The sequence below is a fragment of the Heptranchias perlo genome, chromosome 6 (assembly GCF_035084215.1).
Source record: "Heptranchias perlo isolate sHepPer1 chromosome 6, sHepPer1.hap1, whole genome shotgun sequence".
In the NCBI taxonomy this organism is placed as follows: domain Eukaryota; kingdom Metazoa; phylum Chordata; class Chondrichthyes; order Hexanchiformes; family Hexanchidae; genus Heptranchias; species Heptranchias perlo.
Genome location: NC_090330.1, coordinates 67,864,643 through 68,109,031, shown reverse-complemented (window position 1 = coordinate 68,109,031; position 244,389 = coordinate 67,864,643). Strand labels below are relative to the sequence as shown.

At 43.7% G+C, this 244,389-nt stretch overlaps 2 protein-coding genes across 11 annotated transcripts in view; both read left to right on the top strand.

Moving 5' to 3' along the window:
- Positions 1–4,934: 4,934 nt before the first annotated feature.
- LOC137323057 (ETS-related transcription factor Elf-1-like) lies at positions 4,935–154,321 on the top strand. Of its 9 annotated transcripts, none has more exons than XM_067986452.1 (10): positions 4,935–5,040; positions 30,732–30,885; positions 57,173–57,524; positions 96,255–96,426; positions 128,473–128,580; positions 129,994–130,170; positions 140,519–140,602; positions 143,552–143,744; positions 149,145–149,486; positions 152,665–154,321. In XM_067986452.1, the coding sequence occupies exons 3-10, from the start codon at positions 57,453–57,455 to the stop codon at positions 153,278–153,280; spliced, it is 1,764 nt and encodes a 587-aa protein (XP_067842553.1). In that variant the 5' UTR covers positions 4,935–5,040; positions 30,732–30,885; positions 57,173–57,452; the 3' UTR covers positions 153,281–154,321. The 9 variants fall into 9 exon arrangements, with proteins under 9 accessions (XP_067842553.1, XP_067842548.1, XP_067842546.1 ...); XM_067986445.1 differs by having other exon boundaries at positions 4,936–5,040; positions 149,145–149,654; XM_067986446.1 differs by lacking the exon at positions 4,935–5,040 and adding an exon at positions 13,969–14,053 and having other exon boundaries at positions 149,145–149,654.
- Positions 154,322–216,156: 61,835 nt separating this feature from the next.
- Positions 216,157–244,389, top strand: part of sugt1 (SGT1 homolog, MIS12 kinetochore complex assembly cochaperone) — a 154,619-nt gene continuing 126,386 nt past the window's right edge. The window contains exons 1-5 of one of the 2 annotated variants that reach the window (XM_067986443.1): positions 216,157–216,241; positions 216,341–216,389; positions 218,650–218,740; positions 222,865–222,934; positions 232,523–232,593. In XM_067986443.1, coding sequence (XP_067842544.1) covers positions 216,228–216,241; positions 216,341–216,389; positions 218,650–218,740; positions 222,865–222,934; positions 232,523–232,593 — 295 coding nt within the window. In that variant the 5' untranslated portion in view covers positions 216,157–216,227. The remainder of the gene's footprint in view (positions 216,242–216,340; positions 216,390–218,649; positions 218,741–222,864; positions 222,935–232,522; positions 232,594–244,389) is intronic. The other variant, XM_067986442.1, reaches the window with a different exon arrangement.

The following is a 244,389-nucleotide window of genomic DNA, read 5'->3' as shown; positions in this document are numbered from 1 at the left end:
TCCAGTAGACATTGTCTGGACCTTTGGAAAGCCTTTGATAAAGTACCTCACACTAGGTTACTTCACAAGATAGAATGTTGTGGTATCAGTAGGAATTTGATATGCTGGATTAGGAATTGGCTCCAAAAAGTTGTAGTTAATGGATGTGGTTCAGGCTAGAGACATGTTACTGGTGTTCCCCAGTGATCGGTCCTAAGCCCGCTACTATTCACTATCTTTATTAATGACCTGGACAGTGGTGTTGCGAGTATGGTCAGTAAGTTTGCAGATGACACCAAAATCCGCGCAAGGGTTAAGACAGTAAAGGAGCACAATCAAATGCAAAACAATTTAGATGCTCTAGGGCAGTGGTCCACACACTGGCAAATGGCATTTAACTTGGATAAATGTAGTGTTATGCATGTTGGTAGGGCTAACTCAGAATATGCATATAATTTACAGGGAACAATACTGAAAGAGGTTGAGAGAGAAAAAGATCTAGGTGTTATTGTACACAGATCAATGAAGGGTCATGGCCAATGTAGAGAAGTTGCAGTTAAAGCTAACAGGGTATTGGGTTGTATTAATAGAACTATCCAGTATAAATCAAAGGACACCATTTTGTCATTATATTGGTTGCCAGTTAGACCACACCTAGAGTACTGTGCTCAGTTTTGGTCCCCCCACATGGCAGGTGATTTGGTGGCCTTGGAAAAGGTCCAGAGGAGAGCTACAAGAATGATTCCTAGCTTAAAGAACTTCAGACACTTAGATAAGCTTGAGGACCTTCGTCTATTTACTTCAGAGCAGCGTAGACGTAGAAGCGACCTGATAAAGGTCTTGAAGGGCTGGATGGCATGTCTATTGATAGATTATTCCAGTTTAGCAGATTCGGGAGGACCACAGACATGAGTTTAAACTATGGAAGAGAAGGAATAGACTGAAAGTTAGGCGGGTCTTCTTTTCCCGGAGAGTAGTGAGCCTCTGGAATACATTGCCGGCTGGTGTGGTGGGTGCTGACTCTCTGCATGCCTTCAAGAGGGAGCTGGACCAGTTCTTGACTGGGGCAGGGATCACAAAATATAGTACGTCAGTGTCTTTATAGATAACACATGGTCCATGTAATCTCTTGGACTGGTTTCGATCGCCTGAAGGGAACGGAGAGGAATTTTCCAGAGTATTTTTTCCCTTGTTAGCCCTGGGTTTTTTCTCTGTTTATTTGCCTCTCCCAGGATATTAGATGGTTGTGGGGGATGGGGGGGTGGTGTCGTGTCGTCTCCTGATGTTCCAACCATCATGAGGTGTGGGGCAGGCTTGATGGACCAGCTGGTCTTTTCCTACCCGTCAATTTTGTATGTTCGTATGTTTGTATTCTCCGAAGCAGCCATGGAGGTGCTGGTGGAGCAAGTGAGAAACAAGAAAAGGCCCTCTTTCCCTCTGATGGGCAATGGATGCCACAGCAAATTAGCCAGAGGTAGTGAAGAGATGTGGCTGAGCAGGACAATGCCAACAACACAGTTCCAAGGACCTGGCTGCAGTGCAGGAAGAAATTTAAATATCTCATCGGGACTGCCATGATAAGACTTCCCTTCACATCTCTCTTACAGGAACAGGGCTCGCTAGAGTACAAACTCTGATATCAATGGCAGAGGCAGCCGTCTGGCAGAGAAAGGGCATGCAGCATTGGAAATGGCCAGACTGGAGTTCATTCATAGCAGGGTGTTTGGACAACCTCTCTTCTTTTTCTCTTTCCGTTTAACTCGGTCATACATTCACATACTCTCAGCATAACACCTGGAGCTGCATTGTGCTGCTATTCATTTGCTACCGCTTACCCTTGCATTGCTTGCTAACCCTTGTCCCTCTGCCCTTTTCTATGGCCATCAGACGACTTGAGCCTTGCAGCTGCACAGACTGAGGGAGAGAACCCTCCTAAAGATGCACCATTACTTGCTCTCACCCTTCAAAGCATCAGCACAGAAATCAGTATCCTGCATGATATAGATAATGATTTAGAGGGGTCTGCACTGGGTGATTCACCGATCACATGAATAGGACAACTCTGGAAATAGTTCACTGGAAGAAAAAATAGCGTCCTAGCTATGCTGAAGGGGACAGAGATGCAGACTTAAGGAGACCAACCTTTAAATAAAAATGTTTTCTGTGCACCAGCAGTTGCTGAATGTATTGGATTGCCTGCCAGGGAGCTTCCACAACATGTTGGAGATTGTGGAGGAGTCCACTACCACCTTGTGTGGAGATCTAGCGAATGGCATCAACACTTTCCGGTCGTCCATGGAGCATGTGGTCAGCTCATGGAAATTGCAGCGGCGCCCGCCTTGCAGTAGTCGGTGGCACCAGTACTAGCATCTCTCAGGGATGCTCACACTGGGGACAAACAGGCACTGAGCTCCTCCATCTCTTCCATCTTGGATAGGATAGAGGCTAGTTGCGGTGATGGAGACTGGTGAAAGTGATGGTGATCAAGACTAGAGTTAGCAATGGTGATGGAGACTGGGGTAAGTGATGGAGACCGGAGTAAGTGATAGGGATGAAGACTTGAATAAACATTGGTGATGGAGACTGCAGTAAGTGATGAGGATGAAGACTGGAGTAAGCAATGGTGATAGAGACTGGAGGCTGGAGTAAGTGATTGGGATGGAGATGGGACTAGTTGATGGCGATGGAGACTTGAGTATGTGATGCTGATGGAGACTGGAGTAGGTGATAGTGATAGAGGCAGGAGCATGTGATGGGGATGGAGACTGGAGTAAGTGATGGAGACTGGAGTAAGTGATGGAGGCTGGAGTAAGTGATGGAGGCTGGAATAAGTGATGGAGACTGGATTAGATGATGGTGATGGAGACTGGAGTAGGTAATGGGATGGAGACTGGAGTAAGTGATGGTGATAGAAACTGGAGTAGATGATGGTGATGGTGACTGAAGTAGATGATGGTGATGGTGACTGGAGTAGATGATGGTGATGGAGACTGGAGTAGATGATGGTGATGGAGACTGGATTAGATGATGGTGATGGAGACTGGAGTAGATGATGGTGATGGTGACTGGAGTAGATGATGGTGATGGTGACTGGAGTAGATGATGGTGATGGTGACTGAAGTAGATGATGGTGATGGTGACTGGAGTAGATGATGGTGATGGTGACTGGAGTAGATGATGGTGATGGTGACTGGAGTAAGTTTTAGTGATGGTGACTGGAGTAGATGATGGTGATGGAGACTGGAGTAGATGATGGTGATGGAGACTGGAGTAAGTTTTAGTGATGGTGACTGGAGTAGATGATGGTGATGGAGACTGGAGTAGATGATGGTGATGGAGACTGGAGTAGATGATGGTGATGGAGACTGGAGTAGATGATGGTGATGGTGACTGGAGTAAGTTTTAGTGATGAAGACTGGAGTAGATGATGGTGATGGAGACTGGAGTAGATGATGGTGATGGAGACTGGAGTAGATGATGGTGATGGAGACTGGAGTAGATGATGGTGATGGTGACTGGAGTAAGTTTTAGTGATGGAGACTGGAGTAGATGATGGTGATGGTGACTGGAGTAGATGATGGTGATGGAGACTGGAGTAGATGATGGTGATGGAGACTGGAGTAAGTTTTAGTGATGAAGACTGGAGTAGATGATGGTGATGGAGACTGGAGTAAGTTTTAGTGATGGAGACTGGAGTAAGTTTTAGTGATGAAGACTGGAGTAGATGATGGTGATGGATACTGAGGTACCCGTGAAAAACAAGCAGAGAGCACAGTAAATCATTCTAATTCAGTGAGGTCAGGCCTCTACTCCAGTTGTCTACTTGGGGTCATATGGGCAGTGATCCCAAGCCATTTCCTCCCGGGTCACGGAAATGAGTCCTTATAGGACAAGGACTTTATGATATCTGTCACTGAGCTAAATTAATTAAATATCAGTTCTAAAATAATGTATGCCTAAGCAATAACATTTACATATAAACAGGTGTCAGCTGTCAGTGTCAGTGATAGCAATCTCGCCTCTGAATCAGAAGGTTTTGGGTTAAAGACGCACTCCTGAGACTTAAGCACAAAATTCCAGCCTGACACTCCATGCAGTACTGAGGAACGTTGCACTGTCAGAGGTGCGGTCTTTCAGATGAGACATTAAACTAAATCTGCCCTCTCAGGTGGACATGAAATATCTTGTGGTGCTATATTGAAGAAGAGCAGGGGAACTCTCTCCGGTGTAGTGGCCAACATTTAAGCCTCAACCAACATCACTATAAACAGATTATCTGGTCATTATCACCTCGCTGTTTGTGGGTCCTTGTGTGCAAATTAACTGCCACGCTTCCTACATTACAACAGTAACTACACTTCAAAAAGTACTTCATTGGCTGTAAAGCGCTTTGGGACGCCATGAGGTCATGAAAGGCGCTATTTATGCAAGTTCTTTCTTTCTTTTAATAGGTCCTTGCAGGAAATCCTGTCATTTTCTGTTTTGTTATTTGGCACTTGGCCTTAAAAAAGGCTTGCACATAGCAGAGTTATTACAAAGGAAACTGAAGGCAGAAGATCGTTTTAGCGCTGGTTATTTCACAGCATATGAAGGCTGTGGAACTTCAGTGGTTAGACACGAGGTCAGTATATTTTATGTACCTATCGGTTTTTTAAACATCCATAGAGAGTGAGGTGTCAAGGTTTACTTTCAGAACTTGAGCACACTCACACGTGAATGTGTCTGTCAGCAGGCTGCCGGTGGCTTTAATTGTGTCGCTTCCTGCAGTATTTTGCTCTTTGTTTTGTGGTTATGCTTTTTTCTGTTCTCTCGCCTGTTTGCAGTTCAATAAAACCGGTTGCTCACCTACAGAATTTGCATGCGTGTAACCTGGTGCAGTCATTGGCCTGTGGTGATATGGGTGTGACACTCCCAGAAACACTTTGGTACAGATTATGACTCAGAATCAGCACAGGAGCAGCACTTCCCCAATCTTCAGTAGCCATATTTTACAGCAAGAAAACTCAACTTTTCCCTTGGATTTTTAAACTTTGGCCTGTCTACGGCAATGTAGAAGATAAAGTAAGTAATGTTGCATCAAATATACTGATTCAAAGGTGGTGTTTTGGGGATTGTAACTCTTCACCTGTTGGTGAAAATGGTAGAACGAGCTGGGTTTGTTCAGCACCTTGATCTGTAGTCACATGTTTGTCTGTACTTATCAGTTATCGGAGAGAGGTGCACGGTATCAAACAAGAGTCTCAGATATGTTCTCGCTTGCAGAATTGCATCTAATTTGGTTCTGGTAGGCAATGCACTGGTTGCAAAGTGAAGGGAGAGATGCCAGTAAAACCGAAGTTCGGTGAGAGGTAATAGCCCCTGAGGTAACTAACACCACTGGCCGTTCATTTAGAAAGTCCACTCAACTACGCAACCTGTGAACTCATTTGGGAATTAATTAGTATTGCAGTGTACAAATTGAAGCTTTCAGCAGTGTGTGTGTGTGTGTGTGGCTGGATGTGTGCTTCTGTTTATGTAAATTTTGGCAAAGAAACCCCTTGTATTTCAAATATTAGTTGGAGAGGTTGGACTTGAAAACAGAGGGTGTGGCAGTAAAACATTTGCTAAATTATTTTATTTTTACTTTAATCACCCTGAGTGAGACCAAACCTTAATTTAGCACCTTGAACCAATATCAAATGTCTCTGCGTTAGGAGGGAGATTTCTCCTGTAAAATTTCTTTTTGTCTTCGTTCATCAGACACTTCTGCACTTTGCCCAGTTCTATTCAGACAAGTATCTCCACTGGGTGGAACTGACCTTGTGTCCTTGTCAAGTAGATGCCATTGTACTGTAGTTTCACCAGCAGAACAATCTACATTCTTGTTCTGCTGGAATCCTAAAGATTGTGAAATACATTTTTAAAAAACAGCGCAGTGTTCAGAGTGACACCTGCTCCTCCAGCAGAACTCAGATCCATCATTTGTGAATGGATATCAGTCCAGTTCTTTCATGTGACATCTAAGGCCCCACTAAGGACTTTTTTTTTTGTAGAGGCTCTGTTCATGAAACAGCCAGCAACAGCCTGATCCACCAGGGCACTGCTTCATTGTCAGATTGGATGTCATAGCAAATTCACACTTCAGGTGTTACATCAGCAGTGCAATGAATTTCTTTTGAAGGTTTGTATCTTTACTTTTTTTTTATTATTCATGCGAAATCAACTTAAAAATGAATAGCAGTGATTGTAATTGTCAATGGGCAATCAGCACAACTGCAGTTGAGCCACTACATACTCCTCCACTGAAGTTGTACTTTCCAACCTTATACCTTTAAGTTTAATGTGGTGACACTGCCCAATGTAACATTAGCGTTATGAATGCTTAACAACTTCCTGTGAAATTCCTTTATCCGACATCCAGTCCTGGATGAGTCAAAATTTCCTCCAATTAAACATTGGGAAGAACAGAGCCATTGTCTTTGACCCCCACCACAAACTCCGTCCCCTTCCCCGGCCGCTGTCTCAGGCTGAACCAACTGGTTGCAACCTCAGTGTCCGATTCGACCCCAAGCTGAGCTTCTAACCCCATATCCTCTCCATCACCGAGACCGCCCACTTCTACCTCCATAATATTGCCTGTCTGTGCCCCAGCCTCAGCTCCTCAACTGCTGAAACCCTCATCCATGTTTTTGTTATCTCCAGACTTGACTATTCCAATGCTCTTCTGGCTGCCTCCCATCTTCCACCCGCCATAAACTTCAGCTTATCCAAAGCTCTGCTGCCTGTATGTATCCTGACTTACGCCAAGTCCCGTTCGCACATCAACTTACAGGAAGGATCAGAGGACAGTAATCAGGAATCTTGGCCTCGCCCAAGCCTCCTCCCTAGCCCAAGGAAACTGAGGCAAATTATTATGTCCTCATCGCCATCCTGGCTGAGATCAACTAATTCCAATGAGAGGTTTTGATAGAGTAAATAAGGAGAAACTGTTTCCACTGGCGGGTTGGTCAGTAACCAAAGGACACAGATTTAAGGTAATTGGCAAAAGAACCCGCGGGGAGATGAGGATCATTTTTTTTGCGCGGAGAGTTGTTATGGTCTGGAATACAATGCCTGTAAGGCTGGTGGAAGCGGATTCAATAATAACTTTCAAAAGGGAATTGGATAAATACTTGAAAAGGAAAAAAATGCAAGGCTATGGGGAAGAAGCAGGTGAGTTGGACTAATTGGATCGCTCTATCAAAGAGCCGGCACAGGCATGAATGTGCTATAAGATTCTATGAATTCAAGACAGATCAGAGATTGAAGCTGGAGCCTAATCTAAAAGGGAACAGCCCCACACTGCTTGGTGCATACACACTGAGCCATCAAGTGAGCTCAAACAGTACTGATTGGCAATATTTTCAAATCATAAAGATCTATTAGGTTTTCAGCAATCTCTATGGCACATCAAAATTAATACAAAAATAATGTTGTGTTTGAAAATGTAATATTTTAGATTTAGCTACTTTTTTCCCCTTTGGTTTTAGTACAATGTATTTTTTTAAAAAAAATAATTGAATGAATATTTACTTTTGAAGGCTCAATGATATTAGATGGTTAGATGAGGGAAGTTTTTTAAAGAATACACAAGTAACACCAATAATGTAGCACCCTCTTTAAGATATTTCTATAGACATCTGTGCCATGAGAAACCCAATTACATGTCCTTTCTGTTGAAGGACATCTTGAAGGGCTGTTGAAATGCCTTTTGATATTCATCAACTGCACCCTTCTCCAGAAATATTTGATACTTTTGCTTTGTTATGTATCGCTAATATGGTGCTTTGATAACAGCAAAATACATCGCCCCCAATATTTACGGGGAGGCAGGGTGTGTGCGGGGGAGGCCTAAAACGTCTAAAGAACCCAGCAAGACAGGTGATGCGAAGGTCCTGCCATATTTAATGGCAGGACCTCATTATTATTTTTTCTTCCCTTTCCCGCCCGGCAGCCGGCCAAATTGACATCCTGGCCAGATGACGGGTAGGAAAATCAACGGGAGGAGGCCGCAGCTGGGGACCCTTGGGGACGGTCCCTGGCAAATGAGAGGAGAGAATGTCGGCATTCGGAGCTTGGGGGGTAGGAGAGAGGCCATCGGGGGTGGGGGGGGAAGTCGGCAATCAGGGCTTGGGGCTGGGGGGAGAGAGGACATCGGGGCTTGGGCGTGGGGCGGTAGGATTGGCTGCGATCGGGAGGGGAGGTCATCAAGTTTAGAAGGGGCCTTCCAGGCAAATATTTAGATACCTCAACAGATGTAATCAGGTCTTCAGTGTTTTTCAAATAGATACCACAGGAAAAAACATAATAGGTAGATGGGATGAAATTTATTCAGAAGTTTTGAAACAAATTGAAAGCAATCATGTGGGAAATATCCCAGGTACATCAGGAGTAAATAACCAAAATCAAGAGCACAGGACCAAAATCTTTCATCCACTAAATTACATTGTGGGCCACAGCTGATCATGGAGCCCTGTGTAAAACCCTTCTTTGGATATCTCTCAAAGTTAGTACCTGCATATTCTGGAGATGGTTTGGTATGGAAGGCGGGGATCAAGCTGTGGCGTCCTCTGACATGCCACCCTCATCCTCTTTAAATAACAACAACAACCTTTTAGTTACAAAGCATCTTCAATGTAGAAAAATGAGCTAAAGAAGGAGATACTCAGAGAGGTGACCAAACGCTTGGGCAATGAGATGGGTTTTATGGCAATGTCTTAACAGGAAGAGAGATGTGGAGAGGCAGAGGGACTTAGGGAAGGAATTCAAAAGTGTGGGGCCAGGTGGCTGAAAGCACGGCCACCAATGGTGGGGTGAAGGGAGGAGGAGACGCATAAGAGGCCAGGGTCAGAGTAGTGGAGAGTTCTGGGGGGTTGTAGGAATGAAGGAGGTTCCAGAGATAGTGAGCAGTGAGGCCATGAAGGGATTTAAACTTGAGGATGAGAATCCCTTCACTCACCTGACGAAGGAGGAAAGCTCTGAAAGCTTGTGATTTAAAATAAAACTGTTGGACTATAACCTGGTGTTGTGCAAGTCCTTACATTCATTCTTATGAATGTTTCCTTCAATTTATACAAATATACAGAAAATTGTTCAGTCTATATTGCTCAGTTCTGTACTTAGAGTTAATAGCTAAGCTATCAGCTTCAGCCTAGCAATCATCTGACTGTACTCTCCCTTTTTACATGAAGTGTAAAATGTAAACACCATCTGTACATTGCCAGTGTACACACACAAACCAGGAGGATACAGAGTGCTCTGTACACATGGGCAATCTCAAGGCATTAAAAAATCCATTGACAATACACCCAGGTCTCAACAAGAAATATTTCAATTTGTAAGTCTCTGAATAAGCCAGTAACATAGAATCATGAAACTATTTGACTCAATGTATCATAGTATCATAGTAGGTGTAGCACAGAAGGAGGCCATTCAGCCCATTGTGCCTGTGCCAGTTATTTGAAAGAGGTATCCTATTTGTCCCACTCCCCTGCTCTTTCCCCATTGTCCTGCAATTGTTTCCCCTTCAAGTATTTATCCAATTCCCTTTTGAAAATTACTATTGAATCTGCTTCCACCACCTTTTCAGGCAGTACGTTTCAGATCATTACAACTCGCTGCATAAAAAAAATTCTCCTAATTTCCCACTGGTTCTTTTGCCAATTACCTTAAATCTGTGTCCTCTGGTTACTGACCCTCCTGCCAGTGGAAACAGTTTCTTCTTATTTACTCTATCAAAACCCCTCAACAGTGGGGTCTATTTTGACTTTTGGGTAACTGATGGGCGGAGAGCACTGATTGGCCACCCGTTGAAGAGGTCCCCACAATTTTGAGCTCATTTAAATCTGGCAGACGAGCTGCAGGGCACCAAACAAGTGTCCCAGTGCAGCTTGCCGGATTGAAGCCTCAGCAAGGTAAATTGTGGGGGTGTGGGGCACGATTGCAGGGGATCCCAGGATGGCAGTGGCCCAGATTATTTTTTTGGGCCACGGAGGAGAACTCCCCTGAAGATCTTCGAATAGTGCGATGGGTTCTTTTCCCCTTCCCTGAGAGGGCAGACGGGACCTCGGTTCAACATCTCATCCGAAAGACGACACCTCTGACCGTGCAGCTCTCCCTCAGTACTGCACTGAATTGTGAGCCTGGATTTTGTGCACAAGTCTCTGGAGTGGGACTTGAACCCACAACCTTCTGACTTAGAGGCGAGTGTGCTACCACTGAGTCAAGGCTACACTTACATTGCCTGAAATATTTCATTTATATTCAATATTTTTTGAATACAGCCACCTCAAAATCTACAAAATGTATAGAAATGGAAAAAAATGTACCACAGTTTCTTTCAAATAGGCAGTTTTCTAGAAAAATGTGTTACAATCTTAGTACCACAAAAAGCACTCCCCAAATTGCAACATAAAAGTTTTTCCTTATGAAATTTGAGACTGGGTTCCAGAGCAATCTGTGACTGTGGTCAGACAGTCTCTATTCCTGTGGCCAAGTCCTCTGTTAAAAGGATGTTGTTGGAGAATTCTAAATATTATTGAAAAGAAGTCCTGTGCAGGATATTCTACCATTAAGTCATGACAGTGGGTTCTGACCGTCAAAATGGCCTTTTCTACAAGTGGAAGATTGTCAGGAGCTCCCTGCGAGGGTGTCTATATATTCCATGGAAGGGATTCTGTTAGGTTTGAAATGTATTTCAAATGTGCCTTGGGGATCAAAATATTAGGTGAGTTTTCAGTTTTCACTATAATTATGTTGCAGGACAATGTTCCACACCCGTAAATTAAAGTTTTCCTCAATTGTCCTCCCACTTCAAGCTGTCTTCTCCACTCAATCTCCTTCAGTTCTGGTCACCCTAATATAGAAAGGATATTATTAAACTAGAAAGAGTGCAGAAAAGATTTACTAGGATGCTAACGGGACTTGATGGTTTGACTTATAGGGAGAGGTTGGATAGACTGAGACTTTTTTCCCTGGAGAGTAGGAGGTTTAGGGGTGATCTTATAGAAGTCTATAAAATAATGAGGGGCATAGATAAGGTCGATAGTCAAAATCTTTTCCCAAAGGTAGGGGAGTCTATAACGAGGGGGCATAGATTTAAGGTGAGAGGGGAGAGATACAAAAGGGTCCAGAGGGGCAATTTTTTCACTCAAAGGGTGGTGAGTGTCTGGAACGAGCTACCAGAGGCAGTAGTAGAGGCGGGTACAATTTTGTCTTTTAAAAAGCATTTGGACAGTTACATGGGTAAGATGGGTATAGAGGGATATGGGCCAAGTGCAGGCAATTGGGACTAGCTTAGTGGTATAAACTGGGCGACATGGACATGTTGGGCCGAAGGGCCTGTTTCCATGTTGTAAACTTCTATGATTCTATTCAGCTGGGAGGGATCTGGAATGCAGTTGCAGTGTACGGTGTGAACATTGCCTCAGCCCATCTTCCATTGGAACCCTCTTCCATGCCTTTGTTCACCTCCAGACTCGGCTATTCCAGTGTTCTCCTGACCAGCCTCCCATCCGATACCCTTCAGCACATCCAAAACTCTGCTACCTGTATTGATACCACACACCCACCACCCGTGTCCTCACTGACCTACATTGACTCCTGGCCCCCAGTTAAAAATTCTCATCCTCGTGTTTAAATCACTTTCATAGCCTTCCCTCCCCCCTATCTTTGCAACCTTCTCCACCCCTACAACCCTCCAAGAACTCTGCGTTCCTCCAACTCTGGCCTCTTGTGCATCACCCAATCCCTTTGCCCCACTATTGGCAGCGGTGCCTTCAGCCATCTAAGCTCTGGAATTCCCTCCTTAAACCTCCCTGCCTCTCCACTCCCTCTCCTCCTTTAAGACCCTGCTTAATACCTATCTCTTTGACCAAGCTTTTACATGTCCTCCAATGTCTCCTTCCTTTGCTTGGCGTCCATTTTTATCTGATTATGCTTCTGTGAAGTGCTTTGGGGCATTTTTTACGTTAATGGCGCTGTACAAATGCAAGTTATTGTTGCTGCACTGGGACTGAGAACTTCTTGTTCTACTTCCCAGCTGACTGACAAGAAGAATGACTGTATTCATCACAACACAGTGACAGGTGGCCCTGACCTCTGGATTGGGAAGTGAGTGTATTTATAGGATGACTATTTCTTCAAGTTTTATACGTAAGGATTTGTAGAGTCATATCATTTGTTTTGAGCCATATATTTAGTATACAATAGCTTTTGGAAGCTGCATTTATGGGCAAGGCAGGGTTCAATAAAGTGTTGAGGCCCATAGCAGATCAAACCAATCTCAGCCATGTTTTTCAATTATATTTTCATTTCTGAACAGGGAGTTAGTGTTAGTGTGTGAAACATATGTAGCCATCATTCTATTACACTCGGCATGTTCTACTGGTAAAGCACCGAGTGAAACCTACTTCAAACTGCAGACTAAAAAATATATTTTAGTTCCGATTTTCCATTTTGAATCATGTGTCCCTGCATTGAATGGTTACAGTTCTGGAATTATGGATGAGGACACCCAATATCAAATCCCAATTTTTTCTAACATTTGTGCTCAGACTTCCCTATGACTATGTTGCAGCCCTTACTTGTATCATTGTTCAGTTAGTTTTCCCTATCTGAGTTGCAGGGTAAAGGAATATTAGCAAGAGTGCTTTGTATTCTCCTCTCTGTTTCTGTCTCCGATCTGTTTTTTCTTTCTCTGCTTCTCTCTCTCTCTTGTCTCTCTCTCTCTATCTCTCTCATATTGTCTGTCTCTGTTTCTCTCTCTCACTCTCTCTGTCTCTGTCTTGTCTCTGTCAGTATATCGGACAGTCATAATGAGGACTCACTGTATATTCTGTTACATTTTCTATTGATCTATCAAGATCTACAGTTTGTAACATGTCAACAGAACTCTGTTGTGGTCGCTTGCATGAATTAGACATCCCAATGTTTAATGATAATAAGATAATTATAATAAATGGGAAGAAAAATCAACATCCATGTTATAAAAGTAGAGGTCTGTTCCCCTGAGCACACCAATGAAGGAAGTGATCTGTGTGCCTATAAATCCCAACAGAATCGCCAGGTGCAGGGTAGTTCTCCCCTTTAGTATTCAATCCCAGCACACGTGCAGGTCTACAGATTATTGTGCAGGTCTGCAAATTATTCTGCAAAAGCTCAGTGAACAGTATTATTGCCGTATTCAGCAAAAGTGCAACAGCATGTCTGTAAGAATTTTGTGACCGATCAGTAAATATAAATTAATAGAGGCTAAGGTCATAAGAAAACTAAATCTGTTTTGCAATGATTCATTTCTGAATTTGGCCTCTAACGATGATTTTCACTTCCTCCTGGATTGAATTCAATGAGTATTAAATCAGCATTGCAGCAAGCTTTGTATATTTAATAGTTATTATCTGTTTACTTGAAGATATTGAAAGGGTTATAATTTTGTCATGAGAAAGTTTTGGCAAATATCTGTTTTATAGGGGGGCAGCAGAGAATAGGGGAGTTCCAGAAACATTCAGTATTTCAATTATAATGACATTAAACCAAATGACGTGACAAACGTGATTCAGGTCATTGAACTGTCTGTAAACAAACAAGGAAAGGATTGCCGATAAACTTTGTGAAGACATTGCCCCTTTAACAAAGGGAATCCAGTGCACATTGTCTTTGAATTGGATCCTCGGGAGTGGGGGGGGGGAGGAATGTGTAAACGAGAAGGTGTGTTAATGCTAATTTTTATATTTCTAAGATAACACTGCTGTCCAAAGAAGACTTTGTGCACTTCCTTTATTCTGTTTACACACTGTGCGGGCCTGTTATTACAAAAAGTTGAGGCCAGAATTTGCTGCTGAACGTGTCCACACTGAGGTCAATCCTACTGCCTGCTCCACCTCAAACAGGATATTCAAATGCACAAGTGACCTTCGCACTGAGAGTCTGTTCACCAATGTGCCACAAAAAAAAACAGGGCGTCCGTGACTGCTGGTTATTGTGGAGCTCATGTTTGAAAGCCGCTCTGGCACTTCATTGAAAAGCTACCAAGGCTCTGGCAAAGGAAGAGAACATTGTAAGTTTGAGTTGCTTTGCCTGTAAAAGAGATAATGTTGGTCAGTATCCAGCAGGAATTGTGTGTTAAAGTATTAACCCCATCGTAGTGTAAAGTAGCAGTCAAAAGACTGGATTGTAGGTGCTGCTGCCTTCACTGGTGTCAGCAGGAGGAGGAGGAGCACAGTGATAAATGTGCAGAGCTCCAGGTAGCGTTCGATTGTTGGTGTAGATGTCCTTATACAACAGTAAATACGATATGACAATGCATTACACAATCGGACGTAGTTGAATAATCTATATATATATATGTATGTTTCCCGACATTACAACAGCGACCACACTTGAAAAGTACTTCATTGGCTATGAAGTGCTTTGGGACATCCTGAGGTCATGAAAGAGGTTATATAATGCAAGTTCTTTCAACAACAACAACAACGACTTGCATTTATACAGTGCCTTCAACGTAGTAAAAACGTCCCGACACACTTTACAGGCACATAATTAGACAAAAATTGACACCGTGCCACATAGAGATATTAAGACAGGTGACCAAAAGCTTGGTCAAAGTGCTACGTTTTAAAGAGTGACTTAAAAGAAGAGAGAAAGGTAGAGATGCAGGGAGGTACAGGGAGGGAATTCCAGATCAATTTTTGTCTGATTGCATGCCTTTGAAGCGCCTTGTGATGTTTTACTACATTAAAGGTGCTATATAAATGCATGTTGTTGTTGTTGAGGACACTGCTGCGAGCAAATCCGGGAGCAAAATCACGGGCATTAAAAAAAGTGTTTTTTAAAATTTTCTTTGAACACTTTCTTTTATTTGTAATAAAAATATTGAGATGGAGAATAAAGGCTTTTTGACCGGGTGGGGCAGGAGGTCATGTGATGAATCCTCCAGGAATATGTCCAACTAGAGTTGACAACCCTATTTCTCCGAACTGTCCCACAAAGGCTCAGCACCCATTCCTGTGAAGCTCCTTGGGATGTGTTACCATGCAATGAAGGTTCACTAGATTAATGCCTGGGATGAGAGGATTGTCCTATGAGGAGATTGAGTAGAATGGGTCTATATTCTCTGGAGTTTAAAAGAATGAGAAGTGATCTCATTGAAATGTATAAAATTCTGAGAGGGCTTGACAGGATAGATGCTGAGAGGCTTTTTCCCCTGGCTGGAGAGTCTAGAACTAGAGGCCATAGTCTTAAGATAAGGGGTCAGCCATTTAGGACGGAGAAGAGGAAAAATTTCTTCACTCAGGAGGGCTGTGAATCTTTGGAATTCTCCACTTCAGGACTTGCCAATTTGTACTTCAAAACATTTGTCTTTTAATTCATTCTACACAAACTCATACTAAGTACCTTTGGTAACGCCTAGTACACTTTCCCAATACACCGTACCTTCCGTGACGCTTAGTACGCTTTCCCAGTCCCAGGCTCTTTCAGCTGCCTTACAGCTCATCAGCTTCTTTACAGATCTCAGAGCCCAGGCCAGCCCCAGCTGTCTCTTTGGGCTGTGTTCAGGGGGCTCTGTCTCAGCAGCAGCCCCGTTTCTCTTGTACCTCGTCCTTTTAACTCTCACCTGACAGGGCAAGGTCTCCTTCCTTAATTACTTCTTAAAGGTGAGGTCTCTTAAATGGGCCATACCCTTATTCGAGGATCAGGGCCCTCAGTTACTCTGCTACATATCCTTCCCCTCCCCAGCATAGAGCCATCGGCTCTAGCGGCCTGCACTGCGAGTCAGTGTGCTCTGGAGAGGACATACAGTATTCCCCTGAGCCGACCTGGTTCCATGCCCAATAATTGCCTTCGCAATCATTTCACCACGTTCTTGCCACCCATGTTCATGTGCCACATGGACATTGATGCAGCGTCCAAGTTTCCTGCCTTTCCTTTTCATGCAGACTCCAGCATCTCCCTTTCACAGGAGTCCTCACGCCAGATTTTCACCATGGAAATTTCCCGCTCGTGTCCGTTGCAACCACCTTCTTGCAAAAGGACATGATCAGACCTGCCAATAGCTTCACATTTCCAGCCTTCTTCTCAGTAAAGGACTCTTCTTCATTCTGGCTCTCTCCGAGCTCAGTCCATTTGATCTTTCTTCCAATGCATTTTCGAAAGACTGCTGGCAGCCATATCCTCTCATACAGCATAGTCCTCTCAGCAGGATAATTCTATGGACTGACAAAGATAGGCCCGAGGGAAGGAATATCCAATTGAACTGCTTTCTGGTCTGAAGCAGACTTCTTTTTCTCTTTCCACTGCTTAACAACCTCTGTTGCTGTTTGGACTTTTTCTCCTTATGTTTTTTCTTGAATCCTTCCCTCATGTACTCCCTTCAACATCGGGGTCTGTAGATGTGGAAATTACCACTGCCCACATGGGCACTTGATCCCATAAGATCATGAACAAGCCCTGGTGGTGGCCAAGGATCCCATTCCTTGGGTTTCTCAGAGATTGGAACTTGTTTCTCGGGCTTTCTCTTTAACCGCCCCAGCTCCTGCTCCTCAGCTACACTTCGCAGAATGGTGAGCAACTGCATCGGCTTTTCCGACCTTGAGCAGTTGGCTGCGTCCTCCATTTTGAAGCAACCATCCCTCACTCCATTTGATTCCTGAGGTTTGCGCCTGCCCGTCGATTTGGTCAATCTGACCCTCCTGCGGGTTTTCCCCTTGCACTTCGTTCCTCTTCCCCCAGAGGAACCTTTCTTCCCCTGGTCCTTATTTGACCTCTGGGGTGCTGATTCTTTGTTGCACCCTTCAATTGAAGTTTTAGTGGAGGCTCAATCTCCAGGAGACTTTAACAGGTTTATCGGTCGCTCCATTGGTTCCATTTCATCCTCTTTTGGTGCCTTTACTCTGTCAAAGTACCGCCCTCTGTTTCTTGTTTGAGATCCGTTTGCGTTTCCGCTTCGATTCCTTCCAGCTCTGCTGACTGTAGGACTTCTGGTTTTTCATCCCAAATGGTCCCAATTATTTCTGTTATCACCTTCTTTACCACTTCAGTTAGGATGGTTTCCATGGTTCGCACTCTTTGGTCAACCATTTCAACAACTATTCCCAAAGACTCTAATTTTTATTCACCAATTTCTTTGATTTTGCATTCAGCCAACCCACCTTCAAGCTGTTCTGCTCTGGAGCTCTTGCACATCAACAGCAAAGCCATTTTCATGGACCACACAACGAGTGTCCGACAAGCAGCCAGCCATTGCTTTTATTGCAGCCTCTGTAAGGGCAGCAGTAGTTTTTATCACCGGTCCTTGTACAACCCCTGCATCAAGCTCAGGGGGTTGTAGAACCTGATCTACAGCACTTAACTCTGGAATCTCTGTCTCCACAGAGGCTGCAGTCTCTGCAATAACTTGCTCTTCTCCGGCCACTGCAGTCACAAGGAACCCCGTTTCATGGGACTCTGAACTCTCAACTTCAGAAAGATCCGCCAACAGGGTCACTGTCTCATTTTGTACAGCTTGAAATTTTACTTCATGGTCACTTTCAAAAGTTAGACACTTTGTTACAGGAGCTACTTCACTATGTACAACCTTAGTCACTCCCACTGCTGGAGTGATTTCAATGGTCTCTCTGCATCGAGCAACCTGCTCCGTCAACTCACCGTTGGTCCTTTCTCTCTGAATCTCTCTTTGTCAAACCTTTTCCGATCGCTTCCTCTTCCCAGCCTTCCAATAGTCCCCTGCCAGGAAACGAGTTGCTCCTGAAGGGTTTTGTTATTCCAAGGACTCTCCAATTCCGGCCAATCTCCTTGACCATTGTCAATGCATCAGAAAGATCACTCTGCAGATCTTTCCACCTGTTCATTGTTGGATTGCCTCCTTTGACCTACAGTCACCTCATGCTACGACCTCTTCAACATGGGTTTCATAGGCCGATTGGAGGTTCTAGTTTTGAGAGGTCAGCTCCGCAACCTCAGTTTCCAACTCTTGCACCAGCTCATTCCTCTCTCTCTCTCTCTCTCTCTCTAGGTCTTCGAGGTGCATCTGATTACTTTCCAAAGCCTGAATCTATTTAGTGGGCATCTCTAGTTCAGCTTCTTTCTCAACCTTCAATGTCTCGTACTGCAGGACAACAGCAGCCTTCTCATTGCACATCTTTTCCGCCTCTTCCTTCAGCACGGCCACTTGTTGCAACTTACTCTCTCTTTCGGCTTCCATTTTTAAAAATTCGTTCATGGGATGTGGGCATCGCTGGCAAGGCCAGCATTTATTGCCCTTGAGAAGGTGGTGGTGAGCCGCCTTCTTGAACTGCTGCAGTCTGTGTGGTGAAGGTTCTCCCACAGTGCTATTAGGAAGGGAGTTCCAGGATTTTGACCCAGCGACGATGAAGGAACGGTGATATATTTCCAAATCGGGATGGTGTGGGACTTGGAGGGGAACGTGCAGGTGGTGTTGTTCCCATGTGCCTGCTGCCCTTGTCCTTCTAGGTGGTAGAGGGTTTGAGAGGTGCTGTCGAAGAAGCCTTGGCGAGTTGCTGCAGTGCATCCTGTGGATGGTAGACACTGCAGCCACGGTGCACCAATGGTGAAGGGAGTGAATGTTTAGGGTGGTGGATGGGGTGCCAATCAAGCGGGCACTCATCCAGGCAAGTGGAGAGTATTCCATCACACTCCTGACTTGTGCCTTGTAGTTGGTGGAAAGGCTTTGGGGAGTCAGGAGGTGAGTCACTCGCCGCAGAATACCCAGCCTCTGACCTGCTCTTGTAGCCACAGTATTTATGTGGCTGGTCCAGTTAAGTTTCTGGTCAATGGTAACCCCCAGGATGTTGATTGTGGGGGATTCGGCGATGGTAATGCCATTGAATGTCAAGGGGAGGTGGTTAGACTCTCTCTTGTTGGAGATGGTCATTGTTTGGCGCGAATGTTAATTGCTACTAATCAGCCCAAGCCTGGATGTTGTCCAGGTCTTGCTGCATGCAGGCACGGACTGCTTCATTATCTGAGGGGTTGCGAATGGAACTGAACACTGTGCAATCATCAGCAAACATCCCCATTTCTGACCTTATGATGGACCTCTCCAAACTAAGTATCGTATCCTCTTTGGCCCTCAGGGCTTCCTCGTGGGTCTTCCACTTCCAGCGGAGATCGGGGACAACTTGCTGGGCCGCCTGCTCTTTAGTTTGCAAGTCTTCTGCCTGCTGATGCCTCAGTTTCTTCTCTTCCTCCAGTTCCATGTTCAACGCGTCGAGCTGTCCGGTCAGCCTTTCCACCTGAACCCATGCAGCTTGCTCGAGCAACTCCTTCTGATCAACCATCTCGTTCACTGACTGTTGGAGGCTGGTGATGGTCACGGTTAACTGGCTTTTCTCTTCCTTGTGAAGTGCCTTTGTGACCTGCAGGTTGACCTCCAGGCAGAGTTTAGCATCCTCGATGCCCTGCTGCTCCTCCAACTGGGTCCTCATCTCTGCCACCTACTGTTCCAGTGCTCTCTTCGCCTTCTCCAGCTCATGCTCGCTCTTGCCCACATCGTCCTTGGAGCTCATCAGGTCCTTCCCCTCGGCCTGGTGATGTTTGTTGAGGTGCTCGAGCTCCTTGTGTAGCTCGCGGACCTGTCTAACCAGCACCCGTGTCTTCTCGCTATTCGCCAATTGAGCTTGCAGGGAGACCACCTGCCGCCCCAGCTTCAGCCTCTTTTCCTGGAGCAGCTCCTGGGTGTCCTTTAGGTGGAACTCCAAACTTGACACCTTCTTGGCCAGTTTGCTGGCTTTAGACTTGATCCTCCCCAGAGCTTTGGCGCTGTCTTCCAGCTCGGATTGCAATTTGAGTACCTGGTCCATGCTATTTTCCACCTGACTATTACCACATAAGCACATGTCACTGATCTCTCCCTCACCCTGGGGAAAACCTTTTACAGGACTGTTTTGGTTAGGCCTTCCTCTGCGACTTTTTCTGGATTTCCACATCTCCTCAGAATGGGCAGAGGTTTCCTGAAAAATTTCTGCATGCTCCTTCCTCAGTTCACTCCTCGAGGCCTCCGCTATACTACCCTCCGTGAATGTATAATTGGACTTATTCTCAAACTCCACCATCATTTCCCATCCCCATCACGATTCTTGTTTAGGACATCAGCTTCTTTATCCACAAGATCTTGCTAATCATACACAGCACGTTGCTTCCTGTCACTTAGCAACGCATACCCTTTACCCCAGGACTCTTGCTGGGCACCACGGATCAGGAACCGATTGGTCCATTCCTGGGTCCACAACAATTCCTCAAGCGTTTCCTCCGTATTTGGTTGGTGTCTTTCTTTTCTCTCTTAGAGACACAATCCCACTTCTGACCCCTGTTACAGAGTCCTACCATCTTGTAACCTTCTTCATATGACAACGATAGTCCTTGACCAATTTGTACTTCAAAACACTTTTCTTTTAATTCGCTCCATGCAAACTCACACTACAGTACCTTTGGCAATGCTGAATACACTTTCCCACTCCCAGGCTCTTTCAGCTGCCTTATAACTGCCCTTAACTGCCTTTCAGCTCATCAGTTTCTTTACAGGTCTCAGAACCCAGGCCTACCCCAGCTGCTTTTCAGCTTACTCTTTGGGCTGTGTTCAGATATTCAGGACTCTTCATCCAGCAGAAGCTGACTCATCTCAACTCCTGGCAGCATCAAAACTGCTTCAAAATTCAAGAGGGAACAAGAGTGTTGATCTGAAACAGACACAGACCAGCCAGAATCCTGTTAGATTTGATTTACATTTGAAAATGACCCACATTTCCACTTCAACTAGACCCTTGTATTTGGAGTAGATTTGTGCTTTTGTTGTCTACCAGTCAGCTCTGCTTGTCAGTCTACCGTCAGGACCATATGTTGTTTGTTGGAAATTGCGTGCAATATTGTAAAATTGGTCAGAAATGCAGCATTCCATTTGTAAGTGCTTTCCATTCAACTCAATTGAACAAAGTCTGTGTGACGTTGAGGATATGGTGATGAGACTTTCTGCACGTCAGCCAATCACCTGCATTGTTCTGACACTGGCAGTGGAGAATTCCCTGTAACTGTTTAACCAGGGCAGTAATTATTGATTTTTTTTTTGAAAACTGCAAAGGGCCAAGAAAGTATGGTGATAGCTCAAATGCCAACTGAAAGCAGTGACGTAGGTGGTAATTTGAAACTAACTCACCCAGCGGGAGCGGGACGGGTTCAGGTCTGATGTCCGTTTTACACCCCATCCGATTTTACTTTTCATCAGGTGAGAGGTAAAACGGGCGTCCGACTTGGACCGCCCTGTTCCCGCTGGGCAGGTTACATTAAAATTAGGACTCTAGTATCAGTTTAAGAGTAATTTATAATCTAGATCATGTGCAGCACTTATTCAATGGGCATCTGGTAGTGTCCCCACCCCCCATCCCTGCTCCACCATCTTGAAAAATTAGATTTTGACACCTCATTTGGTGCATTTCCCACCTTTTGTGGAGCAGATTTGTATTTGCTGGATGGAGAGAAACTATAATGGTCAATAATTAACATTGTGATAATCTGTTACTGGTAAAATAATATACTTGTTTCTTAACACTTGTTTCAAGTTGTTTCTTGCTATATCATTAAATGCCTTTGAGCCCAGAAATTGCCATTGGCGATATTACCAAAGACTTAAACTGTTGGTATCGATTGATGGAAATTGTTCCTCGGACCTCATTAACATACTCAGTGTGAGCTGGTCATGGCTCCACAGGCAGCTCGCCCTTAGATAAGTATCAGGAGGGAGTGATTGGAGCAGGCATTGAAAGGGGTGGCCAATCGTGTCTCCTGTGGTGTTGGAGGAGAACTCCTGCTCCTTCTGGCTCCACAGCAATGATTTTTTGAAGAAGAAAAAAATAATTAACCTACCGCTTTGTTGGCAGCTGCAGGTGCAGGTGCTGTTGAAGAATCCTGAGCAGGGAAGGCCTGACCCCGACTAATTTCTGGATGTAGTTCTTTAAATAGGCCCCTAATTTCTTATTTAAGGGGCATATTGCCTGTTTTAGGCATCTATCCAGGGTGCCTAAAAAAGGGCCCCACAAATTGTTTGGTGGGACCAACACCTGCGCAGATTGGGCACAGTCCGTCCCACTGCTAAATTGGTATGCTCTACGCCCATTTTATGCCTTATAAATGGGCACAATGCATAACAATCTCTACTCCAATGTTCCTTTTTCTGCTATTTTAATGTAAACATTAACCCATTAACTTTAAATGGGTTAACACCTTTGCTAAAATACCAGACAAAGGAATGTCATATTATCAGACTAAGAGTATGTTAGCCATTTCTAGGTTTTGGTCTCAAAATGAATCACATGTTAGTGTATGTATAATATATTACATTTGCTGCGTATATTGCACACTATTTATTTGGACAGCACCGATCTGGTACAGGCCTCCTGTTCCATACTTCTATCACTACATGGAGTTTCATAAGCCCCAGGAGCTGCAGATCCTTACACCTAAACCCACAGCATCAGTAATGTACTGAGGTAAATTGGCTTGTCACAGAACCTTACAATTTCCATCAGTCAGTGGCTACCCACTTCACCTTGATCCTGTGTCGTTTGCCATTCATGCTTTCAGAGCCAGGATCCGATGTGCTTCTTTGGATCCCATAAGGGAAGGGGTGACCTATTCAAGCTTCATAGCTTGTTATGTGTTTAAAATGTTAAAGAGATTCGATAGGATATGGAGAAATTATTTCCCCTGGTGGAGCAACAAGGGGGCATAATCTTAAAATTAGAGCTAGACTTCAGGAGTGAAATCAGGAAGCACTTTTTCACACAAAGGATAGTGGAAATCTGGAATTCTTTCCCCCAAAAGGCTGTGGATGCTCGGTCAATTGGAGCTGTCAAGACTGAGATAGATAGATTTTTGTTGGGTAAGGGTATTGAGAGATATGGAACAAAGGAGGATAAATGGAATTGAGGAGCAGATCAGCTATGATCTAATTGAATGGCAGAGCAAGCTCGAGGGGCTGAATGGCCCACTCCTGTTCCTAATGCTTCTATGTTTATAATTGGGGTTTGACCAAAACTAAAAATGGATCAGTGAGCAGCATCATCTGCAACATCTGATAAAACCTTAAACTGAGGTGGACTGATACAGTCAAGGGTGAGATGCACCGAAATCAGTGTTCAGGTGTCTGGTTTGAGCAGTGTTTGCATGGGTCAATTTATGCACCATAAGCCATTCCTAATCATTTATAAGTGGGATGGGAATTTCTTATCAGTGTGTATTAATAATGCTTCAATATTTTTATGTGGGGAGTTATTTTCTCATCAACTATGGAATGCTTATGAAGGAGTATCAAGTGCAATATATATTCATAATGACGGTGGCGTATAAATGTGGATTATACCTAGTGTATAATAATAATGGCAATGAGGTATGATTGAAAAGAAAGAGAAACAACTTGCTTTTATATAGTGCGTTTCATGACCTCCGGACATCCCAAAGCGCTTTTCAGCAAATGAAGTACTTTTCAAGTGTAGTCAGTGCTGTAATGTAGAAAATGCAGCAGTCGATTTGCGCACAGCAAGGTCCCGCAAACAGAAATGAGATAATGAACGGGTAATCTGTTTGTGATGTTGGTTGAGGGATAAACATTGGCCAGGACACCGGGGAGAACTCATCTGTTCTTCTTCGAAATAGTGCTATGGGATCTTTTACGGACGGACAGACAGGGCTCCGGTTTAACGTCTCATCCGAAAGACAGCACTTGTGACAGTGCAGCGCTCCCTCAGCACTGCAGACATACACTGCGTCCATCTATATGTGGAAGACATGTTAATGGGGACAAAGCTATGTTTAATCCTCGTTTATATCTTGGCTTGCAAAAGTGGGTTTACTCAGTGTATCCTTGATTCCATGCTGACAAGAATTGACCGTACTCTTGCATCCAAAAATAAGGAATATACTCATTGTACTCAACCATACTCTTTCTCCGAAACTCCCGACTGAAACTATGATCAAATAGTAAGAATAGATTTTATCTGTATTGTGCCGGGGAACTGACTCGCCTGTTTTCAGTAGTCCAGTACAGTATTAGCAGTCATCCCATGTTATTGCTGCCAGACATGTTCACTGAAGCACTGTGTATCCCTCTGTCAGGAATGCCGGAGGTTTTTCATGGGGGAGTTGGTATATTTCTCCTTCTTCCTTACAAACTTAACTTCTTACAGGAAAAGAAAAGCATTGATGCATGTTGCTTTGTTTGGCTCTATTATAGCGCTGTTTTCTAACATCAGAGAAAAGAGTTTGCACATGGAAGAACTTTTCTATATATGTTCTTTAGGTTCCTGTGCTTTTGCGTGGTGTGAAAACTCAACGGAGGAGCTCTGAATCTGCAGAAGCTATATTTCTGGGTAGCACAAATACTAATTTACTCAGAGTCACTGAGGTCCTCAGCTTAATTCATTGTATATAACACATTGATCATTCAAGTGTATTTAATGAGTGAACAAGAGCAGCTTCTGTGACTTATTAACCATCCTTGTTGTTTCTGGTTACCTAGGTTATGCCTCCTAAGGGAATTCACAAGGAGAAAAACATTGCACAAGTTGTTTGAGCCATGCTTAAAACTCAAACTGACTTAATGTTTTTTCACACCTGATAATATCTCCAGCTGTTGAAGATCATTTGGAGACTGCATCAGAGGTGAATAAAGATGTATTTTGATTTTTATGGGTTTCTTTTGCAGAATTGCGCAAAGATAGTTAATATTGGGCAACATTGTCTGATATGAGGCTTTATTTATCTGAAAATATACAGAGCCCAAACATTTCAATTTCTTTCTTGTAGAGAGTACAGAAGCTGTGAAAATTGCTCTTCACCAAAAGCAGCACAGATATTGTTAGCGGTCTAACTGACAGGAAGTAGAAGTAGATAGGGAATGTGTGCGACAAGCACATCCTCTCATAACATTTACACTTTGCAAATACAGCTTGCTATATTTAGGCGTTGTTGGTAGCTTGCGATATGTTCTCCAGCTGCACTATGTTTTACATTTTCAGTAACGGTATAGACCCTACTTAAAGGGGCACCGCTGCAGTCAGGTCCTGCTGTTGCAATGAAACCCTGACTGACAGGCCACCATACTGACCACTGTGTCACGTTTATACTCCAGCAGATAGTATTAAATGTTGTGTGAAAGTTGTTCATATGGTTTTTGATTTTTTTTTTCTCCAGTAATTTGTATCCATGTTGGAGACAATCAACAATGTAATGGCACTATTGTGCCCTGTACCATGTGCAGTAAAAATCTTTACTGTGGCAATGTCGGCCCTTTAAGAATAGATTGATTCCAACTGTCTGCTGGAAATGCTCTAATCAAAGATATCCCCCTTAGAAAGAAGGAACTAACATTTATTTAGCGGCTGTCACAATCTCAGGATATCCCAAAGCACTTCACAGCCAATGGAATGGTTTTCAAGTGTAGTTACTGTGTTTATATAGGCAAACACAGCAGCCAATATGCACACAGCAGGGTCTCACAAATTGCAAAAAGAATTGCTAGTTAATTTGTTTTGGTTGCAGGATGAATGTTAGCCAGGTCAGTGGGGAGATCACCCCTGTTCTTCTTCAAATAGTGCAATGAGATTTTTACATGCACCTGAGAGGACAGCTGGTTTAATGTTTCATTTGAAAGACAGCACCTCCTACAGTGCAACACTCCCTCAGTACTCCACTGAAGTGTTAGACCATATTATGTGCTCAAGTCTCTGGAGTGGGACTTGAACCCACTTCCTCCTGGTTCAGAGGCAAGACTGCTACCACTGAGCCATGACTTATGCCCACACCCACTTGGAGGTGAATTTGCTACGTAAAAGGTGTGACTATGGCATTCTTATCTATCACCCTTTTTTCCAATCCCTCTCTGTGGATCAGATTTCTAAGCTATTTTACAGGCACAATTTCTAGAACCATTGAATCGTAGAAAGGTTACAGCACAGATGGAGGCCATTCGGCCCATCGAGTCTGCGCCTGCTCTATTCAAGAGCAATTCAGCTAGACCCACTCCCCTGCCCTATCCCTATAGCCCTGCAGCTTTTTTCCTTTCAAGTACTTATCCAGTTCCCTTTTGAAGGTCATGATTGAATCTGCCTCCATCACCCCCTTGGGCAGTGCATTCCAGATCATAATCACTCGCTGTGTAAAAAAGATGTTCCTCATGTCACCTTTGGATCTTTTGCCAATCACCTTAAATCTATGTCCTCTGGTTCTTGATCCTTCTGCCAATGGGAACAGTTTCTCTCTATCTACTATGTCTAGATCCTTCATGATTTTGAATACCTCCATCAAATCTCCTCACAACCGTCTCTGTTTCAAGGAGAACGACCCCAGCTTCTCCAGTCTATCCACGTAACTAAAGTCCCTCATCCCTGGAATCATTCTAGTAAATCTCTTCTACACCCTCTCAAAGGCTTTCACATCTTTCCTAAAGTGTGGTGCCCAGAACGAGACACAATACTCCAGTTGTGGCCGAACCAGTGTTTTATAAAGGTTCATCGTGACTTCCATACTTTTGTACTCCATGCCTCTATTTATAAAGCCCAGGATCCCACATGCTTTTTTAACCGATTTCTCAACCTGCCCTGTCACCTTCAATGATTTGTGCATTTATACCCACAGATGTCTCTGTTCCTGTATCCCTTTAAGAATTGTGTGCTCTAGTTTATATTGCCTCTCCTCGTTCTTCCTACCGAAATGCATCACTTCGCATTTTTCTGTGTTAAATTTCATTTGCCACGTGTCCGCCCATGCCACCAGCCTATCTATATCCTCTTGAAGTCTATCACTATCCTCCTCACTGTTTACTACCCTTCCAAGTTTTGTGTCATCTGTAAATTTTGAAATTGTTCCCTGTACACCCAAGTCCAAGTTTTTTCTTTATTCGTTCATGGGATGTGGACGTCGCTGGCAAGGCCAGCATTTATTGCCCATCCCTAATTGCCCTTGAGAAGTCATCAATATGTATCAAGAAAAGCAGCGGTCCCTGCACTGACCCCTGGGGAACACCACTGTACATCTCCCTCCATTCGCTGTTTCCTGTCACTTAGCCAATTCTGTATCCATGTTGCTACTGTCCCCTTTATTCCATGGGCTGCAATCTTGATGATAAGTCTACCATACCACACTTTATCAAACGCCTTTTGAAAGTCCATATACATCACATCAACTGCATTGCCCTCATTGGTGAGACCGCACCTGGAATACTGCATACAGTTTTGGTGTCCATACTTAAGAAAAGACATACTTGCTCTCGAGGCAGTACAAAGAAGGTTCACTCGGATAATCCCGGGGATGAGGGGGCGGACATATGAGGAGAGGTTGAGTAGATTGGGACTCTACTCATTGGAGTTCAGAAGAATGAGAGGCGATCTTATTGAAACATATAAGATTGTGAAGGGGCTTGATCGGGTGGATGCGGTAAGGATGTTTCCAAGGATGGGTGAAACTAGAACTAGGGGGCATAATCTTAGAATAAGGGGCTGCTCTTTCAAAACTGAGATGAGGAGAAATTTCTTCACTCAGAGGGTAGTAGGTCTGTGGAATTTGCTGCCCCAGGAAGCTGTGGAAGCTACATCATTAAATAAATTTAAAACAGAAATAGACAGTTTCCTAGAAGTAAAGGGAATTAGGGGTTACGGGGAGCAGGCAGGAAATTGGACATGAATTTAGATTTGAGGTTAGGATCAGATCAGCCATGATCTTATTGAATGGCGGAGCAGGCTCGAGGGGCCGATTGGCCTACTCCTGCTCCTATTTCTTATGTTCTTATGCTCATTGACCCTCCCTGTTACCTCATCAAAAAACTCTTATCAAGTTAGTTAAGCACAATTTGCCTTTAACAAATCTGTGCTAGCTTTCCCTAATCAATCCACACTCGTCCAAGTGACTTTTAATTCTGTCCGGGTTTATCGTTTCTAAAGTATCCCCACCACTGAGGTTAAACTGACTGGCCTGTAGTTGCTGGGTTTATCCTTGCACCCTTTTTTGAACAAAGGTATAACATTTGCAATTCTCCAGTTCTCTGGCACCACCCTCGTATCTACGGATGTTTGGAAGATTATGGCCAGTACCTCTGCAATTTCCACCCTTATTTCCCTCAGCAACCTAGGATGCATCCCATTTGGACCGGGTGACTTATCTACTCAAATACAGCTTGCCTTTCAAGTACCTCTTCTTTATCAATTTTTAGTCCATCCAATATCTCAACTATATCTTCCTTTGCTGAGACTCTGGCAGCATCTTCTTCCTTGGTAAAGACAGATGCAAAGTATTCATTTAGTACCTTGGCCATCCTCTCTGCTTCTATGAGTAGATCTTCTTTATGGTCCCGAATCAGCCCCACCCCTCCTCTTACTACCCGTTTACTGTTTACATGCCTGTAAAAGACTTTTGGATTCCCTTTTATGTTGGCCGCCAGTCTATTCAAATATTCTCTTTTGTCCCTCTTATTTCCTTTTTCACTTCCCCTCTGAACTTTCTATATTCTGCCTGGTTCTCACTTGTGTTATCAACCTGACATCTGTCATACGTCCATTTTTTCCATTTCATCTTACTCACTATCTCTTCTGTCATCCAGGAAGCTCTGGCTTTAGTTGCCCTACCTTTCTGCCTCATGGGAATGTGCCTAGACTGTACCCGAACCATCTCCTCTTTAAAGGCCGCCCACTGCTCAAATACAGTTTTGCCTGCCAATCTTGGATTCCAATTTACACGGGCCAGATCTGTTCTCATAAGACCATAAGAGATAGGAGCAGGAGTAGGCCATTCGGCCTGTCGAGCCTGCTCCACCATTTAATGAGATCATGGCTGATCAACTCCACTTTCTCGCCTTTTCCCCATATCCTTTGACTGCCTTGCTGATCAAAAATTTGTCTAACTCAGCCTTGAATGTATTCAATGACTCAGCCTCCACAGCTTTTTGGGGTAAAGAATTCCAACGATTCATGATCCTCTGCGAGAAGAAATTCCACCTCATTTCCATCTTAAACGGGTGACCCCTTATTCTGAGACTTTCCCCCCAGTTTTAGATTCCCCCATGAGGGGTAACATCCTCTCAGCATCTACCCTATCGAGTCCCCTCAGAATCTTGTATGTTTCAATAAGATCTCTTCTCATTCTTCTAAACTCGAATGAGTATGGACCCAACCTGTTCAATCTTTCCTCATAAGACAACCCTTCCATACCCGGAATCAACCTAGTGAACCTTCTCTGAACTGCCTCCAATGCAAGTATGTCCTTCCTTAAATAAGGGCACCAGAACTGTACGCAGTGCTCCAGGTGTGGTCTCACCAGCACCCTGTACAGTTGTAGCATGACTTCCCTGCTTTTATACACCATCCCCCTAGAAATAAAGGCCAATATTCCATTTGCCTTCAGGATTACTTGCTGCACCTGTATGTTGACTTTTTGTGTTTCATGTACGAGGAGACCCAGATCCCTCTGTACCGCAGCGTTTTGTAGTATTTCTCCATTCAAATAATATTTTGCTTTTTTATTTTTCCTCCCAAAGTGGATGACTTCACATTTTCCCACATTATATTCCATCTGCCAAATTTTTGCCCATTCGCTTAACCTGTCGATATCCCTTTGCAGACACAATGGCCCCGATATTAGCGGAGAGGCGGGATGGCAGCCGGTGGGGGGGCGATTGGATGCGTGGGTAACCCACCCAATAAAAACAGTCCGTTTCCCACGCGATCGCGGGTAAATTGGAGCCACTTAACATGGCTTCTGGGTTTGCCGTCGGAAAGCTGCGCAGCGAGCGGACTGCGCACCCGCATCATCGGCTGCCAGGAGGAGGAGCTCTATTTAAAGGGGCAGTCCTCCAATGGCTGCTCCTGGAGCAAAAACCCAAACAACACAATGGAGCAGCCCAGGGGAAAGGCTGCTCCCAGATTCAGTGATGCCTCACTCCAGGTGCTACTGGATGGGGTGAGGAGGAGGAGGGATGTGTTCTACCCGGTGGACGGGAGGAAGTGGCCTGCCTCTGCCACCAAGAAGGCCTGGCTCGAGGTGGCAGAGGAGGTCACCAGCAGCAGCAACATCTCCCGCACCTGGATCCAGTACAGGAAGCGCTTCAATTACCTAACTAGGTCAGCGAAAGTGAGTACACTTACTTATTCTCCTACATTCAGTCTTCCACATCACTGCCCCCACCCCCAACTCATTTTGCACTGCCAATACTGCTCTGTCACATCACTCCTCACACCCACTCAAAGCTTATCCTCAACTTACCTGCACTTCCTCAGCACTTCCTCACTTCCCCATTACTCACCCCACCACTACCACTCAACCCAATCCTCATACAATGTCATAACTCTGTCTCACACTCACCCTCTGATGCATCTCTTTCACGGGCAACCACAACCAAACCAATGCATTCAGCAGTTGGCCACGTCACCACCACTCACTCATGGATCTGTACTTTCTCCCCTTATAGAAGAGAGCCCAGAATGCACAGGAGAGGGCGAGGACTGGAGGGGGGGTCACAACAGATAGTCATGCTCATAGACGGGGAGCAGGAGGCGCTGGAGCCGAGCCGGACCCTCGAGTGCCTGTCCGTCGGGGACGCCGAGACTGGCACCCGACAAACGTCTGGTGACAGAACTTTAACATTCAGCACACACAATATGAATTGATGTTAACATGCCTCGCCATCTTCAGCACCTCAACATCTGTGATCATGCTTAATATTGTCTTCTGTTCTCTTACAGGGCCTTCAGCGATTGCTGTGACGGCGGAGGGCAATTCGTCAGAGGACCTGCCAGCCTCTGAGGTTGCATTGTCACATCTGAGTGAGCCATCCACCAGTGCAGATACACTCATCTCGGTGGGTCCCCGGTCCGCAGTTAGTTGGGGCCGCACATGGTGAGTTACCACACATGTGAGCACGAGCAGATACTGGTGGTAGGGACAGCTGTGAAGAGTCCGGGTCGCTGGGAGCACTCCTCTGCAGGCTCTGCTCAGCTGGACACAGATGCTGAACCCTGGGGGCCATCATTTAAAAGGAGAATGATCGAGGGGCAGCAGCACATTTGGGAGGTGCTGGAACAGGTGCAACGCGCACTCTCCACAATCGCGCAGAGGTTGGAGGAGTCCAACTCCTGCATGAGTGGAATGGTAGCACAGTTACGGGAGGGAATCTCTGAGATACTGTCACAGGGACGTGAGGGCATCTCTGAGATAGTATCGCGGGTAAGTGCGGGAATGTCTGCGATGGAGGGAAGGCTAGCCCCCATGGAGCTTCAGCCACGGCTCACAAATGAGTCCAGTCAGGCCCTGACAACGGCTGTTCTGACTCAGGGTGAACAACATTCTGCCGCCTTAAACAGGCAGGCAGATACCCTAGCACTGGCCTTACAAGGCTTCACATGTGTCCTCCAAACTGTTGTCCAGCAGAGTGGTAGGAGTGGTGTGGGCCTGGCCCAAGGGAGGGATAATGGCTAAAGGGGACATGGAAGTGGGGACACCACTCAAAGCGCTCCCACCTCTCACCCGTTGCCCCTCCCCCTCTCAACCAGTCCCCGCAATGCTGCCTCCTCTCCAGGTGGCCAAGTCTGCCTCTGCACAGGTGCAGGTCGAGCAGTCTTTGGAGGGGACCTCACAGGCACCAAAACCCAGAGGGCGTAGGCCCAAAGCATCTAATCGGTCAGGGCATGAGCAAGAGCAACCTGTCACTACCTCTGCTGCAGCCACAGGGGATGCACCACGTAGAAGTGGTCGGAAGCGAAATGTGAAGGTTTTGAAAGCAGAAAGGGGATGCACAAGGGTGTCTGACGGTCGGTCATGTTTTTCATTTATATTTGCTTTTTGTTAAACGCGCATTAAATATTATTATTGTCACCACTACTGCCACATCTTGGCCATGCTTAACTCTCTTCTGTAATAAGGCCCTTTCATGAGGTTCACCATGAACGCCCACACTTGATGCCACCCATTGGGTCACTCTTGAGTGGGCGTATGTGTAGTTGCAGGACTATTTTGTGCAGGGGGTGGGGGGGTGCAGGCTGGTGTGTCCACTGCTCTAACCAGGTGGTGAGAACTGGACTCTTCACACTGTCTGATGTTAGGAGAACCGTTCACATATCAGTGACTCGCTGGCCTCACGAGCAGCCAGGTGAGCTGCTGCTCTGCCCATGGGTTGCTCCTGCTTCTCCTCCCCCTCCTCCTCCTCCTCCTCCTCCTCAATGTGGGTGCAGAGGTGGATGAGGCCTCCTCAAGCAGCACCCCTCTCCGTTGTGCCATGTTGTGCAGGGCCCAACACACGACTATAATGTGTCCCACTCTGTCTGGTGCGTATTGAAGCGCTCCCCCAGAACGATCAAGGCACCTGAAGTGCATCTTGAGCAGCCCTATAGCAAGCTCACTTATAGACCTGGTAGCGATGTGGCTGTCGTTATATCGATGCTGTTGCTCGGTGGTGGGGTTCCTCAGATGCGTCATGAGCCACGTGTGCAGGGGGTATCCCTTGTCCCCGAGGAGCCAGTCCTTGCGGGTGTTCGGTGCATGGAAGAGGGACGGGATGTTGGACTCCCGGAGGATGAAGGAATCGTGACAGCTGCCAGGGTATCAGGCGCACACGTGAAGGAATCTCTTGCGGTGGTCACAAACGAGCTGAGTGTTGATGGAGTGATAGCCCTTCCTGTTGATGAACAGTCCTGGCTCATGTGGAGGTGCTCGTATTGCTATATGGGTGCAATCGGTTACACCCTGCACCTGTGGGAAGCCAGCCACAGCATGGAATCTCACTGCCCTCTCCGTCTGGCAGTGGTCGTCCGTGGAGAAGTTGATGTAGTGCGAGGCCCTGCTAAACAAACTGTCGGTGACCTGCCTTATGCACTTGTGTGCAGACGACTGAGAGACCCCGGCGATGTCCTTGGTGCCACCCTGGAATGATCCGGAGTTGAAGAAGTTGAGGGCAGTGGTGACAGGGGAGGAGATGCTGCTCAGCCCAGCCGGGAGCAGCTCGGCATGAAGGAGGCTGCAGATGTCTGCGACTACCTGGCGACTGAGTCTGAGCCTCCGTATGCACTGCTCCTCAGAGAGGTCCAGGAAGCTGATCCTCGGTCTGTAGACCCTGTTGTGAGGGTAGTCCCTCCTGCGACGTCGTCTCTCTGTTGTTGCCCTCCATGCTCTTGTCCAGGTGCCTGTGGCGCAGCACTGTGTTGTGGAGCTCCACGTGGCGGAGGTGGATGGCGTGCCTGGCGAGGCTGGTGATGTTACTTGTCCTCGGATGAAGTGGTGAATGCAGCCATGGCACCCCCCATCCTGACGGTGTGAGTTTGAGGGGATCTGCAAAGTAGGTAAATATGTTTGCACAGCAGAATTTTGGGTGGCAAATAAGAATTTTGAGTGAAAACACAAAGGTCTTGCAGCCAAACTTTGTCTGAAGTGACAGAGGGCCCTGCTGCAATAAATTACGTTTCCTCCCCACCTGTCAAATAAGCATTTGCATCTCCCACTGGCTGCTGGCTGAAACACGTCTGCTACAACAGGGAGTGTTTCCCACAGCACGGGAAACATGCTGAGGATCCTTCAAAATTGCACCCCTACCAAAATGTCTACTAATCAAGTATTTCAAGTACTTTAACTATCTGTCAAACTATGTAAATTATCATCCCGCTGGCTTTAATTGCCGATGGGACTCCCGCATTCGGGAGGAGCGCGCGCACCCGAACACGTCACTGGGGAACCTGGAAGTCAGCGAGTTGGAGCCGGGCTCCGGACCCGCTCTGGATTTCAGCAATTTTCGGAGCCCCCCCGTCCCAAATGCACATGCTCCGTCATCCAAAAATCGGCCCTTTTGTTTCCTCCTTGCAACTTGCTTTTCCACCTATCTTTGCATCATCAGCACATTTGGCCACAATACACCCTGTTCCTTCATCCAAGTCATTGATATATATTGTAAATAGTTGAGGCCCCAGCACTGAGCCCTGCGGCACCCCACTGGTTACAGATTGTCATTTTGAAAATGACCCTATTATCCCGACTCTTTGTTTTCTGTTAGTTAGCCAATCCTCTATCCATGCCAGTATATTACCCCCAACACCATGAGCTCTTATCTTGTGCAGTAACCTTTTATGTGGCACCCTATCGAATGCCTTTTGGCAATCCAAATATACTGCATCCATTGGTTCCCCTTTATCCACCCTGCCCATTACTTCCTCAAAGAACGCTAATAAATTTGTCAGACACAATTTCCCCTTCATAAAACGATGTTGACTCTCCTTGATTGTATTATGAGTCTCCAAATGTCCTGCTACTACTTCCTTAATAATGGATTCTAGCATTTTCCCAATGATAGATGTTAGGCTAACTGGTCTTTAGTTACCTGCTTTCTGTCTCACTCCTTTCTTGAATAGGGGTTTTATGTTTGCGGTTTTCCAATCCGCTGGGACCTTTCCAGAATCTAATGAATTCTGGAAGATTACAACCAATGCATACACTATCTCTGTAGCCGCTTCCTTTAAGATCCTCGGATGCAAGCCATCAGGTCCAGGGGACTTGTCAGCCTTTAGACCCATTAGTTTACCTAGTACTTTTTCTCTAGTGATAGTGATTGTTTTTAGTTCCTCCCTCCCCTTTGCACCTTGATTTTCTACTATTATTGGTATGTTATTAGTCTCTTCTACTGTGAAGACAGATACAAAATATCTGTTCAATTCCTATTGAAATTCCTGTTTCATCCCATTGAAATTGGCCCTCCTCCAATTGAGCATTTTTACTTTAGATTGGTCCGTGTCCTTTTCCATAGCTATTCTAAACCTTATGCTGCTATGATTGCTCCTCCCTAAATGCTCCCCACTGACACTTGCTCCACGTGGTCCGCCTCATTCCCTAGAAACAAGTCCAGCAATTCCTCCTTCCTCGTTGGGCCGGAAACGTACTGGTGAAGAAAGTTATCCTGAACACATTTCAAAAATTCCTCCCCTCTTTGCCCCTTATTATTATCACTATCCCAGTCTATATTAGGATAGTTGAAGTCCCCAGTTTTCACTACTTTATAGCTTTTGCAACGCTCTGTAATTTCCCTGCAAATTTGCTCCTCTATATCCTTCCCACTAGTTGGTGGCCTATAGAATACAACCAGTAGTGTAATGGCACCTCTTTTATTTCTTAATTCTAACCAAATAGATTCTGTCCTTGACCCCTCCAGGACATCCTCTCTCTCCAGTATTGCAATATTCTCCTTAACCAATGCTGCCACACCCCTCCTTTCTTTCCTTCCCTATCTTTCCTGAACACCTTGTATCCAGGAATATTTAGTACCCAACCCTGCCCTTTTGTGAGCCAGGTCTCCGTTATCGCCACAACATCATATTCCCATGTGGCTATTTGTGCCTGCAGCTCGCCATCCTTGTTTACCATGTTACGTGTGTTTACACACATGCACTGCAAACCAGTCTTAGACTTTCTTGTCCTCTCTCTTAGTCTGATCCCACCTAATACTGTACTATTTCTTACTCTAATGCTATCTTTCTCCCCCGATCCTTTGTGCCCCTTGTTTCTCCTTTCCATTGCTACATCCTGGTGCCCATCACCCTGCCAAATTAGTTTAACCCCCTTCCCCCCCACCTCACAGCACTAGCAAACCTCCCTGCGAGGACATTGGTCCCAGCTCCATTGAGTTGCAACCTGTCCGACCAGTACAGGTCCCACCTTCCCCAGAACTAGTCCCAATGCCCCAGGAATCTAAAGCCCTTCATCCTGCACCATCTCTCCAGCCATGCATTCAACTGCTCTATCCTCCTATTTCTATACCCACTACCTTTTGAGGTCCTGCTTCTTAATCTCTTTCCTAACTCCTTAAAATCTGCCTGCAGGACCTCATCCCTCTTTCTACTTATGTCGCTGGTACCGACATGGACCACGACCTCTGGCTGTTCACCCTCCACCCCCCCCCCCCCTCCCCCTGCAGAATGTTCTGCAGCCACTCAGTGACGACGCTGGCACCAGGGAGGCAACATACCATTCTGGAATCACGTCTGCAGCCGCAGAAATGCCTGTCTGCTCCCCTACCTATAGAATCCCCTCTCACCATTACTCTCTTGACCTTTCTCCTCCCCCCCCCCCCCCCCCACCCCGCCCCGGCTCCCCGTACTGCTGAGCCACCCATGGTGCTGTGGACTTGGCTCTGGCTGCACTCCGCAAAAGAACCCTCTCCCTCACCAGTATTCAGAACAGATTCTAATCTCCTATATTCAAAGGAGAGCAGGGAGTTTCTCAAGTGTTCCTGTCCTGTACTTTTTCTCTGGTTCCAACGTTGTTTTGATTCCCATTTAAACATTATCATAGAGTTTGCATTGGTACTTCCTGCTCTGTTTGGAAATACATAAACATTTCTATTTATTTGGGGAATTCAATCAAAGAATGAGCTTGCGGGTTGGGAAAGACAGTGGGGCATATCACTACAGGTCAATTATTATAAAATATATTAAACAATTTGAGCATTACCACAACAACAGTATCATAGAATCTTACAGCCTTGCTTGACTGGATTAATATGCTGGAGATATGCTTACAATATTCCTCCCATGTCTGTTAAGAATGGCCTTATCAGCAATGTATGTTCGGGCATCATGCCATGGGCCTGTTACAGTGGAATCCACCAACTATTGGAGAATTTTTAATTCTGGAAGACATAACTGTAAACTCATGTGGCCCTGGCGGTGTAGCAGATGTAGAATGTGACTGGCTCATTGTGCTAAATGGCACCTGCCAAGGACCTTTCTTCAAGTCCTGTGTTGTCAGATACTTGGTCCTCCCTAGCTTCTCCAGGATGATCTGTGCATGAGACATCGGGCAAGCATCAGCTTTGTCAAGTCATCTAGTTTAAGACAATCTGTACAGAACTATCCGGTCTTATCTGGTCTCATTTCCTACATTACAACAGTGACTGCACTTCAGAAGTACTTCATTGGCTGTGAAGCACTTTGGGACGTCCTGAGATCTTGAAAGGTGCTATATAGATTCAAGTTCATTCTTTAATGACTAATACCACTGGTGATGACCAAGGGCTCAGGGATGACTATTATCCCCTGATTCAGCATCTCTTGAACCTCCTTGGCTGTATATTAGCTCTCAGTGTGGCATGGAGTACGCACATTAGTGAATTGGATTTGAACTGCTCACTTTTAGGCTGTGTGTACACTACTTAGCATAACTTGGTTTGCCCGAGAACGGTGAGTGACAATTTAACTTCAATTTCCTGGCTTGCTATTTCTGTGTGGGAGATAACTTGAGCTGATTCAGTTATCATATCTACCAAGGAACTCATTTTATTTTTGGATAAGAGATCCATCATTGCTTCTTCCACCAAACACAAGATACAAGACCACTTCCTCACAGCAAAGATAGCAACAACCATTTGCATTTAAATAGTTCATCTAATGTGGAAAATTGTCCCAAGGCACACCAGAGAGGCGTAATCAAAAGACATGGACACTGAGCTAAAGAAGGAGATACTCAGAAGGTTGTGGGTTCAAGTCCCACTCCAGAGACTTCAGCACATAATCTAGGCTGACACTTCAGTGCAGTACTGAGGGAGTGTTGTACTGTCGGCGGTGCTGTCTTTCGGATGAGACGTTAAATTGAGGCCCTGTCTGCTCTCTTAGGTGGACGTAAAAGATTCCATGGCACTATTCGAAGAAGAGTAGGGGTGATCTCCTCTGTGCCGTGGCCAATACTTATCACCCAACCAACATCACTGAAAAACAGATTATCTGGTCATTTATTTCATTGCTATTTGTGGGACCTTGCTGTGTGCAAATTGGCTGCTGCGTTTCCTACAATACAACAGTGACTACACTTCAAAAGTACTTAATTGACTGTAAAGCGCTTTGGGACACCCTGAGGTCATGAAAGGAGCTATATAAATGTAAGTCTTTTTCTTTCTATTTAGAATGACACTAATAGTAAATATTTGCAGCACAACAAAACCTAATGAATTTTTTTTTATTCGTTCGTTATGTGGCTGGTCCAGTTAAGTTTCAAGGCCAGCATTTATTGCCCATCTCTAATTGGCCTTGAGAAGGTGGTGGTGAGCCGCCTCCTTGAACCGCTGCAGTCCGTGTGGTGAAGGTTCTCCCACACTGCTATTAGGTAGGGAGTTCCAGGATTTTGATGAAGGAACGGTGATATTTTTCCAAGTCGGGATGGTGTGTGACTTGGAAGGGAACGTGCAGGTGGTGTTGTTCCCATGTGCCTGCTGCCCTTGTCCTTCTAGGTGGTAGAGGTCGCAGGTTTGGGAGGTGCTGTCGAAGAAGCCTTAGCGAGTTGTTGGAATGCATCTTGTAAATGGTGCACACTGCAGCAACGGTGCGCTGGTGGTGAAGGGAGTGAATGTTTAGGGTGGTGGATGGGGTGCCAATCAAGCGGGCTGCTTTATCCTGAATGGTGTTGAGCTTCTTGAGTGTTGTTGGAGCTGCATTCATCCAGGCAAGTGGAGAGTATTCCATCACACTCCTGACTTGTGCTTTGTAGATGGTGGAAAGGCTTTGGGGAATCAGGAGGTGAGTCACTTGCCGCAGAATACCCAGCCTCTGACTTGCTCTTGTAGCCACAGTATTTATGTGACTGATCCAGTTACGTTTCTGGTCAATGGTGACCCCCCAGGATGTTGATGGTGGGGGATTCAGCGATGGTAATGCCATTGAATGTCAAGGTGAGGTGTTTAGACTCTCTCTTGTTGGAGATGATGTGGAGATGCCGGTGATGGACCGGGGTGGACAAATGTAAGGAATCTTACAACACCAGGTTATAGTCCAACAATTTTATTTGAAAATCACAAGCTTTCGGAGCTTACCTCCTTCGTCAGGTGACGAAGGAGGTAAGCTTCGAAAGCTTGTGTTTTTCAAATAAAACTGTTGGACTATAACCTGGTGTCGTAAGATTCCTTACATTTGTTGGAGATGATCATTGCCTGGCATTTGTCTGGCGCGAATGTTACTCGCCACTTATCAGCCCAAGCCGGGATGTTGTCCAGGTCTTGCTGCATGCGGGCACGGACTGCTTCATTATCTGAGGGGTTGCGAATGGAATTGAACACTGTGCAATCATCAGCGAACATCCCCATTTCTGACCTTATGATGGAGGGAAGGTCATTGATGAAGCAGCTGAAGATGGTTGGGCCTGGGACACTGCCCTGAGGAACTCCTGCAACAATGTCCTGGGGCTGAGATAATTGGCCTTCAACAACCACTACCATCTTCCTTTGCACTAGGTATGACTACAACCACTGGAGAGTTTTCCCCTTGATTCCCATTGACTTCAATTTTACTAGGGCTCCTTGGTGCCACACTCGGTCAAATGCTGCCTTGATGTCAAGGGCAGTCACTCTCACCTCACCTCTGGAATTCAGCTCTTTTGTCCATGTTTGGACCAAGGCTGTAATGAGGTCTGGAGCCAAGTGGTCCTGGCAGAACCCAAACTAAGCATTGGTGAGTAGGTATGAATATGTGCCGCTTGATAGCACTGTCGACGACACCTTCCATCACTTTGCTGATGATTGAGAGAAGGCTGATGGGGCGTTAATTGGCTGGATTGAATTTGTCCTGCTTTTTGTGGACAAGAGATACCTGGGCAATTTTCCACTTTGTCGGGTAGATGCCAGTGTTGTAGCTGTACTGGAACAGTTTGACTAGAGGAGCGGCTTGCCACTAGAATTCATTCCAATGGAACAGAGCCACATTGATGCACAAATACCAACAGAACTGCAAAGCACTTTAAATAACACAATTAGGTAGATCTATAAGCAATATGCAACATAAGTCTGCGCTCGCCCCGAACTGGAAAATTTCATCAACTTTGCTTCTTATTTCCACCCTTCTCTCGCCTTCACACGGTCCATCTCCGACTCTTCCCTTCCCTTTCTTGACTTCTCTATCTCCATTTCTTGGGATAGGCTGAACAACCAATATCAACTGTAAGCCCACCAACTTCCGCAACTACCTTGATTACACTTCCTCCCGCCCCACTTTCTGTAAGAACTCTATTGCATTCTCCCAGTTCCTCCGTTTCTGTCGCATCTGTTCTGATGATGCCACCTTCCACACAAATGCTTCTGATATGTCTTCCTTTTTCCTCAACTGAGGATTCCCCTCCACAGTAATTGACAGGGCCCTCAACCATGTCAGTCCCATTTCCCGCATTTATGCCCTCACCCCTTCCCCTCCCTCCCAGAACCACGATAGGGTCCTTCTTGTCCTCACCTTCCACCCCACCAGCCTCCACATTCAATGGATCATCTTCCGCCATTTCCACCACTTCCAGCACGATGACACCACCAAACACATCTTCCTCTCCCCTCCCCTTTCAGCATTCCGAAGGGACTGCTCCCTCTGCGACACCCCGGTCCACTCTTCAAATACTCCCAACACCCGCTGCCGTTCCCAACGCACCGTCCCATGCAAGTGCAGGAGATGCAACACCTGCCCTTTCACCTCCTCCCTTCCCATGTCCAGGGTTCCAAACACTTCTTCCAGGTGAAACAGTGAATTACTTGTACTTCTTTCAATTTAGTATACTGTATTTGCTGCTCACGTGTGGTCTCCTCTACATTGGGGAGACCAAACGCAGATTGGGTGATCACTTTGCTGAACACCTCCGCTCAGTCCGCAAGCGTGACCCTGACATTCCAGTCGCTTGCCATTTTAATTCTTCATCCCACTCCCAATCTGACCTCCCTGTCCTCGGCCTCCTACACTGTTCCAATGAAGCTCGAGGAATAGCACCTCATCTTACGATTTAGGCACTTTACAACCTTCCAGACTCAACATTGATTTCAATAACTTCAAATCATAACCACTGCTCTCATTTCTTCATGATGTGGAGATGCCGGTGATGGACTGGGGTTGACAATTGTAAACAATTTTACAACACCAAGTTATAGTCCAGCAATTTTATTTTAAATTCACAAGCTTTCGGAGACTTCCTCCTTCCTCAGGTAAATGTTCAGGAGCTCCTTGAAGCCTACGCATTTATACATATAGAACAATACATGGTGTTTACAGACTGCCCCTGCAACTGCCCGTTGCCAAGGCAATCACCGTGTTCAGACAGAGAGGTGTCACCTGCAGAACCCCCGAATACACATTCAACAAAAAAACAAACAGGGAAAAAAAACAGAGAAAAAAAACAGAGAGAGGCAGAAACATCCGGAAGGCAGAGAAAGCCAGCAAATGACCCATTATATTAAAAACAGATAACATTTGTTCGCTGGTGGGGTAACGTGTAGCGTGACATGAACCCAAGATCCCGGTTGAGGCCGTCCTCATGGGTGCGGAACTTGGCTATCAATTTCTGCTCGACGATTTTGCGTTGTCGTGTGTCTCGAAGGCCGCCTTGGAGTACGCTTACCCGAAGGTCGGTGGATGAATGTCCATGACTGCTGAAGTGTTCCCCGACTGGGAGGGAACCCTCCTGTTTGGCGATTGTTGCGCGGTGTCCGTTCATCCGTTGTCGCAGCGTCTGCATGGTCTCGCCAATGTACCATGCTCTGGGGCATCCTTTCCTGCAACGTATGAGGTAGACAACGTTGGCCGAGTCACAGGAGTATGAACCATGCACCTGGTGGGTGGTGTCCTCTCGTGTGATGGTGGTATCTGTGTCGATGATCTGGCATGTCTTGCAGAGGTTACCGTGGCAGGGTTGTGTGGCGTCGTGGACGCTGTTCTCTTGAAAGCTAGGTAATTTGCTGCGAACGATGGTCTGTTTGAGGTTGGGTGGCTGTTTAAAGGCGAGTAGTGGAGGTGTGGGGATGGCCATAGCGAGGTGTTTGTCCTCATTGATGACATGTTGAAGGCTGCGGAGAACATGGCGTAGTTTCTCCGCTCCGGGGAAGTACTGGACGACAAAGGGTACTCTGTTGGTTGCGTCCCGTGTTAGTCTCCTGAGGAGGTCTATGCGATTTTTTGCTGTGGCCCGTCGGAACTGTCGATCGATGAGTCGAGCGTCATATCCCGTTCTTACTAGGGCGTCTTTCAGCGTCTGTAGGTGTCCATCGCGTTCCTCCTCGTCTGAGCAGACCCTGTGTATTCGCAGGGCCTGTCCATAGGGGATGGCCTCTTTGACGTGGTTAGGGTGGAAGCTGGAAAAGTGGAGCATCGTGAGGTTGTCCGTGGGCTTGCGGTAGAGTGAGGTGCTGACAGCATGTGCTGGTAATGGTTCTGCTGTTGCCATTTACAGCTCCTCTTAAACTCATCTTTACTTGTCTCATTACCACCCTCCTTGTCTTGCACCATCATCCCTTTTGTCATTTAATCACTCCTGCCCTCCACCCTATCACAGACCTTCCCTTTTGTTCTTTCCTCCCCTCCACCCCTTTTTCCTGGCTCTGTACTTGCTTAAAACTGTTAAACCTTTAACTACTTCTAGTTCTGGGGTCAGTATTAGGACCACTGCTCATTTTCATATATATTAATGACCTGGACTTGGGTATAGAGGGTATAATTTCAAAGTTTGCAGATGACACGAAACTTGGAAATGTAGTAAACAGTGTGGAGGATAGAAACAAACTTCAGGAGGACATAGACAAACTGGTGAAATGGGCAGACACATGTCAGATGAAATTTAATGCAGAGAAGTGTGAAGTTGTGCATTTTGGTAGGAAGAATGAAGCGAGGCAATATAAACTAACTGGTACAATTTTAAAGGGGGTGCAGGAATAGAGAGACCCGGGGGTCACAAAAACAAATCTTTGAAGGTGGCAAGACAAGTTGAGAAGGCTGTTAAAAAAGCGAATGGGATCCTGGGCTTTACTAATAGAGGCATAGAGTACAAAAGCAAGGAAGTTATGCTAAACCTTTATAAAACACTGGTTAGGCCTCAGCTGGAGAATTGTGACCAGAATTGTGCCAGGAATGAGGGACTTCACTTATCTGGAGAGACTGGAGAAGCTAGGGTTGTTCTCCTTCGAACAGAGAAGGGTAAGGGGAGATTAGATAGAGGTGTTCAAAATCATGAATGGTTTTGACAGAGGAAATAAGGAAACACTATTTCCAGTGGTGAAGGGTCGGTAGATTTAAGGTGATCGGCAAAAGAGCCAGGGGCGACATGCTGAGTATTTCCAGCATTTTCTCTTTTTATTTCAGATTTCTAACATCCGCAGTATTTTGCTTTTGACAAGTCTGAGTTGCCCTTGTATTACGTTCGTTTGGAGATGAGACCCAGTGTTTAGTATTTCAAGAGTTATCCCTGAGTGAATCTTTTCATAAAGGTGTGGTGGTAAAGATTATTGAGTTCAAGTTGATAGGGCTGTGGAGGCTAGCAGACAGGCACAGACAGATACAGGTGCTGGTATGTGATATGTTTGGCAGGCTGGAGTTGTGCTGCTGTGTTGCTTGCACTGTGTAATTGGATACCCTACTGGATTGGTGAGCAAATGAAGGGAGGTAAGATGCAATGTGAGAGAACTGGATTTTCAAGTCCTGGCAAACAACTGCTTGTTGTTCCTTTGGTTAATATCACTGCAGCGACTTTTCGAATTCACACTGAAATGGATTAGTACTGTGGAGATAAGGTAAACTGTCGCAAATGGAAGTTTTTCCTGTTCACTTGTAATTAAAGTTACTGTAGACATTTAGAGGTCCAATAAACCTCTGAAACTACTGGTGTGTGAGGTGATGGTATGTTTGCACAAGTCGAATATATATAAATATTATAAACGGAGCTGAGTCAAGATAACAACGACTTCATACTGTAACTAAGTCACATTACCTGTGAGCAGTTGTTGGAGGATGTTATCGAGTCATTTGTTGTAAGACACATGACAGTAGCATTGCAATGATTGTAATCGGCACCAAAGGTAAGAGCAGCATTTGGGAATGAAACAGGAAAAGTGATTTCACAAGACTGCATGTTGCAAGCTGTACTGTCAAGGTTAGAGTGAAAAGAGCAATTGCAGTCAAGTCGTAATCGTGAATCTTAGTTCATGTTTTCTTTTCCTAAGCAATGAATTTTTCTTGGTGTTTTCTGTGTGGATGAGTGGGCGAACTCTGAACTTTGATAAATTATTAGGGTTCGTGCCCTCCTCTTTGAGCAAGAATGGGGGAGGGGAAGTGATTTATGGCACCAAGCTGAATTTGCAACCATTTTCTTTTCTTACCCTCATTACAAATTCTGTTTGTAATTTCTTCTTTCTGTACTACAATTTTTTTTGTCTCATATTTCTCCGCTACTGTTTTTTTTTCTCTCTTGACTTTATAGTTATATCTTTCCCCCTTCCTTCAGTCTTTAAATCTGAGCCTCTTCCCTGCCTGCTTTTCTCCATACTTCATAGGATCATTAAGGGAGTGTCTTTATTCTATCGATAGTGCAGACATTTTGCTATCATATTGCAACTTTGTTTCAGCTATGAGTTATGACACATGGATAGTCCCAGATTTATATGAAGTGTTAGTCCCAGACCTGTCAAGTCTCACCAATTGGAAGTGACATTCACTCATTTTGGTTTCAAATGTGACCTGCTTTGATATTGACAGTGTCATTGGTTTAATTAAGTTTAATATCTGTATTACTCTTTATCATAAATCTCACTTCACAACTCTCTTCAATGTTGACGTCCTGCTTGAATCTGAGAGTGCAGTTTGCAAATTTGAACTGGCCCCCCAAAATGACACATTTTATTTCAGAGCAAGAGAATGGGACTTGCACATTTCCGAGTAGTGAGTGCTTGCTTATGGGTAAAACAAAAATCTGCCAATCACAGGCCATTTGGATGCAATGCCAACTTTCTCAAACTATGACTGGCAAAAAGGAACATAATAGTTTATCCAGACGACTTTGCCATTGCTTTATTCAAAATAAATTTTAGGCAATTGAGTGAAGAGTTAATTGTGCGGGGAGTTGTCAGACATATTGAAGGACACTGAGGCAATGCCAAGTTAGTATAGAAACATAGGAACAGGAGTAGGCTAATTAGCTCCTCGAGCTGCTTCCGCCATTCAATGAGATCTGTGACCTAACTCCATATACCCACCTTAGCCCCATATCCCTTAATAACTTTGCTTACCAAAAATCTACAAATCTCAAATTTAAAATGAACAATTGAGCTAGCATCAACTGCTGTTTGCGGATGAGTTCCAAACATCTACCACCCTTTGAGTGTAGACGTTTGTCCTAACTTCACTCCTGAAAGTCCTGGTTCTAATTTTTAGATTATATCCCCTCGTCCTAGACTCCCCAACCAGTGGAAAGAGTTTCTTTCTATCTTCCCTATCTTCTCCAGGGCAATTAGGGATGGGCAATAAATGCCGGCCTCGTCAGCGATGCCCACATCCCATGAACGAATAATTTTTAAAAATCTGTTCCCCTTAAAATCTTGAAAACGTCGATCAAATCACCTCTTAATCTTCTAAATTCCAGGGAATACAACCCTAGTTTGTGTAATCTCTCCTTGTAATTTAACCCGACAATGTGGAAAATTGCCCAGGTATGTCCTGTCCACAAAAGCAGGACAAATCCAATCCGGCCAATTACCGACCCATCAGTCTACTCTCAATCATCAGCAAAGTGATGGAAGGTGTCGTCGACAGTGCTATCAAGCGGCACTTACTCACCAATAACCTGCTCACTGATGCTCAGTTTGGGTTCCGCCAGGACCACTCGGCTCCAGACCTCATTACAGCCTTGGTCCAAACATGGACAAAAGAGCTGAATTCCAGAGGTGAGGTGAGAGTGACTGCCCTTGACATCAAGGCAGCATTTGACCGAGTGTGGCACCAAGGAGCCCTAGTAAAATTGAAGTCAATGGGAATCAGGGGGAAAACTCTCCAGTGGCTGGAGTCATACCTAGCACAAAGGAAGATGCTAGTGGTTGTTGGAGGCCAATCATCTCAGCCCCAGGGCATTGTTGCAGGAGTTCCTCAGGGCAGTGTCCTAGGCCCAACCATCTTCAGCTGCTTCATCAATGACCTTCCCTCCATCATAAGGTCAGAAATGGGGATGTTCGCTGATGACTGCACAGTGTTCAGTTCCATTCGCAACCCCTCAGATAATGAAGCAGTCCGAGCCCGCATGCAGCAAGACCTGGACAACATCCAGGCTTGGGCTCATAAGTGGCAAGTAACATTCGCGCCAGATAAGTGCCAGGCAATGACCATCTCCAACAAGAGAGAGTCTAAGCACCTCCCCTTGACATTCAACGGCATTACCATCGCCGAATCCCCCACCATCAACATCCTGGGGGTCACCATTGACCAGAAACTTAACTGGACCAGCCATATAAATACTGTGGCTACGAGAGCAGGTCAGAGGCTGGGTATTCTGCGGCGAGTGACTCACCTCCTGAGCCCAAAGCCTTTCCACCATCTACAAGGCACAAGTCAGGAGTGTGATGGAATACTCTCCACTTGCCTGGATGAGTGCAGCTCCAACAACACTCAAGAAGCTCGACACCATCCAAGATAAAGTAGCCCGCTTGATTGGCACCCCATCCACCACCCTAAACATTCACTCCCTTCACCACCGGCGCACTGTGGCTGCAGTGTGCACCATCCACAGGATGCACTGCAGCAACTCGCCAAGGCTTCTTCGACAGCACCTCCCAAACCCGCGACCTCTACTACCTAGAAGGACAAGAGCTGCAGGCGCATGGGAACAACACCACCTGCAGGTTCCCCTCCAAGTCACACACCATCCCGACTTGGAAATATATCGCCGTTCCTTCATTGTCGCTGGGTCAAAATCCTGGAACTCCCTTCCTAACAGTACTGTGGGAGGACCGTCACCACACGGACTGCAGCAGTTCAAGAAGGCGGCTCACCACCACCTTCTCGAGGGCAATTAGGGATGGGCAATAAATGCCGGCCTTGCCAGCGACGCCCACATCCCGTGAACGAATAAAAAAAAACCCTTGGAGTCCAGGTATCATTTTAGTAAATCTAAGCTGCACTCCCTCCAAGGCCAATATATCCTTCCTAAGGTGCGGTGCCCAGAACTGAACATAGTACTCCAGGTGTGGTCCAACCAGGGCTTTGTATAGCTGTAGCATAACTTCTACCCTCTTGTATTCTAGTCCTCTAGATATAAAGGCCAGCATTCCATTAGGCTTTTTGATTATTTTCTGTGCCTGTCCATTTTAATGATCTATGTACATGGACCTCTATCATGTCTATCACATGCACTGCTATGCGCAGTTAACGACCTAAAAAAGCATGGAACAAGAAAACGCCATTTGCCCCATCAAGCCCACTGTGTATACAGACCAGGGTTTGAATAAAGACGGATAACATGAATTTGTAAAACATAGGTTATCTCTGACAAATTTAGTAGAGTTGTTTGAGGGACTAACAGAATGTTTTGACAAATGAAATGCCAGTACTGTATCTGTATTTACTCTTTGTCATAAACTTCATTTATGCTTGGGGCTAAGGGAGGAAGGAGTCTGAGATTTAACAGGGTGGGAAGGACAGGAGTGACACTTAAACTGAAGATAAGAACATAAGAAATAGGAGCAGGAGTAGGCCATTTGGCCCCTCGAGCCTGCTCCGCCATTCAATCAGATCATGGCTGATCTTCAACCTCAACTCCACTTTCCTGCCCGATCCCCATATATCTTGATTCCCCTAGAGTCCAAAAATCTATCCATCTCAGCCTTGAATATATTCAATGACTCAGCATCCACAGCCCTTTGGGGTAGAGAATTCCAAAGATTCACAACCCTCTCTGTGAAGAAATTCCTCCTCATCGCAGTCTTGAATGGCCAACCCCTAATCCTGCAGCTATGCCCCCTAGTTCTAGGCTCTCTAGCCAGGGGGAACAATCTATCAGCATCTACCCTGTCAAGCCCCCTAATAATACATATTTCAATGAGATCATCTCTCATTCTTCTAAACTCCAGAGAGAATAGGCCCTTTCTACTCAATGGAAAGGATTAAAAGGAGAAAGAGTGCTTGGTTAAAGTGAGGAGAAGAAAAGTGTCAGGTTTAATAGGGTCGTTGAAGAAGAGTATCGGCATTTAGTGGTTGGAGGGTGAGAAGGGTGTCATGTTGAATTGGGGGGGCAGAGGGAGAAGAGTATCATGTTGAATGGCTGGGGTGGGGTGGGGGGAGCTGTGCCTCTTTGAATTGAGGGGGGAGGTGAAGAGTGCCAGTGTGAACTGGAAGGGTTGGAAGTATAGAGAGTGACTCTGTGAAAGCATGAGGAGTTAGATGGAGTTCATTGGGGTGAAATTGGTCTTGTGCAGTAGCCCGGAACAGGTGATAGCCAATCGGCAGCCCATTTTAGACCCTGCCCGACTCGCTATTGCTGTTTCGCGCGACTGACAAAGGCTGACTTCACCCACATATCTCCATGAAGTGTATCCAGAGGGGTAGTGTGTCCCTATGAACTGAGTTAGGAGGTTGCAGTAACTTTTGGTGAAAATCCAATATCACTTTGTTTTTCCTTATTTTAGAAGGAAATATTGTGAAGTAGTAAAGTTTTAAAATTAACCAAAGTGCATAATACTTAATGAAAAAAATTCAAAATTTTCCTGCCCCCTCCCATCCACAGAAATTCAACAACAGTTTTGTGCCTTTAACATTTGGGTTCCCCTTTCGGGCTGTCAAGTACTTTCCCCCAATACAAGTGAAGGAATGAAACAAAAACAGAAAATGCTAAAAACACGCAGTAGGTCAGGCAGCATCTGTGGAGAGAATAAGTAAGAACATAAGAAATAGGAGCAGGAGTAGGCCAATCGGCCCCTCGAGCCTGCTCCACCATTCAATAAGATCATGGCTGATCTGATCCTAACCTCAAATCTAAATTCATGTCCAATTTCCTGCCCGCTCCCCGTAACCCCTAATTCCCTTTACTTCTAGGAAACTGTCGATTTCCGTTTTAAATTTATTTAATAATGTAGCTTCCACAGCTTCCTGGGGCAGCAAATTCCACAGACCTACTACCCTCTGAGTGAAGAAGTTTCTCCTCATCTCAGTTTTGAAAGAGCAGCCCCTTATTCTAAGATTGTGCCCCCTAGTTCTAGTTTCACCCATCCTTGGAAACATCCTTACCGCATCCACCCGATCAAGCCCCTTCACAATCTTATATGTTTCAATAAGATCGCCTCTCATTCTTCTGAACTCCAATGAGTAGAGTCCCAATCTACTCAACCTCTCCTCATATGTCCGCCCCCTCATCCCCGGGATTAACCGAGTGAACCTTCTTTGTACTGCCTCGAGAGCAAGTATGTCTTTTCTTAAGTATGGAGACCAAAACTGTATGCAGTATTCCAGGTGCGGTCTCACCAATACCTTATATAACTGCAGCAATACCTCCCTGTTTTTATATTCTATCCCCCGAGCAATAAAAGCCAACATTCCATTGGCCTTCTTGATCACCTGCTGCACCTGCAAACTAACTTTTTGATCTTCTTGCACTAGGACCCCCAGATCTCTTTGTACTGCAGTACTTTCCAGTTTCTCGCCTTTAAGATAATAACTTGCTCTCTGATTTTTCCTGCCAAAGTGCATAACCTCACATTTTCCAATATTGTATTGCATCTGCCAAATCCCGCCCACTCACCCAGCCTGTCTATATACCCCTGTAGGTTTTTTATGTCCTCCTCACTCTCCACTTTCCCTCCCATCTTTGTATCATCTGCAAACTTTGATATATTACACTTGGTCCCCTCCTCCAAATCGTTAATATAGATTGTAAAGAGTTGGGGACCCAGCACCGACCCCTGCGGAACACCACTGGCTACTGGTTGCCAGTCCGAGAATGAACCGTTTATCCCAACTCTCTGCTTCCTGTTAGATAACCAATCCTCCACCCATGCCAGAATATTACCCCCAATCCAGTGATTCTTTATCTTGAGCAATAATCTTTTATGTGGCACCTTGTCGAATGCCTTCTGGAAGTCTAAATACACTACATCCACTGGTTCCCCTTTATCCACCCTGCACGTTATGTCCTCAAAGAACTCAAGCAAATTTGTCAGACATGACTTCCCCTTCGTAAAGCCATGCTGACTTTATCCTATTAAATTATATTTATCCAAATGTTCCGCTACTGTCTCCTTGATAATAGATTCCAAAATTTTACCCACCACAGATGTTAGGCTAACTGGTCTATAATTTCCAGCCTTCTGCCTACTACCCTTTTTAAATAAGGGTGTTACATTGGCAGTTTTCCAATCTGCCGGGACCTTTGCCGAGTCCAGAGAGTTTTGGAAAATTATTACCAAAGCATCCACAATCCCTACTGCCACTTCCCTCAAGACCCTCGGATGTAAGCCATCAGGTCCAGGGGATTTATCCGCCTAGAGTCCCATTATTTTACTGAGTACCAATTCCTTAGTGATTTTAATCGTATTTAGCTCCTCCCCCCCTCGAGCCCCCTGTTTGTCCAGTGTTGGGATATTCTTAGTGTCCTCTATCGTAAAGACTGAAACAAAATATTTGTTCAGCATTTTTGCCATCTCCATGTTTCCCACCATTAATTTCCCGGTCTCATCCTCTAAGGGACCTACGTTTGCCTTAGCCACCCTTTTTCTTTTTATATAACTATAGAAACTCTTGCTATCTGTTTTTATATTTTTTGCTAATTTATTTTCATAATCTATCTTCCCTTTCTTAATCAATCCTTTAGTTACTTTTTGCTGTCTTTTGAAGACTTCCCAATCTTCTATCCTCCCACTAAGTTTGGCTACCTTATATGTCCTTGTTTTTAGTCGGATACTGTCCTTAATTTCTTTACTTAGCCACGGATGGCTGTCATTTCTTTTGCACCCTTTTTTCCTCAGTGGAATTTTTTTTTTTTGAAAGTTGTAAAATAACTCCTTGAATGAACACCACTGCTCATGTACCGTCTTACCCTTTAATCTATTTTCCCAGTCCACTTTAATCAATTCCGCTCTTATACCATCATAGTCTCCTTTATTCAAGCTCAGTACGCTTGTTTGAGAACCAACCTTCTCACCCTCTAATTGGATATGGAATGTAACCATGTTATGGTCACTCATTCCAAGGGGATCCTTAACTAGGACATTATTAATTAATCCTGGCTCATTACACAGGACCAGGTCCAAGGTTGCTTGCCCCCTTGTAGGATCAGTTACATACTGCTCAAGAAATCCATCCCTCATACACTCAATAAACTCTTCCTCAAGGCTGCCCTGCCCAATTTGATTTGTCCAGTTAATATGATAGTTAAAATCCCCCATAATTATAGCTGTTCCCTTATTACATGCCCTGACTATTTACTGATTAATACTTCTTCCAGCAGAGTTGCAACTATTAGGAGGCCTATATACTACGCCCACTAGTGTTTTTTTCCCCTTATTATTCCTTATCTCTACCCAAACTGTTTCATTATCCTGATCCTTTGTCCCAATATAATTTCTCTGTATTACAGTGATTCCTTCCTTTACTAACACAACCACCCCACCTCCCCTTCCTTCCTGCCTGTCCTTCCTGATTGTTAAATAACCTGGCATATTTAATTCCCAGTCGTTGTCACCCTGCAGCCATGTTTCTGTAATGGCCACAAGATCATACCCATACGTAGTTATTTGTGCCATTAACTCGTCCATTTTGTTACAAATGCTACGTGCATTCAGATAAAGAACTTTCAAATATGTTTTGTGACACTTAGTTCCTGCTTTTTCCTTTTTTAACACTTTACCTTTCACTCCATACCTTCTGTCCCTTCCTGACGCGCTTTCCTCTGTCTCCCTGCTCAGTTTCCCAACCCTCTGCCACAGCTTTGACGCCTTCTAGTTTTTATTTTTTCTGTCGTGCCTAAAGTACACTTTCTTTCCGCTGCTCTACGCTTTTCCCTTTCACTTGTTCTTGAACAATTCAGGCTTGCATCCTTTGTCAGAACTGAAAGATATTATAGATGAACAGGGGATTATCTTGACTTTGTGCAATAGTGTAAAACAGGTGATAGCGAATCAATGTCAGCAAGCACAGGTGTGATGGATGAACGGGACTTGGTCCGAGTTAGGATATGGGCAGCAGAGTTTTGGATGAGCTCAAGTTTATGGAGGGTGGAAGATGGGAGGCCAGCCAGAATAGCATGGTAGTGGGAGTGCTAGAGATAACATCTATCTCACCAAGTACTGGCAGTTGCATTATTGAGCTATTCCTGGTTAGCCCAAGCATTAAACCTGCCTCAGTTTTACTTACCTTCTATGAAGACTCCCACCCAAACTTCTACTGGATTTCAGTGACACCACTGACCCTCCTATATTGCTGCTTTCCTGTACACTTCCTCATGTTAATCTTTGGGACCTGGTTCTGTGAGGATCCCGGAGCCAATTCACATACACAATTAAAAGTCTAAAACAATCACCATTTGGTTCGGATAAGACTTCTGATTCACGAATAGTATCATCTTATCACAGAACTCGCATGAGTCTGCCTGTCCCCTCAAGAAAACTTAAAAGATTCCACAGCACTATTCGAAGCAGAACTGGGGAGTTCTCCCCAGAGTCCTGGACAATATTTATCCCTCAACCAACATCATTAAAACAGATTATCTGGTCATTATCTCATTGCTGTTTGTGAGACCTTGCTGTGCGCAAATTGGCCGTCGCGTTTCCCTACAATACAACAGTGACTACACATCGAGATGTACTTAATTGGCTGTAAAGCACTTTGGGATGTCCTGAGGTCGTGAAAGGCTGTATAAATGCAAGTCTTTCTTTCTGTGAGCAGTAGGTGAAGGTGCATTTCTCACATTGTAGCAATTGAGGTCCAACAGTCATGTCGTTTGGAAATCAGCTACGGTGGGTGGCAGGCTGTTGGAAAGTGGATTAGTGCATGAAACAGAAGCAGCAATAATCGAGGTGAAATAGATGAACAGAAGGAAGGAAATGTACATGGAATGTTGGCTTTGTTCTGGAATTCAAGGAAGGAGCAGCAAAGAAATCAAACTAGTAAATGGTGCACATTTTCTTCATTTCCGGTTTAAGACATTGGCCAAAGAGTGATGTCAAGTTTAAAGTCACAATGCCATCAGGAATTCCTGTTTACTATTCTCAGATGATGTAACAGCAATGGAACTTCCAGTGAAAGGGTCCACTCAGAGTACAACTGAGAGCAGGAAGTAAGTTCTCTAACTGAAATCTGGGAAAACAGCAGACAGCCGATCAACAAACTCTGAGCTATACTTTTTCTTTTTAATCACAGTCAAAGAATGAACGAAAGAACTTGCATTTATATAAAGCCTTTCACGACCTCAGGACGTCCTGAAGCGCTTCACAGCCAATGACATACTTTTGAGGTGTTGTCACTGTTGTAATGTAGGGAAATTACAGCCACCTCCCTTGCTTTCAAATTGAGGCCTGAATGAACCCAGGGCACAACCAGGCTCCCAGTACCTTTAATACTCACCTCGGGCACGTTGCAGGCTTCAGGCCTCCACACCCAATTTTCCAGGAAGCAGGTGCCAAATACCCTTTGGCCATCATAATGTCAGCCTCTCCGTGTCAGTCCAACAAGTTCTCCATTGAATACAAGTGCTTCTTCTGTCTGTGAAACTCTCTCCTAGACAGGTGCCACTGACTGGAACTCTGTTCCTCCTTTTCAGACATTTATCTGCAGAATTAACCATCATTTATTGTACGCACAACAGTCCTATAAACTGATTTATTTTGCTGAGTCATTTTAGGAGGTAGCTGAAGGAATAAAAAGTTATAATCACTGATTTTGTTATCTGCAGGCAAAACTATATTATGCTGTCATTATTTTAATCCATAATGTTTCAATAATCACCAGTTACCTGTTCACGCTAATTGTACCTGTGATGATTCTTTCACATGAAAGTGGCATTCATAGTTCTGCAGTCTCAGATACTTCACACGTGAAACTACGCTATTGGATTTTGTAAGAGCGTGATGTATCTGATCCAATCAACTCGCAGGCTTCCTAACCTTTAGGATAGTCCTTGACTTTGTGCAAGATAGTGTAAAATGGGTGATAGTGAGTCGGCAGCTTGTTTTACATTATCTCACAAAGTCAAGATCTACCCCTTTGATACTTCTTTTAGGGCTATATTGAAATGTCACAAGTAGTAAGAATATAGTGTCCTCCATCATATTTATATTAATTTCTTCCTAATCATTTTACAGTTATTACAAAACTGTGTTTGTAATTCTGATTTTAGAAGATTTCTATCATAGCTTTCTAGGGAGGAGACAAGGAAAACATCAATGCTGCTAACTGTTTATGATAGTCACAACTGTTCCACAAGTAATTGTGCCCATCTGCAGTATCCAAAAGCAACTTCTCCATCACAATATTCAATTAATAGTCAATTCTGAGCTTTTCAGTAATGGATGTGGTGAAGAGACAAACGCTGAAATCTTGGGGCGGAGGGGGTGCAGGGGAGACAAACGCAGAGCAGGCGAAACCCAGCCGGTGGCGATCCTGCTCCTTCTGGCTTCACAAGAATATAACCCAGAAACTTTTCTGGGCCATGTTAGGCGTGGCCAACAGCAGTCCCTTTAAGGACTGCTTGTGAGGCTGCTAGATGCCTGGTACAAGTGGGCGGAACATACAAGGCACACACTCTGCCCATGTGTCCCTGAAAATTGCAATCAGGGTCCTAATTACATCGTAAAATCCCGAATTGCATAACCAAGAGGCCTACCGCCTGAATCAGGCAGGCACTCTCGCGCCAGAGGGAAGACCCTTTAAAAATGGCATTAGTTGGGCAGTAAGTCTATCGGCCCCATTTTGAGGTCATTACCACCCTGTTAATGCCAACTTGGCCGGGTGTAAATAAGCTCTCCATTCCCGAATTTTCCAGCTTGGTGCAGCCTGAAAATGATATCAGAGAGAGAGAGGGAGAGTGAAGGGTCTCAATGCTGAATTCAGTCTGGACCCATTCTGTTTTTAAGTCCCACAGTGCAAACCCAACCTGTCTTTTGCAGATTTCCTAGATCAAGCATTACAAGATTTAATTTTGTACTTCCACCACCAAGGGTTAAAATTTAATTTTGTATAGAAGCGTATTTACTGGTACTAAAAGCAGCTGTGAATTCACCGCGAATCACCTCAGGGAAAGTTCCACCCATCAATCTTTTAATGTCGCTCCAGTGAGTTGCTCTAGAAATGATTACTTGCTTTTATTGCACACCATCTATTATAGTTAACTGGATTGTTCAGAGCTTTACAATTAAAGAATCATTGCTATCAGGAGCTCGAAATTCATATGCTTACGAGGCAGCAGTTAGTTCAGTATTAAGATAATCAATGTGAGAGGCTACTCCTTTGAAGCAACAGTTTTATTGGACTATATCAGTTGTGCAGACTTACAGAATCATAGAATGATACAGCACAGAAGGAGGCCATTCGGTTCATCGTGCCTCTGCCTGCTCTTTGAAAGAGTTATCCAATTAGTTCCACTCGCTTGCTCTTTCCCCATAGCCCTGCTATTTTTCCTTTTCATGTATATATCCAATTGCCTTTTGAAAATGAATATTGAATTTGCTTCCACCACCCTTTCAGGTAGTGTCTTCGAAACCATAGCGGTTTTAAAAAAAAATCTCATCTCGTCTCATCTCCCCCCTGGTTCTTTTGCCAATTATCTTAAATCTGTGTGCTCTGGTTACCGACCCTCCTGCCAGTGGAAATAATTTCTCCCTTTCTATCAAAAACTGTCATAATTTTCAACACTTCTAGTAAATCTCCCCTTAATCTTCTCTGTTCTAAGGAGAACAACCTTTCATCACTACTTGCTTAAAAACTGTTAACTCTTTAACGTCTTCCAGTTCTGACGAAAGGTTTTTGACCTGAAACGTTAACTCTGTTTCTTTCTCCATAGATGCTGCCTGACTTGCTGAGTATTTCCAACATTTTCTGTTTTTCTTTCACCACTGCTTTCTGCTTTCTGTCCCTTAGCTAATTTCGTATCCATGCAGCCACTGCCCCTTTAATCCCATGGGCTTCAATTTTGTTAACAAGTCAATTATGCAGCATCTTATCAAATGTCTTTTGAAGGTCCATATACGCATCAGCTGCACTACCTTCATCAACCCTCTCCGCTATTTCATCGAAGAACTCAATCAATTTTATCAGGCATGATTTGCCTGTAACAAGTCCATGTTGGCTGTCGTTTATTAACTCATGTTCTTTCAAGTGACAATTAATTTTGTCCTGGATTATGGTCTCTAGAAGTTCCCCCACCATCATGCTTTTGGTCACCAATATCTCCTTATGTGGCTCGGTGTCAAATTTTGTCTGCTAACACTCCTATAAAGGGCTTTGGGACGATTTACTACATTAAAGGCGCTATATAAATGCAAGTTGTTGTTAGGCTGACTGATTGGAAGTTATCCTTCTCCCCTTTTTTGAACAGGGGAGTACATTTGTATCCTTCCAGTCCTCTGGCAACACTCCCATTTCCAAGGTAGATTGAAATATTGTGGAATGACTGTCCCCTAATTCCATACCTTCGATAGTAAACATGGTACTGCTCCTTCAAACCAAACACAATAAATTTACATTAGTCGTCAGAGTGTTCTGGTCACAGATTTATCACACTGCACCATACATATGTGTATGGAAGCACTTGTCTGATTTATCAAAACAACCGCTAATACCATAGAGGATAACGGTTTGGCCTTTTTCGCAGAATGCAACTCTGGTCAAATTCAACCAAAGTCTTCTGTGCCAAAGGAAAGTTTTGAAACATTGAACTTTAAACTAGCCAGTGACTTATTTTCCACTCTGACCGAACTGCAGCTTCGTATTGCTCGCACAGGCCCATGGAGAGGGTTTGTTTGCATTTTCTGGTTTGCCATGACGTAGACAGTGCTGCTTCCTTCCTGCTTCTTGCAAGGTTGTAGCAGAGATAAGGAAACAGCAGAAAGCAGCCACAGCTTGTTTTGTAAGAACAAAAGTCCGTGAAGGCTTTTCCGAGAAGGTTGGTGGGATTCCTATGAAAGGGTTTGTTTTGGAAAGACATCCTGACATCAGTTGACGGGCAAGACAACTCTCACTGCATGGCACAAGAAAAAAAAATCTATTATTATTTTCATCGCTCTGGCTGTGTTCATTAAACTTGGAGCAAGCTCTTGCCAAACAGTAATCTTTAGACTCCTGTCATATTTCATTTTACTGCTGATTTACAAGAAATGAAAGTAAACCATCAGATGTGGCATGACACATTGCCATTTTTTAGCCTCAAAATTTGCTTTAAATGACAGAATCATTTTTTTTTCCAGAACAGAGCATCTTCTCTTCAGAAGAAACGTTTGAATGCAGAAACACGATCCAGGACAGAAACGCACTGCTCTCTCCTCCGAAGTCTCATAATCCTTTTTGTTGTTTTGGGGAATCTCCAATTTCTTTGGAACTTGTTCCTGCCCCCACCCAGCTATGAACTGAAATGTTTTCAATTTGATGGGAACTGATACCCTTTAATGAGAAGGACCTTTCCTTGCATTCACTCCAGCATCAAGTGGACCACCTCATCTGTTGCTAAGGCACAAGGAATGCACTGCTATGGCGACAGCAGTCGGACAAAATGAGCTTGTATTTGAGTTTGCCAGTAATGACATGGAAGATGCACAGGAGGTAAGATGGTCTCTCCACGCATAGATAGTAAAAGCTGCCTGCAGAACACTTTGAGCAGCAATAAAATATTTTCTTTGGTGAATGATAAATTAATTTCAGTTCCATATAACTTTATCTTGTGCTCGTTGTTAGAAATTTACAGGAAAGGACAGCGCAGGAGCTGAGCTACTGACTCCAGGCAGAAGGTTAATGTACATGGTGATTAAGAATGAAACGGGTCAATTCGCTGTTAACCAGTCAGTTTGTGTAGGCAGAATATTGAGTCTTGAAATATCAATGATTATCCATGGTCCCTATCCCTTGAATTGAATCACATTTAATTTTACTTCAGCATATTGAAGTCAAATCTCAACTTTATGTAAATAATATTGATCCAGATGTCATTTCTTGTACTGTTCTGATGCAGTCTCCCACTCAGACTTTCTGCATTTGCTACATGTACAGCATGAGCCTGTGTTTCTAAGCCTGGCCTAGCATCAATGTTGTGGTGGGCTTCCCTAACTGTGACCCCAGTACTGGTTTGTCAGTCTCCTCTTCTCCTCAGACTTCAGGGAACCACGCATAGCAGTCAGCGCTATTCCTATGCCACTAGGTTCATCTGTTTGATTTTAACGGTCCCAGTAGCATAGGGAACAACACACTAAATCTATCAATGTATGCCACATAATAAAAGTGACAGGTAGAGATTAGCTCCTGCACAGCACAAGACAGACCTTGTTGGAAGAGCAGGGCTAGATCACCTGGAACGAAGACTGTGACTCCATTAGATATTTTTAATGATATTAGAACTGACATGTATATACTGTATTTGCTTGCCCCTTTGCGGGTACTATCAAAATCTATTACTGGTACCTCACAGTTCTATAATGCTGGAAAAAGGCTAGAAAATATGAAATATACATCGAGAAACAACTTCCAAGAGGACCGATAAATGCATATAAAGTATGTTTGCATTATAGCTTGTTTTGTGTTAATATAATTATGATTGAGAAGATGATCCCAATACGACATATATGGCAAGGAATGATGGGATATCTTTGGCTTTAGCATAATTTATATGTGAGTACATGACATCCTAAAAAATTGATAGTGAAAACTGTTTTATTGCTAAAACTGTTATATAGACGACATTTCTATATGTTGTGGCATATTAGCTTCATAATCTGAAACACTAGAAAGTCAGGTTTTAAACAGCAATGATTATTATGATTTTAGAAAAACGGTAAAAGCATAATTTCTTGTAAGCATGTCAGATTGCAATTGCTCCATGCAGTGAGTTATGATTAGTTCTATCTTCCGACAAAATACACCATCGCAACATATCTAGAATTCTGTGGTGGTCCGCTGCCCCTGTTTTTGAGTTTTGGTTTGATAATGCAGTTCATATCATGTTTAATGGAAATGAATCTAGTTTAAGTGTGATTGCAAACATCTTTGGTTTCTGAGCTATGTTTTAATGTGTTTCTTTTCAGCTCCCTTGGAGATTGAGGGGGATAATTTACTAAAATTGGCTAAAGGACTGCTCCAGGACAAGAATTAGAATTGCTTTATGCTAAACCTACTGTTAATACTGTCCTGTATTATCATAAAATCTTACAGCGCAGAACGAGGTCATTTGGTCCATCGTACCTCTGCCAGCTCTTTGAAAGAGCTATCCGATTGGTTAATATGGAGGTAAAAGAGAGGGTTGATGAAGGTAGTGCAGTAGATGTATATGTGGACTTTCAAAAGGCATTTGATAAAGTACCACATAACAGACTTATTCGGAAAAAGGAAGCACGTGGGATTAAAGGGACGGTGGTAACTTGGGTATGTGATTGACTAAAGAATAGAAGGCAGAGAGTAGCTTCTCTTGTTCTATATAAATGAACCGGACTTGGGAATACGAAGTACAATTTTGAAGTTCGCTGATGATACAAAACTTGGCAATGTAGTAAGTAGTTAGCAGGATAGTAGCAAATTTCAGGAGGACATAAACAGACTGGTGAAATAGGCAGACACGTGGCAGATGCAATTTAATGTGGATAAGTGTGAAGTGATGCACTTTGGGAGAATAACATGGAGAGGCAGTATAATCTAAAGGGTTCGATTATGAGGTTGGGTGCAAGAGCAGAGGGACTCGGGGGTGCATATTCACAAATTTTTGTCGCTGGCAGGGAAGGTTAATAAGGCAGTTAAGAAAGCATTTGGGATACTTGGTTTTGTAAATAGGGGCACTGAATACAAAACAAGGAAGCCATGCTAAACCATTACAAATCTTGGTTAGGCCTCAGCTTGAGTATTGTGTACAACTCTGGGCACCACACTTCAGGAAGGATGTCACGGCTTTGGAGAGAATACAGAGGAGGTTTACAAGGATGATACCAAGGATGAGGAGACACAGTTATGTGGAGAGCTTGGAGAAACTGGTATTGTTCTTCTTATGGCAGTGAAAGTTAAGAGGAGACCTAATAGAGGTATTCAGAATCATGAGGGGTTTTGATAGAGCAAGTAGGGAGAAGTTGTTTCCTCTGGCAAGTGGATCGGTAACCAGAGATCACAGATTTAAAATAATTGGCAAAAGAACCAGAGGGGACATGAGAGATTTTTTCACACAAGAGGTTAAGATCTGGAATGCATTACCTGAAAGAGTGGTGGAAGCAAATTCCAAAGGAACTTTCAAAAGGCAATTGGACATCGACTTGAACATACAAACATACGAATTAAGAGCAGAAGTAGGCCATTCGGCCCCTCGAGCCTGCTCTGCCATTTGATAAGAACATCGCTCATCTGATTGTGACCTCAACCCTACTTTCCCGTCTACCTACTATAACCTTTGACTCCCTTGTTAATCAGGAATCTATCTAACTCAGCCTTAAAAATATTCATTGACCCTGCCTCCACTGCTCTCAGGGGAAGGGAGTTCCACAGACTCATGACCTTCTGAGAGAAAAAATTTCTCCTCATCTCCGTCTTAAATGGGAGACCCCTTATTTTTAAACAGTGTCCCCTAGTTCTAGTCTCTCCCACAAGGAGAAACATCCTCTCAGCATCTACCCCGTCTAGTCCCCTCAGGATCTTATATGTTTCAATAAAATCACCTCTCATTCTTCTGAACTCCAATGTAAACAAGCCCAACTTGTCTAAACTTTCCTCATAAGATAACCCCCTCATCCCAGGAATCAGTTGAGTGAACCTTCTCTGAACCGCCTCCAAAGCAATTATGTCCTTTCTCAAGTAAGGAGACCAAAACTGCACACAGTATTCTAGATGTAGTCTCCCCAATGCCTTGTACAACAGTAGCAAAACATCTCTACTTTCATATTCCATTCCCCTTACAATAAATGACAACAGTCCATTTGCCTTCCGAATCACTTGCTGTACCTGCATACTAACTTTTTATGATTCATGAACTAGGACACCCAGATCCCTCTGTACCTCAGAGTTCTGTAATCTCTCTTCATTTAAACAATATACTGCTTTTCTATTCCTCCTGCTAAAGTGGACAAGTTCACATTTTCCCACATTATACTCCATCCGCCAAATTTTTGCCCACTCACTTAACCTATCTATATCCCTTTGCAGACTCCTTATGTCCTCTTCACAACTTACTTTCCAGCTTCCTTTGTGTCATCAGCAAATTTAGCAACCAGACATTCGGTCCCTTCATCCAAGTCATTGATATAGATTGTAAATAGTTGAGGTCCAAGCACTGATCCCTGTGGCACTCCACTCGTTACATCTTGCCAACCTGAAAATGACCCATTTATGTCTACTCTCTGTTTCCTGTTAGCTAACCAAGAGGACTAATTTGTCGGGTTACGGGGAAAAAGCTGGGGTGTGGGACTAAATTGGACAGCTTTTTCAAAGAGCCTGCACAGGCGTGAATGGCCTCCTTCTGTGCTGTAAGATTCTATTCTATGATTCTATGAAAGTTACTATTGAATCTGCTTCCACCACCCTTTCAGGCAGTGCATTCCAGATCATAACAACTCACTGCGTAAAAAAGTGTCTTGTCATCACCCTTCTGGTTCTTTTACCAATTGTCTTAAATCTGTGTCCTCTGGTTAATGGGTGGATTTATGTATCTTGAAAAAAAGATTAAAATGTTTGGTTTAATATCATGTGACTGTCCTCATGATTGGTGCAGCCATTTTCTGTGCGATTGCAGAAAGCTTCCAGCACCATCTGCTCTGGCTGTGACCTGTGTACTGTACCTAGCTGCTCTCAGCCAGTGGGAAGTGACGGAGACCAGATCAGCTGCAGATCTATTTTCATGCATTTAACGCAGATGTTTTGAATAGTCATTATTAAAGAGGTGCTGTCTTGATTTGAAAGGTCGTTTGGTAAACTTTTCGTGTTTGTTTGCCAGCACAGTGCCTTCAGCTGTCTAGGCCCTAAGCTTGGGAATTGCTTCCCTAAACCTCTTTGCCCCTCTCTCCTCCTTTTAAGACCCTCCTTCAAACCTACCTCTTTGAACAAGCTTTTGGTCACCTGTCCTAATGCCTCTTTCTTTGGCTTGTTGTCAGTTTTTTTCCGATTACGCTCCTGTGAAGTGCCTTTGGATGTTATACTACGTTAAAGACTCTATATAAATGCAGATTGTTGTTATATATGCAAAATCCTATTCTCGTGAAATTTATCTACATACTGAGTTCATGGAAGTAGTTATTTGTTAAAATACAACATACAGAATCTATTTTATTCTGTGCACATCAATGTATTTGTGATTGATATTTATCATTGGTAGTTAGAGGGGAGGGATGCATACATAAACATAAGTATATAAAATTGCAATGACCGGACAGGACAAACTGCAGCCAATGAGACATCAACTATCAGATATACATGAAGAAAACTGAGCAAAGTTGGGAAAGAGCGGGGAAATGGGACGAACTGGATTGCTCTTACAAAAAGTTGGCATGGGCTCGATGGGTCGAATGGCCTCCTCCTGTGCTGTAACTATTCTATGATTCTATGACTGCCCCTTTAAATAGAGCTCCTCCAGCTGACAGCCTGTGATGCGGGTGCGCAGTCCGCCCGCTGCGCAGGTTTCAGACTCCAAACCCGGAGGCCACGTTAAGTGGCTCCAATTTACCCGCGATCGCCTGGGGAACGGAGAGATTTTATTGGGCGGGTTACCCATGCACCCAATCGCCCCCCTGCTGCCTTCCTGCCTCTCCCCTAATATCAGGGCCTTGATCACTATCTTGTAATCCTTTACTGAAAAGTGCACTTTCATTTCAGATTTAAAATTCTCAATCTCATGTTTAAATCCCATTGTGGCCTTACCTCTTCCTATCTCTGTAACCTCCTTCATCCCCACTATCCTCCACCCGCTAGATTCTCTGTCCTCTGACTTGTGCATGCTCCACTCACCCAACGGTTGACGGCCGTGCATTCAGCCATCTGGAATTGTCTTCCTAAATCGCTCTGCCTTTTTGGCTCCCCCTCCTCCTTTAACACCCTCCTTAAAATCCACCTCCTTGGCCAAATTTTGGTCACCCTTTCTGATATCGCTTTACTTAGCTCGGCATCAATTTTTTAAATTACGCCTCTGTGCTTTGGAATGTTTTTTCTACATTAAAGGTGCTATATAGATGCAAGTTGTTGTTGTTTAAAGGGATCAGGATAGGGTTCAGCTGTGAGGTCCTCCATGGTTCAATAGCTCGGTGATACTCCATACTTAGAAGCAGGCATGAAGAAGAGATGGCCGGTCGCCAATGCACCTGGAACCATACCTCAACAGGAATCACTAACGTCTCTGTGTTAGAGAAAGAAAGAACTTGCATTTATATAGCACCTTTCATGACCTCAGGACATCCCAAAGTGTTTAACAGCCAATGAAATACTTCTGAAGTGTGGTCATTGTTGTAATGTAGGGAAATGATTCAATCTATACAGTTTAGAAAGATTGGAGCAAATGTTATTTATTGAACAAAAACTTTATTTAGTGTTTTGTGTACTTGTTTGTGTATTTAAAGAAAGAACTTGCATTTATATAGCACCTTTCATGATCTTAGGATATCCCAAAGAGCTTTACAGGCGATGAATTATTTTTGGACTGTAGTCACTGTTGTAACGTAGGAAATGCGGCAGCCAATTTGCACACAGCAAGGTCCCACAAACAGCAATGAGATAAATGACCAGACCATTTGTTTTAGTGATGTTAGTTGAGGGATAAATATCGGCAAAGACTCGGGAGAGAGCTCTAGACCTTTCTAGATGTAGAGAAGATGGGCTCGATTTTTGGACGTCCAAGCCAGCAGGTTCGTGGTGGGGGGGGTTCCGAAAATCGGGGATTCCCAGGGCGTGTCCGGAGCCCGGCTCCAACCCGCCCACTTCCAGGTTCCCCAGTGCGCAGCCCCCGCATGTGGGACTCCCGCTGGAAATTAAAGCCGGCGGGATCCCACTTAAGGCAATTACTTTGATAGTTCAGGTCATTAGCAGACCTGATTTGTAGGATATTTTAGGAGGAGTGGGATTTTCAACTAAACTGAGAGTGTTTCCCGTACTGGGGGAAACACTACCAGTGAAATGGACACGTTGCAGCCATCAGCCTGTGGCAGTTACAAAGGTCCATTTGACAGGTTGTGGGGGGGGGAGACCCTCGCTCATTGCAGGAGGCCACTCTTTCACTTTGGACAAAGTTTGGCCTCCTCCACCCTCCTCCTGACAGTCAAATTCACCAACTTGCACACTTACCCCGGGATCCAGACACATTTACCTACCTTGCGGATCCCCTCAAACGTATATCTTCCGGATGGGGGCCGCCATAGCTGCAGTCATGACTTCCTCGGAGGACGAACAGCATCACCAGCCTCGCCGGCCACGCCGTCCACCTCTGACACGTGGAGCTCCACATCACAGTGCTGTGACACATCCACCTGCGCAGCAGGAGGGAGGACAACCACAGAGAGAGATGCGTCGCAGAGGGCACTATCCTCGCCACAGGGTCTACAGACCGAGGCTCAGCTTCCTGGACCTCTCTAAGCAGCAGTGCACACGGAGACTCAGAGTCACTCGACATGTAGTCGTAGACGTCTGCAGCCTCCTTCATGCCGAGCTGCTCCCGGCTGGCCCGAGCACCATCTTCTTACCTGTCACTGTCAAAGTCACCACTGCCCTCAACGACTTCTCCTCCGCATCCTTTCAGTGTGCCACCGGGGACATCGCCGACGTCTCTGTCGTCTGCACAAAACAGCCCTGCAAATACACCTACACCCACTCTGCAGTGACACAATGGGTGGCATCAGTTGTGGGTCTTCATGGTGATCCTCAGGAAAGGGCATTATTACGCAAACCAGACAAGACTTTCAAAGACGTGGCACTGGTGATAACAATTTTTAATGATTTTTTACAAAACAAAGGAAAATAATCAAAAACATGACATTTCGTCTTACACCCTTGTGCATCCCCTTTGTGCTCACAAAACCTTTGCCTTACGTTTACTGGAACCCCTACGTGGTGCTACCCCTGTGGCTTCAGCAGAGGTAGCGGCAGGTTGCCCTTGTCCATGCCCTGACCGATGAGATGCTTTGCGCGGATGCCCTCTGGGTTTCGGTGCCCGTGAGGGCCCCTCCAAAGACAGCTCCACCTGCACCTGTCCGGGGGCAGACTCGGCCACCTGGAGAGGGGGCAGCATTGCGGGTACTGGTTGAGGGGGGGGGCAACAGGTGAGACTTGGGGGCACTTTGAGTGGCGTCCCCACTTCCATGTCCCCTTTCATCCCTCTCCTGGCCCAGGCCCACATCACTCCTTCCGCCCTGCTGGACGACAGTTTGGAAGACTTGTGTGAAGCCTTGGAAGGCCAGTTGTAAGGTATCTGTCAGCCTGTTTAAGACGGCAGAATGTTGCTCACCCTGAATCCGAACGGCCATTGTCAGGGCCTGAACGGACTCATTGTTGAGCTGTGCTTGAAGCTCGATGGAGGCTTGCCTTTCCTCCATCGCAGACATTCCCGCAACTACCCGCGACACTATCTCAGAGATGCCTTCATGTCCCTATGACAGTATTCCACTCATGCAGCAGTTGGACTCCTCCATCCTCTGCGCGATTGTGGAGAGTGTGCGTGGCAACTGTTCCAGTACCTCAGCAATGTGCTGCTGCCCCTCGATGACTCTCCTTTTCACGGCTGGCCCCAGGGTTCAGCATCTGGGTCCAGCTGAGCAGAGCCTGGAGAAGAGTGCTCCCACCGACGCGGACCCTCCACGGCTGCCACTGCCATCAGGGTCTGCTCGTGCTCGTGTGCGGTGACTCACCATGTGCAAGCCCAACTAAATGAGGACGAGGACCCACCGAGGTGTGTGTATCTGCGCTGGTGGATGGATGGCTCAGATGTGATGATGGACCCTCAGAAGCCGGCAGGTCCTCTGAGGAATCGCCCTCCACCATCACGGCGGTCGCAGATGGCCCTGCAAAAGAACAGAAAGCAAATTAAGCATGTGGACAGATGTTGAGGTGCTGCAGATGCCAAGTGATGCTAAGATCATTCGCTATCATGAGTGCTGAGTGTTAGATTTCTGTCACCAGCCGCTTGAGCGTTCCCAGTCTCGGCGCCCGCCACAGACAGGCACTCCAGCGTCCGGCTTATTTCGAGTGCCTGCTGCTCCGCATCTGTTAAGGCCACCTGATGTAGCATGCCCCTCCGGTCCTTGCCCTCTCCCGGGCATTCTGGCATCTCTTCTCCTATCAAAGCAAAACAGAGAGACGTGATTGAGTGATGGTTGCATGGTGACCCGCTGCATGCATTGGTGTGGGTGGGGGAGATGCATGGGAGGGTGCGTGTGAGACATAGCCATGAGATTGTATGAGGATTGGGTTGCGTGGTAGTGTTCGAATGGGTACTGGAGCGGTGAGTACGTGCAGGCAAGGTGAGGATGATGGTTGAGTGGATGTGAGGAGTGATGCGAGAGCGTTGTGGTGACAGTGCAGAAGGAGTCGTATGGTGGTGGAGGTGAAAGACGGAGTTTTTATTTTATTCGTTCACGGGATGTGGGCGTCGCTGGCAAGGCCAGCATTTATTGCCCATCCCTAATTGCCCTCGAGAAGGTGGTGGTGAGCCGCCTTCTTGAACCGCTGCAGTCCGTGTGGTGACGGTTCTCCCACAGTGCTGAGAATGCGTAAGTATGCTCACTTTGGCTGACCTGGTTAGGTCATTAAATCTCTTCCTGCACTGCACCCAGGTTCTGGACACATTGCCACTGCTGGTGACCTCCTCGGCCACCTCCAGCCAGGCCATCTTGGTGGTGGAGGGAGGACATTTCCTCCCATCTGATGGGAAAAAAATTTCCCTCCCCCTCCTCACCCCATCGAGTAGCACCTGGAGTGAGGAGTCAGAGAACCTTGGAGCAGCCTTGCCTCTGGCCTGCTCCATGCTCCTAAATTGGTTCTTTGCTGCAGGAGGAGCATTGGAGGACTGCCCCTTTGAATTTTTTTTAAAATTTGTTCATGGGATGTGGGCGTCGCTGGCGAGGCCAGCATTTATTGCCCTTCCCTAATTGCCCTTGAGAAGGTTGTGGTGAGCCACCTTCTTGAACCGCTGCAGTCCGTGTGGTGAAGGTTCTCCCACAGTGCTGTTAGGAAGGGAGTTCCAGGATTTTGACCCAGCGATGATGAAGGAACGGCAATATATTTCCAAGTCGGGATGGTGTGTGACTTGGAGGGGAACATGCAGGTGGTGTTGTTCCCATGTGCCTGCTGCTCTTGTCCTTCTAGGTGGTAGAGGTCGCGGGTTTGGGAGGTGCTGTCGAAAACAGTGAGCCCACTGCGCAGGTCTAGAACGGGAAACCCGGAAGCCAAGGTAAGTGCCTTCAATTTGGCTGCGATCGTGTGCAGAGCACCCCGAATTCACTGGGCGCGTTACCCACACGCCCAGTCGACCCCCCGCTGCCAACCCGCCTCCCTCCTAATATCGAGCCCGATGTTTCCACTTGTGGGAGAGACCAAACCTAGATACCATAAACACAAAATAGTCACTAATAAATCCAATAGGGAATTCAGGAGAAACGTCTTTACCCAGAGGATGGTTAGAATGTGGAACTCATTACCACAAGGAGTAGTTGAGGTGAATAGCATCGATATATTAAGGGGAAGCTAGATAAACACATGAGGGAGAAAGGAATAGAAATTTTTTGCTGATCGAGTTAGTTGAAAAGGGGTGGGAGGAGGCCCGTGTGGAGCATAAATGTGACCATGGACCATTTGGGCTGAATGGCCTTTTTCTGTGCTGTACATTCTAAGTAATTCTATGTAACTCCCCTGCTTTTCTTCAAAATAGGACCATGGGATTTTTTACATCCACCTGAGAGTGCAGACAGGGCCTCGGTTTAACCCCTCTTTTCCAAAAGGTGGCACCTCCGACAGTGCAGCACTCCCTCAGTACTGCACTGGAGTGTCAGCCTAGATTCTGTGTTCAAGTCTCTGGAGTGGCACTTGAACCCACAATCTTCTGACTCAGAGGTTGTATTGTGAAACTGGCCAGATTGCTATAGCTTCTCAATGGCTAAAAATACACTATTTATAAAGACCGAGCAGTAGGACAGTGATTGAGAGAGAACATTGCAGCTTCCTCATAAATGAAGTATCTTGCAAAAAAAAATGGGAGTGGGTTGCACATTGGGTAAGCAGTGAAATGATTGTTTTAATAAGAAGCTTCAAAACCACTGCTGATTTTGAGGTAACCTGGTACAGCATTTCTACAGCTGTAGGATGGGATATTCCTTTAATAACTGCACTAAGAATAGCGAAATTGTTAGCCTATTAGTCATTGAGAGCACAATGGTTCTTCACACTGACCGATCATGATACTCTGTGTTAAAGTTAAATTTTAACTCTTAACTACTGCCAATGAGTACAGTAGCGGTCAGTTAATGGACACACTCTGAATGGGATAAATCAGCTGAAAGAAACATTTACTCTGGCACAGATTAATCATTTAGTGCGGCAAACCTGCTGCTTTATAGAAACACTTCGAACTGGGGCTCCTGATTCACAGACGGTCACTGTCAGTCATTAGCAAACAGAAGTACGGCCAAACCCTCCCGCCTGCTGCCACAACTTGCAAGAAAATAGAACTTATGCACAACAGAAATGCCCAAGGAGGAAGGGAGTGAGTGATAAGGACCGCACATTTCTCATCATACTAAAAGAGAAGTTGGAATGGGCTTTGTTTCCGGCTCAACTCATGGTTGTAAATATTGAGTGAAAAAGCTTTTCTAACTGGGCACAGATGGAGATGTTGAATAGGGTCAGCCTTCTCATTTCCAAGCCTTGTATGGAAATATTAACCATTTTGCATAAAGATCATTGACTCTTACAGGTCCTGCCTGACTCTTCATTTTTAGTTTGGTGTGCCTAGAACTTGGCACGAACTGGGCGCAGGGAACTATTCCTATGCCAGAACAGGTAGGCCCGAAGCAGACCCAATATTGGGCCTCGGGCCTCATTGGAATGAGACCAGTGAGCTACAGGCACCTGCTGGGCGTCCCCAGGTAGTTCACCGGCAAATTGGCATCGGATTCTGGGCTGCTGCGTGTTTGCAGGAGCCCTCGGGTAGATCCTGGGAAGGGAAGAAGGTGATCGGGAGATGGGGGCAGGGGGGGGGAAGCGATCACAAGGAAGGAAGGGCTATTGGGAGGGAGGGGCACGATCGGTAGGGGGAGAAAGGATCGGGAGGGGGTAGGCAATCAAGAGAGAGCGGTACAATCGAGAGGGGCCCAAGCGGGGTCTGGCAATGGATTTAGGCACTGTAGTGGAGCCGGGAAAACTGCTGCTCCTCCTGGCTCCACGTTCAGGTAAGTATTTTTTAACAAACTTAACTTTTTGGTGGTGGCCGCACATCAACCACATTTTCCTGAACACAGCCAGCCCAGCAACAGTTGTGTTCAGGGCAGGCCAACTTTTCAAAGAGGGCCTCAAACTGGCATCGGCCCTTTATTTGCATATGTAAAGGGACTAAAACTTGTTTTAGGCACAGGCCTGTTCGCCTCTTTTCTTGCCTTTACCAATATGGGGGGGGGGGGCACACTTCAGGCACGGAATGTTCATGCGCAAACTGCCCACTATATTAGATGCTTTGGAGCCCCTGTAACATCTCCAAAACAGGCGTGGCGTCAACCAATTTCTAAGCGATAGTTTTCCTTTTCTTGTGGAAGTACTACATAGTTGCAATGGCATAAATCATCAGTGCATCATTTGAAAATAACTGCCTGGATAACTTAATGGGCCGGAAATTGCTCGTAAAATATTGGTGAGCCTAACAGTGCATTATTAATGTGCAAATTGAAGAGCAAGTTCCGGCGACCGCACGTGCAAAGTCAAACACGGAAGTCTGGAACTTGATCTTCCTGATTCACCAGTGATCTGAAAGCTTTATGTTAAAAGGACCTCGCTGGCTGCAATCAATGGACCAGTGCCAACTTGCTCTTCTGCCCTGCTGGAAACTAACTAATCTCGCTACAAAAAGGGTACACTGAGTTTTTTTAGGTCTAATCTAACTATTAACAGCATGGTAAGTATTAATGACTGCCAAACAACCTCTCTGGCACTGAAAATTAACTTTTAAAAATGTGGAGTCTCATTCCTCCTGATTTTAATCGTTTTTTGGACATTTAAAAAAACATTTTTAAAAAACTAAAAACAAGTTTTAATTTTTTTTTAACTTTTTCTTTCTCTCTTTTATCTCAATCTTTTAATCTCTTTATTTCACTTTCTCTCTCATTTTGTAGCACATTTACTAACCTTATCGGGCACTTCCTGGTTTTTAGTTTGCACGGTTTGTCAATGAGTTTCACTTCCTGGTTCTCACAGTGTGGCTTGCTTTAAGCTGATTGGTTGAGGGGTCAGAGAGACCCTTTCCCCATTCACACAGTACGGGAAAGAACGCTGCTGTTTTTCGGAGACGCAGTCCAAGGAAGTTGCCACCAAAAAAACTTAATGGGTGAATTTAAACCTCATGAGCGGTAAGCACTGCTGGTTTGCCGCTCAGAGCAATTTATGGGCCATGTGAACTCTGTTGAAGCAAACATAACCTTGCTTTCACATGAAGATCGCCATTAAATCTGGGCACTGACTGCCGATGGTATTGAAGTGTTCTGTTTATTCACAGTATTTTCTGTGTTTATTTTAGATTTCCAGCATTTTGTTTCCCCTTTTTATATCACAACCTCCCGTTAGTGCTACAGGGGAGTGAAGCTTTGTTTAAACTGCGCATTCAAGCTTTTCATTGGTCAGTTTTATTCAAAATTAATTGAATTATATTTCTAAGTTAATACATTTCATAAGGTTGAAAAAAATCTTTATTGACCTAATCCATGATTTTAAAAAAGCTCATTGTTCAACATTATATTCTCCCAGTCCTGGTACTATGAATCACTTCCTCGTGGTTGAATGAGCTGCTGGCCTGTTGCCAGACCTCTGCCACCATTGCTCTCATCCAGCCTCAAGAACGTTGGTGAGAACATTGCAGGCTGGCGCTGTGTTGGTTTTCAGTTCTGTAGAGGAAGCAGCTCACCTTTGAAACTTTCCCAGACCAAGGTCCCTGGCTGAAATCAAGAACTATGCAGAGAAAGATGGGGCTTATCACTGACACACCCAATCTATGGCACAGTGTATCAACACGCCAACATGCATGAATTTTTCCACCTTACAGGAGGTTGGGGAAAAGGTACCCAAAATATAAATTTATAGCTGGGATGGAAGGTGAAACAATAGCCCCGATTTTAACTCCCTAGCAGGCCTCAGTTCTGCTTGCCTCCAGGAAAGCGGTGACAACTTCCCCACGCAGGCCTCCGGTTAAAATGGCTGTCGGGCCCCTAATGACATCATCGGAGCCATATCTGCACATTTAAAGAAGGACCCCGTTACCATCCAGCGGATGTCCGTCTTGCCTGCACAAAACAGAAGGTTAAAATTACAGCTTACCGGAAGGCAACGGGGTCTGTGGGGGTAAGTTGCTGTGGCCATTTTAACTGCCCGCCAGCCTAATTTCATCTCGGCAGGCAGGGTTAAAATCATCCCTAATCTCTTTGAATTAGTGCCCAGTATATGTATATCAGTATAAAATAGAAGATATTAAATAGGTGCTATCTCTCACCTCCTTCCCCATTCCCTCAAGCCAGAAGATTTAATAAAATCAACTCTCATTTTTTTCCTATAAAATGACAAGATTTTACCTGTAATATTATTGGCTCCAATGTTTCCCTAAATTCACCAAAGTTTTCTCACAAGTATCCCTCTCACTGCAACTGCTAAAACATTGTGATTGCCTATTGTGCATCTTTGTGATCATTCAATATATTATTAAAAATGATTTACTAATGAAAAAGTCACATATACAAACAGATAGCAAAATGGGACACTGAACTATATACAGTACTTCAGAGGCAGAGGTTAAAGAGTGAAAGGTGCTGTGATGAATAAGGGGCTTCATTCTCAATTCCAATCATGAGGAAGTCTAGCAAAAATGTTGGGTTCATTATGTTTTTATATACAAGGAAAGAGCATGAGTTAAATGTTCACTAAAATAAAGTAATCTGCTGCATTCTCTTTGATACTGCTTATCTGTTATTATTAATACACCTGTGCTGTAGTTTTCAGCCTAAGTCATGGTCTGATTGGACGTTTATTCTATTGCTTTCCAAAGTCCAGGTCAGCAAGAGAGAGCTCGTGACGAATTCAGAAAGCTAAATACAGTTTCTGTTTAATCCCTGGGCTCACCACATTATCAGATATTGGCTGTACAACTGTGCACTGCCGCCTTTAGAGAGTGAAGCTTTGCTTGCAGGAATGGTGTTTGGTGCTGAGCGCAAGGAAAATATTAGAGTAAAAGGCTCAGAAACATATCAGGAAAAGGCTAACGAGTAATGGTTGCTGTTAAATCAGACACTTTTCCTTCTTAAATTAATCAGAACTATATATAAGTGGCATGATAATGGTGGAAACAGAAAAGAATTATGCAAGCAACAGCATTCATAGTTCTCATCCAAAGAATATCTACTCTTAATGAGTTTTGTAAATAAAATGTACTTGTATGGGAAGAATGCCCTGTCTATTCCAAGTAGATATCATAGTATCGTAGTATGGTATGGAAGTTTGTCCTCAATAAGAAGTGATGAGACAAATTCTGTAGCAGTTACTTCATTATTAAAGTATCCGAGGGAAATGTAAAAGCCTTACTCATGAATCACCAGAGAACCTCTCAAAACCTGCTTACAGCCCATTCGAGGCAGAGCAAACACTCCAGACCCAGTAGTATTCACGGTACCCTTGTTGAGGCTTTTCATGGCTGCATGTACTTCATTGTATCTTCACTCAGCTGGTGTTTATGGCTGACGTAATTGTGTATGAGCCAGGGCTTCGGATGGTAGTCCTGGTCTCCACAAGCCATTCTTCCATTCTGCCATCTCCTTGAAATAACCCAGTCACAGAGCATGGTCCTAAAGTGAAGGCACCTGACCGCTGACTAGGAAGTAGGCATTAACCTGCTTGATACATCGATGCACTGAGGACTGCCTGATGCTGCGGATGTCCCCTCTGGTAGCTTGGTATCCAATGTCTTCGGCCCCTGCCACAAACTCCGTTCCCTAGCCACCGATTCCATCCTCCTCCTTGCCCACTGTCTCAGGCTGAGCCAGACTGTTCGCAGCCTCGCCGTCCTATTTGACCCTGAGCTAAGCTTCCAATACCTTATCCTCTCCATTATAAAGACCACCTGCTCCACCTCCGTAACGTGATCCATCTCTACCCCTGCCTCAGCCCATTTGCTACTGAAACCCTCATCCATATTTTTGTTACCTTCAGACTCAACTACTCCAATGCTCTCCTGGCTGGCCTCCCATCTTCCGCCCTCCATAAACTTGAGCTCATCTAAAACTCTGCTGCCCATATCCTGACTTGCACCAAGTTCGGTTCACCCATTACCCCTGTGCTCGCTGATCTACATTGGCTCCCGGTCCACCAACGCCTCGATTTCACCCCTCCCTATCTCTGAATTCTCCAGCCCTGCAGCCCTCTGAGAACTCTGCATTCCTCCAACTTTTTTTTTTATTCGTTCATGGGATGTGGGCGTCGCTGGCAAGTCCAGCATTTATTGCCCATCCCTAATTGCCCTTGAGAAGGTGGTGGTGAGCCACCTTCTTGAACCGCTGCTGTCCATGTGGTGAAGGTTCTCCCACAGTGCTGTTAGGTAGGGAATTCCAGGATTTTGACCCAGCGACGATGAAGGAACGGCGATATATTTCCAAGTCAGGATGGTGTGTGACTTGGAGGGGCATGTGAAGGTGGTGTTGTTCCCATGTGCCTGCTGCCCTTGTCCTTCTAGGTGGTAGAGGTCACGGGTTTGGGAGGTGCTGTCGAAGAAGCCTTGGCGAGTTGCTGCAGTGCATCCTGTGGATGGTACACACTGCAGCCACAGTGCGCCAGTGGTGAAGGGAGTGAATGTTTAGGGTGGTGGACGGGGTGCCAATCAAGCGGGCTGCTTTGTCCTGGATGCTGTCGAGCTTCTTGAGTGTTGTTGGAGCTGCACTCATCGAGGCAAGTGGAGAGTGCTCTTGTGCATTCCCCTCTTCTTTTGCCCCACCATTGGTGGCCGTGCCTTCAGCCATCTAGGCCCTAAGCTCTTTAATTCCCTCCCTAAACCTCTCATCTCTCTACCTCTCTCTCCTCTTTAAGACACTCCTTAAGACGTACCTCTTTGACCAAGCTTTTGGTCACTTGTCCTAATATCTCCTTATGTGGTTCGGTGTCAAGTTCTGATTATGCTCTTGTGAAGCGCCTTGGGCCTTTTTACCATGTTAAAAATGCTATATAAATGCAAGTTGTTGTTCTATGAGTCTAATGCTTAGAAGATCAGGGCTATGGTGACTTCACTGCCACTGTGCAATGCTGTCCCTAAGATGGTTGTTGTCTGCAGGTCATGTTTCAGCTGGTGGCACAATTCCATCCCTGCCTCTCTGGCAAAGCAAAGCAAAGCCTGCAAAGGTAGTTCTCCTCAGACATTCCCAAGTAGATGTGCCTCAGTATGTAGACATGGCTGCATGGGTAAGGGCAGTACAACATGCCCTTACATGACATAATTCCCTTTCAGAGGTAGTGTCCCTTTCAGGAAAGAAATGTAGAATCATACATCCAGAACTTCTACAGGAGTTCTCCCCATCTACTGCCATAACTTCGGGGAAGATTGGCAGAATCCAGTAACGGCAGCAATGGATTAAAAACGTCTGTTTATACATTTTCCCGAGGTTTTCTACTGATCTTCAGTTGAAATTGTGGCAGGAGATCAAGATAACTCTGTAAAAATTCTCTCCCATAGAATTTTACAGCACAGATAGAGGCCATTCGGCTCGTCGCCCCTATGCCAGCTCTCTGACAGAGCTATCCACTTCTCTGCCCTTTCCCATGCCTTTTACATTAGAGAGATGACTGCCCTTCATTGCAGTTGGGTTGTCTGCTTTGAACAACAGTTAAAGTACAAAGATTCCCATTCTATACTACATTGTTAAAACTAACAGCATCAGTATCACAGGGGGAGGGAGGAGAATATTGGTACAGTTCCAATCAATATATGGATCACTCGAAGTGTTCTTCATGTGTACCTCTGCATGACAGTACACTGGATGACTTTTGATGATGCTGATGATGCTGATGCCTCAGCAGTCTTTCATTCCTTCCTGTGATCCCTCACAGTATGGCAATGTTACACATTCCCTTGTTCAAAAGTTAGCTCTTTGTTGTAAATATCTATCAGATAATACTGCTGATGTTGTGAGTTGATTTATTTCTACAGCTTGTCAGCAGCAACGATCATTATTGTCAATGGGCCCAATGTTCACCAGATTATGGGTGATGATGGTTATGAGAACATATAAGCTGCTTTGCCCACTGCCTGGATTTGCTACTGCAGAACTTTGATATTGTGGCCCTGCCTGGATATATCCCCTACAACTGTCATCTCTCTGCCAGTGCCACTGAACATCTTGTAAGTACCCAGTGACAACATAGGAACCACTAGACAAAAAAAGACCAAGATTCATTAGATCACCATCTACCATCCTGCTAGTTGCATGATACAATGAAAGTGGAGTTGTTGACTAATCATAGCAATCAATCTCCATCAATTAGTCGACAACAGACCCAGACGTGCGCAAGGAAAATCCCAGTGGTTGACTGCTTTAGGAACGATAGGTCCAAAGTCACCTGTCCTTCCCAAGCCTGCCACTCTTACCACATGTCATGTCTCAAATTACTCATTTACTGTATCCCAAAATATTATTTTCTGAAAGAAATCTATCTAATCTGCATTTGAATGAATCAATACTAACTGCTTCCACCTTCTCCCCAGGGAGCCTATTCCATAGATTGACCACTCGCTCACTGAAATAATGTTGCCACAGATTAGTTTTGAATTTACCTCCTACAAGCGCAGGCCGTGTCCTCTGGTTCTACTGTTCTGGACAAGATGAAACAGCTTGTCATGGTCTACATTATCTAGTCCCTTTAGAATCCTAAAACCAGCAATCATGTCAGCAAGGTGTGTCTGAACAGCATCTGACTCAATGGGCTCGATGTTACCAGGGCTGCGGGTTCGCGGCGGGGGGGCTATTGGGCGCATGGGTAACGCGCCCGGTGAAATCAGTCTGCCACCCGCGCGATTGCAGCCCAATTGGATCCATTTACCTGTTCTTCCGGGTTCCCCACTGCTGATCTGCGCGTCGGGCGGCTGCACATGCGCAGTAAGGTCTGTCAGCTGGAGGAGCTCTATTTAAAGGGGCAGTCCCCCACTGACAGATGCTGCAACAAATAGAAAAAATTACAGCATGGAGCAGCCCAGGGGGAAGGCTGCTCCCAGTTTAATGATGCCTCACTCCAGGTATCAATAGATGGGGTGAGGAGGAGGGGGAGGACAGAGATCTTCCCCCCGGCGGGCGGGAGGAAGCGGCCTGCCTCTGCCACCAGGAAGGCCTGGCTCGAGGTGGCGGAGGAGGTCACCTGCACCACCAACATATCGCCCACCTGCATACAGTGCAGGATGCGCTCCAATGACCTCAGTAGGTCAGCCAAAGTGAGTACACTTACTCATTCCCCTACACTCCATCTGCCACATCACCGTCCCCACCCCACGCCTCCTTCTGCACTGCCAACACCACTCTGTCACATCACCTCTCGTACCCACTCAAACCTCATCCTCATCTTACCTGCACTTACTCACCTCGCCAGTACTCATCCCGCCACTACCACTCAACCCAATCCTCATACAATCTCATGGCTCTATCTCATACTCACCCTCTCGTGCATCTCTTTCACGGTCAGCCTCACTCAACCTGCCACTACCTGTCCTGCAGCCAAAGGGCATGCATCACATATGTGCAGTAGGCAGCGTAAGGCAAACGTGTCGTGAGCATGAAGGGGATGCACAAGGGTGTTTGAGGGTTTGTCATGGTTGTTACTTATATTGAATTTCTGACCAACTCACATTACATATTATATTGGCACCACTACTGCCATGTCTTTGCGAATCTTGTCTGGTTTGTGCAATAATGCCCTTTCCTGAGGATCACAATGAAGACCCACAACTGATGCCACCCATTGTGTCACTGCAGAGTGGGTGTAGGTGTATTTGCAGGCTCTTTTGTGCAGACGACTGAGAGACGTCGGCGATGTCCCCGATGGCACCCTGGAAGGATGCGGAGGAGAAGTTGTTGAGGGCAGTGGTGACTTTGACAGTGACAGGTAAGAAGATGGTGCTCGGGCCAGCCGGGAGCAGCTCGGCATGAAGGAGGCTGCAGATGTCCACGACTACACGTCGAGTGACTCTGAGCCTCCGTGTGCACTGCTGCTCAGAGAGGTCCAGGAAGCTGAGCCTCGGTCTGTGGCGAGGGTAGTGCCCCCTGCGACGCATCTCTCTCTGCGGTTGCCCTCCCTCCTGCTGTACAGGTGGATGTGTCACAGCACTGTGTTGTAGAGCTCCACGTATCAGAGGTGGATGGCGAGGCTGGTGATGCTGTTCGCCCTCCGAGGAGGTCATGACTGCAGCTACGGCGGCCCCCATCTGGAAGATGTACATCTGAGGGGCTCCGCAAGGTAGGTACATGTCTCTGGACCCCGGGGTAAGTGTGCAAGTTGGTGACTTTGATTGTCAGGAGGGGGGTGGTGGAGGCCAAACTTTGTCCCAAGTGACAGAGTGGCCTCCTGCAATGGGTGAGGGTCTCCACCCCCCCCCCCCCCCACCCCCCCAACCTGTCAAATGGACCTTTGCAGCTGCCACAGGCTGACAGCTGCAACTTGTCCATTTGAACTGGGAGTGTTTCCCCCAGTATGGGAAACAGTCTCAGTTTTCTATAAAATCCCACCCCTCCTCACATAATCCCTTAATCAGGTCAGTTAATAACCTGAACAAGCAAAATAAATATTGTCAAGTGGCACCCCGCTGGCTTTAATTGCCTGTGGGATTCCCACCAGCGGGGGCTGCGCGCGCACACCGGCGCGTCAGTGGGGAACCCGGAAGTGGGCGGGTTGGAGCCGGGCTCCGGTCCCGCTCCGGGATTCTCCGATTTTCAGAGCCCCCCTGCCAGGAACGCACCGGATAGTGGGTGCTAAAATGATGCCCAATGTGTGACCACTGGGTTGAACTCCACTTTCTATATATTGGATTGACTGCTGGAGTAAGGTGCAGCTCTTGTATGTTGTGTCCATATAACTGTGCACTCTTGATGCCTTGACATGATTTGAAACTTTCACTTGAGAGCCGAACACTGCAAAAGCTTCAGTGGAATGTTAATTTCAATGGCATGCTAATTTCAACAGCATGTAGTAATCAGGTGAGTAATTTAGTGTTAGTAATAGACTGTACGGCACATCCTGTATAAGTTAGTTTCCGGTAGTCATGAGTAATTTCTTACTTGAAGGTACAGCACTTATTTTGTAAGTCAGTCTGTAGGGCTCAATTGAGTAATCTGATATCATGTATATGTACTGTACAAATTAATATCTAGTTATCATGCATAACCTGATATTAATAAAACCATACAGCATGTTCTGTACAAATTACTCAATAATCCAGTATTAATCGACAGCACAACTGATACATTACCAATTAATGTCTATTAATCTGATACTGACTGTGTAATGTATATTGTGAAATTACTATTTGCTATTAATGATAGAATATACCTCATGTAATGTGTAAATTTTGAACCTGTAACTAGACAGATGCTCCAGTGCAGTACCGAGGGAGCGCCGCACTGTTAGAAGTGCAGTCTTTTGGATGAGATGTTAAATCGAAGTCCCATTTCTCCTGTCAGGTGGACGTAAAAGATCCCATGGCATTATTTCGAAGAAGAGCAGGGGAGTTCCCCTTGGTTTCCGAACAATATTGATCCCTCAACCAACATCACTACAACAGATTATCTGGTCATTATCACATTGCTGTTTGTGGGACCTTGCTGTGACTCATTTCTCTACATTACATCAGTGACTACACTTCAAAAGTACTTAAGGAAAAGCGGCCTAACCTTGACTAACAAAAGAAATTAAGGATAGTATTAGATCCAAAGAGGAGTCATATAAAGTTGCCAGAAAAAGTAGCAAGCCTGAGGATTGGGAGCAGTTGAGAATTCAGCAAAAAAGGACCAAGAGATTGATTAAGAGGGGAAAAATAGAGTATGAGAGTAAACTTGCAAGGAACATAAAAGTGGACTGTAAAAGCTTCTACAGGTATGTAAAAAGAAAAAGATTAGTGAAGACAAATATAGGTGCCTTACAGTCAGAAATGGAAGAATTTATAATGGGGAACAAGGAAATGGCAGAGCAATTAAACAAATACTTTGGTTCTGTCTTCACAGAAATGCTAGAGAACCAATGGACTAGTGAGGAGGAGGAATTAAAGGAAATTAGTATTAGTAAAAAATAGTGCTGGAGAAATTAATGGGACTGAAAGCCAATAAATCCCCAGGGCTTGATAATCTGTATCCCAGAGTACTAAAAGAGGTAGCCATGGAAATAGTGGATGCATTAGTTGTCATCTTCCAAAATTGTGTAGATTATGGAACAGTTCCTGCAGATTGGAGGGTGGCAAATGAAACCCCACTATTTAAAAAAGAAGGGAGAGAGAAAACAGGGAACTACAGGCCAGTTAGCCTAACATCAGTAGTAGGGAAAATGCTAGAGTCTATTATAAAGGATGTGATAACAGGACACTTAGAAAATATCAACGGGATTAGACAAAGTCAACATGGATTTTTGAAAGGAAAATCATGTTTGACAAACCTACTGGAGTTTTTTGAGGATGTAACTGGTAGAATAGATAAGGGAGAACCAGTGGATGTGGTTTATTTGGATTTTCAAAAGGCCTTTGATAAAGTCCCACATAAGAGGTTAGTGTGCAAAATTAAAGCACATGGGATTGGTAGTAATATACTGGCATGGATTGAAAATTGGTTAACAGACAGGAAACAGAGAGGTGGAATAAATGGGTCTTTTTCAGGGTCGCAGGCAGTGACTAGTGGGGTACTGCAGGGATCAGTGCTTGGGCCCCAGCTATTCACAGTATATATCAATGATTTGGATGAGGGAACCAAATGTTATATTTCCAAGTTTGCTGATGACACAAAACTAGGTGGGATTGTGAGTTGTGAGGAGGATGCAAAGAGGCTTCAAGGTGATTTAGACAAGTTGAGTGAGTGGGCAAATACATGTCAGATGCAGTATAATGTGGATAAATGTGAAGTTATCCACTTCGGAAGGAAAAACAGAAAGGCAAAGTATTATTTAAATGGTGATAGATTGGGAAATGTTGATGTACAAAGGGACCTGGGTGTTCTTGTTCACCAGTCACTGAAAGCAAACATGCAGGTGCAGCAAGAAGTTAGGAAGGCAAATGGTGTGTTGGCCTTCATTGCAAGAGGATTTGAGTATAGAAGCAAGGATGTCTTACTGCAGTTATACTGGGCCTTGGTGAGACCACACCTGGAGTATTGTGTGTAGTTTTGGTCTCCTTACCTAAGAAAGGATATACTTGCTATAGAGGGAGTGCAGCGAAGGTTCACCAGACTGATTCCTGGGAAGGCAGGACTGTCGTATGAGGATAGATTGGGTTGACTCGGCCTGTATTCACTAGAGTTTAGAGGAATGAGAGGGGATCTCATTGAAACATTAAAAATTCTGACAAAGCTAGACAGACTGGATGCAGGGAGGATGTTTCCCCTGGCTGGGGAGTCCAGAACGAGGGGTCACAGTCTCAGGATACGGGGTAGGACATTTAGGACTGAGATGAAGAGAAATTTCTTCACTTAGAGGGTGGTGAACCTGTGGGATTCTCTACCACAGAAGGCTGTGAAGGCCAATTCACTGAATATATTTAAGAAGGAGCTAGATAGATTGCTAGACACAAAAGGCATCAAGGGGTATGGGGAGAGAGCGGGAATATGTTATTGAGATAGAGGATCAGCCATGATCATATTGAATGGCGGAGCAGGCTCAAAGGGCCGAATGGCCTATCCTGCTCCTATTTTCTATGTTTTTGTGTTAATTGGCTTTAAAGCACTTCGGGACATCCTGAAGTCATGATAGGCACTATATAAAGCAAGTCTTTCTTTTAAATTAATATCTAATGTCATATGAGTAACCTTTTCTTAATTGACTGTACCATATTATATATAAAGGATGACCAAATAGTCCACGGGTAGCTGCTTGCACTAAAAAGAGAGTTATCATCTGTAGAGGACACCCAACCTGGCCTAAATGGTGGTGATGTGGGACTGGGGAGATATTCTTGAATTTTGCTTTCCTTTGGGGATCAAAGAAAGTCGATGTAGAACATTCACTTGGGAGATTAAATGAGTTGGATAGTGTCCATGATAGGTTGGATTGTAAAAACAGAAAATGCTGGAAATACTCAGCAAGTCATGCAGCATCTGTGGAGAAAGAAACAAAGTTAATGTTTCAGGTCGATGACCCTTTGTCAGGACTGGAAGAAATTGAAGATCAAACAATTTTTAAGCAAGCCAGGGAAAGGTGGGAGGAAGGGGAGGGGAGGAAATAACAAAAGGGAAGGTCTCTGATAGGGCTGAGGGCAGGAGTGATTAGATGACAAAAGTGATGATGTTGCAAGCCAAGGAAGATGGTAATGGGACAAGTAAATCCATTAAATCCACCTCCATAACCAGTCCTGACTTTTAGTTTGGCATACTTTGGAATGTTGCACACGTTGCACTCTTCTTGCCCAATTCACCTTCCCACAAGTTTTACACTGCCAGTCATTGGCGTTAAATAGACCATGACTTTTTTCTGCAAGAGTCTTTCCAAATTCTGTACCTCCAGCTTTGCTGCAATGTGGAAAGAATTATATTGTACAAATGGACACCCCTGAAAGTTTATTTTCTATCTCTCTCCCTGTTTCGAGCCGCCCGCATCTCCCCGATTTCCAGCCTCTTCAATAGAAGCAGAAAAGATGTCGGCGAAAAGCTTTTGTCCCACCATTGGTGGCAGTGCCTTCAGCTGTCTAGCTCTAAACTCAGGAATTCCCTTCTGAAACCTCTCCACCTCTCTCTCCTCCTTTGAGACGCTCCTTAAAACCTATCTTTTTGACCAAGCTTTTGGTCACCTATCCTAATGACTCCCAGGGGCTGGGACCACTGCTTTTCTTGATATATATTAATGACTTGAACTTGGGTTTTAAGGGCACAATTTCAAAATTTGCAGATGACACAAAACTTGGAAGGGTAGTAAACAGTGAAGAGGAGAGTGATAGACTTCAAGAGGGATAGGGACAGGCTGGTGGCATGGGCGGACATGTGGCAGATGAAATTTAACCCAGAAAAATGCGAAGTAATACATTTCAGTAGGAAGAATGAGGAGAGGCAATATAAACTAGAAGGCACAACTCTAAAAGGGGTACAGGAACAGAGAGATCTGGGGGTATATGTGCACAAATTGTTGAAGGTGGCAGGGCAGGTTGAGAAAGCGGTTAAAAAAGCATACGGGATCCTGGGCTTTATAAATAGAGGCATACAGTACAAAAGTATGGAAGTCATGATGAACCTTTATAAAACACTGGTGCGGCCACAACTGGAGTATTGTGTCCAGTTCTGGGCACCGCACTTCAGGAAAGATGTGAAGGCCTTAGAGAGGATGCAGAAGAGATTTACTTGAATGATTCCAGGGATGAGGGACTTTAATTACATGGATAGACTGGAGAAGCTGGGGTTGTTCTCCTTGGAACGGAGACGGTTGTGAGGAGATTTGATAGAGATATTCAAAATCATGAAAGGTCTACTCAGTGATAGAGAGAAACTGTTTCCATTGGTTGAGGGGTCGAGAACCAGAGGACATAGGTTTAAGATGATTGGCAAAAGAACCAAAGGTGACATGAGGAAAAACTTTTTTACACAGTGAGTGGTTAGGATCTGGAATGCACTGCCCGAGAGGGTGGTGGAAGCAGATTCAATCGTGGCCTTCAAAAGGGAACTGGATAACTATTTGAAAGGAAAAAATTTGCAAGGCTACGGGGATAGGGCGGGGGGAGTGGGACTAGCTGGATTGCTCTTGCATAGAACCGGTGAGGACTTGATGGGCCGAATGACCTCCTTCAATGCTGTAACCTTTCTATGATTCTATGATTCCTTTCTACCATGTGGCTTTCTCAGTTGGGAACGTTGTCTCATTTTAGTACTTTACAACATTTCAGAATGGAATCACATAGGCAGATTTCACGTTCGGTAAGGCATGGAAAAAAAGAACTTGCGTTTATTTAGCGTCTTTCACGACCTCAGGATGTCCCAAAGCGCTTTACAACCAATGAAGTACTTTTGAAGTGTCATCACTAATGTAATGTAGGGAAACGCGGCAGCCAATTTACGCACAGCAAGGTCCCATAAACAGCAATGTGATAAAGACCAAATAATTTATTTTAGCGATGTTGGTTGAGGGATAAATATTGGTCAGGTCACCGGAGAGAACTCCCCGGCTTTTCTTCGAAATAGTGCCATGGGATCTTTTACATTCACCTGAGAGGGCTGACGGGTCCTCTGTTCAACGTTTCAACTGAAAGATGGGACATGATGGTAATGTGTTGCCTTTGCTACATCAACTGTGCTTTAGGACACATTCTATACATTAGGATAAAGTGGCCCCATTAGCTGTAAAAATATGCGATTATGCACATACTTGGGAAAATTAATAGGATACAGATTGACTCTCCAAGTTTTGACTAATCTTTCAGTACCTGGTATCAATTCATTCAGGTATAATTCATATGAATTAGTTAACTGACAGACACATCTTTATTAGAATAACAGGGCGGTAGTTATTAAATGCTGGCTGTACTCAATAACCCACTCTTACTAAGGATGAGAACTTGTCTTTAATTTTGGCCTTGGAGGTTTCAGAACTTAGATGTACGTGACCCAAAGGGAACAAATGCGTATCTCTACAGATATGAGAGCATATGTGCATGCATGTGTCAGGAAAGGCTAGTGAACCTTTACCTTTACATCACTGGCTGCAGACTCTTGTGACTGATCAGCCAAAACGATGAGAGAAAAATGAAACGGATGCCATATTGTCTTTTCACCCCAGGGAATGTTTGAATTGAAGTGAAAATCGCTTTGCTACAAGCTGTAAGTGTCCTCAGTGAAATGATTTAAACAGTGGGCATAGAACCACAGCACTGAACTGTCCCTAATATGGTGTCAATGGCACTAACTTGGTGATTTCACACACCAGAGATCATGACAACAAGATCAACAAAAACAACAGCAACTTGCATTTACAGAACATCTTTAATGTATAAAACATCGCAAAGCGCTTCAGAGGTGTGAGTAAAAGTGGATGCTGAGCCAAATAAGATATTCGGAGGGGTGACCAAAGAGATGGTTTTAAGGAGGGTCTTAAAGGAAGAGAATGAGGTGGGAGAGATGGAGGTCTTTAGGATTGGAATTCCTGAGCGTTGGGCCTGGACAGCTCAAGGCACAGCTACTAATGGTGGTGCAAAAGGTGGGGGGATACACAAGAGGCCAGAATCAGAGGAACTTCGGAGCAGGGGGAGGTTGTTGGGCCGGAGGATGTTACAGAGATAGGGAGCAGCGAGGCCATGGGGGGATTTAAAAACAAGGATGAGAATCTTAAATTTCAAGCGTTGGGGGACCAGAAGCCTAATAAGGAAGTGAGAATGGAGGGATAGTGAGGCAATGGGGGGAAAAAAATCATGTTTGCAAAATTTGAAAAAGACTCTTGAGTTTGGGGTAAAGGCACAATCAATATATGGCCACCTACCCTGGAAGTGGTTGATAATACCACTGGGAGTTCAAAATAGAAAAGCTTTCCATTTTGAGTAGTTCCAGCTTCCAGTGACATGAGGAATAACTTTTTTACACAGCGAGTGGTTAGGATCGGGAATGCACTGCCCAAGGGCGTGGTGGAGGCAGATTCAATCATGGCCTTCAAAAGGGAACTGGATAAGTACTTGAAAGGAAAAAAAATTGCAAGGCTATGGGGATAGGGCGGGGAGTGGGACTAGCTGGATTGCTCTTGCATAGAGCCGGCGCGAACTCGATGGGCCGAATGGCCTCCTTCCATGCTGTAACCTTTCTATGATTCTATTGCTCAGCATCGTCACCACGGTCAATGCAAAAGAAAATCTCCAATAATGTACACTCCACGATTGCACTGCCAAAGATCATATTCAGGGCAGTCTGTCATGAGGCAGACTTGGTCAAACTACATGGTCTAGTCCTCCTAAGCTAATTGCCCACTGAAACACTGTTGCAGGCGATAGCTCCATTTCTTCATACCCATGTTTATGATTTCATTATAATTAGCAAACAGAGGAAATCTTTTCCCCAATATCCACACATGGTCATATTTCAGAAAGGGGGTCATTGGATTGCAGGCCTGTGTACAGTTAGCCAGACAATAATAACTAGGCACTGTAAAAGTAATTGATTTTCCCCTCATTAGCTCAGAGGTCAGTGGTAATTTCCCAACCACTAGCCGTCAGAGATCAGCTAACTCAGAACAATCCAGACACCTGCCTGATCTGTGTGCCACAGTCCCATACCATTGAATCATCGGGAGAGTTTATAGATACTTTCATTTTAGAGGCTTTTTATCCCTGTAATCCAATACATCACATCTCATCATACTTAGTTTCAAGCTTCTGACTGTGTTGAATTAAAGATATTTGCTGGGAAATACAGGTCTCAAGTGTGATTTCCTGTGACTGGTATTAGCTATGTATTTTAGATCTAAACCATGAAGTTCCAAAAGCTTTGAAATTATATTGCAGTGGTAAAAAGAATAAATAGAGATGTGAATAAAACATCTAAAACTTGTTTCTAGATAGAGCTGTCTGGTTTTGACAGTCAGCTCCTTGGAACCTCTGGCCTAGAAATTTGTTTTGGCCAGTCTTTTGGTGCAGAATACTCGGTGCGTTGGGAGCATGCGCCAGAAGCCGGGGGCCCGAGGCTCGACCGAAATTGGACCGCAGGCCTCGTTGACATATTTCCGTAAGCTACTGATGCCAATCGGGTGTCCAGAGGCAGCTTGCCGGTTTGAAGAGGACCAATTTGGGCCAGCTGCCTCACCGGCAGTAGCCCCCAGATAAATCCTGGATGGAAGGGTGTAGGAGAACGGGACGGGGGCTAGGGTCGGCCACATTGTGGAGCCGGGAGGAGCACTACAAATTTAAAAAAACGTATCTTTTTGATGTTGGCCTGCAGTGGTCCCTTTAGGGTTAGGCTGCTGCCCGACGCATGCTCCAGTTAGTACAAACAAATTTCCAGGAGAGTTCCTGAAACGGGGCGTAAGCTCCTTATTAACATATGCAAGGCACATTTAGGTGGCCGCCAGAGATGCCTGAATATCACTCAACCCAATAAGGCATAGTTCAGGCACCTTTGGGCCGCTGGAGATAACACTGGGAAATTGGTGCTTTTTGCCCCCTCTTCTGCACCCAAAAGTTTAGGGTCCAATTTCTACCCCCTGTTTCATTTGTATAATTACTGCAATGTGCTGAGAAAACACCCTCAATGGAGTGTTACCATCCAGTTTCGGAACAACTCCCGAATCACACCACTTGCAGTTCTCATCTTAACCCCTGTGCCACAAGGAGTTCTGCGAGGAAATGTGTGGGGTTTTTATCGAGTCTGTGAGCGTATAATGAATGTAATGATGGTAAAACGCAAGTGCAGGTGACCACAGATGGCATTTCAGTTCAAGGCTCTTTCACCTCTGTTCACAGTAAGTTAACGGAAAGTTAGAGATGTGTTCCTCCTAGTGGCAATGGAAGTCCAGTGCAATCGTTCAGTTGAATAGCTGATTTCCTCCATTTTCTCTTTTCTAACTGGTTCCATTAGAAAGCTGTGAAACGCACAAGACAAGTACCACTTCACTTATGGATTTCAGACAATTATTGTAGCTTTCTTCACCATCGTGAAGGGTTAAATACCGATTAGGAAGTAAGGAGCCGGCTATTACTTTCTTAAACAAAGGATGATACAATTGTTGAATAAGTTGTTTTTTTAAAATTCATTCTCTGAATTAGGCATACTGGCAAGGCCGGCATCTATTGCCCATCCCTAGTTTCCCTTGAGAAGGTGGTGGTGGGCCTTCTTCTTGAACCATTGCAACCTGTGTGATGAAGGTGCTCCCACAACGCTGTCAGGTAGGGAGTTCCAGGTTTTTGAACCAGTCAGAAGATTGTGGGTTCAAGTCCCACTCCAGAGACTTGAGCATAAAAATCTAGGCTGACTTGCAATACTGAGGGAGTGCTGCACTGTTGGAGGTGACGTCTTTCAGATGAGGTGTTAACCAGAGGCCCCGTCTGCCCTCTCAGGTGGATGTAAAAGATCCCATGGCACTGCTACAAAGAGGAACAAGGGAGTTCTCCCTGGTGTCTGGCGATACATTTCCAAGTCGAGATGGTGTGTGACTTGGAGGGGAACGTGCAAGTGGTGGTGTTCCCATGCACCTGCTACCCTTGTCCTTCTAGGTGGCAGAGGTCACGGGTTTGGGAGGTGCTTCCGAAGAAGCCTTGGTGAGTTGCTGCAGTGCATCTTGCAGATGGTACATACTGTATCCACTGTGGAGGGAGTGGATGTTAAAGATGGTGGATGGGCTGCTGACCAAGCGGACTGCTTTGTCTACGCTGTTTAAAAACTAATACTTCTGACACTTGAAAAATTACATTTTCTGAATGAGCAACAAGCTCCAGAGGCAGTAATTTCCAAATATTAATATTAATATTTTTTTTAACTTTGACAACATGCATATATTTTACTATGCAATTTTTTACTTCCCTGCTCCTATACATTACAGATAAAAGATTCCACTGTAACAAAAACTGTTAACTTTGCTGCTTGCAGTTTATGTAATTGCTGTACTGAAACTTCATTGCATCTGAATTGCTTAAGCAGCTCTATGAACAAAACTTCTACTGTTTTGAATTTTGTGGAAGATAACTCACTTGCTTAAATTGATCTTGCTTGCTTATTTTTTGATGTGTGAGGTTGGGACAGTTGAATCTTTTTGAGCAAGAACACAAAATGAAGAGCAACGGACAAAGGGTTAACTTAAAGGAGGAAAGTCATAGGAGGATTGTACCATCTTTCAAAAAAGAAAAAAGAAAGAACTTGCATTTATACAAAGCCTTTTACAACCTCAGGATGTCCCAAAGCGCTTTACAGCCAATTAAGTACTTTTGAAGTGTAGTCACTATTGTAATGTAGGAAAAGCAGCAGCCAATTTGCACACAGCAAGGTCCTACAAACAACAATGTGTTTTTTGAGGGATAAATATTGACAAGGACATGAGGGAGAATTCCCCTGCTCTTCTTCGAAATAGTACCATGGGATCTTTTGCATCCACCTGAGAGGACAGACAGGGACTCAGTTTAATGTCTCATCCGAAAGACGGCACCTTCAACAGTGCAGTACTGGGGGAGTGTCAGCCTAAATTTTTATGCTCTAGCCTCTAGAGTGGAACATGAACCCACAACCTTCTGACTTAAAGGCAAGAGTGCCACCATTGAGCCACGGCTAAGAGGCCTGTATAAAAAATCATGCATTTAGATAAGGTACATAAACAGGAGCTCTTTAGCACCAGTAAACCATGTTGCAGAAATGTTGGTGAAAAAGGATGGCTGTCAGTTAATTTTCTACTTCCTTGAGTTTTTGGATTATTGATTTTTTTTTTGTATGAAAACCCACCTTCTAGCCCAATGGATCAGTTCTTGATGCAGGCTTGAGTTTAATCATTCTGTTCATAGAATATATTATAATTTGTATCCATTTTGTTCAGAACATTGGGCTATAAATTGGGCCGCGTAGCGCCCGTTTTGTAGGCGTTATGTGGCCTCCTAAGGATCCAAAATGGCGCCCAGAATGCGCGTGCACACTTCTAGCATGACGTGCCGGACGCCATCTTGGTAAAGACGTTTGCACACACGCAGATAACGAATGCAGGTAGCATGTAAAGTAAGGAGAATATGCGTTAAATCAGTGTGCAATGCTGATTTAAAGGGACAGATACAATTTTGGAACTTAACGCTCCAGACGACGCACTGTCTTAACCTCGCACAGATGAACAGGTCGTAAGCAGCATAGAGGACCCTCCCATTTAAAGGGCTCATGCAGGAGTTGCAGGTTAGTTGCTGGATTATTGCTTCTGGCTGCTGATGCATTTCTACCTGTTTTTGGAGGTCTCCTATACTTGAATACTGGGACTAGGGGATCCAGCTTAAAAATTAGAGCCAGGTCTTGTAGGAGTGAAGTTAGGAAATGCTTCTACATGCAAAGGATGGTAGAAGTTTGGAACATTCTTCTGGAAACGGTAGCTGATGCTAGCTCAATTATTAATTTTAAATTTGAGATTGATAGATTTTTGTTAAGCAAAGGTACTAAGGGATATGGGGCTCAGACGGGTACATGGAGTTAGGTCTCAGATCAACCATGATCTCATTGAATGGCCTACTTCTGTACCTATCTTCCTATGTTCCTATAATAAAGTTGCAAGACTCTACAGGAAATGGGCTGGCTAGCTGACAGGCAACAGCAAGGGCACTGGCAGGGGTGGGATAGGAATGCTGTCATTCTGGGATAGGAATGCTGTCATCCTGAGAGAGGACAGCAGGTTCATGTTCCATGGAGCCACTGCCACTTGCTGCCTCCTGTTATGCGCCACCTTATCCTGCAAGAAAGCGGGACGTTTGTCGGTGAGTTTACAGGATGTTTGGGTGATATGCCTGTTATGGTTCAATAGCTGCCAGTGTGTGTGACCTGTGAGTTGTGGGTGTGAGGCTTTCAACAGTGGTAATGTGTGAGGGTGAGAGGAAGCATCTGATTGGAAGAGTTGAGTACTGGTTGAAAGAGTTTGTTGGTATGTGGGTGATGGGGGATGTAGTGCATGAAGCAGTAGATGCGGCTAGTGGTGCAGTTGATAGGAGATGCCACTTGACAGTTGACCTCACTCACCTTGACCACTCGTGTCAAAGCATTAAACTTCTTCTTACATGCTCGTGGTGCTATACACCTGGCATTGACTTTGTCCCCTACTGCCTCCCACTGCCTCTTGAGCATATATCTGGAGGGCCTCTTGCTCCCCTGCAGATATGGGATGTCCTTTCTTCTGTCCACCTCGTGCACCCAGGCCTCTAGTGCATCAGCAAAATACCTTGGTGCACGCTCTCTCTCAGGCCTGGTACAAACTCAGATCGACAGATTGGTGAGGTCTGGCATGCAGATTGGGGAATATGGGATTTGGTGGTGCGCAAACTTTATTCAATGTTTTAAAATAACTCAACAGTTTGTAAACATAGGGACGGGACCTGCATCTGTGTTTTACGTATGCGATGTCCGTTCAGACTACGCGCGGACCCGTATCTTATATTTTGCAAATAAGAGATGCAGGCTGCCTTTATGTGGTGCTAGTTACTCGCGTGATATCGGGGCCCCCCTGCTGGTGAGCAGCCACTCAACAGCGCAGCTAGGCCTGGCTGCTCGCAGATATCAGGTAAATGACCAGGCAGTACGAATCTCACATGCTGCCTGCATCTCGATGACCAGGCTTGGGTTAATCACGCACCACCACCCCCGCGCCTAAATTCATGGGTTATTGAATTAACCCCCATTATATTTGTAACCTCTAAACAAATAGGAAGCATGGAGATAATTTTAAGACACTATTTAATATCTGTGACTTTTGGTTATTGCAGCATGATCAACTCAATGAAATTATTTCAGAGGCATACTCCTGTGCACAATTGAGATAGAGAGAAAAAGGGACCATAAAGAAAGAAAGTTAATGAGTACTGAAACACAATGCAGAATATCCATTCGAACCGACCAGTTTCGTACTAGAAAGTCAAAGAGACTAATTCCCCCCATGACACAGATATGACAACAACAACTTGCATTTATATAGTTTTTTAACGTGAAGAAATATCCCAAGAGAGATAAAGCAGAATAACCGAAAGCTTAGTCCAGCAAATAGGTTTTTAAAGGTGGAGAGAAAGGGTGAGAATAATTGCAGAGAGTAGGACCGAGATGGCTAAAATTTCTGCCACCAAGAACCGTTCAGAGAGGCAAATCAAAAGGGGCTGGAGTCAAAGGAATGGAGTGTTAATGAAGGGATATAGGGCTGGAGGAGATGGCAGATAAATTTGATCTGGAACTGCATTATCAAGGATATTCTGCAAACATAGTATTAAAAGGAAAAGGATCAGCCACATTCAGGCTAGTTATATCCATGGAATTGGTGTGTTCTTTTCGTATCTTCATACTCTTCCCTTGGAGAGTACAACAATAACAACAACAACAATTTGCATCTATATAACGCCTTTAACGTAATAAAACATCCCAAGGTGCTTCACAGGAGCATTATCAAACAAAATTTGACAACAAGCCACATAAGGAGATATTAGGACAGGTGATCAAAAGCTTGGACAAAGAGGCAGGTTTTAAGGGGCGTCTTAAAGAAGGAGAGAGAGGTAGAGAGGCGGAGAAGTTTAGGGAATAGTGTGAAGTAGTGGAAGGCTTCGCTGACTGATTGGCAGGCCCTGACGTGAATGCTCCTTCCATGGGTGTAACCATCTTTATACCAGCTAGTATATTATACTAGCCCTATACGGCAGGAGGGTTTTATGGGCTCCTGCAACCCATACGATGAGGGGGGAGGGTCACCCGCACCCACTGGACACAAGTATCCCACTGGAAGTCGACCCAGATTTCAGAGCTGGAGTTCTGGTCTCCCATCGCTGGGACTGTCTGGAGTGGAGTTCAAAATCTGCATGTTCTGGTTCAGAGGCAGGAATGCTACTACTAAACCAAAGGCTCATATTGATGTGTTACTATTAAAAATACTTTGAAAAAGCATTATACAAAATAATGTACCCCCATCGTACTGGCAATCTATTGGTAACCTCCATATACCTACATTTTCAATTAGGCTGGATTCAGCACATCTTACCCTTGCTTTCCTGAAGGCATTGATTCATGCTGATGTATAGTTTGCCTGTAGTTGTCCACCCTCCAGCTTTGGCAGATTGGCCAGTCTTCATGCATGAACCTAGATATTGAGTGACAGTCAACTATTCGACAGCAAGGCCATCACAGTCTACACATGTGTATATTCTAACAGGATACACTGGATAGTGATCAGAAGTGGAACCATAGATTCAGAATCAGAATCATACAGCACAGAAGAAGGTCATTTGGCCCATCATACCTGTACTGGCACCATGAAAAGAGTTATCAAATTAGTCCACTACCCTACTCTTTCCCCACAGCCCTGCAAATTTATTCACTTCAAGCATTTATCCAGTTCCCTTTTGAAAGTTATATTGAATCTGTTTCCACCATCCTTTCAGGCAGTGCATTCAATTTCTAACAACTCACTGCATAAAAAAAGTTCTCATCTCCCCTCTGCTTCTTTTGCCAATTATCTTAAATCTGTGTTCTCTGGTTACCAACCCACCTGCCAGTGGAAACGCTTCCTCTGTATTTATCAAAACCCCTCATAATTTTGAACACACCTATTCAATCTCCCTTCCCCTTAACCTGTTGTGCTGTATGGAGAACAACCCCAGCTTCTCTAGTCTCTCCACGTAACTGAAGTTCCTCATCCCGATTGTCATTCTAGCAAATTTTTCTCCTCCTGGGGTTTTCTGAGGCCAGTTGTAGCGTCCCCTTTTGCCACTGTGACTGAGATCAGCTAACTCAGCAATGATGTGTTTGTAGCGTTAAACAATCCATGATAACTGTTAATAAAATAACTTTTCTGGAGAATTCATATCCACATTGTCACAAAAAAAACTCACATAAAAAAGGGATTGTGAAAACTGAACTTCAGTTTGACACATCCCTTGTAATTTGCTATCTCTTCATTATTATCTGTATATGAAGATGAGCACAGTGCCACAGTCCAGAATGTTGCAGTTTGGAGAAGGGGAATTACTGTGAACGAAATTATGATTTAATAGCCTTTACACATTACAATAGAGCTATCCAAGACAACATGTAGGGGTTGATTTTGTGAAATAGTATTCCCAAGAGCTAGCCTCACCTGGTGGAGCACGACTTTGTAAAGCCAGCCATATCATAAAATACAATAAAACAAACCACGATAACTCTATTTTAAAGCTAACAAAAGTAGTTAACTGATATACAGGAACTATATTATCATACTTTTCTTGTGGGAATTATTTTGATGTCATTGCGATTTTTTTTTTGCATACAGTACTGTATTAAACTTCTCAATGAGCTCTAAAGAGTACATTTCTCAAACAGTTGTGCAGTATTAGCATTGAATCTTTTAGAGCTGCATTATTTTTGTTTACAGGGACAGATGTATTTTTAAAATGTAGGGGTAGAGTTTCCACTCATTTATGCCATTAATATCAGCGCAATCCGAGTGAAATCGACCGAACCAGATCGGAGAATTTTATACATAAGTGAGTTACGCCCAAAGCCACTTACGTTCATGTTTTCGGCAATCTTTTACGCTGGTTTAAGATTCAATTCGCCCAAATCAGAACCCGCCCACAAAATTGGCCACACCCCCAGGTCGACATTGTGAGATTCTGCCCATTGCGCTAATTTGGGAAGGCTCTTCAAATTGCATTCATTTTCTTAGGCACATAGGCACTAATAGGCACATTTTAAAAGTTTATATCAAAAAACTTTTAATTTACTAAGAAACTGACTAGCGTACACCAATGAAACTATTAAATGGTTCAGTATAGTTTTTAAAAGTAATTTCAGTGATTTTAAATCAGTTAGAGGACTGGGCACCCTTATTAAAAATGCTTATTTTTGGTGATAAACTCATTTTCAGCTGTATTAATAGTACTGCACCAGGTTACCACTCTTAAATATATACTTTTTAATGGAAAGAGAAAAAAACAATTAAGTTCTATTATGCTGCCTGATTGGCTGGTTCATTGAAGATTTTACGTTTGTGATTATGCAAATTAATTTTATCAGAAACTTGAACTCTAACCTAACCAGCACAATTCCCGATTGCACCCAAAGCAGAAACTCTACCCCGTGGACTTTTTTTTACATCACTCCTTTTTGTACTTGTATAATCAGATATGATATTTTAAATATGCAAAAAAAGGAGCTTTTGAAAAAAATCCATCCTACAAATAGTAAGATTTTATAATAAATCTTTACAATGTAATCAACAAGCGATTTTTTTTTTCCTTTTTTTAAATATAAACTCTTTTTGGGGAATGGAAGGCATATTTGTGCCATCCCAACTGTGATGCTAAGTGATTTGACACAGAATTCCATTCTGCCTGGGTTTATATCCCCTTTTCACCTCATTACGTACCCTTGAAATTAACCTAAGTTTTGAAGAGAGTGCAAGAAACAAAAATACTTATGGCCTAAATATGCCAGTAGCCTTTGTGTTGGCGCATGTAAATCAGGTTATATTTGTTTACCTGTGATGGTGTTAAAATATGTGATGTGGAGATGCCGGTGATGGACTGGGGTGGACAAATGTAAGGAATCTTACAACACCAGGTTATAGTCCAAAAGTTTTATTTGAAAATCACAAGCTTTTGGAGGTTTTCTCCTTCTTCAGGTGACGAAGGAGAAAGCCTCCGAAAGCTTGTGATTTTCAAATAAAACTGTTGGACTATAACCTGGTGTTGTAAGATTCCTTACAGTTAAAATATGTGGTATTGGGGCGTAATCCATTGCTTGAAAAAAATTATTTATTATGACATGATCTCTGTGAGCTTTAGCTCCGTGTCGTTCAGTCAGAGACATGAAAGTGATAGGCCACTCGCAGACTGACAAGTCACCGGTACTTCTTTTACTGAATGTTTGTGATTGTCAACACTTGGCCTGACAGTACCATTAGAACAACATTGTAAAAAATAAGAACTTGTATTTATATTGCGCCTTTCAAAACCTCAGGACATCCCAAAATACTTTGCAGCCAATTAAGTACTTTTCAGATGTGGTCACTGTTGTAATGTAGGGAAACGCGGCTGTTAATTTATGCACAGTGAGGTTGCACAAACAGCAATGAGCTAAATGACCAGATAATCTGTTTTTGGGTGTTGGTTGAGGGATCAATGTGGGCCTGGATACCGGGGAGAACTCCCCTACTCTTCTTCGAATAGTGCCATGGGATCTTTTACAACCACCTGAGAGGGCAGATGGGGCCTCAGTTTAGCGTCTCATCTGACAGACGGCACCTCCAATATGTAATATGCCCTCAGTACCACTCCAGCGACTTGAACACACAATCTAAGCAAACACTCTGGCCTAGTGTCTAGGAATGTTAGCCTAGATTCTGTACTCAAGTCTCTGGAGTGGGACCTGAACCCACATCCTTCTAACCTCAGAGGTGAGGTGTGCTACCACTGAGCCACAGCTGACACAACTCCACAAAAAACTCTTATTTCAAACCACAAACAAGAGAAGCCGAGAGTTGGCCCTCACTCCAGATGGGATATGTGACCATAAATACATTTGTACAATTTATTTTCCCCATTCTTTAAAAGGGAATGTTGGCCAGGATTTTACTTTTTACTTTAGGCTATCACTCCTCTCTGTCCCTGTGTTCTAAAATAGATGGTGGTTCCACATGAGAGGCTGGAAGTTAATTAGTAGTCAAATTTGAATATTAAAACTCCATTGCAATACAATATTGCATTTTTACACAGGAGCATAATTATTAGAAAAGAGAACAGTTTTTAATCAATTGTAAAAGCAAGAAAGTCATTTATTTTAAGATGCAGCGCTGATAGATAAGCAGAAGGAACTGCGCTCTGAAACTGCCACATGTTATCAGTCACCTTGACCAAAAACTGGATAGGTAGCTGAGTCCCCATTGGCTCTGAACAGGGAACATTTCTTATCATAACAGCTGACTTCATAGATATGGCCGCTTGACATTGACGGCATGTACATAGTAATGGTGACTGGAATTCTGGCCGAAGCTTTTGGTGTATGTGATCTATTTCAGGATGTGAATGTTTAACTTTTTAATGGGTAGTTGAAGGAATCATTAGCAGCTGAATTTTGTATTAAGTGGGGACTGCAGAGCCACAGGACTAGTGCCCTCTTATTGCAAAAGTATGATCGGTGGTACTGCAGTACAGTTATTGAACCTGCCAGCCTGCAATGAACAGAACTGTTTTTAGGCAGTCAGTCCACTCCCACGGTCTTGTCAATAATGATAAGGATGAATTTAAACCAGACCATAAAGCCTTCAACAACCCTTCTGTTATTTTGCTTTCTGCAGCTTGGCGGCCCTTGTATTTTCCCCGCTGTCATTGTGGAGCAAGTGCCCAATGCAGACCTGCTGCAGGACTATTCTGGTCTTGCTTGCGATGAAGAAACTAATGGAATGATTAATGACAGTTCACTGGACGTCGTAGAAGAACAGGTTATTGGAGAGGACATCACACTTTCAGGTTGGTTTATTCTCCTTTTGTATTAATCCTGGTTGATGGCACTGAGTTCAGTGGGAAAAGTTTTGTATCAACTGCAAGAAATGTAATTTGAAAAATGGAAAAAAAATAATAAAACATCAGAATGTAAGGAAATGAATGAGGTCACAGCAAAAAAATGAAACAAGAGAAAATGTGAAAGAATTAAAATGACAAAAGATATTAGACAAAAGTAACACACACCACAGATTTAAAAAGTGAAAGGATGATGTCAAAGAGCAATTAAATACAACAAACTGAAGAATGTTCCGGGGGTGGGCGAGTCCTAAGCAATTTCTGAAGGTGAAAAGGATTCATTTCTACAGAAAATTCAGTGCCCTTTGTGCAGATTATTAGAAAAACACACTGTACAATAAAAGATTGGCTGAAGATCGCAATACAATTCATCGCTGGTTTTTAACTCTGAATGTTCAAAAGTTTCTTTTTTCCATTTTTGCAGTACGCACCTCTTTCCTAATATCTGACTTTCTGCAAGTATTCTGATTAAACAAATGCTCAGGACCAAACAGCTCTTAAGTTATGGTATTTATGGAGCACATTCATATTGCCATTTGCTGTAAATTATTGCAGTGCAGATTACTTTTGACCAGCCATTTTATAGCATCTATTTGGATTCTGCCATTTGCTTTACCACTGTTTCACACTGCTTACTGTGAAGTCTTAGAAGTTCAGATGCCACCCTTGGCTCAGTGGTGGAACTCTCACCTCTGAGTCAGAAGTTTGTGGGTTCAAGTACCCCTCCAGAGACTTGAACACATAATGCTGTGCAGCACTGAGGGGGGCGCTGCAATGTCAGAGGTGCCGTCTTTTGGATGAGTTGTTAAACCGAGGCCGGGTCTGCCTTCATGGGTGGACGTAAAAGATCCCACTATTTAAAGAAGAGCAAGGGAATTCTCCTGGTGTCCTGGCCAATGTTAATCCCTTAACCAACACCACTAAAACAGATCATCTGGTCATTATCTCATAGCTCTTTGTGGGATCTTGCTGTGGGCAGATCGGCTGCTGCATTTCCCAACATTGATCACACTTCAAAAGCACTTAATTGGCTATAAAGTGTTTTGGAACGTTGTGAAAGGTGATATATAAATGCTAGGTCTTTCTTTACTTGAGGCAGCAATATAAGCAGTGCCAACAGATGCACCAAACTAAACAGTGTCACCAGAGGCACCAAACTAAACAGTGTCACCGGAGGCACCAAACTAAACAGTGTCACCAGAGGCACCAAACTAAACAGTGTCACCGGAGGCAATAATATAATCAGTGTCACCAGAGGCAGCAATATAAACAATGTCACCAGAGGCAGCAATATAAACAATGTCACCAGAGGCAGCAATATAAACAATGTCACCAGAGGCAGCAATATAAACAATGTCACCGGAGACAGCAATATAAACAATGTCACCGGAGACAGCAATATAAACAATGTCACCGGAGGCAGCAATATAAACAATGTCTCCGGAGGCAGCAATATAAACAATGTCTCCAGAGACAGCAATATAAACAGTGTCACCAGAAGCAGCAATATAAACAGTGTCACCAGAAGCAGCAATATAAACAGTGTCACCTGAGACAGCAATATAAACACTGTTACCAGAGACAGCAACATAAACACTGTTACCAGAGACAGCAATATAAACAGCATTACCAGAGACAGCAATATAAACAGTGCCAGAAGAAACAGCAGTTTAAACAGTGCCGCCAGAGGCAGCAATATAAACAGTGCCGCCAGAGGCAGTATTACAAACAGTGCCGCCAGACACATCAATATAAAGAGTGCCGCCAGAGGCAGCAATGTATACAGTGCCGCCAGAGGCAGCAATGTATACAGTGCCGCCAGAGGCAGCAATGTATACAGTGCCGCCAGAGGCAGCAATGTATACAGTGCCGCCAGAGGCAGCAATGTATACAGTGCCGCCAGAGGCAGCAATGTATACAGTGCCGCCACAGGGCAGCACTATAAACAGTATCATCAGGGGCATCAGTATAAATGGTGCCACCAGAGGCAGCAAAATAAACTGTGTCACCAGAGGTAGCAATAAATACAGCATCACCAGAGGCAATACAATAAAAAGTGTCACCAGAGGCAACAGTATAAACAATGTCACCAAAGACAGCAATATTAACAGCGTCACCAGATTAAGTCAATCTTCAAAACTGTGGCAAATGGATTTCAATGTAGGCAAGTGTGAGGTCATCCATTTTGGATCTAAAAAGGATAGGTTAGAGTTTCTAAATGATGAAAAGCTCGAAACAGTGGAGATCCAAAGAGACTTATGTGTCCATGTACGTTGATCACTAAAGTGTCATGGACAGGTACAGAAAATAATCAAAATGGCTAATGGATTGCTGGCCTTTATATCCAGGTGACTAGAATACAAGGTGTTAGACTTTATGCTACAGCTATACAAAGCCCTGGTTAGACCACACCTGGAGTACTGTGTTCAGTTCTGAGCACCGCATCTTAGGAAGGATATATTGGCCTTGGTGGGAGTGCAGCGAGATTTACTAGAATGATACCTGGACTCCAAGGGTTAAATTACAAGGTGAGATTACACAAACTAGGGTTGTATTCCCTGGAATTTAGAAGATTATCAGATGATTTGATAGAAGTTTTCAAGATATTAATGGAAACTGATAGGGTAGATAGAGAAACTATTTCCGCTGGTTGGGGAGTCTAGGACTAGGGGACATAGTCTAAAAATTAGAGCCAGGACTTTCAGGAGTGAAGTTAGGAAACATTTCTACACGCAAAGGGTAGTAGATGTTTGGAACTCTTTTCTGCAAACAACAGTTGATGGTTGCTAAATTGTTCATTTTAAATCTGAGATTGATAGATTTTTGTTAACCAAAGGTTTTAAGAGATATGGGGCTACGGTGGGTATATGGAGTTAGGTCATAGATCAGCCATGATCTCATTGAATGGCAGAACAGGCTTGAGGGGCTAAATGGCCTACTCCTGTTCCTATGTAGCTAGAGGCAGCAGTATAAATGGTGCCACCAGAGGCAGCAATATAAATAGTGCCACCAGAGGTAGCACCAGAGGCGGCAGTATAAACAGTGTCACCAGAGACAACAATATAAACAGTATTACCAGAGACAGCAGTATAAACAGTGCTGCCGGAGGCTGCAATATAAACTGTCACCAGAGGCAGAAATATAAACAGTGCCACCAGGGACAGCAATATCAACAGTGCCACCAGAGGTTGTACCAGAGGCAGCAGTATAAATGGTGCCAACAGAGGCAGCAGTATAAACAATGCCATCAGAGGCAGCAGTATAAACAGTGCCACTAGAGGCAGCAATATCAACAATGCCACCAGAGATTGTACCAGAGGCAGCAGTATAAATGGTGCCACCAGAGGCAGCAGTATAAACAGTACCACCAGAGACAGCAATATAAACAATGCCATCAGAGGCAGCAGTATAAACAGTGCCACTAGAGGCAGCAGTATAAACAGTGCCACTAGAGGCAGCAATATCAACAATGCCACCAGAGGTTGCACCAGAGGCAGCAATATAAACTGTGCCACCTGAGACACCAATATCAACAGTGCCACCAGAGGTTGCACCAGAGGCAGTAATATAATCAGTGTCTCCAGAGGCAGCAATATAAATAAACTATGCCGCCTGAGACACCAATATCAACAGTGCCACCAGGGGTTGCACCAGAGGCAGCAATATAATCAGTGTCACCAGAGGCAGCAATATAAACTGTGCCACCAGAAGTTGCACCAGAGGCAGCAATATAAACAGTGTCACCAGGGGCATCAGTATAAATAGTGCCACCAGAGGCAGTGGCCACTTTCATTGCTGGCTGTTCGTGGACTGAGCTGGACAGCCTCCAGTGCAGACCCGCAATGCAGCTGTTGACATATTGCCCTGTAAATACCTTCTCCAAACAGTGGGGAAAGTCCAGTGAGCCAAAAATGAAGGTACAAACCATGTCTTAAATATATCTGTGGATAGAGCAGGTTTCCACAGGCAAATGTTTGTGTATCGTTTTGATGCTCTAGAATTTGCACACAATGGTATTTGTCCCCATTATTCAACACCAGGAGCCAAAGGTCAATTTTTCAGATCCACTTCTTGACGCAGTACTGATAAACGAATAAGCCATAAGTATTTGACCCAAGAGGAAGTGTAAGAACCCAGGGCATGGTGATTCTGATTGCTATCAGTACAGTGACGGGGGCTGTATCGGTATTCCCTGGTGATGTGTGTGTGTCTTGGTGGTTGAGCCATGGTGCTTTTTTGACATGAAATTGCAATTCTTCCATTTTTTTTCTTTCTGTTCTACTTTATTAGGGATTTATGTGGTGCTATTCTGCTTGTACTGCACAGAGAGACTGTGCAGGTTGTACTGCACAGAGAGACTCTGCAGTATCAGTGACAGGCCAAGAGTATTACCTGATACAATAGTCTAGGGTTTTTTTGGCTCGCTCCGTCCCGAAGCATTTTTAACTGACTCACCATCTTGGTAATAGATAGGATTCATAACTGCAACACTACAGTGCCTCTCAAATGAGTGCATCAGTTGGCTATGCTCCCATCACGGATCACGGGGTCTCTAGTCTATTGCAGCTGTTAGACTCGTCCAGGATCTTTTGTTGCGGGTAACATGATCCATATATTGAACCTTTAGTAAGCCTGCAGCTGGACATTAAAGCAGCATTGAGAACAGGGTAACCTGAGGTGCACAGTGAAGGCTCCTGTATATCTTTTTCAAATGCTTATTTGTATCTGTGAGTAATGTAAGAAACAGTTTTTAATTCAAAGTTCTGTCGCTCACTTGATATGTAACACTAAATATGGGAGATTTGGATTATAATGCATTCTGGGTTTGATAGCCCATGTGTTCAATGATGCTTTGGTTGATTTTGAATAAGTTGCATTAAAGGCAAGCTATCTTCCCAGAAAAAATGTATTTGCTAAGCATTTTTTGATTGTGGAATGGGAAGAGCCAGGTGTTATTTTTATCGGTGCCATCATAGACAACTGTCACGCAGCATGCATTTACATATTGCGTGTTTGGAAAGTATATCTTTTTTTAAAACAACAACAACTTGCATTTATATGGTGCCTTTAATGTAGTAAAATGTCTCAAAGGGCTTCACGGGAGCATGACCAGACAAAATTTGAGAATAAGCCAATGAAGGAGATATTAGGACAGTGACTAAAAACTTGGTCAAAGAGGTAAGTTTTAAGGAACGCCAAAAAGGAGGATAGAGTGGTGGAGAGACAAAGGAGTTTGGAGAAGGAATTCTAGAGCTTACAGCCTAGATGGCTAAAGGCAAGACCGCCAATGGTGGGGTGAAGGAAGTAGGGGGTGCACAAGAGGATCAAAGTTGGAGGAACACAGAGTTCTCAGAGGGTTGTGGGGCTGAAGGAGGTTACAGAGATAGGGAGGGGTGAGGCCATGGAGGAATTTGAAAACAAGGATGCGATTTTTAAAATCGAGGCATTGGTGGACCGAGAGCCAAAGTAGGTCAGCGAGCACAGGAGTGATGGGAGACGGTGCAAGTTAGGATTCGGACAACAGAGTTTTGGATGAGCTCAAGTTTATGGAGGGTGAAAGATGAAAGGTGAGGCAAAGGAAATGGGGGTGCACAAGAGGCCAAAGTTGCAAACATTTTTCTTCCTGAAGACAACTTTGAATAGAATTACATACATTTTACACAATACCCTGACTGCAGGGATTGTTATCACCTCTGTACAGGAGAAGGTTCAAACCATTAGGGTCAGGTAGAGGATCCTCCATGTTTTGCAATCAGTGCTTCAGTGATTGCCTTGGCAACGGGCAGTTGCAGGGGCAGTCTGTAAACACCATGTATTGTTCTGTGATGTATAAATGCGTAGGCTTCAAGGAGCTCCTGAACATTTACCTGACGAAGGAGGAAGCCTCCGAAAGCTTGTGAATTTAAAATAAAATTGCTGGACTATAACTTGGTGTTGTAAAATTGTTTACAATTGTCAACCCCAGTCCATCACCGGCATCTCCACATTATGGGGAAAGAGCAGGGGAGTGGGACTAATTGGGTAGTTCTTTCAAAGAGCCGGCACAGGTATGATGGGCCGAATGGCCTCCTTCTGTACTATATGATTCCATAATTCTATGACGTCAGCTCTACCTAGTCTTTGCTTCGTTGACAATACTGGAATTTCGGTTCTGCTGCCCAAGGCTATGGTCATACCAGCTGGTTGAAGGGACGATTCACACAGGTTGGTTTTCTGGGTTGGATCCCTGGCCCACCACAAGCACGGATCAGAAAGTTCTGTCCACACTGTCCGCAGTTTTCTGTCCAATGAGATCAGTGGGCAGTCCGCCCCGCGATACTCCGATCCACGCTCGCAGTGGCCCAGGTGCCTCACTACTAGAGAGGACTTGGATAATCTAAGACAAAAGCAAAATATTGCAGATGTTGGATAGTCTACTCTACCATCTTCTTCAATTCATGGCACTGACATTGAGAAGAATTTGATTTCAGTCTATAAGAGCTTACACACATAAATTGCAGAACTGCTGTACCTGTGGCCTATACTATATTTTCCAATAGACTTGTTGATCAATAAATGTTAGGGCTTATCCATTAGATTTTAAAATTGTGTTTTTCCTCAACGAGTGAGTCACAGCAACAAAAATACTTGACTCTTGAATTTCTGTAATTAAAAACTTCTAATAAGGAAAGGAGTGTGACTTCCTTGCCAGTGTAAATCTGTTGATGGAAAAATATGGGTTTTGGTATTTTAGCAATGATTTGCTCAGCTACTCAGAGTGGCAAAGTAGGTTTAATCTTTGTACAAGTTAGTTATTTACAGAAATGCACTCCTGTCATCTTACACTTAATAAGTGATAATTTAATCACTGATTTAGAATATTCCTAACACTGAAGCACTGATTGCAAAACATGGAGGATCCTCTACCTGACCCTAATGGTTTGAACCTTCTCCTGTACAGAGGTGATAACAATCCCTAGAGCTCTTCCTAACAAAGTTGCCCAAAGGTCCTTATCATTGCAAAGCACTTCAAATCCAATCAATTATTTTTCTGAAGCGTAGTCACTGTTGTAATGTAGGCAAACGTGGCAGGCAATTTATGCACAACAAGTTCCCATAAACAGCAGATGAGACAAATGACTAAATCTGTTTTTTTGATGGTGTCAGTTGAGGATGGAATGGTGCCCAGGTCATTGTGAGAACCCCCTGCTCTTCTCCAAATAGTCCTATAGGGTCTCATATGTCTATCTAATCAATCAGATGGGGCCTTTCGTTTAAGATCTCATCCAAATGGCAACACCTCATGACTCCACTGAGGGATCAAGCAAGATTATGTGCTCAAGCCCTGGAGTATTTGGGTACACGACTGATCCTGGGCCATTGAAGAATTGTACATCTCACAACAATTCCATTGGAAGGTCAGGGGCTCAATCCCCTCCTCTACATCATTCTATTTATCTCAGAGTACGACAACATTCAGTGCAAGTCTTCCAATGTTACAGATGGAAAGGTAACATAAACTTAGGCAGCCACCAACACAAACGTTTTCTTTGTAGTGCTCACTTCCTTGGGCTGTCAATGAGACTACTCATTGAGGACTTGGAATGCATGATGCAACCTTCTTGATAAAGGATTCTCATGAGCTTGACCTCACTTCAATGACAAGGCTAACGTCAGTGATTGGCTGGAAAATGGATCTCCAGAGCACATAGTAAAATTCAAGGACATTGGTTCCAGCTCAGGTATGGAGGTCCGATCTGTGAGGCACAGGAAGCAAAATTAGATTTTAAATATAAAAGGAACCAATAAAGGTAAAATAGTGTAGGTGTGAAATAATTTAAGTTAGTGAGAATGGGAAGAGACTTGGGGAGATGAAAACAGTAAGGGAAAAATTAGAAAATAACAACGAAAGAATTTGCATTTATCCAGCGCCTTTCGCGACCTCAAGACATCTCAAAGCGCTGTCCAGCCAATGAAGTACTTTTGAAACGTGGTCACTGTTGTAATGTAGGAAACGCGGCATCTAATTTGCACACAGCAAGTTCCCGCAAACAGCAATGAGATGATGACCAGATAATCTGTTTTAGCGATGTTGGTTCAGGGATTAATATTGGCCAGGAGAACACCTCTGCTCTTCTTTGAATAGTGTTATGGGATCTTTTACATCCATCTTAGGGGCAGACAGGACTTTGGTATAACGTTTCATCCAAAAGGTAGCACCTCCAACAGTGCAGCACTCCCTCAGAAGTGTCAGGCTAGATTTTATTCTCAAGTCTCTGGCTTTTTGTGGGATCTTGCTGTGTGCAAATTGGGTGATGTATTTCCTACATTACAATAATGATTACACTTCAAAGGTACTTCAATGGTTGTGCAGCGCTTTGGAACGTCCTGAGGAAGAGAAAGGTGCTATATAAATACAAGTTATTTTTTCTTTTGAGCAAAGAATTCTGAGCTTTCTCAAAATACTGTTTTGCGAAGATTTAGGGCCGAAAATTCTTTGTCGGTGGTTGCAGTTTTTAAAAAAAACATTTACATGACTTAAATTATCAAAAATATAGTCATGGTGAAATATTTTCATTGAAACTTGTGCAGCACTTAACCAGACATAGTGTAAGAATAATGTGAGCCAGTTATTTTTCAAATAAAGTCAGTCACATCATTTTGATATTGGTTGCAAAGATCTAAAATAAAGCGGCATGGGAAAGGGGGGGGGGGGGGAGAAGTGACCCGAAAATGTTTGTCTCAAATCTGTGTCCCTCCCCTAATTTGGGTATTGTAAACAATTTTACAACACCAAGTTATAGTCCAGCAATTTTATTTTAAATTCACAAGCTTTCGGAGGCTTCCTCCTTCCTCAGGTAAATTTGGGTGGATGGACTCGGGCGAAGCTTGAGCTCCGATGGGGATTGTATGGGCTTGGATTTCACTACAGTGATCAGGGTGAATGTACAGGTTGTGGGGGGTGTTTGGGAGGCAAAGGCGAGTTTTTTTTGTCCGCGTCCACCAGCCATCCCTTGAAGGTTCGGCGACCCCGCCTCTCCAGGAAGTGCCGATGCACCGACCGCTTTGCACATGGATCGACCTTTATCCAGGAAGTCTAGCAAAACATTGGCGCCGACCATTGCACCAGGCTGTGGAGGTGGCACCGCTGCAGCCTGGTCGTGCGCTCCCACGGCCAGGGAGAGGGGGTTGCAAATGCAATCGTGAGGTTGCAGCAAGCAACCGACAAGAGGTGGGGTTTGTGCCCCTTTTGCTGCATTTTTTTTTGTAGGCGCAGTCGGGTGAGTTGGAGCCGAGTCCTCTCCCCCCACCTTCTGTCCTGTATTCCAGAGCTTCGTAGTGGAGCTGATTTCCGGATTGTTTTCCCCTTTACTTTGGCCGAGGAAGACTGTACAATTTCTGGAGACTTGCAATAAGAATTTCTGCTTTATTATTATTATTTTGGGGGGAAGGGAAGGGGAGGGGGGTTAAAAAATGGCCACAGCCCTTTACGAGGGACGTAACCAGCTGGATCTGTTGATACAAGCAGGTAAGAGCTCAAAGTGGAGGGGGTGTCTGGAGAGGAGGAGAGAAAGGGGAGTGAATTCCAGCTTGAAGCTGTGCAAAAAAAAAGGGGAGGGGAATCCAGTTGGGAATTTTGGGACCAGGAAGTTAAAGGGTAACTCGATCAGTGGCATGTTTGAGTAAACGTGCAATGTTATTGCAGGATTTAGTGTGTAATGGGCGAGGAAACAAATGTATTGCAGTGTATCTGTAGGATTTAGTGAGCAATGGGTGAGAGTATAAATTTATTGCAGTGTATTTGCAGATTTTACTGTTTCCCTCGTAGCTCCAGGGACCGAATCAGCAGCATCGTCACCAGCTCTGCTCTGTGAATTGCCATTCATTACTATTTTCAGATATTGCATGTGTAGTTCACGAAGAGAACTATTTTCTGCAGACACTTTGGACAGTCACCCTGTATCCAGTGCCTTATGGTCCTCATTTTAAAGTTGGCTTTGTGTTGCATTTAATTTGCTTTTGATTTCCATGTCTGAAATCATCAAATGTGTTAATTGAGTCAAATACCCCCTGCTGCTTACTGTCCTCTGCCGTTCAGCTTAAGCTCTGGAATTCATTCCCTAAACCTCTGCACCTCTCTACCTCTCGCTCCTCCTTTAAGATGCTCCTTAAAACCTACCTCTCCTAATATCTCTTTATGTAGCTCGCTGTCAAATTTTGTCTGATTATGCTCCCGTGAAACACCTTGGAACGTTTTACTGCGTTAAAGGCGCTATATAAATGCAAGTTGCTGTTTTTTGATTTATATTTATACAGACAAAATAAAATGTCTGGGCGAGTTTTATGCCGCAGATGAATTGTAACAGGTGGAAGTGAAGTTGTGTGTATTTTAAAGTAGTAAGCAAGTGATGTACTGTAATTGCAAGACTGTCCAGGCCGAATTAGCTGGTGAATTTCAGCTGGGCGTAATGTGTGGGATATGCGCAGGCTTTATTCTATCTCTGTGTCGTGTTGTGTGGACAACACCATTGCAAAACCCAAGGCCAGATTTGTAGGCTCCATTCCCCCAAGTGGTTAATAATTACCCACTGCAAATAGTTTGTGCAACCAGCATCTGCACTATGGTGTCTGACCTTTAATTATTTATTCCCATTTTTTTCTTAAAGGAGTATTTGATGAACTGCTTTAGTTGCTACCATATAAAGTTTTTAGTTTAATAATTGGACTTTTCTATGGGGGGAGGGGGGGTTGCATGTTATATATGAAGTCTATCCCATGTTTGAGTTACCTCAGTGTTTCCCAAAGCCTTTATAGGAAGCCATATTACTCCAGACTCTGTTATTAACTGTTTGGATAGTAGGATTTCAAATTAAATAAATGGGATTGTTTTCTGAGTTGTAGCCTTGGCTCAGTGGTAGCACCCTCACCTCTGAGTCAGAAGGCTGAGAGTTCAAGTTGCATTCCAGGGACTTCACATAATATAGACTGACACTTCAGTGCAGTACTGAGGGAGTGCTGCACTGTTGGAGGTGCAGTCTTTCAGATGAGACGTTAAACCCAGGCCACATCTGCCCTCTTAGGTGGACGTAAAAGATCCCATGGCACTATTTCAAAGTAGATTAGGGGAGTTCTTCCCGGCATTAGAACAGATTATCTGGTCGTTATCACATTGCTGTTTGTGGGACCTTGTGCGCCGCGTTTCCTACATCATAACAATGACTACACTTAAAAAGTACTTAATTGGCAGAAAAGCGCTTTGGGACATCCTGAAGTTGTGAAAAGTGCTATATAAATGCAAGTCTTTCTTTTTCTTTTTATCCCTCTTCAGCTGTCATTAATCCAGATTGGAATTAAAGGTCCCTGTTGTGCAAAAATGCACACTGACTAATTAGGATTTTTTTTTCCCATCCATTTCAGGTGTAAGTTGAATTCTTACCTCCTGAACAGCCAAAACGAAAGAGCTGCTCACAGTACACCACGGTATTCTAAATGTTGAAATGAGCTGCGAGGTATAGGAATTTCTTGACTTCCCAATGGAGAAGAGGAACGATGATGTGCTGGCATTCCTGCTAAGCTCCTCCGGTAGCCCATCTCCATTTATGTACACTGAATTAATGTCAACACGACAGTTTCCAAACTTAGCACAGGCTGTGGGGTAGCTGGTGTGTGCCAAAATAATGGGCAGCTGATCAGAGCAGAGAATCCTACCGTTTACATGTGGACTTGCTTTGCGTTGAGAAAGCAGACCGGAGTCAACAGAAGCAAGCTTTGTTTTCTCGCTATCTTGTAAATTCTAACCATGCGTTGATATAAAAATTTCACGAAATAGTTTGCTATATATACATTTGTTGCTGTTACCTCAGATACTGACAGAATTTCAGCTCACTGCTGTGGAAAGGTTCATTTTTAGAGGAGAAATCAAGTCATCAATAACTTTTTAAAAAGTTAGATTGTAATTAATTGCTCCTTTTTATTGATTTTATTTTTGGTTTAATCAGTCAGTGGTGTCGATATTGAAGACAACCAGCTTGGAGGAATTACTGAGTTTGTCATTTCAAAGTACTCTCCGATAATCATTGTGTTCCCTTGTATTAATTCAGCAATTCCTCCATTTCAGTTTCTTGGTGATGACCTAAAGTACTGTTGTGATGACAATCTGAAATAAGAAGTTAAGTAACGCTTAGACTGCACAAAGCAACACAGTGAAGGTCAAAAACATGAAAGCGCTGTTTTAAAATATTTACAGGAAATGAGCACATTTATTTTTGTCTATTACAATGTTTTGGAGTATTTAATTTTTAAGCAACTTGTATTTCCATAGCGCTTTTAACATAGAAAAATGTCCCACGGCACTTCAGAAGCGTAATTTTAAAAGCACTGAGGTGAAGGAGGAGATGTTAAGAAGGGGTGTCCAAAGACTTGGTGAAGGAGGTGGGTTTTAATGAGGAGAGGGAGGCGGAGGGGTTTAGGGAGGGAATTCCAGAGGGAGGATATTCAGAGCATAGGGCCTATATGGCTGCCAATGGTGCGGGAATGACACAAGGCCAGAATTGGAGGAGCAGTGTGTTTGGGTGGGAGGGTTTTAAAAAGGGATTCAAAGACAGATGAGAATTTTAAATTGGAGGGGTGGAGGACATGGAATCAATGTCAGCAAGGGCAGAGGTGATGGGTGAGTGGGACTTAGTGCGGGATAGGATATGGGCAGCAGAATTTTGGGTGAGCTGACGTTTACAGAAGGTTCAAGATGGGAGACTGTCCAAAAGAGCATTGGAGGTGACAAAGGCATGGATAGAGGTTTCAGCACAGATGGGCTGAGGTTAGGGCAGTGGTGAGCAATGTTATGGAGATGGAAGTAAACTGCCTTTGTGATGGAGAGGATATGGAGTTGGAAACTCAGCTGGGGGTTGAACAGGATGCTGAGGTTGGGAACAGACAGACAGCCTGGGAGAGTGGCTGTGGAGGGTGATTGAATTGGTGGAGAGGCAACAGAGTTTGTGGCAGGGGCCAAAGGCGATGATTGAAAACTTTTTTTTTTACTTCTTACAATACGACACTGCTGGCAGAATGTTAAGATTAATCCATTACAGAAGCATTGTGTTTTTAGCATTCAGTTGTCACAAAGCAGAACTATGGCCCAGTGATCTGTGTACTGTTTGGTTCAGCCACTCACCAGCTGGTTGTTTTGTGTTTGAGCTGGCAACTGTAACATCTAAAGGCTCAATGGGAAGGGGGGTGGGTGTGGTGGGGGAGAGAGAAAATAAATGCACTTCAACTCTTTAGAACTTAGTGCATATTTGGCATCTTAATTTAACAGAACCATACAGGTAGCTGTTCGGAAAAAAGTAGTTACTCCAACCTGTTTATATGCAGCTAATTTTAGTTTTAAATTTTTGCTTATAATTTTGATCAACTATGGGTTTGACAGTATTTCTAAATACCATCGTTCTGATATTTGCTCATTGCTGGTACATACACAAAGCCAGAACTTGTACTAACTGCCTGCTTTAAACAAGACCTGAGAATCAGTCAGTTTAAATGACTCATTTGTACGATTTGGGGCACTGTGTAAACATAGCCACTCTGTTCTGTTGACAAAACTGAAGGACTGGTTTAGGGATTGCTTTTCAGAACGTGTTGGGAAATGGCTGCAAATTCCTAGGTCTCCGTTACTCGGGGAGCAAATATTCATCCTCCAATACGTGCTGCATTATTGAGGAATCTACTTATTAAAACAAGAAACCTCTCTGACACTGGAGGAAATGTGAGTGAGTTCTGTTGCCAAGCTCAAGATAGCCTAGATTGATAAATTGTAAACAAGCATTTAAAAAGCAATAATTTTTCAATTTGTTTTTTTTAAGAAGTAAGCAAAACTGAGACATAGGAACAGGAGTAGTCCATTCAGCCCCTCGAGCCTGTTCCACCACTCAGTTATATCATGGCTAATCTTTTCCTCAATTCCATTTATCTGCCTTTGATCCATATCCCTTGATACCTTTACTGAATAAAAATCTATCAGTCTCAGTCTTGAAAATGTTAATTGATCCAGCATCCACCGCCTTTTGGGGGAGAGTATTCCACATTTCCACTATCCTTTGTGTGAAAAAGTGTTTCCTGATTTCACTCCTGAATGTCCTAGCTCTAATTTTAAGATTGTGCCCCTTGTTCTTGATTCCCCAACCAAAGGAAATAGTTTCTCTGCAGCTACTCTATTGAATCCTTTTATCACCTCAATTAGATCACCCCTCAATCTTCTAAACTCAAGGGAATACAAGCCAAATTTATGCAACCTGTCCTCATAATGTGGTAAACCTGCACTGTACCCCCTCCAAGGCCAATATATCCTTCCTGGGGTGCAGTACCCAGAACTGAACGCCCTATTCCAGGTGGGGTCTAATGAAGGATCTGTACAACTGAAACATAACTTCCTCCCCTTTGTATTGCAACCCTCATAAGATAAAAGCCAATATTCCTTGTTGGTTACTTTTTGTACCTGTGCATTAGGTTTTAGTGATTTGTATACCTGGACATCCAAATCCGTTTGTTCCTCCACAGTTTCTAGACTCAATGGCACAGTAGCTGCTGTGATGCTATGTTTAGAGGGTTGGGATCTCTGACTAATTTTAACCGACACTTCAATTTGATCTTCAGGAGAATTTTGCTTGGATTGCTAGAATAGAAAGAGAAATTTCTTCCAGGCATATCAAAAAAAGAGTATAATGGGGAAACAATCTATGTATTTTCATTATTAAAATATTGTTTAGGATGCTTACTTCTTGCCCACAATGGAATTGTTTTTGTTCATGCATTTCTGTCACCATTTATTATTGTAAATTGCTGTATAAACATTTCCCATTTGATTTTTGCTATGTCAACTGTCACAGTGTAGCCACTAGGTGGCTCTGTGGATCAAGTTTCTGAAGACTCTCAAATCTGTTGCCATCTTGTGTACTAAAAAAAACCTTGCATTCATCAACTGACTGGATCGTGCCATTTTCAATTTAATGATAAAATAATTATTGTACTACAGCAGCAGTCATCATCCAAAGGCTCTCCCTCCCCTAATAAAACACTGGGTCAAGACCTTTATCACTTCATTGTTCCAATGTAAGGAATCTTACAACACCAGGTTATAGTCCAACAGTTTTATTTGAAAATCATAAGCTTTCAGGTGAGTGTCACTCACCTGACGAAGGAGAAAGCCTCCGAAAGCTTGTGATTTTCAAATAAAACTGTTGGACTATAACCTGGTGTTGTAAGATTCCTTACATTTGTACACCCCAGTCCATCACCGGCATCTCCACTTCATTGTTCCAAGTTATAGACTGTAGTCTGCAAGGACCTGATTTAAGACCATCTTTTTTTTGGTGACTGTATCAAATCTCTGCATTTTCTCTCAAGCCTACTACTTGTTCTGTAGCTGAGAGATCAGTATATGAACATGGCCCGAAGGTGACTCTACCTCTGGGTTGTTTGTCTCATTGCTGCTGCTTTCTTCTCTTTCTCTCCCCGCCCAGGCCCTGCGGTACTTTAGCTGAGATTGGGAATGTAGTGTAGGGATCAAGCGTCAGTCCCCATCACTGTCGTACCAACTTGTGTTGGTGTACAGTGCCACCTGAAGCAAGACATTCCTGCTCAGAAAGGAGTACTTGCTTAACACCACTGCAAGGATAATAAAACGTGGTGGTTATCTAATAGGTTAGACATGTTTACAAGTGACTGTCAGCCTCTATCAATTAAATACAAACTCTCTGAAGCCTTATATCAGACTGCAAAATCTGCTCTTGTATCCTGAAGACAGCACTGAACTCTGAGAGGTTGACTTGTTTAGCTTTTTGTATACAGTCCATTAGCCTTGTAGCCTGTGCTAAAGGAGAAAGTAAGGAGTCGCACAACACCAGGTTATAGTCCAACAGCTTTATTTGAAATCACAAGCTTTCGGAGCTTTGCTCCTTCGTCAGGTGAAGTTCCAAAAAGCAAAGCTCCGAAAGCTTGTGATTTCAAATGAAGCTGTTGGACTATAATCTGGTGTTGTGCAACTCCTTACATTTGTCCACCCCAGTCCATAACCGGCATCTCCACATCAAGGAGAAAGTGGTGTGAGAACTCTTAGCTTTATATAACCATCCAATGTAGTATTGAAGGGGTGCTGCAATGCTGGAGGTGCTGTCTTTCGGACATAAAAGATCCCATGGCACTGTTTGAAGACGAGCAGGGGAGTTTTCCCTGGTGTTCTGGCCAATATTTATCACTCAACTAACATTAAAATGGATGATCTGGCCATTATCTCATTGCTGTTTGTGGGACCTTGCTGTTTGCAAACTGTCTGCTGCGTTTCCTACATTACAATTGTGACTACACTTCAAGAGTACTTCATCGGCTTTGCGATGTCCTGAGGTCATGAAAGGTGCTATATAAAGTTCTTTCTTTCCTAATACCCCCCCCTCCACCCTTCCAAAAAGTAGTGTATATTTGGATAGACTGCTAACCAGTTTAAAATAGGAAGGTTGAGCCTGTTAACACGTACTACACGGGAGAAGGGCACAAAAAAACCCAACAAAATGTACATTTTCCTGAAATCTGCTGCTGGTATTGTATGAAAAGTGACCCATGAGTGGTTGTCTGTGCATGGGAGCTGGAGGGGAAGTTCTTCTATTGCCTGTTTGGATAGAACTGTCTGCCAATTGTTTAGAATCATCCAGAGGGTATTTCCCAACCTAGACTATAGTCATCTCTGAATCTCTGATTTAGTTACAACACTCAGAATAGGAAAGGGAGAGGTGGTAATGGCTTTGGAAATTGCTAAACACACAGGGATAGGGCTAGATTTTCTTCCTTTCATTATCAGTAGGTGAAGAATCTAGCCCACGGTGCTATCCGAAGAAAAGCAGGGGAGTTCTCCAAGTGTTCTGGCCAATATTTATCCCTCAATCAACATCACTAAAACAGATTATTTGGTAATTGATTTCACTGCTGTTTGTGGGACCTTGCTGTGTGCAAATTGGCTGCTGCTTTTCCTACATTACAACAGTGACTACACTTCAAAAGTTCTATAATGGCTGTGAAGTGCTTTGGGAGGTCCTGAGGTCATGAAAGGCGCTATATAAACGCAGGTTCTTTTAGCACTTTTCAATATCTGATGATCAAAAAGAGCTGACTGAAAACAGCTCATGTGACAGTCATTAGAAATGTCACCAGTCATTGGAGGCTATGAGAAGGGGTCCATGAGAGCCCACACAGAGCTTTGGGTTCCCTCAATCGATGGGCGTGCAAGCTGGCAGAGTCACTGCGGCTGCCTACTCACTCCACTTATTTTTTTCTTAAAGATTTGAGTTCAGCCAAGTTTACACGCATTCTTTGACTGCACTGTGCTGCAGGTTATGTAAGAAGGTATTTACAGATACAGTGAGGACAGTAGGGTTCTGTGGGGAGGCAGTAATCCCATCCAGGGATCAGAATTTGCAAGAATTGAGTCTGCTTCAGAAAAAATAGCAGCTGTCAGATTTCAGTCCATTGTCAGTAAATTGACACAACTAAGACTGGCTCCTCCCACTTACTACCATATTAACAGATTACAAAAACCGTGGCAACTGAAGACTTCGTGTGTTGCCATGGTGATAATGATTTAGTAGCTTTAGGACTGGTGCTTAGGTTTCCTTCGAGCCATCTTTTCCCCATAACATATTGGTTTGCTTCCTCTTTCACTGTCTATTAACCTGTCACTTGTGAGAAACAGATTGCAGTGCACTTGTGCATTGCTTCTGGACCTGCACTGGTCAGCTTTCTCAATCAGGAAGACTGTAATATGTTTACCCTGGTTGTGAGGGGCAACACAACTTTGTAGAAAAAGCATTGCTACATGTCTTGGCTAAATCCTCCAGTTGATTTGAGTGTTGTTTAGAGAGAGATGTGAGTGTGTACTATAGTACAAAGAAGAGAGTTTGTTTTCATATAGACGTGATGTGATAAAATACCAGTGTGAGGATTGTTAGGAGAACTATAAAGCTATTCAAATGAATGAATTATTAATCCAGATCCATAAGTTTAATTTAACGTTGAAGAAATTTTAACTTTTGCCAACATTTGGTTTTGTCAAATATTAGTTAACTGCTTCAGCAGTCAACCACATCTATAGTCAATATCAAATGTAAACCTTTAGGGTGGCATACTGCGAGGGTTGTTGGCATTCGGTTTATTTAACATCCTGGTACCAATGTGCTATAGGAAAAATCACACTGGAGCTAATTTGCTTTCATTTTGTCTGATTCTCTGGATTGATCACCTCAATTTGTTCCAGCCACTATCAACGCCTGTGACTTCTGTACTTTCTCAGAGTGTCATAGAACTGAAAATCCTCTCCAGATGCATCCATACTATAGAAGGACAGAATACATAACTCATGCTGAGTGTTTTTCTGTAGTTTAGGTGAGCGTACTGTGAAAATTTCAAATGCCCTCCATGATGCCAAATTGAAATCCTACATGGCTTGTGGTCACCCAACTCTTTCAATTTAAGGTTCTCATCCTTGTATTTAAATCCCTCCATGGCCTTGCCCCTCCCTATCTCTGTATATCCTCCAGCACAATAACTTCTTCCCCACCTCCCCCTGAACTCTGTTCCTCTGACTCTGGCCCCTTGTGCAGCCTGCCCCCACCCCCCCACCCCCCACCCTGGTCCCCTCTTGGCGACTTGTGTCTTCAGCAGCCTAGGCCCCGCTCTCTGGAATTCCCTGCCAAACCCCCTCCACCCCTCTCTCTTCCTTTTAAGACCCTCCTTAGAACCTGCCACTTCAACCAAGCTTTTGGTCACCCCTCCCAATATCTGGTTCTTTGGCTCAGTGTCCATTTTATCCTTGCGCCTCTGTGAAGCACCTTGGGGCATGTTTTTCTACATTAAAGGCATTATATAAATGCAAGTTGTTGCTGTAAACCTCCTCACTTCCAGAGGCCTGTTTTCATCAGGTAAAGCCAATTACATCTTAAAAATGCTGATGAGTAGGTGGCTTTTGCTGTTCCCTAGTTGTCTAGTTCAGTTATTGAACTCCACCCACCCCACCCATGTTTTCACATAAAACACACACCTTTTCTTTTAATGAGAGCCTATCCCACTTAACATAATTTAATCCATTCTGCACAACGTGATGGTACTGCAAAGATGTTTTGAACACCTCTCAATGATCCAGTACCCTGACCTCATTCTGTGGTGGAACTCTTCCACCTCTTTGCACTAGACCCTAGCAAGCCAAGAAGCATCTCTTGACTATCAGCTAAAGTAATACCAATCCTGGCTAGAGTTGTGCGTTCACAAGTAGACCAAGAATTGTTTGCTAACTTGTGCTCTTGAATCGAGCAACTGCAAAACCGTTAGTTGCTCCAGAACTTGCTGTAATTTAATTGGCATTGTAGTAATCAATTAAATAAATAAAATAGTTATGACAGGGCAGGAGATGTATTTGCAACTGCAATATGTGGGAGCTACCGGACAGTTTTGTCGAGGGCGACTACATCTGCGGTAAGTGTCTGTGGCTCGAGGAACTTCGGCTCCGAGTTGAGGAGCTGGAGTCCGAGCTGCAGACATTGCGAGGCATCAGGGAGGGAGAAAGTTATCTGGACACTTTGATCCAGGAGGCAGTCACGCCCCTTAGACTAAATACTGTAGAATTGGCACGTGGTCAGGGACAGCAGGGTGTGACTGCGAGTGAGGCAGGTACGGGGATCCAGGAGGTAGCATTGCAGGAGCCTCAGCCTCTGCACTTGTCCAATAGATACGAGGCTCTTGCAGCCCTTGTGGACGAGTGCAGGGACTGCAGGGAGGATGAGCAAACTGGCCACGGCACCGTGGTTCAGGGGGCCATTCAAGTGGGGGGAGTAAAAAGGAATGTGGTTGTAGTAGGCGACAGTATAGTTAGAGGGATAGATGCTGTTCTCTGCAGCCAAGAGCGAGAGTCCCGAAGGCTGTGTTGCCTACCCGGTGCCTGGGTTAAGGACATCTCCTCAGGGCTGGAGAGAAACTTGGAGCGGGAGGGGGTGGATCCAGTTGTCATGGTCCATGTAGGTAGCAACGACAAAGGTAGGACTAAGAAAGAGGTTCTGCTGAGGGAGTTTGAGCAGCTAGGGACTAAATTAAAAAGCAGAACCACAAAGGTGGTGATCTCCGGATTATTACCTGAGCCACAAGCAAATTGGCACGGGGTAAATCAGATCAGAGAGATGAATGCGTGGCTCGAAGATTGGTGTGGGAGAAGTGGGTTTCGATTCATGGGGCACTGGCACCAGTACTGGGGAAAGAGGGAGCTGTTCCGTTGGGACGGGCTTCACCTGAACCATGCTGGGACCAGTGTTCTGGCAAACCGAATAACTAGGGCGGTAGAGAAGGCTTTAAACTAAATAGAGGAGGGGAGGGCTCAGGTGGGGCGAAGTTTAGATTGATAAAGAGAAAAGACAAAGAAGTAGTACAGGAAAGTGATGGGGGTAATGATAAACAGAGTGTGTCAGGAAGGGACATGAGTGCACGAGCAAATGGGGCCGGGGTAGGAAAGAATGGTAAAAAGACAAAATTAAAGGTTCTTTATCTGAATGCGCGCAGCATTCGTAATAAGATAGATGAATTGACGACACAAATAGAAACAAATGGGTATGATCTCGTGGCCATTACAGAGATGTGGTTGCAAGGTGACCAAGGTTGGGAGCTAAATATTCAGGGTTATTTAACATTTCGGAAGGATAGAAAAAAAGGTAAAGGTGGTGGGGTAGCTCTGTTATTAAAGGATGAAATTGGTATTATAGTGAGAAATGATCTTGGCTCAGAAGATCAAGATGTCGAATCAATTTGGGTGGAGGTAAGAAATAGCAAGGGAAAGAAATCACTGTTGGGAGTAGCATATAGGCCCCCTACCAGCAGTTACCGGAGGGCAAAATATTAATCAGGAAATAAGGGAGGCTTGTAGAAAAAGGTAATGCAATAATCATGGGCGATTTTAACTTTCACATCGATTGGACAAATCAAATAGGCAAAAATAGCCCTGAGGAGGGATAGAGTGTATTAGGGACTGTTTCTTAGACCAATACGTCGGGGAACCAACCAGGGAACAGGCCATTTTGGATCTGGTAATGGGTAACAAAACAGGATTAATTAATGATCTCAAAGTAAAGGATCCCTTGGGAAGCAGTGATCATAACATGATAGAATTTCACATCCAGTTTGAGAGCGAGGATCTTGGGCCTGAAACTACTGTATTAAACTTAAATAAGGGCAATTATAAAGGAATGAGGGTGGAATTGTCTAAAGTGGACTGGGTAAACAGATTAGATGGTATGATGATGGATAAGCAGTGGCAAACATTTAAAAAAAATATTTTATGACTCGCAACAAAAATATATCCCTGTGAGGAGGAAAGACTCCACAAAAAGGGTGAACCAACCATGGCTAACTAAGAAAGTAAAGGATGGTATCAGGTTAAAAGAAAAAGCATACAACATGGCAAAGATTACTGGTAAGCCCAAAGATTGGGAAAACTTTAAAAACCAGCAAAGGATGACTAAAAGAATAATAAAGAGGGAGAAAATAAATTATGAGAGTAAACTAGCAAGAAATATAAAAACTGACAGTAAAAGCTTCTACAAGTATATAAAAAGGAAGAGGGTAGCTAAAGTAAACATTGGTCCCTTAGAGGATGAGACTGGGGAAATAATAATGGTAAACAAGAAAATGGCAGAGGAATTGAACAGATATTTTGTATCTGTCTTCACAGTAGAAGACACGAATAATATATCAATAATAGTAGAAAATCAAGGGGCAAAGGGGAGGGAGGAACTAAAAACAATCACTATCACTAGAGAAAAAGTACTAGGTAAACTAATGGGTCTAAAGGCTGACAAGTCCCCTGGACCTGATGGCTTGCATCCGAGGGTCTTAAAGGAAGTGGCTATAGAGATAGTGGATGCATTGGTTGTAATCTTCCAGAATTCACTAGATTCTGGAAAGGTCCCAGCGGATTGGAAAACCGCAAACGTAACACCCCTATTCAAGAAGGGAGTGAGACAGAAAGCAGGTAACTATAGACCAGTTAGCCTAACATCTGTCATTGGGAAAATGCTAGAATCCATTATTAAGGAAGTAGTAGCAGGACATTTGGAGACTCATAATACAATCAAGGAGAATCAACATGGTTTTATGAAGGGGAAATCATGTCTGACAGATTTATTAGAGTTCTTTGAGGAAGTAACAGGCAGGGTGGATAAATGAGAATCAATGGATGCAGTATATTTGGATTTCCAAAAGGCATTCGATAAGGTGCCACATAAAAAATTACTACACAAGATAAGAGCTCATGGTGTTGGGGGTAATATACTGGCATGGATAGAGGATTGGCTAACCAACAGAAAACAAAGAGTTGGGATAAAAGGGTCATTTTCAAATGGCAATCTATAACTAGTGGGGTGCCACAGGGCTCAGTGCTGGGGCCTCAACTATTTAAAATATATATCAGTGACTTGGATGAAGGAACAGAATGTCTTGTGGTCAAATTTGCTGATGATATAAAGATAGGTGGAAAAGCAAGTTGTGATGAGGACACAAAGTGTCTGCAAAGGGATATCGACAAGTTAAGCGAATGGGCAAAAATCTGGCAGATGGAATATAATGTGGGAAAATGTAAAGTCATCCACTTTGGGAGGAAAAACAAAAAAGCAAGATATTATTTGAATGGAGAAATACTACAAAATGCTGCGGTACAGAGGGATCTGGGTGTCCTCGTACATGAAACACAAAATGTCAACATACAGGTGCAGCAGGTAATCTGGAAGGCAAACAGAATATTGGCCTTTATTTCTAGGGGGATGGAGTATAAAAGCAGGGAAGTCATGCTACAACTGTACAGGGTGCTGGTGAGACCACACCTGGAGTACTGCGTACAGTTCTGGTGCCCTTATTTAAGGAAGGACATACTTGCACTGGAGACAGTTCAGAGAAGGTTCACTAGGTTGATTCCGGATATGGAAGGGTTGTCTTATGAGGAAAGATTGAACAGTTTGGGTCTATACTCATTGGAGTTTAGAAGAATGAGAGGAGATCTTATTGAAACATACAAGATTCTGAGGGGACTCGATAGTGTAGATGCTGAGAGGATGTTACCCCTCATGAGGGAATCTAAAACTAGGGGGCATAGTCTCAGAATAAGGGGTCACCCGTTTAAGATGGAAATGAGGAGGAATTTCTTCTCGCAGAGGATCATGAATCGTTGGAATTCTTTACTCCAAAAAGCTGTGGAGGCTGAGTCATTGAATACATTCAAGGCTGAGTTAGACAAATTTTTGATCAGCAAGGCAGTCAAAGGATCTGGGGAAAAGGCGGGAAAGTGGAGTTGAGGTAAAAATCAGATCAGCCATGATCTCGTTGAATGGTGGTGCAGGCTCGAGGGGCCGAATGGCCTACTCCTGCTCCTATCTCTTGTGGTCTTATGCAGGTTAATTCTCCTACAATTTATCTTTTTGTTAGGAGGGGAGGGGCAAGGCGAGGGAAGTACACACTTGCATCGCATTGAAAAAGTCTATTGTGGGTTCCTAGCTTACTGTTGCTGTTTTAATAGTAAACACCTGCTGGTGCAACTATCAGTGAGTGATCTGTCAGCTGTTAGGTCTGTAGTAAATGCAATATGTAAGTGGTTTTCTATTAACTACTTGTTACCTCATAACAATAGCTGAAACTTTTTTTTTAAAAACAAATATATATGGTCTCGTAGTTGGAGATTATCTTGGATTACTTTTGTCCTCATACGTTTGCACTAAGTGATTGTTGCTCAACCAATTTGCGTTTCACAAAGTCTCAGTCCCGTTCATCTTTATTGAACCATTTGCTTGGTCTAAACCAGAAATGCTGTAAAATCCAGTGCCCGAACATATGCCACTCCATTGTTTTACAGTTTCTAGTTTGGTTAATACTGTATAAATTGTCCCAGTGTCTAAATTGCTTTCTTCTATTTCGACAATTAATAGCACAAATGAAAGTATGATTTACAAACTGGAATTAGCAGCGACTAGTATAAAATTAATCCAGAGAAATTATTCCCTATTCTTAGTCTGTCTCATCATAACAACTCTGTACCTGAAGGGCAGGTGAGTATTCATAGAATCATAGAAAGTTACGGAACAGAAGGAGGCCAATCGGCCCATCGTTTCCATGCCGGCTGAAAAAGATCTATCCAGCTTAATCCCACTTTCCAGCAACTGGTCTGTAGCACTGTAGATTACGGCACTTCAAATGCACATCCAAGTACTTTTTAAATGAGTTGAGGGTTTCTGCCTCTACCACCCTTTCAGACAGTGAGGTCCAGACCCCTACCACCCTCTGGGTGAAAACATTTCTCCTCAGCTCCCCTCTAATCCTTCTACCAATTACTTTAAATATATGCCTCCTGGTTATTGACCTCTCTGCTAAGGGAAATAGGCCCTTCCTATCCACTCTATCTAGTCCCATCATAATTTTATATACCTCAATTAAATCTCCCCTCAGCCTCCTCCTTTCCAAAGAAAACAACCCTAGCCTATCCAATCTTTTCTCATAGCTAAAATTCTCCAGCCCTGGCAACAACCTCGTAAATCTCCTCTGTACCCTGTCTAGTGCAATCATATTGTTCCTGTAATTCAAGGAGCTCCCAGACTACCGCAAATGATCAAGCAGTACTAGGGTATCCCGCGGTACGGTTTTCCCCTCCCAGTTTCTCAGCTTCTTGCACCATTACCACTAGAAACACTAGTCTTGGTCCCCTCCTCTTCCTCATCTACATGTTGCCGTTTGGCGACATCATACGAAGACCTGGGGCCAAACTTCCATATGAACGCTGGCAACACCCAGCTCTTCTCCGCTGCCTCTGTGTTGTCAGCCTGGTTGTCTGGCATCCAGTCCTTCATGAGCTGCAGTTTCCCCCAGTTAAACATTAGGAAGACCATACCCATCATCTTCAGCACCCCTCCCCCCACCCCGTCACAAACTGCATACCCTCAGCACTGATTCCTCCTTCCCAGCCACTGTCTCAGTTTGAACCAGATGGTTCACAACTTTAGCATCCTATTTGACCTCGAGCTAAGCTTCTGACCCCATATCCTCTCCATCACCAAGACCTAGTTCCACCTCCATAATATCTCAGGGTACGGGGTAGGACATTTAGGACTGAGATGAGGAGAAAGTCCCTCACTCGGGGTGGTGAACCTGTGAAATTCTCTACTAGGTCTACTCGGCCTGTATTCACTCGAGTTTAGAAGAATGAGAGGGGATCTCGTTGAAATGTATAAAATTCTGACAGGGCTAGACAGACTGGATGCAGGGAGGATTTTTCCCCTGGCTGGGGGGGTCCAGAACGAGGGGTCACAGTCTTAGGATACAGGGTAAGATATTTAGGACTGAGATGAGGAGAAATTTCTTCACTTAGAGGGTGGTGAACCTGTGAAATTCTCTGCCATAGAAGGCTGTGGAGGCCAAGTCTCTGACTATGTTGCAGAAGGAGCTAGATAGATTTCTAGACACAAAAGTCATCAAGGGGTATGGGGAGAGAGCAGGAATATGGTATTGAGATAAAGGATCAGCCATGATCATATTGAATGGTGGAGCAGGCTCGAAAGGCCAAATGGCCTACTCCTGCTCCTATTTTCTATGTTTCTATGTCTATCACCTGCCTCCCCACCCACCTGCCACAGCCCATCTGCTGTTTACATCCTCATCCATACCTTTGTTATTTACAGCCTCGACTATTCCAATGCTCTCCTGGCCGGCCTCCCATTCTCCACCCTTTGTAGACTTCAACATCTCCAAAATTATTCCCCTAGATTAGTACAGAAGGTGTGCGTGTGTGCAAAATTGTGTGTACATATATTTAATTGTATGTATGACCTCTGTACAGTAGGCCTTTGTGTGGTATTAAATTGTCCACTTACTGCTCAGTTTGGCTGGGATAATGGATTATTCAATGACATGGGCAACCGTTGGGATGTATGTTGCTCGGCTGTATGTAAAGTTGAGGATAAAATCTTTTTCAAACTGTTATCATAAACCAATAACCGTTTAATAGTTTTTTGTTGCACCCCAAGCTGGATATGCCCTATTGTCTCCTTACATGCACACCTGGTTAAAAATGGACATGGCTGTTAATGCCAGTGTGTTAAACCATGTCTCTGCTAAGTTGGTATCCAGTATTGTTAAACCATATCTCTGCTAAGTTGGTATGGCTCCTGGTTTATTCCAGAGTAGGAAGCAGAGATGGAAAATTGCATTCTCGTGTTAGATTTTCTGAGCCTCGAAGCAGCCAACAACTGGTGAGCTTGTGAAATAGATTAGGATGTTTCTTCCTCCATCTCCTTCATTGTATCCTTGTTGAATGTGATCTGATGTGGATCATTACATCTGTTCCCCGCCTCACTGATCAGCTCGCCATCTGTATCATAGGATTGAACAACTGATCAGCAAAGTTCACATACAGACCACTTGAAGTACTCGTACTGCATTCACATGCGTGCTATTTTTATATAGCTAGGAATATAGTGATTATAATAAACAATTGTACATGAGCTTTGCTGCTTATAGATACTAGATTCCTTGTACATTTTATTTCCTCTGATTTAATAGAATACAGTGGTCACTCCCACTTTCAGTTCAATTTGGCACATTCGCAAGAAAGAAACCATAAGAACTGGAGAAAAGTAGAGCCCTTACTGGAATATTTTTGAAAGCTGGCCCCATGGATTGTTTCTGATGAATGTAACCGAACCCCTTTTGTGTTACTTTTTTTGTCACAATGGGTGTGTGTGGGTGTGTGTGTGTGTGTGTACTAATTGAAACAACAGGCTTAGACTGCCCCCATGATTGAGGAGTCTGCCAATAATCACTACAAAAGCCATGTTCAATTCTTAATTGGGCTGGCTTAGACTTCTAACTTCATGACTCACCAAAAATGTAAGCAGTTTTCAAAAACATTTTAGGTCATGACTGTAGCATGAAGTGTTGATAATAGGGATCTGCTCACTATTTCAGTTTGACATGAGACAGCCCTGCCTCTTGCACACAGTGGGGCCTGGTAGGATCACACTTTCAAAATTAATATATTGTAAAGCCTCACTGAGTCACCGTGCTATGTATCAAGGCTAGCCTTTTGACTATTAGTTTTATTTTCTGGAGCCGAGAGTGCAGTTATTCAGGGATGAGTATGATAAATAGTATCGTAGTATGGTACAGCACAGATGGAGGCCATTCAGCCCATCATGCCTGTGCTGGCTCTTTGAAAGAGCTATCCAATTAGTCCCACTCCCTTGCTATTTCCCCATAGTTCTGTAATTTCTTTCCCTTCAAGTATTTATCCAATTCTCTTTTGAAAGTTACTATTGAATCTACTTCCACCACCCTTTCAGACAGTGCATTCCAGATCATAACAACTTGCTGCGTAAAAAAAAAATGTTTCCTGATGTCGCCACTGGTTCTTTTGCCAATCACCTTATACCTGTATCCTGTAGTTACTGACCCTTCTGCCACTGGAAACAGTTTCTCCTTATTTACTGTATCAAAACCATTCATGATTTTGAACAGCTCTATCACATCTCCTCTAAACCTTCTGTGCTCTAAGGAGAACAACCCCAACTTCTCCATTCTCTCCTCGTAACTGAAGTCCTTCATCCCTGATACCATTCTGGTAAATCTCTTCTGGACTCTTTCTAAGGCCTTGGCATCTTTCCTAAAGTGTGGTACCCAGAATAGAACACAATACTCCAGCTGAGGCCTAACCATTGCTTTATAAAGGTGAAAATGCATTTCAGAAATGAGGAGGGGTAGAGTTTTATGGCAGATCTGTTTAAAATGAAGTTAGTAATATCCCAGAGAGGAAAAGGACTTGCACTTGAATATGTTTTTATGTTTTGCAGTACATTTCTTGCACTTATTTCTTTGTCTCAGATTGCCGCCATCACCACTACTTCACCATATTGTTAAATAGCTCATCGTCGAGGGTAAATGTTCTGTGTCTCAACTCCCGGCATGGAGTTTCACTTGACAGGAGCACAGATCACAGAAAACTGGGCACGAAGGTCAGCACATCCAATGCACGGTGCTTCTGATTTTCCGGTTGCATAACTTGAATGACTGACTGGAAAATCAGGAGGATCAGTTCTCCAATCTTGCACGCTCGTCAAGCGGGATTCTGTGCTGGGAGCAGGGTTTGGGAAATTTACGCTCGTCTTCTCTCTGGATTTAACTCATTTGGAAGGACAAGATCCACAGTTCAACTGTGGAAGACACCCAGCAGTTGAAGGGAACATAAAATTTCTTGCACCTGCTATTCTATTCTATTTAAATTCTATTAGCAACAGTGGAAAGACTGTGGAATATTGTAAAGTTATATTGCATATCTATGAAGCTGCCAACTAGAGTTTCCAATTAATGTGATTTATTATTGGATAGCATAACTGCAAGGAGCAACTGTAACAACAGCTTTGACATGTCTCTCAAAATTGACCCAGATGGTGATTGCTGGGAGCACAGAAAAAATTTGGAGGAATTGTACTGGGTTTTCAGTAGAAAAGTCACAGATTTTGCATATTCTACTAAAGGGCAGTTAATGGTGCATCTGAACACTGTACACAGTCTAGTCCTCTTGATTCAAAGTTGCCTAAGTCAAATTAAAGGACAATTCAAAACAAAAGTTATTTTAAGCACAAAATATGACTGAATTATTGGAGGTAGACTGTACACTCTGCTCACGGTATTTATTGGGCAGCGATGTTAGGACAATATTGGAGTCGGGAAGGCACCAACCTAGAAAATTAGCTTTGGAAAAAACTGACACAATTCCAAAAATTGTTGACAACTGTACAACAGCCCTAAGTATTAGGCACGTCTAAAGAAGTTGCAAGTGATTTTCCATTTTTACTAAATATTAGAAGGTAATATCTCGTGAACATAACACATCCATGGGAACAGTAGTAGGCCACACCGTCCCTCGAGCTTGCTTCGCCATTCAATTAGATTATCGCTGATCTGAACCTCAACTCCATTTTCCTGCCTTAGCTTCATATCCCTTGACACCCTTGCCTAATAAAAATCTATTGATCTCAGTCCTGAAAACTTCAATTGTCCCAGCATCCACAGGCTTTTGGGGGAGATAATTCCAGATTTCTACTACCCTTTGTGTGAAAAAGTGCTCCCTGATTTCGCTCCTGAATGGCTGAGCTCTAATTTTAAGATTATGTCCCCTTGATCTTGATTCTCCCATCAGAGGAAATAGTTTCTCTGTATCTACCCTATCGAATCCATGTACCATAGCTGAATGATCTAATGTAAGTAGGAATATGATAAATCTTTATATACAACTTCCGTCGGTTGTTCAGAGGTTGCAAGGCTTCTACCTCAAAACAAGTGAATGAGCTAAAGGGGTGTGGTATGAGATACTGTACTCCCTTGGTTTTAAAATGGATTAAGCAGGAACAGATCCTTTTACTGTTTAAGGTTTCAGCTGTGGCTCAGTGGTGGCACTCTCACCTCTGAGTCAGAAGGTTGAGAGTTTAGATCCCGCTGTGCAGATTTGAGCACAAAATCTAGGCTAACATTCAAGTGCAGTACGGAAGGAGTGCTGCACTGTCAGAGGTGCCATCTTCCGGATGAGACCTTAAACTGAGGCTGCGTCTTCCCTCTCAGGTGGACGTAAAAGATCCCAGGCATATTTCGAAGAAGAGCAGGGGAGTTCTCTCTGGTGTCCTGGCCAACATTTATTCCTCATCCAACCACTAAAAAAACAGATTTTCTAGTCATTTGTCTCATTGCTGTTTGTGGGACCTTGCTGTGCATTTCCAAAATTGCAACAGTAACCTCACTTCAAAAATAATTAATTGGCTGTAAAGCACTTTGGCACGTCCTGAGGTCATGAATGGCGCTATATAAATGCAAGTCTTTCCTTTACTGTTGTGCAGGCAGTGGAGGCCTTTGTGCAGGAGACATATCCTTGCAGGTCCTATGCAGCCAACCATGCCTCCAATTCCCTCACTTTGCTGATTCCAGTACTGTCCTGTTCAGCATGTGGCCTCAATGTACATTAAATACCGTGAGCAGTGAGTGATGGATGACTCCTTGCCGTGTGAAAGACACGTTGGCAATAGACTTTTCTTGTCAAATGTGAACACTGGTTTTCAGTCGCCAGCTGTTCGGTTAAAAGACAGACAGTTGGCATTTACAAGACATGAAGCTCCAGGTGATGACTGTCGGAGAGAGAGTTCCACAGGAAGATGTGGTCTGTGAAGCCTCAAGGCTAATGTCCCACCTGTTCTAACACTTTCCTAGCATGTTTCTCTTCTGTTTAAAACTGTCTGTGATCCCACCTGTGGCTCCCCGGTCATTCTCACTGACTTCTTTACCGTACTTCCTACACTTCCTTTAAGATTCTGTCCATTCTACTTTCGTTTTGCAGAAATTTTACTTTGATTTTCCCTACAATTTTTTCTGTCTTTAATTGTTTGACTTTTCTGTTGTATCGCTTTGCATTTAGTGTTTCCATTACCTTGCTTTTATCCATTAATATGTATGTATATAAAATGTCTGTGTCAATGTACTAATGTCCTATGTAATCTATACTAAGTTGGTGTTCCTCCTCCTTTGCTTCTCACGGAGTTTTGAACTTTTGTTTATCTGTCAGGGCATTGTGGGGGCTGGGAGTGTTTGGGTGGTGCTTCTGGAGCACCCTCTCTTTCTGGACAATGAATATTTGAGGATGGGGGACTCTTTACCAGCACTGAAACTTGTGCCCATCTTTGAAGCATCTGGCATGCAGGGTTATGTCATAAGGTTTTGTGGCCCTACAAGAGCTGCTCATTTCTGGGTTACTCTTTATTTTTTCATTGAACTAACCTGCTCGTTTATCCCTCCCTCTGCTTGTCCTCACTTTCCCCTCTTCTAGATACATTCTCTCCTCCCTCACTCGCACGTGCTTTGTGTGTGTGTGTGTGTATCTCACTATCCTTCTCCCTACTTGTACTCTTCCCTCCCTTCACGTGCTCTTCTTATGCTGTTTTCACGCTCGCACTCATGCGCCCTTGTGCGGTTTCCTATTCTCCCTCCTCTTCCTCTGTTTGGTCTGTGGTGTCAGCATGGACCAATCAGCAGAGTTAGCAAGTTATAAGTATTACACTTATCCCCAACATTGACATAGCACCTTTTAAAGCAGTAAATATCGTGTGGTACGTCACGGGTGAGAAATGGGGAGAGGCAAATGGACGTCGAGAAGTGATAGGAGACGAGCCGGAAGGCTAGGACACTGAGTGAGGTTTTGAAGAGGCTTTTGAAAGTGGAGAGATAAGTAACAAGGTGGAGTGGCTTAGGGAGACAGTGATCCGAGCCAAGAGTGCCGAATGCCTGGTGTGAATGGAGACAGTAGGCCAGTTAGAAGAGTGGAGGGAGTGAGCTGTGATGTGGGGCTGGAGGAAGGGGCCGAAATAGGATGGGGTAAGGCCATAGTAGGATTTTATTCCCCTGTTTTTGGGGCCGAGAGCCAGTGGAGGTCAAGCAGGATGGGATAATAGGAAAGCAAGACTTTTAGGATGTATACGGTGGAGTTTTGGATGAGTTGGAGTTTATATAGGGTGGCTATGATTGTACAGTACTACTATCAGACAATAACACGGACAAGATTTTGAATAACCTGGATCTTTGCTTTTTATTTTGACCAGATTTATTTTGCACAGGTCCTGACAAGATAGTAGTAGATCCTGGGCCACTGGATCAGGTGTTACACTAAGCTGTTGAAGCTCCCATCAGCTCTTACATAAAGCTGTAAATAAATTACCATAATTGTTCAGCCTATCTTTCACAATTCAACAATATTCAAGTAGTTGTCTGTGAGCACTAATGTTAAAAGCAGCTTATTTTTTTAAAACCTTGTAGTACCAGATTACTAAGTGAGAATCCAGTTTTAATCCACCATGTATTTCTTGTATCAGGATTTTGCCAAGCTGTGATATGTCTCCATTAATTCTTTGTATTTCTGATTGCCTGCAGTGGAGGCTTCCTGTCAAAATGGAGATGAAACAATGGAAACTATTGAGGCCGCTGAGGCCCTGCTCAATATGGACTCGCCTGGTCCTGCCATTGAGGAGAAGAGGATAAGTGAGTGCCAGTTCCCTGCTTCCTATACATTTACTAAATATAAAGATTCTTAACAGTGCAATTATGCAACTATATTACAGGTTAGAATCAATGGCTCTTGGATTACCAATATTTGGTGTTATGACAGAGGTTTGATTTGTCCTACATCTCTTGACTTGCTAACATCAGCTACAAAGTTTTATGACCTATTCCATTCCTTTTCAGAACGACAGGATAGGGAGTCTGTAGAAGTGACAGTTTTCTGATTCTGTTTCCAACTACCTTGCACTACATTTTAGCCATATCTTCTCACTATTTCAGATAGATAAATCTCAATTGTTTCTCTGTTTCCCCCCCCCCCCCCATCCCAACCCACCCAGAAGAGTAACTTCCCACCTCAGAAGTTCATTCACCTGGAGGCCTGGGAGCCTGGCTGCTTGAAGAGATGTAATAATTGAGGTTCCTTCACCAAGCCCTAACTTATTGCACCCACGATTACTCACGCAGCTGTGTTTACAGACCCAGACGTGTCTATCTGCGAATGGCTGAAGAGAGTTGTCTTTTCAGGCCAAAGCTCAACAGTAACAGAGTTGTGGCATTTGCTGCAACCTGACTTGCAGACAACCTCCACCACTAATCACCATAGCTCTGAATTTTTAACCTTGCAACTCCTTGCTGCCAATACAGAGGACATGGTCAGTGCACTGATGCATCAAGCTGGTGCTTTGTTCTCCAAGGCAAACATCTGAATTCTTTTCTGGATGGACAAGCACTAGCAGAATGAGAAAGCACTGCAATTCTTCCATGTAGCAGGTTTCCCCAAAGTCCAAGAAGGTATGGATGGACCCCATGTGATATCCAGACATGTAGACACAGTGCCATGGTGTTAAGAACTGAATGGGTTCCACTCCTCAATATCCAAGTAATCTGTGACCAGGCTCACATAATCATACAGGTTAATGTGTTTCCCAGTTGGCAGTCATAATTTTTCTATTTTGAGGCAATCCTTGGGTCTGGTAATTTGAAAGAAAGAAAAGACTTGAATGATGGATCCTAGAAGACCAAAGTTACCTTCTGCATCCTTGGCTAATGACAACCTTATGAGCATCACAGAGAGAAAAGCTGAATACAGATACATTGAGGACCGTGCATCTGCCAGGGTTAAAATGGAACAAATTATTGGCATCTTGCAGTAGCGCTTCAGCTGCGGAGCGTCTTGTAGTGCATTTTGAGTAATGCACTTGTGCCACGGTATTTTTGATCTACACATAAATAGCATCCATTTAGAGCAGTTGTGCAATGATAGCAATCTTCGCTGTGGCAAATTTCTCTGGAAAATTTTATTCGTTATTTAAAATTTACGTCTGATAGTGGATCCTACATTAAATATGGTATCCACTGATTTTTTTTATTCTCCTTTTTCATGAACGCCAGCTCACGTGTTCATGCCATCAGCCAGTGGGGTGATCACAGCTCCCATCACACACATCTCTGTGCGGGCAGATGGAGTTCCTGAGGTGGTGGAGAATGCAGAAGAGATTATATTGATGCAGGAAGCTGCCAACCAGGAGGTGGGCAGCGAATCATTGGAGCAGTCTAAAAAACGGAAAGGTAAGTCTTTGGCATGAAGCAAGGGGTGGTCTCCTCACACATGCACCTAATATGTTTCTCAAGGAGGGTTGTTTCGGTCAGTTAGCTAATATTTGATCTCTTAGACGATAGAGCTGCAACCTGATATGTGAGTGTGAAATCGGAAACTCTTAGTGAAGCTACTTTGGTGAATTTGTGCTGTGTCTCGGTCTGACAGCAACCACACTGCTGAGGTGTGATAATCTGGTTATCTTTCTAAATTTAGGTTACTGAGCCAATTGGTGATTTGGTGGCAGGATGTGGGTTCATGCCGATGGTCCTCCATATGCTGAGTTCCTAATCTTATCTATACCACAGTGAGGCAGAGAAGAGTCTACCCAGGAAGTTCTCGCCCATTTCCCAATGCTGCAGAGCAACTTTTTTTCAGAGGCCTGAATCAGCCACAATAGGCATGTTATAGAGAAGGATAAGAAAGTAGAAGGGAAAAATGTCTTGGGAGCAGGGTCTTCCCCTCTCCCTCAATGTGGGAGGCATTGAATGCTATCCCATCAAAAAATTGAACTGTATTGAGATGGCTGTCTTTTGTGTCAGAATGGCATATTGGATAATGTATGTCCAGTTTTGAGTATCCCAAGCATTTACAGAACTCCCAAAGTTAGCGAGCATCAAGGTGAGAGGGGAAAGTTGCTTTGTGGCAAACACACTGGAGTAGGTTTCCTTCCCCCCAGATCAGACTCCGGGTGGCTGGCAGATTGAATACGCCAGCCATCAGCCCAATAGTCCGGATGGTAGGCCCGGTCCATTTTGAGGACCAGGACAGAAATCAAGTGCCCTGGGGCAGCCAGATGTCAAGGTAAGGATAGACTCATAGGTATGTGGAGTTCAGCAACAGCAGGCAGCCTGGCCGGCCTCCAGGTCAGAAGAAGATAGATTCCTTGGGGGAGGTGACGGTGGCAACGAGGCGGTAAGTTCTTCTATGTCTTTTTCCATCTACCCTCTCGGTTGGATGTCAAAGATCCTACGGCACTATTCAAAGAAGAGCAGGGGAGTTGCCTCAGTGTCCTGGCCAATGTTTATCCCTCAACCAACATCACTAAAACAGATTATCTGGTCATTATCTGATTGCTGTTTGTGAGACCTTGTAGTGCACAAATTGGCTGCCAGATTTTCTACATTACAACAGTGACTACACTACAACAAAGTACTTCATTGGCTGTGAAGCGCTTTGGGACGTCCTGAGTTCGTGAAAGGCACTATATAAATGCAAGTTCTTTCTCTTTATATGTTCGATCACTCCCCATATCTATGAGTCTATACTTACCTTGACATCTGGCTAACCCCTCTGTAAGTTGCCTGGGAGAATGAAATAGAAAATTCTATCTATTGATTACTTTTAGCTGCTGGACCAATTCTGTTCCTTCATAGGATTTCTCTAGTCTTTGATGACCAAATGAAGCATCACACCTTCAAATCTCATTAAATAAATCTGCTTAATGCTTTTAAACTTAAAAGCTGAACAAGCAAGTAACAGTCTGATAATATTTATTTACAGTAGAAAGCCTGCTTAAGTCCTCCAATGGACAAAATAATAAAAACAGTCGTGCCACTAAGTACTAAGCTAGCCCTTTGGAAATAACGCTTCTTACCTCTATGGTATGCAGATTGAAAATCAAGCCAGCCTTTGCCCTTCACAGGATGTTTCTGTTCTCCAAGTTTTGCCTTAGGACACTGCGTTACTGTGTGAAAGGTCTGTTATCATCTTGCTGTGCACAACTTGGCTGCCGCGTTTCCTACAGTACAACAGAGACTGTACTTCAAAAGTACTTCGATGGCTGTAAAGTGCTTTGAGACATCCTATGGTCATGAAAGCCGTTAATAAATGCAAGTGATAATTGGGGACTTCAACTATCCTAATATAGACTGAGATAGTAATAGTGGAACGGGCAAAGAGGGGGAGGAATTTCTGAAGTTTGTTCAGGAGAACTTTTTTGATCAGTATGTTTCCGGCCCAACAAGGAAGGAGGCATTGCTGGATCTGGTTCTGGGGAATGAAGTGGGTCAAATGGAGCAAGTGTCAGTGGAGGAACATTTAGGGAACAGTGACCATAGTATCATAAGGTTTAGATTAGTTATGGAAAAGGACAAGGAGCAATCTAGAATAAAAATACTTAATTGGAGGAGGACCAGTTTCAGTGGGTTGAGAACGGATCTGGCCCAGGTAAATTGGAATGAAAGATTGGCAGGCAAAACTGTAATTGAACAATGGGTGGCCTTTAAATATGAGGTACAGTTCGGGTACAGTCTAGATATATTCTCATGAGGGGGAAAGGTAGGGCAACCAAAGCCAGAGCTCCCTGGATAATGAAAGAGATAGAGAGTAAGATGAAGCAGAAAAAGTATGACGGATGTCAGGTTGATAATACAAGTGAGAACCAGGCTGAATATAGAAAGTACAGAGGAGAAGTGAAAAAGGAAATAAAAGGGGGAAAGGGAGAGTATGAGAATAGATTGGAGGCTAACATAAAAGGGAATCCCAAAGTCTTCTGTAGGCATATAAATAGTAAACAGGTAGTAAGAGGAGGGGTGGGGCTGATTAGAGACCAAAAAGAACTACGCATGGAAGCAGAGGGCATGGCTGAGGTACTAAATGAATACTTTGCATCTGTCTTTAAGATGCTGCCAAAGTCACAGTAAAAGAGGAGGTGGTTGACATATTGGATGGACTAAAAATTGATAGAAGAGTTACTAGAAAGGCTAGCTGTACTTAGTTGATAAGTCACCCAGTCCGGATGGGATGCATTCTGGTTGCTGAGGGAAGTAAAGATGGAAATTGCAGAGATGCTGGCCATAATCTTCCAATCATCCTTAGCTATGGGGGTGGTGCCAGAGGACTGGAGAATTGCAAATGTTACATCCTTGTTCAAAAAACGTGTAAGGATAAACGCGGCAATTACAGGCCAGTTAGTTTAACCTCGGTGGCGGGGAAGCTGTTAGAAATGGTAATCGGGGACAAAATTAATAGTCACTTGGACAAGTGTGGATTAATAAAGGAAAGCCAGCACTGATTTGTGAAAGGCAAATCGTGTTTGACCAACTTGATTTGAGTTTTTTGATGAGCAGAGAGGGTTGATGAGGGCAATGCAGTTGATGATGTGCATATGGGCTTTCAAAAGGCATTTGAAGTGCCACATAATAGGCTTGTCAGCAAAATTGAAGCCCATGGAATAATAGGGGCAGTGGCAGCATGGATGAGTGACAGGAAACAGAGAGTAGTGGTGAACGGTTGTTTTTCGGACTGGAGGAAGGTATACAGTGGTATTCCCCAGGGGTCAGTACTAGGTCCACTGCTTTTTTTGATATGTATTAATGGCTTGGGTGTACAGGGCATAATTTCAAAATTTGAAGATGACACAAAACTTGGAAGTGTAGTGAACAGTGAGAAGGATAGTGATAGACTTCAAGAGGACATGGACAGGCTGCTGGAGTGGGCGGACACATGGCAGATGAAATTTGAAGCAGAGAAGTGTGAAGTGATACATTTTGGTAGGAAGAATGAGGAGAGGCAATATAAAATAAATGGTACAATTCTTAAAGGGGTGCAGGAACAGAGAGACCTGGGGATATATGTGCACAAATCTTTGAAGGTGGCAGGACAGTTTGAAAAAGCAGTTTAAAAAAGCATATGGGATCCTGGGCTTTATAAATAGAGGCACTGAGTACAAAAGCAAGGAAGTTATGTTGAACCTTTATAAAACACTGGTCCGGCCACAACTGGGGCATTGTGTCCAATTCTGGGCACCGCACTTTAGGAAGGATGTGAAGGCCTTGAGAGGGTGTAAAAAAGATTTACCAGAATGGTTCCAGAGATGAGGGACTTCAGTTATGGAATAGACTAGAGAAGATTAAGAGGAGATATGATAGAAGTGTTCAAAATCATGAACGGTTTAGATAAAGTAAATAAAGAGAAACTGTTCCCATTGGTGGAAGGGTCAAGAACCAGAGGACACAATTAAGGTGATTGACAAAAGAATCAAAGGCGATATGAGGAAAAAAATTTTATGCAGCGAGTAGTTATGAACTAGAATTAGCTGCTTGAAAGGGTGGTGGAAGCAGATACGATCATGTCTTTCAAAAAGGAATTGGATAAATACTTGAAGTGAAAAAATTAGCATGGCTATGGGGAAAGAGCAGGGGGATGGGTCTAACTGGATCGCTCTTACAAAGAGCCGGCATGGGCTCGATGAGCCAAATGGCCTCCTTCTGTGCTGTAACCAATCTATAATTCTAAGTCTTTTTTTTCTTTCTTTCTTTTGAAACACCTCTTAGCAGTTTCAAACTGACTGGTTCCCTCTGAGGTTTTCTCAAGCTGACTCCTTGATTAGAACAGCAGCGCTATTTCTGTGTCCCCAAAACAGAGTTAGCAGGACTGTTTGGATTTTCAATATCTGACCACTCGAATTTTAAAAAAGGCACCGCCAATCCTTTGAATTATTCTTCTCTCAATTTATATCGAAACTGCAGCACAGAAACGGGCCATTCGGCCCAACTGGTCCATACCAGCCTCCTACTTCATCTAACCCTATCAGCATACTCTTCTAGTCCCTTTTCCCTCATATGCTTATCTAGCTTCCCCGTGAATCCGTCTGTGCTATTTGCCTCAACTATTCCTTGTGGTAGCACATTCCACATTCTTACCACTCTTTGGGTAAAGAAGTTTCTCCTGAATTCCCTATTGGATTTATTAGCGACTATTTTATATTTATGACCTCTAGTTTTGGACTTCCCACATGTGGAAACATTTTCTCTACGTCTTCCCTATCATTCCCTATCATTAGCCTTTAACCCGAAAAACTTGCAATATTGTATTGGGATATTTGTAAACAATTTTACAACACCAAGTTATAGTCCAACAATTTTATTTTTAATCCCACAAGCTTTTGGGGGCTTCCCCCTTCCTCAGGCGGTGTGGAAAATGAAACTTGGTGTTGTAAAATTGTTTACAATTGTCAACCCCAGTCCATCACTGGCATCTCCACATCATGTATTGGGATAGGCTTGATACAAGATACTGGCTTTGCTACTTGTTAAACTCCTTTTATGTGTTATGACGGGATTTAAAATGACAGCCAGCAAACCAAAACTGAACAAAAATTCTTCATTTTTCTCCACAATGACAATTGGAAAAGCAACCTTTATTAATAAAGTGCATTAACTGAAATAATACATGAAACTATTTATCTGATATGTTTTTTTGCAACACAATACTTACTGCAAGACATTCAGATTCATCTTTAACATTGTGATTTTTTTTTTCCAGTGGCTTTGGTTTTAAGTTAACTGCAAAGATCCTTCTTTAGTACATAACTATATATTTTTTTGGTACAGGAAAAGGCCAATAGACTCAACAAGCCTGTCCTTTGTCAGAGATTGATCCTAGATATTGCCTTCTCACTATATCCTTTAATCTTCTCTTCCCTCCCCTCTCCCATAATGTATGCAATTGTTTCTTGAACCCATTGGCACTATCTGAATCATAGAATCATCAAAATTTACGGCACAGAAGGAGGCCATTCGGCCCATTGTGTCTATGCCGGCCGATAAAGAGCTATCCAGCCTAATCCCACTTTCCAGCTCTTGGTCCGTAGCCTTGTAGTTTATAGCACTTCAGGTGCACATCCAAGCACCTTTTAAATGCAGTCAGGGTTTCTGCCTCTGTCAGGCAGTGAGTTCCAGACCCCTAACACCCTCTGGGTGGAAAACATTTTTCCTCAGCTCCCCTCTAATCCTTCTACCAATTACTTGAAATCTATGCCCCCTGGTTATTGACCCCTCTACTAAGGGAAATAGGTCCTTATCCACTCTATCTAGGCCCCTCATAATTTTATACACCTCAATTAAATCTCCCCTCAGCCTCCTCTGTTCCAAAGAAAAGAACCCCATCCTATCCAATCTTTCCTCATAGCTAAAATTCTCCAGTTCTGGTAACATCCTCATAAATCTCCTCTGTACCCTCTCTAGTGCAATTAAGTCCTTCCTGTAATGTGGTGACAGTGCTTCCTGCCACTGAGCCAATTTTGGATCCAACTTGCCACTTTCCCTTGGACCGCATGGGCTTTTACTTTTCTGACCAGTCTGCCACGTGGGACCTTGTCAAAAGCCTTGCTAAAATCCATGTAGACTACATCAAACACACTATCCTCGTCAACCCTCCTTGTTACCTCCTCAAAGAATTTAATCAAGTTAGTCAGACACGACCTTCCCTTAACAAATCCATGCTGACTGTCTGCTTCTATTGCCTTCCCTAGTAACACGTTGTAAAACTCCCATATGTTTTGGATGAAAATGTTCACATCACTTCCCTTCTTACTCTTAACATTCTCACTTTTAACTTGAATTCCTTGACTTTTGAGCCCTTCACCACAGTGAACAATTTGCCTGGATTCATCTTGTCAATTCCATTTCATAACCTTGAAGACTTCACCTCTAATTCTCTTCTCCAAAGAAAACTTCCTTAACCTTTCCTGATTTAAAGAAAAATAAATCCCTGCGAACCAGAAGTCATTTTTGTTGCTTATCTCTGCACCTTCTCAAAGGTAATGTGATGTGGTCACTATGTGCAGTGACACTGCAAATCTGTCTCCTTTGTTCACCATTGCTCGTGAAAAAGTAAACACATTGTAAAAGAACACTAGCATTTGACTGAAAATAACTTTCACATATGCAATTACATCACCAGTCACCACTACTCATAGCAACCAGTGGAATGCTTGGACCCAACACTGACTAACACCTTTTACAGCAGAATTATCACCCTTTTTAAAAAAAAATGTACCCTACTTCTCTGCCAATGTGGTTAAAAAAAAATTGTGAAGCTATCTTTCAGAATTATCCACTGTAACCCTTATCTACTTTGTTGTCAACACACTATACCACTGGTCCATATAACATTGGTGTCCTCTCCTGCTTTTAAGCCAGGTTTCTATCCAAAGCTATATTTTACCTCCTGTTTGATTCATAACCATCACCAATTATCACCTTGTCAAAAGCTTTGTGAAAATCCAAATATATAATATCAACTGCACGTTCCCCATTCACATCTCCATATGCCCATGACAGTTTAAAATGGCAAGGGAAAAACGTGTGGTTGACTTTTATATAACCATTGTCTGGTCACAACAATTTACATTTCCTTTGTGTTTGCAAGACCCAGAACCAGAATGGTTTACTACTCCGGTAAATACATCAACATTTTTTCTTGCACTAAAGTGAAATTATTTCTCTGCACCTTTTGAAGGCAAATTAGATTAAACACTACATCAAAGGCAAGCACAGTCAATATTCCTGGCTGTCCTCTTGTTTTAGTAAAAATACTACTTTATTCTTGGTCTTCAGTTCCAATGTTGTTGATGATGTTCCAGTGTCCTGTTGACAATTGCCCAAACAGCCATATTGATTTGTGATCATCTCTGCCCACTGCCTTCTGCCCCTTTCCCTTGATAACCAGATTCCCTCCCAACAGTCTCTTTAATCCTTGATCTTTAGATTAACACTCCAAGGCACAAGATTTTCAAACTGGAGAGTGCGAGAACACGTGTTTTGTCCCTGAAATCCCAAGATTACCAAGATGCATAGTACCAAAGCATCATTGATCAATGTGCTCATGCCTTGTTAGCGCCCCCTAGCTTCTGCATGCTATATAACTGACGTGAGCGCCTCCCTATCTCCCTTACCTCCTCCAGCCCTACAACCCTCCGAAACTTTGCCTACCTCCAGTACTGGCCTCTTGTGCAACCCTCACTTCCTTCATCCCACCATTGACGGCTGTGCCTTATGCTCTGGAATTCCACCCCCAAACCTCTTCGCTTCTCCGCCTGTCTCTCCTCCTTGAGGACACTGCTTAAAACCTACCTCTTTGACCAAGCATTTGATCACCTGTCCTAATGTCGCCTCCTTTGGCTTGGTGTCAATTTTTGTCTGATTACACTCGAATGAAGCACTTTGGGACGTTTTACTACGTTAAAGGCGCTATATAAATGGAAGTTGTTGTTGAGCATAACGTTTGGTGTTCTTTTACGTTCAAGTTTATTCAGTAGTAAAGTAGCAGTACTTTGCTGTTGAATAAGCTTCATCTCACTAAGCCTGTTGCTAGCCAGGAAAATACAATCGTCTTGTTCTATGCTAAAATATTGTTCCTTTGGAAGCGGAGGGGGGGGCACTCAATGGACATGAATCTCTGAAGGGGGACAGCAAAAAAAAATGTTTGGGAACCTCCGCTCAAAGAAGTGGAGTTTACCTTCTTAAGTGTATGTGACACTGGTCTATAATATATATTGGGAAAGACAGTGATGGCAAGGGGCCAAAGACCTGGGAAAAGGAGTGAAAAACAATGAGGAGAAGAAAGCTGGACGCAGGCCAGGGTGGAGGCCGTTTTTAAATCAAGAAGCTGGAAAAGAGTATATGTAAAATTAATAATTTAGAGTGCACTAAAATTGAATAGTTGTTGCCAAGCAAGTTCTGTTGAGTGTTCTTATATCTGTTTTTAAAAAAAATAACAATGTTGAGTACACTGACTAGTCATTGCAGCTCCCATGCATCCTGTAACATTGTTATAGGACTTCTGTCCCACTACATTACTGATGGTGTTGTGTTTTGAAAAAATGGACAACTAAAACTAGTAGGAACTTGTTTAAAAAGCAGGTTGTCAGAAGTAGTTTGTGTTGATTCTTCATATGTATGTTTTTTTCCCCCACTCCCCTTCTAATTAACCATTTTAACAATGCTGTTTTGACACTGGAATTTTCTTTCTTTTGAGTAGGTGGGATTGTAAAATATTTGTTGCGTTTTGAACGTGTGATTTAAAGAACAACTGTTCAGGTTGCACAGACTTAAATTGACAGTGTTGTTGTTATTATTGGAGCTGTCAACATTGGGGAAATGTTCGGAGTGATATGATCATTGCAGTGAGCAAGCCAATATGAACATGAGGAATGCATTTATTTTTAAATGGGATGTGCGTCAAATTTAGGCTATGTTTTTTTAAACCAAAGTGATGGTCGTTCTCAGTGAATGGCAGGACTGTGTTGTGTCCTGTGTTTGCCAATATTGTACAAACGTAGGACAGCTTGAAGGTGCGGCATTAAGGTTAGCAGAGAGGTGTAAGCTTTTTGTGTGCATGCAAGGTGCATCAGAGCTAGTATTTTTATCCTCTCTTGCATGTGAAGTTGAATTACATCCCGGTACAAAAAAAAATGGGCTGGATTTTGCTGTGAGCGGCGAATGGCCCCCTTCGTTAGACTTGCATCTACCCATAGACTTTCGATGAGTTTCTGCACCTCAACTTCCTGTTTGCCTGTACAGACACAGTGTGGCGCCCTTTACAGGACACCTGGGACCTGTGAATGGGGCAAGCAGCTGTGTATCTATCGCCTTAACCAATCAGATTGAAGCATCGCTAATGAGCAGCGCAGGGACTGAACCAGGAAGTGTAAGTTAGAATAGTGAATTCAATGTCAAATCAGGTACAGAAAGAGAAATAAAGAGAGAGAAAGAAATATTGGATTGAGAGAGAGAACTAAAGGAGCTTGAAAGGAAAAAGTAAGAAAAATATTTTTTATTTAAATTTAAAAAAAAATATCCAACAATAATTAATACCTGAAGGACAATTAAATAAATTTTCAGTGCCAGAGAGGTTGTTTGGCAGTAATTATGACTTCTTATGTTGGTAAAATGGTACTTAAACTGGAATCGACAAGCCCTAACTTTTTTTGGCGCGATTATCCGTATCTACGAGGTAAGTACAGGAACTTCACGCCATTCAGTACATTTGAACAGGGAGCCAGACAGTGAGATGCCATTTTCCCGCAGCTTCTGGAGGAGCATCACATTTCATACAGCAACTTCTGGATTTCTGCGTTTAACTGCGTATGTGCAGTCGTCAGGAGTTACTGTCCGATTTGCACATAAATAATGATGAGCTGTTAGCCTCACCGTTATTTTTACAGCAAAATCCGGCCCAATAATTTTGAGCTACATGTGAGATGAGGAAAATATTTTTACGCTGCAAGTTGTAACGATCTGGAATGTACTGCCTGAAAGGTGGCAGCAGCAGATTCAATAGTAACTTTCAAAAGTGAATTGGATAAATACTTGAAAAGGAAACATTTGCATGGTTATGGAGAAAGAGTGGGATTAATTGGATATCTCTTTCAAAGAGCTGGCATAGGTACAATGGGCCAAATGGCCTCCTGTGCTGTATGATTCTGTGATTATAACATTTTACAATTCCTGTTTTCTTTTGGTAAAGCCTTATTTGCATCAATCTCAAAAACTATGGCAACATAAATTGAAACATTAAACTCTTTGCTTCCAGGGAGGAAACCTAAAGCTCCCCGTCCGGTCTCACCAGCGATAAATCCAGACTTCCCTGTGAAAAGGAAAAGCAAAGATGGCAAGGGTAATCTATTACGAAAAACTTTATGTTCAGAAACGCGGGAGGTAATTTTAACCCCCCCAGTACAGGTTGTGCGGTGAGATGTTAAATTGTTAAAAATGGGAAACCCGTCCTCAACCCGCCACAAACATGCCCACGTCCGATTGAACTGGGGCAGGTTGGGGGTCGGGCGAGTAACCCGCTCTCGAAAGGCAGATCGGTAATTAGGATATGTTAATAAGGCTCTGTGCCTCAGATTTTGTCAGCCATTTGGATTTAACACCTCCAGCGCTGGTTTCCCAGGGATTGGGAAACCCGGCAGCAAAAGGGAAGCGAGAAATGCCAGGTGCAGCAGGTAAGTGCTTTTCCAACACTGCTTGTAGGCCAGGAGGAGCAGGAGTGCTCTTCCCCCACCCACCCCTACCGGCCCCTCAAGCAAACCCGCTGCATTCTTCCAACCCCATCCCCCGTGATCTCTCCCTCCCTCCCCCAGCTGCGGCCTTGTACAACAGGCTTTCCTGCCCAGCAGCCAGCCTGTCAACCTGTCTGGCTGCTGGCAGGAAACTGAGTTTAAAAAAATTCTACGTCATTCCCATATTTCCGGGTTTCCCAGCCGCTGACAGGCGACCCTGCTCCCTCCCCACCTCTCCATATCCGGGCCGTGGAGTTTACATTTTTAAAAGACTGCAGTTGAAGGTTGTAACAGATGGTGAACTTGCTGATTAGCTTCTGGGTGGAGCACCGTTTTTTTAAAATCTAGATCCTGGTTTATTGAAGCCCTCCTGATGTGTTTACATTCTTCACCAAAACATTTGGGAGGGGTTGAAGGGCCCGAAAGGAGACTTTACGATGCACCCCTGTTGCTTTTAAATTGATGGCTTAAAACAATCAGCAGTCAACACAAACTTTGAACATTGATTTTAACATTCAACTGATTTCCTCACGTTTTCTGTCAGTATTTCATATGATCTCAATCGATGATAAAAGCTCCCCACATCTGGCATTTCCATACACTGCACCAGTGAATCCACTCAGCAGATGTGCATGGTAAGTGCATTAATCACTAGAGACATGCAACACCTGTCAAAACGCATCATCTCTGACACAAGATGGTTAAACCATTTGAAACAATAACCACTCACACTTTCTTTATAAGTAGAATCAATGACTCAAAGACACATATTGCTTTTCTCTGTACCACCTCAGGAAATATTGAGTTGATTTTCTTACACTTCAGTGCCTTTTTTTTATTAACCATTAAAAATGTAAAGTAAGCTATCTGCTCTGGACAGGACAACCCATCCCACAGGTGCAGTGACACTTTCTTAGTTTAATTAGATTAATTTTACCTCATTTTTCAAACTCCCTGTTATGTTAGCGTGTTCCCAGTCAGCTCCTCAAGAACATTTAGGTTCCAGTACAAAATACAAAAGCTGACTCGAGGGGACTGCTTTCGAATGAAATTGTGCTGTATGCCATAACCTTTTTTTATGCTCAGTTCAACCTTCTATAATACCACTTCTCCTTGGAGTCTAACCAGCTGGTGTCCTGTACAAGTGGACATGCTGTACTGGGGTTTGACAGTGAGGGAGCCTGACAAAGTGCACCTGTAGTTAGAACGGGCGATCAGTTGCAGTGTCAAACAGAGTGCGTGAAACAGAATGGGTCTTGAAGTGAGTTCCTGGGACCTCACCCTACCCAGTGTCAGTGGAGCACGTCTGACATCCAATTGTTCAAAAACGCCAACTCATCTGGGCTCCAAAGACGAGCTTTACAGGAGATTGCTTGTGGAAGTTAGCACTGAAGTGAATTCTTCTAATACTAATACATCCAAGAAGAATCATCCTCACTCTCTACTCCAGACTCCTTTTTCCTTTAAATCCTTCGGGTCTCCAGAAGACTGGAGGCGAGCGCCCTTTATATTACAGCACTGCAACTGTTGCCAGCCCCAAATTCAACATGGTGCCGAAATAGGAAAGAGACAGTGTTAATATAATCTAGGGGATGGAAGGTTACCTATGAAGTTTTCTGAGGAGTCCTGGAGGCAGTTATGTTGCACATGGGTAATATAAACAGCCAGTTGCTCTAGCTACCTTTACCCCTCTGGCTATGGAAGTTCTTAATGCTTCATCCTCCTAAATAAGCCAACAGCTTCACTTCACTCTAATGTATTCCAAAAATGCTCTTGATCCATAAAAGTAAATATTTCATGAGAAACAGAAGGAACGTTTGTTCAGTGCAGTACTGAGGGAATGCTGCAATGCGGAGGTGCCATCTTTCATTTGATGCCTTACATTGACGTCTCATCTGCTTATTCTGATGGGCGTTAAAGATCCTGTGGCAGTATCTACAGAAGAGGAGATGGTTCTTCTCTTACTGCCAGCATTCATCCCTCAACCAATATCATCAGCTTTCAATGTGTCAGCTGTGGCCCCACTCCAGAGACTTGAGCACATAATCTAGGCTGACACTTCAGTGCAGTACTGAGGGTATACCGCACTGTCGGAGGTGCCATCTTTCAGATGAGATGTTAAACCTACACCCTGTCTGCCCCCTCAGGAGGATGGAAAAGATCCCATGGCATTTTTCGACGAAGAGCAGGGGAGTTCTCCCCAGTGTCCTGGCCAATGTTTATCGCTCAACCAACATCACTAAAAACAGATTATCTGGTCATTAGCTCATTGCTGTTTGTGACTACATTTCAAAAAGTACTTAATTGGCTGTAAAGCACTTTTGGGACGTCCTGAGGTCGTGAAAGGCGCTATATAAATTTTGTTTGTTCATTCTTTCCTCTCTTTTATTCATTCTTTCTTTCATTCGTCAAAAAACAAATTAACTGGTCATTCATCTCTTTGCTGTTTGATTTTGTTGTGTTCAAAATGGCTGCCACATTTGCTGCACTTCACAGTAGTTCATTCTATGGAGGTCTTTCTTTCAATGTGAAATTCTGACCATGTTGTTAAATACTTGCAGGAAACACAATCTACCTCTGGGAATTCTTGCTGGCTTTGCTTCAGGACAAGAGTACGTGTCCCCGATACATCAAGTGGACTCAGAGAGAGAAGGGGATCTTCAAACTGGTTGACTCAAAAGCTGTGTCCAGACTCTGGGGTAAACACAAAAATAAGCCAGACATGAACTACGAGACAATGGGCAGAGCTCTCAGGTGTGTTATTTTGATGTGGTGACCTAGAGCACAGATTCACCAGAATAATACTAGGGGCTTAAAGGGTTACATTATGAGGTAAACTTGGTTTTTGTTCCCTTGAGTATAAGATATTGAGGGGTGATCTGATCAAGGTGTTTAAAATGTTACAAGGGTTTAATAGAGTAGATACAGAGAAACTACTTCCTCTGGTGGGAGAATCAAGAACAAGGGGACATAATCTTAAAATTAGAGCTAGGCTGTTCAGGGTGAAATCAGGAAGCACTTTTTCACACAAAGGGTAGTAGAAATTTGTAACTCTCTCCCTAAAGGATGCTGGGAGAATTGGAGCTTTCAAAACTGAGCTTTTTGCTAGGTAAAGTTATCAAGGGATATGGAGCAAAGGTGGATAAATGGAGTTGAGTTGCAGATCAGCCAACATCTAATTTAATGGCCTACTCCTATGTTCCTATGCTACCTGGCTGAGGTCTGTATTTGGTCATTCAAACCCAGTAAGTAATGTATTTTATAGCCTGCTATAGAAGGCAGCTTGCCAGTCTCAGGTTGCAGAGGGGTGTAAGAGACCTCTCATCCAGGTTCGTGATCAGATAAAATAAATCAAACTAAACAAGACTACGTTGCATGGAGAATGAGAGGACTTACCAGTATTAAACAATAGTTAACAAATGGTGGTGGACTGGGTCTACTGGAATCCATTATCTCTGCATCATTCTTACATCATCCAGGACTTGGATGCAGGGAGCCATGATTCAAAGGTTGTTAGGCAGGTAAGAATGTGATCATCTATTTTAGTTGTTGTGGATAGACATGAGAATTGTTCAAATGGTGTCTCCCTAATTGCCAAATTTGTACTGACTTAGCAGCATAGAATTAATAAAGTATTGGAAAATGGAAGTTCCAAGAAACTTGAACAAAAATAATTCCAGCCACAGCGCAATGGATTATTCAGTCTGGGAGAGGCACTGAGTTCTTGCAGACATCTGTTGTTCCAGATTATCATTGGATTGCACCCATCAAGACTATTCTTGGGAAGACTATTGCTTACCAGTATCCCTGATCAATCAACTTCTGCAAGCTTTCTCAATGCAATACATTGGACATCTCTAGGGGCTTGCATAATGGGTCCATTTGAGGATCAGTTCCTCTACAGTTGGCATCATTGACTCTGTGTAGCCCTTTCAGTCCAATCCTGACTGGACAGCTGCCTTCAATGGGTTTTTTGGTGGCTTGGAAGCAGTCTGTCAGCCAAGGATAACCTCTTCATTTCTAAGTCGCTGTTGTACTTTTCTGGGGAGGGGATGCCACATTCAGTTCATTTACGGAATTTCTCATGATTGAGACATTTGCTGCTGAAATAAGAATTGCCCTAAATTTAGGGGCCACCTACCATGATGTCCCTGAGCAGCAGATGCAGGGTTTTAAACCCCTTCATTGTGCAAACAAACAAATGGTGTGGTCTTCACTCCCATTTTGGATCTCAAATTGACTTAGCACTTGAGTCCATTCTTAGAACCAGGAAGTCCAAGGTAGTTGCATGCCTGTACATAATGCAATGAGTGCATTCTGGGCATTTACCAGCAGCTATAGACCTAAACCATACATATCTTCCCATAGCAACACAGCTGCACCATTGATAGTTTCATAGGTGTCATTCTCAGTGTTGCCAGTAGCGAGTCCTTCCCTTTGTCGGCTCCCAGAATTTTTCCATAATGCCTTACATTGATCACTGGACATCTACATCTACAATATATTCAGATGTATCCATGTTTGGACAACTAGTTGGCTAGCCTGAACTGCCAGCTGGGTTCTGCCAGGCAGGCAGTGCAGCAAGTAGTCTCTACTTCCAAGCAGGCTTTTGGTCAATCATGAGAAGTCACAGCTACAGTCCTCACAGAACCTTGCATTTCTAGTAGCGCAACTAGTTGTCCAAACATGGATACATCTGAATATATTGTAGATGTAGATGTCCAGTGATCAATGTAAGGCATTATGGAAAAATTCTGGGAGCCGACAAAGGGAAGGACTCGCTACTGGCAACACTGAGAACGACCAATGGTGCAGCTGTGTTGCTATGGGAAGATATGTATCGTTTAGGTCTATAGCTGCTGGTAAATGCCCAGAATGTACCGTCGGGTACAGGGTGCCCAAGGACAGATTTGTGGTCCTCAGAAACCTAATATCTCTTTAGAGGAAGGCGCCTATCTCTTAACTCAAGTTTACCTACAGATATTTGGGCTTATGACAACTATCATGCTCATGGTCCTCAATTCAGCTTCAGTTGTACAGAGCCTTGGTCAGACCCCTTCTGGAGTACTGAGTTCAGTTTTGGGAAAGATATATTGGTGTTGGAATGGGTACTGTACAGATTCACTAGAATGATACCAGGGCTTAACGTGTTAAATTATAAACTTGGCTTGTATTTCCCTTGAGTTTAGAAAGTTGAGGGGTGATCTGATCAAGTTATTTAAAATGATTAAAGGATTCGATAGTTTAGATACAGAGGAACTATTTCCTCTGGCGGGAGAATCCAGAATAAGGGACACAGTCTTAAAATAGAGCTAGGCCATTTAGGATTGAAATCAGGAAGCAGTTTTACATACACAGAGTAATGGAAACCTGGAACTCACTCCCCCAAAAAGACTGTAGATGCTGGGCCAATTGAAATTTTTAAGACTGAGGTCAATAGATTTTTGTTAGACAAATGTATCTAGGGATATGGAGCAAAGGCGGGTAAATGGAGTTGAGGTACAGATCGGCTGTGATTGAATTGAATGGCGGAACAGGCTCGAGCGGCTGAATGGCCTATTCCTGTTCCCGTGTTCCTATGTATCTGTTTCAGTGCCCCTTCAATTAAATTGGTTCCCCTGCATCCTGTCTTGCCCCATCTCGGTGTTGTCCAGCAGAAAAAACTGACTAGCTACAGAAGTGGCTATGGCAACATAGTTTTAGCCACATGCACTAATTTTAGTAGAAAACATCAATGATGTCACCAATGTGGAGTGTCCCACTGCTTCTCGGAGGAGCTCCATAGAAAACATCTGGTGACATGGCTTCAGACTGCTCTGAGAGCCTCTCTGGAATTCAGGAAATGACACTGCATGGCGAGAATGGAGAGGATGATTTTCTAGTCTACAATGGGGGAGTGTGAATTTTTTCAGTAACACCTGTTAATGACCTGTGAACAAATTCACAACTTTCCCACACTGAACAAGAGACTAGTGTGTGGGTTCCTTTGATCATTGTCACTTCACAGCATTTCTAACTGCTGAATATTGCAGGGTTACTGAGACCCTTTCAGTGCTCATGATCGATAATTTTTTAAAAGTATTATGAGTTGCCAGTTAGGAATATTTTTTTTTTAAATCTGTTTTTGGAAGTGGTTATGGGTCTAAAATTATTTTAAGACAAATGATCCAGCCCAACTGAGCGTTGAGAGGTAGGGAGAAGTTAACAAGACATCAATAAGTTATGTAATTGCCATAACAATAGGGTGTAACTAGGGACAACTGTGACATATGTTTCACAAAATTGCCCCGGGTGGTTGCTAGAAGCTCAGAAGGACTTGAACTTGTACTGGAGTTCAAACTCCACTCCAGGACGTGAGGACATAATCTTGATCGACACTCCAGAGCGGTACTGAGGGAGTACTGCGTTGTCGATGCTTACGTAGAGGGCGCTCCAGTGTCCACTATAGAAAGATAATGTTGACGCAATTACCAATTTGGGACAGCTGGCGTTCCAACTCGGGGAGAGAGAGCAGGGTGAAGGCCATGTTTGAGAGCATGTTAAACCGTCCTTCAGATGAGATATTAAACAAAAGCTCCGCCCATCTGTTCTGGCCGCTCATGTTGAAGATGGCGTAGCCCTGTTTGAAGAAGAGGAGGATGTTTGCTTCCCAGACCAACACCAAAAAAAGACCAGACAACGGTTGTGCGGATTCCAGGAGCGGTTTTCTCAAATGGTAGTATAATATTTTATCACTGGTTGATGAAAGACCCCACAGAACGCAAGGTTTTTAGAGGAAGGGGGACTGTGGATACAATTATCTTAAATTAGTCATCTGATTTGAACAGACTATGTTTTAATGTTGAAGAGAAATAATGGGCATGATTTTCCCAGAGCTGGGAAGGGGGCAGGGAGGGTGGAATTCCTGACGGGAAACCCGGAATTACGGGTTTCCTGGATGTCCTTAAGATTTTGACGTAAGGACATCCTTTTTTTTGCCGGTCTCCCACCCGACAGGCCAGCCTGATTGACAGACTGGCTCTCAGTCGGACGAGAGAAGAAGGAAGAGGGCGTGAACAGGTGAGTGTTAGATTGGGGGGTGTGGGAGGGGGTCAGTCATCGGGGGATTGGGGTCAGAGATCGTGGGGGGGGTGCAGAGATCATGTTTGGGGGGGGGTTGCTGCAGATAGGCTTGTTGGGCCTGTGGAGAAGCACTCCTGCTCCTATGGGCCCACAAGCTGTGCTATAAAGGCACTTACCTGCACTTACCTTCTCGCCTTCTCTCACTGAAGGGCAAGGCCTGGGAATCCTGGCTCCCAGGGGCTAAAATCAAAAAAGCTTTGGAAATGGAGGCCCATAGACTCCTTTTAGATGCTTTTAATGTCCAACCTACCTTCTAAGCAGGTTGGTTTTCTGCCCCAATGAAAACCGGAAATGGGTGGGTTGGGGGCGGGCTTTAGATTTTTGCAATTGTTACTGCTCCCCACCCCCAACCCACCCATTTTTCCAGGCTAAAATCATGTCGAATGTGTTTTTCAAGTTTGAGATGCTTGGCCCATTTCTGCATACGGACCTGCTGCAGACAGCATGCTTAAATGAAGTTACTCTCGTAAACAATTTTACAACACCAAGTTATAGTCCAGCAATTTTATTTTAAATTCACAAGCTTTCGGAGGCTTCCTCCTTCGTCAGGTAAATTTACCTGACGAAGGAGGAAGCCTCCGAAAGCTTGTGAATTTAAAATAAAATTGCTGGACTATAACTTGGTGTTGTAAAATTGTTTACAATTGTCAACCCCAGTCCATCACCGGCATCTCCACATCATGACTACCATCGAAGTTACTCTCTGCATTGATAATTCTGTACAGTAAAGCATAAACGTGAAGCAGCTGATCTTCAATGAATAAATGTGTAGACTGGAGGGCAGGATTTGTTTTGTGCACAATGGTGTCCTACGGGTGTATTTCAGAGTTTGGGGATTTGGGCCTTTTCCTATTTTGATTGATTGTAGTTCTGTATTTTAATGTTTGAATGATTGTCATGCACTGTGGTGCATGGATTTCTAGATGACTTTTTAATCTAGAAATTCTAATTCTATTGTATCTTAAAGTAGTTGTAAGTAACATTTGTATATCTATTTTCCAGATTTGAATGATCCTATGCCTTCATTTGTAGGTATTATTACCAAAGGGGAATCCTTGCCAAGGTGGAGGGGCAGCGTTTAGTCTACCAGTTTAAGGAGATGCCCAAGAACCTGGTGTACATTGACGACGATGATCACAGCTCCAGTTCTGAAACCCAAGAGAGTCCTCCTAATCTAGCAGCCTATATGCTTCCTGCAGCTTCGGCAACATGTACGTCTGCAACAGTCGCACCACCTATAGTCACGAGTTGTATCCAAACCCAGCGACCCAGAGTTACTTTGCATGTGACATCGGGCGCCAGAAGAGCTTCACCCCAGCCCACTACTGTAGTCAAGTCTGTGAAGCCAACATATATCGAGGAGACTGCGCAAAGGTCAGTGCAACCAGAAATGCTGAAAACGGTTCAAACCCTTCACACGGTGCAGCAAACCAGCGTTCTCCAGACCATGCAGTCAGCTCCGTCTGTTCACGAAGGGCAACGGGTCATCACCAGAAGCATCCCAGCCTCCGCATCAGTGACCGCACCAACACAGTCAGTGAGGTAAAGAAAAACGTGTAGTAAATCTGAGCTTGTAATGAGAACAAAGGGTTGACGGCAGTCTTTTGAGTAGGTGAAATGTTAAAAGGATGAACTGTGTCCTCTGGTGGGGGAATAAAGAACAAGGGGGCATAATCTTTAAAATTAGAGCCAGGACATTCAGGAGTGAAATCACATAATGGGTAGTGGAAATCTGGAACGCTCTCCCTCAAAAGGCTGTGGATGCTGGGTTAATTGAAATTTTCAAGACTGAGATTGATGGATTTTTATTAGGTAAGGTTATCAAAGGATATGGAGCAAAGGTGGGAAAATGAATTTGAGGTACAGATCAGCCGTGATCTAATTGAGTGGAGGAACAGGCTTGAGGGGCTGAATGGCCTACTGTTCCTATGTAGGTGCTACTATCCAGTGGTTCAAACTCATGCAGACTAATCTGATTTCTAGACTAAGTTGAACTCTTGAAACCAGAGCCCCAATAAGATGATTCCGTCACAGCTCATTATATTTACAAAGAAAATTGCTCATTTTTGTTTTACTGGGTTCTTTGCTTTCTGTGTAGTTACAAATGAATGATTGACATGTTTACTTCAATATCATGTGTTTTGTTCATAGATTCTATAAATTTTAATCATGCAAATATATGATTGTGTCATGAGGACTTGGATACTTTCCTTTTTTGTTCTGTTTCAATTTAATACAGTTGTAAGCTTTTTGTTTCTTTCTCACAGGAAAAACTTGTTGTATAGCAGTTTGTTTACATAGCTTTCTATGGTTGTTCTAAAATTGAGGGGTTTTGAGAGTAGAAAGGGAGAATCTGTTTCCACTGGCAGGAGGATCAACAACCAGAGGACACAGATTTAAGATAATTGGCAAAAGAACCAGATGGGAGATGAGGAAAATGTTTTTACGCAGCCAGTTGTTGTGATCTGGAATGCGCTGCCTGAAAGGGTGGGGGAAGCAGATTCGATAGTAACTTTCAAAAGGGAATTGGATATATATTTGAAAAGGAAAAATCTGCGGAGCTATGGGAAAAGAGAAGAGGTGTTGATGCCTCTTTCAAAGAGCTGGCACAGGCACAATGGGCCTACTGGCCTCCTTCTGTGTCGCATGATTCTATGCCTAATCCAAATGAGCATATCACAGATAAGTGTGCAGTTTGGATCTTTTATGCTCTGGTTTTTGTGAAGATGGCTCCTTGAATTCACCTGAATTCAAAATAAAACAAAGCATCTTCATTTCAAACTCCACTTAAGACAAATGATTTCCCTGGTTGCTGTGAGGTGTAAAGATGTAAAATGGCACAATTCACAATATCACGAATAAGAGAAAGAGCAAGCAAGTCATAATTTGGAATGTTCCACCCAAAAGCACAGAATTTGTATCTTGTGATCTATTCCCAATTTCCACAATTTTTCTATCCTTACTAGGCATATAGCATTGCAACTGCACGTCAATCAAGACCGATCCTCCCTAAGTCCTGGGCTGGCATCACAAGTAGCTCACTGATCATCGAGTAGTAAGGAATTATCTAGACTCATTACCACATGCTCATATATCCAGGATTTAGTATTTACCAATGGCAACATGTTTGCTTAAGCTCTCCACCTCAACTTGCAGAGGCACCATTCAGTGGGTATGGTGTATGTCCATAATATGGTTGGGAGAATAGTGACAATGCACTTAGATATTTTATGGTGAGTTGTGCTGCTCACCATGCTACTCGTGGTGAGTTCCGGTTATCTGCTGTCTACCAGGTGAGGACACCAGGCTATGCTTGTCTAATGACCATGCTTCTTTTGGGAGTGAAGGGGGGAGTTGAGCAGGGACTCTTTGGATACAAGGTGACCGCATTGGTGACAGAAGATGGGAACCGAGTAATCTCCCCATGTCAGACTGGGTAACGTGATACTGAGCCAGCCAGGCATAGTACTCCAAGATATTGATCAGCCAGCCTGGCTCATTAATGGAATCTGGAGAGGTAGACTGCCACTAGGGATTGACTGTGTACTGCATATCGGGCAAACAGAAGCTCTGCCTGTGTGGATTTCTCACTAGTTTGTTTTGGAGACTTTTAAGAATGGTGATGGTCGTTGAACGTTCCAGAAATGACCTAACCAAAAAAATAAAATGCTGTCATGAGCTTGATTTGGAGTGAGGCAAGTAAAAAAAGATTAGTTTCACTCCTCTTCCTCTACCGTATGGTGCTCTATCAGACTGAGCTTGCTGGAACTAGGCAAAGAGGCTCCACAGACAAACAGGCCTATGTCAGAGGCTGGCATTCCTAAACAAACAGGCTGCAAAGGCTTCTCTTGTCAATTTGAACAATTGTTTTCATAGAACTGACTATTTCTGAAATATTAAAGATTGCTACCATCTGTTGAGATTTGTTTTAATGTTTTTTATTTTCCCACTACCCTTCTTTCCAGAAACTTATGGCAGTGTTTAGCTCCATGAAGGTTGGCAGTGCCTTCATCATTAATCTTATGCGGCCCTAGATGGGGTGTTGCAGGTTATTTGATTTGATGGGGTGCATATCGCAACCAGGCCCAGCCCTCACTCAGTGTCTACACAAGCGCACTTTCCACAGGAGCTGCTGGATAACAACAGGCACCAGAAACCCTAGCTGATTTGCCCCAGCCAAAGGGCATTGAAGGCTAATTGTTGTGCCCCAACAATGCATCGTAGCATAAATTGGGGTAAAACCTGGGTCCTTTCTGATTGGGTTCAGTAGCACACTAAGTGCTGCCTTTAACCACTGAGCTATTTAATGCCATAAAATATCCTGCGTCTAGTGGTTTTTGAAAAACCAAATGATATTTGTTGTGCCTGGCAGTTGTGAAGTTTCAGAAATTTCTACAAATGATAAGAAAGAAAGGAAAAAACAAACTTTCTTTTGTAGTGCTGCCAATAATGGCTTCAAAATTGAGGAAATGTCCAATAAGACAGGGAAGTATTGTATGTTACAGAATACTCTGAATATCTTCCTGATCTGCTAACTTTGTTCTTTCCACAGCACAATAAAGGTTCCGTCACAGGTTCCAGTGGTCATGTCGCCAAGAGCTCAGCGAGTTGGTACCGTCACATTACAAACTGTCCCCCTCACGACTGTGATCACGAGCACTGATTTAGCCATGTCCTCTCCGAAATTCATTTTCCAAACAGTTCCATCCTCCCATCCGGTGACTGTGCTCAAAGAAAACGTCGCCCTGCAAGGGGCCCTGCTCTCTGCGAAGATAGTTACACCGACGTCTCTTGCTGTCCATGGTCCCAGCGTTCAGCAAGTTCTTCCGACCAGCCCACAGGTAGCAGATAATGGAACACAAGCTGTGCCTCCGTCCACCGCAATAGGTGCTGCCACTCCGGTGGTGACCTTCGCAGCTACCAGTCAGCAGGTTGTGGGCCAACCACAAGGCACCGTCTTCGCATCCGTGATCAAAGCAACAGAGACCAAACAAGCTGTCATACAGACTGTGGCCAGGCAGGAGGGCCGGGGAGAAGCAGTGGGAGCCAACCAGCGAACCGAGCATAAAACCCAGCAGTCCCACGTAATAGTGCTCACAAACACGGCTATGCTTCCCAGCCACATGCTATTCAGAGCAGGAGAGCACAGGGAAGTGGACACACAATGACACTGCAAAGCTTCCCTTCTGCCCTTCCTCATTTCCACCCTCACCCCCACTTTTTCTTAAACTAGGTCTACAAACATGTAATTTCAGGGTGCTTTACTTGAAGTACTTTCAACTCAACCTATGTTTAGTTTTAATGTTGTAAATAGAAGGTTGCAGGTAAAAGGTGCTACTAGACTGGAGGGGAGAGAGTGTGTTAGAATCATTATTTTAGAAGAACCATTTGCTCTTTGGGATGTTTCGTATGTGATTTTGTATGACTTTGTTATTAGAGAAGTTTGGCGTGGTAAAAAGTGAGTTGTATTCCTTACAGTTCTTTCAAGCACACTACCCTGCATATAGACTATAATTTGTTCTTGCTAAACTGTAATTATATATCTATTGCCTTTGCGGTGGAAGTTCCGTTTTGCTGGCACTGGGATGGTTTGTGCCGAATATTGTCGCTTCTAAATACCGGGGCTATCAGATAATTTCAAGAGTGTTTCAATTGAATTTAAAAGCTAGCCCTCTTACCTGCTTTGATACAGATGAGTGAGCTTCATTTTTACTTAATTATAAAAGAAACCAAAATCTTTGCTTTCGATAACCTGGATTTAAAAGGAAAACTGAAGCTTCAGAATACTTATTTGAGTTGTTTCATTTTTATCTTCTTTCTCCTCTCCCTATTGTAAACGTGTACAATCTTTACTGAGTGTCAAATGGGAGAGGGAAGGAGACAGTATTTACTTATTAGACAAGCTTTTATCGGTGGGAATTTTTTTTTTAAAGTTGTTAAAGGGCTTTTTATCTGCAGCAGTTCAACAGTGTAAATATTAGAAGAAAATCAAATTTTTTTCTTTGCTTTTGTAAATAATGTATATCGTGTTCTATTTTTTGAGGTTGAAAGAATATTTGAAAATTTCGATTGCCAGCTTTTTAAAAATGAATTGAGGTACATTTTATATAGTTTTTGAGAGTTGATGTTAAAACCACTGACATTTCCACTGGCATTCTTAAAGAGTGAACATATGTTCAAAGGCAAGAAATAAACCATTTTAGTTCCTATATTAGTGTGTGTTTGTAATTTTAGTTTGTGTGTTGCCAATGTTTACTGCATGACATGAAGATGCCTTCATTGGATTATAAATTCCTCTATTTGAAGGTGTACTGACTGATCACTGCTAACAATTACAAAATTGAATGTTATAATATAGCAAACTTTCAACTCCTAATCTTCTACTCTGAAGCACGTTTTGCTGTCTCATTGCATCATTCTGAAAAGCAATGATAAAATAAACTGTGGGCTCCCAGGTGTGTAATGGTATGGCCTTGTGTACTGCACAACCATACTCGTAAACAAAGTCCAAGATTTGATCCCTAATGTTTTGGCTGATCTCTGCTGGGTCTACAATACAATTAAGAAAGAAAGACTTGCCTTTGGTGACTTCAGAACATCCTAAAGCACTTTACAGCCAATGAATTACTTTTGAAGTGCAGGTCACTTCAAATGTAGGCAATGCGGGAGCCAATTTGTGCGCAGCAAGTTCCCACAAACAGCAATGAGATGATATCCAAACAATCTTTTTTAGTGGATGTTGTCCAGGACTCCCCTGTTCTTTGAATAGTGCCATAGGATCTTTTATGTCCACCTGAGAGGACAGACAGGGCCTCTATTTAACATTTCATCTGAAGCGGAACCTCCGACAGTGCAGCACTGCCTTAGCTCATCTGTTGCTGAAACCCTCATCCATGCCTTTGTTACCTCTAGACTTGACTATTCCAACGCTCTCCTGGCCGGTCTCCCATCTTCCACCCTCCTTAAACTTGAGCTCATCCAAAACTCTGCCGCCCATATCCTAACTCACGCCAAGTTCTGTTCACCCATCACTCCTGTGCTCTCTGACCTACATTGGCTCCTGGCCTGGGAACGCCTCGATTTTAAAATTCTCTTCCTTGTATTCAAATCCCTCCATGGCCTCTCCCCTCCCTATCTCTGGAACCTTCTCCAGCCCTACAACCCTTAGATCTCTGCACGCCTCCAATTCTTGTCTCTTGTGCATCCCCGGTTTTAATCGCTTCATCATTGGCGGCCATGACTTCAACTGCCTAGACCCTGAGCTATGGAATTCCTTCCCTAAACTCCTCCGCTCCTTTAACATGATCATAAATCCTGTCTGTTTGACCAAGCTTTTGGTCATTTGTCCTAATAGCTCCTTATGTGGCTTAGAGTCAAATTTCGTTTGATAATTACTCCTGTGAAGCACCTTGGGACATTTTACTACGTTAAAGGTGCTATATAAATGCAAGTTGTACTGCACTGAAGTGTCAGCCTGGATTATGGGCTCATTTCTCTGGAGTGAGGCTTGAACCCACAACCTTCTGACTCCAAGGCGAGAGTGCTACCACTGAGCCATGGCTGACATCTAAATTAATCTGATTAGTCTGTGTGCCTAATTACTAATTAGTCTGTGACATTGGGCCAAGAAGGAGGTAAGAAATGGTCAGTCACTGTGGTCTGACCATTGACTCCAGCTGAAAAATGGCATGTGTGGTCATTAGGTGCAAATAGACTTGACTCGGCTGTAATGCTTCCCTATAGTCGAATAGCCTGTCGATAATGTGTCCAGCCTCCCACTTGAAGGATGACCATTTTGGGAGCAAACTACTGTAAGGGCTGCTGGTGGTGGGGAACTGTACCTCAGCCTGAGTTAGTGGCTTCAGGAAAGGAGGAGGGCTTGGAAGAGACCAAAGAGTAAGAATGTGTGTCTTGTGCAGTAAAAGACCTTCTTAAAGGCATAGTCCAGGCTGTCTTCTGCCATTGTATATTGGTATTGCCCATTTGTGATTGAACTTGTCATACAAGTTTCTAGTTATAATCTTTAAAAGAAAAATTCGGTAACTTCATCTGATGGCTCAGTGAATTTATTCAATAAGTGGCTGAGCCCTATAGACTCTAGTTCAATCCATAGGCTGTGCTGAGTTAATGCCACAAGGACTGCAGCAGTTCAAGAGAAAGGCCCACCACTACCTTCAAGGGCACCTACCAGGGAGGGGCAATAAATGCCAGCCTTTCCAGCGTCACCCACATTCTATAAACAAATAAAACTGGTCCAACCTCAATTAGGCAGTAGGAGAACCACCATTTGTCTCAGTTCCCTTGGTTTAGGGAGGGGCAAATCGGAGTTCCTACTTCCGATCATTATCCGATGAAGCCTGTTGGTCATGCCTGTGTATGGACCAAGAGTGAGGACAGGATCGGGCTGAGGTGTAAGCCTTGGTCAAACAGCTTGTAGAAGTGTGACTGATGACCATTTAGGTCTCTGGCACTTGTGGAATTGTACCTCAGCAAGGACTTAACTCCTTCAGGAAAGGAGGAGTAAAACATACTCTGTTCCTCTGGCTCAGTGGATAAACGTGCTTCATAATGTGATGCTGAGCCAGGAAGGGTTAGATGAAGAGGGGTGGGAGGAGGCTCATGTGGAGCATAAACACCAGCATGGACCAGTTGGGTCAAATGGCCTGTTTCTGTGCTGTGCTTTCTAAGTTAGTCCTAGGAGTGATCCACCAAGTTGGCCCATCTTGAATTTGTTTGAATGCCACAATTAGCCTTGACTAAGGATGGAAGGAAGAATATGGTACCTCTTACTATCCTCCAGTGACCCCTACTGGAAGCACCTCTGTGTGAACATGGGTGAGGACAGGATCTGACTTGGCTCTCTTGACCCTGTGGTTGAGCAGGTTACTGTCATTAATTGTTCACGTGAGGTTCACGTGAATAATGGCTATCTCAATGAGGAAAGAGAGAACCACAAGTACCTGTGAAACTGCACCCCAGCATGAATTAACAGTCTAAAGGGAGAAGAAATAAAGTGAAAAAAATGGAGAGGGAAACATCTTTTTAAGAACATATGAATTTTGTGTCCTTTCTGCAAGGGCTATTTAAATTAAAACAAATGGCACCATTTATAAAAGTCTTTGTGAAATCCCATTGAGCTATTTTGTTGGATAACAAAGCCAGAGGAGATAGCAAAACCTGAAATCCCTCATATGTTCGTAAACTACAAAGATCATCACCTGCTTCCAAGTCAGGTTAAATCTTTGGAATGGATACGATGGCTGGAGGATGGAAATAACAAGTACTCATTGGAGGAGTTATGTCTGATTGGGGGGAGGGGGGAGTACTGAGTGAGGTACCCTCAGGCTTGGTGTTGGGGCCGCTACTGTTTCCAATTCTAATCTAATGGGCTCGATGTTACCAGGGCTGCGGGTTTGCGGCGGGGGGGCTATCAGGCGCGTGGGTAACGCGCCCGGTGAAATGAGTCAGCCAGCCGCGCGATCGCAGCCTAATTGGATCCACTTACCTGGTCTTCCGGGTTCCCCACTGCTGATCTGTGCGTCGGGTGGGCTGCGCATGCGCAGTAAGGTCTGTCAGCTGGAGAAGCTCTATTTAAAGGGGCAGTCCTCCACTGACCGATGCTACAACAAATAGAAAAAATTACAGCATGGAGCAGCCCAGGGAGAAGGCTGCTCCCAGTTTAATGATGCCTCACTCCAGGTATCAATACATGGGGTGAGGAGGAGGGGGAGGACAGAGATCTTCCCCCCCGGCGGGTGGGAGGAAGCGGCCTGCCTCTGCCACCAAGAAGGCCTGGCTCAAGGTGGCAGAGGGGGTCACCTGCACCACCAACATATTGCACACCTGCATACAGTGCAGGAGGTGCTGCAATGACCTCAGTAGGTCAGCCAAAGTGAGTACACTTACTCATTCCCCTACACTCCATCTGCCACATCACCGCCCCCACCCCACACCTCCTTTTGCATTGCCAACACTACTCTGTCACATCACCCCTCATACCCACTCAAACCTCATCCTCATCTTACCTGCACCTACTCACCTTGCCAGTACTCATCCCGCCACTACCACTCAACCCAATCCTCATACAATCTCATGGCTCTATCTCATACTCACCCTCTCGTACATCTCTTTCACAGTCAGCCTCACTCAACCTGCCACTACCGGTGCTGCAGCCACAGGGCATGCATCACATATGTGCATTAGGCAGCGTAAGGCAAACGTGTCGTGAGCATGAAGGGGATGCACAAGGGTGTTTGAGGGTTTGTCATGGTTGTTACTTATATTGAATTTCTGACCAACTCACATTACATATTATATTGGCACCACTACTGCCATGTCTTTGCGAATCTTGTCTGGTTTGTGCAATAATGCCCTTTCCTGAGGATCACAATGAAGACCCACAACTGATGCCACCCATTGTATCACAGCTGAGTGGGTGTAGGTGAATTTGCAGGGCTCTTTTGTGCAGACGGCTGAGAGACGTCGGCGATGTCCCCGGTTGCACCCTGGAAGGATGCGGAGGAGAAGTTGTTGAGGGCAGTGGTGACTTTGACAGCGACAGGTAAGAAGATGGTGCTCGGGCCAGCCAGGAGCAGCTTGGCATGAAGGAGGCTGCAGATGTCCACGACTACATGTCGAGTGACTCTGAGCCTCCGTGTGCACTGCTGCTCAGAGAGGTCCAGGAAGCTGAGCCTCGGTCTGTGGACCCTGTGGCGAGGGTAGTGCCCTCCCTCCTGCTGTGCAGGTGGATGTGTCACAGCACTCTGTTGTGGAGCTCCACGTGTCAGAGGTGGACGGCGTGGATGGCGAGGCTGGTGATGCTGTTCGCCCTCCGAGGAGGTCATGACTGCAGCTACGGCGGCCCCCATCCGGAAGATGTACGTCTGAGGGGGTCCACAAGGTACGTACATGTCTCTGGACCCCGGGGTAAGTGTGCAAGTTAGTGACTTTGACTGTCAGGAGGAGGGTGGTGGAGGCCAAACTTTGTCCCAAGTGACAGAGTGGCCTCCTGCAATGAGTGAGGGTCTCTTTCCCCCCCCCCCCACCACACCTGTCAAATGGACCTTTGCAGCTGCCACAGGCTGACGGCTGCAACAGGTCCATTTGAACTGGGAGTGTTTCCCCCAGTATGGGAAACAGTCCCAGTTTGCTATAAAATCCCACCTCTCCTCACATAATCCCTTAATCAGGTCAGTTAATGACCTGAACAAGCAAAATAAATAGCGTCAAGTGGAACCCTGCTGGCTTTAATTGCCTGCGGGATTCCCACCAGTGGGGGCTGCGCGCGCACGCCGGCGCGTCAGTGGGGAACCCGGAAGTGGGCGGGTTGGAGTCGGGCTCCGGTCCCCCTCCGGGATTCTCCAATTTTCGGAGCCCCCCCTGCCAGGAACGCACCCGATAGCGGGTGCTAAAATGATGCCCAATGACTTAGATTCTGAAGCTCAATGCAAAGCGATTGAATTTGTGGATAATAACAAACTAGGAAGGCCAGTGGATTCGGAGGAGACAGCTCAAATCATAAAATGAGTTGAACAATGCAGATAAAATGTAATTTAGAGAAGTGCACATAGAAAAGTAAAATAGGTGATATGTACTCCCATGAATGCTGTTAAAATAGCTACGGATAGATCTGAAAGAGAACTAGGAGTCTTAGTAGACTCGAGACTTAACATGTCCAACTAATGAAGAGTAGCAATCAACAGAGCCGATAAGATGTTGAACTACATGGTCAGAACAGTAGAATATTAGAGGAAGTCGTGGTCAAACTGTACAGGGCTCTGATCAGACGGCGCCTTGAATACTGTGTCCAGTTTTGGTTGTTGAGACACAAGGGACACGTTCAAGCATTGGAAGCTGTGCAGAGAAGAGTCATGAGGCTAATCCCTAGTGTCAGGTCTGAGTTATGAGAAAAGACTGGAGAAACTTGGGCTTTTCAGCCTGGGAAGGAGATGCCTGAGAGATGATCTTTTAGAGGGATATAAGATCGTTAATGAAACACAAAAGTTAAATTGGGACTATCACTTTAAATTAAATTGGTTCAAACTAGTAAAAGGTAAATTTAGAACTGAGATCAGGAAACTCTTACTCATACAGAGAGTGATCAGGTATATAATCAACTGTCAGATAGAGTATCGAAGGCAAAAACCCTGGAATTACCTCCGAAACAATTGGACGCTGCCGCTTGTGACACATTGCTTTCCAAAATTCTGCTAACCATTTTCAATAATGCCTGTAGCAATGACCTTTTATTTCAGTTTACCTCTGTGGTGAAAAGTGTTATTAAACTCACTTGTTTCTCTTTAGTATTACAATTTCCACCAGAAAAGAATTCTAAAAGCTGCCTTAGCATTTCTGTTAATGTTAAAGATTTACCCTAGGGAAAAATTGCCTTGCTATCTTCATATAACCAGATTGTCTTTGTGGTGTAATGACATTTGTTCTGGATGCTATGAGTTGTAGCCTTCCAGATGTAAAACAAATCAGACCAACGCTCCCAACACGCACAGAATGTTCAGCCTCCACTTACAATGTTCAGTCTGTTTAATCATTTCTTGTTGCCCAAACTAAGCAGACATGGGAAGGGGGGGAGGGAAAGAGAGAAAGGAGGAAAATTTAGAAATCCCAAAGTCATGTTTCAGTCTCTGTGGGACCTATGTTCAGGTGGATGGATACAAGAACTTAACCACCCAATGAGATGGTCAGTAAAGCCTCGTTTCAATATTTTTAATTAATGCTGATGGTCAATTATTTAAAACTTGAGAAATTGAATGATATTTGCATTTATACCATACTTTATCATGTTAAAACATCTCAACATAGGAACAGGAGCAGGCTATTCAATCAGATCATGACTGATCTGTACCCCAACTCCATTTACCCGCCTTTGCTCCTGTGAAACGCCTTGGGGTATTTTACTATCTTAAAGGTGCTATATAAATGCAAGTTGTTGCTCAGCATATCCACTGATAAGAACATTAGGAACAGGAGTAGGCCATTCAGCCCCTCGAGCCTGCTCTGACATTTAATTTGATCATGACTGATCTGTACCTCATCTCCATTTATCTGCCTTTGCTCCATTTCTCTTGATATCCTCACCTAACAAAAATATATCGATCTCAATCTTGAAAGCTCCAATTGTCCCAGCATCCACAGCCTGTTGGGGAGAAAGTTCCAGATTTCTACTATTACTCCTGAATGGCCTAGCTCTAATTTTAAGAGTATGTCCCCTTGTTTTGGATTCCCTCACCAGATGAAATAGTTTATCTGTATCGACCCTATCGAATCCTTTTAACATATTAAACACCTTGATCAGATCACCCTCATTTCATACAATTATTTTGATGAAAGTGATGGTTACATACCCAAATGTGACATTATTCAAAAGAAAAAAGGAACCTGGAATTATATAGCCCCTTTCATGATCTCAGGGTGTCCTAAAGCACTTCACAGGCAATGAAGTACTTTTTCAAGTATAGACACTTGTAATGTAGGAAATGTTCAGTCCCAAAAATGAGATGACTGACTAGTTAAGTTATTTTCTTGGTGGTGTTGACTGAGAGAGCAATGTTGGTTAGTCCACTGGGAGAACTTCCTGTGTTCCTTTCAATAGTGTCATGGGGTCGTTAATGCCCACATATAGAGCTCAGTTACCATATTATTCCAAGGATGGCATCTAGGAGTGCCAGTCTCAATTATTTTTTTAATTCATTCTCTGGTTTGGGCATCGCTGGCAAGTCAGGCGTTTATTGCCCATCCCTAATGGCCCTTGAGAAGGTGGTGATGAGCCGCCTTCTTGAACCGCTGCAGTCCATGTGGTAAAGGTGCTCCCACAATGCTGTTAAGTAGGGAGTTCCAGGATTTCAACCCAGTGACAAGAAGGAACGACAATATATGTGTAAGTCAGGATATGTGATTTGGAGGGGGACATGGAGGTGGTGGTGTTCCCATGCATCTGCTGCCCTTGTCATTTAAGGTGGTAGAGGTCACAGGTTTGGGAGGTGCTGCCGAAGAAGCCTTGGCGAGTTGCTGCAGTGTATCCTGTGGATGGTACACACTGCAGCCACAGTGCGCCGGTGGTGAAGGGAGTGAATGTTTAAGGCGGTGGATGGGGTGGCGATCAAGCAAACTGCTTTGTCCTGGACGGTGTCGAGCTTCTTAAGTGTTGTTGGAGCTGCACTCATTCAGGCAAGTGGAAAGTATCTCATCACTCTCCTAAATTGTGCCTTGTAGATGACAGAGAGGCTTTAGGGAGTCAGGAGTTGAGCCACTCACCACAGAATACCCAGCCTCTGACCTGCTCTAGTAGCCCTGGCATTTATGTGACTGGTCCAGTTCAGTTTAGTTCTGGTCAAGGGTATTTCAAGTTCAAGTTTAACCTAGGTATGAAACTTGAACCCACAACTTTCTGAATGTCCAGTGGTATAGCATGGACTATAATAAAGTACCCCACACTTCCTTCACATGATATCCTTGGAGCCCTTTCTCACTTGAGTTTTTTTTTGTCTATTCTACGAGATCTGATGTCGGCCCAGTTCTAAGAGAAACGGAGAACCCTTTATATGCTTATCACCATTTCTAGATGTCCTAGGAGTGCTTCCCCCAAGCAAACCTGCCGTGATCTGCCTCCCTCCCCGCGATCTTCAGACTCCCTCCCCATGTTGTCCATACCCCCTCCCCACGATCTCTGGACCCCTATCCTGCAATCTCCTGAACCCCTCCCCAAGAGATTGGCCGACCTCCCCCGGGATCAGATGCTGTCCTCTTTTTTCCCCCCCCCCCACTCACACCCCGGTCCCCAGCTGCGACCTTTTACCGCAGGCTTTCCTGCCCGACAGTGGCCGGCCTCTCAATCTGGCCGGCTGCCGGGTGGGAAACGGGGAAAAATCATTCAAATGAGGTCCTGCCATTAAATTTGGTGGGAACTCTGCGTTTCCCGTATTTCCGGCTTTCCTATGTTGGCTAGGGGCTACAGAAAGTAACCTGAGATTCCCCAGCTGCTGATACACAGGCAAGAACAACTTTTGAACTGAAGTAACCTGAGTTCAGTAGCTGGCCTGAGCTGGCTGGAACCGGTTTGAATTAGCTAAGTTTTGTGAAAGACAAAAGAGATGTGGTAAGACACAAGTCCTTATTTAAAAAAGGAGTAATGAGGTAATGCTACCTAAGTCCTTGGGACAGAGCCAATGAGGAGAAGACACAGGCAAAAGTGAGCAGACCTAAACCAAAGGGAGAGAGACAGCACAGCTTGAAGAGATGAGATTCGGAATAAGAATGAAGGATCTGGGGTGTGGAGCCAGAGCGAAGACTCCGGAGGCCAACCGTCGCGGAAGTGGAAGACCCTACATTAGGGATGTAGAGATGACATAGAGAGAGAGAGAACGGAACGCCTGGCCAGCGTCAGCTCTCCTTTTCGGGTATTATCCTTTATATTCTGTGACCACTCAGGGAGTGTCAGAGAAACCCAGTGGGTTTGCGTTTAGATCCTAGTTTGGGTATAAAACTGTATAACCTGGCGCAAACTGCATGTCTATATCTAACCAGACATATAAGCTATATGTATATGATCTAATGGCATGAATAAAGCGAGTTGAGAGTTAAGAGAGAATTGATTCTTCTCCTCTTTGTACTAAGCCAGTAACCATAACCGGTGATCTCCGGTCAACACCTAGCTGCTAAAAGTTTCCACTGCTCCCTCCCCGCCTCTCAGTAAATATCGGAGCCTATATGTCCTGCCATGCCCCATGTACAAGTTTTAAAGTATTGGGATACACAAAGAATTCCCAAGATGCTAGCCATCATCAATAACAACATTAAATGTACTTACAAATAAATGTAATTTATTTTAAGATGAATGAGTTAATTTTAAAAGCAATAATCTTGGAAGAAGCTTGTGTAGGGCTTTTTTATGTAGTAGTTCTTCTAATGGGCTCTCAGTGTATGTACTGGTGCTGAGGAGAAGTCTGTTGCCAAGTACCCGGTTAGGGTTTGCTTCGGCCTAGTAAAACTTTAGACACTCAGCTGTGTTAAGCAGGCATCACTTCTTGCATGTCTTCAGTCCAGTAGTCTGCATGACTCCATTAGAAACACCAAGATAAGTCTGTTCATGGAAACTGCAGGCAACCTGAATGAATTTAGAATTGCTATACTTAACTGTAAAAATACTGTATTTTCAAGCCCTATTCCAGGACTGGAGCACATTCAGTGCAGTGCTGAGGGAGTATTATGTTGTCAGAGGTGCTGTTATTCAGATGAGACGTTCAACTACCTATCCAGGAAGAGCAAGAATCTGCTATCCAAGGGATCGTCTTCTGTCCATCCTCAGCTGTGGATCCCAAATATGCAGATCTCCCAGAGCCTTCTTTTAAAGGAATAATGCTTTCTGAGTGTAGAATGGTGATAAGAGAATGTGCCAAACAACCTGCAACAGCTAAAGACTAATGAGCAGTGATGATTTGCAGCACTGCAGTCCACCATGGAATGGAGTCTCTACTGGCAAAGGCCTCAAGACCAGTCAGAATGTCTCTCGTGAATTTTCACACTAATGCTACAGAGGCCTTGGGATCCAGTATGGACTGGACTTTCTTCTCCTCAGAGTCAGAAGGCTGTGGGTAACGCTATAAAAGTCTGCAGCAACTTAAAATGGCAGCAGCTTTTTAGTTGCACAGCGGGTATGTGCTGGTTTCTCTTCCAGCTTTTGTCACTATGTTGGGATTTCTGTCCGGGGGATCTCTCTGCTCTGAAGAAACGGCATCCACCTCAGGCAGTGGCTGAGGATCCTAATCAAACCTTCGAGCAGTTATCAAAGTATCATAGTAGGTACAGCACAGGAGGAGGCCATTCGGCACATCATGCCTGTGCGGGCATTTTGAAAGAACTATCCAAGTAGTCCAATTCCCCTGCTCTTTCCCCATAGCCCTGTAAATTTTTTCCCTTCAAGTATTTATCCAATTCCCTTTTGAAAGTTACTATTGAATCTGCTTCAGGCAGTGCATTCCAGATTATCATAATTGGCTGAGTAAAAAAAGTGTTTCCTCATGTAGTCTCTGGCTCTTTTGCCAATCAACTTAAATCTGTGTCCCCTAGTTACCGACCCTTCTGCCACTGGAAACAGTTTCTCCTTATTTACTCTATCAAAACCGTTCATGATTTTGAACACCTCTGTCAAATCTCCTCTTAACCTTCTCTGCTCTAAAGAGAACAACTCCAGCTTCTCCAGTCTCTCCACATAACTGAAGTCCCTCGTCCCTGGTACCATTCCAGTAAATCTCTTCTGCACCCTCTCTAAGTCCTTGCCATCCTTCCTAAAGTGTGATGCCCGGAATTGAACACAATGCTCCAGCTGCGGCCTAACCAGTGTTTTATAAAGGTTTAGTATAACGTCCTTGCTTTTGTACTCTATGCCTCTATTAATAAAGCCCAGGATCCCATATGCTTTTTTAACAGCCTTCTCAACTTGTCCTGCCACCTTCAATGATTTGTTTAAGTACACCTCCAGGTCTCTCTGTTCCTGCACCCCCTTTAAATTGTACCATTTTAGTTTATATTGCCTCTCCTCATTCTTCCTACCAAAATGAGTCATTCACACTTCCCTGTGTTAAATCTGCCATGTGTCTGCCCATTTCACCAGTCTGTCTATATCCTCCTGAAGTCTTACTATCCTCCACATTGTTTATTACATTTCTGAGTATCGGATCATCTGCAAACTTTGAAATTATACCCTCCATACCCAAGTCCAGGTCATTAATATATATCAAAAAGAACAGTGGTCCTAATACTAAACCCTGGGGAACACCACTGTATACTTCCCTCCAGTCTGAAAAACAACCATTCACCACTACTCTCTGCTTTCTGTCCCTTAGCCAATTTTGTGTCCACGCTGCCACTGTCCCTTTAATCCCATGGGCTTTAATTTTGCTAACAAGTCTATTATGTGGTACTTTATCAAATGTTTTTTGAAAGTCTACGTATACAACATCCAACCGCATTACCCTCATCAACCCTCTCCGTTACTTCATCAAAGAACTCAATCAAGTTAGTCAAACACGAATTTCCTTTAACAAATCCGTGTTGACTTTCATTTATTAGCCTATACTTTTCCAAGTGCCAATTAATTTTGTCCCGGATTATTGTCTCTAAAAGTTTCCCCACCACCGATGTTAGGCTAACTGGATTGTAATTGCCGAGTTTATCCCTCTCCATTTTTTTGAACAGGGGTGTGACATTTGCAATCCTCCAGCCCTGCGGCACCATCCCCATATCTAAGGAAGATTGTGGCCAGAGCCGCCGTGATTTCCACCCATACTTCCCTTAGTAACCCAGGACGCATCCATCTGGACCGGGTGACTTTTCTACTTTGAGTGCTGCTAATCTTTTAAGTACCTCCTTTTTATCTTTTGCTACCACCTCCTTCTTTACTGCTACAATGGTAGCATCCTCTTCTCTACTGAAGTATTCATGCGAAGTATTCATTTAGTACCTCAGCCATGCCTTCTGCCTCCACAAGAAGATTTCCTTCTTTGTCCCTAATCGGTCCCACCATTCCTTTGACTACCCTTTTATTATTTATATGTTATAAAAGATGATTTATCTGGATTCTCTTTTATATTAGCTGCTAATCTATTCTCAGACTCTCTCTTTGCTCCTCTTATTCCCTTTTTTAGATCTCCTCTATACTTTCTGTATCCAGCCTGGTTCTTTGCTGTTAGTGAAAGAATTAAGAGAGAGTCCAGAATTTTAGTGATTCAGAATTTTTTATTATTATTCATTCTCAGGATATGATTGTCACTGGCAAGTCAGGTATTTATTGCCCTTCCCAGTTGCCCTGAGAAGGTTGTGGTGGGCCTTCTTCTTGGTAGTAATTTGATACAACTGAATGGCTTGCAAGGCTACTTCAGAGGGTAGTTAACAGAGTCAACTGGAGTCACACATAGGCTAGGTAAGAATGCCAGGTTCCCTTCCCTAAAGGGCATTAGTTTTTATGACAATTCGATAGCTTTATGGTCACTTTTATTAATACCATTTTTTTAATTGAATTCAAATTCTCAATCTCATGGTGGGATTGTGAACTCATATTCTATTGGATTATTAGGCCTCTGGTCTACTAGTCCAGTAACATGACCACTACACTATTATATCCAAAAGTTCCTAATGGATGGAATTGGACAGAGGAGAGACTGTCTGCTGGGATTGCAGGGAAGAAAGCCATTTAACAGAGTTGGGCCAGAGAGATGAGGAGGGAGGTGGCAATGGCATTGAGTGACACCTCTCTCATCACTAGGACAGCAAAGCAGTGCCAGATGTTTGATGACCTGACGAGGTCAGGCAAGGTAAGAGAACTGCCATTATCTCGCTCTCCTCTTGGGCACTGTGGGACACCCTCCACTGATCATTCTCTTTAAATAGAACGACAAGTCTTCACACACAGCACTCCGTGGATTCAATGGATTGTAATGCTCCTACCTGGAAACCATGTTTAGAAATTCCTTCAAGATCCTTTTTTTGCATAGAATCATAGAATCTTACAGCACAGAAGGAGGCTATTCGGCCCATTGTGAAAGAGCTATCCAATTAGTCCCATTCCCCCCGTTCTATCCCTATAGCCCTACAATTTTTTTTCTTTTTCAAATATATTTACAATTAACTTTTGAAAGTTACTATTGAATCTGCTTCCACCACCCTTTCAGGCAGTGTATTACAGATCATAACAATTTACTGCGTAAAAAGAATTCCCCCCATCTCCCCTCTGATTCTTTTGCTAATTATCTTAATCCTGTGACCTCTGGTTACTGACCCCCTTGCTAGTGGAAACAGTTTCTCATTATTTACACTACTGAAACCCCTCATAATTTTGAACACCTCTATTAAATCTCCCCTTAACTTTCTCTGCTCTAAGGAGAACAATCCCAGCTTCTCTAGTCTTTCCACATGACTGAAGTCCCTCATCCCTGCTATCATTGCGGTAAATCTCCTCTGCACCCTCTCTACGGCCTTGACATCCTTCCTAAAGTGTGGTGCCCAGAATTGAACACAATTCTCTAGCTGAGACCTAATCAGTGATTCATAAAGGTTTAGCATAATTTCTTTCCTTTTATACTCTATGCTTCTATTTATAAAGCCAACGATCCCATATGCTTTTTTAACGGACTTCTCAACTTGTCCTGTCACCTTCAAAGATTTGTTTATGTGAACCCCCAAGTCTCTCTGTTCCTGCACCCCCTTTACAATTGTACTATTTAAATTATATTGCCTCCCCTCATTCTGCCTTGCAAAATGCATATTTTCACATTTCTCTGCATTAAATTTCATCTGCCATGTATCTGCCCATTTCACCAGACTGTCTATATCCTCCTGAACTCTGCAACTATCCTCCTCACATGCATGTGGCCATCTACAACTCCAACGTGTCGTGTCAAGTGCCTGTTGCACCTGGGAGAGATCCTTTAGATGAAACAGCTGACTTAGTTCAAGGAGCAGGCAGTGGAGCTGCTGGGGAGGTACTCTGCACTGGCAGTTAGCGATGGTGAGGCTGGTGGTCTACTGCCAGCTGAAGGTGAGTGGGTGCAAAGCACCTGGTACAGGACTTTAAGAACCAAGCTACCATTGAACTCCAGAGCTATCTCTATCTCTAGCTCATCACCCACTCTGGGTGCTGCATATCCATTCGCACCTCACTTCACCTTCCTTTGGCACTGAGAACCCTATCCCAGAATGTGCCAGTTAGCCTGACATCAGTGGTAGGGAAAATGCTAGAATCTATTATTAAGGACGTAGTAACAGGACACTTAGAAAACCATAATATGATAATATGATAAAACCATAATAGGTTTTATGAAAGGGAAATCGAGTTTGACAAATCTATTAAAGTTTTTTGAGGGTGTAACTAGCAGGGTAGATAAGGGGAAACCAGTGGATATAGTGTATTTGGATTTTCAAAAGGCATTCGATAAGGTGCCACACAAGAGGTTGTTACACAAGATAAGGGTTCATGGGATTGGGGGTAATATACTAGCATGGATTAAGGACTGGTTAGTGGACAGAAAACAGAGTAGGAATAAACCAGTCATTTTCGGGTTGGCAGGTTATAACTAATGGGGTGCCGCAAGGATCAGTGCTCAGGCCTCAGCTGTTTGCAATCTATATTAATGACTTAGATGAGGGGATCGAGTGTAATGTATCCAAGTTTGCTGATGATACAAAGCTAGGTGAGAAAGTAAGCTGTGAGGAGGACATAAAGAGGCTGCAAAGGGATATAGACAAATTAAGTGAGTGGGCAAGAAGGTGGCAGATGGAGTATAATGTGGGGAAATGTGAGGTTATTCATTTTGGGTAGGAAGAATAGAAAAACAGAATATTTTTTAAATGGTGAGAAACTATTAAATGTCGGTGTTCAGAGAGATTTGGATGTCCTTGTACACGAAACACAGAAAATTAACATGCGGGTACAGCAAGCAATTAGGAAGGCAAATGGTATGTTGGCCTTTATTGCAAGGGGGCTGGAGTACAAGAGTAAGGAAGTCTTGCTACAATTGTACTGGGCTTTGGTGCGACCACACCAGGAGCAGTGTGTGCGGATTTGGTCTTCTTACCTAAGGAAGGATATACTTGCTTTAGAGGCGGTGCAACAAAGGTTCACTAGATTGATTCCTGGGGTGAGAGGGTTGTCCTATGAGGAAATATTAAGTAGAATGGGCCTATACTCTCTGGAGTTTAGAAGAATGAGAGGTGATCTCAATGAAACTTATAAGATTCTAAGAGGGCTTGACAGGGTAAATGCTGAGAGGCTGTTTCCCCTGGCTGGAGAGTCTAGAACTAGGGGACATAGTCTCAGGATAAGGGATTGGACATTTAGAACTGAGATGAGGAGGAATTTCTTCACTCAGAGGGTTGTGAATCTTTGGAATTCTCTACCCCAGAGGGCTGTGGATGATCAGTCGTTGAGTATATTCAAGACCGAGATCGATAGATTTTTGGACTCTAAGGGAATCAAAGGATATGGGGATCGGGCTGAAAAGTGGAGTTGAGGTCGAAGGTCAGTCATGATCTTATTGAATGGCAGAGTAGGCTCAAGGGGCCATTTGGCCTACTGCTGCTCCTATTTCTTATGTTCTTATGTTTTTCATAGGACCAACACGGGTGGGGGTTGGATGAGGAAGATGATGAATCAGAAGGAATATATTATTTTTCAAAAATATGATGATGATGAAGTCAATCATGTCCCATTTAAATCTGCTGCCTCTGCTCCTCACCCCTTATTTAATCACTCACCACCTCTATCCCATGCACAGCTCAGAAACTGTCACCCGGGCAATAAAGATAGTAGGTGAGGATATTATACCAGGTGACTCACAAGAGTGCAAAGAAGCCAGAGGAGAGGAGAATGGACATGGGTTTGGACACCCCTGAGCGGAGGATACTGAGACGGCAGTGGATTCAGATCTCGGGTCCTGCTGTGAAAAGGAGGATGTTCAAAAGACATCACATTGCCTGCACTGAGAACCCTATCCCAGAATGTGCAGCAGGTGGTGTTCGTTTTTTGGATAATTCTTATCCATCCCTTAAACTACAGGCACATGGAATCGAGAGATAGAGAGATGTCTGATTTATAATCTTTATTAATAAACACACTAATACAACCCATTACATGTAGTGTCCATGAGACCGGTACAATCAATACTCGTGAACAAAGAACTCATCAGGAGTTGCAAGCGATATTGTCTTGATTGCTCCACTAGCCCAATGCAAGATTAAGTAAAGTTCCTAAAGTGCAGTACCTTTATAGGGCGAAGTGCAGTACCTTTATAGGGCGAACTGCATCACTTATGCATGAGGTTAGTGCATTGGGACCATGTGCAGTTAATGCATAAGCACGTTCTGAGTGAGGTTGGAGGAGGGGTTGGGGTGGGGACAGGGTGGTGAGGGGAAGGGAGAGTGAGATGGAGTTGGTAGAGTCGGGGAAGGGGTGGATTTGGGAGTAGAGATGGGGAAAGAGGGGGGGAGGGGGAGTCAGATGTATTGTGACACTATGACGCTGCTTGAGGGGAATTTAAATTTTGAAAAAGCCGATTTCCTGAAGCTGGACTGCAGAGAAAGCCAGGCCATATTCTGCGTTGTGGCTCTACTTCGGCCACCAATGCTGGATCAACTTGCGCTGCGGTCAGGTACTGTGGCTATATTCCTCCCACCAAGGCTGAGATGGTGTCATTAATGACACAGACACCTGGCTCAAATACGCAAATACACCTGCTGTGGGATTTGGGTACATCGATTGGGCAGCCAGAAGTTCTGTTCCGCCCCAGATCTGTCCCTAAAAAGCCACCCCAGGAATTTCGCTTGTGTTTTCAAGTATTTGATTTTCCCATTTTCTCTCCTCTTTTGGCTCCCCCTGGACTGTAGAATATCTCTTTGCCAAATGCTGGCTGGAGAACTGCTCCAAGATTTCTGTCAATGCTCCTTTGTAACGGAGTGATGAGAGGTGTGAGACTAGTCCAGAGCGACTAAACAAACCTAGCATCTCCTTCCAATTTCTTGCAGTCTTTTGGGGGATAGTGTTTAAGTGGAAGATTTATTTTTGAAGAGGATGGGGTGATGTTGGAGTTTGTTCTGTGAATGTGACATTGGAGGGTGATGGTTGGGGAGTTGGAGTTGAGTCGTGGTGAGGCATAAATATTAGGGGAGGAAGGAGGAACAAAAATTGGAGAGGTTGGTGGTGGCAAGTGGTTGATGGACATTGAGTGGTGAATGAAATGATGGAAGAGAAGTGCTTGGAGTTCCAGTAATTTTGATGGTTGGTGGTGTGTACAGGAGAGGTTGGTGGGGTGAGGTGTGAACAAGAGATGGGCAATTAGGGTTGTTATGATGAAGAGAATGGTCAAGGGAAAGTTGTGGAGGAGGGGTCAAAGAAATTAATATCACTGGGGAGGAGATTCGTGGAGTTTGGGAATGGGGGGTTTCAGGGTGTGCTGACTGAGATTAGGCCCCAGCTGGAGTATTGTGTCCAATTCTGGGCACCACATTTTAAGAAGGATGTCAAGACCTTGGAGAGGGTGCAGCGGAGATTTACTAGAATGGTACCCGGGATGAGGGACCTCAGTTATATGGAGAGACTAGAGAAGCTGGGATTGTTCTCCTTAGAGCAGAGAAGGTTAAGAGGAGACTTAATTGAGGTGTTCACAATTATGAGGTGTTTTGATCGAGTCAATAAGGAGAAACTGTTTCTACTGGCAGGAGGGTAGGTAATCAGAGGACACAAATTTAAGATGATTGGCCATAAGTACCAGGAGGGAAAGGAGGAATTTTTTTTTTTATGCAGCGAGTTGTTATGATCTGGAATGCACTGCCTGAAAGGGAGGTGGAAGCAGATTCAGTAGTAACTTTCAAAAGGGAATTGGATACATACTTGAAAAGGAAAAAATTGCAGGGCTATGGGAAAAGAGCAGGGGAATGGGACTAATTGAATATCTCCTTCAAAGAGCTGGCACAGGCACAATGGGCTGAATGGCCTCCTTCTGCACAGTAATATTCCATGATTCTATGAAAACTAACAGCAGGAACTTCTCATCCCCTCCCCCAATACTCCTAAATCCTTAGATCATGAGGGGACATAAGAGAAACACAAAACTGAAAATGGGAATAAAAATGCAAAACCAGAAAAAATCATGAGCACTGGGAGCAAGGCTTAAAAAAAGATAAAGTTCAGGAGGAGGAGTTAACGAAACACCATGGGCACGATTTTGACCCGAGAAAGGGCGGGGGGAGGGTGAAATTGCGGATGGGAAACCCGAAGTATGGGCTTCCCGGACACCCTTACGATTTTGATGTAAGGTCGTCTTTTATTGTTTTTGTCGGTTTGCCGTCCGACTGGCCGGCCTGATTGACAGGCTAGTCTCAGTTGGAGGGGAGAACAGCCAGGGAGAGGACGTGTTCAGGTAAGTCTTCAGGTAAGTCTTTGATTGTATGGGTGGGGGGAGGCATGGGGGTACCGGGCACTGATGGGCATGGGTGGGCACGGGGCACTGGGGTACCAGTGGGCATTGGGTCCACGGGTGGGGGGAGTCAATCATGGGGGGTTAGTCACGGGGCGGGGAATGTCAGATTCGGGGGTCATTGAGTTGGGGGGGTCGGGAGTCGGCGATCGTCGGGGGGCGGGGATCGGGGGGTCCGCAATTATGGTGGGGGTGGTTCGCGATCATTGGGGCAGTGCTGCAGGTAGGCTTGTTGGTCCGGGGTGAAGCATTCCTGCTCCTCCGGGCCCACAAGCTGTGCCAGAAAGGCACATACCTGGTAGTTTTGAGCCTACTCACCTCCTTTCACGTGGCGTGAATGAGAAGGCCCAGACAGGACCTTGGTTTGAACGTCTTTTCCAAAACATCTTTAAGCACGTCATAGAACTAAAAGCCTGTTTCCCAGCTCGGTGCTAGAAATTTGGGTCCCTGATCAGGGAGAGAGTGGGAAGAGGAAGATAGGGAAGATGAGTAGGAGTAAGTGTTTCTTTTTTTTAGTCCAACTTATGGGACTGAAATTGCAAATTCTGCAAAAATGGTGGAGGCCCGTAGCTTCCTTGACAGGTTTTAGTCACAAACCCGCCTCCTGGGAGTGGGTTGTCACCCACCCCTCGTCCCGTCCTGGTGAAAACTGGAAATGGGTTGGTTGGAGGTGGGTTGGGGGCGAGTCTGAAATGGTTGTGATTTTGAATGCACCCCCGCCCCCAAACCACCCGTTTTTCAATGTTAAAATCATGGCCCATAAGTTGGCCCTTAGAGAGGGTGCAGAAGAGATTTACTAGAATGATTCCAGGGATGAGAGACTTTAGTTGCGTGGATAGACTGGAGAAGCTGCGGTTGTTCTCCTGGGAACAGAGAAGGTTGAAAGGAGATTTGATAGAGGTATTCAAAATTGTGAAGGGTCTAGACAGAGTAGATAGAGAGAAACTGTTCCCATTGGCGGAAGGGTCAAGAACCAGAGGACAGAGATTTAAGGTGATTGGCCAAAGAACCAAAGGCGACATAAAGAAAAACTTCTTTACACAGTGAGTGGTTAGGATCTGGAATGCACTTCAAAAGGGAACTGGATAAGTACTTGAAAGGAAAAAATTTGCAGGGTGACAGGAATAGGGCAAGGGAGTGGGAGTAGCTGGATTGCTGTTACATAGAGCCGGCACGGACTTGATGGGCTGAATGGCCTTCTTCCGTGCTGAAACTTTTCCATGATTCTATAAAGAGAAGTTACTTAAAAGATTGGCAGTACTCAAAGTAGAAAAGTCACTCGGTCCAGATGGAATGCATCCTAGGTTACTAAGGAAAGTAAGAATTGAAATTGCAGAAGCTCTGGCCACAATCTTCCAATCCGGAGGACTGGTAGATTGGAAATGTTACACCCCTGTTAAAAAAGGGGCGAGGGATAAACCCGGCAATTACAGACCAGTCAGCTTAATGTCAGTGGGAGGAAAACTTTTAGAGAAAATAATCCGGGACAAAATTAATTGGCACTTGGAAAAGTATGGGCTAGTAAATGAAAGTCAGCATGGATTTGTTAAAGGAAATTCGTGTTTGACTATCTTGATTGAGTCCTTTGATGAAATAATGGAGAAGGTTGATGAGGGTAGTGTGGTTGATGTGTATATGGACTTTCAAAAGGCATTTGATAAATCTATCACATAATAGACTTGTTGGCAAAATTAAAACCCATGGGATTAAAGGGACAATGGCAGCGTGGATACAAAATTGGCAAAGGACAGAAAGCAGAGAGTAGTGGTGAACGGTTGTTTTTCAGACTGGAGGGAAGTATACAGTGGTGTTCCCTGGGGGTCAGTATTAGGACAACTGCTCTTTTTGACATATATTAATGACCTGGATTGGGTATAGAGGGTATAATTTCAAAGTTTGCAGATGACACGAAACTCGGAAATGTAGTAAACAATGTGGAGGATAGTAACAGACTTCAGGAGGATATAGACAGACTGGTGAAATGGACAGACACATGGCAGATGAAATTTAACGCAGAGAAGTGTGAAGTGATGCATTTTGGTAGGAAGAATGAGGAGAGGCAATATAAACTAAATGGTACAATTTTAAAGGGGGTGCAGGAACAGAGAGACCTGAGGGTGCACGTACACAAATCTTTGAAGGTGGGAGGACAAGTTGAGAAAGCTGTTAAAAAAGCATATGAGATCCTGGGCTTTATTAATAGAAGCATAGAATACAAAAGCAAGGAAGTTATGCTAAACTTTTATAAAACACTGGTTAGGCCTTAGGTGGAGTATTGTGTTCAATTCTGGGCACCGTACTTTAGAAAGGATGCAGAAGAGATTTACTAGCATGGTACCAGGGACGAGGGACTTCAGTTATGTGGAGAGACTGGAGAAGCTGGGGTTGTTCTCCTTAGAACAGAGAAGATTAAGGGGAGATTTGATGGAGGTGTTCAAAATCATGAAGTTTTGACAGAGTAAATAAGGAGAAACTATTTCCAGTAGTAGAAGTGTCGGTAACCAGAGGACAGATTTAAGTTGATTGGCAAAAGAGCCAAAGGCAACATGTGAAGGGAAAAAATTTACAGGGCTATGGGGAAAGTGCAGGGGAAGCTCTTTCAAAGAGCTGGCACAGGCACGAAGGGCCGAATGGCCTCCTCCTAAGCTGTACCTACTATGATGCTATGAATAGATGGTAAATTGCAGGAAGCCCACCGGGAATTTTCTGGGCTGTGCTCATGTTGAACTCAATATCTCAGCAGAAGCAAGGACTGAAAATCAGTAAGGCCGGACCAGAGGGAGCAGGGCAGTTGAGCAGGGAATCATCAATATTTATGGGCACAAATGTTAAACTTAAGATACAAAAATACAGGTAGAAATCTCAATGGGAGACATACTGCAGTGGGGCTGAGTAGAGCAGATCAGGTTCAATTGCTTTGGATGAAATGGTGTAACCGGGAATCATTTTAGGTCCCTGAGCATATTAACTTTGGAATTCCCATTGGAGTGCAATTTAGCTGGCATTACAGATAAGAGGTAGGTGTAGATACTTCTACATTGCATTTCCCATTGGAAATGTTTACATAGGAGTTTAAAGTAAGAATTTTAATATATTATACATAGATCAATAGATAATTTAGAAATTTTATTTCACAGCACAGATGATAACCTCACATTTCCTGATGTATATGATGAATCAAAAGTTAAAGATTTGATGCAGTGTACTTGACAGACCAGCAGGTGGTGTTCTCTACCAAAAAATACAATTGCCCTTCATCTACATACCATGATACGATTCACATGTAGCTTACGCAAATGGTTAGCTTGTTGAGATGATTGTGAGAACACTTCAACTCATTTACAGAAATCTATGCATAAACAATTAATTATTTTTTATTGTTTCTCAGAAATGCAGGGTGAGAATAATGACGTGTGGAGCATTCATTTAGTCATCTCTCTCTGGGCTAAGGTCTTCAGTAACTATTGGTGTTGCAGTAATAATTTACCTTCATATTTGAGCCCTCTTTATGAAAATAGAATTAATTTATTGAACATATTAATTTATTAAACTTATTTTTCTTTCTCTTAGTGTTGTCTACATGCTGCCTCTTGGCGACATCATCTGCAGATATGGGGTCAGCTTCCACCGACAACACCCAGCTCAACTTCTCCATCACTTCTCTTGACCCCTCCACTGCCTCTCTGGTGTCAAGCTGCTTGAATGATATCCAGTCTTGGATGAGCCACAATTTCCTCCAGTTAAACATTGAGAAGACCAAAGCTATCATCTTCAGCTGATCATAGCAAGTGAAGCACTCACAGATATTTGGCAAAGTCAGACTTCTTGCTATATCTCCAGATTAGACAATTTAAATAGAGGCACACATTCAGGAGTCTGGCAAAACAGGACGTACCCAACACAGCTCGTGGCCCAGATCAAGATGGTGGTTTATATCCCTCTCACCAAAGTTTGCAAGCAGTGGCACAACTCTCCACCTCCTGGAGGATGCAGTTAGTGAGCTTGAGGAGGTAGTACTGCGGGAGCCACAACACACAGGTGAGGAAGAGCAAGCAGTGGTGGTGGAAGAGGAGGACCCTGCTAGCTGGATGGCCACATGGCTGTCGTCAATGACCACCCCCACTTTGTGAAATGCAGCAGCACTGGGCAGCCATATCCTGTTGCCATTGCTCTTCAGTGAGAAAGGAAATGTTGGTGCTGGCCATAATAAACTGGTTGGCTGCTGGTGTCTTCACAGCAAATGACAAAGTGGCTCCCTACTGACCCAGAGAAAGCAGAGGTGGCAGACAGGTTGGCCAATGGCTGCAGATATGGTTGATGGCCTAATGGTGGTTGTGGGCAGTGCTACTCTGAGATCTACTGATCTCCCTGCCATGAATGTTTTCATCTTGTATCACTTCAACCATGAAATGCTGTATTTGTAGTGCTGAGGTAGAACTCCTCTGAGACCACACTTTCTGGTGTGATGCAACATATGACCATTAGATGCAAGACTTTTGATTATATAGATGTATAAACTTGTGGCGAACATTATATGTTGTATATAATTTTTCAACAATATGCTTTACAACTCATCATTAATGAGTATACTTAATATCACCAGAATCTGGGTGCTGTCTGATGGCAACCAGTTCCTTCAAAAAAAAAGTTCAGCTATGCACTTCAAAGCGGGAATCAGGCATCTGAGATTGTGAGGTCTTCCTCCAGACTCTCTGTGAACCTGGCAGCTACATCTGATATTCTCTTTTTTTTTGACATCATTAAAACATTTGCTCCTGTCCTGCCATTAAAACCAGTCTCGAGGGACTGTGTTTAACTGTGCGGCCACTTCTTATCAAGGTTGCTGTGTCCCAGTCAGCTTACTTCACAAAGGGTGGGTTGGCTTCCTCAACATCACCTCCGCCTTTGAGAGCAACTTCTACCTCTGGCTTCATTGCTCAGTGCTCGGGTTTCCATTTGGCTCAAAATGATGTCTGTGTTTATTGCAACGCACCAATTTATAAGTGTCGTGCTGAATTTCAGTCTCGTTGAGCTCCTTAAAACAATTTTGAGAAAGTCTATTAATTTGATGGCTTCATTTACTACCAGTGGGACATTAAGGAGGTAAAAGCGATAAATTACACATTTATGCTTGAATGATAATTACTAATAATTACCTTTGCTTTATCACTACCCCCTCCAGTAACTTTAATGACCTGTGACAACATAATTCTGCCCTACATCTTTCTGTTTTTACTCCTCTTATGTTTCCTATCTTTTGGAAGATATTCCTTTATCACCAAGCTTTATTCCTTTTTGTGGCTTCAGTTTGTATCTTAGGCTGTTGTTAAGAGATGCTCTCAGCATTACTTTGCCTTGTTAGTTAGGTTTTGTATAATATAACATGTAACCTTGTATATTAGCGCATTCTTTCTCTTACTTGATTTAAAGTGTATCTTTTATTTACATTATTTTTTAGACAATTAGTTCAGCTTTCTTGATCACTCAGCAGTGTATGGGTGAGGATGGTGTTGATGTTTTATTCTATACTTATTACTAGGAATGGATTGAAAAAATAAGAATAGGTCTGGGAGCTGGAGCAAAGTCAAACCTTTAGAAGATATAAACTTATATACTTGCAAATGAATTATTTAATGCAGAAAAACCTCATAGTTACACCGTGCCTGATTGAGTATTTGGTGTCTGCCTTGGATCAGTGGTAGCATTCTTGCCTCTGTGTTAGAAGGTTGTGGGTTTAAGTCCCACTCCAGAGGCTTGAGCACAAAATCCAGGCTGATACTCCAGAGCACTACTGAAGTGAATGCAGCACTGTCGGAGGTGCCGTCTTTCAGATGAGACGTTACAGCTCTCAGGTGGACATACAAGATCTCATGACACTATTCAAATAGAGGAACACCTATCTGCTTCTCCAGAACGTCTGTCGACCTGTAATATTCCACTTTTTAAAAAAAAAACACGAACAGCAATAGCTCCATTTCTCACGTTTCCACAATAATGACATTTCCCTCATTTGCTTTGTACTGTTTAGCTTACAAAGCTTATATAAGTTTTTTTGTTTTAATTTTCTTGTCTTGAGAGACACTGTTAATGATTGCCAAAAAAACTCTCTGGCACTAAAAATTAACTTTTAAAATTGTGGAATTTCATTACTCCTGATTTCAAAAGTTTTTGGACATTTAAAAAAAATTAGATTTAAATTTAATTTTTTAAAAACTTTTTCCTTCTGTATCTTTTAATCTTATTTTCTCTTTATTTTGCTTTCTCCACGTCTTTTTATAATATATTTTTTCGGGCACATCCAGGTTTTTAGTTTGCACTGTTTGTCTATGAACTGCATTTCCTGATTTTCACAGCGTGCCTTGCTTCAAGCTGATTGGTGGAGGGGCCTTTGAGATCCTTTCACCACTCCGGGAAAGAACGCTGATGTTATTTGAACTCGCAGTTCAGGGAAGTTGCCGCCAAAAAGAATGTGGTAACTTAGTGGGTGAATTTAAATCTAATGAGCGGCAACCACTGCTGGTCAAGGCCCAGCAGAATATTTCTCTCTAGTTGTAGGAATTAAAATTTAATTAACATTTCTGTTTGCACTTCCATTCTGCCCTCAATTTATTTGAAACCATTACAACCAGCATCGGCAGACTCTAATGCCCTGATTGAAGCAATACAATTTGCAAGTGTGAAATGCTATAAATAAAAATAGAAAGATTTCTTTCAACACAAAGATAATCTCAAATCTACCACATGATTCTAACACTGAATACCTTAGCATCAAGTCACCTGTCAACTACATGTAAAAAATACACAATACTTTTGGGTTGTACTTCAGAATTTAATTAATTATAATCAAGTATTGCTGTACAGTGATTGGTTAACAGAGGAGTGAACTACAATCAAATGATACCATTTTCAGGAACCAGAAAATATTGTATGGCAAGCTCACAATTATGAAGAAAAATGCATGAATTACCAACTGTATCAGACACCTATGCCGGGAATTTCCTTGGAATTCTCCTGATCGGCTGCAGTAACTTCAGCAGAAGATGGTCGTAAATCCCGTTTACGTGGTGTATCCGGGGTCTCCACCAATCTTCCGCCCAAGTTACGGTGGCTGATCAGGGGAATCGCAGAGGAAATTCACCCCCTAAGAATTTTAATTTTAAATTCTAATCCAAAGCAAACCAAGTGTTAATGTAAGAAACAATGTGTGTGTGTGTGTGTGTGTGTTGTGATGAAATGTACGTCCATTCCCAATAGTATAGGGCACTAGGACCATGGGGAGTGGATGGTAGCAACATATGGGCTCCAAATAAGTGGCCACAGGTGTCCCTGATTAAACAAACAGGCAAGGGGTTTAGAGAAACCAAAGATTTTAGATTACAGACAGACAGTTAGGATAAAAAGACATAGATTCTATTGGTCTGTGACAAGTTTGAAGTAAGTGTATTTTGTTTGATGAATCTAACAATTAAAGTGTGTAGGAGCACTGAACTCAATTAGTTATGACAGCATAAAGGGGTGATACAAGTGCTGGCCATCCTGAGACAAGGGCCACTTGATCAGTGTTTGTTGATCTTGCCCATTTTAAATGGGTGTTAAAGACAGGCCAATTTCTCACCTCTTGGGAGGCCATCCCTTTAACTGCACTTTTGATTTATTTTGTGCAGCCATTGTAAACGATGGGATTGATTTCAGTCCATCCCTCCCACTTCATTGTATGGAAGAGATGACAAATAGAAGCAGGCTTGCCCCACCTATAATTATGCTACTGACTGCATCTAGAGTTCTACATGTTCCTTCCTGGCAATAATGTAGCATAACTCCCTCTGCTGGCTCAGGTTCAGAAAGAGAGGTGGTTATACATTTGTGTCATCTGCTTTTGAGATCGACAGCCACATCCACAATAAGAATGTTACTACCAGAGCCTGTCAAGGTAGCCATAGCCCTTCATGTAAGCCTCCAGGCTAGCATAGGGGACATCTATAGTATCTACCAATTTATTCCTCCAGATGTAATAAACAGGTGACTGATTAATTGTTCAGCAGGACCAAAACTTTCATCTCCTTTCCCACTCGATAGTAGCACAGCTGGATTTCCTGAAGTACAGGTGGGTCAATAGCTCCTGTAATTGAGCAGTGAGTTTTTAGAATGTATTTGGGACAGTTTTCTTCAATATGTTTTAGAACTGAGCAGGGATAAGGTCATACTAGATTTAGTGATGAGTAATTTTTTTTTTATTCGTTCACGGGATGTGGGCGTCGCTGGCGTGAGTAACGCGCCCGGTGACATCATTCTGCCCCGCGCTCAATCACAGGCTGATTGGACCCACTTACCTGGTCTTCCGGGTTCCCCGCTGCTGAGCTGCGCGTCGGGTGGACTGCGCATGCGCAGTAAGGTCTGTCAGCTGGAGGAGCTCTATTTAAAGGGGCAGTCCTCCACTGACTGATGCTGCAACAAATAGGAAAAAAAAATGTATGGAGCAGCCCAGGGGGAAGGCTGCTCCCAGTTTAATGATGCCTCACTCCAGGTATCATTAGATGGGGTGAGGAGGAGGGGGAGGACAGAGATCTTCCCCCCCGGTGGGCGGGAGGAAGCGGCCTGCCTCTGCCACCAGGAAGGCCTGGCTCGAGGAGGCAGAGGAGGTCACCTGCACCACCAACATATCGCCCACCTGCATACAGTGCAGGAGGCGCTGCAATGACCTAAGTAGGTCAGCCAAAGTGAGTACACTTACTCATTCCCCTACATTCCATCTGACACATCACCGCCCCCACCCCACATCTCCTTCTGCACTGCCAACACTACTCTGTCACATCACCCCTCACACCCACTCAAACCTCATCCTCATCTTACCTGCACTTACTCACCTCGCCAGTACTCATCCCGCCACTACCACTCAACCCAATCCTCATACAATCTCATGGCTCTATCTCATACTCACCCTCTCATGCATCTCTTTCACAGTCAGCCTCACTCAACCTGCCACTACCTGTGCTGCAGCCACAGGGCATGCATCACATATGTGCAAAAGGAAGCGTAAGGCAAACGTGTTGTGAGCATGAAGGGGATGCACAAGGGTGTTTGAGGGTTTGTCATGGTTTTTACTTATATTTAAATTCTGATCAACTCACATCACATATTAAATTGGCACCACTACAGCCACATCTTTGCGAATCTTGTCTGGTTTGTGCAATAATGCCCTTTCCTGAGGATCACAATGAAGACCCACACCTGATGCCACCCATTGTGTCACTGCAAAGTGGGTGTAGGTGTATTTGCAGGGCTCTTTTGTGCAGATGACTGAGAGACGTCGGCGATGTCCCTGGTGGCACCCTGGAAGGATGCGGAGGAGAAGTTGTTAAGGGCAGTGGTGACTTTGACAGCGACAGGTAAGAAGATGGTGCTCGGGCCAGCTGGGAACAGCTTGGCATGAAGGAGGCTGCAGATGTCCACGACTACATGTCGAGTGACTCTGAGCCTCCGTGTGCACTGCTGCTCAGAGGTCCAGGAAGCTGAGCCTCGGTCTGTGGACCCTGTGGCGAGGGTAGTGCCCCCTGCAACGCATCTCTCTCTGCGGTTGCCCTCCCTCCTGCTGTGCAGGTGGATGTGTCACAGCACTGTGTTGTGGAGCTCCAAGTGTCAGAGGTGGACGGCTTGGCCAGCGAGACTGGTGATGCTGTTCGCCCTCCGAGGAGGTCATGACTGGAGCTATGGCGGCCCCCATCTGGAAGATGTACATCCGAGGGGGTCCGCAAGGTAGGTACATGTGTCTGGACCCCGGGGTAAGTGTGCAAGTTGGTGAATTTGACTGTCAGGAGGAGGGTGGTGGAGGCCAAACTTTGTCCCAAGTGACAGAGTGGCCTCCTGCGACAAGTGAGGGTCTCCCCCCACCCACCTGTCAAATGGACCTTTGCAGCTGCCACAGGCTGATAGCTGCAACACGCCCATTTCAACTGGGAGTGTTTCCCCCAGTATGGGAAACAGTCCCAGTTGTTTCTAAAATCGCACCCTCCTGACATATTCCCTTAATCGGGTCTGTTAATGACCTGAAATAGCAAGGTAAATAGTCTTAAGTGGCACTCCGCTGGCTTTAATTGCCTGCGGGAGTCCCACCAGTGGGGGCTGCGCGCGCACGTCGGCGCGTCTGTGGGGAACCCGGAAGTGGGCGGGTTGGAGCCGGGCTCCTGACCCGCTCTGGGATTCCCCGATTTTCGGAGCCCCCCCGCCAGGAACGCACCCGATAGCGAGTGCTAAAATGGAGCCCCAGGTAACTACAGACCTGTCAGTTTCACTTCAGTTGTGGGAAATTACCAGAATTTTACACCAAGGACAGAGTGACTGCGCACTTGGACAAGTATCAGCTGATTAGAGAGTCAGCATAAATTTGTGATGGGTAAGTTTATATTTTTTTTTGAGGAGGTTACTAACATGGTTCCGCACAAGAGATTATTAGCAAATATAAAAGCGCATGGAATTGGAGGTAACCTTGTGACGTGGGTTGGTCACTGGTTGGGAGGTAGGGATAATGGGAATGTACTCTGGTGAGATGAGACAAGTGGTGGTCCCCAGAGATCTGTACTGGGGACTCACTTTTTTTACCATCTCAATGATTTGGATGAAGAAATAGAAAGTTGTATATCCAAGTTTACAGATGACACTACATTAGGAGGCACAGTAAGTTGTGTAGATGGGAACAGAGGGACATAGACAGATTAAATGAGTGGGAAAAACTGTGGCAGATGGAGTTTGATGTAGGGAAGTGTGAGGTCATCCACTTTGCATCCAAGAAGGACAAATCAGAATATTTTCTTAATGATGAGACTAGGAACTGTAGAGGAGCAAAGGGATTTGGGTATCCAGGTACACAAATCACTAAAAGCTAGTGTACAGTGTAGTAAAAATATATTATAAAATTAAGTTTGTATTCTAAAAAAAAGTGAAATTAGCTCCAGACAGGTTGGAGCAAAAGACTGTTAATTCACTCCTCATGGTTGAAACAAAAGAAAAAGCTATCACCATGGAAACCTGAATAACCTGGCTTCAGACAGGCCAAAGTAAAAAGGACTACTGATTCACGCCTCATGGTAGAAACAAAAGATTGATCACTTCAGAAACCTGCCTATCTGAGCCCAACAAAGACAACGGATGAAAGGAATATTAATCAATTCCTGATTTTTGTATTTGAGGAAGCCTATTGGCAAGCAACTGCCCCAAAGCTATGGTCACAATCAGGTATAAAAAGTAATCAAAAAGGCTAATGGAATATTGGCATTTATCTCAAGGGGGTTGGAATACAAAAGTGAGGAAGTGATGCTTCAGTTGTACAGAGCCATGGTCAGACCCCATCTGGAATACTGTGTTCAGTTTTGGGATCCGCACTCAGAAAAGGTATATTGGCCTTGGAGGGGATGCTGCACAGATTCACCAGAATGTTACTGGAGCCTAAAGAGTTAAATTATGAGGGCAGGTTGCATAAACTTGGCTTGTATACCCTTAAGCTTAGATTGACAGGTGATCTAATTGAGGTGTTTAAAATGATAAAAAGATTCAATGGGGTAGATACAGAGAAGCTATTTCGGGGTGGGATCCAGAACAAGGGGACACAATCTTAAAATTAGAGCTAGGTCTTTCAGGACTGAAATCAGGAAGTACTTTTTCACACAAAGGGTAGTAGAAATGTGGAATTCTCTCACCCAAAAGTCTGGATGTTAGGACAATTGGATTTTCAAGACTGAGGTCGACAGGTTTTTATTAGGTAAGGATCTCGAGGGAAATGGAGAAAAGATGGGTAAATGGAGTTGAGGTACAGATTAATCATGATTTAAGTGAAGGGAGGAACAGGCTCGAGGGGCTGAATGGCCTAATGCTGTTTCCATCTGAGCCTTAGACATATACAACAGCTACATGAGCAAAACGGGCTTCTACTTGATTAATGTGCAGCCGACCACTAATATTGTACAATGCAGGTCACTGACCACTTCCCTCGCAGCAGTCACAATGCCTTCATTTTAAAACAATAAATTAAAACCAGGTCTGTTTGAAGGCAAAGGCAGATGGAAGGATGGCTCCTCAGAAACTGAGACTAGTCTCTTCAGCCCTACCTAATAGCACTCCTGCAGCGTCTACAGCTACAATGAAGCCTGTGCAGCTGTCATTAAACAGTATACCTCTGGCATCCTGAAGCAGCATTTCGGATGTCACAGCCGATTAGGAGGTGCCTTACAATACAACCCACAAAGGTCCTAAGGATCATTATCGTCTGCTTTATGCTGTGCAATTTTGCAATAAACAGAGGCCAAACCATGGAGGTGGTTAACCAACAATCAAAGCCAAAGCAGGATCCAGACATTGACCAAGATGATTTTGCTGCAGAAAATCCAGTGCAGACAGGAAGATTACTGCCCCACGTACTCCTCCAAGAGACATTCAGGTAAGTGTTGTTCCTGCCCCTTTAAATGCATTGAGAAAGTGGTTCCAAATTCCTTCTGTAGCACTGTCCTCCACAATTCCTCAACTAACAGCAATGCCCATCATTAGCTGTGTTGCTACCTTATTCTGCACAAACAGAAACCAATTCTGGACAAACTTCAAATGCAGTGCGATCAATTTATTATCCTAGTGCTAGTATATTGTGTGTGACTTCTGACTCCTAACATGTGACTCTCTCTTATTTTCCTATGGAAGAAGTAAGTGTGCTAGCTGGCTGCAGGTTCCATCGTGACTGGTGTTGTGGTTAGGTGCTACTGCCCACTTTGTGGTACATTTATCGTCGCTTGGCGACTGGATGGGCAAAAAATGGTGTCCCCTTGAGAGACAGCAGCGTTATCCTATAACTTCTTCAGCCATGTCCCTACTGCTCAGACCGTTTGCATCTTTGCATCCTATTTGACCCTGAGATGAGCTTCTGACCACATATCTGCTCCATTACGAAGACTACCTCCGTAACATCGCCGGTCCCCGGCCCTGCCTCTGCTCATCTGCTGCTGAAACCCTCATCCATGCCTTTGTTACCTCTAGACTTGACTATTCCAATGCTCTCCTAGCCGGCCTCCCATCTTCTATCCTCGATAAATGTGAGCTCATCCAAATCTCTGCTTCCTCTATCCTAACTCGCACCAAGTCCCATTGATCCATCACCCCTGCGCTCTTTGACCTACATTGGCTCCCGGTCCGGCAATGCCTCAATTTTAAAATTCTCATCCTTGTTTTCAAATCCCTCCATGGCCTTGCCCCTCTCTATCTCTCTAACCTCCTCCAGCCCTACAACCCTCCGAGACTTCCACTCTCCTCCAATTCTAGCCTTTTGTGCATCCCCGATTTTAATCACTCCACCATTGGCGACCATGCCTTCAGCTGCCTCGGCCCTGAGCTATGGAAATCCCTCCCTAAATCTTTCTGCCTCTCTACCTCGCTCTCCTCCTTTAAGACGTTCCTTAAAATTTTGGTCACCTGTCCTAATATCTCCTTATGTGGCTAGGTGTCAAATTTTGTTTGATAATCACTCCTGTGAAGCATCTTGGGATGTTTTACTACGTTAAAGGCACAATATAAATGCAACAAGTAGTTGTTGCTCAGCATGTCCACTGATAAGAACGTGAGGAACAGGAGTAGGCCATTCAGCCCCACGAGCCCCCTGTGCCATTTAATTAGATCATAGCTGATCTGTACCTCAACTCCATTTATCTGCCTTTGCTCCATATCTCGATACCCTTATCTAACAAAAATCTATCGATCTCAATCTTGAAAGCTCCAATTATCCCAGCATCCACAGCCTTTTGGGGAGCTTTCCAGATTTCTACTACCCTTTGTGTGATCTGTATGGGAGTACACCTGAAAATAGCTGTGAAGTCTATGAAGCCCTGCTTTCTCCACCTGATCCCCCAGCATGTTGAAACTGGGCAAGAGAGACTTTTGGATATTGGAGTCCAAGGCCTCGATAGCAGCGGTCTGAGAATTCATGAGTGATACTGCATTTGGACTTGAAGTGCTGTATGGTAGACCTGAACTGCAAATAAACCTTCTTGTATAACTGCACAGATGCAGTTAGTCGACTTCTACCAAACTTTGAAGATTTTTTGGACGGGCTCAAGTTACTCCCGTTGATGATCCTGCTCAAAACAGTAATCTCCTTTTATATCCAGGCCCTATGAGGTACAATTTCTAGGCAGTGCAGCTCAGTAAGGAAGTGAGCTGACCATCTGGCCACTAGGTTCCTGATTGTTCTTTGCCACCACCACTTGCTCATCTCTCTGCACTGTGATCTCCATAACCTCCAGCTCAATCTTCTCTGATTTATAGAACTGCATTGGTGCTTGCAGCAGTTGGTATGAAAGATACAGCACACTGTTAGATGCTGAGCTGTTTGGGGCCACTCGCAGTGTTGGCAGGCTGTTCTGAAAGTATGGTCTTAACAGGTTAAACATTCAAAGGGCTGTTTGAGGTGCTTTGGACAGGGTAGCAGTAAACATCCAACAAGTTCTCAGGAAACACTTTGTGGCAAGCACAGTTGGAGCAACAACTTGGTATAGGAAACTCTTTGGTAACCTTAACTTGGCAGTTTTCCTCAGGTCTGCCATTTTCTTCTATATTTGTAACTAGGCCCTCTGGTGTTATGAACAGCATTCATCCCTTCAACTATCTCCTCCTAAGTTTGTTGGACCACTCTCTTCTGCAAATTGTACCCTTCAGGGCCAAAGGGACCAGCCCCTCTCTGCCTGTCTTCAACCAGCATAACATGGAGCACAGCATCTCTCATTCTGGGTATGCATGGGTGAGAACCCTCTGGGAATTTGGCATCCCTATTTTCTTCTCCCTTGTCTTGCTAGGTGAGAATGCAGTCCTTTAAGTGGATGCTGGAGTGCTTCAAATTTCTATCAGCTGTGCTGAATGTATAAGAACTCTCTCAGGTAGTCTGCCGTGCAGGTGGGAGCTCATATGGAATAGATAATTCATTCAAACCCTGAATATGGGGAGGAAGTGGCCATATGATATGATTGGTACTTGTATCTCACTATTCCTCCCATTTGACGATCAATCGGTAATTTCTACTGTCTCATTTTGTTCTTGTAAAAATTCTTTAAAATTTCAAATATCGAAGGTAAATGTAGAAACACCAATCATAGAATCAAACAGCACAGAAGGACGCCATTCAGTCCACCCTACCTGTGCCAGCTCTTTGAAAGAGCTATCCAATTAGTCCCACTTCCCTGCTCTTTCCCTATAGCCCTGCAAATGTGATGCCATACTTTGATGCTCATGAGAATGTTGAAGGACATTAAATTTATTGAACCAAGCTGATGGTCAGAATTATGTAAGGTAGATGCTGAAATCCCTGAAGTAGAATAGTTCTCCTTATAGAATTGAAAAGTCTGACAGTCTGTCATTTTTGGCAGGTTAAAATCTATGTTTTCACCTGTCAGTATTAAACTCCACCTACCAGCATCACTGACGCAAAATCTTTTGATTTCCCTTTGAAGATGCTTTTTGCACCTTGACCTAGACATTGACAGTTATCTTTCTTCTCAGACACTAATGGACTTTTAACAATTCTTTTCAGCTTTTACCATCCAAACTGGAATTCATTATTGAAATAGTTTCTCTCAAAAAGAAAAGTGCTCTTTTCTGACTCCTTCCTTGTAAGATACACAGAGTTCCACACTTCTTAATATTTGACAGATGTATAGTTTCATGGCAGTGTATTATTGATGTTCCAAACTCATGCCTCAGGCAGATGAACAAATATGATGAATTACTAGCCAACAATATTGAAAAGGAAAGTTAGATATTTCTGAAAAATCATCTAACTCTTTTCCTCCTCCTACACATAAAACACTTAATGAAGTAATATATATGTTGAAATGCACCATACACTATCTAGTTATTCCCAATGTCCATGATCCTGAGGACTTATTTCTTCATGATGTTCAGCACCTTAATCCTGGCCATTTTTATTATTTGGTCAGCCAGCTATCTGATACATGTAGAAAGACACCATAACACAAAAGCAAAATACTGCGGATGTTGGATATCTGAAATAAAAATAGAAAATGCTGAAAAGACTCAGCAAGACAGGCAACATCTGTGTTCCCAGGCTGTGGCAACCCTCTCCACTTTGCCAGATTTTCCAGGCTTCTCTTCCCCCACTGCTGTTTTGCTGTATCCATTTACACCTACTCTGGACCCATCTTTTGTTTCTTTACTTGTCCGATTATCACCCCCTTTTGCCTTGCATCCCTTTTTGTCATTTAATCACTCCTGCCCTCCACCCTATCACAGAGCTTTCCCTTTTGTTTTTTTCCCTGCTCTTCTCCCCACCACCCCCCCCCCCCCCACCACCCTTTTTCCCTGGCCCAGTAATTGCTTAAAAGCTGTTCATCTCTTAACCTCTTCCAATTCTGATGAACGGTCGTTGACCTGAAACATTAAATCTGTTTCCCTCTCCACAAATGCTGAGTGTTTCCAGCATTTTCTGTTTTTATTTCATCATACTTAATGCCAAACTATTGAAGTCCATTCTAGTAGATTCTTTTCGGTTGATACGGAGGACATACTCGCTCACTAAGTATATGCCCCCTATTTCTAAGTTCAGATAGATAAGCTGCAGCCAATGCTTAAGGAGCCCACAGTATGTGCAGGGGTACTGCTATTGTTTAACCACCTTAAACTGTGCAGCTTACCAACACAGCACTAGTAAATATCCGATTTCTTGTTTAGCTGGGACCACTCTACCTGTTAAGAAATTGGCTTGCAGCGTAATCTGGAAACTAGTGGGAGGAATTCCAGTCCCCAGTGACAGGTCTGCCCTATATCAATTAACGAGCTAGTGTAGCTGGTCAATCAGCAACAGACCTCTGGGACACTGCAGTCCTGGCTGGCTCAGGTATAGGATTACTGAGTTGGCACAGAGGGTTGATTCAGTCTTCCCATTGTATGCCATGTCATGTGCATATTCTGGAGTTATCCACATACCCAAGGAGTATCATTACTAGTTGGTCATTCGACAAGTGCAAGTTTAAGTCCTCACTAGGTGGACAACAGACACCAGAAATTTCTCAATGCACAAGGTGAGGATACAAAATGTGTCCACCGTGCATTTCCACCATTCTCCTGATAGTAGCATGAACGCACACCACATCCCATCAGTGGTTTCACCTGTTGCAGGTGCAGAGCTTCAGCAACAACAGTGCTTCTCTGCAATCATAGCAGGCACCATACCCTGTATACATGAGCACATGTTCTCACACCTCCAGGTGACGCCTTCCTGTTATTCCAAGCTACAGACTCTTCTCATGAACTATGCAACGGACATCTCCCTTCAGTACAATAGGATGGCTTGAGATGTGCCAGTCACAATGATGTTCTAGATATTTAAACCCATTGAGCATTCCATTAGTCTCCTGCCAATTTTATCTTGTACCCTTTAGCCTGTCCAAGTCCAGTAAATGACATGGTAGCAGATTAACCATTCCTACTCTAAATTCCTTATGTCCTATAAATACTCTTACCGCATATATGACACTACCGTTCTAGTGATATCCACTTCAACTGGACTTCTTCAGCCTTAAATACCAGGCCTCTGTTTTTAAAGTCTCATTTCTCTCTTTCTTCTGCCATATTGCTCTTTCCTAAAACCTACCTTTTTGACCAAGCTTTTGGTCACCTGTCCTAATATCTTCTTATGTGGCTTGGTGTCAAATTTTGTTTGATAATTGCTCCTGTGAAGCGCCTTGGGACATTTTACTACATTCATGGTGCTATATAAATGCAAATTATTGTTGTTTCCTTTTATATACCTCCTTTATTTTTCATAGCTACTAAAGCTCTCTATTTCTCAACACATTTGTCAATCCTACTAGCGAAGGTTGTCTGGTATCTATACCTTCTCATTTGTTTTATATCTCAGCCCCTAACATTCCATTACTCCAATGGGACTTTTCTGCTTTGCCAATTTTTCTGAAATTCAAAAATAATTGGGCTAAATTCTGACAGATTCCCAATAATATATTTGGAAAAGAGAGCATTTGTTCACAATTTCTAGCTTTGGTATAAATAGGAAGCTAATTCATAGACATATCATGGTGTCTCACAATTATTTCAAGATTTTTTTGGAGCAAATATTAGCTGTAAGCTTAGAACAATTACTTAGTTTTTTTATAATTGTTATTATATTGAGTGAAAAATGCACATCTTGTAAAATATATGGAGCATGATGAGTTATTTATACTAAATACATAGGCAATCTGGAACAGATAGACTTCAGGGGACTCTAGAATCAGTACTGATCCCTCAAGAGGCAATCTGGAACAGATAGACTTTAGGGGACTCTAGAATCAGTACTGATCCCTCAAGAGGCAATCTGGAACAGATAGACTTCAGGGGACTCTAGAATCAGTACTGATCCCTCAAGGGGCTGTGTAATAGGAATGGTAAATAATATCAAATACCCTGTTTCCATTTGAAACTAAAAGGGCTCGGGTTTAGAAAACCAAGGATCACACCACAATTTAAAGGAGTATAATTATTAGGAAAGATCAACGATGGAGAAAAATGGAGACCATTCTGCCTCCTCTCTGTCAGAAAGGGGGTTCATACCCATAGGTATTTTTCCAGCCATTTCCCCTTTCCAATTTTCTCTCCTTTACCTGAAGTCACTGACTTGGATACAGTTCCATGAGCAACAAAAGTCCTCTGGCATCTCAATAAAATGGCAATTATTCATATCTGTACCTAAGACAGGGAGTGTTGCCAAGCTCTTTAATCACAGTAGGCACCACTTTTTGTCTCGATCGGCACAATTGCATTTCTCACTTGACTGCTATCCAGTGACCCTGGATAGCAATTGAGTGGGAATGCAGGCCAACTTTTGCCCACCCTAGTGAAGGGGCAGTGAGATCAATTGTAGCACCTCAACTGCTAAGATAACCAAAATCAGGAATCAAGTGTGGAACCTTCTAGTCCAAATGACTTTTCGCTATATCAGTTGGATCTCTTTACACAATGGGCCAATGTGGGTGCTTTATGAGCCTCTTTTGCAAACAACAGATAATCTTCTTTGATGGATGAATTCCTGGCTGAGGCTGACATCACTGTGTACAAAAGGTAGGTGGGCTGTTGGGTAATGTGCCCGATGGTCACTGTGGGCTCTTGGAACTCATTTTGATCACTTTCGGAGTTTGGAAAAGTATTTCCCTGAATTTCTTTTTACCCTGAATTGGCCTAGGATTTTTTTGCCTCTCCCAGGAGATAGTATAGCTGCTGGTGGATGGGGAGCACTTGGGATCACGATGCTTAGTGCAACATGACTGTATGAGACAGGTTTGATAGACCAGCTGGTCTTTTCTTGTCTGTCATTTTCATAGGAGAATGCCAAGAGAGTCAGCAGAAGCCTGCTGCATGCCTTAGGGTTTGGATATCATTTCAGATGAGGTGAATTGCCCCAACTGTACGTACTGAGGTGTTTAGTGGGTATGCTTTATTTTGTCTTTTTTCTCGTATTAGCACAGTGGAGAGATTTGTAATCATTTCTAATCCATGATTCATTAGTATTCAAATCTCCATTTCACCCATTCCAAAAGGGAGTTAGGGTTTATTGCTGAATGGGCCTAACAGGAGGAAAAAACCCTTTGCTAAATGAAAAAAACATTGCCACTGTGTCAAACATCATGGCTGGGAATTTCCTGCAATGGTGATATTGGTAAAGACTAGCATAAGATAGACCATCGTGTGCCCCACTCCTCCAGTGGCAAATTTACACCAAAATTTACTGGAAAACTGATTTGATTACACCACAGCAAGGATAGTGGCAAATCAGAAGCAGCGCAGCCAATCGTATGGCAGCAGTGTCAAACAGTCTCAGAATTGACAGATTCTCGGGCTTGTAGCTCCATCTCGAGAGCCTGGCTATAAGTCCATTCTGAGACCAGAAGGAAAAGTTTTCTTTCAAAAAAAATTTCTCACTAAATTATAATTGAAAACCTTTGCTTAAATTGAGATTTCTTTTCGCCATCACATGCAATGGAGCTTTGAAATTATTTTATTAAACTTTGTCCTTTAAATCCTTCATTACCTTTATACACAGACATTCATTCACACTTTAGATAGAGGTAGGCCAGGCAGGGAAGACCCTAATAATTCTAATAACTTTATTAAACATTACTAACATATATGAAAACTATGGATCTGCAATATAAGCAGCTCCTAAGAGGTCATATTCAGGACAAAATTAGAACCTACGGACACACTAGAGTAATAATCTGTGTAAGGAAGCAGGGTAATGGTAGAATTCAAACATGAGGGTTAGTGAGCTACGGGTGATACAACAGTAAACTGAAACTGGTTTGATCATATTGTGTGAGGTATTGATAAGAGGACCATTTGATCACATGAGGGCTATTATTCAAGGGAAGTAAGATGGGTGAGATTACAATCTTTACACAATCCAAGGCAAGTTTGCATACTAATTAGGTGGGTTTGCATGCAACGCAAAGTGAAGAATACAAGACGTAATTGTGAAGTCACAGAATGGGGACCACAGGGTGATCGGATGATACAGCAGGAAAGGAAACAATATAAACTGGGAGAAAGATAGAACTGGGTTTAGAGAATCAAAGGAAGAAAACCGGGAAGAGGCAGGGTTGCATCTCTATCCAAAGGGGCGAGTAATATGTTTTTATTGTATCTATCACCTTAGATGGTAAGACTGTTAGCAATCTGATGTATTAACTGTGCTTTATCGTGTACTAAATAAAACTCTGATTACCACAACCATTTTGGTATAGTCTCCTACTGAATGTCTTGCACATACTGATGTATTAATCTATTTATGTGAAGAGTATCTTTACCCATGCAGCAAATTAGCCTTCAGGAAGCTGGATTTTCTGAGTGATGTGTAACTGAGGCAGCTATGAAACAAAGTATGATCTTTCTGTCTGCAAACCTACCACCTAAAAAGAGAATTTGCTGCAAATTTAGCCTGAAGTGAGGTGAGTCCAGGTCGATTATTATAGCCAAGTCCTTTCATATAAACATATGAAAGTGGCAGATCGGAAAAGACCACCTGGTCCCTCCAGGCTGTCCCATACAGTCATGTTGCAATTAAGCATCATGATCCCCAATGCTACAACATACCAGCAGCCATATAACCTCCTGGGAGTGACAAAAAAAAAGATTTTTTTAAAAACCCTAAGCCAATTCAGGGGGAGAAAAAGAATTCTGCAAAATTCCCCTCTGACTCCCGGAGGTGATCAAAACGAGTTCCAGGAGACCAGTGACCTTGAGGCACATCACCCAAAATCCCACCTACCTTTTGCATACAGTGACATCAGCTTCAGTTAGGAGCTTGTGAACGTTTGCAGCGAATCCGCACACACTGAACGAGCTGGCAACTTGTTCTCTGCGAAAAGAAAATCCTCCTGACCTCTAACCTAGTTCTATGCTTACGTAACTTATATTCATATCCTCAAGTTCTCCCTAGCCTATCTAACTCCAATATCCACATGGACATAGTTTAGTCCCTACGTTATTTTAAATTAGTCAATCAAATCTCCCTGAAGTCATCCCAGGCTGATGAACCTGATGAATCAATGCTGGACTTCGTCCAAGGCCAATATATCCTTGCTAAGGCGAGATGCCCAAAACTGAACACAATACTTAAATGAGGTCTGACTAGCAATCTGTATATTTTGTGCATAAATCCAATCAAACAGAGGAGATAGAATACACAAGGTTTAAGTCAATTTACAGGATAGGGATGGTAATATGAACATTTTGCATGAATGTACAAGTTTTCACAACAAAACCAACCAGTTCCTTGGATTAAAGGAAGCATCTTCTAATTAAATCACAAACCAATTAAAGACACCGTTTTTGATGTTAAGCGCAAGGGAGATTTACAATTCAGTGTCTGTCAGTTTGTATTTTCTTGACATTCACCTGAGGAAGGAGGAAGCCTCCGAAAGCTTGTGAATTTTAAAATAAAATTGTTGGACTATAACTTGGTGTTGTAAAATTGTTTACAATTGTCAGTTTGTATGCAGTAAAAAAAAATTTAAGATCCTAACGTCATTAAATTTTACATCAACTATTAAAAATATGAACTGTATATTCATTATCAAGGTGTCAGCCTTGGCTCAGTGGTAGCACTCTCACCTTCTGAGTCAGAAGGTTGTAGATTCGAGTCCCACCCCAGAGACTTGTGCGGATATTACACAGTGTGCTGAGAGTTCGGTAAGTGTGGGAGTTTAAGGGTTAATCTCTTTAAATCTAGTGCATATTGCTTCAACTGGTTAAGGTCAATTTAAAAGTTTAAATTTCTAAGTTTCTGTCAGGCTTCAGCAGAGAGCTGCTGTAGCAAGTTAATTGGTTAGCTAGATTCAACTGGTACTTGAAGGTGGGGCAGGCCTGACTCATCTGAGTCTCAACTGTAGAAATACAGGGGCCTGTCAGTGTGGACTGCACGGTGTGCGGATATTACACAGTGTGCTGAGAGTTTGGTAAGTGTGGGAGTTGGGGGAAGGAGGTGCTGCTTTGCCTTGCTTTTCCAAACTTTTCCTGCAGAGCGGTAGTGGACCTGAGAGTAGAAGACTGAGATTGTGGAATAAAAGTAGCAGCAGACCTGCACCAAGAGACAACTACTGTGCGACATCACAGGGACTTAACTCCTGGACCTAAGATAAATAAGAAGCAAAAAGTAATCCAAGTGGGACGTCACCAAGGAAGAGGTAAGAGATTGGCTGGTGAGTATTTTCCTGCTGAATTTGTCCAAGGTTAGAGTTTGTGGATTCTCGGGTCTCTGTTGTGTAGTGGGGGACTGCTGTTCAGCAAGGGCCCTTGAGTATACCTTTTAATTGAAGTGAAATTGGTGGGATTCATTTAATTTGAATTAATTAGTTAAAGGGTAAGTCATGTCAGGACAGCCCAGCCCCGTGTTATGCTCTTCCTGCTCTATGTGGGAAATCAGGGACCCTTCCGGTGTCCCTGACGACCATGTGTGCGGGAAATGTATTCAACTGCAGCTACTGACAAACCGCATTGCGGCACTGGAGCTGCGGATGGATTCATTAAGGAGCATTCGCGATGCTGAGAACGTCGTGGATAGCACGTTTAGTGAGATGGTCACACCGCAGGTAAAGGTTGTACAGGCAGGAAGTAATTGGGTGACCACCAGGCAGAGTAAGAGGAGCAGGCAGGCAGTGCAGGGGTCCCCTGTGGCCGTCCCCCTCTCAAACAAATATACCGCTTTGGATATTGTTGAGGGGGATGACTTATCAGGGGAGGGCAGCAGCAGCCAACTTCCTGGCACCAGGGGTAGCTCTGCTGCACAGGCTGGGAGGAAAAAGAGTGGAAGAGCTATAGTGGTAGGGGATTCTATCGTAAGGGGAACAGACAGGCGTTTCTGTGGCCGTAAACGTGACTCCAGGATGGTTTGTTGCCTCCCTGGTGCCAGGGTCATGGATGTCACTGAGCGGCTACAGGGCATTCTCAAGGGGGAGGGTGAGCAGGCAGAGGTCGTGGTCCACATTGGGACCAACGACATAGGTAGGAAGGGAGATGAGGTCCTGCATCAAGAATTTAGGGAGCTAGGTAGCAGATTAAAGAGCAGGACCTCAAAAGTTGTAATCTCTGGATTACTCCCAGTGCCACGGGCTAGTGAGTATAGAAATAGGAGGATAGAACAGAGGAATGCGTGGCTAAAGAGTTGGTGCAGGAGGGGGGGTTTCAGTTTCCTGGATCACTGGGCCTGCTTCTGGGGAAGGTGGGACTTGTACAAGTCGGACGGGTTGCACCTGAACCAGAGCGGGACAAATATCCTTGCGGGGAGGTTTGCTAGCACTGTTGGGGGGGGGTTTAAACTAACTTGGCAGGGGGATGGGATACAGAGTGGAGCTACAATAGGGGGTGATGTGCAGCCAAATATAGAGAAAAAAACAAGTCAGCTTGGAAGACAGGGCAAATATGTGAGGGCAAGGCTGCATGGCATCTATTTTAATGCAAGGAGTCTTGCGAATAAGGTGGATGAACTGAAGGTGTTGATAAACACATGGGAGTATGATATTGTTGCTGTCACAGAGACATGGTTGAGGGAGGGGCAAGACTGGCAGCTCAATATTCCGGGGTACAGAATCTTCAGGCGAGACAGAGGGGGAGGTACAAGAGGAGGGGGGGTCGCAATATTAATTAAAGAATCAATTACTGCCATAAGGAGGGATGATATATTAGCAGGTTCCTCAAATGAGGCCATATGGGTGGAGCTCAAAAACAAAAAGGGGGCAAGCACTTTGATGGGAGTGTACTATAGGCCCCCAAACAGTCAGGGGGAGATAGAGGAACAGAGATGTAGGCAAATCTCAGAAAATTGTGCAAATAATAGGGTAATAATAGTGGGGGATTTCAACTTCCCCAATATTAACTGGGATACTCAGAGTGTAAAAGGCTTAGAGGGTACAAAATTCTTAACGTGCATCCAGGAGAGCTTTTTGAGCCAGCATGTAGAAAGTCCTACAAGAGAGGGGGCGGTACTGGACCTAATTCTAGGGAATGTGGCTGGCCAAGTGGAAGAAGTGCTAGTAGGTGAGCACTTTGGTGACAGTGACCATAATTCGGTGAGATTTAAGGTGGTCATGGAAAAGGATAGGGAGGGGCCGGAAATAAAGGTTCTAAATTGGGGGAAGGCCGATTTTAATAGGATAAGGCATGATCTGGCCAAAATGGACTGGGATCAGCTGCTTGTAGGAAAATCCGCATCGGAGCAATGGGAGTCTTTCAGAAGGGAGATTGAGACCATACAATGGCAACATGTTCCCGTAAAGGTCAAGGGTGGTTCCAAGAACTCCAGGAAACCTTGGATGTCAGGGGATATATACGAGAATGGATTAGGAAAAAAAGGAGGGCTTTTGGCAGATACAAAAGGCTAAAGACGGAGGAAGCCCTAGAGGAGTACAAAAAGTGCAGGGGGATACTTAAAAAAGAAATTAGGAGATCAAGGAGGGGCCATGAAATAACACTGGCGAGCAAAATAAAGGAAAATCCTAAGATGTTTTATAAGTATATTAAGGGTAAGAGGATGACTAGGGAAAAAATAGGGCCCATTAGGGACAAAAATGGCAATCTGTGTGTGGAGCCGGTAGATGTAGGAGGGGTTCTAAATGAATTTTTTGCATCTGTTTTCACTATGGAGAAGGACGATGTAGACATAGAAATACGGCAGGGGGACTGTGATATACTCGAACATATTAACATCGAGCGTGAGGAGGTATTGGCGGTTTTAGCAGGCCTAAAAATGGATAAATCCCCAGGCCCGGACGAAATGTATCCCAGGCTACTGTGTGAGGCAAAGGAGGAGATTGCGGGGGCTCTAACACATATATTCAGAACCTCTCTGGCCACAGGGGATGTGCCAGAGGACTGGAGAACCGCTAATGTAGTACCATTATTCAAGAAGGGGAGTAGGGAAAAACCGGGGAACTACAGGCCAGTGAGCCTAACATCAGTGGTAGGAAAATTATTGGAAAAAATTCTGAAGGACAAAATTAGTCTCCACTTGGAGAAGCAAGGATTAATCAGGGATAGTCAACATGGCTTTGTCAAGGGAAGATCATGTCTGACTAATTTGATTGAATTTTTTGAGGGGGTGACTAGGCGTGTGGATGAGGGTAACGCAGTGGATGTGGTATACATGGATTTCAGTAAGGCCTTCGATAAAGTCCCCCACAGGAGACTGGTCGAGAAGGTACGGGCCCATGGAATCCAGGGTGCCTTGGCACTTTGGATACAAAACTGGCTTAGTGGCAGAAGGCAGAGGGTGATGGTCGAAGGTTGTTTTTGTGACTGGAAGCCTGTGGCCAGTGGGGTACCACAGGGATCGGTGCTGGGTCCCTTGCTGTTTGTGGTCTACATTAATGACTTGGATATGAATGTAAAAGGTATGATCAGTAAGTTCGCTGATGATACAAAAATTGGTAGGGTGGTAAATAGCGAGGAGGATAGCCTCAGTCTGCAGGACGATATAGATGGGTTGGTCAGATGGGCGGAACAGTGGCAAATGGAATTTAACCCGGAAAAGTGCGAGGTGATGCACTTTGGAGGGACTAACAAGGCAAGGGAATACACAATGAATGGGAGGACCCTAGGCAAGACAGAGGGTCAGAGGGATCTTGGTGTGCAAGTTCACAGATCCCTGAAGGCGGCGGAACAGGTAGATAAGGTGGTAAAGAAGGCATATGGGATACTTGCCTTTATTAGCCGAGGCATAGAATATAAGAGCAAGGAGGTTATGATGGAGCTGTATAAAACACTGGTTAGGCCACAGCTGGAGTACTGTGTGCAGTTCTGGTCGCCACACTACAGGAAGGATGTGATCGCTTTGGAGAGGGTGCAGAGGAGATTCACCAGGATGTTACCAGGGCTGGAGAGCTTCAGCTATGAAGAGAGACTGGGAAGATTGGATTTGTTTTCCTTGGAGCAGAGGAGGCTGAGGGGGGACATGATTGAGGTGTACAAAATTATGAGGGGCACAGATAGGATGGATACTAAGGAGCTTTTTCCCTTCGTTGAGGGTTCTATAACAAGGGGACATAGATTCAAGGTAAAAGGAGGGAGGTTTAGAGGGGATTTGAGAAAGAACTTTTTCACCCAGAGGGTGGTTGGAGTCTGGAACTCACTGCCTGAAAGGGTTGTGGAGGCAGGAACCCTCACAACATTCAAGAAGCATTTGGATGAGCACTTGAAATGCCATAGCATACAAGGCTACGGACCAAATGCTGGAATATGGGATTAGAGTAGACAGGGCTTGATGGCCGGCGTGGACACGATGGGCCGAAGGGCCTCTATCCGTGCTGTATAACTCTATGACTCTACAATCCAGGCTGACTCTATAGCGTAGTACTGAGGGAGTGCTGCACTGTCGGAGGTGCCGTCTTTCAGATGAGAAGTTAAAACCGAGGTTCTGACTGCCTTCTCAGATGAACGTAAAAGATCCCATTACACTATTCGAAGAAGTGTAAACAATTTTACAACACCAAGTTATAGTCCAACGATTTTATTTTTAATCCCACAAGCTTTCGGGGGCTTTCCCCTTCCTCCACACCGCCTGAGGAAGGGGAAAGCCCCCGAAAGCTTGTGGGATTAAAAATAAAATCGTTGGACTATAACTTGGTGTTGTAAAATTGTTTACAATTGTTAACCCCAGTCCATCACTAGCATCTCCACATCATATTCGAAGAAGAGTAGGGGAGCTCCCCCCTGGTGTCCAGGTCAATATTTATCCATCAACCAACATCACTAAAACAGATTATCTGGTCATTATCTCGTTGCTGTTTATGGGAGCTTAGGAGTAAATTGGCTGTCATGTTTCCTACATTACAATACTGACTACACTTCAAAAGTACTTCATTGGTTTAAAGTGCTTTGGGAGGTCCTGAAAAGTGCTATATGAATGCAAATATTTCTTTCTCCTATTGTTGAGGTATGTATCTGATGAGACTAGAATTTATTTTTCAATTAACCTATTTACAATCTATTCTTCTGCAAATACTATGCATCAATATTTGAGCACCTTTGGGGGCATCCTAATTTGAGATAATCTCCTCATGGCCAACCTCATTACAAAGTGGGACATGAGCCATATTATCAGCAGATGATGCTCCACCATTCCCTTCAGTTGGCTCTAGTTCTGTACATCATATCCTGACATGGTAAGTTGTTTTGCATGCATTGTTTTAATTGGAGACAACACCCTGTGACAGGCCATATGATCTTGCAAAACATTTTGTACTGTACTTATTTCCATATTTTCATTTTTAACCCATATTGGGCAGTGTATGCAGCCTCTGACATAAGGAGTTAAATCTCTGTTCTCTGGTATGGCAAAATAAGGAAGAACACCTGTCCATATTGGCAGCTGTGAACTGTCTATTTAATTTGACCCTGCGAAAGCTGCTTCAATATATCTAACTGCTGTGGTACTCTCAATGATTTATTCCCGACTTGGACTCTGCTGCATATCTTCTGACTTCAAGGGCTCGATTTTCGGACGTCGGAGCGGGTGTGTCGTGGCGGGGGGGCTCTGAAAATTTTGGATTCCCGGGGCGGGTCCGGAGCCCGGCTCCAACCCGCCCACTTCTGGGTTCCCCAGTGACGCGCTTAGATGCGTGCTGGACTCCCGCCAGCAATTAAAGCCGGCGGGATCCCACTTAAGGCAGTTATTTTGATACTTCAGGTCATTAGCAGACCTGATTTGTAGGATATTTTAGGAGGGGTGGGATTTTCATCTAAACTGAGAGTGTTTCCCGTACTGGGGGAAACACTACCAGTAAAATGGACATGTTGCAGCCACCAGCCTGTGGCAGCTGCAAAGGTCCATTTGACAGGTGGGGGGGAGACACTCACTCATTGCAGGAGTCCACTCTGTCACTTTGGACAAAGTTTGGCCTGCACCACCCTCCTCCTAAAACTAAAATTCACCAACATGCAACCTTAATCCCGGTGTGCAGACACATTTACCTACCTTGCGGACCCCCTCAAACGTACATCTTCCGGATGGGGGCTGCCATAGCTGCAGTCATGACGTCCCCGGAGGATGATCAGCATCACCAGCCTCATTGGCCACGCCGTCCACCTCTGACACGTGGAGTCCACAACACAGTGCTATGACACATCCACCTGCACAACAGGAGGGAGGGCAACCACAGAGAGAGATGTGTCGCAGAAGGCACTACCCTCGCCACAGGGTCTACAGACCGAGGCTCAGCTTCTTGGACATCTGTAAGCAGCAGTGCACAAGGAGGCTCAGTCACTCAACATGTAGTCGTGGACATCTGCAGCCTCCTTCATGCCGAGCTGCTCCCGGCTGGCCTGAGCACAATCCTTTTGTCTGTTGCTGTCAGTCACCACTGCCTTCTCCTCCGCATCCTTCCAGTGTGCCACCGGGGACATCGCCGGCGTCTCTCAGTCGTCTGCACAAAAGAGCCCTGCAAATACACCTACACCCACAATGGGTGGCATCAGTTGTGGGTCTTCATGGTGATCCTCAGGAAAGGGCATTATTGCACAAACCAGACAAGATTCGCAAAGACGCGGCAGGAGTGGTGATATCAATTTTTTATGATTATGAAAAGTAAATCAAAAACATGACATTTCATCTTACACCCTTGTGCATCCCCTTTGTGCTCACAAAACCTTTGCCTTACGTTTACGGGAACCCCAACGTGGTGCCATCCCGTGGCTTCAGCAGAGGTAGCGGCAGGTTGCCCTTGTCCATGCCCTGACCGATGAGATGCTTTGCGCGGATGCCCTCTGGGTTTCGGTGCCCGTGAGGGCCCCTCCAAAGACTGCTCCACCTGCACCTGTGCAGGGGCAGACTCGGCCACCTGGAGAGGGGGCAGCATTGCGGGTACTGGTTGAGAGGGGGGCAACGGGTGAGACATGGGAGCGCTTTGAGTGGCGTCCCCACTTCCATGTCCCCTTTCAACATCATCCCTCTTCTGGCCCAGGCCCACATCACTCCTTCCGCCCTGCTGGACGACAGTTTGGAGGACTTGTGTGAAGCCTTGGAAGGCCAGTTGTAAGGTATCTGTCAGCCTGTTTAAGATGGCAGAATGTTGCTCACCCTGAATCCGAACGGCCGTTGTCAGGGCCTGAATAGACTCATTGTTTAGCCGTGCTTGAAGCTCGATGGAGGCTAGCCTTTCCTCCATTGCAGACATTTCCGCACCTACCCGCGACACTATCTCAGAGATGCCTTCACGTCCCTGTGACAGTATTCCACTCGTGCAGGAGTTGGACTCCTCTATCCTCTGCGCGATTGTGGAGAGTGCGCGTGGCAACTATTCCAGTACCTCGGCAATGTGCTGCTGCCCCTCGATGACTCTTCTTTTCACGGCTGGCCCCCAGGTTTCAGCATCTGGGTCCAGCTGAGCAGAGCCAGGAGAAGAGTGCTCCCACCGACGCGGACTCTCTATAGCTGCCCCTGCCACCAGGGTCTGCTTGTGCTCACATGTGCGTGGTGACTCACCATGTGCAAGCCCAACTAAGTGAGGACGGGGACCCACCCGAGGTGTGTGTATCTGCGCTGGTGGATAGCTGGCTCAGATGTGATGATGCACCCTCAGAGGCCAGCAGGTCCTCTGAGGAATCGCCCTCCGCCATCACGGCACTCGCAGATGGCCCTGCAAGAGAACAGAAAGCAATATTAAGCATGTGGACAGATGTTGAGGTGCTGCAGATGCCAAGTGATGCTAAGAACATTCGCTATCATGAGTGCTGAGTGTTAGATTTCTGTCACCAGCCACTTGTGCACTCCCAATCTCGGCGTCCACCACGGACAGGCACTCCAGCGTCCGGCTTATTTCAAGTGCCTGCTGCTCCGCATCTGTTAAGACCACCTGGTGTGGCGGGCCCCCTCCGGTCCTTGCCCTCTCCCGGGCATTCTGGCATCTCTTCTCCTATCAAGGCAAAACACAGAGGCATGATTGAGTGATGGTTGCATGGTGACCCGCTGCATGCATTGGTGTGGGTGGGGGTGAGCGTGAGGGAGATGCATGGGAGGGTGCGTGTGAGACATAGCCATGAGATTATATGAGGATTGGGTTGCGTGGTAGTGTTCGAATGGGAACTGGGTCAGTGAGTAAGTGCAGGCAAGGTGAGGATGATGGTTGAGTGGATGTGAGGAGTGATGTGAGAGCATTGTGGTGGCAGTGCAGAAGGAGTTGTGTGGTGGTGGAGGTGATGAGGAAGACGGAGTGTGGGAGAATGCGTAAGTATACTCACTTTGGCTGACCTAATTAGGTCATTAAATCGCTTCCTGCACTGGACCCAGGTTCTGGACACATGGTCGCTACTGGTGACCTCCTTGGCCACTTCCAGCCAGGCCTTCTTGGTGGCAGAGGGAGGACACCTCCTCCCATCCGATGGAAAAAAAATTTCCCTCCTCCTCCTCACCCCATCGAGCAGTACCTGGAGTGAGGAGTCAGAGAACCTTGGAGCAGCCTTGCGTCTGGCCTGCTCCATGATCCAAAATTGGTTCTTTGCTGCAGAAGGAGCATTGGAGGACTACCCTTTAAATAGGGCTTCTCCTGCTGACAGCCTGTGATGCGGGTGCGCAGTGCGCCCGCTGCGCAGGTCTGGAACGGGAAACCCGGAAGCCATGGTAAGTGCCTTCAATTAGGCTGCGATCGCGTGCGGAGCACCCCGAATTCACTGGGCGCGTTACCCACGCGCCCAGTCGACCCCCCGCTGACAACCCGCCTCCCTCCTAATATCGAGCCCCAAGTTTTTTTTCAGCCACGTTGGCTCAGATTTTCCTGTCAAAATAATCGTGAGGGTAATGGCGCTCGCCATTATTTATACGCAAATGGTACAACAATTTCAGGTGAGGGGTGGATGCGGGTTAAACTCAAATATCCAAAAGATGTTGTCTGAGTTGTGGTGCTCTGCCGTTACCTTCACGAAAACAACATCTCGCTGTCTGCCTCACCATTGAAATGCATTGAATGACATGCAGTGGCTGTACTTGCGCGACAGATACGAACTACCCTCGCCACAGAAAGTTAAGTCTTGTCCATTTCTGTCTAAGTACCCTTTTAACAATGTGAGAAATGTTAATTACTGCCAATCAACCTTTCGGGCACTGATAATTAACTATTACAAGTGTGGAATGTCATTCTTTCAGGCTTTAATTTTTGGAGACTTTAAAAATGTCAAATATATTTTAAAAATTTACTTTTCCTTCTGTCTTTTTTTTTCTCTCTCTTAATACAATCTTTCTTTCCCTCCTTATTTCCCTTTCTGTACCTGATTTGACATTGAATTCACCCGATCTAATTCACACTTCCTTCAGAGTCCTTGCGCTGTTAATTTCACAATCTTTCAATCTGATTGGTTCAGGAGATTCACAGTTGCTTGCCCTGTTCACTCAGGTCCCAGATATCCTGTTACTCTCGCTGCGACATTATCGGACTTTCAGCAAATTGCCACACAAAAAATTTAAAAACCTAAATGTGCAAAGGCAAGTCTAAGTAATGGCAGATGTTGTTAAATGCCCTGCTACAGCAAAATCTGGCCCATTATTTTGTTCAAAACCTGCAAAGAAGTGATGTACAGACAGAGGTTTGCTTAATTCATGTGTAACAGAATGCTAATATGACAAGAATACTTGATAAAATAAAAATAAGAAAGAACTTACATTTGTAGAGCGCCTTTCATGACCTCAGAACATCCCAAAACGCTTCACAGCCAATGAATTACTTTTGAAGTGTAATCACTATTTTAATGTAGGGAAATGTGGCAGGCAATTTTTGCACAGCAAGGTCCCACAAACAGCAATGAGAGAAATTACCAAATTAACTGTTTTTGCTGATGTTGGTTGAGGGATAAATATTGGTTAGGGCACTGGGAGAACTCCCCTGCTCTTCTTTGAATAGTGCCATGGGATCTTTTACACCTACCTGAGAGGTACAGATAGGTCTCAAGTCTCTGGAGTGGGGCTTGAACCCACAATCTTTTGATTCGGAGGCGAATGTGCTACTAACTGAGGCACAATTGACACCTTTGATAAATAATCAATTAAACTGCTTTAAACTATGATAGCACATAGTTTGGGCCAAGAGCATACCCACCTGTTATTGTAATATATTATGCAATATTTAACGCTCGTAGCTCACAACAGCATAATATACAAAATATTAGAGGCGTATTCATCAAGTAACAAACTGAAGGATGAGATCCTTGCCCACTAGATGAAATTTTGCTGACTTTTTTTTGGCTTGAATAGGCTAAAAACCTTTGAGCCAAAGCTGTTTGTGACAAAATATAACATTTTATCACAGTGTCTTTTTTAGGTAGATAAATCTCCGGGACCTGATGAAATGTAGGTAGGACGTTATGGGAGGTTAGGGAGGAAATTGCGGGTCCCCTAGCAGAGATATTTGAATCATCGACAGCTACAGGTGAGGTGCCTGAAGATTGGAGGGTAGCAAATGTTGTGCCTTTGTTTAAGAAGGGCGGCAGGGAAAAGCCTGGGAACTACAGACCGGTGAGCCTGACATCTGTAGTGGGTAAGTTGTTAGAGGGTATTCTGAGAGACAGGATCTACAGGCATTTGGAGAGGCAGGGACTGATTAGGAACAGTCAGCATGGTTTTGTGAGAGGAAAATCATGTCTCACGAATTTGATTGAGTTTTTTGAAGGGGTAACCAAGAAGATAGATGAGGGCTGTGCAGTAGACGTGGTCTACATGGACTTTAGCAAAGCGTTTGACAAGGTACCGCATGGTAGGTTGTTACATAAGGTTAAATCTCACGGGATCCAAGGTGAGGTAGCCAATTGGATACAAAATTGGCTTGACGACAGAAGACAGAGGGTGGTTGTAGAGGGTTGTTTTTCAAACTGGAGGCCTGTGACCAGCGGTGTGCCTCAGGGATCGGTGCTGGGTCCGCTGTTATTTGTTATTTATATTAATGATTTGGATGAGAATTTAGGAGGCATGGTTAGTAAGTTTGCAGATGACACCAAGATTGGTGGCATTGTGGACAGTGAAGAAGGTTATCTAGGATTGCAACGGGATCTTGATAAATTGGGCCAGTGGGCCGATGAATGGCTGATGGAGTTTAATTTAGATAAATGTGAGGTGATGCATTTTGGTAGATCGAATCGGGCCAGGACCTACTCCGTTAATGGTAGGGCGTTGGGGAGAGTTATAGAACAAAGAGATCTAGGAGTACAGGTTCATAGCTCCTTGAAAGTGGAGTCACAGGTGAAGAAGGCATTCGGCATGCTTGGTTTCATTGGTCAGAACATTGAATACAGGAGTTGGGATGTCTTGTTGAAGTTGTACAAGACATTAGTAAGGCCACACTTGGAATACTGTGTACAGTTCTGGTCACCCTATTATAGAAAGGATATTATTAAACTAGAAAGAGTGCAGAAAAGATTTACTAGGATGCTACCGGGACTTGATGGTTTGACTTATAGGGAGAGGTTAGATAGACTGGGACTTTTTCCCCTGGAGAGTAGGAGGTTAAGGGGTGATCTTACAGAAGTCTATAAAATAATGAGGGGCATAGATAAGGTCGATAGTCAAAATCTTTTCCCAAAGGTAGGGAGTCTATAACGAGAGGACATAGATTTAAGGTGAGAGGGGAGAGATACAAAAGGGTCCAGAGGGTCAATTTTTTCACTCAAAGGGTGGTGAGTGTCTGGAACGAGCTGCCAGAGGCAGTAGTAGAGGTGGGTACAATTTTGTCTTTTAAAAAGCATTTGGACAGTTACATGGGTAAGATGGGTATAGAGGGATATGGACCAAGTGCAGGCAATTGGGACTAGCTTAGTGGTATAAACTGGGCGACATGGACATGTTGGGCCGAAGGGCCTGTTTCCATGTTGTAACTTCTATGATTCTATGATTCTATAAAAAAAATTATAAATTACACGACAATAACTACTTGCATTTATATAGCGCCTTTAACGTAGTAAAACGTCCCAAAGCCCTTCACAGGAGTGCTATCAAACAAAATTTGACACCGAGCCACATAAGGAGATAGTAGAACAGGTGACCAAAAGCTTGCTGAAAGGAGCGTCTTAAAGGAGGAGAGAGAGGCGGAGAGGTTTAGGGAGAGAATTCCAGAGCTTAGGGCATAGGCAGTTGAAGGCACGGCTGCCAATGGTTGAGCGATTAAAATCGGAGATGCGAAGAAGCCAGAATTGGAGATCTGAGGGTTGTAAGGCAGGAGGAGGTTACAGAGATAGGAAGGGGTGAGGCCATGGAAGATTTGAAAACAAGGATGAGAATTTTAAAATTGAGGGTTGTTGGACCGGGATCCAACGTGAGTCAGCGAGCACAGGGGTGATGGGTGAATGTGACTTGGCGTGAGGTAGGATATGGGTAGCAGAGTTTTGGATGAACTCAAGTTTATGGAAGGTGGCAGTTGGGAGGCTGGCCAGGAGAGCATTGGAATAGTCAATTTGCTTGAAAACCTCATAGTCAAAATGGAAATTACACATTCATTTAAAAGTCAAAGTACTGGTCTAAGAGTGATGTCTGCAGAAACAGTGATTGAAAGAAAGCATCCTTAATAGCAAAATATTTTGATTATAAAGTTGTTAAAAGTGAACGTACCACTAGAAGCAATCACAGAATTCCATCAGGAAGACTTCTTGCTTTGATGCACTTGTCATTAGCTTATACCTACGATGTGAAAAGTAAATTACATAGAACGTACAGCACAGAAACGCTCGGCCCAACAGGTCTGTGCCGGTGTTTATGCTCCACTTGAGCGTCCTCATTCATCTAACCCTATCAGCATATCCTTCTATTCCATTTTCCCACGTGTTTATCTAGCTTCCCCTTAAATGCATCTATGCTAGTTGCCTCAACTACTCCTTGTGATAGCGAGTTCCACATTCTAACCACTGTCTGGGTAAAGATGTTTCCCCTGAATTTCCCATTAGATTTATTAGTGACTATCTTATATTTATAGCCACATCTGTGGAGAAAGAAACAGAGTTAACGTTTCAGGTCGAAGACCTTTTGTCAGAACTGGAAGATGTTAAAAGAGTTAAAGTTTTTGAGCAAGTACAGAACCAGGGAAAGGGGGGGAGGGAGGGAGGGGAGAGGACGAAAGAACAAAAGGGAAGGTCTGTGATAGGGTAGAGGGCAGGAGTGATTAAATGACAAAATGGATGATGGTGCAAGGCAAGGAAGATGGTAATGGGACAGGTTAAGAAACAAAAGATTGATCAGGAGTAGCTGTAAATGGCAGCAGCGGAACCGTTACCAGCACTAGCTGACTGAAAAAATGGGAGCAGTGGTTATGATCTGAAGTTATTGAAATCAATGTTGAGTCTGGAAGGTTGTAAAGTGCCTAAGCGAAAGATGAGGTGCTGTTCCTCGAGCTTACATTGAGCTTTATTGGAACAGTGTAAGAGGCTGGGGACAGAGAGGAGGGGGAATTAAAATGACAAGCGACCGGTAGGTCAGGGTCACGCTTGCAGACAGAGTGGAGGTGTTCAGCAAAGCGATCACCCAGTCTGCATTTGGTCTCCCCAGTGTAGCGGATACAGTATACTAAATTGAAAGTACAAGTAAACTGCTGTTTCACCTGCTAGGATTGTTTGGGGCCCTGGACGTTGCGAAGGGAGGAGGTGAAGGGGCAGGTGTTGCATCTCCTGCGCTCGCACGGGAAGGTGCCATGGGGAGGAGAGGGGAAGATGTGATTGGTGGTGGGATCGTGCTGGAGGTGGCGGAAGATGATACGTTGAATGTGGAGGTTGGTGGGTGGAAGGCGAGGACAAAGGGGACCCTATCAATGTTCTGGGAGGGAATGGAAGGGGTGAGGGCAGAAGTGGGGGAAATAGGACCGTCACGGTCGAGGGCCCTGTCAACTACGGTGCAGGGGAATCCTCGGTTGAGGAAAAAGGAAGCACTGGTGCGGAAGGTGGTATCGTCAGAACAGATGCGACGGAGACGGAGAAACTGGGAGAAGGGAATAGAGTCCTTACAGGAAGCTGAGTGGGAAGAAGTGTAATCAAGATAGCTATGGGAGTTGGTGGGCTTATAATAGATATTGGTTGACAGCCTATCCCCAGAAATAAATCCCTCTGGACCAGGTGTTTTATCTTCTCTAAGTTTGATTAGTTTATCAATTACCTACGTCGTTTCTATCTTAAATGTCTTATATCTTTTTTGATCTCTTCTTCTAATGTTATGCTCACCATGTTAGTCTCCCTGGTAAATACTAAGGCAATGTAATTATTTAATATTTCTGCCATTACCTTTGAGTTTATCGTGTGTATCACTTAGTGGCCCTGTCCTGGTCTTTCGTTTATTATTTGTGTATCTGTAGAATACCTTACTATTTCTTTTTATATTCCTTGATAATTTAATTTCGTAGTTTCTCTTTGCCTTCCTAATTTTTTTTTTAAAACTTCTTTCCTAACCTTTCGTATTCCCTTTTGTCATCCTCTCCTTTGTTGTCTATGTATTTAGTGTATGCCTTTTTCTTTAGTTTCAATTGTTGCCCTTATTTCTTTTCTCATCCATAGTGTATCATTACTGCCTAGTTTGTTCTTGCTTTTTAGTGGGATATATTTCTCCTGAACTCTCTTGATCACCATTTTAAATGTTTCCCACTGCTGTTCTATTTCTTTGTCAGTAAATGTTTCCAGTTTATTTTCCCTATTTCCATTCTCATCCCCTGAAAATCAGCTTTTTTCCAATATATTACTTTGGTCTATGTATTACTTATGTCCTTCTCAATCTTGATCTTAAATCTTATTATATTATGATCACTATTGCCTAGATGTTTCCCTACATTTACTTCTCATCTGTACTGGTTCATTTCTTATTATTAGAGTGCATCCTCTCTTGTTGGTCTTTTTACATACTGTATAAAGGAGTCCTGCACAAATTGTAAATACTCCATTTCCTGCACCACTTTACCTACCTCTTCTTGCCAGTTTATTTGGGGATAGTTAAAATCTCCCATGATTATTATTCTATGTCCTTTACTCATCTCGTATTTGCTTACATATTTCTTCCTCCACCTCCTTTCCACTATCAGGTGGTCTGTAGTATACCCCTATTAGCGTGATTGATCCCTTCTCATCTTTTATTTCAATCCACATGGATTCTGTTTCTATCCTTCTGTTAGTTATGTCCCTTTTTTCTACTGCCATTATGTTATCTCTAACTAGTACATCTACTCCACCCCTTTCCCTATCCTTTCTGATTATGTTATAGCCTGCAATATTTTGGTTGCCAGTCTTGTGCTTTATGTAGCTATGTTTCAGTTATTCCTACTACATCTGGTACCTCACTACGGATTATTGCCTCCAGTTCCCCCATTTTATTATGGAAGCTGTGTACATTGCTGTATAGGCAGTTTAATTCATCTTTAACAGTTATCCCTTTTACTTTATTTTTTAACAGTCCCTTTATACTTCTGTTTTATAACTGTATTTGTTCCATGACCATTTGTGTTATCTTTATTCCTTACCCTGGTCTGACCTTTACACTCATCTCATGTTTCTTTTATCTTTAAGCTTTTGTTATTATTACTATTGGTAATATATATACGGTCTTAGGGAGCCCTTGCTTCGCTACTCACTTCCCAGTTCCGAAAGATTTGAGTCGACCCCAATTGGTTATGGTGGCATGTATTTTATTATGAACAACAGTTTAATATACAGCATTCAAGCAGCAGTTTACAGGATGGAAACTGGAGGTATATTACCCGCTTCCACTCTGGGTCGGGCTCATGCCTTGGCCTCTGGCGATCCTCACAGCCCCCAACCTCTTGGATCCTGCCTTTTGCAGACTTGTTCCTTCTTTCTACACGAGCATTGGGCTCCTGCCACTCCGTCCGCCTTAACAACTCGTCTGCTGCTTCTTGAGGGATCCATGACAAAGATACTTGGTTGAACTGTGATCTTTATACACTGTTCAGCAGGAAGTCATGTGGTTAGCTAACCACCCATTCCCAGCTCAGTTAGTGAGACAGACAGTAGTCCATCAGCTTGACAAAACGATCTCACTTGCTGGCACCAGGCTGACATCAACAACTTGCTGGGACAGTGGCAAAGCCCTTACCCTCATCAAGAGGAGATGGCTTAATGTTCCCTCATCAATATGTTGATGTTGTTAACGACATGAGACAATGGCAGGACATCCCACCCTGTTAGGAGGGGATGACTTAATGTACCCTCATTAATATGCTGGTGCCTGCAAGTCTCTTAAGGGACAGCACCAGTTGCAGGCTTATGATTTATACAGCCTATGGTTACAGGTTATGATATATACAGTGATATAAAACAATTCTTTGATATTTATTACACACATACCTGCATAATCTAACACTATCAGATCCCTCCCCCCTATCTTGCTAGTTTAAAGCCTTATCCACTGCCCTATTTATCCTTTCCACTAGGACTTTGGTCCCATTCTGGTTCAGGTGGAGCCTGTCCCAGTGGTACAGCTCCTTCCTGTCCCAGTACTGGTGCCAGTGTCCCATGAAATGGAACCCCTCCTTCCTACACCAGTCTTTCAGCCACATATTCACCTTTCTGATCTACCTATCCCTATGCCAATTAGCATGTGGCTCAGATAGTAATCCTGAGATTACCACCCGTGAGGTCCTGCATTTTAATTTAATTCCTAGCTTCTGATATTCCCTTAGCAGGACCTCCTCCTCCTTCCTTATGTCATTGGTGCTGACATGGACCACGACAACTGGATCCTTCCCCTTCGTTTCCAAGTTCCTCTCCAGTTGCCCCGAGATTTTACCTTGCGCCAGATAGGCAACACACCCTCCTGGACCCTCGGTCGCTACTGCAGAGGACACTATCTATCCCTTGATTTTGAATCCCCTATGACTACAACCTTTCCATTCTGATCCTCTCCTCCCACCACTCCTGCCCTTGGACTGCCTCATGCTCCACGGTACCATGGTTAGCATTCTGGGCATCCTCCCTAAAGCCTTCATCCTTATCCTCACAGGTATCAAGTACCTCGTACCTGTTGGATAGGACCAGTGTCTGTGGAACTCCTACTCTACTTCCCCCTTCCTTATGTGTCACAGTGTCACTAATTCACACTCCAGTTCAAAGATTCTGAGCCAGAGTCTCAAGTCAGAGACATTTACTGCAGATGTGGCAATTTGGGGCAGTCTCGCTATTCACAAACTCCCACATATTAAAGTCCCAACACACAGGTTGTACTGCCATTTCTAGTTTTAATTTATTTAATCAGTAGTTCATTTCTAGGACTACTATAATCACTTGAGATCTAGATTATATATAGTAAATGGATTTAGCTTGATTTCAAAATAATTAGTAATTACTTAGTCTTTAAGTTTTATTTAAGTTTTAAAAGTTGATAGATTGGCTTATTAGCTGTCCCTGGGTTTAAATCGCTTAGCACCTCCTTCTCCCTCTGCACCTAATTCCCACACTCAACAAATTCTCAGTTGAAAGTTCTCACTCTGTTAGAAATTCACTCCATTAGAGGTTTACTCTCTGTCTTTACCAAGTTCTGTACTTTTGCAAAGATCCTTGTACTACACACCTTTCTGACACCCCCTAGTCACAATTGGTTAGTCAACTTCCAGCCATAATAACTAAACGCTAGTCAGGAATCTACCTTCAGCTGATTGTTCACTATTAACCGCCAATGACTTGTAGCACTGACTAGCAGGTTTTTAAAGTTATTAAACTAAGTTTAACCTAAATTAAATTTCAATTTGATAAAAATAAAACACAATTACTACTTACCAGTGAATTCCCACACTCACCAAATTCCCAATTGAAAGTCTCCACTCTGTTAGCAATTCACACAATTGGAGGTTCACTTCTTTACCAACCTCTGTGCTCAAGCTCAGATGTTGTATATTAACAAATTGCATCAAATACTGCATGTCTTCAAAGAGTTTAATGAGTATAAAAACCCCGCACATTTTATGTTTCAGCAATTTGGTATTATATGATTATGAGATGCAGAGGTGGAACTCTGCTCCATGTTATCCCAAAAATAAAGCTGTTAACCATTTCACATGAAGACAATGTTTCTCTGTCACCTCCATTCACAAATATATTGAAGAGTTACAGGCAAACGTTGGATCCACTTAAAAAGATTTAACAGAAGTTTGTCACAATGGCATAAGATGTCTACATTAGTAAAACACAACTCACATATGAGTATGGCTACTTTTATGGGAGTTGACCACAGTAGCCTATATCTACTGGTACGATCATGTGATTTGGGGGTGTAACGATGCTGCCCTCTTGTAACCTGACCAGATATTCATGTCTTTTGCATGTGTACTTTGTCAATCTCTCTGAAGGTGGACTGAGCAAAAACTTGGGGATACGAGGGATGATATGAATCAATAGGCTGTTTTATTTCACAGTTAAGTGAACATAAAGATCAGCAGTTATGATCAGATGTGCTGAATTTAATCATTACAATTCAAGTGAATTGCTAACAGAGTGAGGACTTTCGACTGAGAATTTGTTGAGTGTGGGAATTAGGTGCAGAGGGAGAAGGAGGTGCTAAGCGATTTAAACCCAGGGACAGCTAATAAGCTAATCTATCAACTTTTAAAACTTAAATAAAAAATAAATTTTTTAAAAAAGACTAAGTAATTACTAATTATTTTGAAATCAAGCTAAATCCAATTACTAAATATAATCTAGATCTCAAGTGATTATAGTAGTCCTAGAAATAAACTACTGATTAAATAAATTAATATAAGGAATCTTACAACACCAGGTTATAGTCCAACAGTTTTATTTTAAAATCACAAGCTTTTGGAGATTATCTCCTTCGTCCACTCACCTGACGAAGGAGATAATCTCCGAAAGCTTGTGATTTTAAAATAAAATTGTTGGACTATAACCTGGTGTTGTAAGATTCCTTACATTTGTCCACCCCAGTCCATCACCGGCATCTCCACATCATAAATAAGTTAAAAGTAGAAATGGCAGTACAAGCTGTGTATTGGGACTTTAATATGTGGGAGTTTGTGGATAGCGAGACTGCCCCAGATTGTCATAATACTAACAAAATAATGAACATGCTATTCTTCCCCACAATGAGTCATCTTACTTGACTTAAGCAACATAATTTTTGAGTATTACCTTCTGCTCCTGACAAGGTGTTAGCCTTGGCTCAGTTGGTATCATGCCTCTGAGTCAGAAGGTTGTGTGTTCAAGTCCCACTCCAGTGAATTGAGCACATAATCTAGGCCGACATTTCATTGCAGGACTAAGGGAGTGCTGCACTGTCAGAGGTGCCGACTTTCGGATGAGATATCAAGTCAGGTGCCCTTTCAGGTGGACGTAAAAGATCCCACGGCACTATTTAAAGATGAGCTGGGGAGATCTCCCCGGTGTCCTAGCCAATATTTATCCCTCAGCCAATATCACTAAAACAGATTATCTGGTCGTTATCTCATTGCTGTTTGTGGGAACTTGCTGTGCACAAATTGGCTGCTATGTTTTTCTACATTACAACAGTGACTACACTTCAAAGGTACTTCGTTGGCTGTAAAGCACTTTGGGATGTCCTCAGGTTGTGAAAGGCGCTATATAACTGCAAGCATTTTTCCCCCCATCTCCAATATTTTTATAACTAATAAACAAAAGTGTTCAAAGAAAATGAAAAAAAAACAGTTTTTAATGCCCCTATGATTTTTCTCTTGGGTTGCTTGCAGCAGTGAGATTGATCTTTAATTACCGGAGACTCCACGACAATGGAGATACAACTGGAACCTTAAATGGGGTGAAAATGAGCCTTGTTCCTGCACTCTTGACATAACTGCTAATCAATCCTACTCATTTTGTGCTGCATCTCAATGGTCTGCTTTGTAGATCTTTTGAAGGCTTGATCTATAAATGTATTTGCAACCCTTCAAGGTAGCAGGGCAAAGGGATTTCGAAATGTGGCTCCTAACTTTTCTCTGCACTACCTTCAGAGCTTGAATGTCTCCCTTGTATCTCACTGGCCAAAGTTGACGATGGCGCCCAAGGTGTGGTTTGACAAGTGTACTGCACAGTTTAAGCATAGCTTTCTCCCACAAACTCTGCTGCTTTAAGCTCAGTTAATTGATGCGTCTTTCAGCTGGAGGAGGCTTGGGACGCTCCCTGAATACTCAATTGAAACTTCTCAGAAGACGCTGACCAACACCCGCTGAGAAGAAAACGATATAAATTAATTTCGGGTTACCTTGGACATCTTCTTAAAAGGCAACCTGTGCACCTGTTGGTCCTCCGAACCAGAAACAGCCATGTCAACTCTTGACCCCAATGCAGCTCGTTGGCGCCAACGTATCCCTACCACTCCCCCAAATCTCTTCCTGGAGCCCTGTTTTAGCGAGCAATAATGATTGAAGCCCGTTCATTCACTTCGAATCTCGCTCTCTGTGGATTGAAAAACCACATAACTTTGCTCCGAAAACGTTTGCGATCGTTCCGTGCCGAATCCACCTTTACAAAGATGGCCGCCGCCTCGCTAGCGGGACTCTTACCCTGTCCTCGCGCGTGCGCGGCACTTCCCTCTTGCGCTGTTACGGCGACTCTTTGGCAGCGGTGCGTTGCCAGGCTCCGAGGTTCTTTCTCGAGAAGTTTCTAAAGCAGAGTCGCCAGCAGGAGCAAGATGGCGGCGGAACGGTGAGTTTGGCGGTTTGGCTCCCTCATGGTGTTAAGCGTGTGCCCAGTAGTGCTGCTAATAACTGCTCCTCTTTTGTCGTTTTTTTTTTGTTTTGGCAGAGTCTTTACGGATGAATCCGTAGCAGAGAGTCCAGAGAAAGCTCTGGAGGTGAGTTGAGGCGTCAGGTCGCCAGCGCCACCCCTTTAAATGCGCGGGGCCGTCAATTTTTAAAATGGTGAGAGTTGGCTGTACACACGTCCACCTCTCCTGGGCTTTGCACGTGTGGAGACGAGGCAGAGTTAGAGGGTAGGGCATAATTGTACCAAAATACACTGACCCATTTTATAGAAGCTTGTTGTACAGAAGGAGCCTGTGCCGGCTCTTCGAAAGAGCTGTCCAATTTTTTCTATTCATTCTCGGGATGTGAGTATTGCTGGCAAGGCTGGCATTTATTGCCCATCCCTAGTTGCCCCTGAGAAGATGGTGGTGAGCCGCCGCCTTGAACCTCTGCAGTCCGTGTGATGAAGATACTCCCACAATGCTGTTAGGAATTTTGACCCAGCGATGATCAAGGAACAGCGATTGTGTGTCCAAGTCAGGATGGCGTGTGACTTTGAGGGGAACTTGAAGGTGATGGTGTTCCCATGCACCTGCTGCCCTTGTCCATCAAGGTGATGGAGGTCGGGGGGGTTTTAGGAGGTGCTGCCAAAGAAGCGGTGGTGAGTTGCCGCTGTGCATCCTGTAGATAGCACACACTGCAGCTACGTTGTACCAGTGGTGAAGGAAGTGGATGGGATGCCGTGCTGATCAAGCGGACTGCTTTGTCCTGGATGGTATCGAGCTTCTTGGGTATAGTTGGAGCTGCACACATCCAGGCTAATGGAGAGTATGCCATCACACTCCTGACTTGTGCCTTGTAGGTGGTGGAGAGCCTTTGGGGATCCAGGAGGTGAGTCACTCAGAGCAGAATACCCATCATCTGACCACCTCTGGTGGCTACAGCTGTTATGTGGCTGGTCCAGTTGAGTTTCTGGTCAATGGCAATCCCCAGGATGTTGATAGTGGGGAACTTGGCGATGGTAATGCTACTGAATGTGCTATTTCTTTGCTCTTTCCCATAGGCCTGCAAATTTTTCCTTTTCCAGCATATCTCCAATTCCCTTTTGAATGCTATTGAATCTGCTTCCGCCAACCTTTTAGGAGGTGCACTTCTTCTCATCTCCCCTCTGGTTCCTTTGCCAATTATTTTAAATCTATCCCCGCATTACCATCCTCCCTGCTGGAAATTCAGCTCCCATTCTAAAGAAAGAACTTGCATTTATATAGTTAGATATCTTAATATATTTATTCTGTGCAAGAACATGCACGACTTGTATTGTAACACGTACCATGCTTTCCAAAGATGTGAATTGATGCATGGTATGTGTTATAATACAAGTTTCACATTACTTGCAGGTACAGGCAGTGAGAGTCCCATGTAGTTGTGCGGTTCTAAACATTGTTAAGAAAGGATTTTGCATTTATATAGCGCCTTTCACGACTTCAGGACGCGCCAAAGCCTTTAAAGTCAATGAAGTACTTTTGAAGTGTAGTCACTGTTGTACGAAACGTGGAAGCCAATTTGCACTCAGCATTGTCCCACAAACAGCAATGTAATGATGACCAAATAGTCTGTTTAAGGTGTTGGTTGAGCAATAAATGTTGGCCAGCACACAGGGAGAGCTCTTCTGCTCGTCTTTGAAATAGTGTCATGGGATCTTTTACTCTTTTACTTTGACCTGAGAGGGCAGACGGAGCCTCGATTTAACGTCTCCGAAAGACAGCACCTCCGAAAGTGCAGCACTCCCTTAGTACTGTACTGAAGTATCAGCTTGGATTTTTTATGATTCGTTCATGGGATGTGGGCGTCCCTATTTGACCATCCCTAATTGCCCTTGAGAAAGTGGTGGTGAGCCGCCATTAAAGGTAACTCTCCAAATTTTTTCGGTGAAAACGTGGACGTGCAATTATAAATCGCGATGAAGGGTTTGCAAATTAAAAATCTGCTCTGTGCCTTACATTTTAAAAAGCTTTGTTTCATGTCTTTTAGCACTAAAAGTGTTCCTGGAAACTTGGATGTGTTGTATGCAGTACCTATTGTAACCTTATATCCTCACAAGCAACACTGCTACTGTAATGGCAAAACTATTAAGTTGTGCATAATGCTATCTTGGTAAAAGGGAGATAAAGCTTAGCTATAATCCTTATCAGAAAGAACATGACCAATTATTAGTCTTTTCTGAATCTACAGTTTTGTGTGTGTATGTTTTTATTAACTTTTGTTTATTAGCTAAACTTGGAATGGTTTATTTTAGAATTGAGTTCATGGTAGTTTTGTTTCAGTAGCATTGCTAAGCTGCACTATGAACCACCATTGTTGTACTTCCAGGAGCTGACTGCAGCAGTGGGACAGGATTTGAATGTAGCAGAATATTACTGCCAAAGAGCCTATGCACATGTATTGCTTCAGAATTACAAAGGTGAGTTTAACAGTATCGCAAAGATGATGACTGTCCTCACTTTGGATTGTCGGCAGAGAAAAAAAACATTTCAAAAAAATTTGCACTTACCTTACGTTCTCTGTTTGCACTGGAAAACTAAATGATCTGACTCTCCAATTGGTGAGGTTAGTGAACGCAAGGTTTAAGGACTATTTCTACTTGGTGCACCACTGGTGATCAGAGTGGAAAATCAAGTGGCAGGCCCAGGAATGCCCCCTCCTGCTTCATTAACATGGTTGCCCTTGGCCTATGCCTATTGGAGGGATAGGGGCTCCTCCCCGCTTCTGTGGAAGCCCTAGAAATCTAGGGCAATGTGAAGTAGATAGAGACTTGATATTGTGGGAGCCTGCCTCTTCCTTTCCTGTGTTTTGCTTTCCTCTGGTGCAAACAGAGGAAAATTGGCCCCTTAATGTTCTCTGCATGCGATCAAAAACAACTGCTGACTGGCCAGTTACCATAACATTGGTGGTGGGAAAACTTCTAGAGACCATAATCCGCGACAAATTAATAGTCACTTAAATGACAGCCAACACGGAGTTATTAAAGACAGACCGTTTCTGACAAACTTGGTTGACTTCTTCGATGTGATAACGGTGTGGGTTGATGGAGGTAGTGCAGTTGATATGTATATGGACTTCAAAAAGACGTTTGATGAAGTGCCACGTAATAGACTTGTTAGCAAAATTGAAGCCCATGCGTTTAAAGGGGCAGAGGCAGTGTGGATACGAAATTGGCTGTGAGACAGAAAGCAGAGAGTAGCATTGAACGGTTGTTTTTCACACTGAATGGAAGAATACAGTGGTGTCCCCAAGGACCTGTATTGGGACCACTACTCTTTTTGATTTTATATTATAGGCAGCGTAATTTCAAAGCTTGGAAATGTAGTAAACAGTGAGAAGGATAGTAGCAGACTTTTCAGGAGGATATAGGCAGGCTGGTGAAATGGGCAGACACATGGCAGATGAAACTTAATGCTGTGAAGTGATGCATTTTGGAAGGAAAAATGAGGAGAGGCAATAAAAACTAAATGATCCAATTTTGAAGGGGGTGCAGGAGTAGAGGGACCTGGGGGTTGGCATACACAAATCTTGGAATGTGGCAGGACAAGTTGATAAAACTTAAAAAAGCATATGGGTTTCTTGGCTTTATAAATAGAGCACAAAAGCAAGGAAGTTATGCTAAACCTTTATAAATCATTAGTTAGACCTCAGCTAGAGTATTGTGTCCAAAGCTGGACACCACACTTTAGGAAGGATGTCAAGGCTTTGGAGAGGGTGCAGAGGAGATTTACCAGAATGGTACCAGGGATGAGGGACTTCAGTTATGTGGAGAGACTAGAGAAGCTGGGATTGTTTTCCTTAGAGCAGAGAAGGTTAAGGGGAGATGTAATAGAGGGGTTTTAATAGTTGGTAGGGAGAAACTGTTTCCACTGGCAGGAGGGTCAGTAACCAGAAGACAGAGATTTAAGATCATTGCAAAAAAGCCAGGGGGAAGATGAGGAGAAATTTTTCTACGCACCATGATCTGGAATGCATTACCTGAAAGGGTGGTGGAAGTAGACTGAGTAGTAACTTTCAAAAGGGAATTGGATATATACTTAAAATGGAAAAATTTGCAGGGCTATGTGGAAAGAGTAGGTGAGTGGGACTAATTGGATAGCTCTTGAAAGAACTGGCACAGGCAAGTTGGGCCATATGGCCTCCTGTATTCTATAATTCTATGAAAAACAGAAAATGGTACATTTTGCTGCCTTTGGTTGTTTTCTAATGTGGCAACTGACATCTTGATTGTTTCAGAAATAGTTATTTGACTAGCTAACAAACAAGATTAGTTTTTTTAGTGTTTGTAGTAATCCAACATAAAATTAAAATGAGTGATAGTTTCTTATTTCTCCTCACAATAGTCTAATAATTTTGTTTCTTTGTATTCTGTTTCTTTGAAGCATACCATCTTGAAAACATGGATAGGGAAGGAGAGACAAATTTCTCCTTCACCTCAAGTCATCAAAGATGAAGTTGAGACCCAAATTTATTATCTAAAATCATAATGTGGGGCTATCGGATGTGTGACTTGTGGTCGTTGCTTTAATTTTAGAATATTACTAGATTCTATGGCGATATAACTAGTCCCAGTCACCCATCACCCCTGTGCTCACTGATCTACATTGGCTCCCAGTCCGGGAACGCCTCGATTTGAAAATTCTCATCCTTGTTTTCAAATCCCTCCATGGCCTCGCCCCTCCCTATCTCTGTAACCTTCTCCAGCCCTACAACCCTCAGATCTCTGCGCTCCTCCAATTCTGGCCTCTTCGTATCCCCGATTTTAATTGCTCAACCATTGGCGGTCGTGCGTTCAGCTGCCTAGGCCCTAAGCTCTGGAATTTCTTCCCTAAACCTCTCTGCCTCTCCTCGTTAAAACCCACCTCTTTGACCAAGCTTTTGGTCACTTGTCCTAATATCTCCTTATGTGGCTCGGTGTCAAATTTTGTTTGAAAATTGCTCCTGTGAAGCGCCTTGGGATGTTTTACTATGTTAAAGGTGCTATATAAATGCAAGTTGTTGCATGTGCTTTAGATGGAAAGCACTTATTCCCAGTTTTTTGCCTTTTTGTATTATGACTTGTTTCATACAAATCAATTAGGATATTAAATTTGCTATGTATTTTGCATTCTGCTTATTTGGGCATCACCATTTTTTGTGCCTCTAGTTAGTGCCTCAATAGGAATTTTCCATTATAAAGCCAGCTATTACACAGTCACGCCTGCAGTTTGGAATTCTACTTCATGGACCTTCATTAACTCCCGAAGCTGCCGATGCCTATACTGAATGCATCACTATTCAGATGGACTCGCAGTTCAAGGACCCTGCCAACATTCTTAACTTTCCTCTCTGATATCAGTAAATTTGGAACAACTACTCACCGTTTTCTTTTCTCCTTGCTCTATTTTCCTCCATTTCTATGCACAAATGAATAATTCTTTGAACTTTTCTGAGTGTATTTCTCTCTGAACTCGATTCTGCTGGCTGTTCCTGTCACCACTCTCAGGACCTGTTTTCCTTCCTCCAGGGCTTCCTGCAGCCTCTGATTGCCTGCTAAAATGCTTTACTTGCCATGGTTTACTTTTAAAAAAACTTTTCTGACTGTTTCTGGTTCGGGCTTTTCATAATCTGGCAAGTTTATCTCAGATCAATTCTCCATGCTGCTCCTGTTGCTCCTCCTCCACCCTGTGGGACCCAAGATTTTGCTTTCAGGACTTCCTGCACCCCCTTGAGTGGGTGCCTGAATGGATATCATCTGGATATTTTGTTCGACTGGAAGTTTTGGCTTTTCTGTTGTTTTGTCCACTGCTTGCTGCTGCTGGGGCTCTTTTTTAGCCTCTGAGCTCCTACACCTGCTTCCATAATGCCAGTCTTTCGGGTATACAGTTGGCATTTGGTAGCTTAATAAACTTGCTATTTCCAACATGTACTGCTTTTGGTGGGAAGGTGGCATTTCTTTTGTCTACTTGGCTTGTCATTTTTTGTGGGCAATGCAACTAGAGATTCACTCATTCTATCCAGTAAAATCTGATTGTATTAAATCCAGGAGGAAGTGCTGTGGTGCTATCTGTCAGGGTGATTACAGCAGTCCATCTGTTGCTTGTGAGGTACTGTGTACTTGTTTTTTTTAGTAACCTTGAATAGTTATTCAAAAAAAATAGAATGTTCCTGCTGATCTTAATGAAGTCTTTGGTCAGTCTGATTAAAAGCCAGATTGCGCTGCACATTGGGCAACATTTGAGTTTTTGACGTCATTACAATGCACCCGCCTCACATTTTAAAACACCAAATGGATGTAATGAGGGCTGCTATGAGGAACTCTTGAAAATATAGGAATTTTATAAAGGCTATTACCAAAACAAAATGAATAGGTAATATCCAAAGGCAGTACTTCAAATAGAGCACCATTTTCCATTTAAGTGCCATTTCTTATCCCCCAGTAGCTAAATTGCATATTAGTGAAATTGCTTTTAGTAAATGGGCGGGGGTTACTAGATGAAGTAAGATCCTAAAATAAAAGACAGCTTTTAACTTAATGTAAAAATTGTCTCTCTTGTTTTATAGAGGCTGTTGAAGATGCCAGCAAAGCCCTTGAGCTGAAACCAAACTGTGCTTTAGCATATCTTAGAAAAGGGTGAGTGTGTTTATTGTATGTGTGTATATACATTTATTTCTATCACTATCTAACTGCTTAGTGTTCAGGTGCAGTGAGCCACTAACATATGAACTGTGTGGTGATTTGAAAATATAATAAAGACAATGTAACAGTGATCCTTCTATACTTGAGATTGACTTTCCCAATTGTGCATGAGATTTGGTATCATGAGGGACATTTGAAAATCAGCAAATTTGATCAAAGAATAGAGGATGGGAGTGATTTTGAAGATTTGTTTGAGAAAGAAATTGCTGTTATGAGTCAAACATATCAGTATGAATCTGAAGAATCAGTAGAAACAAATAGGGAAAGAATGAGAAATAGTGAGCTAAGCAAAAAGCTTAATGAAAAATTCAAGGCATAGTAAGTGCTGCAAGCACATGTTGCACATAATTACTGTGTATCCAACATAATTATATTTTGCCTTGTTGCAGTCTTTATGAACTGAAATGTAGTTTGTTTTAAAATTGTTATTGATGTACTTCAAACATTTAGATAGCTCTATAACCATCTTAATGTCTGATCTGAGGAGTAGAAAGGCAGATTTTGGTGGCATGCTGTCACTGCAACTGTTTGGTAGTTTTCAATTGGATACAGTAATGCTCACTCTGAAATAGGGCATTTCACTTCAAGGCTTGATCAATTTTATGCCTTTAATTAGGTGTGGCCTTTCTCCCAATTTCACAGTCATCAAGCATTTAAAGCTTATAGGATCTGATATGCTAAAGTGACCACCAGTCTTTCAAATTGGCATCTTTTGTGTAAGGAGCATATGGAACAAGTTTGCAGAATTGGAAGAGATAGTCAGGTCCATCAATTCTCACTCTATTCACTAGAGATGAGAGGAAAAATACTGTGAATAATTCAAGGAGAACTAGGGCAGGGGGGAGACAATCCTCCCATGCACCATGAAGCAATTAAGCAAGTTTCAGGAGACCTTGGTTACCTTTGACACACCACGAGGCAAATTTAACTAATCCACAAATCCCTAAAATGCTTAATAATCATCCTCCCTCAGCAATTTAATCCACTTAAGGGACTATCGCTTCAAGAAATAGCTCTTGCCGTTTAACCTGACTTTTTGACTACTTTAGAGGCAGGCTGTTGAGTCCTACTTGCCTTTGAAAGTGTACAGAGATGAGCAGCCACAGTTGTTTAAGATATTAGGAGTTGGGAATGGCTCAGAAAGTTAGCTGGAAATGTAAGTTAGGAGTACAAAGCCAATTGGAATATTTTTGTTTGCATCAAGGCTGCTAGCCTAGTTGTACAAGTTATCAGGGAAGGTTGTTGAAGTGAATAGCAGTAGGGGTTGAGGGATATGTCAAGCAGTTGGGTGGTCTTTACTTCAATCAAAAAGGGCCAAATGTTCCTATTCCATTCATAAAAATTCTTGTGTTTTTACTCCAACAGCCAATTAGGTAAGACCGTGAGGGCCCTCAAAAAGCAAAGTTCACCTGCACACGCCCCTGTGCTCCAGAAATGAAATGGTGTTATCTTCTCTCATCCCCCTCATGATTACAGGATTGGTTGTGGGGGAAGCCATATCTGCAAACAACTGGGAACTCCTCATGTAGTTTAGATTGTGAAGAACTCTTTCTAGGAAGGATTCTTTATACATTGTTATTGCTTGAAGATCAAGGGAATAACTTTATTGGGGCAATGAACAAATGCTTTTGACAGGGAATCATTGGCCTGAAAGTTGGAAAAGCTGCAGCAAAAGGAAGGCGCTCTCAAGGCAGGAAAACACAAGGTTTTACTTAATGGTCTCTTTATGGACCAAACAAATTTAATATGCTTTTGATCTGTCTAAACCTGGAGGCTTTTGACCCTTCCATTCTAAAGTAATGTTATCAAATCAATCTTTTCTTAACAATTGAAGCAAGGTGTACCTTCGCATCAGGATAAGAAAATTCCCACAGAACATATTGGAGGTTCATAAAGGGAGTCCGTGACCAGTACAAAAGTCTTGGATTTGATGAAACAGCAGAATCCAGCATGCTGTGCTCAGCAAGAGCAAGTCCATATTGACAGCCTTTCTTTGATGCTTTTTATAACTATAACTATAACTAAAGTGGCTTGTCTGAACTCCCTTCAACGCACTGAAACGATGTGCCGTAGAATCACACAGCACAGAAGGAAGCCATTTGGCCCATTTTGCCTCTGCTGGCTCTTTGAAAGAGCTATCCAATTAGTCCCACTTGCCTGCTCTTTTCCCATACCCCTGCAAGTTTCTCCTTTTCAAGTCTATATCCAATTCCTTTGTGAAAGTTACTATTGAATCTGCTTCCACCACCCTTTGTTAGTGCATTCCAGATTGTTACAACTTGCTGCCTAAAAATAATCTAATTTCCCCCTGGGTTTTTTCCCAATTATCTTAAATCTATGTCCTCTGGTTGCTGACCCTCCTGCCAGTGGAAACAGTTTTTCCCTATCTATCAAAACCCCTCATAATTTTGAACACCTTTATTAAATTTCTCCTTAACCTTCTTTGCTGTAAGGAGAACAATCCCAGCTTCTGTAGTCTCTCCACATAACTGAAGTCCCTCATCCCTAATACCATTCTAGTAAATCTCCTTTGCACCTTCTCCAAGGCCTTGACATCCTTCCTGAAGTGTAGTGCCCAGAATTGGACACAGTACTCTAACTGAGGCTAACCAGTGGTTTATAAAGGTTTATCACAACTTAGTTGCTTTTAAGAGCGTAAGAAATAGGAGCAGGAGTAGGCCATACGGCCCCTCAAGCCTGGTGCTTCATTCAATAAGATCATGGGTGATCTTTGACCTCAACTCCACTTTTCCGCCCGATCCCCATATCCGGGTACGGTAGCATAGTGGTTATGTTACTGGGCTAGTAATCCAGAGGCCTGGACTAAAATCCAGAGTCATGAGTTCAAATCCTGCCACGGCAGCTGGCGAATTTAAATTCAATTAATTAAATTCAATTAATTAAATAAAAATCTGGAATTAAAATACTTGTATCAGTAATGATGGCCATGAAACTACCGGATTGTCGTAAAAACCCATCTGGTTCACTAATGTCCTTTAGGGAAGGAAGCCTGCCGCCCTTACCCGGTCTGGCCTATATGTGACTCCAGACCCACAGCAATGTGGTTGATTCTTAATTGCCCTCTGAAATGGCCTAGCAAGCCACTCAGTTGTAAAATCTCGCTACGAAAAGTTATAATAAGAATAAAACCGGACGGACCACCCGGCATCGGACCACTAGGCACCGGACACGACAACGGCAAAACACCAAGCCCAGTCGACCCTGCAAGGTCCTCCTTACTAACATCTGGGGACTTGTGCCAAAATTGGGAGAGCTGTCCCACAGACTAGTCAAGCAACAGCCTGACATAGCCATACTCACAGAATCATACCTTTCAGCCAACGTCCCAGACTCTTCCATCACCATCCCTGGGTATGTCCTGTCCCACCGGCAGGACAGACCCACCAGAGGTGGCGGTACAGTGATATACAGTCAGGAGGGAGTGGCCCTGGGAGTCCTCAACATTGACTCTGGACCCCATGAAATCTCATGGCATCAGGTCAAACATGGGCAAGGCAACCTCCTGCTGATTACCACCAACCGTCCTCCCTCAGCTGATGAATCAGTCCTCCTCCATGTTGAACACCACTTGGAGGAAGCACTGAGGGTGGCTCGGTAGCACCACGACTGACCGAGCTGGCCGAGTCCTGAAGGACATAGCTGCCAGACTGGGCCTGCGGCAGGTGGTGAGCGAACCAACACGAGGGAAAAACTTACTTGACCTCGTCCTCACCAATCTACCTGTCGCAAATGCATCTGTCCATGACCATATTGGTAGGAGTGACCACCGCACAGTCCTCGTGGAGATTAAATCCCGTCTTCGCACTGAGGACACCATCCAACGTGTTGTGTGGCACTACCACCGTGCTACATGGGATAGATTCAGAACAGATCTAGCAGCTCAAAACTGGGCATCCATGAGGCGCTGTGGGCCATCAGCAGCAGCAGAATTGTATTCCAGCACAATCTGTAACCTCATGGCCCGGCATATTCCTCACTCTACCATTACCAACAAGCCAGGGGATCAACCCTGGTTCAATGAGGAGTGCAGAAGAGCATGCCAGGAGCAGCACCAGGCGTACCTAAAAATGAGGTGCCAACCTGGTGAAGCTACAACTCAGGACTACATGCATGCTAAACAGCAGAAGCAACATGCTATAGACAGAGCTGAGCGATTCCACAACCAACGGATCAGATCAAAGCTCTGCAGTCCTGCCACATCCAGTCGTGAATGGTGGTGGACAATTAAACAACTAACGGGAGGAGGAGGCTCTGCAAACATCCCCATTCTCAATGATGGCGGAGTCCAGCACGTGAGTGCAAAAGACAAGGCTGAAGCGTTTGCAACCATCTTCAGCCAGAAGTGCCGAGTGGATAATCCATCTCGGCCTCCTCCCGATATCCCCACCATCACGGAAGCCAGTCTTCGGCCAATTCGATTCACTCCACGTGATATCAAGAAACGGCTGAGTGCACTGGATACAGCAAAGGCTATGGGCCCTGACAACATCCCAGCTGTAGTGCTGAAGAACTAGCTGCGCCTCTAGCCAAGCTGTTCCAGTACAGCTACCACACTGGCATCCACCCGACAATGTGGAAAATTGCCCAGGTATGTCCTGTCCACAAAAAGCAGGACAAATCCAATCCGGCCAATTACCGCCCCATCAGTCTACTCTCAATCATCAGCAAAGTGATGGAAGGTGTCGTCGACAGTCCTATCAAGCGGCACTTACTCACCAATAACCTGCTCACCGATGCTCAGTTTGGGTTCCGCCAGGACCACTCGGCTCCAGACCTCATTACAGCCTTGGTCCAAACATGGACAAAAGAATTGAATTCCAGAGGTGAGGTGAGAGTGACTGCCCTTGACATCAAGGCAGCATTTGACCGAGTGTGGCACCAAGGAGCCCTAGTAAAATTGAAGTCAATGGGAATCGGGGAAAACTCTCCAGTGGCTGGAGTCATACCTAGCACAAAGGAAGATGGTAGTGATTGTTGGAGGCCAATCATCTCAGCCCCAGGGCATTGCTGCAGGAGTTCCTCAGGGCAGTGTCCCAGGCCCAACCATCTTCAGCTGCTTCATCAATGACCTTCCCTCCATCATAAGGTCAGAAATGGGGATGTTCGCTGATGACTGCACAGTGTTCAGTTCCATTCGCAGCCCCTCAGATAATGAAGCAGTCCGAGCCTGCATGCAGCAAGACCTGGACAACATCCAGGCTTGGGCTGATAAGTGGCAAGTAACATTCGCGCCAGATAAGTGCCAGGCAATGACCATCTCCAACAAGAGAGAGTCTAAGCACCTCCCCTTGACATTCAACGGCATTACCATCGCCGAATCCCCCACCATCAACATCCTGGGGGTCACCATTGACCAGAAACTTAACTGGACCAGCCATATAAATACTGTGGCTACGAGAGCAGGTCAGAGGCTGGGTATTGTGCGGCGAGTGACTCACCTCCTGACTCCCCAAAGCCTTTCCACCATCTACAAGGCACAAGTCAGGAGTGTGATGGAATACTCTCCACTTGCCTGGATGAGTGCAGCTCCAACAACACTCAAGAAGCTCGACACCATCCAAGATAAAGCAGCCCGCTTGATTGGCACCCCATCCACCACCCTAAACATTCACTCCCTTCACCACCGGCGCACTGTGGCTGCAGTGAGCACCATCCACAGGATACACTGCAGCAACTCGCCAAGGCTTCTTCGACAGCACCTCCCAAACCCGCGACCTCTACCACCTAGAAGGACAAGGGCAGCAGGCGCATGGGAACAACACCACCTGCAGGTTCCCCTCCAAGTCACACACCATCCCGACTTGGAAATATATCGCCGTTCCTTCATTGTCGCTGGGTCAAAATCCTGGAACTCCCTTCCTAACAGCACTGTGGGAGAACCATCACCACACGGACTGCAGCGGTTCAAGAAGGCGGCTCACCACCACCTTCTCGAGGGCAATTAGGGATGGGCAATAAATGCCGGCCTTGCCAGCGACGCCCACATCCCGTGAACGAATAATAAAAAATAAAAAAAATTCCCTTAGAGTCCAAAAATCTAACGATCTCACTCTTGAATATTCTCAACGATTGAGCATCCACAGCACTCTGGGGTAGAGAATTCCAAAGATTCATGACACTCTGAGTGAAGAAATTCCTCCTCATCTCAGTCCTAAATATCTGACCCCTTTTCCTGAGACTATGTCCCCTAGTTCTAGACTCTCCAGCCAGGGGAAATATCTTCTCAGCATCTACTCTGTCAAGCCCTCTTAGAATCTTATAAGTTTCAATGAGATCACCTCATTCTTCCAAATTCAAGAGCGCTTAAGCCCATCGACTCAATCTTTCCTCGTAGGACAATCCCCTCATCCTAGGAATTGATCTTGTGAACTTTCGTTGCACCGCCTCCAAGGCAAGTATATCCTTCCTTGGGTTAGGAGACTGGAAAGAGGTTAATGTAGTCTCCATCTTTAAGGAAGGAGACAGGGCAGACCTGGATAATTATCGGCCAAATAGTTTGATATCAGTATTAGGAAAGATGCTTGAAGGACTCATTAGGGATGTCATGTATGATTACTTGGATAGAGAGACCCAACATGGGGACACCCAACATGGCTTCAAAAAAGGTGATGTCTAACAAATTTGATTATTTTTTGAAGAAGTCACCAATATGGTGGATGAGGGAAGCCCAGTCGACATAGTCTGCTTAGACTTTGAAAAAGCTTCCGACATGGTATTGCACAAGAGGCTTCTCTACAAGATCGAAGCCTCCGTTATTATTGGTAACATAGTGAGGTGGATTGAGAACTGGCTGGAAGGACATAGGCAGAAAGTAGTTATAGATGGATTTGGATCTGTTTGGAGACCGGTCACCACTGGTGTCCCGCAGGGATCGGTGTTGGGACTGTTGCTCATAACTATTTTTATTAATGATCTAGATGTAGGTGTTGGGGGTACGCTCTGCAAATTTGCAGATAATACCAAGATCTGTGGGAATGTCAGAACGGTGGATGATGCACGATTGCTTCAGGTGGATCTTGATGTGTTGGGGGACTGGGCTTGTGACTGGCAAATGATGTTTAATTTGGAGAAGTGCAACGTTATACATGTGGGCAGGACAAATGTTCAACATACGTACACCCTTCAGGGAAGAGCATTAAAGCAGGTGGAGAAAGAGAGATCTGGGTGTTTTAGTGCATAGGTCTCTAAAGGTTCATGAGCAATGCTGTGAAGCGATAGCGAGAGCAAACATGATGGGGTGCATTTATAGGACAGTTGACTTTAAGGCATCATATTATTTTGTTCTTGTACATGACCTTGGCCTGACCTCGTTTGGAATACGGTGTTCAGTTTTGGTCTCTGCACGTGGTGGGTGATATTGAGACTTTGGAAAGGGTGCAGAGGAGGGCCACTAGATTAATTCCCATCTTAAAGCATCTTAGTTATCAAGGTAGGCTAAAAGAGCCGGGTCTCTCTACTATAGAGAAGCTTAGACATAGGGGTGATCTGATTGAGGTTTATAAGATGATAAAAGGAATAGGTTGTATTCTAGTTGACAGTTCCAATTAAATACATAGAATTATCAGTGCCAGAATGATGATCTGGACTAGTTTTGATCGCCAAAGAGGTCAGAGAGGAATTTCCCAGGTTTTGTTCCCCCAAATTGGCCTGGGTTTTTAATCTGGTTTTTCGTCTCTCCCAGGAGATCACATGGTGTGGGGTGGGGAGTGTATATATTGTGATACACAAGGTATCGCGATTGTGTGGGACAGGCTGGATGGACCAGAGGGTCTTTTCCTGTCCATCATTGTTCATATATATCTCTGTTCCTGCACCCCCTTTAAAATTGTACCATTTAATTTATATTGCCGCTCTTCATTTTTTCCTCCCAAAATGCATCACTTCACACTATTCTGCATTCAATTTCACCTATCGTGTGTTTACCCTTTTCACCAGTGTCCTCCTGAAGTCTGCTACTATCTTCCGCTGATTACTACTTTCCAAGCTTTGTGTCATCTGCAAACTTCAAAATTATGCCCCATATCCAAATCTAGGTCATTAATATATATCAAAAAGAGCAGTGGTCCTAATACTGACCCCTAGGGGACACCTCTGTATAATTCCCTCCAGTCTGACAAACAACTGTTCACCACTACTCTCTGCTTTCAGTCTGTTAGCCTATTTCATATCCGCACTGCAACTGCCCCTATAATCCCATGGGCTTCGGTTTTGCTAACAAGTCTATTATGTGGCTCTTTATCAATGCCTTCTGTAAGTCCATATACACAACATCAACTGCATTACCTTCATCCTCTGTTATTTAATTGAAGAACTCAATAAAGTTTGTCAGACATGATTTGCCTTTAGTAAATCCATATTGGCTGTCGTTTATTAACCCTTGTTCTTCCAAGTGACAATTAATTTTGTCCCCAATTATAGTTTCTAGAAATTTCCCCACCACCAATGTTAGGCTAACTGGCCTGTAGTTACCTGGTTTATCTCTCCCCTTTTTTGAACAGGGGTGTATCATTTGCAACACTCCAGTCCTCTGGCATCACTGCCATATCCAAGGAGGATTGGAAGATTGTGGCTAAAGCCTCCTCTATTTCCATGCTTCGTTCCCTCAGTAAGCTTACGATTCATCCCATCTGACTTTTCCACAATGTGTATTGGGAAGTCCAAGCTAATGCATTTACAGAAGGTGGTCCACATGAGGCTTGTAGATTATGGAGTTTTGCCAGGGATAAAGTCTAATTGGAAAAAGGGACTTCACAGTTTGAGGTAATTAATGTTGGAATTACTTGAGAGTCGATATTCTGATACCTTTCAACTCCTAATGCTGCTGAAGTTCTGCTGTAATTGATCTCTGTTTTGGCCAGTGGAAACGTTCTTAGAACTGAGCACCAACTGGTTTGGCAATTTCATTCATGTAGGGGCTCTTGCATACTGGAGGGTGGGCCACATGCAGCATCCCATCACAGCCTCCTTTTAAAAGCTATTCTCTTGCAAAGGCCCATTCAGTTATACAGTGTTTTCTCCTTTTGTAATAGATACCTCCCTGGTATTACTGAGAGTATTTGAAACAGTCATTTAAGTAACACATTGTTGCATGACAACAGCTTTAACCAATTTATTATATTTCTAATACTGCTGTGAATGGATAACTAACATACAAGGAAAGGAAGCGATACCCATTGAAAACATTTTGACTGAGTTTTTTTTTCCCCACAATTGGCAACTTGAGTAATAGTTTATAATCTGTATATTTTGCTGAGCCTTTTATTCTGTCAAGTTTCCTGCCACATAATGCTACATTTACCTGCATTTTGCCACTTTTTTCCCCACACACAAAATTATAGTTATACAAGAAGTAAAATCTTGACAGGAGCTTATGTATTTCTAAACTGCATTTGTTTTGGAATAATTGCTGAAACTTTATTGTTTTAATTGTCAATGGATATTTAGTTGAGCATAGTTTTTCTTTAAAATTGCCGTTTTAATATATTGTTTCTTTTCATTTAGAATGGCAGAGTATCACTTAAAAATGTATCAGTCATCAATGGAGTCCTTTACAAGAGGACAGGGGCTAGATGGTAGGTGTTTTGAATTCTTAATTTTCTTAAATTATAAAATCTTGATGCTTTTTGACTTTGGGATATTTCAATAATCAGTGCCCCATTGTTGCATTTGATTTGATTGAAAGTAATTGGATCCTTGCATATTAAATAGTCTTAAATCATTTATCCTTTACACATTCTTCTTTCATGAGACAATGATTAGCTGTTACCTTGATTTCCATTTGGCCAACAGGAAGCATGCCTGTGATACCAGTTAATTTGCATTAAACTATTAGTTTGATCTATCTACCCCCAATTAATGTGTTTGGTCTTAGCTCAGGTACAGTGTGGCTGCTACATGCGTCATAAGGAAAACTTGGCCAAGGTTCCTACTTCTCATCACTATCCAGCAATGTCTTCTAGAAGTGTGTGTATATGTGGTCAAACAATTTGCCAACTCACTGTTTAGGCTTACATATGAAGAAAGGTCACTTGGGTGGGGAACTGCACCCCACAGAAGTTTGGCTTCTGGAAGGGGAGGTTACAGAAAACTAATAGAAACAGAGGAAATAAATATTTTTTCCCCCAAAATTATTTCTGCGAGGCCCTATATACTTAATTTAGCATTTTTACATCGAGTTACATTGATACTACAGCACAGAAACAGGCCATTCGGCCCAACAGGTCTATGCTGGCCTTTATGCTCCACATGAGCCTCCTCCTTCCCTACTTCATCTAACCCTATCAGCATACCCTTCTATTCCTTTTTCTCGTGCTTATCTAATTTCCCCTTAAATGCATCTATGCTATTTGCCTCAACTACTTGTGGTAGTGCTTTCCACATTCTTACCACCCTTTTGGTAAACTAGTTTCTCCTGAATTTCCTATTGGATTTATTAGTGACTATTTTATATTTATGACCTCTAGTTTTGGACTCCCCACAAGTGGAAACATTTTCTCTATGTCCACCCTATCAAACTCTTTCATTATCTTAAAGCCTTCAATCAGGTCACCCCTCAGCCTTCTCTTTTCTAGAGAACCGAGCACCAGCCTGTTCAGCCTTTCCTGATAAGTATATCCTCTCAGTTCTGGTGACGTCTTTGTGAATTTTGTACCCCCTCCAATGCATCTATATCCTTTCTATAATATGGAGACCAGAACATTGCACAGTGCTCCAAGTGTGGTCTAACCAAGGTTCTATACAAGTTTAACATAACTTCTCTGCTTTTCAATTCTATCCCTCTAGAAATGCACCCCAGTGCTTGATTTGCCTTTTTTATGGCCTTAATAACCTGCGTTGCTACTTTGCGATTTGTATATCTGTACCCCTAGATCCCTTTGCTCCTCTATCCCATTAGACTCTTATTATCCAAGTAGTATGTGGCCGCCTTATTCTTCCTACCAAAATGCACTACCTCACACTTATCTATATTGATATTCATTTGCCAATTACATGCCCATTCTGCAAGTTTATTAATGTCCTCTTGCATTTTGACGCATTCTTCCTTTGCATTAACTACACCCCCCAATTTGGTGTCGTTCACAAATTTTGAAATTGTACTTCTGATTCCCAAATCCAAATTGTTGATGTAAATTGTGAACAACAGTGGTCCCAGCACTGATCCCCGTGGAACGCCACTTCCGCCTTTTGCCAGTCTTGAGTGCATACCCTTAACTTCTGTTTTCTGTTTTGTAGCCAGTTTGCTATCCATTATGGGTCCCCTGGATTTAAAGAAACGACTTGTGTTTAAATCCCTCCAATGCCTCACTCCTCTCTATCTCTGGAACCTTCTCCAGCACTACAGCCAACTCCCCTGCCCCAAACTATCCTTCTGACTCTGGCCTCTTGTCACCGTCCTCCCTTTGCCCTACTGTTGGCCTTTATCTGTCTAGCCCCCAATGTCTGGAATTCCCCTCCGTAGCCCCTCCACTTCTCTTAACTTTAGAAACAATGTACATCTTTTTAACTCAAATTTAAGTGAACTTTCTAATCAGAAAAGGGATGTATTTGAATTTCAGCCTGCATGATCAAATCACAGCTTTCATAAAATCATTAATGTTACAGTGTAGAAGCAGGACATGTCGCTTGTTTTGTCTATGCCAGTGTTTTTTCCACTTGAACAACCAAGTGTACTCCCATTCTCCTTTTGAATAATTCAGACAAATTGGTCAATTCCCTTGGTGTTTTTGCTTCTATACTATTGAAGGAAAACTTTTAAGAGCACCATGTTATCATGGTAAATTCATGGATGCCACACTCTGAGGGCATATGCTCCCTTTGAGTACGGCTCTGAGTGTGTAGGAAAACTGAATTTACTTGTATTTGCAGAGAATATTGGAGTTATGTCCAACTTACATGTTTACAATAGCCAAGTAAGTTGAGGACCATGTGGAGTGATGCCAAGCATAGTAAATAAAAGAGAATTAATGGTCATTTACAGATAGCAGAAGGAGGGATTAGACAAGGAAATAATTTTGTTGATCAGCAAGGTATGTAAAAAGACCAGAATGTTAATCATTTTTATTACCCAGATACTGACTGGGAAGTACCAGAGCAAAAAACTGAGGAGTGAATGAATCTTGAGGTGATACAGAATTGTTTCCTTTCTAAGTTCATCGAACAGCCAACATTGTCAGAAACTGTTCTGGCTATAATCTTTAGTAATGATTTAGGGATAGTGCATGTGGACCCAGTGATCATTGCATTCAAACTGGCATGTTAAATATGGTATGCAGAAAGGTCAGTGAGATAAAAACAATTAACTTCAAAAGATCAGACTTTAAAGGAATGAAAAGTGATTTAAGATTAATTGGAACACAAATAGTTGGGAGACTCACAGAAAACTGAGAAGCATTAAATGTTGTCAACATTCAGATCAAAAAAACAGATTGAAGAGTAAGGTGGATACTTAAGTGTGTAATGAGTAGCACTTGGGATAAACAGAATGCAGTGGATTAGATAAATAATAGAGTAAAAGTAGGTGGGGGCAGGTAGAGAAGCACAAAGTAGGAACTTCACTTCAAAAACCCATTCCACAGAGTCACCTAGTGACTAGAGCCTTCAGCTACATCGTGACAGTTGATATGACAAAACTGAATAGAAAATGTTGGCACAGAAATTTGCAATGATAAATGTTGACAGAAAAACTTGACTGAAAATCATGACAACAGGACGTAAGGTTTATAGAAAGGAAGTGCTGCTTTCTGCAAGATGTTTAATATACTAGTTGATTCTCGTGGTGTTGCACAGAGTAAGTCATAGTGTGGTCTTTAGGTGGAGTGGAGTTAGAGGATAATTGGATCAGAGGGCACTGATGTATTTCAGTCCTCATTTTCAAGTCATACATTTAGACTTTTTTTTATATATACTTTGATTTTTATATTTATAGTTGCAACAAAATTTAATGGTAATTTGGGAACAGAGGTAAAATTTGTTGGAGCATAGATATTCCCTGCAATACACGAACTGGGAGATGCAAAACTGGTGCTACAGCTCCATTATTGGCGGGAGGGTATAATTTACAGTGTGACAAGTTTACAAAGGCAATTTGCATTAATGTGGATATAGGAATTTGTAATGGGAAAAGCTGACAAGTGTGGCAACAGGAAGTAAGGTTTTGTACATGCAGACATAAGATTTTTAATATATTTTAGAAATATTGTATGTATTACATAGCAGCACTTAATGGGTTAAAAGTTACACATACATTACATATATTGTACATACTACCTATAAATCTTGATGTACGCAGTGCATATATTACACAGTCCTGAACTTCCTGCTCTATGTTTCACACATGAGATTCCACCTGCCTCATAACCACTTCCAATAGATGTTATATTTAACAAAGACGGGTGTAAGGCGGACAGCATTCATCTGTGATACACTTATAAACAATGTGGGAAAAGTGGGAAGAGACATCTAGGAGTGAGCTGTCTGAAGTCTCTACTTTCTGACTGCCTCCCGTAATTGTTAACAGTGCAGAGACTTCAGGCAGCTTCACGTTTAACATGTTGGGTTACGACTGCTACAATGTCTTGGTTCTACTTATGTCTCTGTGGTTCTAACATCTGCCTGTTTATGTTGCAAAGTGAGATGTTGATTGAATGCAGCCATTAAAAAAAAATCAGCTTTTAAAAAGTAAGTCCTGACCTGCACGAAATAGCCGGCGTGCTTAATGTGTTTTGAGTGGCGCATTTGTAATTGACGCCTATGGTTAGCGCCATTTGCCTGATATAGGCAGCTATCCATGATAAGCAAGGGTGGTGTAAGTGGTGAGGACTGTATTATAAAATACATGCCAAACCTTGCTGGGGCATCTAATGGTATACACTGTTTGTTGTCCTTTTTTCCTGGTCCCTTCAGTTCGCAAAATGTTTGCACCTGCTTCTAGAACCTTAGTGAACGACAGTTCTAACAGGGATCTCCTTAACCAATGAGATGTAAGAATTGAGAAAGAAGCAAAGGAACGACTGAAAAGGAGGGTGAATTAGAATCAAATCAGGTGTAGAAAGAAGTGAAAAGAGGGAAAGAAAGATTGGATTGAGAGGAAAAAAAAGAGATGGATAGGAAAAGTAAGAAAAAAAAATGTAAATTTGAAATTTCTAAAATCTTTAACAACAATTTACTACATGTAGGAATGAGACTCAACAGTTTAAATTGTTCCTTTTCTGGGCCGGAGAGATTGGCATTGCATCAACAATTACCACATTATTAAAAGGGTACTTACACTATTAATTATGAGCTCTAACTTTCTGCGGTGAATTTAATGGGCAATTAATGTGCAAATCCAGCAAGTTATTGTCCACTTTGACAGGAGGAATAGAAAAGTATATTATTTAAATGGTGGGAGATTGCAGAGCTCTGAGGTCCAGAGGGATCTGGGTGTCCTAGTACATGAATCACAAAAAGTTAGTATGCAGGTACAGCAAGTGATTAGGAAGGCAAATGGAATGTTGTCATTTATTGCAAGGGGAATGGAATATAAAAGTAGATATGTTTATCTACAGTTGTACAAGGCATTGGTGAGACCTCATCTAGAATACTGTGTGCAGTTTTGGTCTCCTTATTTGAGAAAGGACATAATTGCTTTGGAGGCAGTTCAGAGAAGCTTCACTGAACTGATTCCTGGGATGAGGGGGTTATCTTATGAGGAAAGGTTGGACAAGTTGGGCCTGTATACATTGGAGTTTAGAAGAATGAGAGGTGATCTTATTGAAACATTGAGATTCTGAGGGGACTTGAAGGGTTAGATGCTGAGAGGATGTTTCCCCTTGTGGGAGAGACTAGAACTAGGGGACACAGTTTAAAAAAATAAGGGGTCTCCCATTTAAGACGGAGATGAGGAGAAATTTTTTCTCAGAGGGTCGTGAGTCTGTGGAACTTCCTTCCCCAGAGAACGGTGGAGGCAGGGTTATTGAATATTTTTAAGACTGAGTTAGATGGATTCCTGATTAACAAGGGAATCAAAGGTCATAGTAGGTAGATGGGAGAGTAGGGTTGAGGTCACAATCAGATCAGCCACGATCTTATCAAATGGCAGAGCAGGCTCGAGGGGCCGAATGGCCGCCTCCTCTTAATTTGTATGTTCGCATGTAAGTTTCTAAAAACGGGATAGCTAAGGGTGAGATGCCGAATGTGTGAGGTAAATGTTGGAGTGGTGTAAATCGACCAGCAAGTTCTGGAGATTCGCAGCTCACGGTGTATCTCTTCACCCCTTAACTTGCTGACCGATTTGTGCATTAATAATGGCCTGCGTCTTTAAAGCTTACGCCAATGAGTCTTGAAGGAGATGGGAACTGAATGAAATAAGTGAGGCGCTAATCGATGTTTTGTAAATTTGCTATATTTGGAAGAGATCACGTGTTTTAAAAAAGGGTTGAGACATAACTGGAAGCTAGAACTTCCAAGTTTAACCCTTGATGTAGAGAAAGTCATTGTAACAATTTAGGTGGGTAAAAAACATAACTTGGCAAACATCAGCATGAATTCAGGTAAAGGAGGACATGTTTAACCTGGTTATTTTGAAGGGACCGACTTCATGGACAGAGATATGCAATTGATCTATGTTTGGAGTTTTAGAAAGCTTTTGACAAGGTTTGTCATTGGCAAATAATGTCGATGGTAAGCAGTCATGTAAGTCACGGATGGTGATGGCATCATTCACCTTAACCGGACCAATATAATATTTTAGATGTACTTTGGTGAGTTACTCCCTTAACCACGTTATCTTTAGGCTGTAGAATTTAAGAGACAGAGGTTCCCATAAATGGGAACTTTTCAGGCTGGAAAGAGGTTATGGGCAGGGTACTCAGGTTGATCAAGGACTTGGAGGAGGATATCATAAGCCAAATCTGTAAGTTTTCAGATGATGCCATAATAACAGGAGTAACAAATAATGAAGATAAATGCAACCATAATTCAGAAAAATGTAACAACATAAAAGCAAGGATAAATAAAGGTCATTCGGTCCCTCTTATATTCCAGCTCACCCAAGCTGTATCTAATTGCATTTCTGTGCCTTTAATCTTTTTGATTCACTCGTGCCTTTATCATCCTTTCGAGTAAGAACATTTTTTATTATGTTTTAAATTTATGCCCTCTGACTTGCCTTATCTGTACCATTTAATACTTTATATGTACTTTGGTTAGTTTCTCCTTAACAACATTATCTTTACCCTGTAGAATTTAAACAGCTCTAATTTTTCCTCATAGTTCATCTCCTTTACACTTGAGATCATTCTTGTTGCATTTTTCTGCATCCTTTCCAAAAGTGTAGTCTGCTAGTGCATCATTAAGCCTCAGTATACCTACTGTAGACTTATACTTAGCTAGGATAAGTGGAATCTGTCAACACTCCACTGTTACTCCCAGGTATCTTTTCCAAGTTTTTCTGTACTCATTCTGTTCCCTTCATATAAACATAGAAATTTTAGGATAGGAGGAGGCCATGCCCATTTCCAAATTGTACTGCCACATTTTTCTGTATTAAACTGCCTTTGCTACTTAACTGCCCTGTCCAATCTCGTATCCTGTCTACGTTCTTTTGTACTCTCTTGCATTCTTCTTGGAAGTTTACTACTCCTCCCAGTTTGGTATCGGCAGTAAACGTTTGATATCCATCCCTTTATATTTGTTCAAATAAAGTGATAGTGATCCCAACCCCAACCCCAACCCCAATCCCTGTGGCAACCAGCCAGCCATCACCTCCCAGTCTGAGAAACATCCATTTGCGACAACCTTTGCTGTTTGCCTTTCTGCTGTCTGTCCATACTTCAATTGCGCTACTTTTCCATGGGACCCTAATTTTCTCAACCAATTTCTTAAGTAATTTATCAAAAAAGGAGTCCATAAAAAGGACTTCTGCCGCATCTCTTTCCTCCTCTTTTCCCCCCCTCCCCCCCCCCCCCCCCCCCCCCCGGCCAAATATATACTTTGTTATTCTGTCAAAAAATTCCATGAAGTTAGTCAAACATGACCTACCCTTCACAAATCCATGGACCTTCTTTTATTTTGTTGTCTTTAATAGAATCATAGAATGGCTACAGCACGAAGGAGGCCATTCGGTCCATCGATCCTGTGCCGACTCTTTGTAAGAGCAATCCACTTAGTCCCGTTCCCCTACTTTTTCCCTGTAGCCCTGAAAATTTTTTCCCTTCACGTATTTATCCAATTCCTTTTTGAAAGCCACGATTGAATCTGCTTCCACCACCCTTTCAGACAGTGCATTCCAGATCACTGCGTAAAAAAGTTTTTCCTCATGTCGCCTTTGGTTCTTTTGCCAATCACCTTTAAATCTGTGTCCTCTGGTTCTATCTAATCTCTAGTAAGTTTCCTACTATTCGTATAAGGCTATTCAGTCAGTAGTTGCTTGACTTGCTCGTTTCTCCTTTCTTGAACATTTGCTACTGCCAATCCTTTGACCCCCACCTCCTGAATTTAAAAAAAAATCAGTTAATTCATTTGCTACTTTCTCGCTAACTTCCTGTATTCTGAAGTATTTACCATTTAGTTCTGGACACATCAATTTTTGCATCCTCATCCCCTTAAGAACCATTTCCTTATTACATATATTTGTTGATTGACTTTCTACTTTCTCACCACAGGCCTTTGAAGACTTTATTCTGTAAATACTGAAGTGAAGAATTCAACATCATCAACAACTTGCATTTATATAGTGCCTTTTAATGTAGTAAAACATCCCAAGGTACTTCACGAGTGTTATCAAACAAAATTTGACATGAAGCCACGTAAGATGATATTAGTTCAGGTGAGGTAGGTTTTAAGGAGCCTCTTAAAGAAGGAGAGAGGTGGCGAGATTTAAGGAGGGAATTCCAGAGCTTAGAGCCTAGGCAGCTGAAGGCATGGCAGCCAGTGGTGGAGCAATTAAAATCAGTGATCCGCAAAAGGCCAGAATTGGAGGAACGCAGAGATCTCTGAGGGTTGCAGGGCTGGAGGAGATTACAAAGAAATGGAGGGATTTGAAAACAAGGATGAGAATTTTAAAATCGAGTGATGCCGGACCAAGAGCTAATGTAGGCCAGCGAGCACAGGGGTGATGGGTGAACAGGACTTGGTGTGCGTTAGGATACGGGCAACAGAGCTTTGGATGAGCTCAAGTTTATCAAGGGTGGAAGATGGGAGGCTGGCCTGGAAGTAATAAAAGCATGGATGAGGGTTTGAGCAGCAGATGAACTGAGGCAGGGGCGGAAATGGGCGATGTTTTGGAGGTGGAAGTAGACGGTCTTGGTGATGGAGTGGATATGGGTTTGGAAGCTCATCTTGGGGTCAAATAGGATGCCAAGTTTGCGAACGGTCTGGTTCAGCCTCATACATGGCCAGGGAGACGGATGGATTCAGTGGCTAGGAAACTGAGTTTGTGGAAGGGACCGAAAACAGTGGCATCGGTCCTTCTAATATTTGTATTGGATGTTGGACAAGCAGCGTGACAAATCAAAGACGTTGGAGGTGTCAAGATTCATTTAACTATGCTATTTTCTTAGCTACAATAATATCACCAGTCTCATTTTTGAGTGGCTCCACCCCAAGCTTAATTAATTTCTTCCTAATCATAAAAACCGATGTTAATTTCCTTAGATCAAGTTCTTTTCCTCCTACATCCTCGTGGCTCTCAAGTTTCTTTTTGTTTCTCTCTAGATTGATATTTGACATGATTCTGTAGTGTCACTGGCTTTAATTTTGTCGTATGCTTTTTCATGTAATCAGACTGTTCACCATGAAACCATGACACTCAACACAGCTCTATAAGGTCAACTGGGGCTTCTTTTCCCCATTGATTCTGCCAATCTCGTTCCTTGTCCATTGTTTTGCTAGATAGTAATTAGGAGCAGTGAGAGTCTTTGTTCATCCGCTAATCCAATGACAAGGCATTGGGTTGCCTCTGAAATATTCTCAGACTGTGCTATACCAATCTCCTACTTGAATATTTCCTGTTGTTGCTCCATTGTTTTACTAGTTAACTTTTCCCTCAAATTGGTCCAGACTAAGACCTTTTTCATGTTATAACTGGATAGCCTGATGGTGAAGGATAGAATACTGGAGCTTGGTCTTCATTTGTTTCCAAGCCTTTATTCATAGAGACCCCCCCCCACTTACACACCATACCCTAGATAAGCTCTCATATAAAAAGGATACAAGAGAGTTTCCAATTGACACACACCACCTGAATACAACTAACACTAATTGATACAAAATCACATAAAAGTAACAGATTCCCTTCTCTTTTAAATAAAAAATACTAAACTTTATACGTATAATACAAACAAAAATTTCAAGAAACAAAATCTTCCATACTCTATACAGATTAAGAGAGAGTCTAACCACCTCCCCATGCCATTCAACGGCATTACCATCGACAGGATGCAATGCAGCAACTTGCCAAGGCTTCTTTGATAGCCCCTCCCAAACCCGCGACCATTACCACCTAGAAGGACAAGGACAAGGGCAGCAGGCACATGGGAAAAACACCACCTGCACGTTCCCCTCCAAGTCACACACCATCCCGACTTGGAAATATATCGCCGTTCCTTCATCGTCGCTGGGTCAAATTCCTGGAACTCCCTACCTAATAGCACTGTGGGAGAACCTTCACCACACAGACTGCAGCGGTTCAAGAAGGCGGCTCACCACCACCTTCTCGAGGGCAACAAGGGTTGGTCAATAAATGCTGGTCTCGCCAGTGCCGCCCACATCCCATGAATGAATTTTTAAAGCTTATACTATTCAAAGCATTACATTGTGAGGTGACCCTTCTCCAGGACCCCTAAATAATTTCTTCGAACATTTATTTCTTTTAGTAAAACAATCTGACAGTTGATGGCTTGAATCCACCCATTTAATTTTAGAGATTTCCTTTTTCTCCAGCATTTGTTTCAAGCCAGCAAGGTCAATTTGTAATCTTTTCTCACTCACATTTTTCATAGTGTGTACATTATCCCACAATGAATGATTGTCTACATAACATTCAATGGCTATGCTATCTTCAGTACACCCGTTGTACAGGATGTCACTCAAAATTTGCCAAATAGAATCCCATATCCACTGCGTCAACAAGAGCCAGTGTTTCAGCAGCTATAGTACTTTTAACAACCCTTTTTCTTAGCTTCCCAAGCTAAAGGACAACATTTCCCATTCTCACCCATAAGATACACTGAATACAAATAAGAATGATTAGTATGTGAAGCATCGCTAAAGATAACTAGCTTTGTTTTCTTTGGGTCACCTAAGAATGAGAACTTAAGTACACATTTATTTAAATTTAATTTTCGTAATGTTTTATTTGCCCGTAAAACATTTACTACGGGGTGTTTCATTGAAGTACTTAACTCCAACAAGTCATCAACGTGCATCATGAAGATGCCTGGAAGTTTTCTGTTATGGTATCAATAAAATATCGCAGCATCTGCTTTTAGTTGAACACAACCTATTTTCAGCAAAACAGATCTCACCCAAAAATACCATACCCTGGAAGCATCATTCAAGACATAGACGCCGTTGGCTTTCCTTCCGCATCTGCTTCCTCTTTAGGCGGTTTCAGAAACACTCCTCTCTGAAAAGTATCGTCCTGCAGAAATGCGACTTTTATGTCAATTGATCTACACTCCCATGAAAATGTTGCCAAAAGAGCCAAAAAGATTTTTAAGATTACCTTTCCAGCAATGGGAGAATCCACTCGAACATCTGTATCACCCAGTTTCTCTTCAAAACCCCTAGCTACCAATCTCGCTTTATCCTCAAGTCCCATCTGCAAGGACCTGTTCAGTACAAACCCATCTATGTCGACCTTTATCTGTTACCTCAGAATAAACTCCAAATTCTTTCCAACAATCTAACTCCCTTTGTTTTGCTTCTCACTTGTTTATCCTCAAGTTTATTGGCAGCTATTAAAACTTCACAATCATGAGGACTTTTGCTTCTAGTTCTGTTACGTGACTGTTCTGTGGACTTTGTTTCATTGTCTGACCTAGTCAAGCTACATTCTCTACTTCCACGTCTATGTCTGTAGGGACTGCTACGGCGAGATTTCCCTCTTTCATCTCTAATTTGTGATCATTTTCTGACGTGAGATTCACTTCCGAACTCCCTATCACTACTTATACTCGACTTTCGTACTCTCCATTCTTTTACCCCATTCTGCTGGTCCATGGACCTCGCTTCATGGCCATCATCCTGAACATTCAACCAAAATTTAAACCTACCTGTAGCTTTGCCTAAATGTCCCAAAATTGTTGCTTCCCTCCATTCATTAGTCCCTTTTGGAATATATGTCATTCGTGCCCACTTTAAGTATTTATTCTGTGGATGTGATAGCT

Bases quoted from the DNA above. Each gene is read 5' to 3' on its own strand.
- LOC137323057 (XM_067986447.1), top strand. From the start codon at position 57,453: ATGGCGACAGCAGTCGGACAAAATGAGCTTGTATTTGAGTTTGCCAGT. The intron at 143,745-149,144 runs GTGTGTTATTTT...CTTCATTTGTAG, and splicing joins ACAATGGGCAGAGCTCTCAG to GTATTATTACCAAAGGGGAA. The intron at 149,655-152,664 runs GTAAAGAAAAAC...TTCTTTCCACAG, and splicing joins GCACCAACACAGTCAGTGAG to CACAATAAAGGTTCCGTCAC.